The following is a 242,525-nucleotide window of genomic DNA, read 5'->3' as shown; positions in this document are numbered from 1 at the left end:
GGGGAACAAAATTTTTAAATCAACTAGATGACTGTTATTTGTATCAACATGTCACGGAAAGTACTAGAGAAAAGAATATCCTAGACTTCATCATCACCCATGAATCAGATGACATAACAGGGCTGACAGTAGAGGAACCAGTAGCAGGAAGTGATCACGGAGTTCTACGGTGGATGATGATGAGAGAGGTGGCAGCAGTAAAAGGCAAAGGAATGGGTTATAATTTCAGAAAAGGAAATTACGATGCCTTAAGGTGCTACACGGCCTCTATTAACTGGGTAGATATCGCACAGAGAACGAAGACAATTGAACTGTGGTATGCTTTTAAAACATTAATCACAGACGCCTTGAATGCATATTTACCATTAAAAAAATACTCCACGAGGAGGGTTCCAAGTTGGATGAAGAGTGAAGTTGCCACATTACTTGAGCAGAAAAAGGTGGCACGGAAAGGTTACAGAGCAATAAAAAGTACTGAAGCCTATAACAGCTACAAGATGATCTGTAACAGAGCCACAGAAAAGGTTCGACAGGCAAAGGCAGTTTATGAGAAATCGCTAGCAAACAGAGCAAAGATGGGGGGGGGGTATAAGAAATTATTCACATATATAAATGATAAGAAGAGCAGGACAAACCAGATCGGACCTATACGTAAGGGAAAGGGGATAGTATTAAATACACCAGCTGCCGTTGCAGATGAACTCAACAGTAAGTTTGGTCCAACTTTAAAAATATTTCCTTTTCTTTTATTAATTATTAGTTTAGTTTTTTTATCATTGTTTTATTCGGGTTTTTTTTTTTTTTTTTTGGCTGGTGCAGTATAAGCCATAGGCTTTCTTGCACCATGCAGCCATTACTAATACTAATATTAATACCACAGGGACATGAACACTTGCTCATTACAGAAGCACAGTACTATCATGCATTCACCAAATTTGGCCAAGATGTGTTCTCAAGACGGAAGACCCTACCGCCTATTCATACTGGGAACCATGATGATGTCCAGACTTGAGCCAGCTGAATACCATATAGTTCAAAGGCTGTACACTGCCGAATATATCTGCTTATCGGGGTAGGATTTTCTAACCTTGTCTTTGGACAGAGTAGGATTGAACACCCGGCTCCCTTGCTGTGTAACTTTCTTCCCTTTCCTGGGACTTGTTCCTTTCCCCTTTCCTTTGCCTGGTGGACCTTGCTCCACTGAACTTGGGCGGCTGTCTTCTCTACAGCCGCTACACTTTCTCCCAGCTTTACTCCCTTCTTGCACTATACCCCCGTGCTCTACTATAATTATTATTTTTTTTTTTATTTTGTTTTAAATTTTATTTATTATTTTATTTTATTTGTATTCGTTTATTTACTTTATTTATCTATTTTTTTATTTTATTATTATTTTTTTTTTTACTTGGTCTCCGCTCAGGCGACCCTGACGGAGTTTAGCCAGAGAAAAAATAGGCAGCCTAGCTACCTCCTAGTGGTGTGTGTGGGCAACGTGGGGATCCCACTCGGGGCCCTGCAGCCAAATGCCAGGACACACAACAGAAACGAACATTCGCCTACAAGCAGTACATATGGTCGCAGCGCGACTGACTATAACAGTAATTTTTGTACCAAATTTCTTTTACTGGCCAAAATTTTCACGAGAAGTAAGTTATGTGCGACTGAAAGAATGTTCAATTCCTCTCATATGATGATGTTGGCGTCATTTAATTAATTAGAATTTATTTATGGTAATTTGCTAAAATGTTAATTAAATATATATTAACCCCAGGGGCTCACATCTGGTGTGTATGGACTTGGCACACCCAGGGTCATGAGCTGGATATCATCATTCTTCTCTTTCTCGGTCAAAGAGAGTCAAAAGTAGATTCCCTTCTACTTTTGACTCTCTCTCTCTCAGGGTAATTCAGAATTTTTTTTTTTTTTTGGCTAGTGTAGCATAAGCCTCAGGCTTCCTTGCACCATATGGTTAATAATAATAATAATAATACAATACAATTTTATTTTATCAAGAGAATTTGTTTACAATAAAAGAACTTGTTAAGAAAAGTGAATTTCTTGACAACAACTTGTAATTCATCATTTACAACAGTTTTTGCATACAGATTTGTTAACTAACAGAAAAGACAATGAAGTCATTACACATAGTACATTCCACACTGCAAACAGAGAAAGTAATTGATCTGTATATCAGGTCTAATCAGGAATAATAATAATAATAATAATAATGTTCAAGTTGCGTCCCCTTCATCACCAAACATTTAAAAATGCTAGATCAATTCTCAAAAATCAGAATTCTTTCGCCACGCAGCATTTTGCTATATTAATAATCTTATTTAATTTATTTAACTCATTTAATTAAATATGAAATAATTTAAATTCGTTTTAACTCAGAGATGACTGAATACGATTCTTCAAACAAAGTTAATACTAATTTCATTTAGATAAATTAAATAAATAAATACTTGAGCGTCTGGTTCTCTTTGCCTGTATTTCTCGTTTTCCAGTTGATTCAACGAACAAGATTTCGTCTTCTTTTTTCATTTTGGTTTAGTAGGATACACTGATACTGTTCCAAATAAAAACGCAATAAAAATTCACTTTACGAAGTATTTTTCTGACAGATAACAGTCACGTGACATAATGAGGCCTAATTTCTAACTTGTAATTATTGGTAGACGAGAATGACGAATTTCAAATAAAAACGTGTAAGTTTGGTCCAACTTTAAAAATATAAAAACGATTCATTTCATGCTTTTATAAATAGAATATTTATAACCAACACATACAGTACATTATACATATCGCAGTTACATAAACACGTAGTAAATGATATTAGTAACAATAAAAGCTTAAGTTACAAACCATTTTTAGAGACTGGACAATCAGCGCCGCATACCGGAAGAAATTCGCAATTATAAATTGTTGGTAGAAAATATTTTCCTTTACTAGTGAAGAAAAAATTTTTTATTCATTAGTAAAACTTTCATTTCATTGTATCTTTATTAGTGTTTCTCATAATATGTATTTTTTAAAAATTGAGATTTGTAATAATTTGTAATCACTCTTAATATACATTAATATATCGAGTCTTATGCATTTACTGAAACTTGTCAGGAAGAAGACATTTTCATCTTGATCGTACAAATTCCTTTCTCAATTCATGTCGCTTACCTTACTTTAAAAGTAGCGTTCAAACTGACGATCTGAAATTTCTAAAAGCATTATAGAGTCATCAGAGGCATTCATGCATGTTTTTTTTTTTTTTTTTTTTTTTCGATATAAATTACCCTTTAAGAGCGAAGCGATGCCTGGCAGCGATTTTAGAAGGTGCAAAGAATGTATGAAAGCCATTATTTTCAACAGTATCTTTAAATCTAGTGAAATGAATTTAGAAAGTACGGGCACAGAGCCAAATGCAGGTACAGTATACAGCAAACTCTTCTGGAACTCTTGTTTCAGGGCATTACATCGAGATTTCGTAAACCAGTCATTTCAACCTGCGTTCCGTGGAATCCTGAGTTCGACGATGGAATTTGAGATTCTGAAAATGCTTCGTAATTTTCCTTTTCATCACTGTTTTATTTAATCTGTACACATGTATTACTGCTTTTAAAGACATGGGTTCCGCTGAAAAATCTGGCTTTCGAAAGGGTTGCATGGCCGAAAAATATTGACAAACACTCGGTAACGTAGATACTGCTAAAGAAAGGGAAGAGAAACAGGGGGATGCTGCAATAAACCTGACATTTGAGTGCCGGTTTCATTTTTGTTACAGGACAATGCATGACTACCTACCAATCAACATACTATGGCAGTGTTTTTCCAAACTATTTTGACGCCGAAATAACTATGCACGTGTCAAAAATAATTCGACACTCCCACCCGGAATTGCGTAAATATCGACACCCCACGCTTTTTGTTTCGTATTTTTAAGTTAATATAAGAAATACAATGAAACATCAAAAAACATCATTGATAAAATAGAGGAGAAAAGATTGGAGTGGTTTGGATATGTGAAGAGAATGGGAGACAACAGATTGCCCAGAGGAGCCATGGAATGGATGCCATGGAGAAGAGAAAAAGAGAGGAAGACCAAGAAGGACGTGGATAGATGGTGTGTGAGCAGCTATGAATAGAAGAGGACTGGCAGACAGAGATTGGGAAGATAGAAAAAAATTGAAAAAAAGGATAAAGGAATGACTTTTCGATGTTAGGTTGAGGAGAAGCGTTGTAATAACGGAATAAATCCTAAGAAGAAGAGAAGATCTTTAAGTTAATAGTAAATGCAACGGTGCGTAACTTCCTTTTTTTTTTCAGGCCAAAAAAGCTGTAAGCATGTATAAGAGAGGGGAGAAATGTATTGTACTAAGCACTGGATTAACCAAGGCCACCTGAAATAAAGAGAACGTAAGCAGAGCTCACTGAACGCCTAGTATAAAGCATATTAAATTTTAATAAATAATTATATTGATTAATTTCCACCCGATTAAATTAATCGGTGAAAATTAATTAAGATTATATATCAATTTCCACCCTGAAATAATTTCGACAAATTCTCGCAGGAAATATGTTCAACAACTCAGATATGTGCTTAAAAAGTTGTCTTCACCAAATTTCGAATATCGTAGGTGATGACTGAATAATGACTGAAAACCAAGACCTGTAGTTGGTTTAATCATTTTTTCAGTCTATTTTATCTATTTATTTTTTTCTAGACATTCGGAAGATTCCTAGAGCAATCGAGTCGTTCTATAACATTGAGAATGTTCCGGAATCTTCTAGAATATTGTCTCTTGCGAAAGGTATCATGATCTCTCATGGTCGTGACCAGTGCCCACTCGATCTTACCCTAAAGGGTAAGATCGAGTGGGCACTGGTCACGACCTAGGGGCATTGTTCACTGGCCTAGGGGCATTAACATCCCCTAAACCTTGGCGCAAATTGGTAAAAATAATCTTTCTAAAAAATGAAAATCTTCGCGTCGGTCGGAGGTATCTCATCAGTCAATGTAGGGGCTGCGTATACCCTTGAGCCGGCCCTGGTCGTGATGTTCTGGAAGGTTCTAGAACTTTCGATGGAGTTTTCTAGAAACATTGTGAGCCTTCTAGACACATTGTGAGCCTTCTAGAAATTTCTCTACCGGTATATATATGGTTGTGTTCCGCACCAAGCAAGCATTTTCGTATTACAAAAAGCGTATGTGTTTCAGAGAATGAGTGGTGAACAAAGTGAAAAAGTGTTTTAGTGACTTAGTGCTTGTAAACAAGTGTTGTGTGCATTAGCATAAATCGTGAACTGAGTCTAAATTAGAAATACAAATTTACAATTTCTTAATTGTGTTCTTATGTGCTTGTGCCTCACCCGTAAATGAGATATGTCGCATTCTTGCCGAAATAAGCTTTTGCTACATTTGCGGAGAAGTGGTGTTCAAATCGCAGTGGAAGTCACTGTAGCAACTTGTGAAAAAAGCCTATGCACTCTATTTTGTATGTAAGGTCGGAAATTAAGATAAAGTATGGGCTCCAAAGATTTCTGCATGCACCATGGGTCCAAGTTCCTGCCAGTGAAACACGCCTCACACCATACAGCCGCGTTGAAGGACATTAACAGGCTGGCTTAGAGGTAGTCATAAATCGATGCCTTTTGCTGTTCCAATGATATGGCGGAAACCTCGAGATCATATAAATGATTGTTACTTTTCCATGACCATGTCTTCCCCACACCGAGTGGAAAAGATCTGAGTTGGAATCCCATAAATGATGCGAGGAATTTTAATGTGAGGGAAATCCAAGCATTAGGTAGAGTATCCCAATATACCTTCTACTCTAAGGTCGGTTCCTCGCGATGATACAATGCCAGTGCCAAAGCCACTAGAAACGTATGGACTTAACTCTGATTCAGGATCGGGAAAGGGATCTCCAGAAGATGCAGAACCCAGAACGAGTTCAGATCCAGACGTTTCAACTCTTGATATTGCAAAGTCGCATCTAATCACTCAGGCAGAATAGAACGATTTGGTCAAAGATATGGACCTCTCCAAAATCAGTGCTCAATTACTAGGATCACAACTTCAGCAATGGAATCTTCTTGAAAAGGGTGTCCACGGCATCTTTTTATAGGAAGAGGCAATCTAACGTAACGACATATTACTCCATGGATTTATTGTAACAATGTCCAAGAATTAATGAGATCTGAAGCACGTCCCCTAGCAGTGAAGGCTTTTCATTGATTCATCCAAGGTCAGTTTGAAAGCAGTTTTTCTCCATAATTTAAATAAGTATCCATCTATACCATTAGCCCATGCTGTTCACGTGAAGGAAACGTGAACAGCATGGGCTAATGGAATATCTGTGCTGACCTAATATTGGAAGCTTTGCTGGCTGGGTTGCAAGGTGGATACACTAAATTCTGCTGTTTTTTATGCAAGTGGGACAGCTGAGCGAAGGATTACCACTACAGGGTAAAAAAATGACCAGACCGTTCAGAAACTACACCAGGCCAGAAATATATAACACATCCTCCTTTGATGGATAAGTCAAAAATCTATTTACCTTTATTGCACAACAAGTTAGGTTTGATAAAAATATTTGTGAACGTGATGAACAAACAAAGGAGAAGGATTTTCCTGTTTAAAGCAAAAGTTTCTTGGAATCAGTGAGGCCAACATAAATGAGGGAAATTTTTTTGGGTCCTCAAATCGAATTGCTATTACATGATGAGGAATTGACTAAAAAATTAAATTCTACAGAAATAAGAGCTTGGAAGGCATTGGAAAATGTCTGCCGGAACTTTTTATGCAATGAGAAATCACAAAATTACAGTGAAATTAAGTATTTCACTGTAATTTTGTATTTATAAAGGTATTTAATTATTAGGTATTTATAAAGATATTTCTTTTATAATTTCTGATTAAAACTATTTATTTAAAATATCAGAAGGTAACGATTTTCGCTAATGGCAGGCAGCATTAAGAAAAATCGAGTAGAAAGCATCATTTTTCGTTTTCGTATGAAGCATTATTTTCTCCTTCCTTACAGCCTCATTACGAATAAAATTTCAAAAGAAAAGACGCACTGACTTCTGAGAATCCTTATTTTGGAGTAAAGTCTGAATGTATCTAATTTCTCTTACAACGTTAGCTGGCTCGCAAAAAAGGGAAAAAGAAAATGCGATAGAAATAGTACTCCTCGAGTACTATTTCTTTTATGCTGTTCATGGGACAAAAAGGTCAGGTGAAAAGTTGGACAGTGTAATATAATATTAATCCGTTTAAAGGTGAGTTCTCTATAATCGAGATTTATTTACAGTATTTCCATAAAAGCCTTAATGGATAAAGACGTAATAGTGTTTATACGTATTTTTCTGTCTTTCTGCATCATTTTTCATACATTTATTCTTTTCTGAGATTGGTAGAAGAGGAAAATCACGGGAACCGTATTGTGGTGATGTACGCAGTCATTAGCTTTCTGCTTAGACCTACAGTACTTATTTATACAGGGAGAAGAAGGACATTTAAAAAAAATAATCTTGAACTGACATTTTGCAGAAGAAATGAAATCATATCCATATCTCTCTTTCTGTTTTTCCAATAACCATTCCATTCCTGTCTTCCTCTTGCATCCTAATTTAGCGAAAATATTTTTGCGAGGTAATTGAAAAGGTGTAGTCAGCTGTTGACAAGGAAGTGTTGACAGTAATCCAGTGAGCTGAATGCATTCCTTCCTTACGTTAGCACATTTCGCTTTCTCTCCCTCTACCAATTTAATTTTAGGTCTAGCTCTGATCTCCCACCTGCCGATTTTGTGATAAGACTTCTTTTTTTTTTCCTTACAGAACATTTAATTAAATTTCTTGTCGGAAGAAACGTGATATATTTTTTGTTCTACTGTCTTTCTTTTACTTTCAACTGCTGTGCACCTAATGACGTTTCTTTTTAACCTGAAATAAAAAAAAAGTTGTAGATATACTTAGAAAAAACTCATTTGTATTTGCGTAATTTCTTAAAATCTGACTGTGAAATGGTACTTTAAAGACAACGTTTCACAAAGCCATGCTAAATTAAATTATCTAAAAACGTGTAAAAAGTCTGTTGGTACAAAAAACATACAAACAAAATATGCAAATACTGAGTGGTCACTTTATTAGTTACGTCAACATAACAGCCAGAAAGTCATCCTGTAGCCGTCAGAGCAGCTGGATTAATCTTACGCATAGAAACCTGTGGCGCCCAAATGTTATTCACTGGTATCAAAGGGTACAATAAGTACCATGAAAGCATTCCACCACACCATTGCACCCACTCTCCACTAGCCATGGTAGCACCTGCTAGTCCTTTAATTTATGCAGTTTTTGTCATATGGTCGTGAAATAGCAGGAACCGGGATTCTTCAGGCCACAAAGGTTTTATCAATCCACCAATGTCCAGTGTTAGTGTTCCGACAAAATCGTACCTTCCTAGTTTCTTTTGCTGGCTAGAATGGAACCCAGTTCGGTAGTCAGCAGTGATACTTCATCCGAGATAAGGTACAATGAATTGTGCATTCTGAAATGTGTTACCACTATTGTACCGGGTTGTTATTTAGTAGTAATAGCAGTAGCAATGGCAAATGGTGCAAGAAAGCAAGTTTATAAAGCATTAGCCAAAAAAAAAAAAAAAAAACTTACACAGTTCACCAATCTGTACCCTCCAAGAATTTGTCTAATTCTTCCTTGAATTTTTTCAATCCATTCCATTTCCACAACAGATTGTTGGAAGCCTGTTCCAACAATCAACCACCCGCTCGCTGAAGGCAACCTTCCGCACATCTATCCTGCAACCATCCTTCCTCAGCATGAATTTATACCTCCTCATGCGTGTAGTCTCAACAAGTGGAAGAATGCCATTAACATTCAGCTTACTCAATCCATTCAAGGCTTTAAATAACTCAATAAGATCTCCCAGCAGATGCCTAGTTTCGAGACATTGCAATTTGCAGAACTGAAGACTTTCTGTTCTCATAATTATGGTAAGAGCACTCTTTTGTTTCCTGGCTACCACCAGTCTAATTGCCCTTCTCTACACCCGTTACAGCAGATCTACATCCTTTCTAAAGTGAGGCTTGCAGACCTCTATACAGTACTCAAGACACTGGCCTAACCATGGCCTTATACAAAGGGATAATCACCTCTATATCTCTCCTAGCAAATTTTCTGTATATCATTGACAAAACCCGATGAGCTGTCCTGGCAGCATGTCTCTACTGCTCAGATAATTTCATGTCTGACGGCACAATAACCTCCAGGTCTTTTTTCATTCCCCGCTACCCTGAGTGTAGTACCAGACAGTCCGATAAGTTATTCTGGGGTTACTGCTACCCATATGCACTACTTTGTATTTGTCAATGTTAAACTTCAACTTCCATTTCTTAGCCCATCGATCCAATTAGACATTAAGCCTGATATACCTTCATCAATATCAATGATAAATATTGAAAACAACAATGGGCCCAGCACTGAACCTTGGGAAACTCCACTGATAGCATTAATCCACGAAGAGCAGCGTACATTGATAACCACTTTCTGTCTTCTTCCACTTTACCATCCCTTTATCCATAGCAGTGACTTGCCCTTAATGCCACATTGATCCAGTTTATACAGTAGTATTTTATGTGCAACAGTATCAAAAGCCTTCCTGAAATCTAATGGCATGATGTCAAAATTATATTTTGCATCCAGTTCCTTGGTCATCATAGTAACCTATCAGACTGGTTAGACAAGACTGCTCCTTGACAAATCCATGCTGTGACTGTAGTATAATTACATGCCTGTCCAAATGGTCCTGCATTACTTCTTTAACCATTGATTCCAATATTTTCTCTGGAACAGACGTTAAGCAAACAGGTCTGTAATTACTAATGTCGCCTTTTGAACCCTCTTTATGAATTAGGAATATATTCGCACTTCTCCAGTCCATAGGGACATCCCCTGAATCCAAGGACGTTCTCATAATTATGGCTAAGAGTTTACTTACCTCCTTTGCTGCCTCCGTTAATATAATTGGATAGATTCCATCTACCCCAAGTTCCTTTTTTATGTCCATCCTCAACAATTTCTCGTCGACTTTCCTTTAAGTTATCACAAATTCATTTATCTCCTTGTTAGAGTTTGACAAACTTTTGGCATCCTCTTCACTAAAGAATTCCTCATGTGTGAATATAGATTCAAAATACGTATTCAACTTGTCAGCAACCTCAGCAGGGTCATCAACAGTTAACCCATAGACATAACGTGGCCCAATATGATTCAACCCCTTCCTTTTTTTAGAGACTTTCATAATCTTAATGCAGTCCCGGATCCAAATATTTTTCTGACTGAGGCACCTATAAATTTTGCCGTTCCTATATGACGCTATTTGCTAGAAACCCTCCTTGCAGTTCTCTCTCTCTCTCTCTCTCTCTCTCTCTCTCTCTCTCTCTCTCTCTCTCTCTCTCTCTCTTGCCTCGCAAACTAAATACTGAGTACGGTCCAGTCCGGGGATCGTCCCCAGAAAATGCTTCAGTTTAATATAATTCATGTAGTGGAGAACTTAAAAAGTTTAAAACGACAAGCAAAATTTAGGAACATCTTTTGTTTATTTTTATTTTAAAAACTATAAAATTATAACAATTTAGTGACTCCTAAATTTTTCTGCTCGAGATTAGTTCCTCCCTGACTTTACCGACGAACAAGTTTGAGCGTATCTAATAAAGTGGCCACTTAGCGTATATTCGTACATTATACTGTATATTGTGCAAAGTTATAGGAAATTTGTATAAATATTAACAAATTGCCCAACTTTGCAACCTATTAGATACGTGAAGATGCATAGAACAGTAGTTATAAACCCGTACATGGTTCAAGAGGAAGTGGAACTTGAGCAGAAGAGAAACAAAGCGAGGGTTAATCTAACACCTCTTTGTTTGATAATCTTATAATGCCTCCACAGCTTATGCGTTTTTTTTTTTTTTTTTTTTTGTTTCGGTAATGCCAACTGTCAAATGTACCAGGTAATTCTTCAGTGGGGAGCAAAAGATTGAGTTAATTGCTCCCCACTGAAGAATTACCTCGAAATCAGTTTAAGGAATTTAAGATTAAAGGTCAGGGTGAGTCTCAGTAAACACATGTAATTTGAAACCTGGGTATAATTCAGTCATGTCTTATTTCTCGCAGAATGGATTCTGCTGTTCCCATGCTCGCCTTTAATTATACCCAGGTTTCAAATCAAGATTACATGTGTTTACTGGGACTCACCCTAACTTTTAATCTTTCTTGTCATAAGCACATCAAAAATACCGCTTCCTCTGCAACAAAAAATTGGATCTTCTCTTTCGCTCTGGGCGTTACTTTTATTCTAATTAAATCAGCCCTTCCATAAAATACCGTTCTCTGAAAGACGTTTTGGGTGATGGGCTCCCTTCTCTCAGGCTTCTCGACTCCATTCAGAAGAGAGCATTCAGGATAATTAATGACCCGTCTCTTACAAAGTCTGTCCACTGTCTTTCATAAACGTTCAGTTTCTACCGAATGCCTTTTCTAGAGCTAATTCCATGGGAACTGTTCTCCTGACTTTCTATGTTAGCACAGTTGATATAATCACCGTCTTCCCCACACCGAGTGGAAAAGATCTGAGTTCGAATCCCGTAAATGATTCGAGGAATTTTTATAGTCCTTTTCCATAACGTGGCTGAACTAAGTCTCATACATGGGTAGCATGGTTTTTCTCCCGAAAACTCATGTTGGTCGTCCAGCACATCGACCACAGAACACGCAATTTACAGGAATATTATATACGGCGCAATATGGCTTAAGTGCTGATGAGCCTAAAACCCTACAACAACCAAGTCTTCTGAATTTGCATCTGTATTTTCCCCACTCTCTTCCAATCCACTCCGAACAGCTATTGCAACCAGTCAACATCCATTCACTACCCAAATCCACACTCACAAAACCAAGTTTTCCCTTTTCCATTTATTCCTACTACTTCTGTTCTCTGAAACAACTTTCCTTCACTTGTATTTCCCGAGAATTAGTCTACAGAAATTTAAGCCTAATACCAATAAGCGCCTTCTGTTAATAAATACTAAAATTTCTAATACCTTTCACGTTTGGAAATGATGTTGCTTCTGATATCGGTGGTTTCTCATCTAAGCAAAAATCATGTAAAATTACTTGAGTAAAAGACTACGATTGAATTAATTAACAGTAGAAGACAGTCAGAACAGCTTTGTAGTATAACGAATGGGAATGTGCCTGTGCACATGCCCATTAAACACACTTCACTGCCAGATCCTATCTTGCCATTGTTTCGGACCAAGTTTTGACATAATGGTGATCATGTATTCAGATGGCATTGGACTCTTTCAACAAGAAAACGACCCCTATCACAAGACCTGCATTGTGCGGGAAGGTTTTAGAATCATGTCCAAGCATTTCGTGTGCTTACCTGACAGCCAAATTCCCTCACATTAATCCCATTGAACGTTTGTGGGATGCGATGGAACGCAGAATTGGCCAATCTATGCTATTGTCTTACTCCGTTATCGAACTCCTGGATGACCTTCTGTCCAGGAGGTCTAGGATACTTGAAGACACTTTTTGCGGTCTCATAGCTACTAGATAGGTAGTCATTATATTTTTACTCATAAGTGTGTATACATGTTAGGATATTAGTATCTGGATGTACATCCAAATACTAAATACGTATACCTTTTTCAAAAATTCAAATTAAAAATATCTTAAATGCTTTAGAGTTTTTCCCATTGATTTGACATTTCTGTAAACTTTTTTTCGGGAATTATCAATACCAGTGGTAATAATTTCTGGTGACACGTGGCATTTCGTGGTTCGTAGAGGAGGTCTTCAACCTCTAATTTGGATAAAGGTCCAAATCTAATTGTGAAGATTTGAAACGAAATAAATGAATTATGTTTTCAAGTACTGTCTATTGATCTTTAATGTGTGTCATATAATTCATTACAAAGCGTGAATTGGTATGCTCGTTCACGAATCAGTTCCAGTGCGGTCAACAAACCAACTGCAGACATTGAAACGCAAGTAATAGCACGCAACATTCAGAAAAAAACAAGGTCTGCATTAATCGCGTGATGTGGTCAGAATCTTAAGCAGGAAATTATGAGGTAGTTGCGAAACCTATAATGGCCTTAGCACTTTGTACTGAATAAACGGAAACGATTGCATTTCTGAAATAAGTGCACATTATTCGAATTCGCAGAAGTAAACTGCTAAAACTGGCCAATCTCTACTTGACACTTATCGTACAAATAGGAAGAAGTATCTAAAAAAAATGTAAATGTCGAATCGAGCGAACTGTGAATTGAATTAGGATTTTGTCCTAACTCCATTAATTCCATTTTCTATTAAGTGTTCTTTGGTTACATGTAAATGGCAAAATAAACGGCTTTTTGGATCTTTTGTAACAAAAACAAAATACCTTAAACATTTGTTTCATTAACACTGGACGCTGGGTTGACTGTCAACCAATCAAGCATGTGTATTACCACACCAACATAGATAGAAGAATCTTTAGATTAAGGTTTTATTGCCCATAGGAATCGCAGTTCCCACATAAGCCTACTTAATACCAAACGTCAACTGGCCTGACACATTGAAAACGCGACAAGGCCTTTCATCGACAAATCTCTTGAGAAATGACCAGACCTGCTCGACCAAAGATCAAAGTGGTGGTTATGTAGATTGCAAATCCCAGTAGAAATTTCAAATCACTTGTGGTGCTTAAATATTGTTCTTAGAAAATTTTGGGCAATTGAGCGTCTCTTTCTGCAAAGTACTGAAAGATATTAATCCGATTTTTAATGGGCAAAAGCAGCCTAGTGAAAAAGAGGAAATATCATAGAAAAACAATTTTGAATGTGGGATCTAATGCAAAGTCGCTTCATTCTTCAAGCAGAGGAGACGGATATTTGGAAAACGATTATTTGAAATTATTGAACCCTGAAGCCACAATATATACTGCTCGTAATGGAAATTGACCTGCCCACAAAATTAAAAATTGCAAGAATATTGATTAAATATAAATATTAAAATTCTTACTTTTCAAGACAATTAGGAGAGTAACATTAATTCTATGAACCATCGCAGTAGATAGAGTCACTGCTCTGTGTACCCGAACTAAATCAAGGCTGTTTTGGAGTTAAAATGACTGTGGTTTGGTTTCCAAAGTTAAGCTTCATAAAGGCTTTTCCGAAGGGAAAAGCCTTTATGAGCTATTTGCACTTCCACGGCGAGGGTTCACACGGTTCCTGCGCTCCCCAATACCCCACGTATTCGGGGTTTTGTTTAAAAAGGAAAACCAATCATTGGGCCCAGTTAGTTCCCAGATTACTTCACCAACAGAGAACGGACCGGATTTCATGGGCTTCCAAAGAGATGTGGTTGTCAGTGCGTGTTTAGCAGGTGCTCCCGTAGAAATAACGGCTTCAGTGTTCAGACTAGTGTCATTCGAATCTTAATGAATAGAAAAACTGGAAAACATTGGTTTTCTAGTTTTTCTGGAAAACCAGACGCAACTGTAACCGAAAATGTAAGATTACAGAACAAGGTGCGCGTTCTTCGGAGTGGATTACGGTCTAACTTAGCCAACGAAGAACAACTAAACTCTGCATTTAATGTGGGAACTTTGCACTGTAAAATGTAAAGAACCCTGCAAAGATTGTACTGAGGGAGCAGAATACCTTCACGGAAGCCACTGATCTCCGCACCAGCCGAAAATATAGCTCCTTTAGTGCCAGGAACTTAAATGATGAATGGAAGAGGTCTACAAAGAAGTCAAGCTTTACTCTTTTCAGCACCGATAGAAGATTGCAAGTATGGGAGGAAACTGCATGATGCACTGGAACCATCCTGTTGCGTACCGATAGTGCAGGCTGCTGGAAGAGGTGTAATTGTGTGGGGTTTATTTCAGCAGGATACTCTTTGCTTCTCCCCCTATCCCACAAGAGGGCACCGCCAACACCAGAACATGTGCATGCATGCTTGCATTTTTTCCACTAGAGACAGGAAATACCCTCAAGATGACAATGCACCCCACCCACTGCGCCACATGCGTGAAAGATTGTTTTGAGTAACACGAAAACTTCGGGCATCTTTTCTGGCCAGCCCAATCCTTGGTTCGCAATCGCATTTAGCATCCGTGGGATGAATCAGAAAGTTGTATTCGCCAGTCCAATACTGCCCGCTTGACTCCAGGAACTAAGGGCAAACAAAATAAAAAAATTAAACTATTATATTAAGGTCACCTGGAACGTTACTTTCCACTACCCATGTGCATGGAGTCTGTAAATTGAGTGTGTTCTCTGGTCGATTTGGCTCTTTTTCTGGATGAAGCGTTTCGCTATGCAACATCTTATTGACTTCTGCTATGTCGAATCGAAGCAGTGCTTACGCCCAACGCATGTTGTGTGTTTTAAACATTAAAGCAACTAAAGCTACTTTATGGCTGTAAATTGTGTGTATTCTGTGGTAAATTTGCCAGTTTGCTGGAAATAAAACACAATTTTCCGGGAGAAAATTACTGCTCTACCTGAGACCGACTGACTCAGGCACTTTATGAAAAAAGAAACAAAAATTCCACTCATCATTGACGGGATTCGAACCCGGGCCTTTTCCACTCGGTGTGAGGAGGACGGTGATTATAACCATTATGCTACCCGTGAGGGTCCCAACGCACACACACACATATAGTCCTAATAAAGTGGTTAGGCAGAATAGGTTTTTGGAAACATATTCAGAGTAACTAAGGCTATGAGCTGTCAATGTATTTTGTATGTAACTGTGTGTATCCTATGTTTGTTCTGCAACTCTTGTTCTAGACTAATTAACTTGGCCATTCCATCCGTCGAGACAGAATTCGAACGAAAATCTTTTCCGTGCGATATGGAATTCCAAGCATTAGGGAACACCATACCAATGCAAACGGTGAGAACTGTGCATCAGCTGTCGTTTGATCATTACTGTGACCGCCGAGCTTGGTGGTCTGCGCCCAGATCATCGGGCCCATTGGCTCATTTCATCCCATCTTAATGTATTGCTGTCCAGATGAGGATATCGCATCGGCTATTACCTACTTCTGAACAGTACAAACTTTACTACCTAATGGAAGGGGATTATTTTGTAAAATACTTTGTTTTTCTTCCCTTCACCTTACTTTTGAGCAGTGCATGGAGTAGCAAAGGCCACCAGCTCAAATAATTGTAAATGCATTGAATTGTAATTTGTAAATTGTTGTAAATAGCCAGTTGCTTATTGCTCTTGATACGTAACTTTTAATTGTAAATGCTGTGTGTTTTATTTATACATTTCTGAGTCGTAAATTAGTTTGTAAATTAGATGCTTATCATTTTTAAAAAGTACTTTTTAGTTTTACATATTATATGTTTTATTTATATAATGTTTTCAATTAGTGATACTGAGATTGATGAGGTAGAGTTGCTCGAAGCTACTAGTAGAATTACAGAGATAGAAAATACCTTAGAAACTCTCTCACAGGCAGCTGAATTAACTGATATGGAAATTTTTTCTGGAAGGAGTATTCCAAGAACACTATTGAAGGGAGGGTTGTCTTCTCTTTCTTGTCCTCGGCAGGGTACCCAAACATGGAAAGACTACGAAAAAGAAGACAAAATCTGAGACCGACTAACTCAGCCAAGTGTGAAAAATGACCCATTAAAATTCCTCGTGGGACTCGAACTCAGGTGTTTTCCACCCAGTGGGGAGGATGGCGATCCTACTAACTGTGATACCCACGAGGGTGTATAAAAGTAAGTAACATAAGAACTATACGTAATAGGGGTGTCCTAGTTGAGGCGGAGAACAAGGATAATATTTCCAAAATAAGGGAGTGTTAGAATACAAGAAACTGCTTTTAGGTATGATTCACCAGTCTTTCTAAAAATTGTGGTACAGAATATAGAGAAACGCACTTCAAAAGAAGATTTTATTGATCAGTTATAGATAAAAAAAACTTTAGAGATTATATTTCGATTTTTTTCAACAAATTTTTTTCCGATTTTTCAACAAATATTGATTTTGTTTCTATTAATATCTCTAAAATTAAAAGTGAATTATTTAACAGGGCTTTTAGTATGGCATGTTCTGATAAAATTGGATAAATTATATGCTTTCTGGGCCACATATAGATTTAAAGAGATTTTTCCAGTAACACAATGTTATGAATGCTTGAATTATGGTCATATTGCAAAATATAGTCATTGTGCCAGATCCGGACATACAGAGATTGTACTTCAAAAAATGAAGAGGCAGTTTGTTTAAACTGTAAATTAAGAAAGAGGAAGACCAAGCATGTTGCTGTGGATAGGGCATGCCCTGAATATCAAAAGGTACTGGAGTTCTGCAAGAGAAATATAAATTATGTATAATAGTTTAAAAGTAATTCAGATTAATGCTCAACGAGCAAAAGCTGTAGTATCACAACTAAATTATATAACGGAATTAAGGACTTGGATATTGCATTAATTCAAGAACCCTATGTAGTTAATGACAACTAAGGGTTATCCCAGAAACTACAGCGTTATTTCATTTGGAGATTCTCCAAAAGCATTAATAGTAAGGAAACATAAATTTCTTCAGTATTGAACACAGGCAAAATTGGACAATTATTTAATTTGGATGAAGTCCGAGGTGCTGTAATCCGGGCAATGGATGACAAAAGTAATGTCATTATGCAATGAGCATGTGACTTTCTGCGAACCAATTGGGAGGTTTGGCACGATCTATTTTGTCACCATGTATTATCAGTACTCTGACTTAATTGAGCCTCAGGGTATCCTGAAAAGATATGTGAGGTTTTGTCCTCATATCACTGTGTAATAGCTATAGATTTCAATGCCACCTACCCACTTTGGAGGGGGGGTAGGGAATCTGACGACAGAGGTCTAATGCTAGAAGATAAAGACTTCCTCTCCGCCAGAGGCCGAGAGGAAGTCTTTATCGTCAGCCTTGAGGTCGTGAATGTTCCGGGGCATATTCCTACCTACTCAACAGTGCATGGGCAATCGTATATTGATATTACTTTCAGTACTGTTTCAGAACTAAATAAAATAAGAAATTGGTTACTTGTGCCGGATCTGACAACCAGTTATCATCACCTTTGAAATAAGCTATGTTAACGCTCAAAGAATCATGCAGAATACAGGTAGGTTCTCTGTAAATTACTGCAAATTGGTTACTATTTGATTCCATATTTTGTAAATTAGTTAATAAGTTTTGTTGGAATAACTGTATCGCACCAGATTTGGTGATAAAAGGTACAGGAGACTTTACTGAATGCTTGTACTAAAAGTATGAAAAGATTGTTAAAAGATCGGTTTTCTGGTGCAGAAGAGATCTGATTGAATTCAGAAAGCAATTGATGTTACTTAGAAACAATTAAAAAGATACGAAAGAGTAAATGATCGCGAAATTGCGCAGTTTTATAAGGCTGCTTATATAGAGAAACGTAAGAAGTGTGTAAAAGTTATTTTCAAATCTAAGTAAACTCTTGGAGAGATTATGTTCAAATGAGGGGATCACGGGATCCATTGGATTTAGTTTTTAAAGTAATAACTGAAAAATATTGTTTTTAATGATGGTACTTATATTATAGGAAGGGAAGCTACTGAAACTGTAAACTGGAGCGATTCTGCGAACATGATCCTAGGGGAACTGTTCCCACAGGACCAGGAAGAGCTAAACGATTAAGAATACAGAATTTAATGATGTAAAATGCAATATTACACACACGCAAAATTGGACAATTATTTAATTTGGATGAAGTTCGAGATGCTATAATCCGGGCAAGGGGTGACAAAACACCGGGATTAGACTTCACAGAAGTTAAAATTGTGAAGAGGACATTTCAGTTAAGACCTAATATATTTACAAATATGTTTAATGCATGTCTTGCGGAGGGTGCTTCCCCCCCGGGTATGGAGTATGGCTAGATTACATCTGATTATAAAAAGCCCTGCCTCTTTATAATCAAATGCTCTTTTGCCTGTATGGGCTAAGATTTATGGAAGACTGAGTATCATCGATTGATGTACAACAAATGTATGACAAATAATATGGCCTCCGAAAACCAATTTGGTTTTAAGAAAGGAAGATCCACGGAGGATGCCAAAAACAGGCTTTTTCGACATGTGCAAGAGTATGATGGGCTGTACGTTCTTTCTTTATTTATTGATTTTAAAGATGTCTTTGACCCGCTTTGGTGGAGGCATCCTGGCAGGAATGAGACAAGCTGAATGTACTGATAATCTTTTTTCAGTATTTAGAAATTATTTTTGTAATAGAAAAATGGTCATCGAGTCTAGTTTTGCTAAGATTAACCGTGAAGTGACTTGGGGATGTCCTCACGGCTCGGCGGTTGGTCCCTTGCCTGGAATTCCGTTCTTGACGAATTTTTGAATATCAACTTTGAAGATTCGGATTTCATAGCCTGTTCTGATGACTTAGTCATTTTGTTATATGGAAATTCCAGATCCATGATTGAATCACGAGCCAGACTTGTTTTTGAGAAATTATTACACTGAAGTAAGAAGAATGAATTGCAAATTTCTCCAACCAAAACTGTGCAAATGCTCTTGAAATGGCAGTTAAGTACGAATAGAGTACCCCTTAGTTAGAACTAATGGAGGCCATTAGGTATCTAGGACTGTACATGGGGGAGAGAATTTTTTTTACTGAGCATGTTAAATTTTTGAAAAATGAGATCAGGAAAAATAAGTGTTCCAAGATCAGAAAAGCATTTACAGCTAACTGGGATATCAAAGGACGTGTGCTTAACATATTATATGAATGCGTATTTGTCCCCATAGTCACCTATACTTCTGCTGCTTAGATACACAAAATCTCGGATTCTGTCATGAAGTTTTTGCTTCAAGTTCAGCGATTAGTTCTCTTGCGTGCAACACGGGCCTGTTGCACGGTCTCCACGGAGGTCTTGCTGGTGCTTGCAGGGAAACTTATTGCAGATTTACCAATAATTCTGCACAGCATGTTGTACAGAAAGAACATCAGAGTAACTGCTGCTGGTATATCCTCATGCCCGGATAATGAAAGACAATACTCTAGGGTGGATATAAAAAGGGAAAAGAAGAGATTGATAAAAGAATTGATGGGTGTTTGGCAATCAAGGCGGGAAAGATGTGATAAGGACGGAAAAAAATTTGCATTTATGCTCAAAGTTGATATCATAGATTTGAAAAAGAAACTTTGGCTGAAATTTGGACTATGGGCTGCTTTTTTTTTTGACCGGTCACGGGTTGGCTCTTAGATTATTCCAGCTTAGACTTAGTGAATCTGCTTGTACATGTGATTCTGAGGAAACATCCATACACACAATGCTTGGTTGTGAGAATTATGTAGATCTATGGTTCAATTTAGACTCTTCAAGACCCAAATGGTCATGTCCGTGAACATGACCCAAAGCTTATGAGTCATGTTCACGGACCGACGTTTTTTCACCTACTTAAATTAATTTATTGATAAAGTTCTGAAAAGGGGGCGCTTTTAAGAGCAGCTAGCTAGTGGACACCTCCCAGTGGCAGAGACGGAAACCTGACTCACTGCGATGTGCGGGTGACTTAAGCCAATGTTTATCCCCTTTAGTCGGGGCTAAGTAGGTATGCTTCCTTATCAGATTATGGTTTTCTTCCTCACTCTTTATATTCTCACAATAGCTGCTGAATTATATTGATACAAATTACTATCCACGGATGGACTTCGGTCCATGTAGTGGGTTGTAGGATTACATCTTTGTAAATACTGTATATGTACCCAATGGAAGGATCATTCTCTCCGCTCCGCGGACGTCAACTGTCGCTCAGGAATCAACAATGGACAGTCCCTGGAATATTTCTTTGCAACTTCCACCTTCAATATATTAAACAGACCGAACACCTTCCGACCTTCATCAGGACCTTCATCTATAGCCTTCGATAGCCTCCGCATCTGTAGCCTCCAAAATCTAGGCCTGGTAGGTTCAGAAACCTGGATGACATCAGACCATAGGGGATTACCTCTGCCTATTCAGATCCATAAAACGAATCTGATAACCCAGGAGCAATCCAGCTCGTTTTTTGCATCATCAAAGCTCACTGGACTCAGTTTTCCAACGCAATTTAAGCTTCTTTATAGGGTATCCTTGACGGAATCAACGCACAACAAGCACCATGCGGAAAATAACAGCAATTATCACAAATATTTACAACCAAACTATTAGGAGAAAAAATCTGCCCTTGGCACTGACTCATCGTGGTACCCTGAGCTGGCTGCTCTCCGCCGACAGGTGCACACAGGGCGCAAAACCTTCCAAAAATCCCGTACAATCTGGTCCCCCGACGAAGTAGAGGAACTCCGCAATAACTATCGTAGAATTAGGAATGAATACACAGCAATGATTAGAAGTAGGAAGAGGGCATCCTTGGAGAACGTCGCTCCGCCACTGGCAATAATGGACCCTAGGGAATGGTGTTAAAAATCGTCACCAGCAAACTCCCCAGAGTAATCTCATTCACACTGCAGGGAACAACTACTCTCACCTGGAAAGATTCCATCAACAACATTCTGGATACACTTTTCCTCTGGATGGAGGAAATACAAACAGCTTCCCAACAAGAGATGTGTCTAGAGAACAACATCTACCACACTACTGACGAAGAATACCCATTAACACCTGTGGAACTCTCTCTCTCTCTCTCTCTCTCTCTCTCTCTCTCTCTCTCTCTCTCTCTCTCTCTCTCTCTCTCTCTCTCTCTCTCACACACACACACACACACACACACACACACACACACACACACACACACACACACACACACACACACACACACACACACTCTGCACAAAATGAAAGACAAAAAATTCCCTGGTCTAGACCTCTTCGAGCCGGAAATTATCAAAAAGCTTGCTGAAACCCACCAAAACCTATTGTTACACCTCTACAACAAATCTTGAGTCTGAACGTTGGCTACCATCCTAACGACTGGATGGTAGCCAACCTTCGACTCATCTTAAAGAATCCCAACAAGCCACCAGAGCAACCCTGGTTGATATGCCCAATCGCACTGCTATCAGTTGTCGGCAATATATTGGAAAGGCTCCTCTTGCAGAGGCGAGAGGAGTCTTTCAAATCAATTTGGAAACACCAAACTAATTCCATTTCCGCCCCGATGTTCAACTGGCAACGCTCTCTTAAGACTTATTGAGCAGCCACCAATACCACCTCAAGGTATTTCATGGTAATCGCTGTCGACTTCGCCGGGGCTTTTGGTCAGCTCTGGTGGCCAAGCATCTTGAAACGCCTCCGGCAGGCTCACACCTCTGTCAACGTATATGCATGCATCCAGGACTACCTGAGAAACAGGAAAGTTACTGTGACAAACATCTATCGTCGGGTATCTCGCACTGTCTACAGAGGTTTTCCGCAGCGCTCTGTCCTTGGCCCATTCTTCTAGAACGTGGTCATGGACGAGTTTCTCAATCTTGACTTGGGACCTGCTACAGCCAAGGCTTTCGCGGGTGACTTTGTCGTCACCATCCTTGCAGATTCTAGGGCAGCATTGGAAACAACCAGGAAACGGACTATGCAAATTCTCTACGAATGGTCCAACTTGCACAAACTCTGTGTCTTCCCGGAGTACACAATCACCATCCTCCTCGAGGGAACACTTAAAACCACTAGGCCTCCACAACTTAAGACAGCGGGCAGAACGATCAAACATCAAACAGAAATCAAGTACCTCGGAGTTATCCTGGATTTTAAGCTCACGTTCCTTCCCCACTTCACATATCTTCGTCAAAAAGTAAGAAAGTACACAGCCTTGTACTTTCCCATCATAACATACTGTGCCGGAGTCTGATATCCGCGAACCATTTTGGCAAAATATCAACAGAAATGCATCACTGTGCAGCTCACTGTCTTCCTGGCTACAACACGTGCTTGCTGCACGACTAGCAACCCTGCCGTTCAAGTCCTGACAGGCGTTCCCCCTTGGATCAGGATGTCATCAGACGGGATATACATTACCGCCTGTTAAATGTACTCCCTGTAGCCATTCTGGACATCACCATTAACCTAGCTAAAAATGGCAAACAGCAACGAGAAAGAATAGCACACCAACTAATCCAAATCTGGCAAAACAGATGGACAACCAAAGACAACCAGAACCCCCATTACCATTACAAAATATTCTTACCAAATATTGCCGAGCTCTGTCCCAAGCCTGCTCCATGGTTTAGTCCGGGTCTGTACACTACATTCTTTATTACTGGCCGTGGTTCAATCAACAACAACAAACTCGTCTTAATGGTATAGTATAAGAATCCTCACTGCCTCTGCAGGCTCATTGGAGCTTCTGTGCACCTCTTCTACGACTGTCCGCTCTATGTAGACATAAGATCAATCTTCACCAGAATCCAGCAAATAACGCGAGGTTATGAAAACCTTCCCTATAACGATGAAGGTATATCAGGTTTAATGTCGAAGTTTGCAGATGACACAAAGGCTGACAGGGTTGTTAATGACAGTCCTGCTAACTGCAACCGGATCTAGAAAACTTGGGCAGATGAGCTGATAAGTGGCAACTGAAGTTTAAACAATTGTTTGGTACTACACTCAGGGTAATGGAGAATGAAAAAGACGTGGGGTAATTGTGCAGCCAGATATGAAATTTTCTGTACAGTCCAGACAGGCTGCCAGGTCATCAGGCCTTGTTAATGATATACAGCATTTTTTCTAGCAGGGATAAGGAGGTGATTGTCCCGAATTATAAGGAAATGGTCCTTGAGTGCTGCATACGGGTCTGGAGGCTCATTTTAGGAAGGATGTACAGTTGCTAGAACCAGTACAGAGAAGGACAACGAGATTGGTGAGGGGAACAAAGGGGTGCTCTTACCAAGGAAAGCTTAAGTTCTGCAAATTTCTGCCCCTGAAGACCAGGCACCTGCGAGGTGATCTGATTGAGATGTATAAGGTCTTGAATGGGTTGAGCAGGCTTAATGCTGTTGGGATTCTTCCTCTTGCTCAGATTACGAACCTGAGGGGGAATAAATTACAACAACAACCTGACTCTGGATTCGATTTACCTGGAGAGTTACCTTCATGCACATTTATCTCCATAGATCGTGACTCTTCATACCTATCATGGACTGCTCCTGCTAACCTGTCTATTTCTGGGTTGGATTTCTGTTGCCAGCAGCCTCTGACCATTCATGCCACTAGCGATCTACACAGCAAAGTTGCCGTGTAAATTTCATCCCCAACCCTGGGAGTTCTCCCCTGGGGGATTCCCTCTATCCTTCGCCTGGTGGAAAGTTCGCGCCTCTGCTGTTAATTGGGGAATGTTTGCCTGTGCATCCTCCAATTACTCTTCTTTTAACCACCCTTTCTTGCACTGTTCCCTCCTCCCCATTACTCTAACTCAGGTGGTAGAGGCTGACAGTTTGGGGAAATTCAAAGGTCAACTGGATAATTACCTAAGGCTGGAGGGAAACGCATAGGTTGTCTATTTCTTTTATTATTTTATTAGTATTATTTTATTTTATTTATTTTTTGGCTGGTGCAGCATAAGCCATAGGCTTCCTTTCACCATGTATCCATTGATAATACTAATACTAATTAATACTAACCCTTTTTTTTTTTTTTTTTTTTTTTATTAATTTGGTCTCTGGCCAGGAAACTAAGACGACCCTGGCGAAGACTAGCCAGAGAACCAATCTCTACTGCCTGCGTCACCTCCGTGGGTACGGGCATCGTGAGGTCTCACCAAGGGCCCGCGGCCAAGTAGCCAAAAGAACAACAGAACACGACACAAATCTACATAAACCACGCACACTACATACACACTTCTGGAATTTACAGAGTACTATATTCCAGATGAGATACCTTAGAGTGATCTTGGATAGGAACCTATCTTTCACACCACACCTGAAATATCTACATACCAAGATTCGAAAATATACTGCGCTAGTGGCAAGAATCCCATGTCGGGACTGGGGATTGAAGCGACGCGCGCTCATCCTCTTCTATAAGGCTATGTTCACCCCCATAATCACTTATGTATCTGGTATCTGGTTTCCAAAGGCCACCACAGCAGTTAACAAGAGGAAGCTTAACTCGATTCAGCGTGTCATCCTGCTCACCATCACCCGGGCCTGCTGCACAGTCAGCACACATGCCTTGCAAGTGTTGGCCGGCGTGCTACCTCTAGATCTAGAAATCATCAAATGTGGTTTGCTATATATGCTTTCCAAAGGTAAAGCCATCTCCTGTCTGGATTTTACCACCGACCCCTCAAATAACATCAAGGCCGAGAAGAAGCGCCTCACTGCATACTTGCAGCAGGTCTGGCAGTCTAAGTGGACACAGTCTACAAAAGGAGAAGTCACCAGAAAATTCATTCCTACAATAGCAACAGTATACCCAAAATCTCCCACATGGTTCTCCCCTGGCCTATACGTCACTTTTTTGTTAACTGGCCATGGATCTATCAGAGGAAAGCTCACTGCACTCGGGATCACCGAAAACCCACAATGCCTCTGTGGTTCCCTCGAAAGTTGGGACCACCTGATGTACGAGTGCGAAATATATGAAGATTTGAGATGCCTCCTCCTGACTAGGATACATTACCTTCCTAAAAACCAAGAAGAGCACGTCCTCGAAAGAGAAGAAGATTATGTCGCCTTTACGCGCTACGCACAAGATTTATTCGCACGACGGAAGACCCTACCATGGATATAGTCACTATTCCGATCATCGTCAAAACCAAGAGAAGACAACCACCTATATTTTGGGAATCAATGCAGAGGCCTACCAGCAAATGAGACTACACCACCACCACCAAATCTAAGAAGATCCAGTATAGGACAACCACAGCTACATTCCTATTTATATCCCTACTGACTTAGACACAGATCACCGGATGACATCACCACTGAAATTGACATCACGACGTGACCTGAATGAGAAGGGCAAGAAGATTCTGCCAAATGGCGATCACGCTTGTGCTCTCTTGCACGGCAACTTTTGTCCCACTTCCATCCCTTACTTTCGCCTGATGGATGTATTCCATTGTACCTGGGGGATGCCTTCTTCCTCCCCCATATTTCTACCTGTCCCCCCTTTCTTGACTCTAAAGCCCACCCGCTCTAACTCTTTCTTTTTTTTTTTTTTAACATTGGTCTCTGTCAGGAAGCTTAGGCGATCCTGCAGAGACTAGCCAGAGAATAATGGGCAGCCTGGCTACCTCCTAGCGGTGTGTGCGGGCAACGTGGGGTTCCATCAGGGGCCCTGCGGCCAAATGCCAGGACACCCAACAGAACCCAACGCAAAACTACGTATTCAACACAACACTTTTCTGGCATTTACAGTAGTTCTGTATTTCTTCAGTGTACATATGGCGCAGATGTGGGAAACCACAGGGGGCGCCTGACCCTAATACTATGCACACTATGCAGTACTATATTCCTTACAAGAGTACCAATGGCGCAGTTGTGGGAAATCACCGGTGGGGCCTCACTCCAAACACTATGTACTCTATGTGATAGCCGAGATTTTTCCTGATACCTGTCACTGTCCACATGATACAAATATCTCAATGGTATCTTCACGCTGTCAATGTGCTTTCCTGTCCCGCAAGGGCCTTTCTCTCTCTCCAATAAGCAACGTCCGGGATATGATCGAACACACATTCCTCTCCACATCTTGGACAACCAAAACTGTTTATGAGTTTAGAGTAGTTTCAACAACGGGGACTATTAATGACATTCAGTTTCTCTTTTGCTTGGCATCCACAATGTACATATTGTGGCACTTGTTATTGTCCATAGGAGCTACACTCAATATTAATGTTTCTCTTGTTTTGAGAATAAATAATTGCATTTTGACTTGCAAATATATTGCAAGTCAAAATGCAATTGTCTCCTGATTTTGGCTAAGGATTAACTTACCAAGAAGTGGAATTAACCCACTTCTTGGTTGATTATCTTTGCTTTTCTAGTCAGTAGTAGTATCACACGCTGGACTAATCCACTTGAGGACTACGTTGTCATCTTTAATACAAACTCAAACCCTTGTTTGAATTTATTGTGTTAAATTCAAACAAGTATAAAAGTAGGAAGTTAAGTCACTCCTAATAAATCAAACATGAGCAATTCCAAAGTCTTGATAGTTTCTACGACTTAGCACATGTTGATTGAAAAATATCTGTAAGCAATGAAGAATTACAATAATCAAGCAATTACATTTTTCTATTGACATTCTACGTTGGTAACTTGGTAGAATTATAACCATTCTTCCTCACTCTGCTGAGCTAAATCGATAAGTACTGCAATTGATCTCGCTCTCTTTCTCTCTCTTGCCGTTGCCATAGTAACGTTTCATTCTATCAACGGACTGTGGACGGGAAACGCGTGAATGCGCAAAAGCACCGAGACGCTGCAGTCGGCCAAGAAGTCCTACCTCTGCAAGAGGTTAGATGTCTATCTACAGACGCCATTTCGTTTAAGCATGGAAAGTGAATAAATCTTTGGGTTGTGTGCTAAAAAGAACTGTTGGTGAACCTATAAACAGGCGACTCAAGGGATTCTTTTAAAATCAGGCGGTGAGTGTTACTATCTCTTTGATACTTGGAAATCATCTGGTTTACCCGAAGGATAAAACCCTCCCACAAATCAATGCAGGTCTAGAAACCTTTTGGTGGCTCGTTTCTTCGATTAATAAAGTTATTTGTGCAATGAAAATTGTTAAAGAGTATTTTAATCATTTATTCATGTGTAATTTATGTAGAGATTTCAATACGTATCTTAAATATCAAATCCATTTTTGTGGTATATAAGACGCATTATGAAGTATATACCGGGTATATAAATAGATAGATATATAGATAGAGAGAATTTACGCAACATATGGAAGGGGAACGATGTGAATGATTGAAAGGAAGAGGAACTGGTAGCCATGTGAATGACTGAGCTCAATATGTAATTTGTTTACTTTAATGTCAGTGGATCTGACTTGCAGAGGGAAAGCCATAGTCCACTGAGGAAAGGGGAATATAAGGTTTCTTTATTTTAAATGGCAGATTAGTTTATTGAAGATATTCTTAAATTAATTTCTCAACGATACTCTGTTCGTTCCTAAGGGTATAAATATAGATGAAATCCAATATATCCAACAAGTTGTTAATAGTTCTAGCTTTGCTTGTTATTGTTGTTGATATTATTTTAAGTAAATTCAATTACCATTCTGTGTTGAGAGCAGTAGCACTGGACCCTTTTCGATCATAAAATTTTGGGATTGTTTAACAACAGACAATATTGATGATACAGTATAGAACAATATCACCTTGCGGGTTGGTAGAATCACCATCCTCCCAATGCCAGGTGGAAAAGACCTGAGTTTGAATCCAGTCGATGAATATTTATGGACCTTTTTCACAACATGGCTGAGTTAGTTGGTCTCAGGTGAGAGTACATGGCTTTTTCTCCTGGAAATTCGATTTTGTCGTCCAGTAAAACAGACAAATCGACCACAGAACACACACGCAATTTACAGACACAATATGGTCTAAGTTGCTGAAGTGCATAAAATCATACGATAAACAAACAAAAATAAAAAAGTAACTCTTTATGAAGATGGCCAGAAACAGAAGAATTCTTTCTTTTGCTTGTACTCATCATGATATGATGACAAAAAACAGTTGCTGAATTTTTAAGTTTTATTAAATACATATCCGATATCTGTTGGTGTCATTCGTTAATGGTGTTAACATTGTCTATTAAAAATAAACCACTTACCACATGTTGATTGAAAAATATCTATTAATATTATTACTATATTGTTATCATTAAGGTGAAATGTTTTTCGAATACTATACAGACCTTCATTTGTTTAAAAGTGGCGCAGTGCCAAGACAACTCGTTCTGAACGTGGTCAATGGACTGTATATGCATCAAATGCCATTTAAAGAATGGATTTTTAAGACTAAACATTTTTATCCAGATTATGAAACAATTCATTGCAGAACCAGCAAGAAACATTATTATCTCCGAAGCTTAATGTAAGAGGACATTGGATATGATCAGGCCTAAATACAACTTCGAGAAGTTTTAGCGAAATAGAGAAATAATGCATTCCACTTTGTTTGCCAAGATGGCAAATTTAAAAATAGCACCACCAGGATACATTTCACCTGTTTTACACGCACTGTAAATTTGGTTTGACTCAAATTACAAACAGATATGTTCTAAAAGGGGTAAGCTTATAATTCCAGTGACAGCCATCTTGGTTCAATATGGTGGATATAAATAAAAGTACCTGAGTCAAGGTATTTTTATTTCATACATTCACTGTACATTTGCTTTTAGGTCGCATAAACACAGCTATCGGGGAAAACACACACACGCACGCACACATGATCTCATAAGCCCACTTTCCATGTTTAGAAAGTAGATTAAGAAACGAATTGTAATACTGATATTTGCGTCTTCTTGTAATGAAAACCCTGCACACTTTCGACTATTCGGAGAAGATTATCCGGGTTGCGGATTAACCGGGATTTCTATGTCCCACAGAGGCCTCAATTAGTCTAAGTTAGAGAACAAAAATAAATAACTGGAATCCATTACAGAGGTTGTTTATTTACAGTTACATTTGTGTATCCATCTCGTCCATCCCGGGATAATTAGGAGTCTACTGCAGCACATACCTTGATAAATCTTCCAGAATATTGGCCAAAACGTTCTTCGTTGACAGAAATAAACGTAACTCATCTTTTAAGTTATTAAGTCAAAATATTCAGAATGAATTTAATTAAATATACCACTCCAGGAAATGGCTGGGAGAGATGAGTGGTAGAGTGAAGTGTGTATTATGTGCTTCCTCCAATTGCTTGAATCGATTATGAAGACACGGAAATTACTTTTATTAATACAATTACCATTGTGAAACAGTCTGTATTAGGGGACTGTTCTTAAATAGAATCCAAAAAATACACGCATGATGGACAAAGAGAAATCTTTTATCTCCATAAACAAGAGCTTAGTAAGATTAGATTAAATAATTTGAAATATGAAAAAAAGTTTGCCTTTGGCATCTCGCCAAAATGCGTTGACATTCAGCTGATATTCAACTGTTTGTGTTAACTCCAATTCCTGCAATGCGTCTATGGTCATCTTCCAGAAGCTGTTTTTTTATTGGATTCTGACACTTAAAAAAGAAAAAAAGCTCTTACATACATCGCACTTACGATAACTGAAAACATCTTATAAGAAATTTAACCAATTTGACTATTTGCGGAGGTGGGGGATTATTGTCTGAATTATTTTTAAGGCCATTTGGCCTATGAGGTGGTGATATGACTTGTCTGTAAATTACGAGCGTTCGTGGGGGGACTTGTTGTTTGTGGGATGAAAAACTCTTCATCTACACAGCTAGCTTAGCTCTGCTCATCGCCTTACGTCTAACTACCATCTATTCTCAGATGGAAAGAAAGGTTTTGACATCATGTTCTTGGTCTCTCTTCCATGAAGAACTAAATACACCAGTCCGTTTGCAGAAATATTTTAGTCTTTTCCATTAGGTCCAAACCATTATTTCTGTTTACTATAAGAGCTTGGCGTGCAGGGATATTATAGCTTGGACTATAGAAAACTGGTCGTGTCGCGTGCTGCTGTTCTGTCCTTGAAAAATTGCTAGTAGCGTTTTGAACGACCTGGTGATAGTTTCTGTTTCATCGAAACACTCTTAAATTTGTCTCGCATCACACACTCGCAATCCTGACACCAGGGCATACCACATTAACGAATCCAGTAAATAAGGTGTATATTCAGGGAAATTCAAAGGCGTCTAACTTGCCTGTATCAGTGTTCGTTGTGCACTGGCCCTCGTAGGTAGCACAGTTAGTAGAATCGCCATTCTCTCCCATACTGCGTGGTAAAGACCTAAGTTCGAATCCCGTCAATGAAGCCAAGGATTTTCGTCCGCGTTTTAGCAACGTGGCTGAGTTAGTCGATCTCAGGCAACAGCAGCATGATTTTTTTCTTTCGAAAACTCGAGTTTTTCTTCCAGCAAACAGCAAATTAACCACAGAACACATGCAATTTACAGATATATTATGTACCGCGCAATATGGCCTAAGTTGCTGATGCTCCTATAACCCTACTACGACCTACCAACCAACAAACTCGGCTAGAATGCAGACCTGAATTTTATATAGTCTACTCTGTTAGTTACCGAATATTAAAAATGTGTGGTCATAATACAGTCCTCTTCACCCATTTTACCTGAATACCAATAAGGAATTCAATGAATGTTCCATGGCAAAATATGGCCTCAAGAACCTCTCGCCCCATCATAACAAGAATAATAGCAATGCCATACGACATATATATATATATCTGGTTTGAAAACCCTTTAACCACTGAACTAACAGCTAAATTTTAACAAGAATGGTGTAACAAGTCTTTCAGCCTACAAATAATGATGAATTCCAGGTTGTTAAGTGTGCCACTTGATGTACGCAATATCAGAGCCATAACTTCAACTTATCTGAGGACCCAAAACTACTTGGCATATTTCCTTCCTCATATCAACTCAACATAACATGCATTCTTCACTAGGAAAGATTTTTTTTGGGTAAATAAGAGACTTTCAATCAGATGACACTTCAGACAAAGAGTTCTATCAGCTGTAATTATGTAACAGTTTGTGTGCAAAGATGGACGAACACTGTTCTCCCGTTCAGGGCAATCAAGTCATGCAAGTAACACACCATGTCTATAAATTTATGGCGAGATAAAGGCCTAGATTCGGATCTTGTCGGGATGGAAGGATCTTTTAACAGTCTTGTCACAAAGTGGCCACTTTGGTGGGTGTCGGGTTGCAGAAGCGATGAAAAAACCAGAAGCGTGTTTTTTCATCCAGCGACCAGATACTTCACTGCTTTAGCTAGTAATGTCAATGGCGCTTAATCCAGAACTACATAGAAAAAATGTTATCATTCTTTGCTATTTATTAAGACTTCAAAATTTTAAGTATGATTTTCTCTTCCCTACTGTGTATTTAAAAATGAATAGTTAGGTATTTGTACCGGTTCATATACAGGGCTAAGGAAAATGTTATAATGCATTTCCATATTCTAGTGATGTCTTTCTCAAAATGGCGCAGAAAGCTCTTATTAGACCTCTCACAGAAGTTGGCGATGTCATTGCTGCACCGGATTACTGATAACTGGTTTCGCTTTTAACGATAAGCAACAGAGGGTTTCTGACCACCTCCAGGGAAAGAAATTTGCAGCAGTTTCAATGCAATATCTCTTTGATAACAGGTTAGCAACAATTTAGGTCAGCCTTTTCGTCGTGATAGTTATCCTCTCTTTGAGTGGACTTAAACTGTTATGGCGAAAAGGTTGACCTAATTTATGTCGCTGTGTACTCCAATGCACTTAGTAACGTTGTCTTACTGCGGAACCGTCACGTACCACCATTCCATCGGGTTATTTTGCAATATCTTACTCCAACAGATAATATCTTTGTAGTGGTACTCCGCTGTATTCTTTCTCATCATCTATACACCGTGACATAAACTTCGGTTCCTATCCAAGTTCTTTTCTTGAGTATGTCTCGTCATGTAAATGGATATATAGTTTCCTAAATATCAAGAATACTCACCATCTGCTCCATCTTCTTACTTCCAAGGTTTTCAATATTTTTTTTCAGTTTGATATCTCCACATTTAAAGATCAAATCACATTCTTCAGCTCATCGGATATTTCATTTCTTAGATCTTGCTGGATAAGATCTGATAAGATCTAACCTCTCATTTACTGTCTAAAAACATGAATTTTTCCTTAACTTATCTCCTTCACCATTTCTCCATTTTTCTCCTGAAAACTCCCATTTTACGTCCAGCAAACGGAAAATCGACCACAGAACATATGCAATTTATAGACACAAACAATATACACGAAGCAATATGGCCTTAGTTGCTGGTGCTCCTAAAACCTTACTACAACTAAAACATATTTCTCCTTTACTTATCTTCTTCATCCTTTCGTCTTCACTTATCAAAAGTAACAGGTGATGTTTAGACTTAATAAACCAAATGATCTATATTGGCTTACATAATCTTTATATAAATATTTGAAACATTGGTCTTCCGACAAAATAACTGGTGCCAAATCCAAGTTTTAGTAATGATAAGGAAATATATAATTTTTAGTAACTGGGAAGATTCTAAAATATTAAAAAGTCACCATACTGGATCCAATGTTTGATAACATGCTTTCGCAGTGATCACTTGGATATATTATCTAAAAATTTATAATTAGAAGGGAAAGTTACTCCGAGTCCTGAAATGTTATTTACTCTTTTGTTATTTTGATCATGGATGGCAAAGGCGAATATATTGCCCATCTCCAGATGGTTATAGTCCCCACCCGCCATCACCGGGTAGAAAACGCTTGAGTTCGAAACTCGTCAATGACGCGAAGAATTTTCGTGGGTTTTTTGGACTATTATGGGCTTTTATTGGAGTTTCGAAGCATACACGCCATTACAGGCACAATGTATGCCTCATACGACACCTCATTGCCAGTGTCTCTTCTTCTTTCACTGTTTGCCGATGTTGGAAGCGAACATATTTGAAGATGATTTTGAGTTTGGGAAATAATGAAGGGCCTAGAAAACTTTATTATTTTTAGCTACCGATTTTTCCTACGCGTTCATTAATTCTCTTCCTAAAGATACAATTATTTTTCAGGGAATTATTTTAAGGGATATAGATAACGCATGCTTTCTGGAGACAATTAAGAACAACTACAATGTCTTTTAAGTAGTTACTATAGCAGCTACTTCTCATTCTCAAAAACCCTGGACAGATAAAACAGGTAATGATATATATTAATGATGCAGAACTATTGGCCAGTGGTTTTGGCCCAAAATCATAAATCCCAAAGTTATATAGAACTACAATTGCAATAAACATTGGGTGTTCATGCTTTGCCTTCCTCCCTCTAAGAACATTTGTCCACATTAAATATACATAAAAAATCTGTGAGCATTCCAAACAAACATAATGGACGTCCCCACTGACTGGCATAGCTTCGCATAGGTATATGTTATTATATCTTCAAACAAGAAAAAGGTTCTGGGGCTTGGTCTACATCCAGCACAGCACAGATTTCAAAAGGTTACAAATCACCACCTGAAATATAGATGCTATGATAGATGATCCGTAATTTGGACAATCCTTTCGACCTGTTCTCATAAATTTTTCCTTGGGTCATGGTCCAGAGAGTCTCTCACTGTTCAGGAGGTCCAAAACCGTTAGGAGCTACTGCACAGCTATCACAGATTCCACGGATTGCTTAAAAAAAATACTCCCCATAAAACTGTCGGACTGTGCTGTCTTCACCATGTAAGAAGGGTCCATGTAAGAAATGGTCCATGAGTAAATGGACAATTTACTCATGATGTTCCTATTGCCCATATAGCGCAATACTTGTGATCAGCAATCCTTTCAGTAATCATTAAGTGTTCTCAGGACCATGTGAATTACTGTTTCCTTTAATATTGGGTGAGTCATGGGGTTATCAGTGAAACATTATTTTCGTGGTAAATTCATCCACCATCATTCTGCTGTTCGCACAAACTATTCTTTTTCTCTCACTACCTTCGCAAGTAGCACAGCAATTACTATCACTAGGCTTCCACACAGGGTAGCGTTTAAATCCTGTTAGGACAAAAGGAATTTTTGACGTGATTTTCTTGCAGTGGCCCTAGGGAGGGTTGTACAGTTTTCCCGTACAACCCGAAAACTTGAGTGGTGTGAAAAACTGTGATTCGTTGGTGTGAAAAAACACCAGCGAAACATGCAACTGACCATAAGCAGTTACACGAGAAATTTATTATTATTCTTATAAAAAAAAAAATGTTCTCCTCTTTTATGGGATTTTTTCCGCGCCCGTGACAGATACTGGTACCAAGTGCATGGGATGGTTGATTCTCTCCGGCTATTATTATTATTATTGTTATTATTGGTCGAGGAACTTTCATACTTTTTAACAGGTGTTCAAGATAGAGGCTTTCTGGAGTTCCATGTGTTCTCTAGGAGGCCTATTTTTTGCTAGGTTCTTATAGAACTCCTTGGCACCATGCCGGTGGTTGACACAGTGATCGAGATGGTCACTGCATCAACCACTGTTCCCTGTTATACTTATTCCATATGCCATGTACCTTTGACTTCCTGTCTTAGGCCTGAGTTCTTCCTGTTCTTTTCCTCGTATGTTCTTCCTGTTCTTTTCATCGTATGCCTAACACTAGCAACCTGGAGGTTGCTGGTGTTAGGCATGTTGGGCACCGCTATGTCCATCACGTAGGTAGCCATTTCTCTTTCTTTTAGGGTATATCCTGTTATTGATCATGGTGGACAGTGGGTTGAGTGCTAGACAGAACAACAGTGGGCTCAGGAAATCTCCCTGGAAGGTTCTTCTTCTAATGGGTATCGGTCTGGCCGTGATATTCTCGACCTTGATGGTTGTCCTCCATTTTGCCATGGTTGCTTTTAGGAGTATGTCAGTGCAGGTTTGACTTTGTAGATTTTCAGTGTCTCTATCAGCCAGCTATGGGGCACGAAGTCGAAGGCCTTGCAGTAGTCGATGTAGGCCGTGTATAAGTTGCGGTGCTTCTTGTAGGCTTGCTCCATAACTGCAGCGTTAATAATCAATTGCTCCATGCATCTTCTGCTGATCTACTTACATCCCTTCTGCTGCCCGGCCATGATGTTATGGCTCTCCCAGTGGCCTGATATCTCCTTAGTAATGCAGCTGGTCAAGATTATTATCATCATTATTATTATTATTATTAGTAGTAGTAGTAGTAGTAGTACATCACCTGTCCATCCTCTCCAATAATTTGTAGTAGTAGTAGTAGTAGTAGTAGTAGTGGCACATGATGCAAGAAAGCAAGTGTAGGAGCTTATGCAGCATCAGCCAAAAAAAAAAAAAAAAAAAAAAATCACACCATTCCCTCCAAATGCCTGTCCAGTTCCTCCTTAAATTTATTTAACCTATCAACTTCCACAACGACAGATGGAAGTTTGTTCCAGCAATTAACCACCCGCTGGCTAAAGGCAAATTTCCGCACATCTATTCTACATCTGTCCTTTCTTAATTTGAACTTATGTCCCCGTAGGTTCGTAATCTGAACAAGTGGAAGGATCCCATCAGAATTCAGCGTGCTCAACCCATTCAAGGCCTTACAGACCTCAATTAGATCACCGCGCAGGTGCCTAGTCTCCAGCCACTGCAATTTGCAGAACTTAAGCCTCTCTTGGTAAGAGTATCCCTTCATTCCCCTCACCAATCGTGTTGCTCTTCTCTGTACACGCTCAAGCAAATCTACATCCTTCCTAAAATGAGGCCTACAGACCTGTACGCAGTACTCAAGGCGTGGCCTGACCATTGCCTTATAAGAGGGACAATCACCTCCTTTTCCCTGCTAGCAAAATTCCTATATATCATTGACAAAACCCCGTGACCTGCCCTAGCAGCCTGTCTGCATTACTCAGAAAACTTCATATCTGACTGCACAATTACTCCCAGGTCTTTTTCATTTTCTACCACCTTAAGTGTAGTACCACACAGTTGGTACGTTTCTCTGGGGTTACTTCTACCCATATGCAGTACTTTGCATTTGTCAAGGTTGAACTTCAGTTGCCACTTCTTAGCCCATCTGCCCAATTTATCTAGATCCTGTTGCAGTAGCACACTGCCATTACTGTCATTTACAACCCTGCCAACCTTTGTGTCATCTGCAAACTTCGACATTAAGCCTGATATACCTTCATCAATATCATTGATAAATACACAAAACAACAGTGGACCCAACACCGAACCCTGTGGGACTCCACTAATAACATTAGTCCACGAAGAGCAGCACCCATTGATTACCACCCTCTGTCTTCTCCCACTTAACCATCCTTTTATCCATTGTAGCAACTTACCCTTAATACCATTCTGCTCCAATTTGTACAGTAGTCTTCCATGCCCAACAGTGTCAAAAGCTTTCCTGAAATCCAAGTATATGATATCAAAATTATTTTTTGCATCCAGTTCCTTTGTGACCACATCATAATATCCTATCAAATTTGTCAGACAAGACTTTCCCTTAACAAACCCATGCTGTGTTTGAATTATTGCTGCAGTCTTGTCTAGATGATCCTGCAATGCATCTTTAACCAGTGACTCCATTATTTTACCCGGAACAGAAGTTAAACTAACTGGTCTGTAATTACTCGTGTCACCCTTCGATCCACCTTTGTGAATTGGGGACACATTTGCACATCTCCAGTCCGTGGGAACCTCCCCTGAGTCCAAGGATGCTCTCATAATTATGGCTAGGGGTTTGCTTAGTTGCTTTGCCGCCTCCTTTAAAATAACTGGATAGATCCCATCCACCCCAGGTGCCTTTCTTATGTTTAACTTCAACAATTTCTCCTCCACTTTGCTCTCAGTTATTACAAAATCATTAAGCACACTGCTACAGTTTGATAACCTTCTTCCATTTTCAAATTGCAATAATTCCTCACGTGTGAATGTAGATGCAAAATACTCATTCAGTTTGTTTGCTATCTGAGCAGGATCATCAACAGTCGAACCATCGATGTCAAGTGGACCAATCAGATTCATCCCCTTCCTTTTAGAGTTTATATAAGTAAAGAAATCCTTGCTGTTTTTCTTAGCATCTTTTGCCAAAGATTTCTCGTAATCCGCCCTCGCCTGCCGAACCTCCTTTGTGACCTGATTACAGACTAGCTTATATCTGCCACAGGCTTCTGCGTCACCTGATAATTTATATGCATCCCATGCATTTTTCTTCTCTGTCACGAGTCTCATTAGTTCATTTGATAACCATTTAGGCCTAAACCTTGAACGATATTTCGTAATCGGTATATAAAGTCTAGTAGCTTCCACGATTAATTCCTTGAATGCTTCCCACTTAGAATTTACTGTTGGTAACATCGTCAGTTGATCCCACTGTACAGAATTTAAAAACTGTCTGAGACCACTATACTCCCCTTTACGGAAGCAAAAACCCTTTCCTTTACCCCTGACGGTAGTTACCTCTTTGAGTAAATCCCACTTCAGCACACTGTGATCACTGCCACCTAGTGGTTCCTTTATCTGCAAATTCTTAATACACGAATGATCACTGCTGATAACCAGATCAAGAGTGTTACTTTCTCTGGTTGCCTCTCGAACATGCTGCTGCAGAAAACAATCATCCAATAAATCCACAAAAGTCTGACTAGTGTGTGAGTGACCAACCCAGAAGTTCCAGTCAATATCTGGGAAGTTAAAATCCCCAATTATAAGACATTCTGATTTACTGGCCCACTCTATTTCTCTGTACAATTGTTCATTGTACTCATTCAAGTCATTAGGCCTATAACACACTCCTACCCTTATTTTTGCTTTCGCAGTGCTTATGTCACACCAAACTGACTCAACAGAGCACTGTTCATCTGTATTAACTGGGTGCACTTCCTTTGATTTTATGTTTTTCTTAATTAACAGCATAACACCCCCTCCCTTTCTGTCCTGTCTATCCTTTCTGTACACATTGTACTCCCCAAATTCCAGTTCTGCATTCCTTATATCTTTGTGACACCACGTCTCTGCTATCCCAACCATATCCGCCTTTGATGTCTTGACCAACACTTCAAATTCATCAAATTTATTTACTATACTTCTAGCATTGGTATACATGCAAGCATACATGCTCCTATGCCTATTCCTTGTTACCCTAACACATCCCATATACCCAACTATTCCATGATGACTGCCATCCGTCCCTGAAACCCCCAACACCCCTCGCTCCAGGTCGCTTCTTATTCTAATAGAAGTTGTGCAAGAATCACCTTCACCTCTGCCTGCGGTTACTGTTAAACTATTAGTCTTTGTATCCCCCCAAACTAGCAGTTTTCCGACCCGCCTAACACTGCCTCGATAGCATCAGCAAATATTCTTGCACCCTTTCTATTTAAGTGTATCCCATCCCTGTAGAAGCAATCTCTCCTGTTAACAAGTACATTCCAGGCTGAAAAAAATTCTACCCCTTGAGCCTTGCACAATCTTTCCAGGGCCGAATTGATCGACAAGGCTCTCATCATATACTCCCTCCTATCGTGTCTGGGCAGAATTGCAGACACTTTCAAATTCAACCCTAATTCACGGCTTTTTTTCAACAGTGACCTGTACTTGTTGAGTAATTCCGCCGGTCTCCTACTCTTAATATCATTAGTGCCAACGTGTACAACTATATCACCTTTTGTGCCCTTGAAAGATGATATCCGCTCTACAACATCATCAACCTTTGCCCCTGGCAGACATACCCTGGTCCTGTTCCACCTATCCTTTTTACAAAGCATGTTCCCCGTTTCCCTGACAATAGAGTCACCAACAACAACTAGTTCCTGTGGGACCAGCGCATTCTGCCTTAGGGGTTGCCGCTGTGTTGCGTGATGACCAAGTGCAAGCTCTGGCGTTGATGTGGGCAGCTGAGAGCCTGATGGGCCCCTCAATTTAGATCTTTCGAGGGCATCCACCCTGTCCTTCAAACTCTCATATAGGCCCATAACAACGCTGAGTTGTCGCCTGATTTCCTTACACTCCTTACATCGCGCACACACAAAGACATCCCCCATGGCAATATCATGTTCCGTTCCAGAGAGTTCGGCAAACATTTCACAAGTTGCACATTTTCTTAGGCTGTGATGCGTTGGAGAACTGCCCCCCTCAGTTCTCCCCCGAGTCACAGCACTCCTGCCACTTTGTGCCCGTTGCTTTGCTGCTCTAGTTTGGGGCATGGTAGTTTAAATTAATAAAATCAATAAATTAAATGTCAATAGTATTTGAATAGAAACTATTAAATAGAAACAGTGAAGCGTATTACTATATAATTATGCGTTAGAGCTACCTAGCTACCTCAATTAAAAAATTTGAATTCCCTACCACTATATCCAAAAACAATGGCTACAAAAATGTAACGAAATAACGGTTTTACCTATCGTAAGTAAAATCCACAAAAACTCTTTATCTAAATTAAAAATAAAAATAACCAGCGTAACTATAACTATATGACTACGTATTAAGTACAATATAAAATAACAATCATGTAAATAAAAGGCAAACACTTATCGTTTTTGCGGAGCCTGTAACTGACAGCTGCAACTTTTAAAGAGATTCAGCGCCCTCTCTAGCTCTTGCTTGAATTTATTCAAACTGCCCACTCCCGCAGCAACAGATGGAAGTTTATTCCAACAATCAACCATTCGCTAGCTGAAGGCAAACCTCCTCACATCTGTCCTACAACCATCCTTCTTCAGTTTGAATTTATGTCCTCTCATGTGTGTGTGTGTGGTCTGAGCAAGTGGAAGAGTGCCATTAGCATTGAGCTTGCTCAATCCATTCAAAGCCTTAAACATCTCAATCAGATCACCTCGCAGGCCTAGTCATTGCACGCCGCAATTTGCAGAAATGTAAGCCTATTTGGTAAGACCAACTTTCGTTCCTTCAGCCATCTCATTGCCCTTCTATGCACCCGTTCCAGCAGATCTACATCTTTCCTAAAATGAGGCCTCCAGTCCTGTATACAGTATTCAAGATCACAGTCTAACCACTGCTTTGTACAATGGGATAATTATCTACTTATTTCTCCAGCAAAGTTCTTGTATACCATTGACAAAACTGAATGAGCTGTCCTGGCAACCTGTTTGCACTGCTCAGAGAACTTCGTCTCTGACTGAACAGTTACCTCCAGTTCTTTTTAATTTTCCACTGAGTGTAGTACCACACATTTGGTACATTAATCTGGGATTGCTGCTATCTATGTGCAGTGTGGTAGTACCTCTCATTTGTCAATATTAAATTTCAACTGCCATTTCTCAGCCAACCTTCCTAATTTTTTTATATCTTTCTGCAGTAGCTTACTCTCATTACTGTCATTAACCACCCTGCCAACTTTCGTATCATCTGAAAACTTAGACATCAAACCTGATATACCTTCATCAATATCATTAATAAAAACAGAAAACAACAATTGACTCAGCACTGAACCCTGGGGAGCCAACTCCACTAATAATATTAGTTCATGAAGAGCAGTATCCATTGATAACCACTCTCTGTCTTCTCCCACTCACCCATCCCTTTATCCAAAGCAACAACTTTCACTTAATATCACACTGCTCCAATTTATACAGCAGTCTTCCATGTGCAACTTCAAAATTATTTTTTTGCATCCAGTTCCTTTGTTACTGCATCACAGTACCCAATCAGAATGGTCAGACAAGATCGCCCCTTAACAAATCCATTCTGCAACTGGGGTATAATTTCATTCCTGTCCAGATGGTCCTGCATTACTTCTTTTACCAGAAACGCCATTATGTTTTCTGGAACAGAAGTTAAGCTAACAGATCTGTAATTACTGAAGTCACCTTTAGATTCCATTTTATGAATTGTGGATACATTTTCACATCTACAGTCCATAGGGACCTCTGCTGAATCCAAAGATGCTCTCATAATCATGGCTAAGAGTTGCTTACCTCATTTTCTGCCTCACGTAATATAACTGGATAGATTTCATTCACTCCAGAGACCATTTTTATGTTAAGTTTCAAAAGTTTCTCTTTTTATTTCCTCTCAGTTATCACAAAATTATTTACTTCCCTGTTACAGTTTAATAAACTTCTGGCATCCTCCCTAAAGAATTCATCATGCGCATGAACGTAGATGCAAAATACCTATTCAGCTTGTCAGAGACCTGAGCAGGATCTTTAACAGTTAAACCGACATAAAGTGGACCAATGTGAATTTACAGGAACAATACACGATGCTCATAGCCTTAATTGCTTTGGCGTTAAAACAAAGCTTCTTTCACAAAGTAGAGTGACCTTTCATTCTCTAACGCTGCTTTAGATCGCGGAATACTGACCTCTGCGTATGCAGAGACAACCTATCATCCATGTTATTTCAAATGATAATGGTTTCTGCCCTCCTCTAGAAGGCCTACCTACCTACCTAATACTTCGTAGGTCCTCCTTTTGCCCTCAGTACAGCAGCTATCTGACGTGGCATTGATTCAACAAGATGTCGGAAGCGTTCGGAAGGTATGGCCAACCAAGCTGTGTGTAATGCGGTCAGCAGTGCAGGTATGGAGGTGATTGGTGTATCCAGACGCCCGATACCTATATGATTAAGGTCAGATCTCTGGGCTAGTCAGTTAAACTTTTGTCCTCAGGCCATCCGTCACAACGCGATCAGTATGACCTGGAGCATATATTCCTCTTGCTAGGACCTGCCACATTGTCTGTAACGCATTATTATTCAGACGTCTAGACATGCCTCAGCAGCTACTCTAGCCTAATACCGACTAACTCAGCCACATTGTGAAAAAACGCAGATAAAAATTCATCACGTCATTGACTGGACTCGAACTCAGATCTTTTCAACCCCGGGGGAGAAGACGTTGATTCTACCAACTGCGCTATCCACGAGGGCTATGCTCTAGCAATGAAATGACTATGAAATGTCTTCAAAAAGAATGAAGAATAAATATAAATAAGTTTAGTTGTATTCATATATGTTGGAGACTTAAATGAATTCAGTGTCTCCAACATAAAGTCTTGTATCCGTAAAATCTCCAAAAAGTTTCTTGCATGTTTTGCAAACTTTATTCCACATTCTTATTCCAAGCATGAATCTACTTTATCTTAAAGCAACGCTTGTGTTTGTTTAAGTGACCATTTTCTCCGCACTTCGTTGTAAAGGTCAAAGTGTCATCAATCCCCGACATTTCGACATATTCCGCATGAATAACGCGAACAGTAATTAAATCGAGCATACTTGTTTGCAATTTATCACCAAGAAATAGCGATACCAAATTAGGGGGGTATACGAAAGAGTGAGATGGGATTAAGCAGAAGTGGAGTAATAATCAGTTGCCAGGCGCTCGATGACTTTTAAAGAATTTCAGAAGTTGGTTTCAGACCACTGAGACAATGGACAATGAGTTGTCTGTGTTTCATCGATGAGTAGGTCTAAACAGAAAGAAGAAATTAAAATAAAAACGTATTTTTTTTCTTAAAATATAAGAAAATGGAAAAGAAATTATTCTCCCCTTAAGTATAACGATTTTATAAAAAGCCATTTTGTTTGTCTTGGACATATATTTGAATTTTTAACACTGCTATAGCTGTGCACACGCGATACGATCAATATTATAAAAAAAGGATTGCCATAGCGATGTACTGGTGTTATTTTTTTGATGCTGCAGCGCCACCTAAGATTCATAGAGTGTAATTATCTATGGTAACTCTGATTTTATGCGTTGTTTACAAAGTAAATAACGAACAAAATTAGCTCACGAACAGAGAATTTTTCTTTAACAGTGGAAAGTATTGCATAAGGTGATGTTAATGTGATATTTTCTTTTTTTTGAGAGTCATCCGATCATAAATACTAAGAATATTGTATTTGTATATTTCCTTATTGCTCATGTACATAATGAATTTGTCTTTTAGTTGAGATCAATTGTCCAAATGTAGAAATTGAATATTCTACGAGGGTGAGGTAGCTTCTTATTTCTTTCGGTTGGATGAAAATGTATGAGCTGATTATGTAAAGACGATTTTTATATTCACCTCTGAAGAAAGACTTTCGATGCTTTTCTCTGGATAGAGTCATGGTTTATCCATATAAATTTTCCCAAAAATAACTTCCCCAACTGAAGCACGAGAAGTGGAAGATTTCCAAATTCTATATTCGAGGCAGGAGCGGACTGCCGACCCTTTAAAACCAGGAGAACGAATATTGACTATATTTAAAAAATAAATCGTTTGCAGTCAGCTCAAAGACTTCTCCCTTATCCACCCAAACAGCTGATCCCTTATTGTAATCTTAATAATAGAAATAATAATTTTATTCATTAAATAGAGTTGTATTTGCATCTTTGGCTGGTTGCCAGAATTCCAAGAGACTGATTAGACATGAAAATTATATCGGTCATTACTTATTTTTAATGATACAAGAGTGGCTAAATTCGCAAAGATCTATATAATTTAGAATATGTAACATAATGCAGTCATTCGTTTAATCTTGTAATATAACAGAGTTAATCCTATAATCCCTTTTATTTATTTTGAATAGGAAAATGTTTATTGATCATTTGAGTTTGTCTTTGTTCACGAGGGACCTATTTTCAACTATCATATTCATTAAACTAAGCAGATGATCAGTGAGCTGGATTATAGTAATGGTGTGTAACTTATTTGATTTCAGTAGAGCAGCGCGAGCTATTTATGGACCTTCCTTGCATCATAATTTACTTAAACATATTCATCATCTAGCGACCGATTACTATATGGAATGGATTTGCAAAACGTAGTGATATTTGAAGATATTCTAAGATCAATGGTGCATTTAAGGGCCAATTGATAGGGTAATATGAAATGAGGAAAATGGTTTGCCACGTTGTTTAGATAAAATTGAAATAGTTTTATTGAGGTACCGAACACGTGACAACTTATTTACGTTTAAAATTTCAAATTTGGGCTTTTTTTGTTTTCAATTTAGCAATGAAGTTGTACAATAATTTGTGTTTACCTTGGTTCATTTGGTATGTTATATGATCACAATTGGCATGCGATTGTAAGAAGAACTTCTGCATAAATATGAATTGTGTTCATACGTTATACTTGTATTCCAGAATCGGTTTTTTTGGACAAGGAACAAATATTCCAATAACTATTAAAATCTGGGAGAACATTAATTTCAATAAAACATTATGCATACCATTTTAACACAGAGGTAGTGACGAGTTTCTGTTGCCACGTACTATCCACATAAAAGTTTAAGATCATACTTAACTGGACTGCAACCAATTTTTTCCAACCGGGATTTTTTAATGGGTGTTAGGAGAGTTAAACACTCAATGCATTATAAAATGCCCCTTTTTACAATTGTTGACTTTAACGTTAGACGACGTGACCTGGCTAAAATACCCTGATAGGAATCCAGCGGTTATGGTCGCTGTCCTTCCACACATTTTTGGAACAAGCTTAGATTCGAATACCACAAGACGGAAGGAACTTTTATAGCCTTATTTCACACAGTGGCCGAGTTGTTCGATCTCAGCTGAAGTCAAGCAATTTTCTCTCCCCCGAAAATTATGATTTTTATCCACCAGAAACAGACAGACCGACCACAGAATGAACAGTTTACCCACATGTTGCGCAAAAACAACACCAACAATTGGTATTTCATAATTGACGGTGGAGGAATAAAATTTAATCCTTAGAGATATTTTAAGAATAGAACTCTTTCAGTTTTTTTGGGGTTTTTTTTTTTGCATTATTTTACGGGAAAAATTTTCGAAGAAATTGTAAAAACTTTATCGATTATTTTATAAAGTTATGTAAATCGTAGAAGATATACTGTATAACCAAAAGTAAAAGGCAAGTTCTAACTATGAAGAAAAGATGCATTTATTCAAAGTATTAATACTGCTGACCCACCTTTGACCGTAATGACTACTTCAGTGAGTTGTGAAACACTTACTAATTTCTGATAGAAAGTTGCTTGTAGTTTGTGGTTTCTCCTCCTTTAAAAGATTCCTGACTAATAAGAGGCCTTGTTGGTCAAGAATGTTATCTCTAATCGCGAGGAATTTTTGTGGGCCTTTTTTACAAGGTGGCTGAGTAGTCAGTCTCAGCATGGTTTTTTTTTCCCGGTACTTCGGGTTTTTCGCCAGCAAACAGGAAAATAGACGCAATTTACAGACATAATATATACAGCTCAATATGGTTTAAGTTTTTGATGCGCTTAAAACTCTCCAGCAATCAATCAACCAAATTCCAGGCTAATCGCTGCTCATCTTTTTAAAGTCAAAATATTCGAGAATTTCGTAGTCACACGCAGTTTTCTGCAATCGATGGGGTATCATGTGACCTTCAACTGCATAACGTATAACAGACTGCTTAAATTTCTATAATGTTGGAAAGTGCATCGACTAATAAAAACTTTTCCATATTCCAAGCAATGTCGGTGGAAATATTAAATTTACTATTTACATCATTTAATGTAGTAGTAGTATATGTGCTGTTAAGTGCCAAAGCAACTAAGTTTATGAGGCGACAGCGTAGAAGTCTGTAAATTGCGAGTATTCTGTGGTCGATTTGCCCGTTTGCTGACGAAGAATCCCAATTTATGGGAATAAAAACGTGTAATCTTCGCCTGAGACCGACCAACTCGGACTCAGTACCGTTGTGGAAAAAGAAGACCATAAAAATTCCTCTCGTCGTTAACAGATTCCAACACAGGCCTTTTCCAGCCAATGGGAAGGAGAACGATGTTATATTCACCGCGATATCCGCGAGGACACGTAAAGAAATTAAATTAACATTTACATAGTAAAAATTTATACAGCATGTTCCCCACCCACTCATCCACCTTTTACATTATATAAAGTAAATGCATCGACAATACTCAAACTAATGGAACAAACTTATATCAAAAAGAACTAAACTTCCCCAAAACCTCCTCATTCATCTGACATATATAATCTCAGCTGCAAAATCAATGATATCCGTTTCTATCTGATTTCTGGCAAGCCGTACTTGCCAGATATCAGGTAGAAACGGATATCATTGATTTTCTCGACAGAATCCCAATCGGTGACTTCAAACACCATTCATCTCAATTGCCTTCATTATTCACTCTGTTAATTCCTTTCATTTCAAGGGCGGTAGTTGTGCATATGTCTGCTCTGATATTCTTTGTCAAAGTCTTTGTATCTAAAATCTCCTCTTTTTGATCTCCTTTGGTTCATTACGTAATCATATTCTATCAAATTCATTTGTTGTCCCCGTCTCTTTCTCCCAAATTGCCAAATCACTCAAAACGTTTTGACTGCGTTCTTCAGTCTAACTTTGCCAATGGTGAAGTATTTTACTTGTGGATCTCAATGCACTTAACTCCAGCTGGTTTCAATTTTTGGTTGTACTGAGTGAAAAGCACTGAGCCAACTCATTCATGTACCTACAGAATAACAGATAATCCAAACCACACATAACACTCTTGTTTTGTTATTTTCCTCACCAACACTCTTTTGAAGTACATAGTTGATATTGGTTGTCGTCTGGACACCTCAGGTCACAACTTGGTGATGGTTTCTTCTCCAGGGCTTCTCCTGGCCTTGAATTACAAGAATGCGAAATGGGGTGATCTACGTAATTTCTATTCCTCTTATCCTTGATTTAGCTACTTTGCTCATCTCGTGTCAATGAAACTGTTTCCACCGTAACTTTCTTTTTTTATCTAAAACACAAGTTTGTCCAACCATATGCTAATGCTGTTCAGGATGAAAATTAAGCATATTACAACTAGTTTATGTAAAAAAATCCAGCTTGATTCTATTCCTACACTAAAGTTCACAACAGTTGTAAGCAACTCTTTTAATGCTTTGCTGCAATACTTCTAAATTCAATGTGATTAATGTGAGCAGTCGTTATTTTAACCAACTCCCTATATATTTACGTCATCAAGCGATGTGTGCATATAATTACATCAGATTAATTAAAAAGATTGCATAAGGGCTGACCTACCTATTTTAAAACAGGTGAACCAGCAATATCAGCGTTCTAAAAATAATGACACCATTTCAGGAAGTAGTAGTGCACTGTGCTCCCACAGTAAAGGTTTTGTCTATTGTCCTCAGCGTTTTATTATTTTTATTATTTAAATTTTTTTCGTGTTTTAACAAACGGCACCTTTGATTTTAGAATTAGGATGGTATTGGGCAGTCTGTTTTCAAATAGGTAAGGGCATCATCATTATTCAGTCCTTTATAATTAACGAAGTGTGGTTATACGTACATATTGCTGACTGACGTTAATGTAAAGAAGCTTTGTCTAAATAACAACTGCCATTGTTTAATTAATGTTAAGTCGCAGTTGAGTTTGCGCACTTAGGCTTTGTAAATCAAACGAAATTATGCACCTACTCGTAGATAAAATAAGTGATGCAAATAGCAGTGAGCAAATGCAGCCCCGTGCACAAGTTCTGTCATTTTATTCGAATTTGTGATCGCATCAGAATATTACCCGCTGAATTGTAACTCATAGGCTGCTTAGAGGGGTTTGTATATGTATGTCCATTGTGTTCGTCTCATCTGAAACCAAAGAAAAGCTAATTTCAACTGGTGTATTGAGACGGACATTCTCTACGATGTACCAGAGAAACTGGTTTCGGTGTACAGACACCAAAACAGCACAAAAATATCAGGGGCCGCTGCATATGATCATTAATGGTCTGTGGAAACAATGTGTAATTCATGTTTAGAGCTTCACATCTTCAACTGAGAATCTGAGATTGCCAGGAGGTATGGAGACAAAATCTATAAGTCTCATGTCAGACTTTTTAAGATTACAACAGCATCCTCCATTTCTTTCTAATGGACAATAATGCTTCCCACAGTTGAGCGCAACTGAAAGAGTTTTCTGTTCCAGAATGAGCATATTTCCTGATTGAAGTGCTCACTGTGGTCTTCAGAGCTGAGTCTCTTTGAACAAGTATGGAATGCTCTAGAGAGACAAAGTTCGAGTTATCACCCACTCCCAGAACCCTATATGAATTATGAACTCCTAACCAGTCAGGGTCAGTACTACCAGGACTCAGACATTTTCATTAACAGCATGAAAGTTCGTTGTGAGTATTATCTAGATGTAAGAATAATTATACTTCCCCTTTCTCTTGTTAAGGAATATAATATCCCCTGCTGCATACTTATTTTCAGGTGCATATATGTTAATTTATTTAATATATCTTTTTATGTTGGCTGACGCAGTAAAAGCCATTGGCTTCCACAATATGGCTAATACTAATAATAACTCGCAAATTTCCTATTATATTATGCGCCATAATATAATGTAAAATATTAAAAATTACATATTTTCATTGACTTACATTTACTAGTTTGCATAATACTGCATTTCTGTCATTTACGTAAACTTTTGTCCACTCTTGTATTAACAAGTTATTATTAAATCTAGAATCGATTTTGAAAAATCAAATAGTTGTTATTGTAAAAGGATTTTATGCGCATCAGCGACTTAAGACCATAAGCACCGTATTCATTAAATTGAGTGCATTCTGTAGTTGATTTGCCTCTTCTCTGGATGAAAACCTGAGTTTCCGAGGGGGAACCATGCTATCCTCGCCTGAGGCAGACTAACTTAGTCAAGTTGTAAAAAAAGCCCATAAAAATTCGTCGCCTCATTGATAAGATTCGAACTCATTCGCAGATGTTCATAAACCTTCTGGCCCCTTTGCTTTCATTATTAAAAACGAATTATTCTCATTTCTCATTCGAGGCAACCAAACCAAAAATATATCTATGAAATAGTAGCAATCGTGTGTCTGTTAGACTGTACTGATTGATTAACTAACAACATTGATTAACTAACAACATTTTTGGAAAAAAAAGTCTAGCATGTATTCAATAATTTCTTTTTGCTTTTCGGAATGATCTCACTTTCCTTATTTTCATTTAATAGGAAGCCATTCGTGTCATCAACTGTTGAAGAGAAATAAGTAAAATACAATTTAACATTTATTATTGCTATATTTTTGGCGCTTTCACTTTCAGTTATAAAACAAAGGTTAATTTTCTTTGAAATGAGAAGGAGGCATTTTGTCAGGAAAGTTTGTCTCAGTTAGTAATGATTCAGTAGTTCTGGCAAGTTGACAAAATATCAGACAGGAAACCTTTATAATGTAATGGAATCCTGCCATAGATTTGCAAGGCACGTTGGCGGTATGCTTTGAGTTTTTTATGTCCAAAGAACTGTGATCACCACTGAGCCGACATTACCACAAAAGAGAGAGAAAAAAAAGTCAATTTCCAAGAAGAAATGAGTTTTCATCTTTGTTTCCATCTATGGTATAGGCGAGGACAAATCTATGTGTCGGCATCAATCTATTTGACATGGCCAGAACCGCTCCAACTAGAACAATTCTATGCAATGGTCTACTGTAGGTTACCCTCTGACATGAAAACATATTTGCGATGGAAATAAATGTTCGATTATTCCACACAGATAGAATATGTGTAACACTCTGTTGGAATGAAGAAAGTTAAGCCAAGAAACGAGTTGATTTCTTAAAGTCACCGATCATATAAAAATGGAGAAAGAATGTCATGTTTTCTGTTTGTTTTATTAATTCCAAAGTTTGTTAATTGTGAAATAATCTCCTAGTTCTTGTAGTAGGGTTGTTTTAGATGCGTCAGCGACTTAGATCATACTGCGTTGTATGTAGTATGTCTGTAAATTGCATGTTCTGTGGTCAATTTGCCAAAGATTGCGGACGGAAAATCAGAGATTCTGTGAGTAAAAATTGTGCGATCCTTTCCTGAGATAAACTAACTCAGACACGTTGTGAAAAAGGCCTATAAAAATTCTTGCGTCATTGACTCAGGTCTTTTCCACACTCTGTGGGGAGAACAGTGATTATATCAACAGTGCTACCCGCGAGGGTCTATATGGCAGACCACTTATTACATTTTCACAATTAGGTGGTTGGTTATTGTAGGGTTTTAGGCGCATCAGCATCTTTGGCCATATTACCCGGTATGTAATATGTCTGTAAATTGCGTGTGTTCTGTGGTCGATTTGCTGTCTGTTGGACGGAAAACCAGAGTTTCCAGGAGAAAAAAACCATGCTGCCCTCGCATGAGACCGAATAACTCATTATTAAAAGGACCCATAAAAAATTCTCCACGAGGGCTACTACTGAAGGTCCTTTTAGTTGGCTTAGAACCTATTCTAACCCAACCCAAACTCAGCTTTGTCATTTTACGTGTTTAGTGCCCAATATTCTGAGAAAAACATGGCCTCATTTTAACTAAGGGGAAAAAAAAAGTCCAAACCAAATTCAGACAGATGTCTCCTGTATTAATACACACAATGGCTATCTCATAAAGATTTCTTTTTTTTTTTTTTTTTTCTTTTTTGCTAAGTGGAAGCTATTCGTCAATTCATCTAGAGCTGGGAGTCGTCTAGTCTGTGTTCGTAAAGAGCACTGACTGATAGGGTCACTAATTGTTCTGTGGTTTAAGAATCGCTTCACCAGATATCGAACTGGTAGCTGTCGGATTTGGAACTGTTCTGGAGAGAGACAGACAGTTCGAGACTTGATTGGCTTGTTTTCATTGGAGTAGTCAGGAGTGGTCATTGATGTAGTCTCTTTCTGAGATTACTGAACCCTTATCTCAATAAGGTTTTTATATATATATACTTTTTGATATGTTTAAAGATGGCGTTTTAAAGTCTGTGTTCCCAGTATGATCAATAGGTTATTCAATTAAACGAATTTAGTCAATCAGTATTTTTAATTCATATAACCGTATGGTTTGCTAAACATCTTCAAACTATCCAAAAATTTTAATTTTTTAAAGCATAATTTCTTTATAAACAATTTCTTTATAAAAGTCACTAATAACGAAATATCAGAGGATCAAAAAATACTTCCCACATTGCTTTTTAACCGATGTGTGTGTGGCTCTCTGCATTTGTTCGTACAATGCGCTGCTTCAAACCAGTGAGTAGGTGTTCTGAGTGCTTAGAAATGCTCTCCTGAGGCTCGTGCACCTCCGAGTGGGCGTTCCAATAGACAAGCATCTCCGTGCGTAGGGGGGAGGGAAGGTTAAAAGATCGATAGTTCCATTTCCAGAATTCGGTTAACGAACTACGCGAGAGATCCGACGCTTTTATACTCTGAGATTTATGATTGAAATGTCACACTTGAAAATGCGTTCTCCCTCTTCTTGGATAGCTACTTTGTACAACATGAATAAACCAGCTGCAGTTCACCAAACGACATAATAAAAGTCTTGGTTTTCAATTAAAGTTTGAGTCTTGGTGAAGAGGCTTTTTAATACTGTATATCCAGGTCTGAAGCCTGTTTGAATATAAATATCAAATTCACTCAGTTCCATAAAGATGCCGCATCTTTTAGACACTTGTTGTCCTAGCTAGAATGAAACTCACTACAGTATCAGTTTCTCCTCTCCCAAGAATACGCATGCGTTAGAATAATAGTTGTCCAATATAACGGTTTTTATGAGACCCGATATAGCAACGTCCATTCGGCTAAAGTGTCATACTACTTTGTGGTGCTGTCAAATTTAATCCAGCAGTATGTAAACCAGAGACCACGTACGTTACCCTAGCACTAGCTACAACGTGTGTACCTGAGTTTGAGTCCTGTCAATGATGCGAAGAAATTTTATAGTTTTTTTCGCAAATGGCTGAGTTAGTCGGTTTCATACGAGGATTTCATGATTTTTCTTCCATAAACTCGGGTCTTTCGTCCAGAAAATCGACAGAAGAATACATGCAATTATAGACACAATATACTGACGCTTCATAGCCTTAATTTCTTTGGCACTTAACACACACACCTAACCTTGCCTTACAAGAGAGTATAGGAGCTAAGTTACTGGAACTGGAACTCCGATTTTGTTGCTAAATTTATCATCCTCCATCGGGTTCGAACCACCTTAATCCTCAGTGAGTAACAAATTCAAAGAAACGCCTTCTTCAGGGAAAGTGATGTGTACAGTCTTCTAGGGCAGAAAAAAATTTCTTCTTAGATTTCCCAGAACAAGACCACGGTATTCATGGCTAAACATGGTCTTACTCTACAGACATTGAGAAATGCCATAAGAAGAAAACTACCAAATTCTTTATGATTCACAACTACACGCTGCACAACCGACATCAGATTTGTTGGAACAGCCTGAATGGAACACTTCACAACACCCTGTGTAATTCTGATTAGCAACCTCTTCCATCTTTGCTTACCCTGAACCATCTTGCAAGAAAATATATATTTAAGAAAAATGGGATTATATCAGCAGTGCAACAAAGACGCTGGTAGTTTCTCCCAGAAATCCAGGTTTTTCATATAGCATTACTGTTGCCTCGTGGCCTTAGTTGCTTCGGCGTTTAACACACACACATCCGTGAATGCTTTGCTGAAATCCAAGTTAACACGTTCGAAATTATCTCCTACATCCAGCTCGTGAGTAACTGTGTCAAAATAGCTAACCAGGTTGATTAAATAGGATTTTCTTTAAAAAAAACCGAGCTCGGTATCTTTCAGAGTTCCATTTAATCTAAATGATCCTGTAATGCATTCTTTATAATTGTCTTCATGATTTGCCCTACCTAGAGTCAGATTAACCGATCTGTAGTTATGCACTTTAGTCTTAGAAACCTCTTTATGTATTGTCAATACTTTGGAAGGTCTCCAGTCCAAAGAAATCTTTCCATAATCCAATGGTGCTCTCATAATTAATCTTACCGGTTCAATGCACTCTCTTGCTGCCTCCCTCGAAATTATTGCTACTAGTTTTTCTTCTTTTGCAGTTTTGGCGTATACTGTAGGACATAAATTAAGAAAGGTTACTTGCCAGTTAATTATGAGAGAAACTTCACTTTAGCCAAACGATTTACGTATTGGAGAAAATCATCAACCAATCATTATAGAACTGAAGACCTTATATAAATTTCAAGAAGTGTTTAGAGAAATACCTGATTGGAAAAATTAGTTTGGCTTCCTTGCATCAAATTATCTTTATAATGCTAATAGTAATTTGGCCACAGTATGAAAAACTCCAAAGTTCCTTCCACCGACACAAGATTGAATCAAAGCCTTTTAATAACCTGTGGAAAATATCTGGTTAAAAGAAATTAGTTTGGCTTCCTTGCATCAATTTGTCTTTATAATGCTAATAGTAATTTGGCCACGGTATGAAAAGCCTCAAAAAGTTCCCTCCACCGAAACGAGATTGAATTAAGGTTGATTGAAAAAAAATTGTCAAAATTTCGAATTCTTGCTTGAATGCCTTCGACGAAAGCAAAGTGGTTATGCTGTCCTTCAAGACAGAATTCTAAATGTTTATACAGTTGAAAGGTCAAAAAGGTTGAGGTGAAGGAAAGCGTTCAAAGTTTACCTGGTTCTTCTTATAGAAATAAACGCTTGCTATTAAACTAGAACGTAATGGATAATTAAAAATTTTCCTAATTAAAATTTATTTTAGTAAACCAACTAATACAATCGATTTCTCCTCCAGCAAACCTATCGAAGAATTATCAATCCGAGACGTTTAAGTCAAGAAAACTGCTCATTGCACAGTCTTCCAGATCTTAAAACACTATACAAGACAGAAGGAACGAAAAATGGGTTTGTCCATGCGTGCAATGACTCAAATTTACATTCGTTTCATTGGACGTTAGGTGTGAACATATTAAGCACCTGTCATTCCAAATATCTTATTAAACCTCTAGAGAATCGCCTGCTGATGTTATTTGCAATTAAATAGCGTGTTAAGTTTTGGAATTATGGTGGGCTGATGCCATGTTTGTAAATAACTGCGGAAATCTGCACTTAATAACAACCCGGAATTCATGATCGTTTCATCCTTCCCCTTTACAGCATTAGCAGACAGCTGCACCTGGCGTCACCCATATAATCTGTATCCCCCCATAACGTACGTCATGGTTGCGTCCATCGATCTAGTTTCTACTGTAGCAAACAGTATCGCTACTATGGAGTAAAGTCGCCATTTTCTCCCAACAACTTCGTCATTGACGCTTTATAATACGTCCTGGTACTCAAGTTCAGGTAAGATATTTTAATCACAACCCCTGTAAATGTACTTTCACTGTGTTATCCGAAGAGGGCCTCATCTGTAGATGATAGGAGCTAGGGGGATGTAGAGACGATGTACTTCCCGCTGTCTCAATATGGCTGCTTTGTCAGGACTGTACCGTTCCACGGAGGGATGCGAAGAGACAGTGAGTGTGAGAGAAAGAAAGATTGCTGGAATTTTTCACAATAAGTTGGTGGTATTGTGAAAGATATACGGAAGTAAGAGCCTTCTTAAAGTATTGAGTATTAATGCATGCTGAATGCCTTTGGCATTTATCATCGAATAATGTTCCTAATTTTATAGTCATAAGCGAATTAATATCTTTGTGGAAAAATATTCGAGGAAATTTTGAATTGTATAGATCATTTTGAATATTGTAATGCTGGAAAGGTTTTAATTCCTGAAAAAATTTCTCCAAAGACATTCATCAGATTCATCGATCAAACTTGGATAATTATCAAGTACATATTAATCGCCACTAACAGATTTATCATAATCGCATCAGGACTAGCATTCATTAATATTGTTTTTTTAAGAGAATTGAGTGAATTCTGTTTAACGCCTCCAGACAAATGCTTCTTCAGTGGACGCCATTCTGTCTGGACATTGGTTGTTTACTAGCGAAGCTGGACGTTATAATGGGTATGTGGAGAAAGACGAATGTCGTGGGCGAAATTTTCATAAAATTAAATGACACTGGAAGTCAAAGTAAACAGAGTGATTCTGAGGCAACGATGGAACTAAAATAACCGTCTCTTATGGAGATGTAACAAGGAATATATTCATCGTTTGAATTCGTATTAGGGCATATCTTTAAAAATATTTTAAATCAAAATTTAAGTATAAGAATATATGAGAGTGGAGAACGGATTCTTTCTAACCTTATTTTTGATTGTTTTGTTTTTCATGAGAAGGTGAAAGTGTTAACTAGATATGAAAGGAAGATATCCTATCTCTTTATATTTGAAATCTTGTGTTCTTTCTTGAATTGTTGCTATCATAAACTCATTCAAATATATTTGGTATACAGATGTTAATAATAACACATATTGTACACCTATCAGTCTATGTAATGAGCTTGTTATATACAACATAATTATTTTTAAAACATTTTCTACAACTTGGACTTCTTACTTTGTAATAGCTTTGTTGTTGCAGTACAGTTTTTAAGGAGCATCAGCGACTAAGCCCATATTGCTCCCTGTGTATTCTGAGGTCGATTTTCTGTTTGCTGGACAAAAAACCCGAGTTCATCTTCCTCCCCACACCGAGTATTTTTCACCCGGTGTGTGGAGGACGGTGATTCTACCAACTATACTATCCACGAGGGCAACAACAGCTTGTTGAAACCAGTTTAGTAGAGGCATACGATGGAAGAAAGCAAGCTTATACAGCATCGGCAAAAAAACAAAAACAAAACACACTTCCCATTTCACCCATCCATTCGCTCCAAAAGTTTGTCCAGTTCTTCCTTGAATTTATTTAAGCTATCAACTTCCACAACGACAGATGGAAGTCTGTTCCAGCAATCAACTACCAGCTGGCTAAAGGCAAATTTCTTCACATCTGTTCTACAACTGTCTTTCCTCGATTTCAGTTTATGCCCCCTCAGGTTCATAATCTGAGCAAGAAGAAGAGTTCCATCAGCATTGAGCCTGCTCAGTCCATTCAAGGCCTTATACACCTCAATCAGATCACCTCGCAGGTCCCTAGTCTTCAGACGCTGCAATTTGCAGAATTTAAGCGTTTCTTGGCAAGAGCACCACATTGTTCCCCTCACCAATCTTGCTGCCGTTCTAGCAACTCTACATCCTTCCTAAAATGAGGCCTCCAGACCTGAACGCAGTACTCAAGGTGTGGCCTGACCATTGCTTTATACAAAGGGATAACCACCTCTTTATCCCTGCTAACAAAATTCCTGTGTATCATTGACAAGACCCCATGACCTGCTCTGGCAGCATGTCTGCACTGTTCAGAAAGCTTCATACAAGTTTAAAGTGTTGTTTGCCTAAAAATAACCTATAAACTATAAAATAATTTATTAAAATAAATAACATATACTAGTATTTTAATACTGTACTGTAATGAGTTTTATAAACTGTCCTTAGTTTATACTGTAGTTCAATACTTCGCGTTAAGTTCCTATTTATTAATACAGTTCACAGTTTATTACTTTTGACAATATTATATTTTAATTTTAATTTTGCGCATTAGATAGTGGAGTAAATATAAGCAATGGTCTATCAGTATCATAAACCAAATGACTGCATCATGACAATCAAATTTTGATTAATTATTATTGTTATTAAAATGGATATGATTTTTAAAAAACAACTTTTATTGTCAATGAATACACTGCACTTTTAATCTTCTCCAAAAATAATATCCACTAATTAATAATTAAATATAATAACAACATTCTAATTGCACTCTCCTATACAAAATAAAATCTTACCCATCCACTATAATAAAATAAAATTCTGAATAAAATTCCACCATAATAAAATTCTGAATTTTAAATTGTCACTTATCAGAAGTGACTCATCACCTACAGTGTGACTCATATTTTTAATCTGGAACACAGAATGGAAACCACCATCGAGATAATTTATCATTTAAGCAGCCAGTAGTTGATAAACCGAGGCCTTTTATCAATAATTTATTCAGTGAAGCCGAAGTTTCATTGAATAAATGATTGAAATTTGAAATTTGCGCGACACAGATCAACGCTTCACCATACACAAGTATAATGAACTTCGTACATTAATTACTGAAAAAGTTTGGATGATAAGGGCAACAAAATATTCGACAGTTGGCAAATTAATGTTTTACCAATCTTTCTCTCTTTCTCAGCTTTGATTTCACCTTTAGAAACAAGAAATCTCAGAGAGATTAAGGATAATGGCACGTTTATGCATAGGCTCACGCCAGAACTATTTGGAGAACTAAATCGTCAAAAGAAAACCTATACCAAACATGCAAAACACTAGTATACAAGAAGGTACCTTCCACGGAATCAAAAGTAACTGAATCCCTATCAATAGTCAATGAATAGAACCATCATGTCAATTCTACTGTTTTGTAAACCTCAGAGCACTCAGGAGTTGTAATGAAAATGAAGCATTGTGTGGGGTGGCAGATATACTGAATTGGAAAACAGATGGTCGAATGGTAGAGGAAACACTGAGAGATCACGAGAATGAGAAAGTAGCCTGTGTACATAGCACACATGCAGTTTAACGTGCAATAAGCGCCAAAGCAACTTGGCCTATGAGGCGTTACTATATTTAGTATGTTGTGTCTGTAAACTGCATGCATTTTGTGGTCGATTTGCTTGTTTGCTGGATAAAAAATCTGAGTAGTCCGGTAAAAAAATAAACAGTACAACCCTCACATGAAATCGACGGGTTGATCATTGACGGGATTCAAACGCAGGCATTTTTTCACCCAGTGTGGGAAGATCATGACTATATCCAATGTACTACCGCGAGGGCCGTTGGTGCTAATAGAAGACAGTGCGCAGTCCACATAAATAATTGCATCAAATAAAGAACAGGGTTATTCTTGATGACCTCGGAGAAAAATCCTCCATGGCTGTTAAATCTTGCCATCTCTGAGTATCAATAACCAGTTAACATAAGACTCCTCCACTTAAACGACTGAAAATTAGATCTCATTTTGAATGAAATTAAAGATATAATCATTAACACCCTTGATCATCAACTAATAGCTATGATCACAGCCCAAATTAATGTAACTCTCTGAAAGAACCAACAATGTATAACAATGAACAGCCCAACGACTGAAGAAGATGAAGAGACAGAAGGTACCCACGACTATCCAAATACGTTGAGGTGTGTTCAGGTACACCCAGCGAATATCATCCGTAAAAATTCTTGACTAGAAATTGAAACTGGAACTTAGCAATCATCTGATGTATCAGTGATTCATGAAGATACACTTAGCACGAATACTTCAATTAATTTGGCAGAGCATGTGGAGCTATATGGAGCTGAAAACAAACCTATTAACTAGGTTTTAGGAGGTCCACATAACTCATAAGGTAGTTGAATTTCACAATTGGATTATTGGCAGTGCTATCACTGCCAGTAATCCAATTGTGAAATTCCTTAATGAAGACGCTACTGAGGGGTGGTGAGGCCAACACTTCATGAATCAATAAGCTCAGAATTCCACACAGTGTGTATGGAATTCTGTGCTGATTGTAATCAATAACCAGAGGCTGAATAGGCTGAACAGCATACAATACAAAAATAACTCCAGTCAATACGACCACTGTCATGATAGGAGTTACCTGCCGAATAAAGCTCATGATTACAAGGGCCATCGAGAATTCCAAAGCCATCTTTATTTCCCGCGTTGACTCGTTGACTTTCGGTCTACTCCAGTCTGAATTACAACAGAATGCCTACTACTCCTGAATATAACTGTGGGGCCCTGCTGAAGAGGGCATCACATATGCGCCTTTTAAAACTGTTAATCCGGAGATGTTAGTGATGTTGCTGCCACTTCCTTCTGGACAGGGGACCTCATTAGTTCATTTTATTACAATAGCCTTCCAAGAATTAAACCACCCCATACGCCTTTGCCAGAAATCTAACATCTACTTCCCAAGTCCAACCCCAGACAGCTTTGGCATTGTGGCACTACAGAATTTCCATACCACTTAGTTATACAGATAATGACTCTCTGACTCAATGTCACATACAAGCCTACCAATTCCAACAAGAGTTATATTAGACATATGATGCATCGAGACTACACCTGATAGAAAACCCACTAGGATACAAATAAAACCATAAATCTTGGGGAGATATTTATTAAAACTTCAGCAGCATAAGGAGGAACAAGTTAGACACGTTAGAACAAATGCTCCCGTCACAGTTTGCTGACATAATCTACCTTATGTCAGATTATGTCAGCAAACATGATGACAGGGACTCTTGATGAGTCTGTAACCTGGCTATCCATGCATCAAGAGCCCTTTATTGCTGTTGACTGCGGAATACAAGGCCTACTTGAGGAAGTAGGCCTTGTATCCCTCAGGGAGGAAGTAAACTTATTTTGCGTGACGAAGAATTTTAAATGATTTCTATCTCCTGTGCTGATTCAGAACAACATGAGACATTAAATATTAAGTCAATACTCTGCAGGGTGCTCTATGATATAGCAATCATCTGCATTCCCCTTTCCCTAATCTAAAAATAATAAATAATGTAGCAGATATGATTCCGAACAAACTGCATGTGTTAGCAACCCACACAGTTTGTATAGATTTTAACCTTCTGCCATAGCTCAATAACCTGACCCTTCAGCCTGACGTAGCCGAATGGTCAGGAGCGTGAGTGCAGTAGCACGTGCAGTTTTAAGTGGATCGGGGTCCAAGCCCGTGACGGCTAAATACGATTAACGTTTGTATTGATGATTTATTGTAAACTTCACTGACCTGGTGTTCTTGCCGGACTATAAACAAGAACCTGCTGGACACCACTTTGAATAGGCGTTAGCGATGCAGCATTTCTGCTATCAGAAATGCTACACGGCTAACGCACAACACATGAAAATCGACTTGACTTACTTATGTCTTCTGATAAGTGTATAATTGATGTAACAGATCATATCAGTAGATTCTCTGACACGCTGGATCCCAAGTTATGGAGATCGTTGGGTACCATTGGTTGATAATAAGATGCAGAGAATTAATTCCCTATCGGCTATAAGACAGCTGGAGTGGATCGATTTTCCCACATCATGGTAAAATGTCTAAGTACCTCAACCACTCCATAAAATGTCTAAGTACTCAACCACTCCAAGGAATTTATAGCTCCACCCTTGTTAGCATAACCTCGTGGAACATTATAGACCAATATCCACTACTTCCCCACTTTTAAAAATGTTGGAAAAGTTCTATTTCCAAAGTTGATGGATTTAGTACTTGGAAATTAGATTAAAAAATCCATTGTGCAATAACAACATATCAATTACTAACCTAACCAGTTCAAACTCAACACTTTCCAAGCCAGAAATGAATTTGCAATAATATATGCTGATATAAAGACAAGTCTTTGATCATCCGAATGCATACGTTCTACAAAGTCTGCTAAAACCCGCCTTCCAAATAAAAGAAACATGTTTAATTTCTTACAGCTGTTACTAACTTGTAGGCACTTGTACTTGAGTACAGATCGACAATCAGAACCTCCAGTGCTCAGTCCATACAGGAGTTCCACAAGGGGAGAGTCTTGTCCGGAGTCCTTTTTACTACCATGCGATCCTGATAGTGTGTATTTGATAGTGTGAGCAGATAAATAAGCTTATGGAGTTATTTATGTACTTAGAATGTTTGGGCCCTAATGATGTAATGATGATGATGTAATCTCTGAAAAATTCCCCTACTGTATTACAACCGAAACTACCTTGGAATAACATTCGACTCCAAACTCAGGTTTACATCGTATGTTAATATGAATGTAAAATAAAAGAACTACTTTCTTTGGACAACCAAACAGCACCTCTTATACTTGGAACAAACCATTTTTTATCATTAAATTCTCGTTAAACAGTGTACATTTTTATTGCAATTATTTATTTTCCATTTTATCAATCTCCAGGCATCTACTGCCATCGAGGGGAAGTTGTCTGTTACCAATGTATGACATTTATCTATTTATTTATAGTAGAACAGATAAAATGTATTAAAGATTTATTTAAGTAATGTCAGAAAGTGTATTTTATTAAATAAATTTGGACATATTTCCATGGATTCCTGTAATGTAGTCCTCCATGACAATGTAATGATTCTAACACTTCTCAGTGGTCAGAGTTCGAATTCCGTCGGGGACTGGAGGAATTCTCAAAAGGATTATAGTTAGTCTTTAATCGGGATTATAGTTAATCGACCACAAGAGGAGGGAGTAGGATTCCCCATGAGCTATTACGGGTTTTTCATCCTAACCATTTCATCTGTGAAGTGGTTAGAATGCATATCACACTAATTACACTTATGGCGGATTATGCCTTTAAAAAGTGAAATTGTAATAAAAAATACCGCACCAAATATTGATTGATCCTATGTAAATTACTCTTTGAATGAATCATAAAAATTGGGCGTCATCAAAGACCACAAAAATGAGGAAAGATGGTTATCGTAGAAAGGTAAATGGAGGGCATTAGAAGATGAATGGCTGACGCATCCGATGAACTGATATTGAGGTAAAAAAGATCTATGGATGTTCTTGTTACTGAAGTTATCATTCACCATTTGCTGCACACGTAATGTCTCCTTAGGATAAGTAACGATTTTTGCTACACCCACCTGCGATCCATTTTATTGCTGTAATATCTGGTAGACGGAAACCAAAGTTGGTGGTTAACAGGGGACATTAACCGAGCTATTGTATAGATGCCACTGCAGTTATTTACATAAAATTTTTGGATTTATATATTAAAGGAAGTTAAGAAAGCATCGAAATATCATTTATTCTGATAAATCTAGTTTTTACTGGTTTAGCATTGCAAATGACTGCATATTTTGTTATAAATGACAATTATTATAGATAAAAATAGGTACATGTCTAATTACGGATACAGATTGCTAATAAAAACCGCATTAGTACTGCGAAAAGCTCTTGTAGAATTCCCCTTTCCAAGTTGGCCACACCAGATACACCAATTGAATGATCACTTATGGGTGTGTCGGTTTTTTCTATTTATAGATTTTTATACCCTGGGGCGTTGCCCGCAGTGACTACCCCTTTTCTGCTTAGGGGATAACTGAAAGCAGTTATACGTGTAACGCTTACAACTGAATTTCAAGAACAGATTAATCTTTTCAGGTGCACTCACTCTCTCTGTTTCTCCAGAGAAAAACCTACAAAGTCTTTATAAGAACGGGATTAAAGCTGGAAGCTCCATCTTAAAGTGATGTCAAAATCGGCAGTGCACTTACTTTCAATTAAGTTAGAATGTTGTCGTCAAAGGGGCTCTTTCTGTTCGTTAAAGGTTGATAACCCCTTAAATCCAACGTGATACTGAATTATGAAGAGATTTGTCTTTTGAATCGAGTGTTTGAGAAAACGCTAGATGTCGTATTAACCAGAATAACGATTTTTGCAAACCTTGCAATAAAATTGCAAGGTTTGCAATTTAATTGCAATACTTGACCCTTTCAGTTAACAGGCCCTTTCAGTTTTTCAACGCTTATTAAGAAATTTAAGAATTGGCGTGCCATAATTATAATCATATGAGTAATACGATGTTCAATATTCGGTACACATGTACTCTTTCTAACTGCATACAAATCTTGTTCAAAAATATCGCTTTGTAGTCAGAATTGGTGTTAAAATATTGATAAATGTAATATATTATGTACAGAAAAACAACATCTGTCGTGTTTATCTCTTCGCCTTCTCCATGGCAGCATGTACACATTCGATAATTTATGAGTAGTGTCCAATCTAACAGAGGGAATGAATTCGGATCTTATTATAGACTCCCACGTTCCATATATGTTACAATAAAAGTAACATAAACCCCCCAATGAAGACATAAAATACTTGTTGACTTGAAGATTGTTCTAGAGAACGCGAAGTGGAAGGGATGAAGAGAAAAAGGTTAGGTTCTATGAGTTCAGAGTGAGACCCTGAATGGATGTTGACTAGTTGAGGCACGTGTTTCTAATGATTTACCCTTAATAAGAACTTGAAAGGGTATTTCTGAATTATTTTATATTTGTAATGCAAGAAAGCAAGTTTATGTAGCATCAGCCAAAAAAAAATAATAATAATTAATTTTAAAAAAGTATTTCGCACACCGATTTTCTCTAAAAGTTTGTCCAGTTCCTCCATGAATTAATTTAAGCTTTCAACTTCCACAAATGTTTAAACTCTGCAATTTGTAGAACTTAAACCTTTCTTGGTAAAAGGACCCCTTCGTTTCTCTCACCAATCTTGCTGCCCTTCTCTGTAGTCGCTCAAGCAACTCGACAATCCTTTCTCCACACCGGTACGCAGTATTCAAGGTATAGCCTGATCGTTGCCTTATACAAAGGGATATTTAACTCCTTTTCTCTGCTGGAAAAATTCCTGTGTATCATTGACAATACCCCATGACCTGCTCTGGCAGTCTGTCTGCACTGCTCAGAAATTTTTTTTATTACTTCTCAATCACTCCCGGGTCTTTTTCATTTTTTACCACACTAAGTGCAGTACCACACAATTGGTACATTTCTTTGGGGTGACTTCTACCCATATGCAGTAATTCCATTTGTCAATGTTAAACTTCAGTTACCACTTCTCAACCCATCTGCCCAACTTTTCCAGATCCTATTGCAGTAACATACTGCAATTACTGTCATTTACAACCCTGCCAATCTTAGTATCGTCTGCAGACTTGGACATTAACTCTGATATACCTTCATCACTATCATTGATAAATACAGAAAACAGCAAGGGGCCCAACACCGAACCCTGGGGGGGGGGGGGACTCCACTAATAACATTAGTCCACGAAGAGCAGCGTCCATTGATTACCATTCTTTGTCTTCTCACACTCAACCACCTTTTATCCATTGTAGCAACTTGCCCTTAATTCCATTCTGCTCCAATTTGTACAATAGTCTTCCATGCGCAACAGTATTAAAAGCTTTCCTGAAATCCAGGTATATGATATCATAGTATCAATCAACTTTGTCAGACAAGACTTTCCCTTAACAAACCCATGCTGTGTCTGAATTATTACTGCTGTCTTGTGTAGATGATCCTGCAATGCTTCTTCAATCAGTGACTCCATTATTTTCCCCGGAAGAGAAGTTAAACTAAACAGGTCTGTATTTTCTCGTGTCACTCTTTGATCCTCCTTTATGAAACCCAGTCACATTTGCACACCTCCAGTCCATGGGACCTTCCCTGAGTCAAAGGAAGCTCTCATAATTATGGCTAAGGGTTTGCTTACTTCCTTTGCTGTCTCCTTTAATATAACTGGATAGATCTCATCCACCCCAGGTGTCTTCCTTATGTTGACCTTCAACAATTTCTTCTGAACTTTGCTCTGAGTTAGTACAAAATCGTTTAGCTCACTGCCAGAGTTTAATATACCTCTGGCATTCCCTTCCTGAATAACTCCTCATGTGTGAATGTAGATGCAAAATACTCATTCAGTTTGTCAGCTACCTGAGCAGGATCATCAACAGTTGAACCATCTATGTTAAGTGGACTAATCAGATTCATCCCCTTCCTTTTAGAGTTTATATAAGTAAAGAACACTTTGCTGTTTTTCTTTGCGTCCTTTTGCCTAACCTCCTTTGTGACTTGATTACAGACTAGCTTACATCTACCATAGGCTTCTGTGTCACCTGATGATTTATATGCATCCCATGCATTTTTATTCTCTGCCACGAACCTCATTAATTCATCTGACATCCATTCATTTAGGCCTAAACCTTGAACAGTATTCATGGTAGTTTCTACGATTAATTCCTTGAATGCTTCTCACTTAGAATTTGCTGTTGGTGACATCATCAGTTGGTCCCACTGTATAGAATTTAAAAACTGTCTGAGATCACTGTAGTCTCCTTTACGAAAGCAAAAACCCTTCCCTTTAGCCTTGATGGTAGTTACATCTTTGAGTAAATCCAACATCTGTGATCACTGCCACTTAGTGGTTCCTTTATCTGCAAATTCTTAATGCATAATCACTGCTGATAACCAGATGAAGAGTATTATTTTCTTGTCCTAATGATAAATAACCGAACCAATCATTTGTCTTTCTAATGATTAGTTTAGTTTATTGAAGTGAGATAAAGTTCAACATCCTGATTTCTCTATTCAGTGAGATGGACATTTCCATAAAATTCAGGTAAAAAGTGACAATTGGACAACTGCGTGAATCATGATAAAAGAGAGCCAACGTGATTTTCATTTAAATGAAGGCAGAGTTTGATCTCTGATGTTAATTTAATTTATAAATAGTTTGGAAAATCTGTTTCATTAGCTGCCCGCAGTCTCCTGGTTTTCTTTTTTTCCATTGGCCGTTATTTGCCATCCTGTTCTAATAAACGCGCTAGAAGACAAAGTAATAGCTTCGTTCCTTTACGATAATCCTATAAGCCCTTAAGTCGAAACACAGTCACCGTAATTCAAGTTGAATATTGCTTTAGCAATCTTCTGGCTTGCGATGATATTAATTTCCTTTGACACGTGATATCCAGGGTCTTTCAGGGCTCTAAAAACGTAATTAAATGGAAAGGGGGAATAAGGGGACACGCGAGGCGTGACATAGAAGAATAACGAGCCCAGATTAGAAAGTTTATTTTTCTCTGATAAAAACACGATGGATATAAGCTTAACGTTCAGTGTTTCATATTTTTAGTAGGGCCTTTAGAAAGAAAATGCAAGTACAGTATTGAGATTTATAATCTCCTGTTTAATGGAGGAAATTAAATGGTTTATTGAACTTTTTTAGAAGTTGTATTAGCATCAGCTAGTACAAGGGAGTCGCAAGGTTTTGTTGCACCAACCAAAAATAATAAAAAATATAATAAAATGTAAATACTCATGTATTAAAAAAAGAAAATAAATTACTCATATGCCTCCTTCCTCAGGTAGGTGTCTATCAGCCGACCTTTGAATATCCCCAATATCTCCGACCTTTGAATATCCCCGATCTCGCCAGCCTTGGACCCTTTCAAGAATCTTTTGAAAACTTTTTCTCCATACCTGGATACAATAGTCCAAGTGTAGTCTTACAATTGCCTTATACAGAGGTATTATGACCTCCTTATCTCTACAATCAAATGTTCAATGAGTCATCGATTGGATGCCATGGGCTTTCCTTGCTACCTGTCTACAACATCGCTGCTACCTTTCTGGCCATCTCTGAAGCCTATCTTAAACATCCTGAAGGAGTACTGCTTGGCACTGATAACCACTCTCCTAACTTCACATAATCTGATTTTGCATCACGCCTTTTGTACGTTCATCAATATCATTTATGAAAATCACTAGAAACAACATTAGTCCCAGAACTGACCCTTGGGGAACCCCACTTTTAACGTTAGACTAATCTAAAGAGTTACAATTATTCGCAACCCTCTGTCTCCTGCCCTGCAGCTACCATGCAATCCATTTTATCCCTCATCCCAATATGTTCCTGTTGATACAGTCAATTTTCATGAAGATTAAATTGTAATCAGAGTCCTTTATGGATTTATAAAATTATACTAATTTCTTATATATGTTATTTATTAAGGGTATGAACTTCTAATTCTTCAGTTTGTTTATTTTATTTTATACATCCTGAAGAGTTTTCAGGATGTTTATTTGTTTTTTGTGAGCTTTGCAGAGCAAGGGTACCATGGTACCATGGCCATAATAAGTAACAACTTTTAACCATTAATATTTTTAATGGAACGTCTGTATGTAGCTTCCCAACCCTCAACTAACTTAGAATCATTATCCCAATGAATTGTTAATTATGCTGCCTTGAAATATCCTTATATTTTTATATGGTATTCGACTGCTGGTTTACTTTGACCTCTACCAGCGTGAAGAACAGACACATCGGTGGTCCTCTTGCATCACTTCCTGCATTAGAACATATTGAGAAAATCGAACAGACTGCACGCTGTGAAAATTTCATCTTCTCCTGGCAGTCAGCTGTGACTGACAAGGTCATTTATCGTGGTGTGTTCGTACTGAGGAAACCCTTACAGTTTTCGGATCTGAAATCAACACCTGCGCTCTTGTTGCCACAGTAAGTGCATGTGGCAATAATTCATAATTGAACAGGAAGTTCCATAGAGGCGTATAATATAGCTAAGTTGACATATTGCTTAAAGCTTTATCCACTTTAATAATTCTCGAGTGTCTGCCTGTACTGTTGATCCCCATCTTTCGAGCTATTTATGGATTTTTCTTGATATAAAAAGAGTTTCAAACAAAATATAATAAATAAATACAGTAAAGTAATTAAAGGTTTTATTGATTTATAAAATATGCATCATCTGGTAACCATATTACTGTAATTCTTTCTGAACAATCACGTAATGTCCTTCTATCGACCCATGAAAAGAGTTAACTTATAAGAAGTTTCCTGCAGAAAGTTAAATTGGAATTGCAGATTTGTTAAGGGTTTTCAGTATAGAAAATATAAAATGTGGAAATTGTTGAAGTGTTGACAATTGGTGGTTATGACAATTTGGGGAAAGACAATTGATGGCTACGAGAATTCAGTGAGTACCACGATTCGGTGAATTCTTTGGGAGAATTAGGTGTATGGCAAAGCAAGACAGAAAATGCAAATTTTTAACATGCTGTGCTGTAAATTGTGACTTTAGTGATCACGATACCATTCTTGATCCTATTAAAAAACGTGCGATGATTAGGTTGGGATACAAGAGAACCTTGTTCGCGCTTTACTTTCACTTCTGTAAGAAAAACCTCCATGGGGGAGATTGTTCCAAAGACCAAAAGTAGGGATCATTAAAGGATGCTGGCTGGGTAATTCGCTTCTCCTGATGTTCGGTTTACTTCCCGCGCTATAGTTTTATTGAAGATGGTTATTAACAGACTAGCACCGTGGATGGATTAAGGATAATGAGTTTCTTCTGGCTTCGCAACCGTCAGTTGGTCCATGTTACTAAACAACTTATAATTTTAACAACTTTCGCAGTGATAATTTTCGTTTCGGTTCATTTAACTTGGTTTCTGTGCCCGTATTCTTCTAGCTGCCCAACCCTCAACCAATTCATGCTCCTGGAAAAGCATAGGATTCAACTGAGTAGGTATGTTTAAAAAAATAATAAATAATTTTATTTAAATGAAAGGTGTTACAATATGGACCAACTCATGCTGAAATTGGCATATACTCACTGTCCAACCTGCCTAAATTGTCATAGCCGTCATGTTGTCTCTCATCATGTTGTCACATACACCGAATTTCAAGCACCAAATTGTTGTACGACGATTTGTCCTGCAACGAATTGACGTGGACTGCTTAAGATTTGGTACCCTATAATATAATATAAACATAAACACAAACACATATAAAGGTGGAAGTTCTTTGTTCCAAGATATTTAAATCGTTTTTATAATAATTTTAAAAGTTATTAATAAATAAAAGTCAATATGTGTTATAATATGTTAACTATATAAAATATTTTAATTATTTTGCTTGAATTATACTTGCTGTAAAATTATATGAGTGCCATTCAAACAAAATTGCTGACCAGGGATGAAAATCGAGAATAAACTGATATATAAACAAGCAAATCAAATAAACAAAACTGGAAAGGTAAAATAAAACTATTATTACAAACATATAATTAGTGGACGACTAATTTTCTTGTCCTAATAGATGTCTTTATTTCTGTTGTCTTACAGGAGCCACCTTGGTGAAAATGCCGCCTACGAATCCACTAGATGAGATCATTATCCGCTTGCGGAACTCGGAAGCAGAAGAAGGGGATAATCCCCCTCCTGAAGGGAAAGAGCCTCCAACCAACTCAGAAGGACCACAGCAGGTTCCTCCTGCCCAAGGAATTGTGGCATCTTCCACAGAAATACTCGTAGAAGCGGCCCCTACTGGAAATGCGACTGTTGTGCCAGAAGAGTCCTTTGGGGAGAAAATTATGCACGAGTTCTCAGAAAAGACCCACAGTGAGTAGCGAACTGTTTCTGACTAAAGCGTCTTGATAACTAATATCAACGATCACATTTGAATTTAAGAATCCATCCAAAAAGGGATGATAGCTCTCTCTTTAAAAGATGTTTGCTATTATCATGTCCTTTAATCTGTTTTTGCAACCAGGAAGGCAATGGTCTTAATTCTCATATCAGAAAAACCTGCCTTTGCAACGAATTGTCCTGGTATTGCCCTATTTTCAAAGAGATGGCTTCTCAAAGGTTAATTGGCCATTTTTTTTAAAGATATGACCGCTATGACAACCTGTTTCAGGTCTAACTGGCCCCTCGTTATGCAGCAGGTCGTCTCTAGTGACAACACGCAAACGAAACAATTTTACAGAAGTTGCTCGATGTGAACTGCCATGGAGTATAAGAAACCAGTTTTCAAAGTTGTAATATACCTAACTAAAATCATTACATGATCCATGCAGTTTAAATTCTGCTGCCCGCAAAAAAATAATAAAAATTAAAGGACAGGATAGTCATTATAAACGTTTACAGTTGTAAAAAAGTTCAGTTGTTTTTGATTGATGTACAGGACACACCTGATAAGAAAATCTTATCAGGTGAAATGCGAGTAGATCTATGGAACATTTTGGGTGGTGGTTCACTATTATCAGAATGATGGTAGGACAGTCACAAGATGAGGGAGTGAGTAGGGCCTTTAAAGAAACATTCTTGAAATATTAGGGCCACCCGAGAATTACCTCATAGACCCTTACGTATCATTTCCGTAAATTGTATGCGTTCTCTGGTTGGTTTGCCTGTTTTCTGGATGAAAAACCCGTGTTTCTGAGAGATTAATAATAATTGATCGCTAATTCAGGCCGATTTAAATTTATAGATAATCCTATAAATTTAAATTTGTAGAATGGATGCTTTTAAAGGGTACAGCACGTTAGCACGAAGTACCAAATATGTGTAAAAATATTAGGGATATTGAATTTCAAATCTACAAAAACTTCTTAATTAGTCAGTTTTATTCGAGTAAAATTTCATTTTAGAAGAGTTAGAAGAAAGGAATGATGATGGGTTAATAAGTTCTTTTTATGATCAGTGTTTGTCGCTCCAGCACATAAAAGAAATGTTGAAAGAATATTTTTGGAAATACACAAATTATTTAAATTTATTATAACTGACCACAGTTAAGCTCTGTCACATTGGTATCAGTTCTCAAATTAAATTTTAGAAATATCTATAATTCAACTAAAATAGTTTATAATTTATAAATCACACTAAAAACTATTTACATTTTCTTGTAAAATTTAGAATATAGTTTTAGTACATCACATTGTCATTGTCCGTTAGTGGAATAAATAAAATTTATTTAATAACTTCTGGGTTGGGCAATCATTACCAAAATGGAGAAATTCTCGTTATCTTTCTCTCTTTTTTATTGTCCACTTTAAAACTCGTTTTATACTGGTGGTGGCTGTCAACATCTAGTCACTCTAATTAGAGATGGTGTTATTCATCTTTAGAACATCCAATGTCGAGAAGCACCATTAGTAGACGATTGGCAGAAGCATTGAACCCTTTCCACATCTTATCGTGAGCAGTTACTTCAGTGGTGCCGAGATAGAGCCAGATGGAATGAAGAACACTGACGGATTTTCTTTATTGGTGAGCCAAGGATCTGTTTTGGAAGCAATGACAGAAGGTTGTGTTTTTGTAGGGTTTTAGGCGCACCAGCAACTTAGACCATATTTACTCTTCCCTCTCAACATACCAAAGTCCAGATAAATTTTACGATACCAAGTTCACGAATAAGTCTTGTACAGTAATAAAACTTTTCATTCATACCTTTTAAATTTTCTTACCTCTCTCAGTTTCTAATTAATATTTACTTTAGTTTCCTTCCTTATTATTTCTGTATCTTCTCCTTCTAATGATCTGTCCACGTGCAGTTCTTCTCATGCAGCATCTGCAGATAGCGCTGTTTATAGCGAATGGTACATAGCATAAAAACACTTATGTACAGTACACAATAATAGTGGTACATAATAATAATCGTGTTAATAGAAAGAAAACAACTTAAATTTATAAACAGACATAACTATTATCTGTGAACTAGATATAACATTGGTGACAGAAATGATTAAAGTTAAGCATCCAAGTAAGTACTGGTTTGTATTTTATTTTATTTCTATTTATCTGACCAAAGATTTTATTCTCCATTAAAAGTTACACTTCTATTCTCATAAAATTTTACTTGAAAAAGGAGTTGGATATACGCAATCTACGGAATAAACCTTGGATTTAAGAAAATATTCATTGGCATCAAACTGGTTAGACTTCCATGTCTCTAGACCAACATGTCAGATTCGATTTCATAGTCCATAATGCTTTGCCGCTGAAAAGGTTTCTTGGCAGATCAACGATTACAATTTTATAATTAATATTTTTCTGATATCATTCGAGATTATGGGAGAAGAGAGAGAGCGATCCCTCCCTCCTCGTATACATATAATTCTCCAATGTCTATCTGTCTGTTCGTCGTACTTTTTATCTTTCGCATAATGCATTGCAATTCACTACGATTGTTGGTCTTGTTGTTGGGTTTTACGTCCATCAGCAACTTAGTCGATATGGTGGCTTATATAAGATATCTGTAAATTGCATGTATTCTGTGGTCGATTTGCTGGACGAGAAACCCGAGTTTCTGGGAGAAAGAAACCATGCTACCCTCGTCTGAGACTGACTAACAGAACCATGTTGTGAATAGGGTCCATAAATTGCTCGCGTCATTGCCGGGATTCGAATTATCTTTTCCACCCTGTGTGGGAGAGGACAGTGATTATACTAATTGCTACCCGCGAGGGTAGAGTTGGTATGATCAGTAGATGTTTGCTATTCTGACTGTGATAGGCTCTGAATACATTCAATTTAGTAACGTTCTTTCCCTTACAGTTCCAGAATGGGGCATCATCATGATTCTCATTGGAATCGGCCTTCTGTTCCTGTGCATATGTTGCTGCTGCCTAAGGCGATGGTGCAAGAGGAGGAAAAAGGATTCAAAGAAAGGAGGAAAAAGTGTCGTTGACCTTAAAGGGATGGGACTTCTAGGCGGAGCTTATAAAGAAAAGGTAAGAAAAGTTCTACATTCCATTATCAAGTCGCTTGACAATTTTTGTTAATATTTGACTAGGGTAGAGACTCATTCATGTTTCTAATGATGATATTACGTTGAATTGTAGGTTCAGCCGGATATGGAGGAACTGCAGGAGAACATGGAAGACAATGAGGGAGAGGCAGAAAGTGCGAAATCAGAAGAAAAGCTGGGTCGATTGCAATATAAACTGGATTACGACTTCAACTCTAATACGGTAAGCGGAAGAAGCAACTGAATTGTATATAAAGTATTTTTAAGGGACGGTTCTTTCATTTTCATCAATGAAATTCATCTTTTACAGCTTGCTGTGACTGTGATCCAAGCAGAGGAACTGCCCGGTTTGGATATGTCTGGTACGTCCGATCCCTATGTTAAAGTCTATCTACTCCCAGACAAAAAGAAGAAGTACGAAACTAAAGTCCACAGGAAGACATTAAATCCAGTCTTCAACGAGACTTTTACCTTCAAGGTAAAAGCTCTTTGGTCTTAACTAAGATGTATTAAATCTCTCTTTGATTCTCCAAATAAATTATTATAATAAATAAATACCAATAATTTATTTGAAATTATTAAATGTTAATCAATTATTTTTGAATAAAAGGTGCCTGTTTTCAAAATTAAACGTAGATGCTATCATAGGATATAAATAAATATAACAATTGAAGAAGTTGAAAGTTATAAATTATTACAAGCAGTAAAATTAAGTTTGTAAATATCAATAACATTTGCTAAGTTAACAGAACTCCATAATTAGCAGAAGTTTGTTCAATAAGCTAGTGCGGTGTGTGTGTGTATATATGTATGTTAAGCATCAAAGCAACTAAGGCTATGAGGAGTCAATACACAGTGCCTGTATTCTGTGTTCAAGTTTCCTGCTTGCTGGATGAAAATCCGAGTTTCGAGGAGAAAAAGAAAACTTATACAACCCCACCTGAGACCGACTAACTCAGCCATGTTGTGAAGAACCCCATAAAAGTTCCTCGCGTCATTGACGGTATTTGAACTGAAGTTTTTTCTATCCGGTGTGGGAACAGTAATTATATCCATTGTGCTATCTGCGAGGGTTCCATGACTAGTAGAAGAGCTATTGTTTATCAGCATTATAAAAATTACTGTAATTCTAAGAAATGGATTTCTTTCAGAAATAAATGTTTAAAAGAGCTAAAGCAGGTAACAAAAGCAGAGGCATAGCATTAAAAGTTTGCGTTTTACTCTTACTTTCCCCTTTTTTGGCACGTGCTAGTTCATTGGAAGAACGATTTATAGTGATTATAAAGAAAGATTACTATTTCAATCTCTTATTCTTCTATTATTTCAGAATCTGTTATTCTCAACAACAGCTGACATTAATTCCTGTTCCGGTTTTTACCACCGGGAGCGCTGTTGCCCCCTAATTACCATGTTTCGTGCAAATGAATACAGTGACTTCTAGATAATGATAGGAAGCCCATTTAACACGCATAGTGAAATGACCTTGAAGCACACTTTGAAATTCAGTAATGAAAATATAAGTTGACAATAAGCACTCATGGTTCTGCTGTTGTTTCTTTGCTGTTTTTGCGTCAAGGCAACTAAGATGTTTCTTATTGGATAGACTTGGTGCCCTTGTGGGTAGTACAGTTGGTATAATCATCGTCCTTCGCACACTGCGCTGAAATTATCTGAGTTCATATCCCATCGATAGCGCAAGGAATTTTTGTGGGTCTTTTTTCACAAATTGGTTGAGTTAGTCTGTCTCAGGGGAAGTAACATGGTTTGTTCTCCAGGAAACTTGATTTTTTTCGTCCAGCAAACAACAAATCGACCACAGAACACACGCAATTTACAGACATATTATATATGGCGCAATATAGCCTAAATTGTTGATGGGCCTAAAACCTTTCAACAACAAAAAATAAATTATAAAATTAGATGAAAACCCGATTTACAATTTTTTCCCATTGATAAAAACTCATACACCTTTGCTCGAGGCTGACCATAGTATGAAAACCTGGAGGACTAATCGTTTTATGTAAATGATCGATGAATGTAACCCAATAGATTAACAGAACTAGGCAAATAAACATCAAAACTTTTATATTAACTGCAATTTTTCAATTGTTGTTTCAGGTAGAAGGTTATTTTAATTACCAAGAAATTTTCCGAAAAGAACTAAAATTGTGGCCGTTCCATTATAGCTACAGTATCCTTAATTCAATACAAAATTGCACTGCACCGATGTAACTATTATTTTTTGTGTCCGAGTCTTTTAAAACCTCATTGACAGCAACCATGATACTTGGATGTATGTAGAAATAAGGCTTAGAAAAATAGTTTCTTTTTTAAGTAGGCCAAAAGGTGAAAGTCTGTTAAGAATTGTTCCCACTGATCGGCTCTCTAACACACTGTCCTGTTGAAAGATAATTCCTTTTATGTGGTTTTCAACCAGATGATGATGATGATGTCACGGAATTTGTGCAAAGATGAAGAATAATATTTCCCTGGGATGTCTGGCCCATTTCTAAATAGCCCGCCTCATAATCTCAGAAAATACCTTGCCAGATAAAAAAAAACTTGGTCTTCTTTGGAGCAGGAAAGAAATGAGCACTTCTATTACTCAGATTGCTGTTTCTCTCCAGTTCAAAGCTGTGAATCCAGATCTCATCCATCGTCACAAATCTAACCACGAAATTCTTTGCATTTATTGCAAAACGTCTGAAATATTCCATTGAAAACCAGTCTGTGTCCCAACCTTTTAAGATCAAGTGTCAAAATTTGAGGGCCCACAGTTCAGGAACCTTTTTGCGCCTAAGACACTGTTCAGAACGTATTGCACCCTATTTTGTATTATCTAAAGTGGCTGTATAACGGATGATCAATTGTCCACTATCATGTCATGGATCTGATTTATAATGTTATTTGCAGTGACAAATGAAAGTCTTTGGGACTTTTCATTATCTTAAAGGGTACCTTGTCGTGATGAAAACTGGATGTCCACCTCTTTCATGTTTTGGTGGAGGAAAAGCAAAAAAAAAAAATTCCTTCCATTTTAGCTGTTCTTTCAGATTTATCGGTTTTTTCTCCAGCTTTTAAATGAACATCGAAACACCCATAAAACCCACCTCTGCATTTATGAAAATTTGTGAATGACTCATTAATCAATAAATAAATGTTCTGTCTGTTTATTTATTGAAGTCAGTAGGAGATCATTGGTTTTATTTATTTTATTGTCTTTTTTTTTTCTTTTTTACCACAGCAAGTACCCTTCGCCGAAATTACGTCAAAGATTCTAGTTTTCGCCATTTTCGACTTTGATCGCTTTTCTAAGCACGACCAGATTGGTGAAGTGAAGATTCCTTTGAACAGTGTGGACTTGGCTCAGACTATCGAAGAATGGCGAGATCTTACTAGTGTGGAAGGTGAACAGGGTCAGGTAGGACTGGAAGGAATTCTCGTCAAGCGTAACGGATATATAATAAAATAAACAAAATAATACTAATAACAATAAAAATAAATAAATATTCTAATTGGAGAGGGCAACTGTATCCTGACAGCAGTTTTTGGATTCAGAAAAATTCTAATCAAAGTAAACGTAAGAAAATTGATTTAAAAAAAAAAACGTTTTCATTTATTATATTATTCTCAATTATTCTAATCGAAAATATTTTGGTTATAAAATAACTGAATATTTTTTAAATTTCCTTAAACGCCATTAAATACTAATAAAATCATTTTTATAGAGTATAAATAATAATAGAATTAACAAAAGTATTTTAATTTCGATTTAATATAAACTTTAATTATTATTTTTTTATTTCAATTACAAAAAAATTATTTCCAGGAAAGTTTTTTTAGTATTTTCTTCATATGTCGTCCAAAAGGGTGAAAAATCTTTCAAATGATTGTTTTTAATTTTTTGTTAGAAGGTTTATACTATCATATATGCAAGCACTGTTTGCATTTTAATTTAGTTTATAGTTAACTAGCATGTAACCTATTTAATTCAGGATGGCTAGAGTCCTTGTAGATTAAAGACCACCTCCAGATTCCCCTTAAGCTTGCCCTATATCGTAGTGTTCAGATTGGCTAATAGTAAGTGCATGAAGTTGTAGAAATTTTCTAGTTTTAGTGTTCTTTTGTCATACTAGTCCGATAAAAGCTTAAAATGTTTCGTTATATATTAGAAGTAGTAGAATGTATGTAATCATCCCATTGCCATAGTGTTTTTTAAGTGAAAAACATTAGAGTTTCCAAAGAAAACAGTAGTCCATTTTATTAATTAAATTTCTCTGGTAGGCTATTAGTAACCCCAAATGTAGGAAATTGCATGTCCCACACCGTCCATGATCTTCCATAGTCCTCATAGACACCAACTTCACGCCTAATACGTAGTTTTTAGCCCACAGAACGCAATACTTTGCTTCCTTTTGTGCATGTTCTCCTTTATATTTAAAGCAGCTAATTTATTTCTGTAAAATTTATTAAACAATCAACTGGCTCCATGAATTAGTTGATTTTGAAGCATTGAATTCTTTATGATGTTTTCTTCTTTATTTTTCTGCGCAAACTTTTCAATATTATTATGATTATCATTTTAACCCTATTGACTCAAAGTAATTAAGGATATTTCAAGGTTGAGTGTCTTGACAATGGACTAGTAGCTAAATACAAAATTTAGTTATGGAGAGGAATTTATCAAATTAAATCATGTTTCTCAAAGAAATATATTTGCTCAATCTTATAATATCCCTTAATTATTTAGGAGTCTATGTCCTTAACGTCAATCTGGAAAATCTCATTCTTCAGAGAACAGCTGAAATATTTATAAGGAGTGGTCAATGTTAAACTTGTACAGTGTGGTCCAAGTCTTGTAATCTTAGTAGACCGAAGATGGATGCAGAGGAAAGCATGGACTAAAGAAGTTCTGAGAATAATATGTTTGTAAAAATGTATTGTGAAAATTTGAATAACAAGTTTTATTATATAGAGCAATGATGGAATTGTTTTATAACCACTGAGATTCTGACATCAATCTATAACAGTAAAAAAGTTTTAGTCCTGATATTATTCAAATTATTTTCATGAAAAAAACAACAACAAAATATGATAATTTAATATAGCACAAGCTGCATGATGACTTGGACTATTTTGTCTACGTAATGTTTTCTTTTTTTGCTGATAGCAGATTTTAAACGGCAGTGGAAACCACAATGGTCTTAGAGTTTACAACAGAGCAAATTCCTATACTGTGAGTTGCTTGGGAATTGCACTACTTTCAAAGAAATGGCATCACCATCACCGAAAGACTTTATATAAATAGCACAACCTGTCTCGGTGATGCAATTTGTTTAAAGGTAGTGCAATACCCAGACAACTCATAGTGTAAGAGCTTGCTGTGTTGAGTAACGAGACCATTGCAATTTTCACTACAGTCTAAAATCGTCTTGTCGAAAAAAAACAAAAATTGGAGAAGAGAATAGTCTTAAGTGCTTTTCTTAACATGCTAATTATTCAGAAAAATTATAAACATTCAAAAAAATTAAGGGATTCATTTTTTAATTCGGCCAAGGCTTCAAGTTTATATTGATAGATGTTACAGGCATTACTTAAAGAAATAATTGATCGATGTAAACGGAAAGAACTTTGATATGACTTTCTTCGAGTGGTGGATCAGGCCTGTGGATCGCTGTTCTTGATGAACAATTGTACTTGGACATGCAAATAATTTGGTCATCGGAATATCTGAGTTCCATTCAAACCTATTGTTGACTTGGCCATGTTCTACTGGAATATACTTCCAAATCCCTGGATGAAAATCGCTTTACGAAATGTAAATGGATTTTGGTGTCCAAAAACAGAAACTGTGGGTCTCTGGTTATTATCCAATGGAGATTTTGGAATGGAGCACTAATGAGAGGATCTAAATCCTTGTCATCTTGGTAGTACTCTCATAGAGGAAAATTGAAATACAATCTGGCATTATATTTCAAAATCCTATCTAATGTAGCTCACTGCTCTCTCAGTGAACAAGAAAAAGAAGATATATACCATCTACAGAAGCAATTTAGGGCACCGATCAAATGCACACCAAGATAAAGATTTCAGTTTTATTCCCTCAACTCCTGCAAATTTGAATCAGCTTGTTTTTGTTATCTAACGCTTTTATTTTCATGCACTGTTTATCTGAGTCATTTTTAAATAAGTGTTTGGGCAGTATCAGTTAAAAACTGCCTCTGATTTTGGCATGAAAAAATAATCTAAAAAGGAATGAACAAAAAAAAAGTGAATCATTCTTTAAATCTATGCTGTTTTGAATTTTCCTATTTAAATAATCATTGCTTACACAGGATCATGTATGTGTTGCAACCTTTCTCAAACAAAAACTGAATGACATTTGCAAATTTTTTAGTTTCTGTTTTGCATTAATCAATTTTCCAACGCCAGTTATTTTTGCGGCATGGCTCTAATATTACATAAGCATGTTTGTTCGTTATAATTTGCTGTTATAATTTTTATTTTTCAATTTGCTCAACCAGACAGAGCAAAGCTGTTTTGTATGTTTTTACCTTTGGCTAAAATAATTGCTATGATTCTTTTTCTTTGAACTTCTGTGCTTGATGTTCTGCGTTCCCGGATGCTGCTGCTGCAACATCTTCGCCCCTCTTCCTTCACGTCAACCAACTTGAACACCGATTGTAAGTATAAAAATACCGTTTGTCAATGTGCTAAGTTGTTGATATATTGTTAGAGGACGTCTAATTTTTTGTAGTGGTGGTGTACATCAACTGCATTTAATTAAAAGTCGCAAATTAGGAATATATTTAATAACATAAAAGCGTATTGAGCATTTAATTTCATTATTATAATACCTATATCCATACTTCTTTCTGGTTTATTAAGAATTTTTATTATATAATATTAAAAATTAGAAATCAGTTTAATAATTAAAAATATTTTAATAAATTATAAAAGTTTACAAATTATTTTTAACTTAAATATTAAATATTTTGGACAAAGAAGCGGTTAAATTTTTTTATTCTTAAATAGTGAAATGCAGTAGAAGATAACTGATTTAAAATTTAATATTAGTTTCTAAATATTGGAAAATGTATGCATGTAGACCCCCTCATCCCTAGAGTTATATTTTTAAAAAAAAATGTAATAAGAATCTTATTAATTCTGTTTAAATAGATCACTAATAATTAGCCATACTGGCTTAGCTATGAGGAAAGGTTAAAAGGTTCTGGGACCAGAGTATATAACATGTATTAATAAATTATGGAATAGTTTATTTTAATGGCTTAAATGTCTTACAAAATAGCATAAAAATTTGTATATCAATGTGATATGCAGTTTCTAAAACTTTTATATTCCTTTCTCAGATCTTTTTGACCACCCATTGTATGTTGCGCTGTGAACGAGATTAACCATTAGTGTGGTTTCCATGGAAACTTAGCTCGCTGTAAATTGAGCATGTTTCAAAATGTGGTATAAATACCAGTAGATTAAGAACTAAAATGAAAATAGATTGATGGAATATTAAAATTTCTCCTATATTTTCTATATTATGTAAGTCGAATTCTTTCTAGTCTAACTAAATAGCCTTTTTTCGTTTGCATTTAAAGAAGAAAAATTAAAATCCACTAATAGTAAAATTGAGAATGATCTAAATTTAAATAAACAACTCCTATAGGCACTAACAGTAGTTAACCTAACTTCATATAAGTAAAATACTAATTAATTGCATGCACTGCGATCGATAGTTTCTTATTAGATGGCATGTTTCTTCTAGTTAAATGTAGTTCCTATTAACTGGAATTATAGTATAGAGACAATAATTTATTCCGGTATAAATTTATAAAAAAAATTAGAAGGGATTCAATGTCTTTTATATAATCAATAGATGGCGCTACCAGCGGCGTAAAGTAACTGATGGAATTTAGATATTACATATGTATGTTCTAAATTTATGGCATTTTTATCATCGCTATAAAAGCAGTTTTTAAATAATTAAAAAAATACATTTTTTTCTTTCAGACAAATGGAACAGGTAAATAGAATCTAAAGTGCATATTACAAATGTATAACGTTTAATACTAAAATATTCAAGGGGGGGTTAAAGTTTTTTTCCCACTTTTAAAGATTAATATCGTGAAAATTATAGGATCTATTGAATAACAATTTTTTCCACCTCTAACCAGCATATTATTATTATTATTATTATTATTATTATTATTATTATTGGCCATATGGTGCAAGGAAGCCTGAGGCTTATGCTGCACCAGCTGAGAGAGAGAGAGAGAGAGAGAGAGAGAGAGAAGTAGGAGGGAATCATCAAAAAAGAGAAGAATGGTATCCAGCTCAGGACCCTGGGTGTGCCAAGCCCATGAATAAGCCATTGAATAAGCAATAAAGACGGGGCATTGTGCTCTCCACAGCTTTCTTCAAAATTTTTCATTAAATGTTCATCACCTCTTTAAGAATTCAAATATGAATGGGTGATTGCAGCACCTCATCAATTCTTTGAATCACCTCTTGTGATACTTTATGGAACCACTTCTGGGCCAAGGAGTAAGGTCGCCTTCGAAACGTCTTACATTATTTAAGACAGTTCTTATCGAACAAGGAGGCCTTGGGGCATTTTTTCTATCTTTGATACGCTCTGAGAGCGCGATAACGCTATCTCCATTCTTATATAGTTTAGCACCCCCCCCCCCGGCGATCAAATAGCGTATTAATTTTTATTGCTTAAAAACTTCCACATATGCTGATTATAATGCAAAAGAAGTTAGTTAATGTACGCAGTGCGTTAACGTTCAAGAGCTGTCCGATTTTTTTTTTTTTTTTTTTTGTAATTAATAGAATCCAAAAGTAAATATAGTTTTCTCCTTGTCAATTAATTACTAACATTATAATTTTACAGAACACTTAAAACTCTATACGTTTACGTTCTCTAAGCTCAGCCATTTAGTTTAATTACAACTGTATAATATTTATTACTCTTCTACCCTATACTCTGTTTTTTTTTTTTTTTAATTCTCTTTTTTTCTCTGTTCACAAGTGGCACGACGCTCACGAGTCTTACATAACGATACACGTGATTCAAATTCTTCTTATTCAATTTTTTTCCATACAAATTGTATGGAAAAAAAGGAATAGTAATTGCTGGATTTCAATTTGTCCAATTTTAATGAAATTTGGAAGACTTGATAAATATTTTTAAACGGCCCAAATCTAAAATTCCATGAAAATCCGTTCAATAGGAGTCGAGTAGTTACATGCGGACGGACAAATATGGTGAAAACAATAGGCATGGGTATATATGCGCCTAAAAAATTATGGGATACGAACTTTATATATACAAAGGGTACTAGGAAAGTTTTGCAATATGACGCAACAATGAATCACAGGAAGCTGCTTGTTGCTGCATGTTGAGACATGTTCATACGTGCATAGTAGCCGCCGCGCCAAGTCGATGGGCTCAGTTATTCATTAGTAGTGAGAGTGTAAAGTGCTTGCGATGGCATCGTGGTCACGAAATGAGATAAGGACAGTTTTGCGGTATAATTTCGTGCGTGGTTTAACCATAGACCAGTGCTTAGAAGAAATTACTCTTGCACTAGATGATGATTGTCCACATCGTACAACGATATTCAGGTGGTATAGAGAATTCCAAAGGGGAAATTTCACTCTGGAGGATTCTGAGAGGCCGGGAAGGCCACGAACGTCAGTTACGGAGGAAAACGTTACTGCTGTGAGGAAAATGCTTGACGAAAACAGGCGAGTGACCTACCAACAGATAGAGGATACTTTGGGCCTAAATGCACCAGCAATTCGTTCGATTCTGCAAGATCATTTGCACGTGAAGAAACTTTGTTCTCTCTGGGTGCCGCATCAACTGACTGAAGAGCAGATGACACGACGTGTGACTTGGTGCCGGGAGATGTTAAAAAAGTTTGATAAGGGACAATCTCGGTATGTGAACAACATCATGACAGGTGACGAGACTTGGCTGTACTATTACGATCTGCCGACCAAGGCTCAAAACAAAGTTTGGGTCTTTGATGATGACGACACACCCGTAATTGTCAGAAAATCCCGATCTGTAAAGAAGAAAATGATAGCTGTATTTTTCAAATCGAGTGGAATTGTGGAACGTGTCGTTTTGGACACGCAGAAGACAGTCACAGCTAAGTGGTATACTGAACAATGCCTGCCTAAAGTCATTGGATCTATGAAGAACCTGCGGCCAAAGTCAAGAATGGACACCTGGTACTTCCATCACGATAATGCTGCAGCTCACCGCGCCAAAGCCTGCACCGAACATTTGACCACGACAGGACTGAAACTTCTCGAGCACCCTCCCTACAGTCCAGACCTTGCTCCCTGCGACTTTGCACTGTTCCCGCATGTGAAAATGAAGCTAAAAGGGAGGCGGTTTTCCAGTGATGAGGACCTTCTACGGGCTTGGGACAACGAGTGTGCTTTACTCCCTAGTGAAACTTGGCAGAACTGGTTTAAAGATTGGTTTCGGAGGATGGAGAGGTGTATTGAATGTAGAGGAAATTACTTTGAAAAAATTAAATAAACAAAGCTGTATTGCAAAACTTTCCTAGTACCCTTTGTATAAAGTACTAGTTCATACACTCCCACACGAGTCTGCAGTAAATCATGAATACAATCCTTAACCGTATTGAGCAGTCATGAGTGCTTGAACTACGGTCAATTAAGGCACGATTATTTATGCACCCTCTCGCCTGACCACTCGGCTACTGTGTTGTTTATTGTAGAGGTAGTTTGTCTGTAGTTATAAATAAATAGTAAAACGTTCAAAAGAAAAGTGGATAACCTCCATGTTTACAACGTTGAAGCCATTGCAACTCATACCTACTGCAAACAAGCAGTGGGCATAATAATTAAACAGATAACAAATATTGGTTATAAGAACAGCACTGAAAAAGAGAAACTTTGTCAAAACAAAAGGCAAATAGAAATATACTGTATTAGATGTTGAGATGGAGAGCCGTTGGACGATTGAAGCCAGGCAGTCGCAGGCGGAGGTGGCACGTTGGCTTAATTAGTCACGCAGTATCGTTTCAGCTCTATGGAAGCAGTTTCAGGAGGCAGGAACCATTATAAAAAGAGTTGGCCAAGGTTGCCCGAGGGCTACGTCAATCAGAAGAGGCCGCTATCTGGCTCTAACAGCAAGACGGAACCCTACGATGTCCTATCATCTGTTAGACTGGAAAACATTTCCAGTCTAACTGTGTTAAGAAGGCTCTCAATTCAAGTGAGCTCTACGGAAGGAAGCCGGGTTTGTATCCCATTGACCTCAAACCCCTGCAGAGCTCGTCGAAACTGGTGCCATGAACATGTAACTTGGAACCCTAACAAATGGATTACAGTTCTGTTCTCTGCTGAGTCCCGTTTTAGCCTACAAACAGATTGTAGACGTTATGTCATCTGGAGACAACCAGCAATGCGGTACTATCCCTCCAACATCAGAGAAAGGTCAGTGTTCTCTTTAGGGGTGCGGTTGGCCTAGATTTTCTTTTCATGCACGATATCGCCACCGGACATAGAGCTCAAGTGGTGGAGGAATATCTTTAAACTGAAGAAATCGAACGACCGCCGTAGCCAGCAAGATCCAGACTTAATTCGATCGAACACGTGTACTTGGACGTCACATTGCACACCGACAGCCATCTCCTAGGTCACTTAGTGAAATAAAGTCTGCGCTAGTGGACGAATGGGATTTGCTGCCACAGAATCTTATGGACATCCGTATATCGAGCATGGTTTACTGCTGTCAGGCATGTTTAGCGTTTTGGGATATCATACGACGTACTGATGTCAAGTGACCATATTTTCGAGTATCTCGTATCGACTTCTGTAATGTGACCTTTTTGGTATTTCTTATACAACCCTGATAAATGTCCCTTATACCTGTCCGATGTTTCTCGATGTCTCCTCATTTCAATATTATTCTATGGTACACCAGCATACTAAATTTTGTCCCAAAATTTCCCAAAATTTGGTATGCTGGTGTACCATAGAATAATCGTAGAAATTACTAGCAATTTATATGGGTCACAAGATGCAACGTCCTGGTTACAGCCACTTAAAATTCTCAAGATGTCTCAAGAATCATCTTCCTCCCTTTCGTTTTAGAATCAGCTTTCTCTCGGAATAAAACGCTATATTCAGAACTTGTGCTAATCTTTTCCATAATTACATAATTGTTTCTGTTTAATTATTATGGATAATTACATAAAAACAGCGTGTATTTGAATATATAAAACCATTTAACCAATACATTTTTTAATGTTTTTTCTATGGTGTAAAGTATGTTTTCAAAACGTGAATTCTCCATGTTTTGAAAACTTGAATTCTCCATGTTTTGGAAACTATTGTATCTAATTAAAAATTATTGTAAAAATAAAATTTTAAAGACTATTTATTCTTCGGTGATTGTAGAACTAACAGAAACTTATAAGAACTCATTTGTGAAACTTTTCGTACGACTTTCTGCACTGTTAGCTTTGGTATGACCAACCCATTATTAAACACAATCGATTATTTCTTCAGAGATGCGTGCTTGGCCAACCGGAACTCTGACGTTTACCCGGTCTCTACCTGTTTATGCCCTTTGGGCTATAAATACATCTTCTGGTTGGTGGTTCTTTGCGAAACTTGTGATAAGAACGTACCACAGATGTCGCTGATTTGCTGAAGTAGAGAACACATCGTACATTTTCCACTTGACTCGCCACGCTGTGCAGTGTACGTTGGAAGCGTCCTCACTTAGTTAAATAACCTTAATAAACAAGAAAAGCGTCTTAGTTACTATTTGAACTGGAGAAAATTGGAATTGTGGGGAAGATACTTAGATGAATTAGGAAGTTGTTTAAAGGTGGGAGGCGGATGATGGTCATAAGTGAGCATTCTTCAGAGTGACTAGCAGGTGGAGTCCGTCAAGAATCGGATGCTGAGGTCTCTTTTATTTCTAATCTTGCTTAATGACATTGGTAACGAAATGCAGGGGAAGGTATCAAAATGTGCTGATGATATGAAGGTTGGGAAGGCGGGTTCGTAATCAAAACCAGGCTATGTTGCTTAAAAAGTATTTAGACGTTTTGCGAATATAATAAGTATAATTATTATGTTATTATGCAACGGCTCAGCGTAACTTATATTTTCACGAGGAAAACCCTACTACCTAGATTGAAGAGGGCTTTAGAAATTTTTCCAGTCGATGGGAATAGAATCCAGACCTCTCCAAACCGGTGACAAGTGGCGAAATCACTTACAAATATATATTTTTTAATTATTTATTTATTACTTAAGGCGATCACAGCCAGCCTATGGTAACCCTGCTGTCATTTAGAGATAATTTAGCAATACTCCAATACACACCCATCCTGTTCTCCCAACTACAGAGAGGGAAAGACTGCCACGACCAAAACAGATACAAATGAAAGAAACTGAAAATAAATATAATTAAATATTAGACAGAGTCCAAACTCCGGTTTCAGCTCATCCCAAAGAGCTACATCTGCTCAGAGTCTATCGGTACCTGGAACTCCTTTTAGGAAAGCCAGCAGCACAAGAAGCTGCCGAGAACAGAAATTCCAGCACTGGGGTCTGGAGTTGCAATGGATATAGCAACACCATAAGGAGCTGTGTCTGAACAGCGCAGAGATGCTGTGACAATTTATTCCCGGGTTGACAGTACTATGAACTGCCAAAGAATGTCCATTGTAGACAGAAAGCATATATGATATGCAAGTGGAATTTGAAGCAGAAGTGGAAGCGGACACACCCATTCAAATTCAGGAACAGAATTCCACATCCTTGTCCACTTCCACTAAATTTTTTCTGTTCCGTAGCATAGCTCAATACTTTCGTGTGAGGAATATGAGCTGTGTATCTTAGCTGAACATCAGTACTGCTGAGATTCAAGTCTATCCAAGACCCTTACCTCCAGTTCACAAGAATCTAGTCTTCTGATCTACGGCAGTAATATGTTCCACCACGAGAACTTCCAATTTTCCCAACAAGTAGACCTACTCCTACCAGAAGAGATAACATTTACCATATAGATTCCGCTACCAGAGTATGTGAATCCACATCACAGAGTCCAACGCAAGAACTCATTCCTCCTCCAACCTTACAAATGTAGTGTGAAAAATGGTTACTTAGGTTTAACGCTTCTAAATGTAGTCTTGTACTTGGGGAATAGAAATCGAAGCTGGAGGGTAGAAGAGCGTCATTATTCTTCTACACAAAAAATGATGAGGGTGGCTGCATTTGGAATATTGTATTCAGGTCTGGAGGCCGCACCTAAAAAAGAGACAGAACTTATTAGAATTGGTGATTCACATCTGGACTCTGATCGAAGAACAGTTTAGGAATAAGTCGCTCCTTGATCCTCAAAGTAGCTGAGGCAGCACGTTTGGTATAGTTCAAGGATGAATTGGATGGTTACTGTTTTGAGGATGAAAAATATGAATGATAAGGGGTTTTTTTTGGGTTTTTTTTGCAGACGAACAGCGCCTCCTTGTATCATTTAGCCATTCTATTACTTGTAATAGTACAACTGAATAGTTTTTCTTTCTATTGACCGTCTCTTTTATCATCCCATCAGCTGAACGGTTGTCATAGCAACAGACGCGAACGTTTATCACTGCGGGATTCATTTTTGACGTCTTGTCTCACCCAACATCACTCACCATGTTTCTTTTCTGTCACAGGAAAACAAGCTGGGAGACATCTGCTTCTCACTCAGATACGTACCAACAGCTGGGAAATTAACTGTGGTTATTTTAGAAGCTAAGAATCTCAAGAAGATGGACGTTGGTGGACTGTCAGGTAAGATTTTAGTTAAAATCGAGAAACGAAAACTGTTAGGAGATAAACATTACGTGCGTTTGATTCTAGTATTTACGCTGTTTAAATACTCTGGCAACACACTGTACGAAAATAATAATAAAAATCATAGAAGCATATTAATTTTATCATGTATTAAAATCGTCTTTGAACAGTAAATTTTCTTTTTTTATGTAGCAACTTTAGTTAATTTAAATGTGCTGTTGAACAAGTTTATCATTGTTCCTGTCTATTGCAATTAAGCTGGAATAAATTTCATTTCTTCATCTTTGTTTCTACGAGAGGATTCTACCATTGACCATCTACCATCGTACCATTCTACCATTGACCATCGTACCATTGACCATCTACCATCGTACCATTCTACCATTGACCATCTGCCATTGTACCACTGACTATCTACCATCGTATTTAGCACTTTCCGGAAACAGGCAAATCGACCATCTTTGATAAGTTACATCCTTTGAATTGGCCGGTAGTGTTTTTCAGGATTTAAGATTGTTGCTTTTCAGTGGTATGATGTTTCTTGACGACTTTAGTGGTTGATTGGTCGTGAAGCATATTAAATGTGTCAGATTTCCGACTTCAAATATTAGATACTTAGTTGGCTAAAGAAGCCATTTATCCTCTCCAAAAATACAATGTGTTCTATATTCAACTTTGACTTCGCCAGATCCATCCAGCATCGTCACAGATCTTCGCAATAGAAGATGTTCCACGGGATCCTTTTGACCAAAAGCTTTAATTAGTCTTTTTGTGCAATAGTGACTCTTTCCTTTTATTGAAGGACGAAACCTTTGTCATAATACTATTTTTCTCTGGCATCTTTTTAATCCCCTCATTTTTCCTCTTCATTCTTAGCTATGCCATAAATACTTGGAGGAATAAAAAATTGAAAATGTGTCTGTTTGTATTCCTAAATACCTGTTACTGTACCTCGTTTTTTGTTCGCCTCAAAGTGGTGGAAAGGATCTTTATTGCTTTGAGATGAAATCTCACCCCTGCGCAGTCAATGAAGGGTAAAGCTGTTCAATTTTTGTAATCGAAGTCACTGTAAGTTAAAAAATAACTAAAAAAAGAGGAAAGCTTCAATATCGATCAGGATCAAAACAACAGAAGACAGCCGACTGTTCTTTTGAATAATAACCAACAATAATCAATAATAACCAACAAGAATTTGGATAATAACCAACTAAATTATAACCAAGACAGCCGACTGTTTCTTTTGAATTTGAATTGAATAAAACGTTCAATAATAACCAAAAGTTGTAGACTATTTATTATTATTATTTTTTCATAAATTTAATTCCAGAATGAATACTATATTATAATTATTGAATGTCGGTTAGTCTGTTTAGCTTTACGAAAAACCTGAGCTTTTGGAGGAGAGACCTTTCTGTTCACGCCTGAGACTAATTAGGCTATGAAGTAAATAGAGTCCCTAAAAGTTCCTCATGTTTGACAGGATTCGAACCCGAATCACTGTGGGAAGGACAGTGACTACACGCACTGGTTGTTGTAGTATTTTAGGTGCATCAGCAACTTAGGCCACATTGCGCTGTATATAATACGTATGTAAATTGCGTGTTCTGTAGGTGATTTGCTGTTTGCTGGATGAAAAATCCGAGTTTCCGGGAGAGGAAAAAACCATGCTACACTCACCTGTGACCGATCATTCAACCACGTTGTAAAAAGGGCCATAAAAATTCCTCGAGTCATTGACGAACTCAGGCCGTGTTCACCCATTGTATGAAGGACGATGATTCCAACTGTGCTAACAACGAGGGTTATACACTGTGCTGTCACTTTATTAGGTACACCTACCTAGTAGCATGTTGAGCCTCTTTTAGCCTTAAAAATAGCTGAATTCGTCTAGGCATGGATTGAACAAGATGCTGAAAACGTTGTGCAGGAATGGAATACCATGCAGACATGAGTGGGTCACGCAGTTCCTTGAGATTCGACGGAGGTCGAATCTGCAGCAGACAGCCCTTTCCAGCTCAACCCAAAGATGTTCAATAGGATTGAGATCCGTAGACTGAGCGGGCCACTGCAGCAAAAAAAAAGTCATTGTCATGTTCCTGGAACCATTCCATAGTAATTCGGGCGTTGTGCACCGGCGCATTATCCTGCTGGAAGTAACCATCTGACTGAGGATAAACTGGCAACATGAATGGTCAGCAACGATGTTCAGGACCGATGTTCAGGATGTGGCATTCAGACGTGAATCTATGGGTATCGATGGACCCAACGTGTGCCAAGAAAACATTCCCCACACCATAACACTGCTCCTACCACCTTGCACAATAGTCGTCAGACATGACGGGTCCGTGGATTCATGTTGTTTTCTCCAAATTCTGAGCTTTACATCATCATGATGCACCAGGAACTTCGACTCGTCAGACCAAGCAACTGTTTTCCAATCCTCGATAGTCCAGTGCTGGTGTTGCTGTGCCCACATGAGGCATGCTCTCTTGTTCTTCATTGATAACGAAGGTACGCGATGTGGCCGTCGGCCGTTGTAGCCCATTCGCGACAAAGTGCGACTAGTGGTCCGTTGCGATATTTTGTTCTGTGCACCAAGGTTGTATTCTGATGTGATGTGCGACATTGTGGCCCGTCTGTTTGCTTGCACATTTCTAGCTATCCTCCTCTGACCTCTCTCGTCAACAAGCGATTTTCTTCCACAGGAGTGCCGTTGAGAGGATGTTTTCTGTTCGTTGCACCATTCTCGATACACCCTTGAAACTATGGTGCGTGAAAAGTTCAGGAGAACTGCCGTTTGAGAAATGCTTTGTTCAGCACGCCTTGCACCTACTACCATGCTACGTTCGAAGTCCATTAGATCACTCCTTTTCCCCATTCTTGCAAGGTTTTTTACGCTTAACTGATAGTAGAAAGGTTGTTCTGCTGCATTTATATCCACAACTGTGGTCATATGACTTGCAATGTTGTGGAATAAACCATTTGTATGCACAACAGGGGGTGTACCTTATAAAGTGGCAGCACAGTCTAAACCACTGTGCTATCCGCAAAAAGGCATCTTTCTAGAACAGTAGCAAAGGTAAATCACTTCATAAATTATATATTTATTATATATATATATATACTGTATATATATTTTTTTTTCTTTTTATAAAATCCACAGTTGCATATTTTATCCCACCGGCGTTGTTGGCTCACTTGCTTTTTTTTGGCGTCGGCCCTTGGATCCAGATCTATTTTCTACCTTTCATTGGTACCAGTCGGCTGTCCTTGAATTCCTCCAAGCTGTCAGTCTGAAGTATCCATGAAGGTAACTTATTCCATTGATCACTGTAACAACTTTTCAAAAAGTTTTTGTTTATCTGCATTTCTTGGTGTTTATGAATGCGGGTATGCTGATTCCGGAGTTTTTGCATAGATCAATGGTTTGGTCAAAAATAAGAGAAAATTAAATATGCAATAATACTCTATCAGATTTATTAACTGATTATATTCAGATTTATTGAATTTTTTTCTACTGGTTATAGGTCATTCCATATTGCGAAAAATTCAACATCATTTTACTGTGCCTTCTGAGAGCCTTACGCACCTCAATGGAAACTCCTCTAAGGACCTATTCCCGAAGCTTCATATTCCACATATTCGAAGATTTTCCTCTATGGGCGCCATTAGCCAATCTCACTAGACACGTTTCTCACCTTTGGAGTTTTTCAAGAAGCACGATTTCCTTTTTTTAGGTGTGGTCTGCATATCCGGATAGTATTTCAAGTGCGGTCTCTGCCTGGATCATAATCCATCTTCAATTCCCTTTCTTTCTTCCTTACTGTTTTAAATTCAATCTCCCAAGCATATGAGCTATTTTGGGATTGTTATTTCCCAAATGTAAAATTCTGTACTTGACATATATAGGAGAAATCGCATCTGGGGAAAAAGAATGATGCAGAAGAGTAGGCAAGAAGTTTGCAAACAATTATTTCAAGCCATTGTTTATATTTTATGACTTTACAGTTCCAGTTGGCTAACTCTAAAACTCATATACGTCATTTTATTAATTTTTATTCTCTCTTTTCACAGATCCCTACGTGAAAATAGCCATCATGATGAACGGAAAGAGGATCAAAAAGAAGAAGACAAGTATTAAAAAGTGCACGCTGAACCCTTATTATAACGAGTCCTTTACATTCGAGGTGCCCTTTGAGCAAATACAGGTTAGTTACCAGTTATTTGGCATCATTGCCCATAAACACGTTCTCTACTGGTTGATACACGCGTGAAGGGGTATTTAATCCACCTGGATGAAAAACCACCTGACTTTAATAACCATTTTCTGAACTGCCAGAAGGAAAATGGGATATTTTATATCAAACAGCCTTCGCCAGAGGCTGACTAATTGAGCCTTAGTGAGAAGAAAGTCCACAAAAGTCTCTGCCTTTCCCAATCTAGAGTGACTCAATCCCATGAGTTTTGAATTCGGTGCGTTAAAGTCGGAAGTCAAACCAGTAGCTAACGTGATTAAATGCATAAATTTTAAATGTCTGATAACCACTGTGTACGTTTAACTTTCTTCTTCTGTGTCTTATAATCGTACTTTTGAAGTATTGTGTTTATTTCCTTGAATGTCGAAGAAATTGAGAATTTTTACAAATTTAAACCATTGATTTTAAGCTATTAAACAGACTATTTTGAAAAGTTTATTAAGGATACTTGTTGATTGTTATGGATACTGGTTTTCTGATTGGAAATTTGTTTTTCTTTCACCATTCCGAAAGAAGAAGGTAAATTTAGTGGTGACAGTGGTTGATTATGACCGTATAGGAACCTCTGAACCAATTGGCAAAGTAGTGCTAGGATGTAACGCAAGCGGCACAGAACTACGTCACTGGATGGACATGTTGGCCTCACCTCGTCGTCCAATCGCTCAGTGGCATTCTCTGAAAGATCCTCAAGATGGCCAGGAGAACTAAATCGTATCGAAAGGTAACCGTATTTTCCTTAATTCTTGAGTTAAACAAAGGACAGTTAATGTTTCATCGTAAATTTTGAAGAGAAAACAAGTTGCACAACTCCCATATAAAAATTAGTGTGGAAGTTGGTCCAATTTTCTAGTTAGAGTACAGATTTTGAATATACGAGAGCATATTATTCGTTAGTTTATGTACAGAATTTCGAGATCCAAATGTATATTTTACACTCACAGTTCATAATACACAAATGGACATTAACAATTATAATTATTGCGTATTTATGATCGAATGCAGAACTTGTGATTGGAATTTGTCGGTTAATTTTTGTTTGGAATTAATATAAGTAGCTTTCCATTGACCATTCTCTCTTATCAGTGTTAGAAATTCCCATGAAATCATGGGGATATCAAAATACCCATAGAACTGTACAATGCGTACGTTGTTTCAATTCTAGAAATAGTTGATGCAATGAAGAATGTGGAAGTAACCAAAAGTTACAATAAGCAGAATAATAGTGCGTTTTATATATGTAGATTGTTCCCATCATGGATAGTTGTTGTTGTAGAGTTTAGGAGCATTAGCGGCTAAGGCCATATTGCTCCATATATATTGTTCTATGATCAATAGAACTTGCTGGACGAAAAACCATGTTAACCTCGCCTGAGACCGACTAACTCAGCCACGTTGTGGAAAAGGCTCGTAAAAATTCCTCAGGTCATCGACGGGAATCGAACCCAGGCCTTTTCCAGCCGGTGTGGGGGAGAACTGCGATTCTATCCACTGTGCTACCCACGATGGCCACTTGGATGGAATTCGCTGATATGTCAAAGAGAACGTTAAAAAATAGATAAGAATAAACAGATGTATATATCTCTTATAAATAATCATTTTACTTGGCTTCTGTCCGGGTATTGTCATTCATTTTTATTATTGTTTGCCATTCAAAACTCCACAGTCATTTTTAAAATTCAAAGAGCTATAGTTGTATAAGAGTTCAGAATCGGGCACAAGTCGATTTACCATTTTTATTCGAAATAACCTCAGGAATTGGAGAAGTCACGACTCACCCTGTATGCAGCTATTTTTTTTTTTTATCCCTGACAAACCTTGATGCTTTTCTTTGCATCCATTCCAACCGATCCGCGTCCTTCCCAAAATGACGCTTTCAAGCTTGTATGTGGTACTCAACTTGCGACCTTACATTTGCCTTATACAATGAGATAATGACCTCCTCATCCCATCTGGCTAAACCCCTCTACACAGTATATCACTGATATAACCCCATGAGTTGCCCCAGCAACATGTCTGTACTGCTCAGAGAACGTCATTAGGACTACATAATTATCCACCACCGTGAGTGTGGCAACACCCAAATGGTACGTTAGTCTTGCATTTATCAATATTAAACCTTAATTACCACTTCTCAGCCCATCTGTCTAATTTCTCTAGGTCTTGTTGCTGCGCTTTGGTATCATCAGCAAGATTAGACATCAAACTTAATACGTATTCATCAATATCGTTAATGTATACTGTGACAACAGAAAGGGGCTTAGCACTGCACCAAGAAGGACTGCACTAATAACATTAATTCGTGAAGAGCAGTGATAACCATTCTGTCTCCTGCCACTCCACCACCACTTTATACATAATAGTAACTTATCCCTAATATTATAGTGCTCCAATGTATTAAAATTGTAAGTATGGTACACTATGAAAGATTTTACTAGAATTTACGTATATCATGTGATTGATTTTATTTTGTCTTCTTGGGTTCAGTTTCTTTGTTACTGTTTCAGAGTAGTTGATCAGGCTGGTGAAACAAGACAAACAATCCTTATCAAATCTGTGCTGTGATTACTGTATAACTGCATCCCTGTCAAAATAAATCAATCCTACATTGCTTCTTTACCCACTGACTCCATTTATTTTTCCTGGAAATTACTCACTTCACTCTCTAATTCCCCGTTATGAATAAGCGATACAATTGCAAATCTTAAACCTTTAGGAACCGTCCCTGAAGAATGCCCTTATGGCTGAAGGTTTTCTTACCTCTTTTGCTGCTTCATTTAGTATAACTGCATACTTTCCCTCATCCCCAGGTGCCTTATTTACTTGTAGTTTCAACAACTTCTCTTCCACTTTCCTCTCAGTTATCACATGATCATTAGTTTCCGGTTAGAACTGGTTACACATCTCGTATTCCATCTGCGTGAATGTAGATGGAAAATATTTATTCAGTTTGTTATCAACTTGAACAGGATCGTTAATTGGTATGGCATCCATATCAAGTGGACCAATCTGGTTTATCCCCTTCCTTCTGGTCTTAGCATAAGCAAAGAATTCTTTCTACTTTTCTTCGAATTCTCGCACAAAACTTCTCATAATCTGCCTTAACTTGCCTAGCTCCCTTAATGACTTGATTGCGGACTAGTCTGCACTTACTGTAGCTTTCTGTAATCTGTACTAATTTATAATCATCCCATGCATTTTTCTTCTCTGCCACAAGTCTCATTAATTCATCTGACATCCATTTAGGTCTAAGCTTGAACAGTATTCCTTAGTTGGTGAAAAGAACACTGTGGTGGTCTTGGATACCTTACCCTCGATGGTAGTTACATCTTTAAGTAAATTCCACATTAGTACACTGTGATCACTGCCACTAGTGTTTCTTTTATCTGCAGATTCTTAATGCATGAATAATCACTGCTGATAATTAGATCAAGAATTCTTCTTGTTGCTGTAGAAAACAGTTATCCAATAAATCCACAAAAGTCTTGCTAGTTGTGAGTGATTATAAGACATTCTGATTTACTGGCCGACTTTATTTCTCTGTATAGTTGTTTGTTATACTCATCAGAATCATTACGTCTATGGCACACTCCTATTCTCATTTTCGTTTTTCCAGTACTTAAGTCACATCAAACTGACTCAACATTGAACTGGCCACCCATGTCAACTGAATGCATTGCTTTAGATTCTGTGTACTTCTTAAAAACCAAGAACATCACTCCACCACCCTGTCCTTTCTGTAGTAGAGGTGCAAGCGTCTGAATGGATATGTGCAAATTATTATATATGATGATGAATATAGAAGAATACATAATGGATTATAATTCCTTCAGCTCACATTTCATGGTGCTATGAATTGATGGTAATGTATGGATCATGAATTCAAATGGATGCAGCTCATTGTGCTGTCTATTGGATGTACAGTTGTCGTAGGATGTGCAGTTCATCGTGCTGTGCACGTTGATAACAGTTGGTAATTTATTACGATGTCTAAGTGGCATCATGTCTTCGATAACATTACAATGGCCGTGTTTCATAACTTGATCAATGGTCCAAATTCACCAAGTTTATTTACTATGCTCGTAGCATTACTCTACATCCACGTATACGTGCATCTGTTTTTAATCTTAACCAAATCAGCTCAAATGTCGTTTACCAAGAAACGTTTTCTTACCATGAAAACAGGAAGTTTTAAAAACTTACAAAATGCTTTATTATAACCACACAGTACATCTAGCAAGGATAAAAGTTATCTGTTCTAAGGAAGCAAGCACTGAATACAAGTGACAACTCCACTGCCCTTTCTGCAGTTGGAAGTTAAAGCCACACTGTCAAATAATCTGATAGAGGGTTAGTTTCTGTGGAGAATCTTCACTCAGTAGCCACCCGATAGATTGTTAAATTAAAATTTCTGTCAGGAATTCAGATATACTCAAAGAAATGGTTAAATTTTAAATAATGAATTACTGATTGAGGAACACACTGGAATAACTAGCAAACATTATTGATAAGTTGTAAGGGTTAAAAAAAAAGCCGATGGTAAAATACCTTGAGAGATCGCGTCAGATGTCTCTTACTGAGGAGGAAATCGATCATGTTTGGACAGATTAAATAAAAGGTGTGTTTTGTTAATCAAGATGGTATGTATGTAAATCATGTATTTTTGAACATCTTAATTTACTTGTAAACTTATTAAAGAATATGTTATTGCATTTCTTTAATAATTATACATATTTACGTGTTAATGGATACTTAACAGAAGAAACCAACAAAATATGCGTAAACTATGTTGGTATTTTCATCTATAAATGGCGTTAAGAATTTTTATTTTTCCTTTCTTTACTTTTCAGATTCACCCTGATGTCTGCCAGAGACTGGAGAACTCCTGTGTAAATATACATCATTCCTACAGAGATTTATGTGTACAGTTCTGTCAAAGGTCATCGCCTTTCCTGGCCCTCCAAGCCTCCGTTGTTTCCTTCCCAATTCCTCCAGCATATTTGCTTAAATCCCTAACCACAGTGTGCACATAGGATTAGACGGAATGTTTATTTTCCGGATTATTCAAAGTTCTTCTTAGAAGAAACGGAAACAAAAGAAATGCAACGCAACAGATTTGTCCCCCCATCCCACCCCCTTAGGCCACTGTTCATCGTTTTGTCACACTGTGGTTGGTTGCTATTGTTTCATTGGTGAATAAAACCAATCCATGCCAATCCATTTCCTCTCTCCAGATATTTTCAATGGCAAATATACTGTCAACACTGTTGCATATCATGTAATGGCTACCAGAAGTGTCCACATCCTTTTTAAATGTCTTGTGAATTGTCTTCCTTCTCCTAAACTATTCCACCAACCCATCTTTCCCCCTCCCAGAAGCCGGCAGATTCTTTTTATTTGTTTTTTTGTTTCGTTTTTCAGGAGTAGAAAAACAGATTTCTGTAAACTCGACGAGGTCCAAGATGGTATCATCATATGAGCAGATATCTATCTTCCTCTTCTATTGTGATACCATTCAAAATAAACCCTCTAACGAGACAATATCTCTCTCTCTTTGGGATGCCGCTAGGAAGGCGTGTAATGATGCGAGTGGATAAAGTTTAGCCTGTACAGTTATTACTATATATAGAGATTTATTACAAATCTTCACCTATTTCATCACGTCCGCCATCTTGGGGGGGATGTGAAATTAGTACGATTCAAAATGAAGACGGCGGATGTTCAAAGATCTTTTCTTTTCCAACTCTTCTCAGGAAATGTTATGTATACTAGACCCGACGGTAGGGATGACCAAAAGGCACTGTTTCTTACTCAGTGTTAACATTGTGCACTGTAAAATAGAGATAAACAACGCAGGATTTGTATTATAATGGTTGACTTATCTATATAGATTTTATTTGTAATTTTATCCGTTTTTGAAATGGTGTTGAAAGGAGAAAGATAAGGGGTACTGTAAAATCATGAATATGAAATGAGAAACGGTCCAGATGTTGATTTTGAGTGTTTGTTTTTTTTTTTTCCTTTGGGGTTTCACTGGATTTAAAAATTCGTTTTTTATTGCATTTTTATATCTGCGACTTTTTTGATTGATTCAAGCAGATGTTAGTCGACATTGTGCTCAATGTGGGTTACAACTTATAACGGTTGGAGGTGTAACCAAGCTGTTAGTTTTTTAAGGTTCCTTCCAAGGAGTTATGTTGAACCACTGTTGTGTTTTCTGGTACATATGCCACGCCCAGAAAAAAAAATAATAAAAAAAAAAGTCGTATTTCTCCCCTTCCCCTAATTAAATCATTTTAACTCATAAGCTGGAATAAATTTTTCACATTTCATGTTTGGGAAACATTTTTTTCGCGATTCCAATTTTGAAAATTCCCATCATTTCATTTTTCTTCTTGTGCTTTTTCGGTATGCTGTTTCTATTACCATATTCTCAAATTATATGTGTGTGTATGTATACGTACCATGTTAGCTGGTGTTTGTGAAGACGATTGTTATATAAACCAACAAATATATTCGATGTGATTGTAAAAAAAATAAAATAAAATAAAAATAATAGCCAATGCACAGACTAAACCTAATACCAAATATAGATTAACCTGTGAAAGTTATCCGTGAAAATATGTAGCACTTCAGCAGATCACAGATTTAAATATGATAAAACTAAAGTGAAATACGTTATTTTAAGGAAAAAAAATGTTCGTTTGAAAAACAGCAGCATATGAAGTAAGGCGGTCCAAGCTACCAGATGCTGACATCAAAGTCTTTTAATCCACTGCATATTTTGGAGAAGAAGAAAAAAATAATAAAGAACGCTGCACATCTTTGAATTTAAGCCCTTTCTTTCGTAACAGAAGAATTTTCCCCCTTTTTAAGAGAGAACTTGGAGTTTCTCCTGCAGAAGGAGCAAACTGTCTACATTAATAAACAAAAAGGTCCCAAGTGAAGGGCAAACGAAGATGTGCAGCGTCTACCTTATTCTCTAAGAATGATTTTTAAGAAGTTGAAGGAGGACTCGTAGATCTTCAGCCCACGACCCCTGTGTCACAACCATGACCCATGTATGTGCCTGGCTACACAAGGTAGAAGGGTGCTGCTGTTTTTTTTTTTTTATTTATTTTCTCTCGATTGTAAACTGTGTAAATAGTGCAGGTGGCACATGAACTAGATGTAGCCTATGTAGTATGAAATAAAAGAACATCTATATAATAGAAAAGTGTATGTTTATTACTTTATGTGGCTTAATTATAAAAATACATAGCTAAATAGCGCTCTGAATCAAGATATTTAAACAATAAAATAAATTTAATTTATACTAACAACCCAAAAAAAAAAAAAAAAATTGATCACCCAGCCTAACAAGATAATACGCTTGCCTTTCATTGGCTTAGCAGCTGTCAATTAAAGACCAATGAGATGCAAACGCTACTGTTTGAATCCATTTATTTTACATCAATTTGAATCTTTCTATAAATCTTCAAATTGTTTGCTTACTCCATTATGGGCATGCTGCACCTCCCTAGCCAGTTTCAAGTAAAATGATTTAAAGAAAGTGTTAGATTACTTTAAAATTTGAAACCAGTTTATGAAAGCTTAGATCAGGTTCAAACGAGCAATAGTTATGTTTCCTTATATCCAGTGATGTTAAATATATCGTCAAGGGACAAATAAGGATAGGGGTCGCTGCCAATCATATCTGTAGCCGATGAAATTCATATCAAGTAAAGAAGAATCCAACATTTTTTCGAAACACAAAGTTCTAAAAAATAGTGAATTATTGCGTATTTTAAAATAGAAATTTTGTCGATTTAAAAATTTGCATTAAAACTTCTGGACGTTTAAAATACGCTGTTAATTAAATTCACAATTAATTTCTGAAAATATGGGCCAAATATTTGATTTTCAATTTCAAACTATGCCGATATATCAGCTTAAAATTGAAAATGTTGCGCTTATTGGCGAGCTGGCAAGTAGAAAGATTTTTAACCAAAATTCGCTTCTTGGCGAGTTGCCAAGTAGAAAGATTTTTAACCAAAATTCCTTCTTGGCAATTTGCCAGCCGAAATTAGCATAATTGTAGATTTATAGATCAGCGAATGCTTCACAAGTTCTAAAATATTCAAATATTATTTATTTTCTTAAGTAAATAAACACACACAAATTAGGTATCCAATAATTTAATGGTGTCTAATGTTTATACAGTGTACCACTGATGGCTGATATGTGTTGTTGAAAGTGCATAGTTTTTTCTTGCAAAAAAAAAAAAAAAAGAAAAAGTAAAAATAAATCTTCGTCATGTCACCATAGCAACAAATGGGAGTAGAGGCCTATATACATGCATAGTTCAGATTAGAAAATGAGGTCTCTTCAAGCGGATTCTTCTACTTCCAGTTGGGTATACAGTCTATGTAAGAATAGGAACTTGTTTTTATTTTATTTTTTTCCACTTTACGTTTCTTATGAAATGGAAGTGAACCGATGGCCGTGCACTGTACTGAAACATTCTCTTTATGGATCGACACTTCCTGCCATGGATCATCGGGGCATGCAGCACCTGCATTTTCAATTATTGGGCACTTAGAGGTGGGGAAAGAGGTTTGTCAAGAACCGGTAATCCATTCAAAGGACTTTGTATACAAACACTGAGCTCGGTATGGAATGTATATCCATACTAAGGTACCAAGTTCTTCCTCATGATTGTACTTTAAGGCAAATGGCTCTGGTCGTCTTTTGACTCGTCCACAGAGGAAAGTTGAGAAGCTACACATCGGGTGTGTGGTCACACAACTGTCTCTTTACCTCTTCCGAGAAGTTGAAATTGTTCCTGTTCTGAAAATAAAGCGCGAGACAAATTTAAATTTCGGATAATAAAAACTATTTTTAAATCATTCTAGTCTAACTGAAATATCATACACAGACATATTCAGAACTTGAAACATAAATCTGATTTAATCCTTATTAGATAACTAAGAGATTAAAATATTGAATTTATATCTAAAAGATATAAATATTAATTGTATAAACGTTTCCATACTCAGTTTAAATGTAAAATTCCAGTATTTATATTTACAAAGATTACTTGTCTACTTACTTTTTAAATAATATGCCAGTTCAACGTCCCCTGCAATTTCTGCTAATTTCCTGGCAGTGCAACCCTAAATATGATAAAATAAATAATAAATAAATAAAAAATATATATATAATCGGTTCGCTTAAAATCAGCTTTTTTCATCTTCAGAATAATATTTTAAGAATTTAAGATTGCTATCACTTATAGAGGGCGCCTCCATATTTAATGATTTCAGTTATTTAAAAATAAATATATAAATTAAATAAATAAACAAAACAAAAAAAAAAACAAAACAACTCCCTCCATCTGGTACTTACTCTTTTGTCAAGTTTGGAAATCGAAGCACCCGCCGAAACAAGCATACAACAAATCTGGTGTCGCCCCCTAGCGGCAGCTTTATGTAGCGCTGTTTGTCCTCTGAAATGAAAAAAGGAATTCTCGAGACATTTACCAATATTTTTACCTTTCATAGCAATGAATAAATGACCAACAAGTAATGCCATCAATTAGTAAAATATCAGGCGTAATTAATAATATGTATAATTAAACATTTAGATCTTACTAAAACCTTCAATGTTTCTATAGCAACACTGAAGAAATTTCATTCTAGTAAATAAGTTATGCAGAAAATAAGTACAAAGCAATTAATTTTATTTTAAGCGAGTTTGTCATATTTAAATGAAATAGCATTTGCGAGATTTGGCCATTCCATACCCAAATCCGCTAATCGGTTAAACGTTCATCCAGGTATGACCTCGCTTCTCTGTTCAAGCGTGATGGTCCCACCCACCTTATTGGTAAATAAGATTTGGAATGCCTTTCTGCAGCTGTAGCATTAACCAACATTGAAGCACTACATTACAAAGATATACACTGTGCTGCCACTTTATTAGGTACACCCCTGCTGTGCACACAAATGATTTGTCCCACAACGTTGCAATTCACATGACCACAGTTGTGGATATAAATGCAGCAGAACAACCTTTCTACTATCAGTTAAGCGTACAAACAGTAGCAAGAATGGGGAAAAGAAGTGTGATCTAGCGGACTTTGAATGTGGCATGGTAGCAGGTGCAAGACGTGCTGGACAAAGCATCTCTGAAACGGCAGTTGTCCTGAACTTTTCACGCACCACAGTTTCAAGGGTGTATCGAGAATGGTGCAACAACAGAAAACATCCTCTCAACGGCACTCCTGTGGAAGAAAATCGCTTACTGATGAGAGAGGTCAGAGGAGGATGGCTAGAATTGTACAAGAAAATAGACGGGCCACAATGTTGCACATCACATCAGAATACAACCTTGGTGCGCAGAACAAAATATCGCAACGGACCACTAGTCGCACTTTGTCGCGAATGGGCTACAACAGCCGACGGCCACATCGCCTACCTTTGTCATCAATGAAGAACAAAAGAGCATGCCACCTGTGGGCACAGCAACACCAGCACTGGACTATCGAGGATTGGAAAACAGTTGCTTGGTCTGACGAGTTGAAGTTCCTGGTGCATCATGTTGATGGAAGGCTCAGAATTTGGCGTAAACAACGTGAATCCATGGACTCGTCGTGTCTGACGACTACTGTGCAAGGTGGTGGGGGCAGTGTTATGGTGTGGAGAATGCTTTCTTGGCACACGTTGGGTCCATCGACACCCATAGATTCACGTCTGAATGCCGCATCGTACCTAAACATCGTTGCTGACCAAGTGCATCCGTTCATATTGACAGTTTATCCTCAGTCAGATGGTTACTTCTAGCAGGATAATGCGCCGGTGCACTAAGCCCGAATCACTATGGAATGGTTCCAGGAACATGACAATGGACTTTTTCTTTGCTGCAGTGGCCCGCTCAGTCCACGGATCTCAATCCTATTGAACATCTTTGGAATGAGCTGGAAAGGGCTGTTCGCTGCAGACCTACACCTCCGTCGAATCTCAAGAAACTGCGTGACACACTCATGTCTGCATGGTACTCCATTCCTGCACAACGTTTTCAGCATCTTGTTCAATCCATGAATAGACGAATTCAGGCTATTTTGAAGGCTCAACACGCTACTAGGTAGGTATACCTAATAAAGTGGTAGAACAGTGTACATCGTTATGTAGAGTTGTAACCACGTAAGTGGCGTCCTCTAGTGTTGACGACTTCAGTTGGAGAAATTCTGACGGCTGGTGCCACAAAGGATCATAGGAGTCGAAATCGATAAGATGATCACGACATTTTTTTGGGTCCTACGTGTTATTGTGGGCAGGAAAGCCCACAATAACACTTCTACAAGGGAATACCAGCGCTTGTGAACTCCAGAACTGCAAATTTTTTTTTTTTTTTTTTTGATTTGGTAGTTGTTGGCGCATCGGCTTCTATGGCCATATTGCACCTCCCAAGGTTTTTGCAGTACTTTGATCCAAGCCCAAGGCGGGAATCGAACCCGCAACCTTTGGGTTGCCGGGCAGGTACTTTACCCACTCGGCTAGCCCGGTCGGCAGAACTGCAAATGAATCATATTTCAGTCGTTGACTGCTGTCCAGCGAAATGTCAATTGACGTCTCCCTAGAGAGAAGAAAGTTTCCTCTGAAACTACTAAAAATCACTTGTTCATAATGGCATCATCAGCCATAAAATTCTAACCCACAGAACCCACAAAGCGCCATTTCGTGGTGCTGAGAAATGCAGCCCTACATAGTGGCAAGAATGCGCAGGAGCCAAACTGTAACCCTATTGAGTTGATCGTTCCAACTGTACCTTAAAAGTGCTCCGACAAACAAAAGTCAAAGATCTAAGTTAAAATTAGATCAAATTATATTGTATAAGCAGTAAATATGACTGTCCTCAGATAGAGACGAAAAGAAAGTTCTAATCCAAGAGCCAATAAACTAATTGTTACTTTTATAAGTGGATACGGGATTTCTCTGGAGTTTTATGCACGTATAGAACAGGCTTTTGTTGACATCTTAACTTTTACAACACCACGAAGCGTATTTATGGCAGTTAACCCACAGGTTTTGCAATTTTGTGGGTTCACACTTATTGGACGAGTCAGAGGAATTTTATTTCTGGTTAACTCGTCTCTCGACTTGCTTAAAAATTATCTTTTTTTACACACCCAAAAATTACGCTAGTGTTTCTCAACCAAGGTGTCTCAAGGTTCTTTAAAGGACTTTCGCGAGAGTATACAAAACTCTATTCATTTTAACTCGAATGACGAAAACTACTCTATTATGCATTAATAAATATTAGGCATTGAAATACTTACTTCTCATTGTCTATCATATCAATCATTGTCTGTGGTCCTACAAGAAAACATCAAAAAACAAAATGGATTAGCAGACAATCTGATAATAACACTCGATTACATTAATAAGACTAATATCAATGGTGAATAGAATTTGAATCATGAACTTGTAGAATTTGAAAATTCCGGGTACCGGAAAAAAAAAAACTAGTGGTTACTACTTCGGAGAGCTAGACCCAACACAATGAGCCGGGTCCGGTTCTCCAAAGTTCAGATGAGCCATCATACAAACTTCACAATTGATATTAGAGACCTTCAGTCCTCTTCAAGCTATCAATGGATTTCTTATCACAGTCCTTTTATTAAACACAGCTGCAGAAAATTCTTGGAATGTTTTAAAGTGAACTGAGTTTAAAACAAGAAGAATCATACAAGTTTTTATTAATTCTGGAACTGAATTCAGTAACACTTGTCTTTCTGCAGAATATTGTTGACAATGAAATAGAACGTGCAGCCATGTCCTCCTCTTCACCACATGAGTAATTAGGATCCGGTTCCAGATCTCTTCGAATCAACTTCGCTCTGAGCCATGTCCCGTTAGCAAATAACGGGTTTGCATAGATGGAGAAAAACCAATAACAATCACCTTAGAACACAGACTCCAATTGAGGAATATATTTCCTTGTCACTGCACCAAACTAGCTCGAACTCCAATGTTCCTGCCATAAGTGAACTATCATCAGCCATTTTCAATCCACTGCAGGATGAAGCAACTTTCCAGTTCCTTCTGTTTTGTGCAATGGGCATCCATTTACTACCCGCAAACTCATGAATTTCATCTATCCATCTCCGCTGTTGGCTTCCAGGTTTTCTTCTAGCTCCTCTTGGGTACCATTCTGTTATTTTCTTAGTCCACCTGTCATCATGTCTTCGAGCTATGTATCCTGCCCCCAGACCATTTTAGTTCTTTAGTTTTGATAAGAATGTCCTTTACTTGAGTTTGCTGCCTAATCCATGTGTTTCTCTTCTTACCTAACAGTCTGATTCCCAATATAATTCGTTCCATTCTTTGATGTGTAGTTCTCAGCTTCTCTTCCATTCTTTTGGTGAGTGTCCAAGTTTCACTTCCATAAATCATGGTGAGGAGTATACATTGGTTCATTATTTTACGTTTCAGACAAACTGGGATATTGCTCTTCAGTATGTGACTATATTTCCTGAATGCTGGCCATCCAAAATTTATCCTTCTCTTGACTTCCAGCCATTTATCATTACAGCTAATAACTTGTGAACTAATTAACCCCTAAATCTAGTTTTTTCTTCCTTAAATGTTATGAGTAGGATCTGATGTAATGTTCATAATATTAGTTGATATGCCTTTCTTCAGTCTGTAAATCATACCACGGGAATCTGTAAATCAATCCAAGGGAATATTCCCGCAATCACTTGTAAGGCACCTGTAGAACCCGTCCTTGGAGCTGAAAGAATGGTCAACAACATAGATCGTTGTAATGATAATAATTTAGATCTTACTTTAACTTTGGCGACAATCTCAAATCACACTCCAGCAGCACATGCAGCAATTAGTAACAATATCGTTTTGTAGTATAGAATCAAGGTTTTCTTGTTTGATCCCCATTATTTTCTTGAAATTCTCACTACAGAAGCTGTGAAGTTCCTAATCTTTTCAATAATTGTATTCACATGGAGTAAAAAGTTACGTCTATCATCTAATATTAGACCAAATACTTAGCATCTGAAACAAAGGATGTGAACCCCATCCAGCAATACCCTAGGGAGCCAGAAATAGTCAAATTGCTTTTTAAAGACCGTGAAGTTTGTTTTTGTGGGAGAGATCCTTAACTTGTTTAACTTAGCCCAATTCAGTAAATCATCATATACTGCTTGAATACGTTGCTCCAAAACCGCTCTTGAGAGTCCTGAAAGATCACAAGATCATCTGCATAAACAATCTTGATGTATTCGCCAGTACTCTCACGAATCAACCATTGATCGAGAACAGCATTCCACAACAAAAGGACCTAAAATCGAAACCCGGGGCATCCTCTAAAGCCTTGTCTGCTATATATCAACTGTTTTGCGCGAACCTTAATAATTCTATTCTGAAAATATGAGCGTAGAACCTGACATATATAATTATTTTACAATGTGCCATTCGCAAGGACCGGAGAGCACTCTCCACCAAAGCGAGTCAAATGCTCCTTCAAAGTCTAATACCGTGAGAACATATTTAGTTTGAGAGCCACGATATAATTTAACAGCGACAAAATAGCATTTTCAAAATTCTGGGTGCTAATAATCTCTCAAATAATTTTCCAAGGCTGGCAAGAGGTGAAGTGAGCCGACCGGGCTAGTTAGGTGGGTAAAGTGCCTGCCTGGCAACCGAAAGGTCGCGGGTTCGAATCCCACCTCGGGTTTGGATCAGAGTAAAAATGCAAAAACTTTGGGAGTACATTACGGCCACAGAAGCCGATGCACCAACAACTAACAAAAAAAAAAAAAAAAAAAAAAAAAGGTGAAATGAGCCTATATGCCCTAGGATCTGTCTTAAGCTTCCCTGGTTTATGCAAAATTTTAAGGAGAGCTATCTTCCAAGGAAATATTCCTTCAAGAAGACATTTATTAAAAACATTAAATAGAACATTTGAAAACAAATCAAAAAATTTAATCAACACCTGATTTTCAATTAAGTCTAATCCTGGACACTTTGTAAAATTAAGTTTAGTCAATGCAGCACCCAGTTCCACTAAGGAAAATAACTCCACATCAAATGATCCTACGTATTCTTTGTTACTCTTACGAATTTCAGCCTGCTAGGATATATCTAAATGAGGAGAATCCCCAGAAAAAAAAAAAGTTTCCTGTAATTCCCTCTACAGTTCGCAACCAATCTTCACTCTCCTGACCATTCGTGCAACAGTATTATATACGCACAAAGCATCTTATTACGCGAAATCTTATAAAGCATTATTATGAAAACCACAAATCTTGTGGGCTGTTCGTGGAGTGCGGTAGACAAGGTGTTCAAGAGTGTACAGAACAGCACTCGCCAGGCCATGGCCAACGGCGGTGCCCCCATGTCTCATCGATGGTATTGATGGACGGAACAGTTGACCATGGTTTTGATGGGTTCGAGAGTACCAAGTAGTTGAGTGGTTGTCTTTCGGTTGATGAGAATCAACCGAAAGAGCAAGCTGGCTTTAGGACAGGATTCTCAACTATCGATCACCTTCACGTAATATCACAGCTAATGGAGAAAGCAAATGAATATAAAACACCATTATGCCTGGCATTTGTGGATTATGAAAAGGTATTTGACTCCATACAGCATAAGGCAATGTTTCGGGCACTGGAAAGACAAGGCATAGATACCCCATATATTATGATTTTGAAGAAAATATACGAGAGTGCTACCTCCTTTATTAGACTAGACAAAGACAGTAGGAAATTTAAAATCGAGAAAGGAGTTCGACAAGGAGACACAATATCTCCGAAGCTGTTTACTGCTGCCCTTTAGGAAGCTTTCAGAAGATTAGACTGGTCACAGAAAGGAGTCAATGTGAACGGAGAGTACCTAAACCATTTACGATTTGCAGATGACATTGTGGTCATAAGCCACGATCCCAAAGAATTAGAGGAAAATCTTAATCAGTTATGCACAGTTGGTAAGGATTTTGGACTAAAGGTGAATATGGCTAAAACAAAAGTAATGATGAACAAGTATGCCACAGAAAGGGAAATAATGATTGAAGGAGCAGTAATTGAAAAGGTGCAGTCATATACTTATCTGGGACAAGTTATTAGCTGTAATAAGGATAAATGGCTGGAAGTCAAGAGAAGAATAAATTTTGGATGGATAGCATTCAGGAAATATAGTCACGTACTGAAGAGCAATATCCCAGTTTGTCTGAAACGTAAAATAATGAACCAATGTATACTCCCCACCATGACTTATGGAAGTGAAACTTGGGCACTCACCAAAAGAATGGAAGAGAAGCTGAGAACTACACAGCGAAGAATGGAACGAATTATATTGGGAATCAGACTGTTAGATAAGAAGAGAAACACATGGATTAGGCAACAAACTCAAGTAAAGGACATTCTTATCAAAACTAAAGAACTGAAATGGTCTCAGGCAGGACACATAGCTCGAAGACATGATGACAGATGGACAAAGAAAATAACAGAATAGTACCCAAGAGGAGCTAGAAGAAAACCTGGAAGACAACGGCGGAGATGGATAGATGAAATTCATGAGTTTGTGGGTAGTAAATGGATGGCCATTGCACAAAACAGAAGGAACTGGAAAGTTGCTGGAGAGGCCTTCATCCTGCAGTGGATTGAAAATGGATGATGATGATGAGTGGTTGTGTTTTTGCTGTGCTCGCGGATTATCGGGGTTGAATTGCAGTTGGAAGTTGTGATATTCTGGAAGTGTTCCTTGTTCTCTGTTACATTCTTAAGGTAAAGTGATAATAAATTATAGAGGAATTGCTTTTTATAAGGTTTACTGTTACCACACTGGCTGGTACAACATGGCCACCGTGTGGTAACGATCACTTATCGCTATCTTTGATTTGGCGGGAAAATATTAGAGAGCCTTGGTGTATTAAGGGTATTGGGTACAATATCTGTTTTAACTGTATTTTTGATAAAATGGGTAATAAAAACCAAGAAAGGAAGTTAGTGGGTGTTAAGGTAAGTAGGAAAAGTACAGAATTTCCTCCATTGCCTTCTGCAGTATTAAGAAGTTCTAAGTTACCCAGGCCAGTGGAGAAAAAAAGTCTGATAATAAAACTATTAAAGGAAGAGTGCAAAAAATTTCATCAATTCCATAGTCATCGGTTGATGACAATTTAAAGCTAATTTAGAATGTGAGGTAGATCTTGTGCAAGATCTGGAGGAAATATAAGATTTTATTTTGCAGGAAGAATCTAAAAGAGAAAAAAGATTTAAGTGTGAGGGGAAAGTGGTATAATTGTGAGTAACATACACGAGCAACAAAACGGGTATGAAGATGTGACATCTATCTATGAATTAGTTATAAATTTAAAAAAAAAACAAAAAAAAAACTAGTAGTTGACTATATGACAAATGAATAAAATAACCAAAACAACTTCTAATTATGCTTGGGATAAGTGGATAATATGGAGACGGTCACCAATAGTATTAATTATAGATAATGAAAGGTTGAAGGCGAGAATAAGTGAATTGCAAGTGAAAGCTTCACTGATTGATGATATAGTGAGAGGTCAACTATTCGGGGAGCAGACTATGACATATACTGATAAGGTGGAAACTGGTAATATGGGAGATCAATTAAATAGCTCAAGGGAGATGAAGGATAGGCTTTCTATGCAAAAGTTGTCTGAAACTTCAGACATCTTTTGCATAGAAATACAGACTAATATAAGATTTAAGGCAAAGACTACTAATTGGGTTATTGGGCTCTCTTCTAGACATTTGAAATGAATTTTTGCAAAAAAGACAGGGTATTCTTAAATTACTCTTCGTATAAATTTCGAAGATTTACTCTTGTTTCCAAATGTTTTAAATGCTTAGGTTACTATTCAGCGAATAATGCTACTGGCTATATATCGAGTATGTGGGTCAGTTTCAACAAACGCCTTGCAGGTGATAGCTGGGGTTTTACCCCTGGATTTGCAAATATCACACAAAGGATTTATATATCACTTAAAGAAAGGTAAGGTATTGGAATAACTTCTCTAATATATTAATAATTACTAGTACTAACATTGAGAAGAAAAGAATTTTAAAATCGATGACCATACTATTGACTCCCTCACCCAGAGTTTGGGAATTTTTCTTCCTCGCTGGTACTCGGGATTTGGCAACCTGAGTACGGGATCGCCGGCATCCACTGTATGGCATATCCACCAGCGGATGCGGGATCCTCTGCTTGGCAGAGAAAATTGGACCAGGCCCGGCTTCACGTGCTCAGAGATGGGCACCAGGAATCAGCTCTCCAGGTACTAGCTGCTCCCTGGTGGCAAAGTGGCCTGACATAAACACCACATACTGCAGTAGATACACTAATACACACGGAAACATACATTAATGCTACTTTAGGCCCGTTTTACAGAGATTCTGTATACCATCACAGATAGGCATATGCCTAGATTCCACAACAGGGAACACATACACATGACCATGGTCTTTAACCAGAGGTCATCCAGAGTATCAGAGTTTTGGTATTGGAGCCCTCATACCCACTGTGAATGCTAGAAACTACTTATCCATTATGGCTTACCAGGTACACCCCTTGATGGTGACTGTCTTCCAGGGTATCACAGGCATTCTCCAGAAGAATAATATGTCCTGCCATATTGCCGGTATTATTCGAGAGTGGTTCGCCGAACAGGAAAGTGAATTCCAGGCGCTACCTTAATCGCCGGATTCTGAGGATATGAGTGCCATAGAATATCTCTGGGATTATGTGGATCATCAGATACTCCACCATGGACTATCTCGAAAATCTATGGACGCAATCATGGCGACATGGTATAATATACCTCCTGCAACATTCAGAGGGGTTACAGAGTCCAGTGTGTGTGTGTGTTAATAAATTTTCTACATACAAAACATATATGTATGCGCGCGCGCGCGCATACATATGTTTTGTATGTAGAAAATTTATTAACGAAGTTATCTCTCTCTTCCAAATTTATTAAACCAACTAAATTTTAAAATTAGTGTAATAATGAAATTACAATTTGACTATATAAATTTAATTGCAGTCAAAGTTATTGAAACTATTTGGTAAGGTTTAATGATGCAGTTGGATACATCTTTAAATTAAAAACGGGACGTTTAGTTTAAAAGGTTTCCGACTGCAGTTGAAAAAAAAAAAAAAAAAAAAAAAGCTTCATCTCTAAACCACAGAAGAGCAAAGGCTAACATTACCACAAATCAATACAAAACTTAAATGGCGAAGATTTGGAAGAATATTCGAGACCGTGAGGTTATCTTAAGCAACGCAGCATTGAATTACCTCAGTGCCACCTACAATTCATTACAAAATTAACATCAAACATTAATACTTCGCATATTCACTTGGCAAGCCTCATTTCTGCGTGTTAAGTACTTGAGCGTTAAGTATACAGTGGAATGAACTCATTACCCACAATGCCTAGTACTCCAGAAGAACTCGGGGCGCCTTTTCTATAGCCCTACTTCATATGGATAGCAACGCGCGCGCTCAGACTTCTATCAGCAAAACGCCAGCACAATGTATCCTAATCGGCATGCCCATTAAATTACCTTTTCCTCATTTCGCTGGGTCGTTCATGTGAAAGATGCGAACGCGCCATCACTAGCCACAAAGCCCGTCTCCGTCAGCGGCTTCGCTTCCCGTCATCACGGATGCTATTTGTGGGCAGTCATCCCCCCTATTACCCACCCCAACTCTATCTGAAGGTAGCGGAGCCGGCCGAAGTTGGGAGTTTTATTGGGAAATATTTTCCAAAGCGATGTCAAAGAGACCACATGATGGAACCTCACAAAGAGAGATCAGGGCTGCGTTTGATCAGTATTTCTTTGTGCGTCTATACGAACAAATACTGATCTTCCTGTACGAATTGCGCACTAATTAAGAATCATTAGATACTATTAGGGATAACACTTAAATGAGCCATTTGTGGCTTTCATTAAAAGCATGAAATTGAATGACGATAGTCTTAATTATTTCCTTTGGAATGTTCTTGGCAGCTTTGTAGGAGCAGATCTGAAGAGGAAGGCAATCAAGCGTTATATGGGTACTTCCTGTAAATTTAAGACCGGGTAAGCAAATCAGAATTGACCAGCATCTCTTCTATGGACTTGTTTTTAAATGATGGACATTATTTTTTTTTCAAAGGCCAAGGTAAATAATATCAAAGGCCTAAGAGAAATTCATATTTTCCCACTAAATGCGTTTGAATTCAAGGTAAAAAATATATGTCAACATATATACATAATGCATAATTGTCTTCACCATGTCCATTGGTCCCCATCTAATAATTCGTTTCCTAGTGGATGGATTTTTATGAAATTTTATATTTGAGCCTTTTAAAAATATTTGTCGAGCTGTTCCAAATTTTATTAAAATCAGACCAATAGAAATCCGGTTATCATTATCGGATTTCTATTGGTCTGAAAATGCATCCACTGAAACTAGTTCCAGTGGATGCATTATTTTAAAATTCCCAAATTGTTGGCGCTTTCATCAGATACGTAAGAATATTCCGTGATAGAGAGAGATTTATAATTTGTATAGAGTTAGACAGTTTAAAAAGCAATGCCCACAGCAAAAGAGGACATTCAAGTTTGTTTTGTTTTCCTTTTTGTATGCAGAGAAAGCGATATTTGTAATTGGCTTATATCGAGAGGCAAAAAGTTGGAGCTAATCCAAAGAAAGATGTCTGGAAATCAGAGTGCTGCTGAAAACAAGAATAGCAGCCAAGCAGCTGTTTCTTTGGTTTTTCACTGGAGAAAATTCTACACAAATTTGTAAATTACCTCAAAAGAATTAGAATTTAAGGAATGCTTCTAGAAATACCCAGAAATATTTAAGAATTGTTTGATACCTTGATTTCCCCAGCTTCAAACATATCCTGTTCTCAAAATGCAGGATCTGTTTTTTTTTTTTTTTTCTTCAAAGAAAGTCTACAACAGAGAGTATACAAAATTAAGATGCCCATTGCGATTTCAAGAAAGGAACTGGACGCGCTTTAAATATCGTACCAAGTTTTAATGAATCATAAAAGAGATTCATTACCATACTGCATTTTAATGAAACCTCATTATCTTACATCTTTGTTCCAGAAATATCTCTTCATCGTTAACTACTTCGAACTTTGTAAAGAATTCTCTTTGAGCACTCAGAACAATCCCTCGAAACTCGAATTTCTTTGGCACTATGAAAATATGGGTGAATTTTTTTGATCTGAATCTTCGGATCACAAAAATTCAAAATAACTGAGGTTCTATATATAAACAAAATAGCAAAAATAATCACGTGAGAAAAGTCAAATTAATATTATACTTGCTCTAAGCACTATTCATTAAATCAACCTAATAATATGGAATAATTTTGTATTACTTTCGAATTTGGTTGAGAAACTGGACTAATTCGGTGATGCATCTACACCATAACATTCTTTCAATCTGGCAAGTGTCCAGAACTTGAGTAGAATCTAGTGCCATGAGGGAAACTAGAATTTCTGTCTTATCTTGCTACACGTTGAAACAGTGTATAACAAGGTTGCCACACATCATTCAGTTTCTTGTTTTCTCCTGGCAACAGGAGAAAACAGGAAAAAAAATCGCGTTCACTTCAATTTTTCTCTTCGTGAAAAAGGACAACTCATTTAGGCCTCATAAAATGTTTCTGATTCTGAATGACATCTATGTACAGATTCTTACATCTAGACATTTCTCATATAAAAATTTCTTAATTAATATTATATGAAAATAAACAAGCAAATTTTTTTTTAAATAGGGTAAAAAAAGTTTTAAAAATGTTGCGATCTTTGTAACTAACTTCGACTGGATACATTCAGATGAATGAGGTCGGTTGTTTTATTTAATTTTTTAATAAGTTTTAAAATTCTTCCATCTAAATTCTTCGTGATCATTTAACCAAAGAGATAGGTGAATTACTTAAAAAGAAGCTCTTGCTATTTTTAATGTTAGATTAGTAAAGACAGTAACTAAAAGTCATTGAGTTATAATTAAGATCAATATTACCTGTTGTATAAAGCAATGGTTAGGCCACATCTTGAGCATTGTATTCAGGCATGGAAGCCTCATTTTAAGAAGGATATGAATTGGTTTTAGCGGGTACAGAGAAGGACAATAAGATTAGTCAAGGACAAAAAAGGGTACTCTTACAAGAAAGGGCTTCGGTTCTGCGAACTGAAACGTCTGGAGACTAGTCACCTGCTAGATCTGATTGAGATGTTTAAAGATTTGAATGGATTGGGTAACCTTAATGTTAATAGTATACTTACTTGGGGCATAAATGGAGGCATCCGAGAAAGAATATTCACCTCCTCATTCTCTCCAATAGTTTGTCGAGCTCTTCCTTGAATTTATTTAAACTATCTACTTTCACAACAACGGATGGAAGTTTGTTCCACCAATCAACCAGCCGCTGGCTAAAGGAAAATTTCCGCGCATCTATTCTGCAACCGTCCTTCCTCAATTTGAATTTGTGTCCCCTCATGTGTGTGGTCTGATCAACATTGAGCTTTCTCAGTCCATTCAAAGCTTTAAACACCTCAATCAGATCACCTCGCAGGCGCCTAGACGCTGCAGTTTGCAGAACTGAAGTCTTATTTAAGAGCACACCTTTGTTACCCCCGCCAATCTCGTTGCCATTCTCTGTACTCGTTCCAACACTCCACATCCTTCCTAAAATGCGGTTTCCAGACCTGTATGCAGTACTCAAGATGTGGCCTGACCATTGCCTTATACAAAATTCCATGAGCTGTCCCAGCAGCCTGTCTGCATTGCTCAGAGAACTTCATATCTGATTGCACAATTACCCCCAGGTCTATTTCATTCTCCACTACCCTAAGTGTAGTACTGCACAGTTGGTACGTTATTCTGGAGTTACTGCTACCCATATGCAGTACTTTGCATTTATCAAAGTTAAACTTCAGTTGTCATTTCTCAGCCCATCTGCCCAACTTTTCTAGATCCTGTTTCAGTAGCATATTGTCATTAACAACCCTGCCAAACTTTGTATATCATTTTTAAACTTGGACATTAAGCCTTATATGCCTTCATCAAAATCACTGATAAAAAGATAAAACAACAATGGGTCCAATATCGAACCTTGGAGGACTCCACATTAGCCCATGTCCATTGATTGCCACTCTCTGCCTTCTCCCACTTAACCATCCCTTTATCCATTGCAGCAACTTGCCCTTAATGCCACACTGCTCCAATTTGTACAGCAGTCTTAAAAAGAGACTTCAAGAAGTTCTCCATAAAACTAAAATGTTAAACTTATAAAAAATAATTTCCCACAGTACTAATTAATAAATTAATTAATGTCATTTGAATTCTTGCATTGCTTGCACCTACCATAAACAATCAGGTACCTCACGATATCTGTGTGGCCATAGCGAGCCGCGTGGTGTAGTGACGTCATTCCCCATTGGTCTACAGCTAAAAGGCTGTAACCATTCCTTTGTAGCCTTTCCATCTAGGGAGAAAAAATAAATAAAATCTCTATAACTAACCTGTGATAGATTTTACGTAATTAGTTCTATAAACAGAATAACAAAATCAATATGTCAGCTGAAAATGCTTACCTCAGCTAGGTCACCGTCTTTGGCAGCATGGATCAAATCTGGAATGCAAGAAGAAGTGTTAATATCTTAAAATAGAACTTCAACTCAGGATTCAGTTAATATAAAAGAGATCACTGTTTGTCAATAGTTCACATAAATTTTTCATATCTCACCTTCTGTTGTCTTTTCCAAGATCTCCCTGAAAAAATAAAGATACATAAATTTTACAAGAAAACGTTTAATTTAGTAATATTAGTAATTAATAAGAAATACTTATTAATACTCTTAACTTAGATTGTTATTAATAAATAACAAAGCAAAAAATATGAAAATATGCTTTTTAAAGGAAGAATTTTACAGGAACATCCACTACTATATCTCATTCTAGATACGTTTAAGATATGAAAAGTATATAGAAGCGAAAAGTAAACTGTCTTGTTACCAATCGATTAACTAGTAACATATATAAGTAACTTTTTTAAATTCACTGCACGTCACCCCCAAAGTTTTGTAATACTATATAATGAACAGCGTGTGAAATGCAACACATATTTCAGACTCTGATTTAATAAAATTAAACAATTGTAGTATGTATACTGTCAACGCCTTCGTAATGCAGTTTACTAGGTTCAGAATTTAGAAACAGATGTGCGCACATTTTATGTATCCATTATATGGATACAAACACTGTGCTGCCACTTTATTAGGTACATCCCTGCTGGCACACAAATGGTTGTCTCACAACGTTGCAATCCACATGACCACAGTTGTGGATATAAATGCAGCAGAACAACCTTTATAGTATCAGTTAAGCGTACAAACCGTAGCAAGAATGGGAAAAGCAGTGATCTAACGGACTTCGAACGTGGCATGGTAGTAGGTGCAAGACGTGGTGGACAAAGCATCTCTGAAACGGCAGTTCTCCTGAACTTTTCACGCACCACAGTCTCAAGGGTGTATCGAGAATAGTGCAACGAACAGAAAACATCCTCTCAACGGCACTCCTGTGGAAGAAAATCGCTTGTTGATGAGAGAGGTCAGAGGAGGATGGCTAGAATTGTACAAGCAAACAGACGGGTCACAATGTCGAACATCGCGTCAGGATACAACCTTGGTGCGCAGAACAAAATATCGCAACGGACCACTAGTCACACTTTGTCGCGAATGGGCTACAGCAGCCGACGGCCACATTGCGTAATTTTGTTATCAATGAAGAACAAAATAGCATGCCTCCTGGGGGCACCAGCACTGGACTATTGAGGATTAGAAAACAGTTGTTTGGTCTGACGAATAGAAGTTCCTAGTGCATCATGTTGATGGAAGGCTCAGAATTTGGCGAAAACAACATGAATCCATGGACCCGTCATGTCTGGCGACTACTGTGGAAGGTGGTGGGGGCAGTGCTATCGTGTGGGGAATGTTTTCTTGGCACACGTTGGTGCCATTGATACCCATAGATTCAAGTCTGAATGCCACATCGTACCTAAACATCGTTGCTGACCAAGTGCATCCGTTCATGTTGACAGTTTATCCTCAGTCAGATGGTTACTTCTAGCAGGATAATGCGCCGGTGCACAAAGCCGGAATCACTATGGAATGGTTCCAGGAACATGGCAATGACTTTTCTTTGCTGCAGTGGCCCGCTCAGTCCACGGATCTCAATCCTATTGAACATCTTTTGGGATGATATGGAAAGGGCTGTTCACTGCAGGCCTACACCTCCGTCGAATCTCAAGGAATTGCGTGACGCACTCATGTCTATATGGTACTCCATTCCTGCCCAACGTTATCAGCATCTTGTTCAATCTATGCCTAGACGAATTGGGGCTGTTTTGAAGGCTAAAGGAGGCTCAACGCGCTACCAGGTACGTGTACCTAATAAAGTGGCAGCACAGTGTATATACATACTTATATACACAGTAAATGATCAATTCAGAAATATCTAAATGAGTTGTAATACAGAGAGTGTTAAGATGTTTAAATAAACATCGGTTTCTCCCTGCATCAGAGAAGGCCCTTCTAAGAAGAAGTATTTGCTTAATGTTCATAATACAAGCTAACATAGATTGTGTTAAGTCTCGAAGAATATAAAGAAAAGTAGAAAAGACTTCTTTACTTATGTTAATATCAGAATAAAAGGGATAGTATCCCCAATTCACAAAGGGAGATAAAAAGGTGACGTGAGTAATTAGAGACCTGTTAGCTTAACTTCTGTTCCAGAGAAAATAATGGAGTCTCTGGTTAAAGAAGTAATGCAGGACCATCTAGACAGGAATGCAATTATACTGCAGTCGCAACACGGATTTGTTAAGGGGATCTTGTCTGACCAATCTGATTGGATACTATGATGCAGTAACAAAGGAACTGGATGCCAAAAATAATTTTGATATCATATACTTGAATTTCAGAAAAGCTTTTGATACTATTGCACATAAAAACTGTTATACAAATTGGAGCTGAGTGGCATTAAAGGCAAGTTACAGCCATGGATTAAGGGATAGTTGAGTGGGAAAACACAGAGTGGTTATCAACGGACACTGTTCTTCATGGTCTAATGTTACTAGCGGAGTCCCTCAGGGTTGTTTTCTGGGCCCGTTGTTTTCAGTACTTAATGGTATTGTTTAAGTACGCTGTTGTTGTTATTTGGTTTTTAGGAGCATTAGCAACTAAGGCCATATTGCTCCGGGGATATGGGGTGGTCATTCCCTGACCTTTCCGCATCCTCCGTATTTGGTGGTTACGGGCTCGAACCCCGGTCTAATCAAGAAGCGTGTGCTACGCACTGCTGCTCCTTCCCACCTGGCTACGGAGGCGCCGTCTAAGTATGTATATGATACAAAAGTTGGTAGGGTGGTAATGACAGTAATCAAGGTGTGCTACTGCAACAGGATCTAGAAAAATTAGGCAGATGGGCTAAGAAATGGCAATTGAAGTTTATCATTGATAAATGTAAGGAACTGCATATGGATAGCACTAACCCAGAATATATCCCAACTGTGTGGCACCACACTCAAGATATGGGGAATGAAAAAAAGACTGAGTATTTGTGCAGTCCTCTACAATAGTCTCTGGACAGTGTAAACAGGCTGCTATTACAACTAGTGGGGTTCTGTCAGTGACATATAGGAATTCACCAGCAAGTACAAGGAGATGATTATCCCGTTGTAGAAGGCAATGGTTATACAACTTTTGGTTAAGAAGCCTCATTTTAGGAAGAACGTTGTTGGGAGGGATGCTGAGAAAGCAACAAGATTGGTGAGGGGAACGAAAGGGTACTCTTAGCAGGAAACGCTTCAATTCTGCAAATTGCAGCATCTGTAAACTAGGCACCTGTGCGAGGATATCTGATTGAGGTGTTTAATTAATTAAATTGCGGGTATAAATGTATAATTGCGGATAAGCATGATTTTAAATTGGGGGAGGGATAGTTGTTGAATAGACATGCGGAAATACGCTTTGAGCTAGAGGATAGTTGATTGTTGGAACAAACTTCACTCTGATGTTGTAGATAATTCGAAATAGGCAGTTTGAACAAATTCAAAGAAGAACTAGGCAAACTATTAGAGGAGACTGACAGGTGATATGGATTTTTTTCTGGCTGATACTGTATAAGCTAGCTGTCTTGCATCATTTGCCACTACTAATACTAAACAAGTCACACTAAAAAAGAGCACACAATATCTTTCCCTGCCTACTGAGTGTACAAGAATCAGTCATTGACCACACATATTTTGAAAGTTCAAAATCAGTCAGGTTACGTGGCTTGTGAATATTGGAATCGGAACCGGGGCACTCGTAAACATATGGCAATAACAATAGGTCTTATTTCTTTAGCTGAAAGAAATTTTTTATTCTTAAATTATAATGTGCATAAACCAGAAGTTTCTGAAGTGTGGAACGAGCCTCATGGTGGGGGGTGTTGTTTGTATGAAACGATTTAATTTTTACTGAAATAGGGATTATATTGCTGCATATTAATTAAATGTATGTATACTCATAGTTAAATTTTATATGAAATCTGTTTATTTGCACTCGACCTGGAAGGAAGGGGGCGTGAAATTTATGAAATATTTTAAGAAGGCACAAGCTATAAAAGGTTTGGGAACCACTGATATATGCATAACAGTAACAGCATGCTATTTAAATATTCTGCTAAACAACTTATTATTGCGATGTAAGATTACTATCTCTGATCAGTTTTAAAAAAGCAATTATTGTACTATTTTGATTATTTTACACAGTAGAAGAAATATAAGAAACTTACTCAGCATCTTCATTGTTGATTCCTGGCATGCTAAGGGGAGAAAAGGTATCGAGTGTAAGCTTAACAAATGTGGATGATTTAATTGGGATAAATTGAGAAATGAAATGCAGAAGGCTCTTAAAACTGCTTAGTCTTAATTGACTTTTATGTTTTATTACGATAAGTTAATAATTTGAGCATTATGATAACTTTAAGAACCCATTAGGAACCACGAACCTCAAGTTGTTTTCTATCAAGGAACCATAAGAGCTCTGGGAATCTTTGCCTTCCTCGAAACTTGAAAGATCATTATCAATACTAACTCTATCTGGTTGTAGTAGACCTTCTGGAAATGGTTGCTGCCATTCTTCGGATGGACTTGCTTCCCTAGTTTCTGTCTCCTCTGCTTCCTTGGTTGATCCGATGGAAATGTCTTCTGGAAGAGTCATACTACACAGATGAGGAGGAAGAGGAGATGAATGAATGACACAAGGTCCCTGCTCCAGAATGAAAAGTTTGTCAGCACAGATATCAACCACATAATGAAGATGCTCTTGGGCACAGTCAATGCGGAAAAAACGTTCTGCAGTGCATGCTAAAATATAAAATACAAATATATTTGATACAGTGTCAAATACAGAATTCAATGTACTAATTATTTCGCATGGCTAACAGGTATTCATCTCATTGATGTAATTAATTTTAAAAAAATTTTATATTTTTTTAAAAATTTATTCAGTTTAATTTATTTTATTTTATTACTGATGTCTGATATTTCGCATTATTTGGTATATTCAATTGGCTATAATACAAAAATTAAAGCAGTAGAACATTATTTAAATTTAAAAATTATTTAAATCGCACCAGTCACTATCAATATACTTACAATCTAAGAAGCACCAATTTTCTAATGAGTCGGAAATGCCATCTGTTTCATCAACATTCGCTTCTGGAGGTTTTGGAGTCTTCAATAAAATAAAATAAAATAAATAAAAATTATAAAAATAAACGAAGAAATAAATCTAAATGATTGCATTAAAAATCAGAGCAATATTTTGTGGCTATTTTGTTTGTTATAAACTAATCTGATCTGGAAACATTCTCATTGATGTAATTAATATTAAGGCAAAAGCAGCCTATTTTTTTTTTTTTTTTTGTAATTTTTGGAAATTAAAATTACCTGAAGAATTTCGTTGATTTGGTGTCGAACCCCTTCAAGGTCAGTGTCCTGGCCAACATGCAATGTTCCAACGTTCACAGCTTTAAAAGAACAAAAATATTTAATAAGTTTGTTAAATTTAATATTATTTCAGCTAAAAATATACGTAATGACGATTAATTCAAATTCAGTATTCAAAATATTTCCATAAAAATAATTAATCTGTGCATTCTCGCACATCAATAAGTACTGCACTTAATAGGAAGTACTGTGGTGCCATCTATTGGTGAAAATCAAAACTGCATTGGAATTTCCAGATACTACACTATTTTGAAAGCATTATTTTTATTTATTTAAAAACTACACTATTTTGAAACATTACTTACATATATTTTCCAATTTCTCTTTTTCGCAATGATAGGTCTCATATTCAACCATTGTTAGCTTGCGTACCTCTAGGATTAATTTTTCCAAGGTTTGCCTGAAAAAATAGGGTAATTTGATGTAAATTAAAAGTCTTTGACAAAAGTTTGAATTGAAATGGCAAAAAAAAAAAAAAATAATAATAATAAATGAAGCAGATTTTAATCAAAAATACTCTTCAATAAATTTAACTTCGATAGCATTTTAAGATGAAATAAAAAGTATTTAATTTATGAGCAGTCTTAAAAATACTTGAGTTTATAAACATGTTTAATTACAGTTATTAATGGTTTAATAACTATATTAAATATAAAAATAAATTCATGCACGATTTTATTAATAGGTGCAATGTTATTAAGCTAGCATTGCTAAGGCTTACTGAACGTACTTCATTATTCTCTGGGGGGCTCCAAAAAAAAAAAAAAAGTTTGGCTGAGAAAATATTATTTTCTGGCAAAAAACAATTTTCCTTTGAATCATTCTTTTTTATGGCATTCAGTATTACAGACTGACTCCTTGAGGATCGAAATTTTTGATCCAATATAAATCAACTACCCCCTAGATGGAAGGAAGTGCAAACAATTATGAGAGATAACAGTAAAGTGAATTTGGGATTCCAGATGCGAGTATTTACATTAAAGTAAATAAAATAGGCTACTTGTACAATTATTATAAATTTTATTGTATAAAATAGTAAAACTTCAAAGCTAAATGAGGCAAGTACTGAATCAATTTCTGCCAGAGGCCCTCTCCAGAAAATTATATCACAAGGAACTCTCTAAGATCCGGCACAATTTTAACAAAATTATTTTATAGTCCGGAAATATTAAGAAAACAATCTCGTTCTTGTATCAGCGATTGCATGTGTCGTTAAAAACCCATACAAATTGGGGTGACGTTTCACTTTTTTAGTGTAATCTCTTATTCAGTAAACTTCGCATCTTAGTGAAAACTGCTCTTGCAGCCGCTATGTGGCTGTTCATACAGCGCTGACGTGAGCCAGTCTTGACATCAATTTAGAATGATTGGAAGGGAGAGGAGAAAATTTCTCCAATTAAATTTAAAGATAACGAAGAATGCACTGTACTATTAATGTAAATGTCCAGAATTTTAAGAAACATTTCATACTTACTTTCTATCCACATGTCCATGTCTCTAAAAGAAAACAAAAAAAAAAAAAAAAAGAAAAGAAAACGAAAATAAGCATGTATTCATCTCAAATGAATAAAAATAATTTTATTCATTTTTCAATAAACTTTCTGTCCATAAAACTTCAAATTAACAGATATATTAATGCTAGTTCTAAAATTTCACGAACAAGTGTCTCAATAATCAGTATTAGCTTTATTCTTCTCTCTCTCGCAATTTTCAGAATGAATCTACGAAAAACTCCTCACAAGTGACAGCTGTTAATTATCCCACAGAATATAATTATGTAAATTTGGTCTGCAGAAATCAAATATAGGATTAATATTTAATGCTGTTGTAAATTCTTCGCTCTCTTAGGATACAAGGCTTGTGTCGAAATTAACAACTATAAGCAGTAATGAATATTAAATTAAATTACTGAAAAGGGTAAAAATATGTAATTATTTAAATCTCGGCGCTATTAAAAATTATATGAAGTAATTAAATTATTTATTATTAATTAATTAAATATAGCCATTAATATTTAACTAATATTAATTAATTAAATATAACCATTAGTATTTACTTCATACTAATTAAATAAACATAAATAGGAGACAGAGAGAGAAGGGGGATGTCTGGAGATTCATTGCAAATAGGATTTCTTACCTTTGCTTTGGCCACCATGTTAACCTTGTTTCGCAGTTTGATTTCGATGATAGAAGGAAGAAGACGACAGGGTTCTCCATCTACTTGTACGGGAATTGTCTTTTTGGTCACAAGACGAGCATGCTTGCACTGTGCTACACACGTACCATGACCTCCTGCCTGCAGGAGAGGCTAGGAACAAAAAATATATACACAACGTTAATGACCCAGATGATACATATCGTTTTGTACTCAACAGAATGTTCACAAAATACAACACGTTTCCAATTTTGGAAGAATATATTCATCAATGGCTATCTTATTTGGTAGAGGCATGTTTGGATATTTATTGCTGAATGTCTCTCGGAAGTAAAAAAATTATTTGGATGCTAGATCAAAAATAAATATGCATTCCTCTCAGCAAAAACTTATATTACGCACCGCACTAATAAATACTCTTCTGCTGCCAGAAGGAAACAGCCTTCTTCCTGCAAATATTTCGAACCATATCCGATGATGTCATGTTCTCTGTTACCACAGTTACCTCGGTACACGTTGACTGTTTAATAAGTGAAGAGCCCTGTAGCACATTGGTTAGCCTTTTTGGTGAATAAGATCTAGGGCAATAATTGCACTATAATTACATAATTACAATAGACTAGAAAACGTAATACAAGTGTATTTTAACCAAACATAAATGAGCGTTTTGTCTTGCATCAAAAACTAGGAGCAATTGAAAAACTAAATATGTTTTCGTTCCTTTAAATTTGTTCTCATATTATTCTTAGCTATATGGTGCAAGAAAGCCTGAGGCGTATGTTGCACCAGCCAAAAAAAAAAAAAAAAAAATTCCCGAGTTACCCTGAGAGAGAGAAAAGTAGAAGGAAATCACCAAGAAAGAGAAGAATGATGATATCCAGCTCAGGACCCTGAGTGTGCCAAGCCCATACTCACCAGATGTGAGCTCCTGGGGGATAAACTGGGAACGCAATGCTAATTTGTATTGAGCAATCCTTTTTTATAAAACTATTCTGAAGTTTAATTAACCCATGCAAATAGGCGATTATTCATTTTTTCTATGAAAATTCTATGGAAATAGGCCCTTTATGTGCCAGCACGAAGGGCCCATAAGTTAAGTCCTCATTCGCATAAAATATTCAGAAAGTCAAGTTTTAAAAGCTAACCAACTCTTAAAAGTTAAATTTTCTTCAGATTCAGATATACAATATAATATAATATAAAATATTATACTGTATATAATACAATATAGTGTATTTGCATCACTCAGTGCACAGTCGTACACTGCCATCTTAGACAAATTTGGTGATGACTGCACTCTGGAGATTTTATGGCAATAGGCCTCCATGTTCCAGCACGAAGGGCCCATTTCCATCCTATACAGCGAGCCAAGTCCAACAACATTCTTCGCTGGATCAGAGCCCAGACCCGAATCTGATCGAAAACCTCTGGAAGGAATAGGAATGCAGGGGACGGTTAATATATCATTCTTCTACAGCTGCACAGATTACTCCTCTGAAGGAGGAATGGACACAAAGTTCTCTACAAGGACCTAGTCGAAAGTGATCCATGAGAAATCGATGCAGTCAATGGGGCTAATTCTTTCTTAATGCTATTCTGTTCGTCCAAAGAAAATGCTGACACCTGCTTCTAGATGGGCGAGATCTTTCATGGTCAAGACTTCTGCCATAGATACTGTTATTTGGGAATGAGGAAGCAACGAGGTATACTCCCTATACCTCATTGCTTCCTCCTCTCAACTTACATTCTTTAATCCTTTCACCCTCTAACAATCTCCCTCCTCAACTTCTATATTTATTTTCAAGGGAAAGCCTTCTGTCTCGGCCACGGCTTTGCTCTAATGCCGATTTAGCGCAGATAAGGGCAGCATCCTCACAGCAGGGAACGTCCAGAAAGCAGCCTTCCAAGTGACTGCGATTTCCTGTAGCTAAGTGGCCTGTCTTCGGCACATCAACAGATCCACACCACTCACAGCAGTGGGTTAGCAGTGTACTGCTGATACACGCGGTATTAGGACGACCTTATCAAAGCCACAAATATACAAATACATAATCATATAAATGATAAAAATCATAGTGATCAAAGATGGGTCCACACCTTGTTACTTTGTACATTAAAACTTTTGTTTTTCTGAACGCGATAATATCTGAATACTTTTGCAAGGCTATACGAGGGGGAGTTGGAGAAATTTTTTTTAGTGCAATATAGATCACAAAGGTTTTTGTGAAAAATAATGTTGCCAATCTGTTCAGTGACTCTTCTCGTGTGTTCATAGAAAATTTCAGGTTTCTAACTATATTCTTCTCCTTTAAAGAGGACGTTGAAGTGTGGAAGACGGCGTCTATTGAGAGAATGCAGTCATTAAGTACCTTGATTTAATGTCGTCGAAAGAAATTCATAAAGATGTAGCAAACATTAGGAGAATCTTGTCCTTCATACGCCAAGGTAAAAAACTGGGTTGCAAAATTGAAGCGTGGACAGTGTTGAAGATGCACCCTGCAGTAGGAGGCCTGTTACCATGTCGACGGCATTCGTGACCTGGATCATGCAAGATCACATAATAACACTGAAGTACCTTGAGACAACATTCAACATCCATGAGCGAGCTCACGATATCGTGGTAAATGTTTTAGGAACGAAGAAGGCTTCTTCGAGATAGGTTCCTAAAGCACTGAATGCAAATCAGAAGCGGGAAAGAATGATGTGTTGTCATGAGATTGTGCAGTATTTTGAAGCTAATGAATCTCAGTTGAAGATGCCCACATTACACTTAGTAAAAGTTAATCTGACATACAACTTGATTTACAGCAGCTCTCAGTGATTAAGAGCAATCAATGCGAGACATGTACCAGTTTGATTGGCAGAAAAGTACCAAATTGCCGAACAGAGAAAAAGCTAACTGATATTGTACATTATTTTCATATTCGACTCAAAATTCTGCGTATATGAAGCCTCAGTGCAATGAAGTTTCATTTCCTGAGTTACTTGCGCAATGAAGATTCAATGTACTGTTCTGTAAAGCGTGAGTGGGTGTTCTTAAAGTCGGTTTTGCTGTTTTCTTAACTTAAAATAATTATTTACCACAAACTACAAAAATTACAATGTCAGTTTTCAAGATTTACCAACTGGTATGTGGTGAGTCCGATCACTTCGATGAGACCATCATCTGTCTTCTGCATCTCAAATTCGGAATTAGAATTGCCCCAGGGATGTGTTCCTCCACCATAACTATGAAAAATAAATAAGTACGCTTTAAAAAAATATAAAGCAATACAAACTCCCACTCATTCCAACTTTAAAACTTAACCAATGGCAAATAAAGACAAACATGTTATATAAACAAGGTCATGATAGATCCTATATGCTTGTTGAGCATATCGGATACGAGGAAAAATGTTTAGCTTCTCTAAACATTTTGTTTAGAGACATCATGTTTCACCAAATCGCATTACAGTTAAAAAAATTAAATGTACTTATCTATTACTTTTAATTATTTAAATTTGATGCAAATGTCAGCAATGTTTTATCAATATTATGTTGAGAGTTTCTTACCTTGGAATATTTAGGAATAAAATTGAATGCACCCGTAGATCCCTGAGGCGAGGTGTCAAGTCTCGACCATCACACTGAAAAAGAAAGAAAAAAAAAAAAAAAAAAAACACAACCTTCAACCATCCTAATGGGTTTCCATTGATTGTTACATAATTTTAGGATGCATCAAATATAGTTCTTTCACTACTGGTTCACAGAATACTTATTACAATGTGATCCTTTTAAGATTTCATCGCTTACCTCCAACTCTACGCAATTACAAAGGTCTTTCCACCTTCTTTGCCAAAGATCTTTTCCTCCGGCCTGACCATAAAACATTTTGTTCCTTAGCCGACTACTAAACCTTTCAGGATGTGCCTCTGTGGGGTAACAGAATAAACACAATTAGTTTGCAATATATGAAATACGAGCAAGAGAGAACTTTAACATTTAATGACTAATCACCGAAACTAGAGGAGTGAAAAAGATTTCAATCTTTCGCTAATTACTTACCTCTGGCTTCGTGGAATTCCAGTGCGATGTGGGCGTCCACCCCTAAAGAAAAGTAGTTGTTTACAACATTCACCGGAACATTGTCTCGCCCTTCTTCGCAGGTAGACAAATCCACCCCAACGTTCTTTTCGACGTTCAAGTCCCATCTGCAATTTCAACTAAGAATTAAAGGTCTTTTAATCCCTCTACACAGGACATATGGTATTTTTATTTATTACCATACAAAAGCAAGAACATTACAACATCCATCCAAAACCTACCTGTCGAGCTGGACTGTGTCACCACACTCGATATTACTCATTACTTTGGAAATAGGTTCGTCTGTGTATCCCTATAAGAGGAAACTTCATTTAAAAATGGTCTCATTCTGGAGGTAACAATAGATCACAAAATACAACATAATTGAGATCATCAATACAATTTGTAAATTAACACGCTGTAAGCACGTTACTGGTTAAATGTAATAAATTACTTCTGGAGAAAGATTTACAATACTACAGATAGCAAGCCCGTTTTGGGAAAAAGTTAGACTTATTCTGTTGCTCTATTGATTTTAAATAAGCTTTCAACTCAATAAGTTGAGGAAAACTAATGGAAATCCTATACTAAACAAGAGAAAACAAAGAAAGAATAAATTTTCTGAGTCACTATTAGAAAAATACTACGGAAATAGTGAATAAGGGGAATATAACTGGAAAAATTAAGGCTGAAAAGGGTGTCTCCAATGTTAAACGAAGCTAGAAAGATGACACTCCACGGCAGAAACTACAGTGACCTTCAGAAGACTACATAGATGAGATGTCTTCCAACGCTTGACTCATGAATGGAAGGCTCTTTCCCGAGACTGAAAGATTCATGCTTACCATCCAAGACCAGATAATCAACGCTAGGAACTATAGGAAATAAATCGCCAAGGACCCCGGTGTAACAGGTTACATATGTCGTCGGTGCCACCTGGCCTCAGAGACAATCCAGCACATCACTACAGGATGATCACCAAGTTGGAGTACTCTCGTATTCACGACCAGGTAGCCAGGATAATATATCAGAAGCTAGCGAGGAAATACCAGTTGATCAAAGAAAGTGTACGGTATTACGTGCAAAGCAAACCTCAGGCCGTACTAGAGACTCCTACTCACAGACTGTACTAGGACCATGCCATCATAATGGACAAGCCAATCCCGCACAACAGACCGGACATAACCCTCGTCGACATTGCGGTGCCCGACACTGGCAACCTCCAGAAAACCCACGAGGAAAAGATCAGGAAGTACAGAGACCTAAGACACGAGATCAGAGAGATGTGGCATATGGAAAAAAGTATCGACCATCCCAATCACGGTGTCACCCACCGGTATTGTGCCAAAAACCGTATACAAGAACATTGCAGCAATAGGTCTCCCAGAGAACACCTACAAGGAACTCCAAAAAGTCGCAATCCTGAACACCTGTAGGATAGCCAGAGAGTTCCTCGACCAACAGTAATAACAGCCTGACATAACTACCCTGTGCATTTGGTACCAGTACCCGTAACGGGCTGGAACTCGCCCCTGCTCATCAGGGGTGAAATAATAACGTAATGATAATAAAATAAAAAGTAAAAGTTTTGTTGCGTTATAAAGCGCAGTTTACAACGCAACAAAAAGGTTTGGAATAAATATAATCTATTTCGATTAATTTGTTATAACAATCTTTAATTTTTATCCCTCGACATTAGTACAACACAGGAAAAATTATGTTGTTTTGAAAAAAGAAAAAAAAAAAAACACTGAAAAGAATACAGAGAAATAGGTTTTTTTTTTTTTTTTTTGCAGTACTTAATGCTTATGGAAAAATTTCCAGGAAATTATGTCCAATCTTGCTTAATACCATCAAACAGGATGCTGAAAACAGTTAGTAGTGCATGAAAATTAACAGTCAAGGAAGAAATAGAGGAAAGATAAGATAATTACTTCACCTACTCTTTCCTTCTCTAATATATTAGAAGTGCAGTTAATTACAGCAGTATCAGATGGGGAAGAATTGTCAATAAAAATACTAAATTTAATATTTCCTTCATTTTATAACTTCATCTTCATTTACCAATCAGCAAGACAGGATAATAATATTCAGCTTCAGCTGCTCGCTTGTGTATGATAAATATAACGAAAAAGGAAACTTTTTTAAACATGCCGGCTTATTGAAGTTATAAAACTTTGCTATAAGGAAGTGTGGTATAAAAGGAAGGAAAAGTTGGGCACGTTTTCCATCCTAGATAAGTAAAATATTTCTTTGTAGGCCAGCCGCCAATCAGTTTTTAAATTATTGACTGTATTTATGTTGTATTCCAGAAAAAATATTAATATTAATTCTATAAGAAATAAAAATTTCTTTTGTGCATTAACTGTTTGAAATTTCTTGGAAATTCATTTCTTATTATTTTTGAAAGTTTGGGACTAGTCTATTATTTGCTCCAACCTTCCCAAATAGTTTCAAGTAGCCACCAGAGTGACAGTTTCGAGTTCGTCAGTATAATTTCACATGAAATTAATTAAGTACTTCTTCATATCACACACACACGGATATTTTCTTGATTCAGGTAAGAACAAGGTACAGTGTTAACCCTCTGGTTTCACACATCCAATGAAGGTCTTTGGCATGAATGATCCAAGTATAACTAGCACCAACGCACACAGCAGTTCATTCAATCAGAATCGAGTTTGAAGTCAAGTTCATTGTGATAAGCGATTATAATTACAATCCTTCTAAAAAACTGTTCTGTCTTAAAGCTGTTTAGTCCTCCATGAACTGATAACTTTGATTTAAATGCAGGATGTCAATGGGTTTTCCAGGAATAATACAACTATCATTTCAGACAAAAGGAGTCTAAACAGAATAATGCCAGTTTTTGCAAGACTTATATTTTTGTATCAGCGTACAGAAACTTATTTATATTGTGATGGATGGATTCATTTTATTGAGAAAAAGAATATTCTTCAATAAACCTAATGCCATTTTTTTTTAAAAGTAGGATCCCAATATACATTTAATCTTGATACAAAATCCATTATATCAATATGGTCCTTGAGGCTATCGCAGACATTCTCTCAGATATGCCAGACAAGTTGTGCTTGCTGCCTGGGAATCTAAAACGCTCATGGAACTGATATTCGGATGACACTCAAGTCAAGTGGACCTAATTTCGGCGAAGTTCGGACGGTCTGTGACAGCCAAATCCTCTGCTTGCACCTTCACGATGGTGGGTCCGTTAGTAATCCTGAGTATAACCCCCATGCGCAATCACACTGTGCGTGACCACCCAAGTGTGAACCAACGTAAGAAGTGGTCTAGGTGTGGCGCCCACACCAAACGGAGGAATGCCGCCCCTCTGTGTTACCAGGCAATACTAGGCGGTAGATGACTCATCAACCAGTGTAATACCACCACTTGGCTTATTGGAGGCTTAAAGTGGTGGAACCTATGTTTAGTTGTTGTTATTTGGTTTTTAGGAGCATTAGCAACTAAGGCCATATTGCTCCGAGAATATGCGGTGGTCATTCCCTGACCTTTCCGCATCCTGCGTATTTGGTGGTGACGGGCTCGAACCCCGGTCTAATCAAGAAGCGTGTGTTACACACTGCTGCTCCTTCCCACCTGGCTACGGAGGCGCCTCTATGTTTAGTCTCAAGAGCAAAGTTCCGCGCAACCCTCTCCCATCATGCAGTATGATTGATATCCTTTGAGGTTATGATGAACACCATGGCGAGATCCAAACTTCCTTAAATTTCGAGGGTACAGCTATAAAACGGTGTTCGTTCGCAGGATGGCCGCTGATTAGTACACCGGACCGAACCTATTGGCAACTCTGTGGGAGGCTTCGGGATCAGCTATGTATAATCTTGCTGCCTTTACTCTGCCAGATAGTGATTGGAGGTAATCCAAGTAGTGTGTATGCGGGGGGGTCATTGTCGAAGCCACGTTATGTTAAGGATCTGGGTATATTCTTACCATGTGTTCGCCATATCCAAAAATTTCATTACTTCATACAGCAGGTCTCCCCCTCCCCCAATTTTTCTTACTACTGAATACAACATGAATTGTCAAAGTAAGAGAGCAAACTTATCTGCGAAACGATCTAAACCTAAACACTTCCTGGTTCATTTCACAAATATAACTGGTCTCAATTCTAATCTCAACGATGTCCATTTCCACTTGCAGTCTGCCAAACCCCATTTACTTTTTCTGACAGAATCTCAGTTATCGGTTGATTCAACTACTGCTCATCTCAGATGTCCAAATTATTCGCTGTATGGTTCCTTTCGCCTCAAAGGTGGTACCTGTGCATATGTCCGTTCCGATATTCCCTGTCAGAGACTTGGTAATTTGTAATCTCCTCTTTTCGATCTTCTCTGGCTTAAAATCTCTCTACCTCATTCTGTCAAATTTATCTGTTGTCTCTACCGTTCTCCCAACTCCACTAATCACTTGGAACTCTTCGACTTCCTCTCTTTGCAACTTGACTTTCTCCAGTCCAGCTTTCCTAACAGTGAGGTAATTTTCCTTAGTTATTTTAATGTTCACAACTCCAGTTGGCTTCCGTTTTCTAGTCACACAGACCCAGCTGGGCGAGATGCTGAAGCTTTTGCAATTACTAATGACCTTGCACAGATTGTTCATTTACCTACAAGAATACGGCCAACACCCGTGATCTTTTTCTCACAAACAACCCTTCTAAGTACACATTCGAAGTGAGTGGTCCATTAGGCACCTCAGATCACAACTTGTTAATTGTCTCTTCTCCAATGGAGCCTTTATCTCATGGCTATTCCCAACCTCGTGTTGTTTGGCATTACAAGAATGCAGAATGAGATGGCCTGCGGGTTTTTTCTCTTCTTCTTTTCCTTGGTCGGATTACTGTTTCAAAACTCCTGACGTCAACGTTTGTTCAGATCGTGTTAGTGAAATTATTCTTGCAGGAATGGAATTCTTTAATCCACTAACCACCTTAAAATCTCGTCCTTTACCAAAACTTGGTTTTCCAATCGGTTGGTTCAACCGATTGGAAATGTGCTAAAATGTGCTAAGGCTGTTCAATAAAAGAATGTTGCATATCGTAATTGGCTTGTTTCCAATTCTTCAGTTTCATTTTCTGCCTACACCAAAGCTCGCAACAATTGTAAAGCAGTTATTAATCAGTCCAAACTAAGAGTAGAAAACTTGCTTCTTGCCCTAATGGTAGCCGAGCATTCTGGTCACTTGCCAAAACAATTGGCCGCAACTTTTGCCCATCTCTGCTACCACCTCTGTCAAAACCAGATGGTTCTATTGTCACTTCAGCCAAGGATAAAACTGACCTGCTAGCAGTCCATTTTTCTTCCAACTCATGTATTAACGATCTTGGTAAAACACCTCCCACCATTCCCAGCACGTTCTATTCAATGTCTCCTGTGGCCTTCCGTCAAAACGATATCAAAAGGATTTTGACCAATCTTGATGCTAAGAAAGCGCCAGGTCCTGACGATATTTCTCCACTTGTTCTCAAAACCTGCGCTCCTGAACTTACAACTGTTCTTTTCCGCCTTTTTTCACTTTCTTATTCCAAAGGTGTTTTTCCTTCTGCTTGGAAATTTGCTCATATCAAGCCAGTTCCTAAAAAGAGTGACAAATCCCTCCCATCCAATTATCGTCCCATTGCAATTACTTCTACTCTTTCTAAAGTAATGGAGAAATCAATTAATGGATTCCGTCAGTGTCGAGCCACTGATGATATTCTGGCTTATGTTACTCATCTATGGACAAATTCAATGGAAAAGTTCGTTGAAACAAAAGCAGTTGCTCTTGACATCTCAAAGGCTTTCTATGTTTTTGTCATAAAGGTCTTCTAAACAAGCTTCCATCTTATGGTCTACCAACTGTTTTTTGTAATTAGTTATCCAGTTTTCTCTCTGATCGCTCACTGAGGGTGATGGCAGATGGCTTTCTATCTTCTAACTTCTCCGCTAATGCTGGTGTCCCCCAAGGTTAAGTTCTTTTCCCCACTCTTTTCCTCTTGTATATTAATGACCTTCTTCCACTGACTGGAAATCCTATCCATAGTTTTGCCGATGATAGCACATTGCATTCCACTTTCCATTTTGAGAAACCTTGTCCTGCTCAATCAGCTTGAACTTCTCGAAAATCTGCTACCAATTCCTTAAATGTCGATCTCCAAGTAATTCTCCAGTGGGGCAAAGATAACTTAGTTGATTTCAATCTTTCTAAAGCTCAGTCTTGTCTTATATCTCGCAAAAAGGATTCTTCTGCTCTTATGCTTATCTTTGGTGATACTCCGATTTCTAGGCAAAATGATATATCTCTTTTGGGGATTACCCTGACTTCTAATCTCTCTTGGCACAAGCACATTACAAATATTGCTTCCTCTGTATCTAAAAAACTTGGTTTTCTCTTCGGCTCTCGGCGTTACTTTTCTTCCAAACAGCTGCTCACTCTGTACAAATCTCAAATCCGCCCTACGATGGAATATTGTTTCTACACCTGGGGCGGTTCCCCGAAAACCTCTCTCAGGCTTCTTGATTCCATTCAGAAGAGGGCAGTTATGTTAATTAATGATTCATCTATAACAGAGTCTCTCCACTCGCTGTCTCATAGACGTACTGTTTCTGTTGCATGCCTCTTCTACAGATACTTCTATGGGCACTATTCTTCTGAATTGGCTTCTCTAATTCCCGCTCTCTTTCAGAACAGTCCGAACACGTGCCTCCACCAGCCAACATCCATTTACTGTCCAACTTCAAACTCACAGAACCAACTTTTCATCTTCCTCGTTTATTCATTCAACTGCCGTTTCTGGAACAACTTTCCTTCGTACGTATTTCCTGAAAACTTCAGTCTACAGAAGATCAAGTCTAATGTCAACAAATATCTTCTTTCGTCTTCTCAACCTCCAACCCAAGCACGGTACTAAGTACTATAGGTTCTAATACCTTTCGTGTTTGGGATTTTCATAAAAAATAAATAAATAAAAATTACGAAAATGATTATTTCTTTTCATTCTATTTTGGTAAAATATAGTAATATTAATCTTTGCAAACATAAAAATATAAAACCAAATGTAATAATATACAGTTAAAACTACATAAATGTAAAAACACTAAAACATTTTGGCAGTAAATTGGGTGAATCGAAGTACCTTCTTTTATGTTAATGTCTGACTGTGTTGTTTTATGTTCAAGGCTTCCAACCAACGGCTGTTCAGTACTACAGATGTGAATATGTTTTCTTTTTCAATAGAAAATATTCCAACATGCTGCAATCGCTGGTTTACGTGTCATTAAACAATTACTGAACAGATAAGGAGATTTTATCATTCTTTTTCGTACTACAAATCCAGAATAAGATAATTTAAGTCTTCTGGATTACCACGTAAGCTGCTTTAACGAATTTCCCAAGGGTTGTGTAAAGAGGTGTTTGAGAAACCAGGGGAGGGGGTGGGGTCAGTGTTGCTACCCTCCCATTATAAGTGACAGCAACTGCACATCTTTTAATTGGACTTTAAGACGTTTCTTGGCTTCTCCAGTATAATTAATACAATCTGAGCACTGAATTTTATAGATTATTTCGTTTGTTTTAAGATTGTGGGGTCTTCACAGCAGGGTATATATCAAGAACTTTTCGAGTTGGAAATTGAACTCGTTTTGAGGAGTATTTCCGATAAGGACGGGTAATAAGGTAAAAACTCTTTGCGTGTATGATGTGTCCCCCGATTCTTATCATTAGCAATCCCTAGACAGGTTTTCCCAAGAAAGAAAGAAGAGAATTTAAATATTGGTAAAGAAATTAAAGTAGAAAGGATTCGTCAAGACACAAAAATCTACAACGTGGTGGAAAGAACCCAAAAAACAAAATCATTTGAAAAGATTATCCCTTAAAACTAAAACTTTCTACCAAAGCGGAAATGAAAAAGTATCAGTTTAAAAAATATCTTCGAACTATATAAAGATAGTTTTCTAAAGAATATCTTTGAAAGAAAAAAATATCTTTGAACATGTTTTCAGTAATATTCGATTTTTCTACATTGCTTTACGTTTTATATATCTTCCTCAGTATTTAACATATAATAAGAATATTTTTAGTTTCATGTAATAATCTTTGTATTTTCGTATTTAATTATTATATATATAATTAAACTGCAAATATTAAACCCAATAAAAAATTAAACTCCATTTCGAAAACTACGGAACAGTTCTAGGGAACAGTTATTGCGGCGCCTGCAGCCTTCAACAATTTTCTTTTGGTCCCTAGCCAAAAAAAAAAAAGGTTGGACGTCCCTAAATTGGTCCAGAGCAGATTTGCAGATTTTTGCAGGGTTGCAACTTCACTTCCAAGTGAAGGAATTTTCTCGAAAGAGGTACACATAACCACAGAAAAGCATAGACACGTTACATAAATATCAGACAGTTTCCGAAGTCATTTTCTGCAGTGAGGGAGTGCCAAGACCCAAATTTTGGCAGCACAGAATTGAATGAATTTACCTGTTGTTTCTCTAACAGCAACAATGAGTAGATTAGATGCTGCTTCGCTCTCCGTCGTAGGCAGGTGAATCATTTGAGGTATTCAATGTGGACGCCGAATCTACTAAGCTTTGGTTAAATATATACCACGAGATTTTCACAGTGAGCCTACAATTGTTGGTGGTTGAATTACAGCAGGTTGTTTGTTCAAAGAGAATACCATACCGGTTGATTTGTCGGGGTCGATGTGAAGCCCGAAGTTGTGTAAAAAACTAACAAGTGCCTGAGGTTTTAATTAAATCTTGAGGTTATAGCATATATGAGTCTGCTGAAGAGGCGATTTCTGTCAATGCTTGGTATCATCTGCGTATATTAAATAATCATTTCGAGGGCATATGAAGGAGATCATAAGAGGAGGCCGAAAAGGGCCCCTTCCTCCCTTGTGGGATATCATTAGATATCTTCTGGGTGAAATTCCTGTTTTGGAGAGAGAGAGAGAGAGAGAGATGGACCTCTCTTATTCATTATAGTGCTGTAAGGAAAGTATCAAGTTCCCATTTATTCTGAAGAAAGATTGTATTATTATTATCATTTTATTTCCAAAGGAATGTCCCTTTACAGCTATGCAGTTAGACCACACGGGCTACATGATAATCCTTGAGTTAACATGGTTAGGTGAATGAAAAAATGACATACTATATACAGTTTATGTACAGAGTAGTCAGGCAGTTTAATACAATACATGGCCTTAACCAGCCTCTGGTTTATATACATAAGTACATCAATGTGCAGTGTAGCTTCACAGACATAATCTCATCTAGAACTTAAAGAGGGCATATATATCTGCGAAAGTGGAAGACCTGTAGATTTTGTCGTTGCACAGCTTCTGGAAATCTATGGATAATGTTCAATAGAGTTAAATGGAAACATAGTTCAAGGAGATCATATTACGCAGCTTAGATCTGTATGAGAGTTCATTAATAAGGCGTCTATTCCGACCTAACGGTCTGGCAGTGATCTCTCAGATATCAGGCGAGTGTAGAAGATTCAAAAGGTGTTCAAGCTAGCGAAAGCGGCTTCGATATTTGCATATATGGTCATCTCGAATTTGGTCTCAAAGGCGTCTAATATGGCGGTTTGTGGTACTGTACTAGGAAATGGTTACTGTAGGTTTATTGGACGCTGTAAAGTGAAGTTTCTTTTGAGTTGTGGAGAAAAGATGCTTGAATAATATTGGTAGAAGCACCTTTTCCAGAATTTTAAAGCAGGTGGATGAATAAAGAGTCACAGGGTCTAACCAATAAGATCATCACCGAAAAGTTGCTTGTCGTTTCCCCTTGGGCCGGTTGTGTATTTAATCTCTTGGGTTAAAAATCCAACCTTCAATCTCTCAAACAAGTGCTGAGGCTTCAGCAACTCAGGCGATTGTAAATTTTACTCACTCAATTGGCCACTGCTATTATTATGAATGATGACTCGTTCAGAGAGAGCGATTTCTGAGCACTAAACTGCCGTTTACTAACAGCTGGATGACGAAGAATGTCCCAAAGGCTACCAACAAGATGCTACTACCTTACCTAGTGCCGTTCCAAGACATGGATGAAAGGGACACACATCCAGACGAATTTCTGTTAAGCGTGCCAAAGTAAAATAAATATTAAGTTGTAGGGGATGCACTATATAGCTACAGCGGAATTTGCTTTCACAAATAAATAATTTCGAAGTCACTTTGCCCGCCACGATCCCCAGACTTCACTTCTCTTCCCGTCAAAATACTTGAAGAAACACGTTTACATAAAAAAATACTCTGCAAAAATTAGAAGACAACATTACAGAGTATGTAATAATCAAATTTCGCATTTCCAGTATTGATTCCCGGTTAATAGCAAAAATTCTGGGTGGCCTCGACTAAAGATTCACCCTACAGTAACAACAGCAATTTGAAAACAATTTTGAAAATAGAATGAGAAACATTAGCGGAATGGTTTCTTGTACAAAGTGGTTTTTGTTCTATAGACAAAGGAGTTACTCTGCATGACTGAGATAATTATATCTATCTCGTGGGTTGTTTTCTTCTAGTCAGAAATTAAAGAAGCCGTTTATGAGGGTAAAGTAAAACAATTCGCTTGAGAAACGGAAAATAATGGGTGCTCTATCCATATCTTGTATAATTAAAAATAAGTCCATGTTACCATCTGGACTCAATCAAGGCAAAGTTAGGTGTGTAATAACCAGCAAAGGAACGTACGTGTTTGAAGCAAGGGAGAGAAGTTTACACTAGACGCCTCAGTACAGCACAAATAAGAAATTTCAGACAAGCGCAACAGTTCACTGATTTTTACATTCTCGAAAATTTAATAAAATCTAATGTCTACCTTAAACATTTCAAAGTCCTTGTTATTTTGAGCAGCAAATAAAGTTACATGTCCAGAACAATTTAAAAGAGAAGCTCTCTGGCAGAAAACACCCCCTTTAACAACGTGTTTGGGTATTGAGTATGTTTGAGTTATATCTTAACATCCAAAAAGTTACACAACTTTGAGATTGAAATAATCTTATAATATCACTGCATATACAACAAACTAACATGATATTATAAATATTAAATTAAGTGTTATATTTTCTGTAATATTTAATATGCGTAAAATATATTTTTAATTCGTTGATCGTTTAACCAGAAATTGTCGAAATAAAACAGAAATTTAGCAATTATATATAAAAATAAGGGAACTAAAACAAAAAGCCAGCATCCTAAGAACAGAATTCTAAGAACTTTATCACCGTTAAGAAAAAAAACAATATTTCCACCCAACTTCACCTAGAAATGCTAACTATGTTTACGACAGCGAGATGTCATCTTCAAATACAAATTTGACTGGGAGCCCTCAGTAAGGGAAAGCATTTAGCCCCCTTAGTTGTAGACAATCAATATTACTTCATATTTTTACTAGACTGCAGAAGGCCAGAAATTGGCCTTTATAACGCCCACAGAGAATGAACGGTAACCTTCAAGATCATACCAACAACTCAATAAGTACCATTTTGTAGTAAATAAAGGAATATAATTTCTGAGATATCTGATAGATGGCAGCAGCATCTCTGCAGTTTCCGAACAGACCTTTTTTTTTTTTTTTTTTACGGAAAAGAATATCATACTCCCACCATTAGGGAAGGGACGTAAGAGATAAAACTCCTAACTTGAAGGTGGATACAATAAGAAAATACGGGTAGTGAAAAGCAGCAATGTCACAAAAGGCAATGAGACAATGTTCATGCATAATGAAAAGAACTGTGAAGTCAACTGAGGAGGATTAAAAGCGAGGAGTTAGAATATGGAAGTTATCTTCCCAATCCAGAAGTTTTGTTAGTAGGTATATATACAAAAATTTTATTGATGGGAAAAGGAGGAGACATGAAAGTATAACAGACACTGATCATTAAGAAAAAGCAAATAATACTTACTCCACCCCAGCCTAGAGACCTTGCTAGATCATTTCCCGTCCCTAGGGGAAGAACTGCTACAGGTGGAGGAGGTGAAACTTCGATCTCATCAAGGACGGATAGCACCCAGCCGACTGTTCCATCACCCCCGCAGGCAAGAATACGGAGGTTGGGTACTTTCTTATACAGCATTAACCTAAGAAACAAATGGAACATTGTGTAATTGCACAAATATATGAGTGTGATAATATAATGTAATCTAACTCAATTGAAGAACTGAAAAAAAATTAAATAAATCTTCATAATATAGCACAACACTTTATATTCCTTAATAAATTAATATTTTTATAAACCGATTTATAAATAATTGTTTATAAATAAATATTCATTCCACAAATAAATATTTATTTATTGCTTTAACTGCAAAAACACGTTTACCTTTACAGGGTAGTATTTCTATTTATTTTTAGCTAACCCTCAAATAAAATATAATAACCGGTCAATTTGCAGTAAAAATTCTTTCTTGATTTCAGAATTCAAAATACACAAAATAAAATATATTCTACGTTTAGTAATCTCTGATATTTTCCGCCCTCTAGCGGTAGCGTACCCCTCCACAAACCAAAAGAAAAAATGGTTTATAAATAATTATTTATTTACTGCTTTAACAGCATAAGAACGTTTACCCTTACATGACAGTATTTCATTCTTTTATATTAATTAAATCATTTTAGTTACCCCTCAAATAAAATATAACAGCAAGTCAATTTACCACAAAAATTCTTTCTTGATTTCAGAATTCGTAAATACGCAAAGTAAAATATATTCTACGTTTGGTAATGTCTGAAATTTTCTGCCCTCTAGCGGTAACTTAACTCCTCCACAAAATGAATGAAAAAAATTGTTTATAAATAATTATTTATTTACTGCTTTAACAGCAAAAGCACGTTTACCCTTACATGGCAATATTTCACTCTTTCATATTAATTAAATCATTTTAGTTACCACAAATAAAATATAAGAGCAGGTCAATTTACCACAAAAATTCTTTCTTGATTTCAGAATTTGTAAATACGCAAAGTAAAATATATTCGACGTTTGGTAATCTCTGAAATTTTCGGCCCCCTAGCGGTAGCTTAACTCCTCCACGAACTGAGGGAAAAAAAGGTTTATAAATAATTATTTATTTACTGCTTTAACAGCAAAACATGTTTATCCTTATATGGCAGTATTTCATTCTTTTATATTAATTAAATCGTTTTGGTTACCCCTCAAATAAAACATAATAGCAGATCAATTTACTACAAAAATTCTTTCTTGATTTTACAATTCGTAAATCCCTAAAATGTATTCTATGTTTACTGAACTCTGAAATTTTCTACCCTCTAGCGGTAGCTTAACTCCTCCACAAACTTCAAAACAACAAAAAAAAAAGAATATTTCAAAAATACAATTAATACGTTGGAATGACGTCACATCTCTATCGTAAAAGCAGTTTTTGTCACCTTCTCACAACCCATTGAAAGAAGCATCTATTTTGCTGACCCTGAACTCTCAGATATCTAAGGAATGTTTCGCAAATCATCAAATGACAGCAACAGCAACAAGTTCTGACGTCATCATTCAAGCTTCATGCGTTGGTTTTGTCGATGATGAAACAGTATACGCGAAACGGTTAGATATATAGGAAAGCTAAGTAGGCAATCAGATGAAATAGAAGAATTCGCTCTAGTCAATAATCATCACGATAAATGGTATCACTACATTCTTAAGGGATTTTACTTACCCAGTTAGCGGCCCTCCTTGACTAAGGTCGAACACCTGCCTGGGATTAAGCAACCACTGGAATTTTTGCATGAGTTTTAATCCCTGGTTTCCACCACTCTTAGGATTGATGAACACAAGAACGGGTTTCGATGTGGTTGAAGGAATGGGCTTAATGATAAACGTTTTTTGGGCTTGTTCATTATCACCCTAACAAAAATAAACGCCCGATTAGAAACAGTCTTTGGATAAAAGTTGCATTAAATGTTTACCAAGACGTCATCGTCTTTTTAAATGAAATGAAAGTTCATTAAAACATCCTTTACCTTTTTTTTTTTTCTAACTAAAAAATGAAATTAAGGGATATGTGCACGCGATAGGGAACAGATAAAATGGTCACACGACAGTGACGTCAAGTAAATAACTTAAAAAGAAAACAGTTGGCCCTTCAGTTAAGCAAATATTTATTTTCTTCGATGGAACACATTGCTAATGTGAGAGTGTGCACAAAAGTTTTTTTGATTGCGGTTCTAAAAAAAAAATACAATGCTGCTCTATTTCCGAGGCAACGAAATTGTTGTCAGTCCGAAATGGGTCAATATGTTCACGAGCACCGACGATGAAACAGTTTCTCGCTCCATATGCACAGGGTGTTACAAAATGTCAGAAAACAAATGTAGGAGCATATTGCACAGCTAAAAATAAGGGAGGGGAGGAGTTCCTATAAATATAGGTCTCGAAAATCTTTATTTCCTAGATGTTAAACATTATTCATAAATTACAAAAGCACATAAATCTGCATTTTTTTTAATGTTCAAATTCATATCATAAAAATATGATTGTGTAAAATGGGTTGTAAAATACAAAACATACGTACCAGCACCGACACGAAATGTGTTCGTCTAATAGATAAATCGTATCACAAATCTTTACTTTCGCCAAGCTAACTGATTATGATTTTAATTTATGGTTAGATTCATAAGCTGTACGTTGGAAAATTTGCAACTCCACGAATTACCAAATTGTCAAGCATTTGCTCATGTGGAGGGACGACTGAGAGACATAGATACACTGAAACCATTAAATGTAAAAGCTGACAGAGAGATATTGCGATTAACTGCAGATGTTAACGAGCAAATATTTCTTGTAGTTCAAGTTTCTCCTACCACAAGTACCATAAAGTGGCAACTGAAGTTTAACATTGACAAATGTAAAGTACTGCATATGGATAGCAGTAACCACAGAGTAACATATCAATATACAGGAATTTTTCTAGCAGGGAGGAGGTGATTATCCCCTTGTATAAGGCAATGGTCACGCCACACATTGAGTACTGTACAGGTCTGGCGGCCTCATTTTAGGAAGGATGTAGAGCTGATAGAACAAGTACAGAAGGACAACAAGATTAGTGAATGGAACAAAGGGTTGCTCTTACGAAGAAAGGCTTAAGATTTGCAAATTACAGTGTCTGGTGACTAGGCACCTGCGAGGTGATCAGATTGAGGTGTATAAGGTCTTGAATGGTTTGAACAAGCTCAATGCTGATGAGCTTCTTCCTATTGCCCAGATTAATCACCTGAGAGGACATAAATTCAAATTGAGGAAAGACAGTTGTAGAATGGATGTGGGGAAATTTGCCTTTAGCCAGCGTGTGGTTGATTGCTGGAACAAACTTCCATCTGTCGTTGTAAAAGTTGACAGCTTAAATAAATTCAAGGCAGAACTAGACAAACATTAGGAGTGAATGGAAGGGTTTTTTTTTTGGCTTGCTTTCTTGCATCATATGCCTCTATTAATGCTAATGCTAAAGTAATTAGGTCGCATAAATGCTTCATCTGCAAGCGCATGGAGGCGATTACGTGAACAGCAACTGTATCCATTTTAAGTACGCCTCTACAAGAAATGTTGTCACAAAATATGAATAAAAGCAGAAATTCTCAATCCATCTCAAACAAGTCCGATACGTGTTCGGACTGGTTTGGAAGAGAGTGTAAGAAGTACAGGTGCCAGTTCACAAGAACAGTGCCCATGGAAGTATCTATATCAAACGCATGCATCAGAAACATGCGTTTTATATGGAACTAGGAGATAGACTTTGTAAAAGAGAAGAGTCATTAATTAACCTGACTGCCTTCTTTTGAATGGAGTCTAGAAGCCCGAGAGAGGTTATGGGGACACTGCCCCAGATGTGGGAACAATGTGGTAGGACGAATTTGAGATTTGTACAGAGAATGAAAACGAAAACGCAATTTCTGATGCAGGGGAAGCAATATTTGAAATTTATTTTGTGGTGCCAAGAGAGATTAGATCGAACCTTGGAGAATACCTGCATTAGTGCAGAAGTCAGAAGAGAAACAGCCATCTATTATCGCCAGCAGCCAGAAAGAAAACTGGTCACCCAATTTCAAAAAGCAGTCAACGATTCATATGATAGAAACTTGTTAAGAGGACCTTTATGCCAAACACGATCAAGAGCCTTTGAAATGCTTTTGATCATGTTTGGATTGAGTTTCACCAGACTTGCCCATTGAATTTTTACATAGATGGGTCACATAAACCAGCATATCACCAGTGGATCGACACTGACTGAATCCATATTAGCGATAATTGCATACATCATATTTGATGTTACTGTATATTACAAAATATACAGTAACATTAAATAATTTTAAAACACTAATTTCTGAGACTATTTATATTGACCAGTGATTTCACTGGAAAAATAAATCATTATCTGCTAAAAACGGATCCAGATTATTAGTATTCAATAAATTTAAACATCTGCAACATGGTGATATGCAGAAATTTAAAAAGGAAGGGGTTTTGACTTGTTAATGGTCAATTTAATTTAAAATTTTGTGAAAGATTTTTCTTCTAAAAAAATAAGCAAAGACTTCTTACAATGAAAATTTCTAAAACACAAAATGGAAAAGTATTACTAATTCATTAACAATACCCACTCTCCTCAATAAAGAACATTTGGCTTGGAACTTAAAGTAGTCATTAATATTTTAAAGAGATTCCAAGACTACTTAGCTCTTTTCATTAAAATGGTTGGTTTTCTTTACATAAAATCAATGCGTACAACGTTACCTGGAAAATTATGAGTATAGTCCTCACCTCTTTTTTATTCTTTCGTTTTGATGAAATTTTTCGCTTTGGCGTCCTCCTCAAGGATGATTTGAACGATCCCTGTTGCAATAAATAGCAGAAGTAATGTTGAAATAAAAACAGAACAAATCTGGAAGCATTTAAAACACAAAAGATTATATGAAAAGTCTATGTTTCCAAAAAGAAAATATTCATGAGAAATGAAAGGATGTCGCTAATGTTTCTAAATCCCACTTATCTCGTTGGTAGAGCGATTGTGTCCAGTCAACCTGCACTTTATGTTGTATCACTTCAGACAAAGTAACCATAAGAGTTAAAGTATTAACTTTTAATGTGGTCGATGCACGCGATCCTGAATACCTCTATGCCATCGGTCGAAGCTTACAGAAATGGAGAAGCTCTGGTTTTGTTTGTTAATGTACGTTTATTTGTCACGCAAGTTACTTTCCTTTAAACATACACCAGCTTAACAAAATATCAGATTCACAAAGCTGTTCAGATAGTTACACAGCAACAAAAATATCAGTTACAATCTACATCACATTTTTCACGTAAATAATCGAGTAGTCAATCGTTTTAAATAAAGCGATTGACTACTCGATTATTTCCTTCTTTAATATGAAGAGAGTGCTCAACAGAAATCGATGTGTGAATATTTCCACTGTGAAGCTACACAGTTTTCAAACTTTTACTTGGACTATCATTGAAAAGGAGCCACTCTTCTAGATTGTGACCAACTTTTTCCATAAAGGCCAATAAAATCAAACAACAGTACAGATATTCTGTTACAGTGTGAAAACATGCATAAGTGATATGTCTTTTTTATGCATGTGGAATTCTTGCAGCTGGATCCGGTAGATTCCTCATTTAAACGATGAAAAGGTGGATGAACTCTGCGCTGGATTTGGTTATACCCAAGTTCTTCACTACGTCATCAGTGATGAATTTGGTTCATTCACCAGATTCATCATCAAAATCTGAAAACTCCTTTTTAGAAAGCGGGTCGTGAATTGTCAGGTCTTCATTGAGTAGCACTGGAGCAATAAAGGATGGTACTCGTCACAGCTTTTGGATCCGCAGACTTTCTAAACGTTGATATATCCAGCATCCAAACGTAGCAGTTGCCATGGTGGTTTGTGAATTCTCTCGATATTCGAAAGAACCACGAAACCATCCCTCTAATGTTAATTTGGAACTAACACAGAAGAAATTATGTGTCTACAACTTGTCTCGATCGCCCACAAACATTCCAAAATAGGCTTCATATACACTGCACAACTTGTTGTCACCAAAGATGTTATGTTTAGCGTGCTTCGGATCTATAACATCCAGACATAGAAGAGAATCTGGAGATAACTTACACCTTCGTTGGAAAACCATCTTTTTTTCTTTTTTTTCTTTTTTTTTTTTTTTTTTGAGAATCGACAATCACACGTGTAACAAAATAGGGATATATGATCACTGTTGAGTTGAGCTGACGTTCAGGAGCCGCCCTACCTAAGATACAACACAGGTCCATGATAACTGTTAATTTTCCTTTCGAAGAAAAGGCATGGGCTGTACACTTCGTTAAGAATAACACCACGTATCATCTCCACCGAGATCAAACGTGTCATTACCGAAACAAATTTTCGACAAGCAGATGTCATCATCAACATGCGAATGCATTATCAGACAGCAAAATTCATGGTTTCATTTTGTAATTTCCTGTTATTGTGTTGTAACATCTGCAACTTTTAAGGAAGGGACAAGCCGGTTTCTCCGAACTTTTTACGCTGTTGGCTATGGTAAATTAAGTTCACAATGGGCACGATGCACAAATTTTCTCTTTTCTTAGTATTTTAAATGGGGAAATCAGCTCATGAAATCATCTAATAAAATATATATACTGTATATCGAAAAGTAGATATGAGTTTTAACTTCCCTTGTATAAAAATCATATACAAGGGAAGGTAATCATATTCACAGGAAGAGCATTCAACCAAAATCTTATACGAATCCTCCACGCCACAGAAACAATGCTTAGGCCTAAAAGGAAAACAGGATGTAGGCAGGTTGAAATACCTGCGTTGAAACATTATTTCAAATGCGAATAAAGAACTGCCAGATGTGTCATTGTGCTCTGTTATACCTGACAAAAGGGAACGAGTTTTCATAGAATTTATTTTTAAATGTTATTACGTTGAAAGTTAATAAACTCTGACATTTCTCTAAAAACATTTGGCGCAACCTCATCCCAGGAAAAAGCCTGATTTTCCAAATGTGGGACAAGTACACACACGCAAATGATTTCCGCACATATTGTCTACAGTATTTCCATTTTAAGTTGCTTTCCAGTGTAGATTATCTCCCCTCGACGATCCCTTATCTATTTGGGACACGATAAATACATTGGAATCATTTCTACAGTAATATTAACCTGAAAATGAGATTTTCTTCTTGAAACCTCACCTTTCTGGGTAATTTGATAATCCAAGATGGTGGGACGATTACATTGACGTGACTTCCAAGTGTACAGGGTTCTGCTACGCGCTGCATAGTGAAACAGGTGGTTTTATTGTGATAGGCAGTATGGCACCAGGAACAGCTAATCGCTACCATTTCCTGAAAACAGAAAATTCTCCATTATTCGTGAGATAAAAGTCAGCAGGTTGATAAGAAAAAGTGATGAAAAATCGGGAAGAAAAGGGGAAAATTAAATTTATTTAACACACACCAAATCGGGAATGTCAAAATTGGTATATGTAATATCTTTTAAGGTTACCTTTTCGTACGGGATGGAAAAGCAAATTGCCCCTACCTTTCCACCAAAAGGCAGTTTGCTCTGGAAAGACTGTAAAAAAAAATAAATAACTCTGTTAACCAATCTAATTGGATATCGCTAACAAAAAATGACTTGAAAGTTTATTTTTGTTAATATACTACACAATCCAAGCATGCGCAGTCAAAACACTTCCCAAAAAGAAAGTTTGACTCACTCGGCGGGGTTTATTATGAACATAAATTGAACTAAAAATAAAACTGACAAATGTCTCTTGAGAAATGTAAGTTTTATCTTTCAGACCAATGAGTAATTCATTTAAATATGATATTTAGAATTCAAAAATCGTTCTTACCTTACTACACTGCTGGCATTTTCCTTTTTGATTTCTTCTGTGGACCCAGTGGTGACTGATCACAGTTTGCTGGTTTCAAAAAATAAAATTAAAAAAAAAGTAGCGTCAATAAGGACAGGGGGCGTACGCAGAAGAATAATTTGGTGGTGGTGGTGGGGGAATACTGAGAAAATCGTACAAGATAAATTACACGCATACAAGCAGACTTACTTCTCTGTACTGTCTGATGCCTACGTCTTTAAAAGTTGGCTTACAGGCAAATTTGATCTACAAAAACAAAACACACACACGTTAAGACAATATATCATTGATTATCAATATAATTCGAGTGACGTTTGTTTGTACTTAAACTATGACGTACCTTATCTGCAAAAATACAGCCTTTGTGAGCAGTTATTCGACACGCTGAACATTTCATCCGTGGACCCCGTTTCTGCAATAATAACAAATCGAATTGAATAAAATAAATAAATAAAACTATAATATAATATAATATTCGCAGTAAAAGAAGCAATTATAGGAGCTAATTGTTTAGTTTCATCTGCAAGTGGAAAGAGAAGCCACCATTTGGTTCTCGTATTGAGCGCAAGATGCTCTTAATGTCAATTATGTAGCTTACTGTAGTAAGTAACTTCAATATTGCGGGCTAATACTGAGGAATTGGCCATTACGACTTTGACATGTGGTATTCTCGTTAGGTAATGGGTTTGAGTAGTGAGGATGGTACATAACAGACCGCTCTTGTCCAAACGGATGAATAAAACATTTACAAAGACCTTCCGCTAGAAGTACGTTACATTTTAAAGCAGTTCATCAAAGAGGAAGATCGCTCAATGTCCTTTGCCAATGAATAAACAACCACAATGCCAGCCAATACCTATCATTAAGGGACTGATGCAATTCATGAGGACTTTTGATGAAGACAGTTACATTCACGAGAATCTAAATACTGTAATTGGAAAAGTGCCTGCGATTTCAACCATTCTGGAAATGTCGAAGACTCTGGGTTAGAGAGCATGACATCATTTCTATTTCTGGCAAGGGAAAAGAGAAAAATAAATAAAAAAAGAACGCGGTGGATCGTCAAAGGCGTCTTCGACAATGACGGTACTACAATTGCGTAGCTACACAAATCCGTTGCCTAGACACGCTATTACCTTACGATACTCATCTAATCTTCGGTGGTGGAGATGAAAACAGCAAAGGAAAAAAGAAAATGAAAACATATATAAGCAGCGCACGCTAAACACAAGCAGTGATTCGTTGCTCGAAAGTCATTTCGCCTAAGAAATGCAATCAGCCGTGTTTGCGATAAAGATATTTCAAATCTTTACAGTATGCTAAGACGCGCAGGCAAACCTCGAGTTATTTTGGAACGCTGTTAAGGCTGACGGAAATTTGCTGTCCCTAAAATAACTTCACCAGACGGGTAACAAGACCTTTGAGGTCAAAGGAAAATAGCTTGGGTATGACGTACACAAAACTAACAGGTTCAAAGCTGAAGGCGAGCGTTTTCCAAAAGGGCAATAGGGGTCAGTAGTTTGCCGGATGGTGTACTTTATTCAAGCAACAACAAACAACTGGGAATCGTCTGGATTTGTAATACATACAAACAAGTGGTGGAGTTCTCGTCGATGTTAACTCTGCCGGAATAAAAAGGTCGAACGAGCACGCCAGATTTTCGAAATCCTCTTATCTATGACTATGTTATTTGACAGAGATTCAAACGTTTCTTACCGTGCATTCCTTTTCTGTAACGTAGCAGAGGTCACCAGATGCGTTCGTAACTGTCCACATGTGATCTTCGAGAATGGCAGTTTCCTGAAATTAAGTAAAACGGGTGGGATAAACACAACTGGATACAAAACAGTAATTGCAAATCTGTCTACCACCACACACACAAAGAGGGAGATTTCAGAGGACTGTTTGATAAGTTCCTTGCCTAGCATGAGTTATTATCCGATGTTGACTTTATTTTTCGATGTAGTTATAACGCAACACACTTTTTCCAGCGATGCTGATTCCAGTTTTATAACCGATTTCTTAAAGTTAACAAAAATAAAGTATCTATATTACCTCATCTTTTCCTCATAATTTCGACCCAAATTTCCTTCGAGACAAGTTGGTTTTTAGTTTTGAGAATGGGAATCAGATGGAGCTAGACCTTTTTGATATAGTGGGTGGAGCAACAGTTCATAGCTATTGTGATGAATTGCAGCTAGCTATGGCAACAAGCGATGTGTGAACAGCTGGATTATTCTGGTGAAACAAAACATTTTAGTCAGCTTTCGTGGCCTTTCTGACATGATTGCGTTTTGTAATTTAGCTACGAAGTTAGAACAGTACTGTCCGCTTATTGTTCGTCCCTTTTGGAAGATAATCTACCATTATTATCCGTTTTAAATCCCAGAAGACAGATGCCATAACGTTGTCTGAAAATGAGGCTGACTTGTCATCTTTGAAGGTGGTGAATTACCATGCTTCCATTGTTTTGAGTTCAGTTTTTGGTTGGTGGCGATAAGCCATTTTTCACGAATAATTACATATCCATCTAGAAAGTTTTCCATTTATTCAGGCTCGAGCTTTAGTGACCTAAAAAAGTGTTGTAAGTTATGATTTAACTTTGTATGCGTTCACTGGGAAAAAAAATGTATGGGCCAAAAATACATCTTCCTTCTATGAGAGACCAGTAACTTATCAAACAACCCTGGTACGCTGTAGTGTATGATACCGTTATAAAAGACAAAATCTTCTTTAAAAAATAATATAATAAATAAGTTTCAGTGCTGCTACTTTCAAATTACTGTTTTAACATATTCTTTGCTAATCAAGGATATTATTTCTAATGTTTCATACATTTTAAATATATATTCTTTTTACCCACAGCAGTTCACAAGCTTATCTGTAAATATATTCATATTCAATAGAAATATTCAGTTGCTCTTTGTAACAATTTCCGTTTTAAAAAGCATTCCATGCTTTTCTGATGATACTCTTTGTAACAAAACTTTTCTGATGATAGTATGTTTCCAGAGGCCCGAAAAGTGTCTCAACAAGCAGCTGAAGATGGTGAGTGGTATGTAGCGGTAGAGATAACAGAATTATCCTGTTCTCTTCTCCATAATCAATAATTTTAATGATTTACAACGTGTAGAATGACCAGCTATAATATCAATAACTTTCCTTAAGGCTTCTGCTGGATGAAACGTTCCATCCAAACCAGAAAAGTTTCTTAATTAATAAATTCAAAATCTGTCATAGAAATTTTGGTTCTTGGAGACATTTTATCCTTCAATTCAATAAGATATCGCTTCCCATTAAATATAACAAAAGGAGAGATGAACTCCTCTCGCATATGTAACATTCTTTCTTCACCTGCAGTAGCAGAAGTTGAGATCGCATTCTAGCCAAAGGCATTCCAATTTCATTAACATTAAAGACGAGATCCTGTTTATCACTCACTCACTACTATTTCCAAAAGACAAATGAATCTGTCCACTGATTTTCTGTTCATGCCAGTCATCCTAACTACCGAAAGTGGTTCTATTTTATTAGAGATAATTAAAGGATGTCTTTTCATTACACCCAAATCTTCTGGAAGATAAAGTAATTAACCGCTTTTCTAAAGCGGGTTCTTCTCTAGAGAGAGAGAGTTGTGCAATGACCAATGGGTCTAATCATTTTAAACATCATCCAAGAATGAAAGGTGGTATGTGAATCCATTTACCAATCTCTCTAATGTTCATTTTCCCTCCTTTTATTGTAACAAAGTTTCTTTCATAGATTAATGAACTGGTTAATACAATTTCTGCCCTAAAGCATTACAAACCAATGTTAAATACACATTAAAACGTTTTTTTACAATATTATCTATTGCCTCCTTTATTCCACTGATGCCTGTCACATTCAGCTCACTCAATAACGTTTTTTTTTTAAACTAATGAAGTTAAACCATGCGCCATTTTGAAAGTTTCAATGTCTTAATAATTTATACTAACCTCAGTACCCTATACAAAAACTAATAATATTTGTACTGAGTCATATAATTTATAAGAAAATTTTATATATGGTCATATTTAAGTTTGATTCCAAAAAAAAAGGCAAGTCCTTTAGGCTCTATTACACATATTACATTTCGGACATCAGCCATTAATTGCTTAAAGAAGACCAATTAGTGTTCTCTACTGTTTAAAGACAGCAAGACATTTGCCATTAAAATTATATTCTTATTTTGTATCTAACAGTCTTGTTTAACACAACTTAAACCTAACTTATGAAGTCGCTGAAAAGTTCATAAGATCGATACACGAATTACGAATTTTTTGTAGTAAATTCGTGATATAGCAGCGAAACCCCGAGATCTAGTAGGAAAATGAAAATCGATGGATTGGAAGGAAGAAGTTCGGAGGAAGATTGGTTTGTTGGAGTTTAATGGCACAAGGAACTCCTGGGCCAAACTGTGTGAGTTCGGAGGATAAACGCGTCATAATGTGAGTGTGACTTTCGGAGTAAGTTCTTGTTCTTAGGAGTGTATCCTGCAATCTACCAGTGCTATGGAACTGGACCTTTCGTATTATATAATAACCGTGAAATCCACAAAGTACACATTACATTAGGAAAAGAGTATTTTAAAACATAATACAATTAGTGCCACAGATTTGGACACACTACTGCGTCAAACCCATTCTCAAGAATTCGAGGCTAAAAGCTGTGAAGGATTTTCGTCCGACCTCTGGACTCCTTAAAGTTTTTGAAAAGGCAGTCCTAACTCAACTTATAGAGCACAGTTTCCACCACAGATCTCGCCACCTTCACACACCGTGGTTCCTGTAAGATCTACTACCACCAATCTACTTCAAACTCTCTTTCACATAAAAGAAGTCTTGAATTCTCGAGCTCAGCTCGACATAATTTTTCATTACGTCAAAGCTGCATATGATAGAATTTCCATCACATCGTTACTTAACATCCTGAAGAACTACTTCAGGATCTCTGATAACCTTCTCAACGTACTCAATAAAATTTTGCAGGAAAGATGGCTCCTTGTAGAATACAATGGTCTTTCTCATTCCTTTGCTGTCTGCAGAGGGGTACCACAGGGCAATGTTTTGTCAGCAGCACTGTTTGCAGCTGCTTTAGAACCTCTGCTGGCAAATTTCCAAAACCATGATCTCGTAAAGCCGATTTGAAGCTCTTCATTCATTCGGATCAGCCATAACAAGTGCTCTCAGTCCAAAGAGCTGCAATAAAGCAACTAGATCAGGTAAACACCTTTCTGCATTACATTGGACTCGAGCTAAATGCCGAAAAATCTGCCCGGATGACGTTCACAAAGAAGAAAACAATAATTCCAATGCATGTCTCTATAAACGGACATCAAATCAAGTTAGTCAACTCTCACAGGGACCTCGGTTTGGTTTGGGATTCGAATTTGTCTTTTCTGGGGCACTTCAAGGAAGCAAGAAACAAATTCTATGCAGCCCTTTAGTCTGCTCGTCAGGAACTGGTTGGTTACGGAATAAGAAGCTAATATCTAAATTTATCCAAAACGTGTTGTTCCCATGGCTCTCTACGCTCTGGTCCTCCGCTCCTCCAACTTACCTGCAGAAGTTCTTGGGGCTTGAGTATTGGCTGCTGCGATCTCTCAATAGGTCTTCAGGACCTATTGAGAGATCGCAGAATAGAAACTTTACTATTTCTAGGGCTATACTACACTCATTGCATGGAATGACCCCCTTGGAAATAAATAAGCACTACTCGCAATATAATGACCCTGTCCAAGCTTATTTCGGGTAGACTTGATGCGCCCATCATCAATAGGCTCATCATTCTACCCAAAGAAAACAGAAGAGCAACTAATCATCAAACATCTAGGATCCGACCTGCCCTCAACCAAATCAGCTCGCTCAGTCATATGTTTTCAGCAAACACGATTGGTCTCCTGAACAACCTAAATATTAACCCTGAGATGATTTGCGTCGACAAGACATACAGATCAAAAGTCTTTGCGGATACCTACGCAATACTGCAATTTTAGTTGTTTCAAGTTTCCTCCGCTCTCCATAGGCTTCTGTGTCTGTGGACAAACTGCACGCTCCTGTTCTGGAGAGCCTTCTACAACTTGCCTGCTCTCCCGCACTGTGCTTCGAGGGATGCTGTTCATTTAGAAAATTTATCCTGAATATTGTGTTAGCCTGCTGTAACAAATTTGAGCTGTATCCTTTATATTAATGTATATATTGTTAATCTGTTATTGTTATGTTTATCCTCCTAGCAAATGTTTGCTGTGTAGGGGTAGATGTAACTTCTCCTGTTCCTTTACTCGAATAAATAAATTACTACATAAACAGGAGAAATATCCAGCGTTACCTTTATCATTTATTATTACAGAAATGATTCTTTTGTTGTGGAATGGTTTAAAGCTTAGAGAAAAGAAGAACAATTCAGTAATTTTTCCACTAAAGCATTTCCTTAGTGAAAATTTTGAAAGAACGGGAAGTGTACAGACAAAGCAGTTGGATATTCGCTGCCTGGATATTCCAAAAGTGGGCGGTTTTAAAAATTACAGGACAAATATTCAGGCTGCATCTGTACGAGTTCGAATCCGTTCAGTTAGTAGTTCCAAAGGATCATGAGAGCAGAACGCATTTTATTAACATTTGTTTATCAAGATTACATGAAAATACAGAATCCACCAATGGATGCATGCTGTGTTAATAGGATTCTGCTACTTTTGTCTTCTTCCTAGTTCAGTTCACAACCAAGCGTGGAGCATGATAGATCAGTGAGTGACTGAGTTGCCCATATAATAACATTTTACACAGCCAAATGTTTTAAAACTCTCTCTAAAGAGGCTGATTGATTCTTCTGTTATCTTTAAATATTGTTTTGAAATATTCTGTCAGTGCACGTTACAGAGTCTGCGTACTCAAATATGATAAGAGTTTCAAATTACCAACTTGCATTTCGCGTTATTTTATTCTGGAAAAAACCATGATACTCAAACGGAAAAACTTTCCCAAAGTGATTGAATGGACAAAAGAAAGATCATTGGCCTATTTAGAGAATGGTGTATCTGACACTCTGCAGTGACTTCGCGAGCCAAGGGTTCGCTAAGAAAGTGTAAAAAAATTCAAAAAAGTTTAATAAAACAATTTTCTTTGAAAGGTCTTCAAATATTATAGATTTGGATCAGTTGAGGGCTTAGAAATATTGAAGCACAGTGTTAGAATTTTTCTCTGTGTGTGTCATAGTTTTAATTCGATCCCAGACCACTCCAAATAAGTTCCAAACTTACCTATACTACCATGGAAGACCAAAGTTAAAGTATTAAGTGTAGATGCTATTGAAAGCCAAAAGACTGAATAATGTCTTTATACAAAGTTAAAGATAAAGCTTATCATGGTGTCTTTGAAACGATTTTTCTAATACGAAACAAATGGTTCAGAAGAAGAGTGGCCTGTTGTCTCGGAAACCAACTCTTTCTACTGTTACGTTTGTAACCTGTTTTCCACATCATTAATAAATCAACTTATGACTTTTATAAATGGAAAAGTACGTCATGCACTTCAACTGATTATGAAATGCCAAAGGACCATAATTCATCGAAGAGTAATTTGTTCAGACGTTCTTCTGAAGCAGTGGTTTCACCCCATGTTCCGCTGAACCCTAGGGATTCTGCAAATGTAAATCAATTCTTAATGTTCTACAAATATGAAATGAAGGATCATTTTCAAGCTATGGCAGATTTACACTGCTGACCAAGCTCCACAAGTTTGGCATATTCCACTAATATATACGAAAATATCATCAAATGTCCCTCTGAATTCAAAGCAGCAATACTTTTCATGTGTGGTGTTAATTGTGAAAACTTAGCCATTGCAATAAAACAGAATAATGGGCTCGTGTCATATCCACTGTATTTATACTACCTCTAGGATGTATAAATTTGTAGTCTATCCACCCTGATTGGCATTGGATTAAATAATGTTGTTAGTATAACCGTCCACTAAGATTATCATAGAGTAAAAAATTAAAACGAGATTTATGTGCAATAAAAAAAATATGTTTAAGACAGTGACAAATGGGCCTGGAGTACTGGGGTCCATAGTTTAACAGATATTTATTTAAGGTATACCCAGTATAAAATAAAATAAAATAAAATATTTCCAGAAGCTTTCGGAACTCGTGTCCCTTTCTCAACTGACAGAATTTTTGAATACATTACAAGCAAAGTGTGGCACGTTACTCATTCGTCATTGTTGTAGCACGGACGTGTGCTGCCTTGCGCCAGTGATCATCCATCAATAAAACGGTTGTCTCCAGGATTGGATGTATACGCATGCCTTTCTGGCGATTTAATGCCTTAGGATGCCTTTGCATCCTAAGGCATTAAACAATGCCTTTGCTATTGTTTAGTGACTCTAGCCATAGGCGGTGGCGAAAGTGTCGCGCGTGGTCCACTATCTCAAAGTCGCGCTTGGGGTCAAGATCGTGGTTGGTAGCCCAAAAATGTTCTGCAAGCGCGGACTGGTCAGTTTCGGCAAGCCGGATTGCTCTGTCGTGTTCCGTGAGGCGATCCTGGAGACGTCTCGATGTCTCACCTACGTAGCAACTGTTACAGGCCCTACAGGTGATACGGTACACTACATTGCTGCGTAAGACAGGTGTGACAGGGGTCTTCACACTGGAGACAAGTGAACGTAGGTTCCTACCTGGTAATTGTACACATTTTATGTTGTAACTTCTCAGGATCTTCGAGATACGTCCTGACACTCCTGGATAGTACGGAATGTAGGCGGATGATATGCCGACTTGCTTCGGAGGTCTTGGGTTGGAAGTAAGTTCTTGTGCCTGTAACAAGCATCTGTTTAGTACATGGGATGGATAACCGCATCTGGTTAAGTCCGCCTTCACACGGGAGATCTCGTTACGTCTAATTGTGTCGGTGCTGGAATGGCTCCAGGCCCTGGAGAACAGGGTGCGGGCAGTGCTATTGAGATGGCTTGGAGCGTGGCCGGACCCGTAGTTGGTGAATTGACCGCACCACATGGGTTTGCGGTATACTGAGGTCTCTAGATGTGGGCCTACGCGATGCACTAGCACGTCCAGAAACGGGAGCGAACCGTCCACCTCTGATTCTACGGTAAACTTGATGAAATTGGATAGAGAGTTGAGGTATTCTAGTAGTACCGTTTCAGAACCACGTGGTATTATGGTAAAAATATCGTCGACATATCTACACCACGTTGTAATAGGTGTAGGTGGGTTCTGGTGTATCTGCTTCTCCAGATCTTCCATGGCGATGTTAGCTACTACGGAACTGACAGGGGCACCCATAGCAGTGCCATGTACTTGTTTGTAGAGTGAGTCTTCAAAGGTGAAGATGCTGCTAGAGAGGCATAGGTTGAGGGCGGTACAGATGTCATCAGTGGATAGTGACGTCCTGGATTGGAGGCTTAAGTCGCTCTCAAGGAGCCTTCTGGCGCAGTGCACGGCCTGTTGGACGGGAATCGAGGTGAATAAAGAAACCACGTCAAATGATGCCATGACAGAGTTATCAGGGATTGAAACGTCCTTAATGGTGTTAATGAATTCACTGCTGTTTTTAACGGTGTGAGATGTATTACCTATAAGAGGCGAGAGGAGGCTCGCGATGTGTTTGGACAGTTCATACGTTGGGGCACTGCAGCAAGACACTATAGGTCTGAGAGGAATACCCGGTTTATGGATCTTTGGTAATCCGTAGAATTGTGGTAGTTGGCAGCCAGTAGCACGCAGAAGATGGTGAGTCGCGGTCGGGATCTTCTTATCTTTAAGCCATGCGTGGACAAGTTTATTAACATTTGCTTCCAGACGTTTCAAGACTTTAACGGGAGGATCAGGTAGAGGTTCATATACGTCCTCTCGCCTCTTATAGGTAATACATCTCACACCGTTAAAAACAGCAGTGAATTCATTAACACCATTAAGGACATTTCAATCCCTGATAACTCTGTCATGGCATCATTTGACGTGGTTTCTTTATTCACCTCGATTCCCGTCCAACAGGCCGTGCACTGCGCCAGAAGGCTCCTTGAGAGCGACTTAAGCCTCCAATCCAGGACGTCACTATCCACTGATGACATCTGTACCGCCCTCAACCTATGCCTCTCTAGCAGCATCTTCACCTTTGAAGACTCACTCTACAAACAAGTACATGGCACTGCTATGGGTGCCCCTGTCAGTTCCGTAGTAGCTAACATCGCCATGGAAGATCTGGAGAAGCAGATACACCAGAACCCACCTACACCTATTACAACGTGGTGTAGATATGTCGACGATATTTTTACCATAATACCACGTGGTTCTGAAACGGTACTACTAGAATACCTCAACTCTCTATCCAATTTCATCAAGTTTACCGTAGAATCAGAGGTGGACGGTTCGCTCCCGTTTCTGGACGTGCTAGTGCATCGCGTAGGCCCACATCTAGAGACCTCAGTATACCGCAAACCCATGTGGTGCGGTCAATTCACCAACTACGGGTCCGGCCACGCTCCAAGCCATCTCAATAGCACTGTCCGCACCCTGTTCTCCAGGGCCTGGAGCCATTCCAGCACCGACACAATTAGACGTAACGAGATCTCCCGTGTGAAGGCGGACCTAACCAGATGCGGTTATCCATCCCATGTACTAAACAGATGCTTGTTACAGGCACAAGAACTTACTTCCAACCCAAGACCTCCGAAGCAAGTCGGCATATCATCCGCCTACATTCCGTACTATCCAGGAGTGTCAGGACGTATCTCGAAGATCCTGAGAAGTTACAACATAAAAATGTGTACAATTACCAGGTAGGAACCTACGTTCACTTGTCTCCAGTGTGAAGACCCCTGTCACACCTGTCTTACGCAGCAATGTAGTGTACCGTATCACCTGTAGGGCCTGTAACAGTTGCTACGTAGGTGAGACATCGAGACGTCTCCAGGATCGCCTCACGGAACACGACAGAGCAATCCGGCTTGCCGAAACTGACCAGTCCGCGCTTGCAGAACATTTTTGGGCTACCAACCACGATCTTGACCCCAAGCGCGACTTTGAGATAGTGGACCACGCGCGACACTTTCGCCACCGCCTATGGCTAGAGTCACTAAACATAATGAACAACCCTAAGGCATTAAATCGCCAGAAAGGCATGCGTATACATCCAATCCTGGAGACAACCGTTTTATTGATGGATGATCACTGGCGCAAGGCAGCACACGTCCGTGCTACAACAATGACGAATGAGTAACGTGCCACACTTTGCTTGTAATGTATTCAAAAATTCTGTCAGTTGAGAAAGGGACACGAGTTCCGAAAGCTTCTGGAAATATTTTATTTTATTTTATTTTATTTTATACTGGGTATACCTTAAATAAATATATGTTTAAGACAACGGACTAATTGGCTTTGATGGAAAAACGATTTGAAGATCAGAAATAAAAGATTTAAGAATTATATTTTCTTCAAACTGTAGATTTAAGTCATAATATGATATGAATAAAAGGACGTCAAGATCTTAGGTCTTATAAAAAGTCTTTCATAAAGCTTAAAATCCAAAATGAAATTATTAAATATGGAAATTCCAATTTGGAAGACGGATCTTTCTACAAAGTTTTGCATACTACCATTTTAAGATTACTTAAATTATTTTATCTACGTGTTTTGAACTGACTATGGGTGTGGATCTTTAAATTATCTGGAGATAAGAATTCGGAAATTACAGTTATTTTAATTGCCTTGATTCCATTTCCCCAAGGATTCAGTCCAATAGTTACAAACTTTGAGGAGTTCGAGGTTTGCTTTGATGAAGTTGTGTTTCTCTGGAACACAGCTTCATCGAGAGTTATTATGTCTAAAAACGAAAGTCGGTATGTCTTCAAAAGATTAACCAGATCCTTATACAATTATAGACATTTAATTTCTTTTTATACTTTACCAGGCTATTTTGAAAAATTACGTACAGAAGATCCCAACGCTATGCGACTTATCTATCCTCTAGGGGGTACTTTCCTCAATCCAAAGTAATGATTCATCAGTCGTGGTATTTGAACTTAACGTGATGTCAGCAAACTTTTAACACATACGCAGTAAAAGTATCATTATTTTAAGCCCTAATAAATGTCCAAAGTACTTTATACTTTAGTTGAGTTCTTTGGACATTTATTAGGGACTACTGTGAACTTCTAAATGAAGATATACCAGAAGTGCCCAGTTTGTTAAGAGGCAGTAGAAGTTCAAGTTCCTGTGTTTTTTCATGGCCTACATTCCAGGTTATTGTCCTGCACCGACACAACGAAGCCTCTGTTTCTTTCTTTCTTTTTTGTTCCATTGTATTTCTCTTCTTTCTTTCAAGGAGACTTTTATAAACATCTTTTCAGTTGTCACACTATTGGCTACCCCAATTTCCACGAAGAGTGTTTCCGTACTTTAATTTCGAACATCGTTCGCTATAGACTCAACTCAACATTGTATTAAACATCAAAAACAAGGATGGAAGTAATTAGCTAATATAATAAAAATAAAACAAGAAGATGGATGCTTATAATCTTAATCTTACTTTCAAGGTCCTTGTCTCGAACTTTTGGATTATTTTAAAAGAAAGATTTCATTTAACGTTTATATATATATATAAACTTTTTGAAACTGTAACTGGACTTATGCTCTTATGGAGCCACAAAAGATGGTTACGTCAGTGGGTGCCGAATATTATGCAGACTTTGTGAATTTTTCATTTTACCAAATACGTCTTCGTACGCTCTCCAGGTTCAAGAGTTAAAAGACGCCGCTTTTACAATCGAACCACCACCACCTTCCAGTATATTCGGAGAATCAATACAAAACGCCCTTCGTATTGATCAGTGTCTCTCTTCGATCTTCGAAAACTGTCTGAAATATTTTAATTTTAAATGAAGCGCTGTACACTGCGGCCACAGTTTGTAAACTCGCTATTTCCAAACTTTATAAGTGAACCAAAACTTTACGAAGACCCTGCTTTATCTAATTACTCCCCTTTTGATAAAGAGTAACTTTTAATCCCATCAAGACTGAAAAGGTCAACTTTATTGTGTGAAAACATCGGTGCAACCAAAAACAAAAGTTTTTACCGAATTTAGATGGACGGGGAGTGAATGGATGGTGGGGATTTTGTCACAAAGTATTGCATTAACCAAAGTTGCCAAGAACCAGTGTCCATTAAACTGTCTCTTCGTCCACTAATCAATATTAGGCTTAGAGCGTGCCTCGGATAATGTACAGACGTGACAATTAGTAGTGGTGCCAGAGTCAAATTAATTTAAGAATCTAGATTATGGGTGGTACTTGTAATAGTGGGGGATGTCGACAACTATGTCATGGTCATTTAAAAATTCCGTTTCCTTTCAAATGTCAAGGTCGCATGGGAAGAAATAAAGATGAAGTAAACATGTTGTCTCGCTCGCAGTAGGGCCGGATGTGAGAGGAGACTAACCTCGCTAGGATACGGTTTAAATTAAAGGCTTTGCTGGGAGAAGAGGGAGCAGTCAGCAGAGAGAAAATTCTAACGAGGGTTGGACTATCTGACCACACATCTTGTTTACAAAACTGCTTGTTATAAAGAAGTCAGTGGAATGATTATGCTCCCCGGCTCATTAATAAACTCACTGTGGGTCGTGCTGATGGGTAATGCCTGCCCTTGTTCATTCACACGTTTCAAAAGGGGTGCGATAAAATCAGTCTGGTATGCAGCGATTCCAGCCGTTGTTCTCTCGTCATGAATAAATAGTTTTTTTGGCGTTCCTTTCCCCGCAACTCCCCTCTGTCCAATTCTACTACCAATAAATTCCGTGGAGAAGACGCATTGATTTTTATTTCGAAGCAGTTAATGAAGCCATTGATCATTTTAAATGAGCTTCACCCGAGGAATGACTTAAAGGTTGTTCTTCCATTTTTGCAGCGGATCGGGCCCGTCAGCATGTTCTCCGCGGTCAACATCGCACGGGGAAGCATTTCGGATGGGCCAAGTAATTGCTGTGTAATTATCCGCGAACGACATTGACGAAAATAGATCACCATCATTCGAGGGGAAGAAGGGGGCTGGTATCACCTTGTTCAAGGGATTAGCTATCCCCCGTCTTGATTACGCATCAAATGAGAAGTGAAGTGCATAATTCATGGCCACCTGAAAAATGGGTACGGCTTACCGAAGGGGGGTCCCACCGGTGACGGATATCTAACATTTTCTTTAATGGCCACAACTTCTTACTGTTGTAGCGAAATAGTAAGGGAGGGATCGCGTGATGATGTGCTTTGTGCGTTGCATTTGTCGATTAACGTTATAGCATATCCCCCTCCACCCCCGTAGAGCATCCAGGGAGAAGTAATGGTGCCTCCAAAAGATGCGTTCAGGTGATTAAGGTCAGTGGGACGCTCAAGTTATTAGAAGGAGATTTATACATCGATATGTCACGATGGAGACTGGTTACAAGGGCACATTATCCGAAGTATTGATTTATTTAAGAACTAAGAAAAACTGTCAACTTACCTCCCAGTCCGGAGAACTTCTGATTATCCTGGTGTCTTCTCCGTCTACTGCCATCTTCTCCTCTCCCTGAATAGCTTTCCTGAAGAGAAAAAAAAACATAGATTGAATACTTTGAATGCTTCGACTATAAGAAAATCAAATAAATCTGCTTAAAAAAACTACCAAGCCACATTCACCCCTAAAAAAAAACATGCGTTACTTTCAAAGCAGTTCCATTAGCTTATCGTAGCCTAGCCGTTGCCAATAAAATCCACTTTGATAGAAGCACATAACAGCCACAAGAGAGTCACTGTTCGCATTCGTGATAAATCTCTACGAGTACTTGATACTCGGAAATGTAGGCAAGCAGAAAACTGGACAGAAAAGCGCCGATAACTCATCCATTACGTGGAAAATTGTGGTACGATTGGCCAATACACACGACCACCACGAATTTATAGATAACTGAGAACGTGTCTGAATAATGTTTATCTCCCCTAAACAAATTTCTAACAGTCCCAGACTATTGATGTAAAAAGGTTGCCAATCGCAGCCGGATCTGTCCCCAATATTTTGCTAACAGACATACCTGGCATCCCATCCTTCGCAAATACAAATAACTCTCCCTATTATCATCATCCACTCGTTCGTATCAAAACTCTTAAGTTCCTGGCCTTCAACATGTGCTCCTCCAAGATGACACACGGTGCTTCTGACGTATGCAGTAACCATAGAGACGCCAACAGTATATTCTCTGTCTTAAAACAAACAAGCAACGTTTTGTTTATCGGCAACACTTTGCCCCTATCGACAAACACTTAAATGTATGAACCTCCTTTAACTTCGTAGACGCGACATTTTACCCTGACGCGTACTTAAAGACGAACTAATCACCCCCAGTCTGATTTCTACACTACCTAAGTGCCGTTTAGATACTGACGGTGCTGGAAGTTAGGACCAAAAGGGATTCTTTCAAAATGTCTGGTCTTCAATAGTCCGGTTATGATCTCACTTCCGAAATAAGTATCGAAATGGAGTTCCTGTTGGGAAAGAAGTATTTCTACACGAAATCTATTAACCCGATCTACTGAACCAAAAGAAACTTACTTTTCATGATTTCTTCCGTTTAAGATGCGATAATTTTCTTGTGGTACATTAAAATATCCGCAAATGCTGACACACAACACACCAACTCTCTTTCTGGAACACCTCCACTAGAACTGGCGAAAAACTTGGAACTCTCCCACGGTCATGATATTGCTTGATGACGTCAGTGTCAGTTTAAAAAAAAAAAAAAAAGAGCGATGCTACACTCGCCTAGATCCCTACTTTAGGTGTCAGCAAGCAGTAAAATGTTTCCACTATTTGAACATACTCAGTCCTTCGGGTTCTGTTTATTTTGGCTTGCGAGAGACAGAAAACGAAACAAGCTAAGCTAGGAAGGAAATTGGTTGAAAGAGGTTACAGTCCTATTAAAGAACTTTAAGCACGTTGTTAGTTCCCGGAAATCTCCCTGGAAGAGAAATGAAAACACAGTTAAGGGATTCAATTAAGAAAGAAAGAAAGAAGTTGACGTCACTCACGTGCGAATAAAACAACTTTTTATACCCGTTAAAAAAAAAAAAACTTTCAGCAATGGTTGTTAAAATTTAGACAAGATTTACAAAATTGGACCAACAAATATAGAATCACACCTTCGCACCTTCCAGAAATTTGAGCTTTCCATTAATTCAAAAGATTAATTAAAAGGTTTTTAAGGAAGATTATTTAAAAAGGACCACGTTATTTTCATAATATGAAACACATATCGTTTAAATACAAAAATATAATATTGGAAAACAAAATTTCTGCATTGCCACTCGAATAGAACAGTATCACTGAAGTTAGTTACGTGCCAAAAGGTCAAGGTGTAGTAATACACTCCCTCCCCCAGTGCACAGTTATTGGTTCCTAAAATAAGACTGAATGAGTAACCCAGAGAGAAAGAGAGAGAGATGTTGGAAAGAATCCAGTTTGCAAACAGCTGGATTGATGACATCACCGAGAGGTTTTTCATCCCGTCCGAAAAAGAAACATTAATTTCGGCCCTGTTCCATACCTGGCATGGTGAAAAAGAATTTCAGTCATTAATCTCAATTATGAAGGGAAAGGTTAGTCAGACGACACCCACTTTGACTCGCGGGTCGACTTTGGTGGGTTAGAAGTGATGACGCACGAAAGTGCTTTTGGATCTCTTCCTGAGGTGGAATTATTGGAGGACTGATGAAACAAACGTTAGCAGGCACAGTTAATAGCTTAAGGCACTGAAAACAGTGTCAATTATCGTCCATCTGGTTGAAATACTATTTTTTTTTTATAGTTTTGCGTGAAAATTATCTGAACTTTGAGATTTAAGCAGTGATTTTGTACCTTGTGTACAGTGCCATATATTTTTATCTGTTTATGACGCTTCAGTTGTCTGAATATATGGAAAAACGAGCAGTAAAAAAGCGCTGTTTTCTTGATTTCATAGGCGCAACTGCTGTAGTGTATTCTAAGGGACATTTATCCCTAATCCTCAAAGCAGATCCACAGAAAGTTAACACCCAGGAAAGTAACCCTTCAAAGAGTTCAGAAAAGGTATACAAAAGCATTTGATTTACGATTAAGTGAAAAAAAAGATTTAGAACTCAGATAAACAGTACTAAAATGGCTTTAACCCCCAGGCCCCCCCTTATGACGTCCATAGAGACCCGAACAGAGTATGATGGCTATTGAAAAGAGTGGATATGGAATGTCTAATTAACGGTGGGGAGAAAAAACCTCATTTACCAAAATAATTATCGAATACGTTAACAAAGAACTTCCATCGACATCAATGACGTCATACGGATAGCAATTTATTAATTAAGATGGACGAAGGTCTGAGTTAAAGACTAGATTTACCTTTTTTTCCACCAAAACTTCACTTGGCAGCAACACGAGTGTACAATCACGCCAATATCCGGGTTAAGTCACGATACACACACACAATGAAATAACTGTAATCACACAGATCATGCGCAAAGCATTTTGAACATTTCTCAGGATTCCCCAAATAGCATTATCGAAGTCTTAGCAAATACAAGTCTGTCAATTACATTAGTTGCTTACCTTAACAAGATTCCTTTTTGATAACATGCGGCAGCAGAGACATTCGAAGTAAACCATACAGGCTTTGTCAAATAGGGTTGTTGCGTGTTGGCAAATCCTGAGTCACACAAAAGACCTTGATCAAAAAGACATACTCGTATTAGTTGTCTACATTGCTACAGTGACGCAAACAGAAAGATGTGCGTCCGTATATTTCGTAACGGAATGGCATCGACAATAAGGAAAAATAAGCAAATTTTTTATCCCGACTTTGATATAAACCAGGTGTGTAGTAACTGATCCTCTTTATGACATGCATCGAAGATACAAATCATATTTTGATATTTTGAAAGCAAGGAAGCGTTTGGAAATCATCCTGAGGGTGCTCGGGCGTGCTAGGGTCAACAGCGTAATAGTCGTACATAACCCGTCTAAAAATAACTCGATTTTTGTTTTCTTCAAATTAATATGAATGGCAGAATGTGTTTTTCTTTCAATGACGTGTGTATGTACGCCCTTGAAAGGTGCTCTCATCAAAGCCGTACTATAAAATTAGTTTCATAAATATGTAACAGAACTTTTTTACCAGGCTCTATACTTTATTTATGACGTTTCTGCCGCTATATATGATTGCCAAGTCCTGTCACGTATCTAACAGTATTTCGTTTCATGTTTGGAGAATATGGTAAAATGCTTTGCTGCTCTGAAGGAAACTTATTTTTGCATTAAAAAGTATTTAAAAAAAAATAGAATCGCCATGGATTACAGTTAAAGAAGACCATACGTTTCGGTCTGGCACATTCTAACCTTCCTCAACATCCAGTCAGAAGCAGGAATAACTGAGCAATCAACTTTGAGATTACTGAACAGAGTATTTGTGAATTAACTTTATTGTAAGCTAACTAAAGCCATTGTAACTAAAGCAACGTTTCAAGATTTGCGTTGAGTCTCGTCATCAGGACTGAAGGAGACTCAAAGATCGATGCCTGTCCCGTCGACAGAAGCAGACCGACAAGGTGACAATAAACAATGTGGTGGTCTGTTCTGTCGAGGAACTCACCTATCCTGGCGCAGGCCCAGGATAGACGCCATTTTTTTAGAGCTTTTTCAGACATGAAGAGATTCAACATCATCTTGAAACTAGTCATCTGGTTATGGTAGAGTGAAATACGAGGGGGTTCAAAAAAGATTTATATTCACTCAGAAGTAATTGTGAAAGAAATGTGATTTTTTTGTTGTTGTTTGAGATTTCTATAGGAACCACACAAATTTTGGTTTCGATCTGACAAATCATTTATTATTTACTACGCTGAATGGGGTGAAGGGTCATAATGGATAAAGTGGAATACAGATCAGTGATTCAGGTCCTCTTTCTGCAAGGGAAAACACCCAAAACAATCCAGGAAGAATTGGTCGCTTTTATGCAGAAGACTGCCCAGATTAGTGCTGTTGCACGTTGGTATAAACAATTCAAATGTGCAAGACCCTCAGTGCATGATGAAGAAATCCAAGGACTGCTGTTGCAAAAATTGAGGCATTAATCCTGGAAGATCGCCGTTAAAGAACTAGCTGCAGAACTACAAATTAGTGTAAAATCTGTGTAGAACATCAACATCCATCAACAATCGCATATGAGTAAAGTGTCTACTAGATGGATTCCCGAAAGCTGTCAAAAGGTGTGCACCTGCTCCACTATAATGCCCCTGCGCATTCCTCCCATGCTGCTGTGAGGTGTGCCTAAGGATGTGGGTTTTAAATATTTCCACATCCTGCTTATCCCCCCCACGACCTTGCACCCTCGGATTTCTTCCTCTTTCCTGCTCTGAAGTCCTTTCTTCGTAGAAAAAACTTTGCTGCTGATGATGAGTTGTGGTTTGAAGGGCAGTGAGAGGGCTTATTGTAAGCTACAATAAATTACTTCGTTAATACTCACATAGCGTCATCCAACAATTAAACAGGGACGGTCGTAGAGTTCGGGAACCCGGGTGCAAGTTTTTAAATAAGAAATTAATGATTAAAATGTTCAACAAGAGGAAAATCTTCCCACGAAAAAAAAAGAGCTGAAAACCAGCTCGTGCGTGGCAATGCACCAGTCATTCACAAGCATGAATCGAGCCACGATATTATTTTTAATGCCTCGAACGCCGAATAATTTCGTAAGTGATTATCCGCTTCTCACCCCGCGCATTGTGTGAGCGTATCACAGGATTCTAAAAATAGCCAGCACCTCTGCGCTGACGTTAATGAATCACGTCACTTATGTTAGCTGTCAGGAAGCTCACAGGTGAGCGCGATCACATAAAGGGGGGTGGGACGGGGGGAAGAAAATGTCCTAGAACATTATGGGAAGGATAAATCAGAAGGCCTTAAGGAGGGAGGCATAGCTAAAGGGTTTGCAATTTAACGATCTCTTGAGAAAACGAAGATATTTCGAAGATCTCCACTAATTGGGTCATTAGTGACCTCAAAATCGAAGTACCGGGGCAGCGTTAACTGCCTACCCGTACCTAGAATTGTAATGAACTGCACGAGAGAGTGGCTATTAAAAATCACCACGTGACCTTAAATGCGAGGAAATAAGTGTCGCGGTGTGGCAAAGACACCTCCGGAGCAAAAACGACTCTTCCGTTACCATAGTAACGATCGGAAACCATACATTGGTGTCTTGTCACTTCCATCGAGCCAACAGCGCCACCTATCCGAGAGTTAGATAAAATGAAGAGGATTTCGATGTTTTAAACGTTTCTGCACGCGAAAAGTATGATAAACTAACGCAGACGTACATCACCGTCCATAGTATCTTATGGCGTGTATTCATCGTTAACATAATACACTAACTGGCCAAAAAATTAGAAACCTTTTGCAATTGGTGTCGACAGATAATTAAACGTACAGTAGTTGTATGGCATGATTACAAGTCATTTTGTTTCAGATAAATACTGTACGCTAAATCGATCCAGTAGTCCATCCACATAATAGGGCTCACAATTCAAAAAAACAAAGGAAATGAAAGAAAGAATGCGGCAGAAAGTCTGTACCCCGAGAAGGAGACTGCAGGAATTTAAAGCGAATTGTGCAGAAGAATGGAAGATCCAGTGTGCAATGAATAACTAAAAAGTTCAATTCAGGCAAAGAAAGACTCAACTGCGTGCAGCGAGTTGAAGAATCTGAGATTAGGTAGTCGTGAGCCTATACGAAGCCACTTTTTTCTGGAAAAAAAAGTCGAAAGATTAGACTGGAGTGGTGCCACCAACGCCAAGCCTGGACTGTGGAATGGTGGAAAAGGTTGTGTGGTCTGACAAATCTCAATTTACACTTTTTGCACCATGTTAGGCTGAAAGTGTGGCGTGAACCTCATGAAGCTATGTTTCCACGCTCTCGTGTCCACTACTCAAGAGGCTAGAGGTGGTATCACGGTATGGAGTATGTTCTGTCGGTACGGAGTGCGTCTGCTCATACCGTTACCTTCGATGAACAACTTTCTGTCGTATCGGATCACCTTCACCCCGCAATGCTTCATTTTTACCAGGATTGCGATGGATTCTTTCAAGACGACAGCCAACTATCCACCGTACAAAATTTGTGCCTCAATGGTTCGAAGAACATTCTCAAGATTTCCAAATCTACCCCCGCTGCCTAATTCTCCAGGCCCGAATCCAATTGATAATGTCCAGGATATGTTGAGGGAACTTCGCCTTCGCCGTTCTCTGCCGACCACAATACAGCAAAAAGCAAATATCCTAATGGAAGAATGGTCAAATCTGAAACTAGACTTCCTCAAACGCCTAGTAGAAAGCATGCTACGATGCGCACGTGGCTGTAATTCAGTCAAAGGGCAGCCTCTCCCCCCTTACTATATACTGAATAAGGGTTTCTAGCTTTTTGGCCAGCGAGTGTAGGTGTATTTCTCTCGGATTCTGTAAATAGTCAATACTTCGTGTGGCAGTCACAGTCCTTTGCAATCGATATACAAAACACAGCATTACAGTTGCTCATAGAAGCTGCTTTACAGGATTAATTTGTTCGTAGATTAGTAAACAAATCAGATATATTTCCTTTCACTCTACCAGGAGCCTGGTAGTGAGAGAGCAAGACAAGATACACAAACTGTCTCTTAATTCTTAACAGCAGAAGCAATTTGAAAATATTGGATTGAGATCGCCCTGCTTTGTGTCTTGGATTAACCTGTACAATTGACTCCCAGTGGAGAGATTTTCGTGAAACTTTGTATTTGGGTCTTTCAGAAATATTGTACCATCCCAAATTTTAAGCTGATTCTTAAAAGATACTGTAATATAACAAAAAGAGTGTTGGAAATCTTTGATCCCGTTTCAAGTCTCAAAGTTTACTAATCTCGGACGGAGCTCTTTGACGCTCTTGGAACAGAGAAGTTTTTCCTGATTTATTTTCTGATTTATTAGCTTAAATTGGCATATTAACTTATTTTCTAGAGTAGCTTTATATTCCTAATTACTATACTTAGTGTAAAGTTTAACTTAGACAGAGATTTTGTAGGTATTACTTAGTATCGGTAATGGTATCAAATCCACGTGTTACAAATTGAACGAGAGGTTTTTTTTTTTTTTTTAACCAAATTTAGTCAATTTATTAACCAATTGTTATATCAAATTATCTTCTATAAGTAGATTATAGACCTAGTCAGGATCCTTAGTTTATTCTAAATTGAGATAGCGAGATTTGGAAGCTAATCAATACTTACGAGTCCGTAGAAATACCGTTCGTGAATTCCCGCCATTTTTACACGATAGCATAAGCTTAGTGTCGTATAGTGCATAACATAATACTGTATTGTCAATTAATCAGTAAATCTATTAATCTTGATAAACTTTATTGTCGATTAAATTGTACTTTTAACTCTATATATATAACGACTTAACCGTAACAAATAATTAATACATAACTATAGTGGTACACGTGATACGAAGTTGTATAAAGGGAACTCGTAGAAAACACTCGATACCGAAAAAATAAATATAGCGTTATAACTGTTTTGGGATATAACTTAAGGATTTTAATTTGTTCTAAAATTGAAATTTTATTGAATTAAATCGGAATCATGACTCAGACCAGAGCAGCAAAGCAAAAGGCTCATGCTAATGGGAGTGCTGTGGCTCAGAGCAGAACTGAGGGGGGCAGTTGTCCTCTGACTCACAGCCTTATAAAATGCACTGTTTGCTTGATGTTTGCAGAGCAATCGGGTAAGGGACATGATACTGCCGTGGGGGATGTCTTTGTGTGTGTGCGATGCAAGGAGTGTATCGATATCAGGCAACAACTCAGCGTTCTTGTGGGCCTATATGAGAGCTTGAAGGACAGGGTGGATGCCCTCGAAGAAACTAAATTGAGGGACCCATCAAGCTCTCAGCTGCCCACATCAACGCCAGAGCTTGCACTTGGGCATCACGTGACACAGAGACAACCCCCAAGGCAGAATGCGCTGGTCCCGAAGGAACTAGTAGTTGTTGGTGACTCTATTGTCAGGGAAACGGGGAACATGCTTTGTAAAAAGGATAGGTGGAATAGGACCAGTGTATGTCTGCCAGGGGCAAAGGTTGATGACGTTGTAGAGCGGATATCATCTTTTAAGGGCCCAAAAGGTGATATAGTTGTACACGTTGGCACTAATGATATCAAGAGTAGGAGACCGGCAGAATTGCTTAACAAGTACAGGTCACTGTTGAAAAAAAAGCCATGAATTAGGGTTGAATTTGAAAGTGTCTGCAATTCTGCTCAGACACGATAGGAGGGAGTATATGGTGAGAGCCTTGTCGATCAATTCGGCCTGAAACGATTGTGCAAGGCTCAAAGGGTAGAATTTTTTTCAGCCTGGACTGTACTTGTTAACAGGAGAGATTGCTTCTACAGGGATGGGATACACTTAAATAGAAAGGGTGCAAGAATATTTGCTGATGCTATCGAGGCAGTGTTAGGTGGGTCGGAAAACTGCTAGCTTGGGGGGAGACAAAGACGAATAGATTAACAGTAGCCACTGGCAGAGGTGGAAGTGATTCTTGCACTGCTTCTGTTGGAATGAGCAGAAGCCTGAAAAACAAGATGCATGATATTTCAGAGACTGCTGGGAGTCATTGCGGTACAAGTAAACACATGGGTTGTCTTAGGGTAGCCAAGAATAGAAACAGGTGCATGTATACCTGCGTGTACACCAATGCTAGGAGTTTGGTAAATAAATTTGATGAATTTGAGGTATTGCTCAAAACATCAAAGGCAGATATTGTGGGGATTTCAGAGACGTGGTGTCACACAGATATAAGGGATGCAGAACTGGAATTTGGGAAGTACAACGTCTACAGAAAGGATAGACAGGATAGGAAGGGGGGAGGGGTTATGCTATTAGTTAAAAAACACATAAAATCCAAGGAAGTGAAGCCAGTCGACATCGCTGGACAGTGCAGTGTTGAGTCAGTTTGGTGTGACATAAACATTGGGAGATCAAAATTGAGAGTAGGAGTGTGCTATAGGCTAGGCCTAATGACTCTGATGAGTATAACAAGAAACTGTACAGAGAAATAGAGTGGGCCAGTAAATCAGAGAGTCTTATAATGGGGGATTTTAATTTCCCAGATATTGACTGCAATTTGTGGGTTGGTCACTCACACACTAGCAAGGCTTTTGTGGATTTATTGGATGATTGTTTTCTACATCAGCATGTTCGTGCGGCAACAAGAGGGAGGAATACTCTTGATCTGATTATCAGTAGTGATTCTTCATGCATAAAGAATCTGCAGATAAATGAATCACTAGGTGGCAGTGATCACAGTGTGCTGAAGTGGGATTTACTCAAGGAGGTAACTACCATCAGAAGTAAAGGGAAGGGTTTTTGTTTTCGTAAAGGCGACTATGATGGTCTGAGACAGTATTTAAATTCTATACAGTGGGACCAACTGATGATGTTACCAACAGCAAACTCAAAATGGGAAGCATTCAAGGAACTAATCTTGGAAGCTACCAGGCTTTACATACCAACTAAGAAATATTGTTCAAGGTTTAGGCCTAAATGGTTGTCAGATGAACTAATGAGGCATGTGGCAGAGAAGAAAAATGCATGGAACACATACAAATTAATGGGTGACATGGAAGCCTATGATAGATATAAGTTGGTCTGTAACCAAGTCACAAAGGAGATTAGACAGGCAAAGGCAGACTACGAAAAATCCTTGGCAAAGGATGCAAAGGTCCTTGAGGTTGTCACAGACATTCTCTCAGATATGCCAGACAAGCTGTACTTGCTACCTGGGAGTCTAAAACGCTGATGGAACAGATATTCGGGTGACACTCAAGTCAAGTGGACCCAATTTCGGCGAAGTCCGGACGGTCTGTGACAGCCAAATCCTCTGCTTGCACCTTCACGATGGTGGGACTGTTAGTAATCCTGGGTATAACCTCCATGCATAAGCACATGGTGGATGACCACGCAGGTGTGAACCAACGTAAGCAGGGGTCGAGGTGTGGCGCCCACACCACATGGAGGAATGCCGCCCCTCTATGTTACCAGGCAGTACTAGGTGGTAGATGACTCTCATCAACCGGTGAAATACCACCACTTTGCTTATTGGAGGCTTGAAGTGGTGGAACCCATGTTTAGTCTCTAGAGCTAAGTTCCGGTCAACCCTTCCCTATCTCTTCCATCATGCAGTATGATTGATGACTTTTGAGGTTATGATGAACGTCGTGGGGAGATCCAATATTCCTTACATTTCGAGGGTACAGCTCTAAAACGGTTTTCGCAGGCCGGCCGCTAGTTAGTACACCGGACCGAACCTATTGGTAACTCTCTAGGAGGCTTCCGGATCAGCTAGTGAATAATCTTGCTACCTCTACTCTGCCAGATAGTGACTGGAGGGAGTCCGAGTAGTGTGTATGCGGGGAGCATTGTCGAGGCCACGTTATGTCAAGGATCTGGGTATATTCTTACCATTTGTACGCCATGTCCAAAAATTTCATTACTTCATACAGCATGTCCCACCCACTTTTTCTTACTATTGAATACACCATGAATTGCCAAACTAATAGAACAAGCTTATCTGCGAAAACATCTAAACCTCCCAAGGATTTCCTAATTCATTTCACAAATATACGTGGTCTCAATTCTAATCTCAACGATGTCCATTTCCACTTGCAGTCTGCCAAACCCCATGTACTTTTTCTGACAGAATCTCAGTTATCGGTTAATTCAACTACTGCTCATCTCAGATGCCCAAATTATTCACTGTATGATTCCTTTCGCCTCAAAGGTGGTACTTGTGCATATGTCCGTTCTGATATTCCCTGTCAGAGACTTGGCAATTTGGAATCTCCTCTCTTTGATCTTCTCTGGCTTAAAATCTCTCTACCTCATTGTGTCAAATTCATCTGTTGTCTCTACCGTTCCCCAAACTTCACTAATCACTTGGAGCTCTTTGACTTCCTCTCGTTGCAACTTGACTTTCTCCAGTCCAACTTTCCTAACAGTGAGGTAATTTTCCTTGGTGATTTTAATGTTCACAACTCTAGCTGGCTTCCGTTTTCTAGTCACACCGACCCAGCAGGTCGAGATGCTGAGGCTTTTGCAATTACTAATGACCTAGCACAGATTGTTCATTTACCTACAAGAATACCGGACAATCCTAATCATACAGCCAATACGCTTGATCTTTTTCTCACAAACAACCCTTCTAAGTACACGGTCGAAGTGAGAGGTCCTTTAGGCACTTCAGACCACAACTTGGTGATTGTCTCTTCTCCAATGGAACCTTTATCTCATGGCTATTCCCAACCTCGTGTTGTTTGGCATTACAAGAATGCGAAATGGGATGACCTGCGAGACTTCTTTTCTTCTTTTTCTTGGTCTGATTACTGTTTCAAAACTCCTGATGTCAACGTTTGCTCAGATCGTGTCAGTGAAATTATTCTTGCAGGAATGGAATCCTTTATCCCACACTCCACTTTAAAATCTCGTCCTTTATCTAAACCTTGGTTTTCCAATAAATGTGCTAAGGCTGTTCAAGAGAAGAATGTTGCATATCGTAATTGGCTTGTTTCTAATTCTTCAGTTTCATTTTCTGCCTACACCAAAGCTCTCAACAATTGTAAAGCAGTTATTAATCAGTCCAAACTAGAGTTTGAACAGGCTAAGAGTAGAAAACTTGCTTCTTGCCCAAATGGTAGCCGAGCATTCTGGTCTCTTGCCAAAGCTATTGGCCGCAACTTTTGCCCATCTCTGCTTCCACCTCTGTCCAAACCAGATGGTTCTGTTGTCACTTCAGCTAAGGATAAAGCTGACCTGCTAGCATCCCATTTTTCTTCCAGCTCATGTATTAATGAACTTGGTAAAATACCTCCCACCATTCCCAACACGGTCCATTCAATGCCTCCTGTGGTCTTCCGTCAAAAGGATATCAGAAGGATTTTGATGAATCTTGATGCTAAGAAAGCTCCAGGTCCTGATGGTATTTCTCCACTTGTTCTCAAAATCTGTGCTCCTGAACTTACTCCTATTCTTTGCCGCCTTTTTTCACTTTCTTATTCCAAAGGTGTTTTTCCTTCTGCTTGGAAATTTGCTCATATCCAGCCAGTTCCTAAAAAGGGTGACAAATCCCTCCCATCCAATTATCGTCCCAATTGCAATTACTTCTACTCTTTCTAAAGTAATGGAGAAATCAATTAACCGCCATCTCTTAAACTACCTAGAAACCTTCCGTCTGATCAACGATCGCCAGTATGGATTCCGTCAGTGTCGATCCACTGGTGATATTCTGGCTTATGTTACCCATTTATGGACTAATTCAATGGAAAGGTTCGGTGAAACACAAGTAGTTGCTCTTGACATCTCAAAGGCTTTCGATCGTGTTTGGCATAAAGGTCTTCTAAACAAGCTTCCATCTTATGGTTTGCCAACTGTTTTTAGTAATTGGTTATCCAGTTTTCTCTCTGATCGCTCACTGAGGGTGATGGTAGATGGCTCTCTGTCTTCTAACTTCTCCACTAATGCCGGTGTCCCCCAAGGTTCAGTTCTTTCCCCCACTCTTTTCCTCTTGTATATTAATGACCTTCTTCCATTGACTGGAAATCCTATCCATAGTTTTGCTGATGATAGCACATTGCATTCAACTTTCCATTTTGAGAAACCTTGCCCTGCTCAATCAGCTTCAACTTCTCGAAAATCTGCTACCAATTCCTTAAATGCCGATCTTCAGGTAATTCTCCAGTGGGGCAAAGACAACTTAGTTGATTTCAACCCTTCTAAAACTCAGTCTTGTCTTATATCTCGCAAAAAGGATTCTTCTGCTCCTATGCTTATCTTTAGTGACACTCCAATTTCTAGGCAAAAGGATATATCTCTTTTGGGGATTATCCTGACTTCTAATCTCTCTTGGCACAAGCACATTACAAATATTGCTTCCTCTGCATCTAAAAAACTTGGTTTTCTCTTTCGCTCTCGGCGTTACTTTTCTTCCAAACAGCTGCTCACTCTGTATAAATCGCAAATCCGCCCTGCCATGGAATATTGTTCCCACATTTGGGGTGGTGCCCCCAAAACCTCTCTCAGGCTTCTTGATTCCATTCAGAAGAGGGCAGTTAGGTTAATTAATGATTCATCTTTAACAGAGTCTCTCCACTCGCTTTCTCATAGACGTACTGTTTCTGCTGCATGCCTCTTCTACAGATATTTCCATGAGCACTGTTCTTCTGAAATTGGCTTCTATAATTCCCGCTCTCTCTTTCAAAACAGTCCGAACACGTGCCGCCACCAGCCAACATCCATTTACTGTCCAACTTCAAACCCACAGAACCAACTTTTCATCTTCCTCATTTATTCATTCAACTGCCGTTTTCTGGAACAACCTTCCTTCATACGTATTTCCTGAAAATTACAATCTACAGAAGTTCAAGTCCAATGTCAATAAATATCTTCTTTCGTCTTCTCAACCTCCAACCCAAGCACGGTATTAAGTACTATAGGTTCTAATACCTCTCGTTGTTTGGTGTTCACATAAAAAAAAAAAAAAAAAAAGAAAAAGAGTTCTTTACCTATTTAAACTCAAGAAGGAAAGGGATGAATCAGATTGGTCCACTGGATATTGATGGTTCAACAGTTGAGGATCCTGCTCAGGTGGCTAACAATCTAAACAAGTATTTTGCATCTACATTCACGCATGAGGAGTTATTCAGGAAGGAGAATGACGTAGGTAAAGTAAACATTGGCAGTGAGCTAGATGATTTTGTAATAACTGAGAGGAAAGTGGAGGAGAGATTGTTGAGGATAAATATAAAAAAAGGCACCTGGGGTGGATGGGATCTATCCAGTTATATTAAAGGAGGCAGCAAAGGAAGTATGCAAACCCCTAGCCATAATTATGAGAGCTTCTTTGGACTCAGGGGAGGTACCCATAGACTGGAGATGTGCAAATGTAACCCCAATTCACAAAGGAGGATCAAAGGCTGACACAAGTATTTATAGACCTGTTAGTTTAACTTCTGTTCCAGGTAAATTAATGGAGGCACTGGTTAAAGAAGCACTGCAGGATCATCTAGACAAGAATTCAGTTATAGCTCAGACGCAGCATGGTTTTGTTAAGGGCAGGTCTTGCCTGACCAATTTGATCGGATACTATGATGTAGTCACAAAAGAACTGGATGCAGGGAATAACTTTGATATTATATATTTGGATCTTAGAAAGGCTTTTGATACTGTTGCACATGGAAGACTGCTGATCAAATTGGAGCAGTGTGGCATTGGAGGCAAATTGCTGCTATGGATAAGGGGATGGTTGAGTGGCAGAAGACAGAGAGTGGTAATCAATGGACACTGCTCAACGTGAACTAATGTTATTAGTGGAGTTCCTCAGGGTTCAGTGTTGGGTCCGTTGTTGTTTTCGGTGTTTATGAATGATATTGATGATGGTATATCAAGTTTAATGTCCAAGTTTGCAGATGATACAAAGGTTGGCAGGGTTGTTAAGGACACTACTGACGCTATGCTGCTGCAACAGGATCTGGAAAGGTTGAACAGATGGGCTGAGAGGTGGCAAATGAAGTTTAACATTGACAAATGTAAAGTACTACATATGGGAAGCAGTAACCACAGAGCAACGTATCAACTCTGCGGTACTACACTGACAGTGGTGGAGAATGAAAAGGACCTGGGGGTAATTGTGCAGGCAGATATGAAGTTCTCTGAGCAGTGCAGACGAGCTGCAAGAGTAGCTCATGGAGTATTGTCAATGATATACAGGAATTTTTCCAGCAGGGATAAGGAGGTGATTATTCCCTTGTATAAGGCAATGGTTAGGCCACATCTTGAGTACTGTATACAGGTCTGGAGGCCTCATTTCAAGAAGGATGTAGAGCTGCTGGAACGGGTACAGAGCAGGGCAACAAGATTAGTGAATGGAACAAAGGGTTGCTCTTACGAAGAAAGGCTCAAGTTTTGCAAATTACAGAGTCTGGAAACTAGGCACCGGCGAGGTGATCTGATAGAGGTGTATAAGGCTTTGAATGGTTTGAGCATGCTCAATGCCAATGGGATTCTTCATCTTGCTCAGAATAATCACCTCAGAGGGCATAAATTCAAATTGAGGAAGGACGGATGTCGGATAGATGTGCGGAAATTTGCCTTTGGCCAGCGGGTGGTTGGTTGGTGGAACAGACTTCCATCACTTGTTGTTGAAGTTGATAGCCTAAACAAATTTAAGGCTCAACTGGACAGGTATTTCGAACGAACGGAGGGGTGAAATGGGAGTGGTGTGTTTTTTTTTGGCTGATGCTGAATAAGCTTGCTTTCTTGCATCATATGCCTCTACTAATGCTAAATCTCTTTGTATTAGATATTCCGGACTACGCATCCTGATTCCAAAACTGTAGAACATATTTTTAAAACAGATGGCTACAAACAGCTGGTTTTGGAAGATATAAAAACGTTCGTTCTGTTTACAAAACAGATACTAAAAGCTCCATCTCAAATGGAGCCTTGTATGACATTAAAGATCTCCCACAACATTGGGAAATATGGGACTCCATTCTGCATAATAATTAATAGCGCTTCAAGCTGTTTTAGTCTGGTGAAAGCGAGTTTTTTGTCTGTACAGGAGAAGGAAAGGTGGACAAGATATTTCTATTCACAGAGCCTCCGTGTCTTCTGAAGTTGGAATGGAGCATAAATTACCGGAGGCCAAAATCAGTCGTGTTTTTAAATTCAAAAAAGAGCTCACGTCTGGAAAGTGGCGCTGTAGGCGTTTGAAATGATGTCCGTGATGAATGATAAAGTGCAAATGTGCACGTGCGTCAGAACCGCTCACTCACACATACACACACACACGTTCGAGTATGCTCGAGAGAAAATAAGATTTTAATCCCCAAAGACGATTACGAGTGTCTGTTTCTTTTCTCTGTGGACGAACAACTTAATGGAGGGAACGGTGCTTGATTTATAGGAAGAATCAGCGATTTGCTTGCTTCTGTTCTGCTGCTTTGCCCATTCTAATAATTGTGCATGTTACACGAACGTGCCACTTGCGCTAACTGAACGTAATTGGATAAAGTACTGATGCCTACTTCTGTGAGAAGCTGCTGGAAATGACAGGCAAATGGACCAACACGGATCGTTAAAGACAGGAAGCCGAGACTCGGATGGTGGAACTAGAGATATCTAAAAATAGACACCTCCAAGGTATCCTCCATTTAGTTTTGTTTTTTTACTGCATCTACGGCTAACAAAACTTGGTTGAGAAGTTTCCTAATTTCTCATAATACCAGTGGGTGAAGATCAGTTTTATTAACTTCAAGCGCGTTCACTTCAACTGATGAGGAACTTGGCCATGGCAAAGGGTACCAGGTCAACTGGAGGTCAGCCACTCTACCTCCACTGTCGATAGCGAGGAACCGAAAGAGATTAAACTGATAATGGTGGAAATTACCATGATATCATGTACAAGTTTTATAATCTGGATCTACAACATTCAAAAGGTATGTCTTTGTTCGTCTGTCTGTCCTGTTTCTTTAAGTCATTATCGAGTTCATGTAGTAACGCAACTGTTCACTACACCTCAGAGTGGTACAATTAGATTCTAGACTACATCTTGAACTATTTACTGTGAGAAATGCAAACCACTCGGACATGCCTTATTGAAACATAACATTTCACAGATCTTCAAAAAAGATGGTTTTGCAAAGAAAGACTCCATACTAGCGAGGATAATCATTACTCATAAAATGCAGTAATGATAATTTGCTGCTACACTCTGTTCTTCCATAGATAGCATAAGCAGAGTTCCACATTCTATGGGTATTCTACAGTATTCTAATGTCCTGTTCTGAGTTTATTCTGAACAGTTTAACCCAACTAAGTTACATGGAACAAAATGGTACTAAAATAAACATTTCAAGAGAAAAAGTAGCCTCAGAATCAAGACTAAATTCTTAATTCAGTCTTGTCTCCTAGAAGCCCAAAGTTATTTCATAAAGTTTGAATTTTATAAGGCATGAAATTGAGTGCATTTATATGGTGGCAACAACTCCCTTCCTTAGATTTGAAATTAATTCAGCGTTTATTCGTTAGTTCTTTTGTTACACACAAAGACGACCCTTGCAGTTACCTTTTTCTAGAATTTCAATAAATTTTGGGGAGTTTTTCGTAACAAACTAGTTTAAACAAAAGTGTCATCAGAGTAAAATGGAAACAGGAGCTTTGATATTCCCGGTGGAAGAGTAGAAAATTGGACCAGAATTTAATAGAATACGTTATGAGCAAACTAGGTCGGAATTATTTATTACAGAAGGGATGATTGTTCGAAGGAAATCTCTTTAATAAGAAAAGTAGCTTACATTTGCTAAATCTGGAGAGGCTGAAGGTAAAAGTTAACTGTCGTGTGTGTTTTCAACCTGGTTAACTGCAAGGATTAAAGAGATTGAATGCATTTTTTAGACTTTGAGTTCCTTCAGAAAAATCCTCCAAGACCTAATTATAGAGCTGAAATGGAAAACAAAATAGATGAGCGCAGACAAAGAAGATTATCTCCAAACAGCAGAATCTCATTCTTTATTTGTTTTCTTATTTCAATTCCTTCACTAATAAATGAAAGGGCTTATTGGCACACTTCGAAAGCATTTCCAGATTGTGTTTTCGTTTCCGAATAGATACATTTAACCTTAAAAAAATGTTTAATTAAAACGAGGGAAAATTAAAAACTAAGTGGAAGGAAGGGCAAATACTAATTAACCCACCTAAGCCTTAAACCGTTAAAAATATTTTGTAGCACAGGAAATTAATACCGGTACAATACCCTTGACTGAAAGAAAAATGCGAGGGGTTTACCGAGAAAACAGATAAAGACATGTGGGAAGGGATAACAAGATTCAAACTTTTCTCTTAAAGTAACCACAACATTAAACCTATGAGAGTTCGTTGGTTGTTGTAGGCGCATCAACAACTAAGGCCATACATATTACGCCGTATATACAAATGTCTGTAAATTGCGTGTGATTTGTGGTTGATTTGATGTTCACTGGATGAAATTGGGATTAGACCTCAGAAGCCTGGTCTAGCAAAGCGGCATATTTCGTAATCAACAAGGATTTGATGACTTAGTGGGGAGTTGGGTCAAACCAAATCGAATGCGCAGCTCCTGAGCTCTGATATGGTTTCACCCGTTTGGATCCAAAATGAAAGGCATCCATATACAGAAAGCATTTAACCTAAGTACGTTTTCACATTGTTATAGAATTCCTGTGCTATTAGTCTGATGTGATTAGTCTTTATGAAGAAATTGGTATCAGTCAAAAGTCCTGAAGAATGGTGTCTTTTAATGGACAGTTAAAATAAAATTTTGAAAGCTGTATTGCTTCAACAACGTGAAGCCATCGATATCTTTTGCACCCTTTGTCAATGAAAACCACAGATATTTGAAGCATGTGTTAGAGAAAATATGACCAGTATAAATATGTGTTTGGAGGTAGAGGAATTCAAGTTGCTACGGTTCCTTCCCGGTTTGCAAGTTGGTTGTAGTCTTGTCGATGTATTATATAATTCCAGAGTGAGGTGGATTTCTGTGAAGTCAGATTGGTTTCCTGCGGGCAGAAGGCAATGGGATCATATTGTGCAAGGAAATCACGGATGTCAGTTAATGTATTGCGGTAACCTCTACAGTTCATTTGCAGAAATGTATGCATTATTTGCGCTTAATTTAGAGGTACCCTCAGTTTATTTCCGAGTTGGTGTTAATTTTTGTCTTTCAGTTTTAGGTTTCCCCTTTATTGCGAAGTACTGTTTGCAGTATCCATTTCCACTTGGCAAACAGTTCTAGAATCTGATCATCGTATGATTTGTCTTCAAAATCCGTACTGTCTGATGTTATTTGGTATTGTATCAGGGATCTGTGGGTGTACCAGTAACAAGCTGAGGAACAGTAGCTGATTGTATGGTTATAGATGTATTTACTGCTTTACTGGGTTTACATGGAGCTTGGTTTACTAGTACGATGACCAATATTGACCTAGCTCATTGAGTAAGAGATTCGCTGGGTGGGATGGTCACTTCCGTTTGAGTAGTAATTGATATTCTTTTCTTGATTCCCTGAGCATAAATTTGATTGTCTGTGGTTGGGAATGGCAGGAATTTTTTTGGCTTCCTGATAGGTTACGTTATGCTCAAATTTGTATCGCTGTATCGTTATTCTTGTTTACAGAGGGGACACTCCTTGAAATAGGTAGGATATTCCTGTTTGTATTTCAGACATTTGGGTGTTGTAGCTGTGCAGTCAGTTTGGTTATGCGCAGTAGATCCACTTGTGGCGCAGGTAGCTGCTCTCCTGCAGACCGCGTGCGAATGCCCAAACTTATGCTACACGTAGCAACTAAGGGATTTGGAATATAAGCTTTGACAGGACAGGTAAGGTAAGGTAGCCTGCCTTGATCGCTCTTGTTGGTCTGGGTTTGATGAAGATTAGAATTATGTTCGCGTGGGAACTAATGTACCTTCTTGCTTTCTCATGATTGATCTCACATTAGTCACTTCTTGATATTACAGTTGTTGCTTTAGTTCTTCTTCTTCTTATAGATTGATCGGGTCCCACACAGTAATAATGCTTGTGATGTATTCAAGGAAACCTGTGGGGAAACGGTAACACAGAATGTTGTGAGATTTTGTAATTTCTTAGATTGCCGAGCAGTAGCAACTTCGACTAGTAAGTTCTTTGATCTTAGGCGACAAACTGACTTCATTGTGTCTATTGCACTTTCTTGGCATTTTTTTCAGTAGAAAAGAGGAGCGTTTTCCAACAGGTTGGTCCTGCTCTAATGGATAATGAGGAAGTTGGATCACAGATTCTGCCTATGTCAGTCTTTTGATGTTTGCTGAGACAGAAGATCTCTCCTCATATTTAAGACCTGTTATGTTCTGGTATGTGAACCCAATGGATTTCTGGGTTCAAATACCAGAAAATGGTTGCTCCATTTCGTCCTGGAAGGGAGAACTTTACCCTTACTAACCCGAAGGGAGAACTTTACAACAACTAACCCAAAAATAATAAATAAAATAAACAATAATAATAAAATTAAAAGAAAAAGTAAACATCCTATTCCTTTCCCTGCTCTCGTAGGTGAGGAGGAAATCACAAAAAGGTTTTTCCAGCTGGGTTTTCCGTTCATAACTTTTTCCAGCTGACCTTTGATATTTACCAAAGCTCTCGCAGAAGCGAATTATTCCAGTAATGAACAATTCATGACTAAAAGGAAAATTTGTACAATCACAGAACAAGATAAACCTCTTTCCCCATAATTTCAAACTATCTTCTTTTTTTTCTTATGGAATCATTTATAACAGTAAAACCATTTTCGCCTTCATTCATTTTTACTGTTCCTCTCAGAGCTTTATACACCTCAATTAAGTCCCCTTTAAGGCATTATATTCACTTAATAGCAGTAACTTTAAAATAAAATTGATATTAAATTAATATTGTAATTACAAATACAGGTTGTCCTACATATTTTTTCTGTCGTTACAATTTGCTTTGTTTTATATTTTTGCATTAAATTATTTACATTTCTCATATAAATAAAGCTCACATTTTATAGTAATTCTGGTGATTTGGTCAAGATTTCATCGATAATTTGGCTTCTGTATCTTCTATTTTCTCCAAACTTATTTGGATCTATGGACAAGGTGTTGAATCATGTTACACGGGAACATTCCTTTCAGGGAGTCCAGGATAGTGAGCTTCACCCTAAGTGGACGTTTCCCGCTCTGGTGGTTTCTATTGCTTGCTTTGGGAAATGAGGTAATATCCTCTATCGATGGGGCATCAATCTGACGGGTTAGCAGCTTAGAGAATGCGCACAATTTTTTTTTTTAAGAACAGTGAGCTTCCAGGGGGTCATGCCTAGATTGACTAGAAGAATAGATTTGGAGATGGTGAACGGGTTCACTCCCAAACGGTTCAGCCACTGCAGAATCCAGTATTCCGTCGCCAAGAATATGTTACGCAGAGAGGCAGGTGCTGAGGACCAGATTTCAGATGCATATAGTGGTATAGGAGTGAGACACCTATCAATGTATTGACAAATCAGATTGATGTTGTGGCAGCCTACGAGCTCCTGGCGGATAGCCCAGAATGCAGCACAGGTCTTCTTCTTTGTCTTCAGGAAGTGATCTTTGAAATTTCTTTCCTCGTCCGAGTGCCCTTTTGCAGATCTCACAAAGCGGAATGCCCTTCTTTGAACCCTTTCAAGAGGATCAATGTCTCAAGGTTTCAACACGTGGACACAGTGCTCTAAATGCTGTCTTTCAATTGATTCATATAGTGGGATCATGACCTCCCTGTTTCTCTACAAAGGAATGTTCGATTAATCATCGATAAGACACCATACTCCTTCCTTGCCGCCTGTCTATACCGTTCGGAGAACCCATGTCCACCCGTCCACTTGTCCGGAAAACAACTGCGTAAGTTATTTCGGGGCTACTATTCCCTGAGCCTTGCATTTGGCTGTATTAAAACATGGCTGCTACTTTTCTAACCTTTCTTGAAACCTGTCAAAGTCATCCTGACGGAGCGCTGCTTGGCGCTAATCATTCATCTCTCCCAGTCGTTACATCATCTGTAAATTAAATTTTGACATCATGTCCTCTACAGTTCGCTGATCTGTAAACTTTGACATCATGCCTTCTACCCTTCGCCACTGTTGTTGCTGATTTATGAAAATCAGAAACAATAGTGGTTTCAGAATCGATCCCACTTTTTAACGCCAGTTAAATCTGAAGAGTAACCATTAATCACAATGCTCTACCCCTTGTCACCTTGCGATCCATTTTAGAATTTTTCCAATAATCTCGACATTTTCCAGCTTATTAGAGTAACCTCTCACGCTGAACGGAGTCAAATGCTTTGCTAGACTCCAAATAAACAACATTGAAATTATTTCCTACACTCAGTTGATGCATAATTGTGTCAATATAGCTTACCGGGTTAGTTAAACATGACTTTCCCTTAAAAAAGAAGAAGAAAAACACGTGTTACGTATTCTTCGGAATTACATTTCTATCTAAATCTCCCTAATTTCATTCTATCATTGCCTCCGGTCCATACTTAAAAGACTGTTTCTGGAGACATGGAAAGACTGCTCCTGAGGAGAGCAGATTCTTGAATTTCGGTCTTGAACTCCAAAAGCTCTGCAGACCCTTTCACATTTAAATCTCTTACAAGATCGTCCAGTTCACTTTGTATAAATAGCTGTGGTCCAAAGTGATGAATTTATTCGTCACAACAGTTTATAACATCCTCCAGCTCACAAATGTCAGATTCGACATCTGATGGCATATGTTCAAAACCTGTGGAGATTGTATCGGTAGTTCAAGTCCATAGGGTACTGGCCTTACAGGTAAAGTAATATTGTCGGGGTTCACAATGCTCTTTTTGTTCTTCGCGTTCTAACCTGCTACATTGTCGGAGCAAAAGTAGCAGCCATTAATATGATCCTGAGGTTCCCTCCACACAATAGGAATGGCAGGTGTCATAGCTTTCTTTTTACTGCATTTCCACAACCGCAAGCCCACCTTACAAGTATCACACTTCATCGGGTCCAACTTAATCTCGAGTCGCCAAACTTAATTCCAAGATATGCCCACATACACTGAGTGATCACTGAATTATGGCTACCTACCGAATACATCGTAGGTCCTCCTTTTACCCTCATCACAGCAGCTATCCGAAGTGGTATTCATTCAACAAGATATTGGAAGCGTTCGGGAGGTGTGGGCAACCAAGCTGTGTGTAATGCGGCTAGCAATGTAGGTATGGGAGTGTTTGGTGTATCTAGACGCCTGATATGCCTTTCCATAGTGTCCCACAAGTGCTCTATGGGATTGATATTGGTGGAGTTCGGAGGCCAATCGATATGCTGGAAGTCAGAACTGTGTTCCTTAAACGATTCCTGCACAACAAGTGCCCGATGGCTCGGCGCATTGTCATCTTGGAAGACACCATCGCCATTCGGGAAAAAGTGTAACATAGCGGGGTGTACAGAGTCAGAAAGCAGTTGACTATAGCGGAGACCACTCCACTATCGTCAACTGCTTGCTGTTGTGTGTGGAGCCAATGTTTGGTATTCAAGGTTACTCACTGTGAAGTTCAGACAGAAATTATTGTCTATACTAAGGAAAATGATACTATCTTTGTTTAAAATGTGTAGAACTGTTCCCACTAATGCTGCTCAGGTTATATCTGGTTGTATGCCTCTAGATCTTTATGCTGCTTACAGAAATTTTTGTTACTATTTGAGAAAGGGGTTTGAACTTACTTTTTATGGGTATTACTAATAATTTAGATATAACTAAGTCTAAGGCTAAGAAATTGAAAATGACTGTTTTGATGGATCAGTGGCAGGCCAGATGGTGCAGTAGTGAGACTGGTCAGGTTACCCGTTTGTTTCTTCCAGATGTTAACTTTGTCCGTGATAAGAAAAAAAACAGCTGGTTGTTTCCAGAAATGAAAACCTCGTATTTTATGACAGGACATGGATCTTTTAATTATAAGTTGCATTATTTTTGGTTTAAAACCTGACCCGTTTTGCTACTGTACGTGTGTTGAAACCTGGGATCATGTACTGTATGATTGCATTATTTATTAGCAGTACAGACACAATTTAATAAATACTATTATCGAGCTAGGTCCTGGAAATGAAAAATTATACCTCGCAAATAGAAGGTATTTTAATGCCGTGCAAGATTTTGCAAGATTGGTCTTTAATAAGCGAAGACAGATGTCTTTCCTTGTAATGTCAACTTCTGGTCTTGCTGAGCAGTAAAAAAGGGAAAAAATGTATTTTTATTTATTTATTATTTTAATATATATTTATTTATTTTATTTTTTTTATTTTTTTATTTTTTGCTGGCTCTCGGGTGTGGGCAACCTGGGAGAGGACACCTGTCTGTCGGTTTTGCACGGCCATTGGTGGGTGGGGATTTTTCTGGTGCTATGTTAGCACTGACATAGGAGTAGACCCAGGTTAGCTCCTTGTGCTAGGGCGAGCATCGAGTGATATTTGCCCATTGATGGCTTCCACCTGATGGCAGAGAGGCCTGGTAAATACACATTTACACTTCAAGCAGATGTGATTAAGGTTTCTTTCTTCTTTTTTTTTCCCTCTCTCTCTACACGATAGTCGGTGGAGATGGACGAATAGTCCTGGTGCCACTGTGAGACAGGTATACATATACACAGTTTAGTTATTTTTCAGCGGAGACCACTGATACGTTGTTCCACATGCCCAGGAATCCAAGTTCCTGACAGTGAAACATGCTCCACACCATACAACCGCCTCCACCAGGCTGCACTTTTGATACTATGAATGATGGATGAAGACTTGTTGACGCCAAATCCGTACACGACCATCCACGGTGTGCACTGAGTATATAACGTAACTCATCCGACCAGCACACCTTCTTCCAGTCTTCTAACGTCCAACTTGCATGCTCTTTGCACCAGGCGAGTCTTTTACGCCGATGAACCTTGGTTAGGAGAGGATGTTGTAGGGGTTTTCTGCTGGTATAGCCTATACGTGCGACGCATGGTTATGCCAGATATAGTTCCGGGTTGGCCCATGTTGTATTGGGTAATCAACTCTTCAACAGTGCTGCGCCTGTACAAGTCGTCGGACCCGGCGCTCGCCTCTAACATCAACCTTTCGCTGACCTTTGCAGTTTTGCCGTCGGGTCATTGTTTGACCGTTTTGACTCCAGTCCTGGTACACTTTAACAACGGCTGCTCTCGAACACCCCCACCAGTTCAGCTGTTATGGAAATCGAGGCACCAGCTCGTCGAGCTCCCACAATCTGTCCTTTATCAAATCCGATAAATCCTTTCTTTTACCCATCACGCTTGGAATTTTACTACCTGCTGAACCACTGACACCTTGTCTATGCTACACAGGTCGATTAACTGCGCACTCTCGTACCTCACGTGGTGAACGGGTCGCATTCAGTTTTCATAGTGGTGGTCATAATTCAGTGTCACTCAGTGTATATTTTCACTACTAGTTAACACGACTGCACTAGAACGGCTACACCATTTTGGAAACATCATAATATAATAAAGGACAAACATAGCAGCCATTATGGTGCCCAAAGGCTGATCGGCAACTCCTAGACAAGTAGAAGATGTATCTCAAATTTTTCCTCTAAGAAATATTCATCTTCTAGTTTCCTATAATTGAACACAACGTGGTACTGACTGCATTAACTAATCATTCCTCACCAGTGCAACCAAACACAGTTCTAAACACGGCCGATAATCTTGCAGAGAAAACTTAAAATTGTCACAAATAAAACTTTCGGATGGTCATTGACCACATGAACGTTTGCCAAATGACTTTTGTCCCATAGCTGAGACACTAACTGTCCATTCAGATAACAGCTTCCCATCTAAGGTAATGTATGCTGCGCGCGTTGTATGAATTTTAGGCTACCATCGATATCTCGCGCCATACCGAAGCCTATCCATTAATATGTGCCTATCATGAACATGTCAAATAAGTGCTCGAGAAATGTTACCTCCCCGACAGTAGCATATAACTTTAACGATAATGTCCTCCCGCTTCGTTTAATATGGTCCACGTTCGTATCTAAATGACTCACGATCACCCCATGTTTATCTCAGCAGGGACTGATATTACAGAAAATCGCTTAATATTTTAAAAAGTAATTTCTTAGCACGCTTGATTTTGCGTCTTCATTCCTTAAAAGACCCACTCCTGTTAGGACCCTTAATATGAATAATAGAGTAACGTCAGCTGCCTTGGGAAAATGATTATCAAACTTTTATAAGAACGCATAAGAAACCAGAAAGAAATATGTGAAATGTTCTTTAGCGCACCATCCAGGGACCTCCTCAGAAAGTGTACTAAAATTAATTCAGTAATAACAAAATACGAGTAATAATTCCTCTTTGGATCACTAAAAATGCTCAGAATAAATACAAATCCCCTCTGCAGAAGAATTAAATATTAAACGGAATCTTCCAAAAAAAGGTGTCTAAATAAATTCGAAATTACTAACCGAAAAAAAGAAAGAAAGAAAATCTAAACTTAAATTTAATTTTCAAATCTTTTAGCCGATTACAACTGTCAACTTTTCTCTCTCTTTCAACCATGCAATTCTGTCATCTAAAGTTCGTTAACCTTCCATAACCACTTCAACAAATTCTTGAAGCCAGAAAGACCCTTCCTTTCTTTCTTTTTATCTCCACGAAAATAATTAACTACCGTCCAATTAATAAAAGCAAACGCATGTCTGAAAAGAGAAGATTAGACTTCCATTGAAAATAACACAAGGAATATCTCTTAGCTGTCAGATGCGTACAATTTATAGCCCCCAGTACCCCCTAAAGTGTGAGAATGATGTTCATCACCTGTCTCTGTCATCAGATAAGGGTGCACTAGTAATGTCGTTCTAATTGAAAAATATATCGATTCACTCCAACCTGAACTGGAAGCACAAGCATGAGCGCACATATGAGAGAAATTGGGGTGGCTGCGCAGCAGCAGAACGAACACAAAATGGGGAATGCAGTTGAATGCCAAATTAAGGTCCCTTAATAAATGATGACTGTACGGGGAAGTATTATGCACTCGAAGAAATACAATGCCAAAAACAAAGCGCAACCAAGGCAGCGCGTGACAACAAATTTATTCCAACTTGTAGGTGTGCTAAAACTGTTGACAAACTGGGGCTAACCCGAGATATGGAAAGGCCTGGTGGAAGCCAGAACAACAATCTGAAGGATGCCTTCTTGATTATTCGTATCTATATATTATTATTAATTTTAGTTAATGAGGTTAATTAATATGACATCTTTGGACTCAGAGGAGATGCCTTTGGATTGGAGAAGCGCCAATGTATCGCCAATACATAAAAGCGGTTCTAAGAGTGAAGTTGGTAACTACAGACCGGTTAGTCTGACTTCAGTGGTAGGAAAATCTTAGAGGCAACGATTAAGAGTGCAAACCAGGGACATTTAGATAGATATGACATTCTGAAGGACACCCAACATAGCATTGTTAAGGAAAAATCATATTTAACTAACTTAGTAGGCCATTTTGATACCGGTACTCAGCTGTAGGAACCAATTTCGACATTTTGAATTTTAGCAAAACTTTTGACTCAGTCACTCATGAGCGGTTATTGTATAAACCAGAACAGGTTGGGATTACTGGTAAGATTGTAAGACGGATTTCTGAGTGGCTGCAGGGCAAAAGGCAGAGGGTTGCGATTGATTAATCGATATTCTTCAGATTGGTGTAATGTCGGGAGTAGGGTTCCTCGAGGATTGGTTCTTGGACACTGTTGTTTCTCATTGACATAAATGACATCGACGAAGGGATATAAGGGGTTTGTCAAAATTTGCAGGTGGCGTAAACGTTAGAAGAGTTAAGTCAGTGTCGAGCAGCGCTCCTTCAGGATGACTTGAACAGACTTCAAAGATGGTCTGAGAAGTGGTAGTTATGTGTTAATGCTGCTAAATGCAATCCACAAGTAAATTATACGCTTGATGGGGTTGAATTAAAAACAGTGGTGGAGGAATGGGATCTGGCAATTACAATACGGGCAGATATTAAGTTTTCTGAGTAGTGTAAACAGGCAGCTAGGAAAGTCCATGGTGTCCTGTCGATGATTATCGAACGTTATCCTGTAAAGATAGAGAGGTCATAATCCTGATGTAGAAGACAATTGTAAGACCACAGTTTGGAATACTGTGTTCAAGTATGGAGACCTCATCTGAAAAAAAAAAAAAAGGCATTGAGCTTCATGACAGGGTCCAAAGACGCTTAGCAACCAGGCACCTCAGATGTGACCTGATTGAGGTTTATAAGGCTCTGAGAGGGATTAGTAAAATGAATGAAGGTGGAATTCTCACTGTTATAAAGAATTCCAGAACTAGGGGCCATAAATTCAAATTACAGGTGTTGAGATTAAGAGTTTAGGAAGTTTCCTTTTAGCCAGCGAGTCGTTGATTGCTGGAACAGGTTGCTCACACAGGAAGTTGAGGCTGACAGTTTGAGTAAATTCAAAGGTCAACCACGCCAGCCTCGTTGCGAAAAAAAAAGCATTTATCACGTCAGTGATGAGACTCGAACCCGGGCTTTTCCACCCGTTGTGTAATGGACAGTACTAATAGTTAGTGCGAAGGGCAAGTTATATCCGCGTTAATCTGATGATATGGGTCAAAGTAATGCCAAGCCAGAGTTCATAATGCTTGCACTCACCTCATGAATTCTTGTTTGTTGACGCTACAGCCGATGTTGATAAGATGTCCTGAGGGTAGCAATGTTTCAAATGAGCTTGAAGATAAAGCTTGGGACATAAACCGAAATAACTTCAAGGGATATGTCAGAGGCAGTAAACTATAGAAGATAACTTAGTCTCAACTGCGTCTACAGTAATGTCACGAGTGTTGTCAATGAATTGGCGGAATTTGAACTCTTGGTTAGGACAACTAATGCTGATATAATAGGGCTAACGGAAACGTGGTGCCACCCGGAAATTGGTGATGACGAGTTCCACTACGGTATGTACAATGCATTTAGGAAAGATAGGATGGGTCGTGCTTCTTATCAAAAGGAGGCCTGAGCACGATAAGAACTTTTGCTGAGTCTGAAGTTACGTCTGTCAGCATAGAATCTGTGTGGTGTCAGTTAGTTGGAAGTAAAGGTATAATAAGAGAGGGACTAATCTACAGATCAGAAGTTTGTGAAGAACATAACGAGAATCTTTACATGCAGATGGAATGGGCAGGCAAGCGTGAGTGACTTGAATTTGCCCCAGATTGATCGGAATAAGTGGGAGGGAAACTCACGATGGGGAAAACTTTTTAAATAAGCTAGATGATTATTATTTGTACCAGCATATTAGTGAAAGTTCTAGGAGTGAGAATATTCTTTACCTCATCATTACTAACGAATGAGACGACATACAGGGCTTAAAAGTGCAGGAACCATCGTCAGGAAATGATTATGCAATCGTCAGCTGGAAGCTGAAGAAAGATTGAAGCAGATAAAGGTACGGTTTTAACCTCAGACGAGGGGACTTTGACAGTTTAAGGCCCTATATGGCATCTGTGAATTGGGCAGATTACCGCATGGCAAATACATTTGAATTATGGAATAATTTTAAAGCAAAAATCACAGAAGCCATGAACGCATAGCTACCTTTACGAAAATATTACAGGAGGATGATGCCGAAAACGGATGACTGCAGAACTGGTTGCTTAAATAGAGCAGAAAAAGATAGCATGGGACAGTTACAGAGCGATGAAAAGTACTGAAGCCTACAACAGGTAAAGGTGACCTGAAATAGTACCAAAAATAAGGTCAGAGGAGGCAAAAGCTGCGTATGAGAAAACATTGGCTAAGAGAGTAAAGATGGGACAAGGAATTTTTCAAGTAAGTGAATACAACGAAAAAGAAAGCTAGTCAGATCGGACCCCTTGTGCAGACACTCCGGTATCCAATCCTTGTGGATGAGGGGTATCTTACATAACTCAGCTGATGTTGCGGATGAAATGAACAGGTACTTTGCATAGGCCTTTACTGACGAAAGACCCTTCATGCTGAGAAGAGGCTGTGTTAGTGAGGCTGAGCCATGTGAAATTAGTGATATCATAATTACAGATTACTGTTTATTAAGAATTTTTAAACATAAAAGGCAAGTGAGGCTTCTGGCGTTGATGGCATATACCTGGTAGTTTTGAGAGAGCGAGGCATTGTATTGAACCATTGAGGTTAATTTCGAGGGCATCTTTGGACTCAGGGGAGATTATTTTGGATTGGAGAAGTGCCAATGTATCGCCAATACATAAAAGCGGTCCTAAGAATGAAGTTGGTAATTACAGACCGGAGTGTGACTTCACTGGTGGGAAAAATCTTAGAGGAAACGATTAAGAGTGAAACCCAGGGATATTTAGACAGATATAGCATTCTGAAGGACACACAACATGACTTTGCTAAGGGGAAACTCATGTTTAACTAACTTAGTAGGCTATTTGGACACAGTTACTCATGGGCTGGATTTAGGGAACAATTTCGACATAGTTTATTTTTATTTTAGCAAAGCATTTAACTGTCTCTCATGAGAAGTTACCGTATAAGCCTGAACAGGTTGAGATTACTGGTAAGGCTCTAAGATGGACTGCAGGGCAAAAGGTAGAGGGTTGTGAGTAATGGATATTCTTCAGATTGGTGTAACCTTCCATGAAAGATCGAAGGTATCCTGAAAGATACCTTGGAAACATTATATCATACTATAACAGTGATTTATAATCCAAAATGCAAACATATAATAGGATGAATGGAATAATAATACAAAACTTCGGAAAACTAGAGAAACTCAGCTGAGTCTACATAACATCAACATCTAGAGCTGGCTTAACTAGCTCTAGATTATAAAAGTACAGGAAGAAGAGCCCACAAACGACCAAACAAAAGATGAAGAGACCAACTTCATATCGAGAGCTGGGAACAGGCTTTCTTAAGCCTAACTAACCCTAAGGTGTTCAGACAAGACAAGCTTTCTAAATATCAATATACTAAGTACATAAATTATTAAATATTAAAAATATTATTTGTAATAAGCTTACCAAAAATATGTTTCCCTATTTTACTTATTACATTATAGATTTACATAAAATAAAAATATTTAAAAAGTACATGAAGCGTCATCAACTGTGAATGCTGTTTTTAGTACAGTACTGTATTTATATTTTAATGGAAACAAATTATTCTTATAATATCTTGAAAAAGTATTTCTTTCTGGCAGTATTATGAGACTAAATCTCTTAAATGTTGTTTTATTTTTATTTTCTCATTTTAAAATTTTCATAATTGTTGAAAAGCCCAAATAAATTTGCTGGATGAAAAACCACAGTTTCCCTGAAGAAAAATCCGTGCACCTCCGCCAGGGTATTTTGTCACATGTTATTCACTCAATCACAGTGTAACAAATATCCAGCCATCCATCAGATTACTACTTATTCAGAACTCTATAACCTTATCTCGATGTTAAAGAACTTCAAAGTTTGAGGCTTTTGAAAATCCCTTGTGCACCTCCTTTGCTTCAAAGACAACGGAATCTTACAGACAGGCTTTTAAAAAGGTGGAAAAAAGTTGAAGAATGAAAGAAAATATACATTTCATCAAAAAATGGATTAAGTGGAAGACAAGTGGCGAACTGGGTCACGAATTTAAACAACTTTAAAGTTTACAATAGGTTGGTTGTAGTTTTACACTGCCTGACCACATTATTACGACCATGAATTATAGCATGTTGGAAAGCTGTTGGCCAGAATCAGCTCTGACAAGACGTAGCATCGAGAGAAACATTGAGAAATTCATGTAACAAAACTGTCCTCACTTTCCGGAGTGAAGTAGGCAAAAGATTGCGCTGACAGGCCTTTCCAGTTTATCCCATAGATGCTCAACCGGATCGGAGGATTGTGCTGGAAGATATTAGAAGTTTTCCTTGTAAGCGCTCTTTCACACATTTTCATCTTGAAAAGAACCATGTCCAATACGTTTAGTATGTTTGGCGTTCACGGTACCAGTGGACTCAAAAGATATCACGAAAGCAAGCCTCACACCATTTTACCTCGTCCAGCAGCCTGTACTCTTGGTACACACCAGGACAGTTCCAGGGCCTCGTGTTTCCTCCACATATGCACTCTTCCATCGCTGAAAATCGTGAATTGGGACTCAGACCACCACAAGACATTCCTCCTCCTTTCATCCTTTGCGTTTCTGGCACCAAAGCAACGGCCCCAACTACCGTGGTGCATTCTTTGTAAGCTCAAACCTTCATTGTCCTAATAAAGTGGCCAGGCAGTGCACAAAATAATTCCAATAGTTGGATTAAGTTAAGCCAAGTTGTTTAAAATATAGGCAGAGGCATTTGAATAATAGATTAAATTTAGTTCAGATTTTGTAGTACCAATTCCTCTAGTGGCGAATAAGTTGAAGAAAAAGAAAAAGAGAGAGTTCTTTGTTACCTTTTCTTGAACATTCCTGGCCGTTCTAACAAACGATTTGTCACTTATGAATTTTTAAAGTCGTTCCAGACTTCATAACCACGATGTACATTGACATTCTTTTCAGAACGATCTCCTGCCAGTAGCCAGCTGTCACAAGAGACAATTTTAGCACGCCCTTCCCGTTCAGCGCATAGGTGGACTGACAACCAAATCATCATCACCTGTCGTGTTTCGCCAGGCCAATCGCCAGATATAAACCCTATTATGAAATTCCACAAGATGACACTACAACTTTCATCAAAACAGTGACCATTTCACCAACTTACGTCGTACATACTCACTATTTTATTTACCAGCCTGCAGGCAATAAACGAGACAAGTCAATTAACACCTCCAGGTGGCGTCCAGTTCTATAAAAAATTAATTTCGATACAAAAAAATGTGCGACAAATTTGGGACCAAACGATGAAAGGAGATGTGGGTTTAAGTTTCCGGAAATATTACATATCGGGCGTAACCACGAGGCCACAATGGGAATGGGGAGTTTATCAGCTTCTCTTGCGAGCAATTAGGGCAACCCACGGCGTTACTCGATGTCCACATTTGTCTTACTCCTGACACCACGCTGGTTCTCACTCTTCACTCGTAGAGACGTCAGATAAGGAGGTCAATGACGTCACTCGCTTTCTTTTCCGCCGAAGGGCAGTAAAAGTAAATCACATCAGTCAACCTCGACCTCAGTCAACGAACTGTGCATCGCGTATTGATGTTTAAGCGAGCTAACCGACAAACATATAGACCGCCGTCCAGATTTCAGCAACCCCCTTTCTTGGTTAACAAACACTCATCTCGAATATCCCTGAGTTTGCGAACTGTCTTCGCCAGCTGTTTATCAGCGACGTTTGGAACGCGAAATGCTCTCCTTCGCAGGCACGTGCAATCTGAATCCCCTGCCTACGCACTGAGAAAAGTGATCTTAAAAGGATGCGGTGAGATGACAGTTAATTGCTCTTAGCTTTTCTGGTCCAGAAAGAACATCGTTGGATATTAGTTTGAAGGTTAGTCCACTTGGAGCGCGCGCGCACACACCACACACACAGGTTCCCTCGTGTCGCTTTTCAAAATTGTCATTCTGTTAAGTACCTCATCCTTATCCACTTTGGTTAAAAAAGGAAATGCAAAATCAGTGTCACAAACATAAAGAAAAGAGAGGAAGAGGATGTACTTGCATATCTCTATTCTGTATCGTTAGAAGATAAAAGAAGAGGATTTATAATTTTATTCTTACTTTCGTCTGTTTTACCTGTCAGTATTTATTTACAACCTACTTTCCTAAAAATGAAGAGCGGATTTATGAGATATAAAAAAAAAATAAAATTTAATTTTCTGTTTATACTCCGGGACGACCAAACGGTCAGAGGAGTTCACGAGATAGACAGAATACAAGAAACAGCACCGTGTTTAGCAGTCAGGGGCTTGAACCCCGGTCACTCAAGGCACGTGTACTTATGCACCCGCGCGCCTGACCACTAGGCTACGGCTGTGCATTGTCGAGATGTCTGTGAACTGCGTGCGTTCTAAAGGTCGGTTTGTGCTTTCTGTGGGATGAAAATGTGGCATTGCGTTACATTTCGGGGCTTTCGATTATCAATTAACGTATCACAGTAATTAAACTTTCTGTAACTACTCACTATCAGAAAAGCTATCGAATCGAAATTTACCCTATAAACCTTCCCAAAAACTAAAAGACCAGGCGCTGGAAATTAGGTGTCGATCTTAATTTTTTAACGGATAATACCCAAATATACTTCTGTTTATGTACGGTATAATGATAACTTGAAATTATATCTGACTACATATGTGTTCCAATGTCAGTGTGTTTGTGATGAAAAACTTGGGTAAAATACTCTACACTCTCCTTCGAAACCGAATTGCTGCCCGCATTAACACCCTGCCCGCAGTATGTTTCTCCCGTCATCGACAAGATCGGAACTAGTCCACACAAAAAAAAAAAAAAAAAAGTTGACACTGCACAGAGAACTCATCCTTCTTCGGGAACCAAAATTAGTGCATGAAATTCCCACTAGAGGGTACGGCAATAGAAAAACCCAACCCATCAATTATTCCCAGCAATTAAAGCAGCTCCGCCTTTTCAACAGCAACTGTAGATGTCAGAGGTTGAATTCCATCCAGTTATTACGTCAGAATCGCATGTCGTCATTGTGCTGGGATCGACAAGTGACCAGATTGGTACAGTTGACTTACCCAAAGCAATGGGAATGTAGGCAAACAGTCCGGGTGAAGATAATTATGGCGCGCGAACACACACATACACACACACCGGGTATGACCTTCAACTCTTTAACAGAAGTCATGCTCTTAACGAAGGCAGGTTACACAAAGTAGATGATTGAAAGTTTCGAAATATGTATCTCTTTCTTACCTCACATAGCGAGACCATCAGTAAAATCCATCAGCAAAAGGGACCACACGAAAGCACAAATTCACAGGAACTGCCTTGGAAATGTGAATGACGACATTTGTATTCATACTCCTTTACTAGACAGGTTGTCTGACAAGTCTCTCTTTTGCAGCCCCTCCGTAGTTCTTCATTTCACTTCCTCCGGGTTACAATGAACTCCTCCAAACCGCCAGCAAAGGAATACATTACCCTTGTCCCCATTTCAGAAAGCACACATTTCTAAAGGTGCCAACACAAAAATAGTGCTGCGTCACAAGAGTTCTTGTTAGAACCAGCTGTCGGTAACTTTGTCTACCTTAAAAAACACGTTGCAGTTAAGTCTGTCACCATTAAAATAACGCTGCCATGTGCTGTCACCATTGTCAATCTAAATAAAGGTCATTTTTATTTCCTCTTTTTAATCGATGTGAATGAAGACCACAACGAAAACTTGATATCAGTTTGGAGGAGTTTGTAGATTAACCAGTGATAACGAAGCTGTCATGGATATCCAGAAAAATGCTTATCAAAAAGGGAGCCCAAATCGAAATAAAGTGTAATCTTTAAGTAATTTTCGGTGTTTATCCATTTTATAGTAGAAACAAGAGAGGTGTGACGCAAACAATCAATTTCACTAAAACTGGTCACGTGCGTTACCAAGGTTACCAAAAACACAGGAAAAAAGTTAATTCAAACTAAAATCGGTCTCGTGCGTTACCAAGGTTACCAAAAACACAGGAAAAAAAAAAATTTCATTTCAAGTAAAATTGGTCACGTGCGTTACCAAGGTTACCAAAAAACAGAAAAAATGACAATTTCAACTACAACTGGTCTTGTGCGTTACAAAAGTTACCAAAAACACAGGGAAAAATAATGTTCATTTTGACTAAAACTTGCTCACGTGAGTTACCAAGGTTACCAAGAACACACAAAAAAAAGTTAATTTCAACTAAAACTGGTCACGTGCGTTACCAAGGTTACCAAAAACACAGGAAAAAAAAAATGTTCTTTTCAAGTAAAACTGGTCACGTGCGTTAAGGTTATCAAAAACACAGGAAAAATTATAATTTCAACTAAAACTGGTCACGTGGGTTACTAGGGTTACTATGAACTATGAAAAATTTCTTTAATTTCGACAGAGGAAACAACTGAACGTAGATGTGCAATTAATGAGAATTATTTTATATATTTTTTTTTTACGACATTGTCGAATAGTAAATAACTGCATTGAAGATTAAACACTTCTGGCATTTGAATGGAGGAGTTTTCACGAGTGTTTTTATGAATGAAGTGTGTTATTTCTAAGGTTACAAACATAAAATTTTAAAAAAAAAAAAGTTGAAGTTGGTCTTTCATTGCGTTGTGTCGCCTGGATGTCCTGTGTAAGCAGTTTGGAATAAAGGGAGATTGTTGGAATTCGTCCATCAGCGTGACTTACACGCGCAGAAAACCCACTCACACTAGGCGCACAGCGCCGTGAGGTTTAAGAGAGATTGTAGCAAGATGTTGGCACCTCTTTTCAGTGGCGCATTGAAGAAAGCTAATACGAAAGATTTAACGGCTACAGATAGGCGGGTGGAGCTTTCGTAAAGTATCTGTTTACGACAATAGGCGCATGCCCGAGAACAAACACAAATTCCTCAAGTAATTCAAATCCAACCCGCATGGATTAAGGAGGGGGGAGAATTAATAGTTATTCAAGTTTAGGGAGTCTTCAACACCCCTCCCTAGAAGATTTATTGTTAGATTTGCTTTCGAAGGAGCATGTTTTCTGCCAAGTTGAGCCCCCCAACCACCAGGGAAATTTAGTGCCAGCAGGGTAAAAATGGCACTGCAAACTGGTAATTAATGGTATTATAATGGTTATACTGCTATCACCTTAAAAAACTCATCATCTACCATTAGCGTGGTTTAAAATTAATAAACTACACATGTTAAGTAACTTAATGATGACCAAAAAGATATTAATCTTGCATTATCTTTAATGAAGGAGGACTGTGTATTTCCGCATGTTTTTAATAAATCATTAATTACCGATCGATAATCTAACCAGTTTATAAACTAGATATATAATTCCTATACATAAAAATAAATACAAGAAACTTGTGCAGAATTATAGGCTCGTTAAAGTGGATTCACCGAATGTTTGCAGAAATTGGGGCATCAAAATCCAGTACGTGTATGCCTCGTTGGTTTATATAAAGTTCAATCATTGCGCCTATAATCATGGAAATAAATAAATAAATAAATAAAAAACTGTAGAATAAGAAATAATATATATATTTTTAATTGTTTCTATTAATCTTAGTCGATAGCAAACAGTGAAGGTTCTTGTTATAAGCGCATGTAGTTGGGTTAAAAAAATGAGGACACCGACGTCTATATATTCTTCTTCTCTTTGCATAATAGTTGGTAGCATCTGGTGGTGCGTATTTTTAATATTTCTGGGAATTGTTTTTAAGGTGTTATTATAATGAGCCGATGGATGTCGCAAACCGAATATTGGTGGTAATTCTCACGTGTCGTTATAATGAAATATCTTTAATCGAGGTATGCCTGAATTTACCATATCTGTAAGAGAAATCAATGGCAGTCTTACAAACTGCATTCCTTCAAGTACTGAGTGAGAGTAATCCAGATCAATGCACGAAGATAGATCTATGAAAGAAAATGCTAGTTTTAGAACAACAGGGCTTTTCAGTGATGAGGCTAATTTTATGCATTAATCCGGCAGAACACGTTATTTTTCCAAAAGTATTTCTAACCGGATTAATCTGTCTAAGGAACAAGCTGGTAGTCTTTTATTATTAATAAGAAACGAAACTGTCTCGAGCATCTTCAATAAGCATATGGCGAATATCTAGAATAAGGTTGTATGCCTGTTCACTACAGCTGTGCAGCTAGAGCATGGCTTTGAATGTAGGGGTTCCACAAGGATCAGCGTTAGGCCCTTCATTTTTTTTTAATAGTTAATTTATCAACAAATGGTATAAATGTTAAGCGAAAAATGTTTAATACATTTATTTCATTTTTGCTATTTTAATTCGTGTACGTTTATTAATACAATATTAATTAGAAAATAATAAATTAAAAAAATTCCATATGGCCAAGAGATGTAGCCAGACTTAATTACTTATAGTATGAGTGAAGTTTCGCCCCTTATGCAAGGGCATTTAAATAAATACTAGTACACTAAGGTTCTTATCATTTTGCACACTGTTGACAATGAAACGAGATATTGCGAAAGTTGACATTTTCAAAACTAATTTCCTGTTTCAACCTCAGTCAACAATACATTGGCAGCAGTCCTCTACCTGAGGCTATATGCAACAAACCTCTTTCCTCAAATTTTCTTATTATTTTGCAACTATTTGATAAAAGAAATGCCCTCTAATTCCTTTCAGTTTGCATGATATTTTACCCATTAGTGGTAAACAGCCACTTCTTACAGTACCCTCCAACGCTACTCCTGGCATTAAAGGACGAAATTAGCTGTTTTGCGATAAGGCATCTAAGGCTTTCAGGCATCATTGTGGCGTGTTGGTACGTTATGGGCACGAAGAAAATCCTTTAAAGAAAGTTCGACCTTGCTCTAAAGGATTTTTTTCCCCTCGTGCACTTTGGTTCAATTCCCGTTGCCAGCGAAGTTAGAATACTTTCCATCAGCGCAAGAGAAACTTCTTAGGGTTTCTCACATCGTGGCCAAGTTTGGCGCTAGTTCGGGCTGCATAACGTCTCCAACCAGAAACTCGTTTTTCATCCCAGAAAACATGCAAATCGACAATAGAATCCACAATTTACAGAGGCCTCAACACATTGGTTGTTTCTAATAAATTCCAAACACTCCCTCCCCTCCCGAATGTCCACGTCAACATTTTCCCAATTTAAATCCTCGAGCATGCATTAAATGTGAATTCAATTTTATTTTGATAAGGGAAAGGACCGAGTCAGATTCATACAAAAAAATGCGCATACAGATTATGAAACAATTCTTAAGAAAAATATATTCCTTAAAGTTAAGTTCAGTTGTTCTTTCGATACATCCAAATGTTCCTTAAATAAACGCTACAGTCAGTCTTCGGCTAGACAAGTTTGGCGCTAGTTCGGGCTGCATAACGTCTCCAACCAGAAACTCGTTTTTCATCCCAGAAAACATGCAAATCGACAATAGAATCCACAATTTACAGAGGCCTCAACACATTGGTTGTTTCTAATAAATTCCAAACACTCCCTCCCCTCCCGAATGTCCACGTCAACATTTTCCCAATTTAAATCCTCGAGCATGCATTAAATGTGAATTCAATTTTATTTTGATAAGGGAAAGGACCGAGTCAGATTCATACAAAAAAATGCGCATACAGATTATGAAACAATTCTTAAGAAAAATATATTCCTTAAAGTTAAGTTCAGTTGTTCTTTCGATACATCCAAATGTTCCTTAAATAAACGCTACAGTCAGTCTTCGGCTAGACTTGAAGAATAAACAGAGCATTATCGAGAAAGCCAACAATTCGCTAATTACTTCCGCTCTCAGATATCAAAAGCGAAACAAAGGCAGTCAACCAAAACGGGACAAGCAGAGCTGGAAACTAGTCTTAAAGTCGATCTGTTCAAGCAGCTGTTACTAATTCATTACAAAAATTTCCAGTAATAGGTCTTTTGTTTCCAGTTAATTAGTTAGGAGATTTAACAAAATTCAAGACAGAAAGCAATGTTTGATTTGCAACAGCTAAGAAAAATAGACTGATATTCTAATTTATCCCTAACTTTTAGTGTGTATGGGTAATGTCCACTGATTTTCCATAAATACGTTTCAAAAATGATTTATTTTTATGACATAAGCGGCAGATGGCGCCACAATCAGCGCTTTTTGTAGGAGTAAGAAATTGTTTATTTCAGTATCAAAAACAGACGAAGAACTGAAGTTCCACAGATGCAGGTAGATGGCGCTGTATTGGTATTATTTATTTGTGAAAAAAATACAAAAAAAAAAATAGAAGAAATTAAAAACATTCCAAAAAAATATATATATAATTTGATTTTCCCGCTTGTTGATTCACTTTTAATTGCCTATCGCTAAATAAACAACGTTATCGAATGATATCTTAAGTAAATAAGATAAGTTCAAGAAAAAGCTGATTGCATTACCAACGTGGCAATTAAAGGTGTATCCTGCTATCAATTGAGAGTATATAAAATGACATTTTGCGTGTCACGCAAAAAACGAAATCCATAATAAACCTTTTCGAGAGTCGCGAATTCCCCGTTTGACTCACTTATTGCACTTCCGCTGGTTTGCGCGTGCGCAGAAAGAACTCAGTACCTGTAGGTCCAAGTGAGTCCACAAAAATTCGATTTTACAAACAAAAATATGCGATATTATTAAATACGATTAAGGATATATATTTTCTGGGAACATATTCGATATTATCTTGTTTTATTTCTATAATTTAAAGCAACACTGACCTTTTATGTCGTTCGATGCTAACATCCAAGGACGACCAGCTGTGATACTCAAATATTTGATTAAAAGTTCTGTCTCCACATTCTACCATACAAAAACTCCACATTCTAACATACAGTACCACAATTCACCACCTCTCGATACCATGACATATGAAGGACCTTCGAACTTTACACACAATCGCTCCTAGTCTCAAAGCGATAGCAAAAAAATAAAAAAAGATTCTCGAAACCAGTTTAAAGTGTTGCCGAGTAGACCTTATCCGTGTTTACAAAGATAGAGACGCACTATGGTTTCGAATTTATCTTTGATTTTTAACATAAGATGATTACGTACAGTGGGGGGTCGAGGCTACTTCAGAACGCTTATTATAAGTAAAGAAAGTATGCTATTATCCACTCGTCATCCTAAAAGAAACCAGATGCATCCAATCGGAATTTAATAGTGTTTTCTAAACAAATGTTTTAGCAATTAGCATTGAGATCACGTGGTATATTCCATACCTGTGTTCCCTGCAATGTCACCGTACATGACGTAGGATGTAGTAAACAACTCCTATACAAGGATGACAAATGAGTATTGTTCTGCTAAGTAATGAGAAAAACAATACTACCGTTGTACTAAATATGTCATAAAAATTTAACTTTTAATCCTACATAATTATGACCAAATCACTACGAACTTGATGAACACATTCATGAGATCCTCATACAAATAATTTATTCATTACTACGAACTAGACCACACGTTTCCAAACCTTTTATTGATTTCACTTCTATGTTTTCCTAGTGGTGTATAGTTAGCAGCCAAGCTGGGGCTGTGCAAATCTGTTCAATGGATGGTCTCAGGTAAGGTCTGTATCAATGGTTTTTGTTGTACTTAACTTGGAAGTAATGAATTTCCAAAAAGTAATGCATAATTCGAGTAGTGCGATCAGAAAATGCCTCCTCTGATCCAGTGTGGCCTTTCCACAATAAAACAGACACGCAATCAGTTTTACATTGTACCATATAAGAAACCAGCTATAGATTCAGAGGGACCAGACCAAAACTGACGATACTTAAGAGTATTCGTATCAATAGAGCATTCATATTATATCGTATATATACATACATACATATCCACATACAACTGAAGTTAATATAAAACTTGTATAAAAATCAATACCTCCTACCCGTCTCACATAATTGAGTATGACCTGAATATATCCCTCCTCCTTAGAAGATTTGGTGTATGAGGCGCCAGTTATTGTCTTGTCCAAAGAAACTCCAGTTTAATACTATTATCATTCAAATTCCAAAATGTTCTTCCCTTTGAAGATTACCTCGTGCACACGTGTGCACCGAAGCAGCAGTTTCTAACAGTTGTTGTATGCTGGCTTCCTTCTCTTCATTCATAAAAAACACAAGTTAGAAAATGTACGCAATACGTTTCATTTCCAGGCGTTTTCGATTTTTATTAACGCTGATTGAAGGAATGGATGGAAAATACGGTGGATGCCGAGAAAATGTTCTGGTTTGCCATATCAAATGATTGTTTTTTGATGTTCTGATGTTTATTAATTATAAAAATCAAGAATTATTACTATTTGCTTTGATTATTATTTTAATCCTAGTTAAAATGTGAAATAAGTGTTATCTTTCAATTGTTATTAAAATCCAGAAAACAAATAAAGTACATTACAGAAATGTTGACTACGATCTGAGGTACATGTTGCTATTTTATTAAATCACAGAAGATCGGCGAAAATCGTGTTGCATTTCAACCAAAAGAAAATAAATAAAATATTACAGAATGCTGAATGAATTAATTAGCAACAAGATAATTAGTTATTTACCTTTCATTTCTATGAATCACAGAAAGCGAAAAATAATGGAGTTAATTTACATCAAACGAGCCTGAAATGTAACGTACTGCGCACACTACCTAACGTGTTTGCTTGAGTGTCAAATATTTGAAGAGGGTTTTTATGGGTCCTACGTCACGAAGAGCAATTCAGCTGGCCGCATCTCCGGTTTCAGATAAAGTTGTCAGCTCTCTCTCTAAATGATGCATAGGATTGGTGTTTGGTCGCCTTACCTGGGATATTTATATCTCTTAGAAGATGATATATCGATTAGTATCGGGACCCAGACTGCTGAGAAATATACACAACTGTCCTGGCTCATTTTCTCTGATTATTTTTATTGTAGCTAGACGAGAGCTAGTTCCAATTATACTTTGTTGAAGTTAGAACGGTTATTGCTCGTAGTTGGCGAGGCTGCAACGATGTTGTGGGAGGGGCCGAGCATTGGAGTCGATATACTTTACAACTGGAAAGAACCGAACGACCACTCACCATACTGTGATACATCAAGTTCATACGAAATAAAAACATCAAGCTTCCGTTCTAGAAGTAGATAACAACAGAAACAATCAATATGGTTGACTGTAAAAAAGAAACAAAATGAATCTCATATTTTGGATTTTGTTACTAAGTATTGCAAGTTGTTCAGCTTCACTGGATAGAAGTTAAAGTTCTGCCAATGTAATAAAGTAAAATAATCCGATATATGCACAAGAAGTGTGACTGACGCCATATTCTATGCGTTAATCCGGATTATCGAAGTTCGGATAAGTGAGTCACTGCATGTTATAGATGCGGGGAACAAAATGGGGTGACTAGAGTAGATAATGGTCATAACGCTGCGCGTTATTCACATTCAGTATAGAATTCCTTGATTTTCACTCCACAAATTAGTGCACGTGTCCCTTTTGCATTATCGAGCACTCTTCACAGTGCGTGATGCTCATGCAGATATAAGCATCATGCGCTTTCACCTGTGTACATGTAACCAAAGACGGTCTCATAGGTTTCTTCTTTTTTTTTTTTTTTTTTGTTCAAGATTTTCCACTTTGTTACTGTAATTCGACACTCCACCGTTCTTTACTAAAAAGCTAGCTGTTGTAAAGAAAAGAAGAATCTTAAACAATTCATGAAAGTTTGAATACTTTCCAACTTAGCTTTTAAATGACACGTATACTCATGTATAAATTAGTAACCATATACCCTACATTTAGTTGGTTTTATCATAATTAGCCGTGTGCGCGAGCAGCGGTAATAACTTTCGTCAGCTGTTTTCTTTTGCCGAATTCCCAGCACTAAGAGGCTGTTACCATAGCAACATTGGTAACCATAAAATTAGCATTTTTTTTTTTTAAACACGAAAAGAACTTCGCTATCAAAACATATTTATTTCTAGTAAAGGTTAAGCTTTGAACATACAATTTACAGAAATCACTAGATAGCTGATACAACACTGCGCATGTGAAAAAAAATAGATCCATCTACTGAGGAATTGGGGGGGAGGAACTTAGAGTTAAATTAGCTTTGAAACCTTGTTCATTTTATGACAATGTAAAGTTTTATAAGTTGAAAAGCTTTGAATGTTACAAAAGCAGTTATTGATGACGTCATACCTGTTTGATGACGTGAACAGTCGCTAACATATTCTAAACAAGCATTGCTATATCTGTACTTCATTATATATTGATGGTACGTATTTTTTTTTTTTTTTTTTAACAGTGGTTCAGACATGTGGCGCCATCTGCCTATCTATAATTAGAAAATCTAAATAAGAAGTCGCATCGAAGAACTTAAATCGAAAATTAATAATCGAAAGCTGGCAATTTAAGGAATCAATATTATAATTTTCTAAAAAGGATCCCTTGAGTATACAAAAAATTAAGATTTCTCTGTTTCTATGGTACTGTTCAAAGCCTTATGGGATATGGAGTTTATTTTTTTTTATCGGTTTCTTTTATCGGTCATTACTGATGGCAGTGGGAGGGCTCAGGCTTCAATGAACAGCCAGGTTCATGTATGACTACATCGACCTGTCTGTAAGGACAGAAAAGAAAAAAAAAGAGACGTCACAGTTCGCTTGTAATACTATTATTGAGATCTAATAACTGAATTTGCCATGTTCATAATTTTGTGAAAGGTAGGGCTGGTTGATTGATGACAAGGAATTCCGTTTCTCTTGTTAAAAAAATCAAAGAGAAACTGATAAAAATAAATCGAATATATTGATCGGTGAGGATTGTAGAAACCCTCTGGTTTCATTATGAGGTCTGTGTAGCATGCGATTTTGTAATAAAATTAACTATTCCACTCTGTACTCTCACCATAACATGGGGAGGGTTCAAAACCAGTTCTTCAATTAAAGTTCAATTTGTTTGAAACGCAAACAAACAAAAACCTGCGTGCGTGTTTTTGCACTCCGATAATTTATGTTAATCTTAATCTTTCCTAATTAAAAGTCACAATTCTGTTACTCTAAACTGCATCGGCTCAAGAAACAGGTACTTCAATAAATTTCCATTTATTAACCGATAAAGTTCAGAAAACTGATAGTAAACTTAAGAAAAGAAACTTAAAATTTTATTTCTCTATTTTTCATATAAAACTCATCCTATAATAATCTCTGTAGTGAAATATTTTTCAGATTTATACGGGCATAAGAATATTGAATCACGTGACTAGTTCTGGTGTCATATTCTTGCAATTTCTAAATTCCTTCCACGTAGTCTTTTATACCATCATTGTCTTCTAATATTGTCAGTCTTCACTTTTCTCTTATTCCATATTGGGTTATAAGAAAGGCTTGTATTTCACACATCTCGGTTTTCAATAGTTTGTTCAGCAATAGATACTACTGTGGCTGCTACCAAATCAAAGTGGAAAGGTGGAATGGTGGATCAGCAAAGCAGTGATTGATCGATTGATTACTCCTAGATACTTTTAACTTGACCATTCCGAGATTTCTGAAGAATAGCATTTTTCTGTTCTTTAAGGAATTTGTAAAATACTCATGTAACACGTCTTCTTGTATCGGGTCTGTCAGACATTTAAAATATATATTTTATCAGTTTTATATAACAGAAAACTTCACCGGCAGATGGCATATATATACAAATATACAAAATTTAATTAGGTATTAAAACACCTTAATGCGATGTTTATTGAATTAATTCTAGATTTACGTTTGGACTCTTGGGATCAGTAATATATGCACCCCTATTACGTCCCGTCCCGCCCCTTGAATTGATTAAAAAAAACAAAAAACTTTGCATCGTATTTGCAGCTGTTTATGTGGAGTAAAATAAAATACTTTGATGATACTACGAGCAGTACTCGATACACTATTTTTCAGCTCATAAATCAAAACTAAATTGAAAATCTCTGCAGGCCTTCAACCTCATTGCTAATAGGTAACATTCTGGCTGAATATCATCTACTAGTAATTAAGCAAAGTCGTTTATTAAATAAATCTTTCCACTTTACTACCATACGTGACTGCACAGACATTCTCTGGTAACCGACAGCGACCGGTCAATTGCCCTTTGTGCAAAGAGTAAAAAAAAAACTTGCTGTCAAAAGTCGAATAGTACGCTAGCCAGACACATTCACTTTGATATCCTACCAATTAACGCAATTAAGTAAATTATTAAGTCTGGCAAGTAAATTATTAGCCACGCCATCACATTATGAGCTAATTTATTGCAACTGGTAATTACGTACTCGCTTCGAAAGATCGGTTTCCTGATACTAAACAGACTGGCATATGAACATTATAACACAAACGTTGGTGACTAGGTTGGTTGAGAAAGTACTGCAGGTACTGTGATTTGCTGCATCCCTTTTCACGAAATTGGGGATAATTTAGTAATACCAAATACAGGAATGAAAATGAAGAAGCCACCGGAATACAGAAACGATATGGAATTGGTAGGATGGAAAAGGTTCAGATTAGCGTAAAAGGCAATTGAGGAGAAAGGTTCCTGCCATCAAACAGGATTAAATCACGACTACAAGAAATAGTCAGTTTAAGCTCCACGACTTAAGAGTAAGTGAAACATTGGTAATAATTAAAATTTGCATTTTTGTATTGTTCTGCATATAAACTGTAAATAATGCTTCTGCAGAATTAATGAATTCGGAGATTTTTTTCTGCACCAAAGGGAAATAAATAATGCTGCTAGATATCATGTGAGCACAGATTTCTTAAACTGCGACACACCTATACGTAGATTCTGTTTTTTTTCTGTCTCGATTTTTATGTAGTACTTTGATTATAATGGCAAAATGATGCAAGGAAGCAGACTTTTTCTGCGTCTGCCAAAAAGTGCTTTTCAGTTCCGCTTTAAACCTTACCAAACTTCCCTCCTCGGCCGACATGGTAGGCAATTTTTTCAAATGATCTACAACACGCACTCTTCCCAAAGGTAAACTTCATGAGATCGAGCCTTTTCTTACCTCTCTAAGATTTTGTATTTGGTCTCCTGGTTCTTCTCTCTTCTGCCAATGAAAATATAACTCCTTTCTATAAGTTCATTTTTAAGTGTGGCCTACAAACCTGAACACAATATTCTAAACGCGGTCTCACCGTAGTCTTATACAAAGGGACGATGACATCCTTTTCCCTCTTTGCGAAGGTCCTGTATCTCATAAACAAGACCCAATGTGCCTTTCTAGCTGCCTGTTTACACTGTGTGGAAAATTTCATGTTCGAGTAAATCGTAACCCCCTCAAGTCTTTTTCGTCCTGGACCAGTTTAGATCCACTTCCACCCCCCCCCCCCTCGGTTTGTAATGTTTGCACCGATGTTCCCCAAATTCCTTATATTAGAAGCATTAAACTTCAGCTGATATTTTTCATACCATTTATACAACCGACCTAAGTAATTTTGAAACAAAATGGCCTGGTTCTAATCGTTAACCAACCACCCTTCTACCGTTAAATCATCAGCAAACGTTAACAACTTCCCCTGCACTTCTTCATTAATGTCATTAAAAAAAATAAGAAATAAAATTGGCCCGAACATTGATCTCTGGGGGATTCTACTTTCTACACTGGTTCACCCTGACTTATGTCCATTTATGACTTTCTGTCTTCTCTCTTTTCGTCAGTCCTTGATCCAACGAAAGATACTGCCATTAATCCCTACTTGCTCAGTTTATATTATTATTATCAGCTCCATGGTGCAAGGAAGCTTGAGGCTTATGTTACACCAGCCAAACAAAAAAATATATATAAAAAACCCGAGTTACCCTGAATGAGTGAGAGAGAGAGAGAGAGAGAGAGAGAGAGAGAGAGAGAGAGAGAGAGAGAGAGAGAGAGAGAGAGAGAGAGTCAAAAGTAGAAGGGAACCACCAAGAATGATGATATCCAGCTCAGGACCCTGGGTGTGCCAAGCCCATACTCACCAGATGTGGGCCCCTGGGCCTTTCATGGGAAACTGTATCAAAAGCTTCACCGAAGTCAACGTTAATATTGTCAAAGATGTTTCTTTCATCCAACTATTTTATGATTTTGTCATAATAATTATCAGAATAACAGATTTTTTTAAAAATCTCTCACACATCCACAGCATCTGCTTTATTTTCTCCCATCTTTCTTTCTGCTATGCCCTGTGTTTCTTCTTTTCTGACTCTTTTTATTTCTTTGTCTCCTCTTTCCTGTCTGTCTTTCTGTGTTCGCATATCCGTCGGAGTCTTATCTTTTTCTCTTTGCTTCACTCTCATTTATTAATTTTTCACTTTCTGTGTCTCTCTTCCTTTCAATTTCTCTTTGCCAGTTTCCTTTCCTTTTCCTTCCTGTCTTAGTCATAACGATTGTGCCTAAGTTCGAACACAGCGCACGAAACACTGATCATTAAGCCATACAAAGGAAACTTGTTATCATAGATGCTTTGTTATCCTAATATTAAATGTCAGCTGAGATCTGCCCATTTCATTGGCAGATTTGTTTACAGAAGTTATGAAGCCATTAACAGTCTACTGAATTTGAATCGTATAAGGCAAACTAACTCCTCTGACCCTATGTGACAGTCCTTGAAAATAAATAGAACATTTATTTAAAATTAAGAAAGCTTTGATGTATTTTGATTCTAGTACAGTGGGGAAGGCAGCTCAACTTAAAAGCACCCCTCTTCAGTCCTCTCCAAAACGAGTAGCAACTTATGCACACTATATCAACTGGTGAGACTCCAAGTATCATTCCCGTCTCAAGAAAGTCTTATCTTGTCTCGTCTTTTCTTCGTTACTTGGCCACCAACAGGAATACAAGAAGGATGAGCTCTGTAAGGTACACAAAACGCTATAGAACATCTGACAGTTGACTATAGAAAACACGACAGCAGCAGACTAGGGTTAATCTAGAAACCAGAAGTTCTTTTGCAAGGCACCAGATGCGTAATAGTACTTTAGAGGGATAAGAATAGCCGAGCCTTGAGATATTTTGTCAAAGGTTAAAAAGAAACTGTCAGAACCATCTGAACTAGGTTGAGCGAAGTCATTTCACTACGACAAATGTGCCCACACAAAAAAGCAACGAAAGATAAATATTTCGCAGAAGAAAGAATTATCCTTTTTAAGGTGATCCTAAATACAGCATCACTTTTATTTTCTATGCAAACACTTCAGTGACAACCCACGCCCGTGACAATTTCTAGGTACTTAAATTTGTCTGGACACGTGAGATCCTTTGAACAGCGGGAAACCTCCCTACTGTGATGTTTGTGTGTTCATTCAGATAAATATAAAAATTAAAAATAACTTACCTTCGTCAGAAGATACTTATGGATTTGTTTATTGATTTCTCTCTGTTGCGAAAGTAGGCGCACCCCCTACCGGACAAGTTGACAACTACGATGTTCTCGCATTGTTACCTCTGACGTTTGAATAGCTTCTCCATTCAAATTGTTACTTTATGTAATATTTTTATCTGCAACTATGGAGGATTTACGGGTTTAAAAGTGGAAAGAATGCAATGCACTCTTCTGTTTTACCAGTAATTCGGTCACCTTGTATCTTTTCTTCCTTCTGATCCTCAGATTTCTCAAAAACAATTTTCCGTCTGGTTGTACCAGAAAATCCCCTAGGTCTTATAGATGGCAATTTCTTTTTCTCCGAATTGTTCTTTCGTTCCATTGTACGTGTGTACTGCAGTACCATAAAGACTTAATATACGTAAGAAAAAGACCAGCTTTCAAAGAATAACGGAAAAATTGAAATCCGATATTTATCATGGTTGGAAAACTAAAGAATTTTGACAATAAAATCCAAAAAAAAAAGACATTTTATATCTACGTAACACGATATACTTTTTTTTTTTTTCTTTTTCTTTTCTGGCTGTAAAAAGGCATTCTGACTGTTATATTTTTAAACTTTTTCAAATAAATGGACACGTTACAAAAAAGATACCACTTGTATTACTGAAATTTAAAAAACAAAAAGTTATTTTAGAAATAATCATATAATATTAAATTCATTTTGGTTAATACGACTATGTAACTGCCTTCATATTTCTTTACTTTTTAATATTTTCTGCGTTTTCTATTAAAAAGTCAATAAAGTTTACAATTACAATGTCATAACGACTATGTAAATTTTATTTTTTAATAAGTACCGTTGTTGCTTTTTATAAAAACGATTTTTACTCTTAAAGTTAATATTTAATTACGAAAATTGTTTACTTTCAAGGAATTCATTTAAATTTTAAAAATTTATTTCAGAATTTTTCATTAAAATGACTAAAAAATGGCTATCCTCATTAAAATGGTTTTTATATTTAATTATATAACAAGTAAAAATCAAGTAACAACAGGAGCGCGCTCTCTCGGAGAAACTGATAGCTACAATGCCATAGTAACAAGAATTGTTTAATCATTAACTTTAGTGACCGCTTTTTATAAAAAGGTTTGTACTCTTAAAGTTAATATATAATTATTAAAATTAAAATTAATTTCAGACGAATTCCCTTAAATTTTTAAAATTTATTTCATAATTTTTTGTCATTAAAATGGCTTTTATATTTAATTTAAAACGATAATTCCAAATTTTCACTAAGGTCATCAAGTGACAACAGGAGCGCTCCCTCTCGGAAAAATTGATAACAATAATTGTATAATGAATGGCTATTATCAAAATTGTCTTTATGTCTCGCTTTTTATATAAAAAAAAACGGCTTGTACTCTTAAAGTTAATATATAATAATGAAAATTAAAATTAATTTCAGCCCAATTCATTTAAATTTTGAAAATTTATATCAGAATTTTTATGAATTTTTAAATTAAATGGCTTTTATATTTAATTATATAACAAGTAAAAATCAAGTAACAACAGGAGCGCGCTCTCTCGGAGAAACTGATAACTACAATCCCATAGTAACAAGAATTGTTTAATCATGAATGGCTATCATCAAAACTTTTATCTTTAGAGACCGCTTTTTATAAAAACGGTTTGTACTCTTAAAGTTAATATATAATTATGAAAATTAAAATTAATTTCAGACGAATTCACTTAAATTTTTAAAATTTATTTCATAATTTTTTTGTTGTTAAAATGGCTTTTTTATTTAATTATATAAGTAAAAATCAAGTGACAACAGGAGCGCTCTCACTCGGAGAAATTGATAACTACAATTCCATAGTTACAAGAATTGTATAATGAATGGCTATCATTAAATTTCTTATCTTTAGAGAACAGATGGGGTTGAGTAGTGTTTATTTGGCAAACAATGTTATAAATAAAGAAATAGGTACCTTATTTTACTTACAAAACTATCCAGTTAAGCGAGTATCCATAACGACAGTACCATGTGCACTTTGGTACTGCAATCCGGGATATTGAGGAAATTTTAAGACGGAACTTAAACAGGAAATGCTGAGACGGAACTCTTTATACATACAGCAATATCAATGACAGTATGCTATTCAGAACATTATTAATTGACTAATTTTATTTTTTTATTTCTGAGTACAATCCAAGATTTCACAATTGTAACCACCACGAGAGAGTTGACAAGTGGGTTTCAAAGTGCCATTCCTAAGCTTGATCGCATGAGGTATCCAATATTTCATCTCATGTTATTCTTGTTATAGGATCTTCTATCATTTTTAATATCTTCTAGTGGAGTTTCGTTCTAAAAATAACTCGTCCACAATAAACCAAACGACTTCGGTGAAGCAAGCTTTTGAAGTTTTCAACAATAAATAAATTGAGGGGAAAAATACAGAAAAGAAAAACAGGCAGACGAATTTATGGCATTTCCTCTTTACCTACTCATGTTCTCTCGCGTTGCCATGGAGACGTACGAAATGAACAGGAGAGAAGAGGCGAAAATAATAAGCTTTTCCTCTCCTCCCCTTTGCTAGCCATCCCCTTTTGGATTTCTCTATTCCCAACGAGGATTTATAATTGACGCACACTAGGATTCGTTAAATTTTAGTTTTTCCTACAGTAACACCAAACGATTCTGGAAAATGTGACGTCAAAGGTAGTTCGTCTTTAAGTCATGTTTCGTATATTCTTAGCAGAAAAGAGGATTAGCGATCGAAGTTTTAAATATTTAGCTAGGTAATAAAGCCAGCCTGCAAAATCCTCGCCTTAAAATTCGGCAATGCAATCTGACCACACATAGACAAAAAAAAAAAAAAAAAAAAACACCATCTATCCACCTACTGGCTCTACCTACTTGGTATATCGTTTTAGGAAACATAAACCCTCTTTAACAAATGAATGTGAGTGTAATTGAATACAAGGCACGATTGCTAATGCGTACACATGGGACAAATAAAACTTGGAGACGTGACTAGTAACGCCAGTATTGCCAACTTTATATCGCAGAAAAGGCAATATTAACACAATAACAAGAAGTAAATGCTGTAGTACGTGGTAAAACATTAAGTTCACCTTATTTATTGATTCATTTTCGTATTATGATCCAGGGGAAGGACCTAAGACATTTACTGTTTCCGAAAATTGCAATTGAAGAACTCAGAAAATATCTCTGCTTCACTCTAAAAGAAGTTTGCTTTGCATCTTCGAAGGAAGTTAAATTTATTACTGGAAACTAAACCCGATTCAGCGAGGGAATTATAAAGCACTTAATAAAATAGAGGTGATGAATTAGCAGAACTGGTTTTTGTGTTCTGTATTTATTCCGGTTAAGAATACAAGCGATGGGATAACCGAGTTGTCTGTATTCTCAAGCATGTCAGATGTTTTGAGTGACGATCGGGAATCTAGTAATTGTCGGTTGTCTGATTTTAGGGTGATGTTTAACGCATTACTATGACAGAGGTGTTCTGCTGGCAATTAAGACCCAAAGGGGCCCTCTTCTGGAGGGGGTTAATAAGTATTCATGGGACTATTTCATAAATTAGAGACATACTGTAGCTAGATGTCAGTAATCTGATCACATCTGATAAGCGACAGCTAAACCCAGCACGTGCATTGGAGATTCTATTAGCTAGTTTTCCCAGAGTGTTTATTGGCGAGAACCTGTCAGAAGTCGCTCTGATCACGCATTCATTTTTATTATTATTTATTATAGAAGGGCAGTCTAGGTGGATGGAACAGTGGTATCGTCACTGTCCTCCCCACACCTGGGTTCGAATCCCGTCGATGACGCGAAGAACTTTAATAGGCTTTTTGGCTGAGTTAGTCGGTCTCAGGCGTAGATAGCAAGGTTTTTTGTTCACCCAGGAACTGGGTTTTTATAGTTCGGCAAATCGACCAGAGAACACACGCAATTTACAGACATGGGTAGATGTAATAAATGTTTTGGTTTTTTGGAATTATCGTAGGAAATTTAAATTTCTGCTAATCCAAAAATTCGGTGTCAAATTCACTGGTGTGAAAGGTGTATGAAAAAAGGGGTACAAGATAGGGTCAATTCGTTCTAATGTAGGATCTAGCATCGTCAATACATTGTCTTTTAACTGCTTGTTTTCTATAATTGGTCAGTCTGTTTCGCAGGATGAAAAACATGAGTTTCCAAGAGCAAGAACAGAACTATCCCATTATTTCCAGAGCTGGCTAAAGGCAAAATTCTCCTTCGGTATAGGAATTGATGCGTGTGTCTAAAATAAGGCTATGTGGCGCCAGTATATTGTGTCTGTAACTGGAAGAAAAACCCGAGTTTCCAAGTGAAAAAAAAAATAATAAATAAAGTAAGATAAACCTTTTCTGAGAGCAACTAACTCAGCCCATGCGTGTAGGATTTTGACGGAATTTTGCCTTTTTCATAACGTGGCTGAGTTAGTCGGTCTCAGATGAGGGTAGCATGGCTTTTTCTCCCGGAAACCCGGATGTTTCGTCCAGAAAACAGAAAATCGACCTCAGAACACACACATTTTACAAACAGTCTATACCGAACAATAGTCGCTGATGCTCTTAAAACCCTATTACAACAACAACTTGTAGGGAGGATGGTGATTACGTCCAATGTGCTACTCGTCCAAGGGCGAGGAATTGATGCAGAATAACTAATATAATAAGTGGAATCTCTTAGGGATCAATGATAGGACCGCCATGTTGCTTCAAAGTGTATTGAATTGGCTACAGAGATGGTCTAAAAAGAATGGCAATTGAAGTTTAATGCTCCCAAATATAAGATTTATCACCTTAGGGAAAAAAACGGCTCAAGACAAAAGACTTGGGGGAGGATTAGGATCATTCAGATATGAACTTTACCACGCAATGTAAAAAGGCAGCTAGGTTTGCACGCGATTTAGTTTCTGATTTACAGGAGCTTTTCAAATAAGGAGTCATTTTTAGTTTTCATTTCTCTTTTTAAGACGGTGGGCCGATTGCATTTCGAATATTGTATTCAAGCTTGGAGGTTATATCTGAAGAAAGACAAGCTTCTAGAGAGGGTTTAAAGAAGGGTAACCAGATTGGTAAGGGACACTAATCGATGTCTGCTTATGAATGGCTGGGAGGCGAAATTGTATAATTATTGCCCTCCCAACACTGGGTGGAAAAGACCCGAGTTCGAATCCCTTTAATGATGCGAGAAATTTTTGTGAACTTTTTTCAAAATGTGGTTGAGTTAGCCGGTCTCAGGTGAGGGTTGCATGATTGTTTTTCCCTGAGAAACTCGAGTTTGTTCGTCTAGCAAATCGACCACAGAACGCACGCAATTTATAGACATAATATATATGATACAATATCGTCTAAGTCAATGATGCGAATAAAATCTTACAGCAATAACAATCTTAGGAAGAATCTAATTAAGATGTAAAGGCCCTGAAGATAATGAACTGGAGAGGTATATTCTCACTGTTAGAAAAACCGAGAACCAGAGTGTGCAAATATAAATCTTTGGATCTCACGAAGTCAGCCTTCAGACAGCTTGTTGTAAATAATTAATTCTGCAAGGAGAGCCGAAGAAAAGTTAAGTAAAGTTCAGAAACCAATTGGATGGTTACTTCTTTGTGATGGGAAACGTATGAGCGATTGGAGGATTTTTCTTTTTGGAAAGGTTCTCTTCCTGGGATCATTTAACCATTCTGATACTAATAACTGATGGTGAAACCCAACTAACTCCTCCTAAGAACGCTAACTCGACCGCGACTAACGAGGATCTTACAAATATGTCCAGATTTTGATAAATTTCGGATCCAGATTTTTCCACACGCAGTGGCACGTGGCGAACCAAAGTCATTGAGGGTTCGAGTTCATCCCTGTCAGAGGGCTGAGTTTGGCCAATACAATTTTCGAAAACTTTGAAGGAAAGTCGTAACCAGCTCTTTTAAATTACTCGTTCCTAAGTACACGTTAAACAAAAGCATTCAGTTACTTAACTGACATTATGGAGCAATCGATATTTGTAACAGCCCATATAATAGCAGCTGTAACTGCATTTGTAAATACAATGTACAGGATATGCATTGTACAGCATTCCAAACAGGCTACAGCTTTCATGAGGGTGCAGCCTGCTGCACGACGAACACTAAATGAAATAAGTCGATTTATTTTAAGTTTGAGGTCCGTGTAATAAAACGCCCATCTTAATAAATTCATTCAAGTCCAAGAAGGTATTCAAGTCGTGAAAATTGGAAAAATTTAAATCACTTCGTTAAGGCTTTTGCATCCAGTTCTAAACTTTGTCAAAAATAACTGTCAAATACATTATTGTCTGGACTTGGTACGTGTTTGTCAGACATGAATCAATATACTCCGTTATAAATCTTTATTTAAGACCTTACTATGAATAATCTTATGTACGAAACGTAGGCTAATGATTAAACGTCTAGCAGTGAGTGGATTGAATTATAATGCGCCAAATATTCTTCATAATTCACTCGCTGAAAGCGAATATAAAACTGTCATATCGCATCATAAATTTTACTACATGATTCTGAAGACTTGAGCATTTTTACTTCGAAAACCGACGTTGAAATCAATATGGGGACAGAAAATTCGATTACTGGAAGAATAAACGCAAGAAAATAGTGTTTTATTGGTTGGATTATGGACATCATGTAGTGTACGCGTAACGTTATATCAAGCATAAAATCTAATCACAGTCCAGTGAATCTGTTTGGTGACTCGCGGGCACCACTAGCAGATTCACTATTTTATTAAGAGTTTGTAATAAAACGTGCGATTAAATTTTTTTAATTTTTAAAACATTTGCGTGTATTTTAAGAACAGTTTTTGGGATGAAAAGCCTGGTTTCCAACAAAATTAAAAATAGAAGCAACCGTAGTATAAGAAGATATGAAATTATGCCCACAAATTATATTATTATATAGTCATTTGGACATGAAACATGTACTGTACATATTTTATGGCATGTACACTGGTTCAAATAATCAGGGGGAGGAATCAGCTTGTGCAAAGGATATGTTTGTATAAATTTGATTGTGTATTACGACGGGTGATCATTTAAATCGAAGACTGGTGCAAGGTCTTATTCTTAATTTTCATCATCTGAACCTTCTGTGGACGTCTCCTTTTCGAAATGCTCTCCCTTGAACTTTACACATTTTCGCCACTGTTGTACCCACGCATTAAACGCTTCTTGAAAGCCATTTTTCGAAAGACTGCGAAGTGCTTCCGTTGTGGGTCTGCGAGCATCGTTGTGTCGGATGCGAAACACTTGCCTTTAGCTTTCTTCAGACATGGAAACAGGAATAAATCACACAGGGCTAAGTACGGTAAATAAGGGAGATGTGGCAGAAAAACCTCGGCACCTATGGCAGTGATCACTGCCTGCACAATATTAGCCATATGAGGTCCGGCATTGTCTTGAAGAAGAAACGACTTCACACAGGAATATGACCGTCCTACCAAGACACTCATTACCATACGCTTCGTTCATCTCTTTAACTGTTTTCGATGCATTTAAGCCCCGTCTGGCACAATAATGAATCACATATCGCTGTTCAATCTATATGTCATACATGATACTTGCGTCAGCAACACGAGGCTAGAAAAACTTCACGCAACACTGGCTCGACAAGTACTGGCATGCGCACACAGAGTCAGCTCAGTAGTAATCAGGGTGAGCGCCTCTAGCAGCAGTTATAGAAAGTTCGAGCGGTAAATATAAAATCTTGCACCAGTCCTCAAATTAAATCACCCTCGTATATCCATAAATTGTGTATGTTCTCTAGTTGGGTTGCCTGCTTTTCTGGATGAAAAACCCAGGTCTCTGGGAGATGAACTTTGCTATCCTCGCCTGATACCGACCAACTCAGATTTTTATGGGCTTTCGCTGTCTTACCCGCGAATGCAGTATGGTGTGTGCGTAAAATATATATAAACTGTCGTATTAGGGCCAACCAAGAGTTAACTTATCTGCCCATATTGACGGAGTTTATATTTAAGGACATAATGCAAGTGATACCGCTTTATTATGTTCGTAAATTGAGTGAGTTCTCTGGTCAATTTGCCTGTTTTGCTGGACGAAAAATCCGATTTTCCGGGTTAAATACCTTGCTGTCCATTCCTGAGACCAACTAACTCGGCCACGGAGTGAAAAAAAAAAAAAAAAAGCCCATGAAAGTTCCTCGCTTCACTGATAGCATCCGAATCCCGGAGATTATAACCACTGTGTTATCCGTTTGGTGAACTCGTATAGTCCACAGCAACCGCTAGACATGTTTCGAACCTGTCATGCATCATTCAAAATCACGATACAGACGAGGTTTTGCAAATTCAGTCACCACTTTTGTAAGTTCTCTGTCCAGCAGATTAAGCATCACTGAACACTTCGGACGAGCTGCAGTACATCTTAGGATGTTCCAGACGAGATCCATAGGATTCCAGGGCTGGGTCTGACCATGCAGACGATATTATCGTCTTCCAACATGTTGTTAACCAGCTACAACCCCTGGGTGTGAACCAACCCCAAATTAATTGTTTTATTACGTTGACAGATCTGTTTCGGATTGTCTTCCACGCGACACTGGAAACCAACGAGAATCCAAATGTAAACTATACCTTACAGAATCAATTTTTGACTTTGATACATCACATATCACACCTTGAATAAAGAGAATTAATTTTTATAATCTATATACTGTAATTTAATAAATACTGATATATATTTATCTATACATAGCACAGTAGAATCTCATAGCCGTCTATGTTCTTCACAGAACCGTCTTTGAAGGGCACACTACGCTATTCTTCGTAAATCCAATTATGTTTAACTGCTGTTGATGTCTTCTGGCATAAAGCCCACTTCCATGTATAACATTTCAGATGGTCTCAGTTGATACTCGTTTCCCTGTCAGTGAGACAAAATGTCAAAGTAGCTGGGTTGCATTCACACGTCGATTATACAATGGGTAAGGGGAAGATGGTGATCTTGCCTGGTTGTTGATGATCTGCAACCCTGACCCAGACTTCTACGAACGGTCTATATTTCTTGAAACCGATTCCACAACCTGCTGATGATATTTCTTGATACGTCTAACCAGAGGGTAATCTACCGTTTTCGGATACTCCAATTTACTCGCAATTTACAAACGGTATAGATGGAGCAATATGGCCTTAGTCGCTGATGCTCTTAAAACCCTACTATAATAACAAAGCCTGCTCTCTGCCTGTATTTGTTGGAGAACTAAGAATTTACATCTGCACGCCGATCAATATAAGTGAATATCGAAAGGGTGAATTGTCCAATAGATTCAGAGTGATCTTCTAATTGTTTTGAATCAGTGTTAGTGCAATGGAATGAAATTTGTATATATGGCTGTAATGGATACGAAATATGATTAGATATAAGGTCTGCTATATGTCACATCGATGAAATATACCCTTCCATCCTGTCAGTTGTGTTAAGATTTCGATTATTGTAATGAAGTGATATTTATTTATCAAATAGTTTCAAGTATAAAGGCCCATCCACACAGGCAACAGGAAGTTTCCATAAACATGAAATACGTAGCAACAACAGGAAACGTTGTGTCCTCACACGAGAAACATATTGCTGGCAAAAAGTGGCCAGCAACTAATTGCTCCATGTTTCTCAAAATTAGTGTCCACATAGGGACACGAAAGGAAGAAGCGGAACTGCTGGGTATGAACTTCCTTTAAAAAAAAAAAAGGATTCATCAAGGAGGGATGCAGCTCATGACCGATTCGATACTTGACGATTAATTCACAGTTGGTGGCTACTTGAAAAACTTCCTCCGAATGTCATGCTCCGATTTGGAAACACTGCTAACAAAATTGGGCCGATTATCTCAAAGCAAGGTACAAACTGAAGACATGCTATATCTGTCAAAGAGGGCTTGCTGGTCACATTAAGATTCTTGGCTACAGGAGATTCCTACCACTGTATGATGTACCTATTTAATTTATGAAAACAAGCTTGATTTCCGATATGTCACTCCCTACAGCAACAGAAATATCTTTCCAAGCGTCATGAATGGAATTCCTGTATTTATGCTTGGAGCGTTTAGCGTCCCTTAAACACTCTGCCTGCCTGATAACTCCAACAGCATAATGATTTTATCGTTTGCCTAAAAAGGCATATTCAAATTGATGAACACATTACTAGATTGCCTATAACAACACAAGAATGAATCAACGTTTATCAGTCCAATGGAAAATAATCAAAAGACAACTGTCAACAAGACGCGATTAGTGGTAACCGTCCACACTAGAGAAACATCCGGTGACAGTTCCCACATGTAACGCTAAATGCCATTTTCTCTTTGACGTTTCGGCAATTAAACTAGCAACAGAAACATTTAGAATCATCGAGCACATGAGTCGGCTAGTAATAACTGTGTTTCAGAAACCTGTTGCAAGGTCAAAATATTGACGCTTGTTGCCTCTGTGGACGTGACTTTAGTCGAACTCTATCCGGCATAATGAATTAATAGACCTATAAAGATCTTGTTTGTTAACAGTCCCAACCCCATCTTTAGACGAATGTACACTAAATACTTCAGTACCTCGAGATTCTTTCCTTGTTCCACTATTATTGACATTGTCCACAGTTCAAAGACATCAATGATGTCTTTGAGCTCTGGTTTTAAGTTTCTTTTAGCCATTTCAAATATCAGTGATCAAATCGAGACAACATATATTCCCTCTCCCACTGGCCTTTATCACGGATTGCAAGTGGTTTAAAACTACGAAGAAAAACGCTCTGGGACACCATAGCTCTTTCTACACAGTTTAAATTATGTGGCTAAAAAATCACAAGAGGATAAGATACTCCTGTGCTCTACATTCATACCTTACTGAATCGCTGAATCAATATTTGATTCTGTTACTTTACATACCACAGACGCCCGTATTAAGCCAAAATGTTAATCCTTACTGCCAATATTTTTTAATGTGATGTATAAAAAGAAGCTTACCTACTCCCATAAAGCCAACTATAAATCTGCAGACTAAACATTTAAAATTAGATTAAATAATGGATGCTCCTTCTTCCATATAGAATACAGAAATGGAATTAATGATAGTCAAAGTAGACGAAGGTAGAAGCATTGGTGGCGGGTATTTTCCCTTAAGAAAAATGGATGTTTTAACGGGAACAGTAACTACAGTTTATCAACTATGAAGTTCTACATCGATTACAGTAACTGAAGTGATTTCTAAGAAGATATATATATATAAAAGGGGCAGAAAAGACCACGTGATGAGATGAATTCTGAATTAATAGGCAATTAGGAAGTACAGGAAAAAGAAGGCATTGATGGATTGATAGATTAACATTGCAACTTAGTCACCTTAATGAGATACGAGGCAAATTCAGCGGTACTGAAAACTAGGTCGAATTTATGATACTAAGAATATCAAAGAAAGACGAAAGGGAAGATATAACCACAAAAAGTTAGTACTGGTTCGTTTGGTTCTTATCTTTTGGCGCATCAAATGCTATGCGGCAAGTTTTACGACCCCCAAGATGTGTATTAACTGCCTCCTCAGCAATGAACGTCACAGAGTAAATAAAACCCACAGTTATGGTACATTAAACAGACCCTTCCCAATAGCGACTTATCAGAAATAGGAAGGATTCCGTTTCCGGTATTTCTACACTGCCAAAAGCCTCTTTCGTCTGCGTATTACGAAAAGGGGCTTTATATATCGAGAAGGAATGTGCCAGCTTCCACATCAAGCGTTTTAATTAAAATATGATGCAGAGGCTCGCTGGTAAACACACACCCCTTCCATCATGTTGTCAACTGATCCAATCGCCACTCGCAATTAGCATAGCAAGGCTATCTGTCTAGTAGAGGCTGGGCAAAGTACCAAGAAAACCCGACAGATGTCACTATTGGAGCTTCACATTTCTGGAATATTGTCGCTCACTAAGAAACGGAAACCCAACAGATGGCGCAACCGGGTTTCGACATTTCTGAACTGTTATTACGAACGAAGGCAATTGTGTCTGGAGACACGTCATTCATTGAGTACATTCTGACAGTCTTTGGTACTGCGATAAATGTCGATAGCAACAAACTGCAGTTCCCGACCTCAATTAGATATCAAATGGGAGAAAAGTTGGTCGCGTGTGTGAGAAAGGAGGGGGAAATCTTCCAGCCATCAAATTTGGGCTACACGGTCGTTTAACACATGTATGTGAACAAACGCATGGCGTGTTTCATTTCCCCTTCCTCCCTCCCTCCCTCCAACAGAGATCATTCCTGAGATTGATCGTAAACTGGAACTATAAAGACTGGCCACTAATACGAACTTTCAAAACACCATGAAACCCGGCAGCTGCGCATTAAGAACCAACAATAATTTCGTGCATTAGAACAATATATGTAGATATAATTCGAGACATCGAAGTAGCGCCGTCTGGAGGAGTTTTACAGAACGTCTTGACGAGGAGTGTTTCTCTTTCTGCCTGTCTTTTTTCCTCCAAGTGTCGAGCACTTGTTCTGCACTTGTTCTCCTCACATGTGTTCCCCTTATTCGGAACACCTGCCATGTTCCTCTACATGCCTCACTGGTTCAACTGCGACGAAAACTGACATCCCACGTGCATCGGCACCACCCTGAAGTGACAAGAGAGCAGAGTACGACGAAAATTTCCTCCTATCCCCCCTCCCACTTCATCCCTCTCCCCTCCCCGGTTGGTACCGAGAACCTGATATCCAAGAAGAAAGGCCAATAACCCAAGTGCACCGCAGAAAGGCTACCATCAGCAGACTGGCGAACCGTTAAGAGCAAAGGTGAAGACACGTGTTTAACCGGTGACCTGTGACACCCCACCCCCCTCCCTCCAGGTATTGCAGACAGACGCTATAAGGAGGAATAAATCAACGCGCTCTTCCAACAGTCCGTGCATGCATCAGCAACTGGACTTGTTCCAAAGATGCACGCGGTATTGGATAGAGTTAGCTGCAGGTCCAAAGATTCTCTGCGGTGTAGAATATACTCGCTGTACTTTAACATTATATTAATCCGGGATGCTTTTCGGTGGATGTTGCACACACATTTGTTTAAACTGTAAAAGTCCTAATAAAGAAAAAAGCATTCAATTTATGGACTAAAAATTCGAATCAAAAGATGGCGTAGTTTCAGATGGTGCTTTCTTTTTCGCATTCGTTTAAATAGGCATAGGAAATTGGATGTCAATAGATGTAACAGTCAATGGAAAGTTTTATAAAATATTCGTAGCTTTATTTCGCAGACATAAGGAAAACACTGACATCAGCGAAACTTGGATGGGATGGTATACTGACTGCAAAAAAAGTAGAAACCTTTAACAATTAGTGTCAACAGATAATTAAGAGGACAGTGCGCAAATTTCTGTAAGTTGCTGCAATGGTATTGATGAAAGTTCCTTGGCATCAGATAAATAATGTACGCTTTTCTTAGCGGTTCTGATCGTGCCAATTTTTCAGAAAAGTGTTATTGGTGGAGCATGTTTAACGTGAGCCACAATTGAGAAAAACAAAGGAATCGGTGCTCCAAGAACGAAACAACTGGACTTTAAAGCGAAGTGTGCATAAAATGATTGAAAAATTCCATTTAGGCATGCCTGATTTCCAAAAAAAAAATTAAGATTCGACTGGATTGGTGCCGTCAACACCAAGACTGGTTTTCTAGAGTGTACAACAGATCTTGTGGTTTGATGAGTCTCGATTTAAACTATTTTTTTTTTGTACCAATGGTAGGGTGGAAGTGTGAACCTCATGAAGCCATACATCCAGATTATCTTGTGTCCTACACTCAAGCGAAGATGATATCATAGTATCGGGTATGTTCTTGGTCCAGACTGAGTCCGTTTATACATTAAGAGGTCAAGTTACTTCCATTGAATCGTATCAGATCAACTTCACTTTGCAATACGTAATTTTTTTCCCGGATTGCAATAGATTCTTTCAAGACAACAATGCAACTATCCACCTTGCAAAAACTGCATCTGAATGGTTGGAGGAACATTCCCAAGCTTTCCAACATCTAGCCCTAACGACAAATGTGACCCGAATCAAATTGAGAATATCCGGGAATGCTGGAAAGAACAGTTCGGCTTCATGATCCTCTACCGACCGCAATACAGTAGCTCACAAATATCCTGGTGGACGAATGGTCAAATCTGTAATCATACTCCCTCAGACGCTTAGTTGGATCCATATATCCCGACATGTACAGGCTATAATTCTGGAAAAAGTTGGCCCCACATGAATAAAGGCTTCTAATTTTTTCGCCAGTGAGTGTAGGAAACATACGGATGACACGTACACGGGCTCAGTCAGAGATTCCAGCAATAGAAGCAGCTGTTGTGGGCAAAAAATTTTCTTAATTATATGAATGTGGACAAAATAAACGAAAAGTCTGGTTCTGTACTTCCATTGACTGTATCGAACCAGTAACAATACAATCGTACAACTTTTCAAAGTGGGAGATTTTAAATGGAAGAAAGAGGTGATTTTAAGATTAAAATCCTTATGTTCGTTCTTAATGAAAGAGGGCTGAAGACGTAGGAAAAGGCTCTAAAATATCCAAGATTCAGAACTAGTTAAACAGTGGTTTTCAGAGTTCATCCATCGTATTAAAACCCAATTACAATCCCTACGTACAACCCCAGAATAATATTTAACACACTAACACGTCAAGGGACTGTTGCCAGTATCTCCAGCACACACCACAAATACAGCCACGTCATATCTGATTACGAAATTCGCATTATATCGATGTAAACCGCTTATCAACACCAATTCCTCCTCTCTCTAAGTCGACCGATAGAAACTGGGTGACTCACATTTGCGATGTTGAATAGAAAGATGTCCCTTGACGTCAAAATTTAATGTAGCCGCTGAGCGCGTACCATTCAGCGTGTATGTGGGAGTAGAATGAATGTTTTATAACCTGTCCACGCTCTTTCTCACCCCCACGATGGTCAATCACATACGAAAACTTGTTTCTACCATTTAAGAGATTATCTCACCACGACACCACCCATCCGGCAATAATGTAGATCTCGAATTCGCCGAATCCATTGTCAAACACGAACTCACAATAAATCTCTCATCCATGGTAAATATTTCTTAGCATTTTCGATTATATCCTGTTCTTTTCTCGCGAAGGAAGTTGCGTGCTTTTGGATCACGTGTCATTGGTAGGATTCCATATTTCAGACATTAAACTCGGTACAAACTGGTTTTGATCGACTGTGGATTAAGAAAGCTTAAAAAGACGACTTTAAACAGCTAACGTTTATATTAAAGATTTATGTGGTACAAATACAACAAAGACATGGACAACCATCACAAATGCATACCTGGTATATACCTTTCGCACTGTCGAATCTTGCGACCAAGTAGAAGTCGGTGAACCCCCGATGTACGACACACTTTGTCTCGGTGTCCTGTAGAATGCATTTCTGTGGCGATAACACCCCGAGATTCGTCTTCCTTTGGCTGCAGGCTTCCCTAAATGTCCAATGCAATAGGAAAACATGCCTCGCTGGAGATCTTCTCCTGTCGAAGCCACCTTGAGCCGTTGAACGCAACCCAAAGTAGCCCTATTGTCGTGTTTCGCTGAAGTCTGCGCTCCTCGAAGCGAAGGTCGCCCGTAGCACGCGCCGGTTCGTAGTCACGATCGCATGGGATGCCGGACGTGTGCTGAACTTTGCTTTGTGCCTCATCGTACGTCTATCGTATCTACGATGCCAACATCCATGCTCGCTTTTTTCTTTTTCTGTTGTTTTTATCTTCTGCCACACATTATCACCATCATCGGTAAGAAAAACCTGGTGGGCGGGCCGTTTCCTTTTCCCCCAACACCTGTCCTGTCCAGACACCACACGTGGCCCGAAAAGCGACTCTTTTCGAAAACGAGGTGGATCTACTCGTCTCTGACGTATTACACTCTTCCTGTCTGCGCGAAGAATGATCGGGCCGGCATGATTTACCCCCTCAACTCGCTAACACTGCTCAATTGTTAGTTTTGTTTGCTTAACCACAGAGAGATGGGTTGAAGAAGGAGGGGGGAGAGAAAGCGAAAAGAATTAAATAAATAAATAAAAGAAAAGTAAGGCACCTCTCCACTACTGTACATCACAACCGTCTCCTAAGTCAAGCGGCGGGAAATGTCGACAACCATCCACGTGACTTACATTGGCTTCCAGCCAACGGAAAAGGAATCGGCCCATTGTTAGTTCAGAGACTGCGCATAAAGTTGTTAGAATCGATGCTACTGCGCAGACGTCTAGTAGCTCTTACTACATCTACGTTTTCACGCTTCACATCTTATATTATCGAATGTATAAAATAAATAAAGGTGTATTTTTACGCGTTGTATTTATATATGAGTTGGTAATAAAGGAATGTATAAAATTACATTTATTAATAGGAGTACGTAGACTTATTTGGCTTTCTTTTTATTTAAAAGTAATTTTCTGGCACCTGAGTTCTCCTACGGATGATTTTGACATTCTTTTAAGTGGATTCCAATAAGCAATTAATCAAAGAGAGAGAGAGAGAAAAAAAAAAAAAAAAAAAAACCGCCTTATGTTAGCCCGCATGTAATAAATGAACTCACTAATTTTCTCCTTAATTGCGGATTTTTTTTTGTTGCTCTCCAGTTAAAGTTGCTGTCAATTAACCCTCACCTCCTCCTCCTCCTCCTCTTCCGATCCGTGAACTCATTAAGTTTTTCATTGCGGTGAACCCACATTTCCTGGGGGTTAGCAACTGTCGTCCATCTTTACTAATTAAAAAAAAAAGAAGATAAAACTTCGTTTTTAATATTCTTGGTGGTAATTTTTTAATTAAAAGAAATCAAGATAATTTTTAATTTAAATTAATTTAATTAAATAAAATTGGATGATTCTAATTTAAATAAATGTGATAATCCTTTTACGTGATTTAATTTCATTTATACGTTAATATAATTAATATTTTTTATCTTAATTTATTTTAGTATTTAATTTAATTCATAATAATTAAATTATTAAGAACCTTCTGCGCATGCTTAAACTTCTCCTACAAATAAAATGTGTATTTTTGTGTTGGTATTGAAACAAAACTGACCCACGTTATTTTCTGGATTTGTTATGAACTCCACGGGGATCAATAAAGAGAGTACACACACCGTATGACCCTCGATATGCGTCTACAATTGACCTATTTCATGTTAACGCAGCTGATAAATTTTTCTATATTTATCTCCATCACTAAGCCAAGATTATCTGCCAAGCATTTCGTTTCCATTCTATTTTTCTGCAAAGTTTGTGTAATTTTATCTTCTTATCAAAGATAACAAACCGCAATATGATAGTACGATAAGATAAAGTTACTTATGACACCGACAGGTGTACAAAAAAATATTAATCTTAGATATTGATAATGGTTTTAAAAGCATCTAGTTCAGATCATTCCTCCTAAAATGATTTGTTAATCAATTTAAATATTCAAAAGTTGGCAGACTTCCAACTTTATATCAATGAATGCGGGTTGAGGGTGTACCTGATCCCCGCGTGGGTAGAATAGCGTACTGATATCATTTATGCATGCACTAGTTCGGAATATGTTGGGGTGATCGGCTTTTCTGTAAAAGAGATATACTCTTCTATGCATTCTTAATGGAACATTATCCTCCTCATAATGGTTGCGTATAATTCGCAATAGGCAATGCGAGATTGGTGTGGGTGGATTTGTAGAAGTACATCTGCGGTTTCGTGTTTGATTTATGAGGTCAGAGAGGTTCTGTAGCGAGCGGAAGTTGAACTCTTTGCACGTACACTTTCCATTAATGCAACTAATCGAAATCGTCCAACTACTCGAGGTTTAAATAAAATTTCGTTTTAGAAATAATAAAGATAATGCAGTCTGATATTGAGTAAATAAAAATATTTTATTTACCCGGATACCGGATTGCTGTAACTAAATACACTACCTTACTAAAAGTATCTGAACACCCTTCCGTGTAGTAAACCGTGCCATGAAGACGTATGTCAAGCCCGAAGGGGTTTAAAGGCGTGCAGGCCTTTAAACCCCTTTAAGGATCCAGCCGTGTGTTCCACCATGCATCGAGGGCAAAATGACTTTTTCCCATGATGCTTTAGTTGTCTGTGGACTTGTTAATCGTAATGTGTTGTCATGAAAACGACCGGCATGTTATCATCCGGGTATTTAATGCTAATAGGATTCTTACAATACGTCTTCAGGAAGGGAGAAGAGAAAGAGAAAGAAAGTCTGAGTTCGAATCGTGTCATTGACGGGATTCGAACTCAGTCTTTTCCACCTGATGTGGGGAGGACGGTAATTATACCAACTGTAGTACAGCGAGGGACAATTAGTTGAGAAGCTGGAAGACAGAGGCCATCTTCCATCACCTGCATCGAGCGATGAAAAAGAAAACTGGTAACCAAATTGCAAGAAGCAGAAGAAGATGGACGTGCGCTTTGGAGGCTTTTATACGGAATACAATCCAACTCTATAGCTTAGGTTGTTCAAATGTTTTTCATAGAATTTGCCAATAAATAAGCATTATGTGCCAAGAGATTTCACCAGTGATCGGTACTGACGGAATTCATATTAGCGATAACTAATGGATTTCTGTGTTACTTCAAAGAATTTGAACTATGGATAACATGACAATAATTGGAAGCGAGGGAGGGATTTGTTAATTTGTTACCCTTTTTAGGTACTAGCAGAATGTGAATGAATTTCCATGCAGGAGGGAAAATACCAGAAATGAAGAGGGTGCACAATACAAATATTACAAGACTTAACTGTGGTGAAAGAAATTTTAGAATAAGTTCAAACATGTCATCAAGACCTGGAGGCTTTTTGGCATCAAGGTTCTTCAGGATTGTTCTGGCTTTCCATTGAAAGCCAACAGGAGGCATTGAGTGGAACATGTTCCTTGAGGTATGAAGTGGTTTACCAAGATCATGGATACAAGATTTAGGAGAAAAGTAAAATGCTAATAAATCAGCTTTATCTTTATCTGAGAATGAAGTAGAAGGTTGTAACTCGTAGATGGAAGGAAGTTGTGGCCAAGAGCTTTGCCCAGAGACCAGATGGTTCCATACCATTTGGGAAAGAAGCAAGTATCCTACTCAAAACCGAGTTCAGATTTTTTTTTTGCTTCTAATAACTTTTTTATTAATACCTTGAATGCTTGTTGTAGACGAAGTTGGAAATATGGATGCAAGCCAATTGCAATATGCGTAGTTATTCTGAACAGCTTTGTACATTTATTGGAAAACAATGTTTGGATAAAGAGTGAGATTTAAAACAGTAATCAGAGGAAAGGAGGAATACAAATCATGTATCTCATACCACTTCGCACTCTTTTGAATGCCATATGACACAAGGTTGAAAATGTCCTTGGGAACAGACTTTAGTTGCAGCCTCTTGCTGTGACCCGAAGTATGCAGAGGACAGATAACATTAACTCTCTGCTTTAAAGGGTTTTTGGCGAGAAAATAATCGCACACACAATTTGGTGAGAAAATATCGCAGACACAATTGATCGACAGTGTGTACCAAGGTCACTACGGCAACAGAGCATATGATATCATCGGATATAAGGAGAGATATTTTTAGACAGGTGGTAGAAGGCAGTTTCATTTTGACAGTAGCAGTGGCATTTATTGAGAAGAAATACAGTATTCATTGGTGCACTACATAAATGGGTTTCCCCGATAAGAAGGTGTGTTTATTTTCCAACATTGCAGTCGTGTGCAGGTTGATGTGAACAGAAATTTTTCGAAAAAGATACATTTATTTCATAATTCAAGTGCAAAAGCAAGAAAATATGTTTTTTTTAATATTTAATATGATCTCCTTTGGCCTTTATAATCATCTTTATTTATTTTGGCATGGAAACAATGTTTAGTTTATTTTTGGATCATGGAACCACAGCTTTATTACAACACAAATCAACTCTTTCGTTGTACAGCCCCCTTTTTTGAGTCTGTCCTTACAGATAGCCCAGAGATTTGCAATGGAATTGAGGTGAAGGGAGTTTCCAGGCCATTCCAAGCATTTTGTACTGTTTACTGAAAAATTGCACGCCCTTTTTGGATGAATGGCAGGGAGCAAACAAAGGTCCAGCTGAAAATGACATTCCCAATTGCATCTAACTTATTCAAAGCTGACAACACTTTTGTTGCTAAAATTGGTATGTATTTGTCACTATTCATCACCATCTATAGGTACAAGGGATCCAGTACCTTTTTACGAAAAACAACCGAAAAATATTTTTAAAGGGCGTATAGTAGTCTGCTGCATATGCTTAGCAGATACACTTTCTCAATTTTTTATTGGCTTAAGAACTCTCCAGCCAATCTCTAAAAAGACTGGTAATATTAGAGTCTATTTTGCTTCTTCTCAATACTTAAGCATTGGTTTTGGGTGTTGTTCTTTTCCTTATGTCTTATGTTACAATTTGAATAGTTTCTGAACAGCTCCTAAAGTAAGGGAAGTACATGAACATATTCCCCTCCCTCTCTCTCTCTCTCTGAGTAAGTATGTTCATGTAAGGATAAAATCTTAGCCCGTTTTCTCTGCATGAGATGCATTTCTGCAATGAGAGATCTATGAACACTAAAACTGAAACACATCTCAGGGTTTCTATTTTGAAAGCACAGCTCTCTGCATAAATCATTGAAAAACAGGTTATCAAAGAAGACATTCTTCGTAGAGTTGCATGAAACACACGAGCACGGTTGATGGCATTGTATCAACAAGAGACGTGTTTATACAAAGCCACCCCAAGAAGATGGAATCACTTTGCACAGGCAATTTCACGGCAATAAAATGCAACTTGAATTTGTTGCAGGACCCAACGAGCCCTGACTGGTAATCAGTCGTACACTACAAGCCTCTACACAGAAGAGCATCAGATGGACTCTTGGGCTTCATAACAATATAAGAATTACCACAGAAATGTTTATTGAACGAATCCTAAACAGTTTTCCTATGACAGACAACATCCTTGCTTAAGGATCCTTCCTACATTGCGATAGTACAGTGTATGTAACACGTGAAAGGTCAGAGAGGACACGCCATATGTACGCTGCCCTACCATTAATATCCGGACACCCCTCCATGGATGGGGAAACAGATCCTATGCATGTAACACGTCACAGAACCTGCTATAAATATGCACACTGGGCTTCGAACAGACAATTGCAAAAGTGGGCATTCAAGATGACACCTTCAACAGAATTGATCCCCTCAAGAAATGCTAGACGCTGATTAACATGGTGTAAGTAGCTCGAATCCTGGACTGTAGAGCAGTGGAAAACATTCCTATGGACAGACGAGTTGAGGTTCGCACTCTACCAGTCTGATGGCCGTTTCTGGGTGTGGCGAATGCCAGGGGAACAATTCCTTCCTGATTGTATCCTCTCAACAGTGAAGTTTGGTGGAGGCAGTATCATGGTATGGGGCTCCTTTCATGGTTTGGCTTGGGCCCATTAGTCGTTATCGAAAAAACCATAAATGCTGTGCAATACCAGGACAACCTGGACAATTATACACTTTCAACATTATGGCAACACTTCGGGGAAGGCTCTTACCTGTATCAGCATGGCGCGTTGTCTTGCTGATACAAGTATCAGCAAGACAACGCGCCATGCCAGCTGTGGTTTGAGGACAGGAGTGTGGAAAAGTTGGATTGGCCAGCCCAGAGCCTGCTCTGAACCCTATCGAGCATCTTTGGGATGAATTGGATCGTCGGGTACGTGCACGTCGAGATCGCCCAAAGAACAAAGCCGAACTGGTGGCTGCGTTAAAGACCGAGTGGAGGAACGTATCATGTGACATTTATAAAAAGTTGGTTGAGAGTATGCCGCGAAGATTGAAGGCCGTCATAAAAACAAAAGGTTTCAGCACAAAATATTAAATGATACAATAAAAGCTCTTTTTTTTTTGTCTAAAGGCAGGTGTCCGGATATTAATGGTAGGGTAGTGTATACTTTTTAAAACTCTCTTTTGGAAAATTCTAAAGTAGAGTATTTAATTATTTCTGTGCATCATCAGTGTTCCCTGGTCGCTTTCCTCGCTAAAATCCTGAAACGTTTACACTTTAAACCCTAATGGTTCGGCAACCCACATTAACTGGAGGGTTCGGAATGTGGCTGATTACAAAAAATAAATTGAAGCGTCCATAAACACGTTCCTATTTTGATCCGAAGCCATACCAGCTGACAAACAAACACGTACAAGGGGAGTTTACGAGAAACGGTAACCTCTAACCTTTACAGCCTTCTACCACTGTCTTTAATCTCATTCAAATATTCGACCCAACTTCTAACAGTTTCCCCGAATTTTATATATTGGACGCTATAAAAGTTCTAATATCGTGAAGGATACTTCACCTTATGACACTCTGCTTACGTCACCAATGACAAAACCAATCCGCTGATATTAGATTCTCCGCGCTGTTGGAGCACTATAATTTCATCTTTAGTCAATGATGTGAGGGTTGGAATATCGCGGTTTCAATTCCTTAATCACGATGTTGAGAACACTTTCTTGGAGTCCTATTTTTATAAAGCATCGAATCCAGCCAGTGATTTGAACACCTGTTTGTTCTTTAATACTCTAAGTTGGACCCAGAAGTAAAAATCCGTTTTGTTATCTGTGATGATCCCCTGTATGGTCCATAAAACAGTTTTCCCCTTACATTTAAATCTATATTTAATGATAGAACTTTACAACTTTATAAAATCACGTTGGAATGAAAAAAACAATCACATTTATAAGTTGAGACAAAATGTTAAAAAAAATTTGATCCACAGTTTGTGAATCCCTGAGTATTCTTGTAGATTTGACGTTGCTGAATTCAAATATGGCAACCATATTGCTGTACCACCCACCAATTTTATGGGAGAATGGAATAAAGACAAAAACTAAGTTTCTAGTACAAAAGATTTCATATATTTTAAGAAAATGTTACATACAGCACTAAATATTGAACAATGGGTCTATTAACCTTATTCTATTTACAAAAATGTTTATCTAATAACAAAACGCTTATTTTGTCGTTTTTTGCCGAGATTCCAACAGTAGCCTGCCAACATATTTGGACTCCATTTTCTCTGGTATCTTTTATCCATTTGAAAAATATCTTGATGAAACCTTCCACCGTGTTCATCGGAGACCACTCCCAAGATTTCGGGGAAAAAATCTAAATAGAGGAAATGAAGCTTTAACGACATGTTGCAGCCCAACTCTCTGTACGCTAAAATTAGCTCATCCACAATTTCACTGTAATTTTGTGATTTCTCATTGCCTAAAAAGTTCCGGCAGACGTTTTCCAATGCCTTCCAGGCTCTTATTTCTGTAGCATTTTAGATTTGAGGACTCACAAAATTCCCTCTCTTATCTTGGTCACTAATTCGAGGAAACTTTTGCGTCAAATAAGAAAATCCTTTTTTTTTTTTTTTGTCCATCGCTTTCACAAATATTTTTATCAAACCTAGCTGGACGTGCGATGGAGGTAAATAGATATTTGACTTACCCACTAAAAGAGGATGTGCTACATTTTTCTTGCCTGGTGTAATTTCTGAACGGTCTAGCCATTTTTTTACCCTGTAGTGACAATCCTTCGTTCGGCTGTCCCACTCGCATAAAAAGCAGCAGTACTTAAGTGTGTCCACCCTTCAACCCAATCACCAAAGTTACCACTTTTAGGTCGGCACAGATATTCCATTTGTATTCTTTATAGCATATTTTTTTTGCAAAAGAACCTATAGGTTCTTGTACGTTCAGTCACGTGAATTGCATGGGCCAAAGGTAAAGATGGATACTAATTTCCATTTTGGATTAAAACTGCTTTCAAATTGACCTTGGATGAATCAATGAAAAGCCTCCACTGCTCGGTTACATTAATTCCTGAAGATTGTTACAATAAACCAAAGCACCATCCGCGTTCGATTGCCTGTTCTTATAAAAAGCCACCTTAACACCCTTCTCAAGAAGATTCCACTGAAGCTGTGATCCTAGTAATTGAGCCTTGGTTTTGGAAAGGTCCCAATTTCTGACCAAGTCGTTCAATTCTGCCTGAGTGATTAGATGCGACTTTTCAATACCAAGAGTTGAAAAGTCTGGATCTGTACTCGTTCTGGGTTCTGCATCTCCTGGAGACTCCTTTTCCGATTCTGAATCAAAGTGAAGTCCATAAGTTTCTGGTGGCTTTGGCACTGGCATTGCATCATTATGAGGAACCGGTCTTAGAGCAGAACGTATGTCGAGATACTTTACTTTATTCTTGGATTTCTCAGAAAAACCAGAAATATTGGTCATTCAAAGGTAACAATCGTTCATGTGGTAAGTTAAAATCTAGATGAGGTACAGAAATGTAACCTTTACCATTTTGTAGACTACCATGTGACAAACCAAATGAAAATGCTTTGATTTATTTCCTCTCAGATGTAATTATGCAGTGATATATTACAAACAGCAATCGCCCAGGCACGTACAAAAAAGGAACGTGAGGCCTCATCCCTTTCTTGAGGACTAAAGACAAGATAAAACTTTACAACCATCTTCCCCATATAGTTCTGATCTAGCTCCTTTATATTATTTTTCATCTTTAGACATCTTGAATATAAACATTTGTCTCTTTATACGCAATTTTTGCTTTCAGGGTCCCTTTTTCATGTCATCTTTTTAAAACAACTTTATATCTGGATTGGAAATTTCAAATGTTTATATACAGTGGTATTTGGGAAACGGGAAAAAATCTTCGTAATCAGCACGAGTATTATTCTGTCTATTTGCTGTATTTGTCCGTCTGTCACTGTCATTTCGAGAATCTTATTATTCGTCTTATGTCCCACGTGTCAATGTCACGGGTGGCTAGCTGGAGCGGCGATACAGCACATGTGGAACCTACGGAACATATTACTCCAGCGTTGCGCTAACAACACCAGAGACGCTAGAAGTGGGCTAATATTTCTTCGGTTTCCAAGGTAACTGCTTATTACGTCATTGATGTCTCAATCGCACTGCTGCGTATGTTGTCGACATGGAGGTGGGGGGATTTGAGGATCTGGGGGAGTTTTATGAGAAGTCTAGTGGCAAGAGGGTAGCGGATGTTTTAGTTTTCTACCAAAGATTGTCTGAGGGCTCTCAAGTGGAGATTCGAAGTTATCACATATCGTTTGTGACATTTTGGAGAGTGACACGAAACATTCGAGGCGTCCAACCGTGTGCATTATCCAAATTCAGCCCCAAGCAGACTCCATTCGACACTTTTTTGGCAGAAAGAGGAGAAGTGATTGAATGGAAGATGAAACGGAATATAAAGATTGGAGAGAAATTTTCTGGAGCTCGAATTTTGCCTTTTTCTCTCAATAGTAACTTCTTAAATATTAAACACTAATTAGGTTAATTATAAAATAAATAATCTACGCTGAAAGTTCAAACCTATCTGTGTTAGAGCAAATATTAAATATAAATAAGGAGAGTCCTTCACAGATGGCAGCACTGTAGATATCTTAATTATTTTAATACACACTATTGTCGATAGATGGCGACACGTGCTTTCAGTAAATTTGAATCAAAGTCCTGCTTTGAGAATACAGCACTGCGTATTAGCGTCTGAAATAAAAAATTTAATTATAAGTTTTATTTGTAAGAAAAACTCTAATTTTTTGTAGAATGTTCCTGGTAGCGAATCAAATACAATCTTCAAGAGGTGGGGGATAAATAAAGCAACGTCATCAATGTTATGATGACGTTTAGGTTGTGGTAGGGAAGAGGAATAAGTGCTGCCATCTCGTGTCAGAAATGGCGCGCTTATCTCTAAAACTCAAATTCATTGAAGAGAAGTTGAAAAGGTTATCATCTCGAAGATTGCGTTCGATTAGATTATTTTATCGAGGGGACTCAGATTATGAGGTATCAGTGCTGTGTGCTACGGTCAGTTTGGCTGTTTTTAGACTAACTGGGTCACGCTGTAAATTAATAATGTATTGAAATTGATTTGTGTTGGTGGAAGATCATAAATGAACTATCTTATTGCTAAAGCAAACGTTAAACTCATTGTGAGTAGGGTTCAGTCTTTCCTCCACCTTGCCTGGCTCTCGCTTGCAGTTGGCATCGCAATACAATATGGGGGAATGCAAGAACAATGTCCCAAACGAAGATATGTTGCACTCTCAGATGTATGGGGCACCACAGCCAAGGGACACCCTGATCATCGTCCAAAATATATGGGCATGTTTTTGTTGGCAAGAACTGCATTGCTCGACAAAATACAGAACAAAACGTTTTTCGTGAATATTTTATTGCGAATACTGTTAGGCATCCTGGAATGCAAATTCCAAGTATCCAATACAAATCCGCACATTATGCAAATTACTGATGCCTATAAAAACACGGGTTGCGACCACATCACTTCATTTCCGTTTTTTTTTTTTGGCTGGCTCAATGGGACAGTCACATCTCCGGTATTCAGGATGGCAAATCATCGTCGTTTAGATGATTCTTTCAGATGGCGGTCCGTTGGGCGACTTGAACGCTGGAGGAGGTGGCACGTTGGCTTAATGTGTCACGCAGTGTCGTTTCGAAACTATGGAAGCAGTTTCAGGAGACAGGAACCATTACAAGAAGAGCTGCCAAAGTCGCTCGAGGTCTACATCAACCAGAACAGACTGCTATCTGGCTCTAACAGCAAGACTGAACTCTACAATGTCCTGTCATCCTGTCTCTTGAGGTTGCTACAGCAAATGGTAAAAACATTTCCAACCAGACTGTTAAGAAGCTCAATTTAAGTGGGCGCTATGCAAAGAAGCCAGTGGTTTGTATCTAATTAACCCCAAACCACCGCAAAGCTCGTCGAAATGGTGCCATGAACATGTCACTTGGAGCCCTGACAAATAAAGTACAGTTCTATTCCCTGATGAATCTCGTTTTAGCCTACAAATAGATTCTAGACATTATTTCGTCTGGAGAACACGAGGAATGCATTACCAACCTTCCAACATTAGAGAGAAGGACACTTACGGCGGTGTTCTCGTGTTGGGTCAATGGCCGCACTCCCTTCATGTTTTTGATAGGAGTACCGTAATTTCTTAGAGGTACCAAAAACAGATCCTCGAACTGCATCCCATTTTAGGGGTGCAGTTGGCCCAGATTTTCTTTTCATGCACAACAACGCCACCACTGCACACAGAGCTTAATTAGTGGAGAAATATCTTGAAACTGAAGATGTCCAACGACTGCCGTGGCCAGCACGATCAACCGACATAAATCCGATCGAACATGTGTGGGACGCCCTTGGGCGTCACACTGCATGCGGACAGTCAACTCCTCAGTCCCTTGGTTAACTAAAGTCTGCACTGGTGGAAGAATTGGATTTGTTGCCACAGAATCTTATAGACACCCTTATATCGAGCATGTTTCATCGCAATCAAGCCTGTTTATACGTTTTTTTGGGGGGGGGGGATAATCACACGCCTTACTGATCTCATGTGACCATATTTTCAAACATCTTGTATCGCCTTCTGTAATGTGCTGTTTTGGTAATTCTTATACAACCCTATAAACGTTCCTTATACCTGTCTGAAGTTTCTCACTGTCTCCTCATTTCATCGTTATTCTATGGTATTCACCACCATGCCAAATTTTGTCCAGCTTTATCGCAAGTTTCACCAGTTACACCACGTTTTCTACCTGACCTGTTAGTTTTGTCGAACAGTGTAGGACATTGGTTCAACACTGTTCGACAAAATTAACAGGTCAGGTTCTTGCCAGCAAATTATTGGTGCGTATGGACCAATGTTTCACTAGTAGGGTCAATTGACAACTGTTAGGAGACCATGTGTACCCTGCCATGTTGCAGTTTTTTTTTTTTATCGGATAGAAAGGGGATGATTCCGGATGATAAAGCACACCTCTGAGATGTTTCCGAACGGGCAGTGAGGCGTATGGAAATGCAGCTGTCATCTGTTCTGACATTGAAGAAAGCCTTGCGGGCAAGCAGAGCTGCAGATCCCTACGGATGTCTTCACACATTTAGTGGAGTCAATGCGTAAGCGAATAGCTGCTATTATCCTTGCGAACGGTGGCCCAACACAGTATTAGGTCATAATTCTGTGATCACTCAGTTTATATGAAAATACAAATACTGGCTAGGATTGAGAACTGAGGTTCAGAGCGGCCAGAGCCGATACTTAAAGTCATCTTCGTGTTCCATAAACCACTCTTTCTTGCATTCCGCGCGAGAATGGTTGCCCTGGCATTTTGAAATAACCTCTTAATAAGACTTACGTAATACTCGACTTATGGAAATTCGACTTTGCGTAACTTTTTCCCGGCCCGTGCAAAACTTAACAAAATCGTGGAAACGTATTTTCATCCCGTAGGAATAAATATCGTAAAAATATCGTAATGTGAACCCAATAACACATTTTGTTTTTTTTCCGTCCTTGGAAGTTGAAAAATTTCGCTGTATTACTAAGCTATTTATCTCTCTAAAAGGTCATTTTTATAATGGAAATTGCACTACCCTTTCAAAGAGGAAAAGAGGAAAAATACATTGCCAGGTTTCAAGGCATCAAAAGATAGTTCCACGCTCTTGCTTGGGGCTAATGCAGCGGGAGATTACAGATTAAAACCACTGCTTGTGTTTTAATCACCATTCTGGAAATCCTCGTGCATTTAAAGGCATCAATAAAGCCACCCTACCCGTGCATTTCTGATCGAATCAGGGAGCATGGATAAAAATATCTCTCTTTGAGGATTGGTTTAAATGCTGCTTCATTCCCGAGGTTGAAAAATATTGTAAAGACAACGACGTTCCTTTCAAGATTTTGCTTCTATTAGATAATGCTCCTGGACATCCTAAGCATCTAGATGATTTCAATTCGAACGTGAGAGTCATGTTTCTACCGCCAAACACGACTTAACTCATCTAACCTATGGATCAGGGTGTTATTTCGAATTTAAAAGCACGCTATCCACGCACAACATTTGCTCAGGCATTGTCTGCAGTAGACGATGAGAAAAATTTTACGTTGAGAGACTTTTGGTAATCTTACAATATTTACCACGCCATAAAGCCTGGGTGGAAATTACTAAAAGTTGTTTAAATGGAGCATGGAAGAAAATGTGCCCGCGGTAAGGAACAGGCTTCGAAGGATTTGAAAAATACGAATCTTATGAAGAGGTTACAGATAAGATTATAAAGGTTGCAGAGCTATTTCAGTTGGAGGTGATGACAAAGACGTGGAGGAGTTAATAGAAGAAGAAGAGAAGTAATTATCTAGCGAATAACTTATTGACTTGCAGGCAGCGATAGTGAAAGGAGAAAATGCTGACGAAGCTCAAGATGAACCAAATGAGAAGCCGAGACGCTTCATCACCAGAGAGATGCCAATGGCATTTCGTGAAATTGCATTGGCAATGGCGAGATTTGAGAAGATGGATCCTGACAGCGAATGATTCTTAAAAGTTAACAGAGGGGTGAATGATATGCTTGCTTGCTACAAAGAAATCTACGATGAAAAGAAAAAAGCCAGCATCTTGAGCGGCCGACCCCTTCTAAATCTTCACAGCCCTCAACCTCCTCACTGGCGTACTTATCAGCTGAAGACGTCGATTCTGGCAACGATGCTCGAGAGGTAAAACTTACTGACATTACGTCTGTCTCTTCTCGTTTTCTGTAATTTTATAATTTTGAATTTTTTTTAGATTTCACGCTTTTGTAATTTTTCCTGCGCATGAGATAAAAAATTGAATAAATACAATAAATAATTCTATTTACGTGTTCGTCGAACATTTCTTTTTCGATTCAATCAATTCAGCGAGCACAGTTGGGAGTGCTGCACAAGCACGGGGAAATTCCCCGACTTACGTAGCGTTCCATGGAACGCAACCCTTACGTAAGTCGGAGAGTTCCTGTACAGTATGTCTCAAAAGCCATTATTTCCGAAATATTAAACATTAATTATAAATCAAAAAACCGTCATCAAAAATTGATAACTTTTATAATGGGATACCTGCTCTTCAAAAATGCAGGAATCCAATTACTTTTAACAATATAGTGTATGTCGAAACCGCAAATTTTCAACTCTCTTTAAAATATATTTTCCCTGAAAAAAAAAATCATGAAAAAATCTTCAGGAATCCTTGCTATACAAATCCATCCTGTCCCACCACTTTTCTAAGGGGATTAGAGTCGCAAAATACCCACCAAAAAATATTCTGTTTACTGTGGGCCACTGTCATTACGCGAGCTTATTATTAGTCCTTAGGTCCCACGTGTCAAACTCGCTGGTGGCTAGCTCCATCTTACCATAAAGTGAAAGCTGGCGAACATATTACCTCGTACTAAACAGGAAAGACCGGTGAAGTGGGCTAATATTTCACTGCGGTTTCCATGGTAACTGCTTATTACGTCATCGATGTCTCAATGGCAATGTTGTAAATATGGATAGAGCTGGCATATGGTCGATGTGGAATTGGCAAGGAGATTTGATTTATGAGAAGGCTGGTTGAGAGAGAATGGCACTGTCGGAGGTCTGTGACACGCAACATTTAAAGGATTCATAAAACATTCAAGCGTGCGCGTGATTTATTTGAGGTAGCCCAAGCAGCCATCTCTATAAGATAAATAACTGCAGTTTTAATTAACACTGAGTTCTATAAGAGACAGAAGAAGGCTTCTGGTTAACCAGAATGTAAGATGGTGTTTAAACAGTGGCAAAGATTTTCTCAGCGCTCCAACTATAAATGTTTACATCTTGGTGGTGTCTCCTAAAATGTTACCATCTACTAAGTTAAGTCTCGTATAATTTCATGCTGAAAATTGAAAAGAAACTGCATTAATACACTTATCGATATTAATAAAGAAAGTTCTTCATAGATGGCAGCACATGCCAAACATATTTATTTAATAGAATCTGTTGTCAATACTATGTAATTCGAACAAAAATAAATATAAAAAATATAACTCGAAACGTAAGATTTATCTAATAATAAAGTGTTTCTCTAAATTTAATATACATTAAATGTAAATCTCACTTATATGAAGAGCTGCATAAAATTGTGAGAAAAAGAAATATGCATCAGCCCATCAAAAACGTTTTTAAGTTATTTTGTTGTATCCCGATAGATGGCAGCACATTATGAGAGGTTCTCTATGTGTTTGTTGACACCAGGCTGACAAAAATTATAATTATGTATTTGGAGTACGCAGTGCTATTAAAAATGTTCCAAAGCTGATATTAGCACGTGTAAAGTTTGTGATATTAATTAATGTTTATTATAAATTAAATGGGTGCTCTAAATAAATTAAGGCTTTAAATCAATTGATTAATCATATTAGGTGTTCGAATTCATTGGTGCGTTTTACCACTCATTCCAAGCCGAACCAAGGCTGATGAACAGCACTTGCCAAAGTGCCCTAGAGCTTCTTGCCTCGTAACCTCAGAAGCAGACAGGAGACAATAGTTGGGTATATGGGATGTGTTAGGGTAACAAGGAATAGGCATAGGAGCATGTATGCTTGCATGTATACCAATGCTAGAAGTATAGTAAATAAATTTGATGAATTTGAAGTGTTGGTCAAGACATCAAAGGCGGATATTGTTGGGACAGCAGAGACGTGGTGTCACACAGATATAAGGAATGCAGAACTGGAATTTGGGGAGTACAACGTCTACAGAAAGGATAGACAGGATAGGAAGGGAGGAGGGGTTATGCTGTTAATTAAGAAAAACATAAAATCAAAAGAAGTGCATCCAG

General features: G+C 37.9%; 2 protein-coding genes across 7 annotated transcripts; one reads left to right on the top strand and one right to left on the bottom strand.

Annotated features, from left to right (window-relative positions):
* Window positions 1–17,985: 17,985 nt before the first annotated feature.
* Syt1 (Synaptotagmin 1) lies at window positions 17,986–96,950 on the top strand. Of its 6 annotated transcripts, none has more exons than XM_090386446.1 (10): window positions 17,986–18,211; window positions 69,224–69,499; window positions 72,437–72,612; window positions 72,724–72,852; window positions 72,940–73,107; window positions 75,874–76,050; window positions 87,380–87,488; window positions 91,566–91,699; window positions 92,264–92,468; window positions 96,595–96,950. In XM_090386446.1, the coding sequence occupies exons 1-9, from the start codon at window positions 18,199–18,201 to the stop codon at window positions 92,453–92,455; spliced, it is 1,374 nt and encodes a 457-aa protein (XP_090242572.1). In that variant the 5' UTR covers window positions 17,986–18,198; the 3' UTR covers window positions 92,456–92,468; window positions 96,595–96,950. The 6 variants fall into 6 exon arrangements, with proteins under 6 accessions (XP_090242572.1, XP_090242571.1, XP_090242569.1 ...); XM_090386445.1 differs by having other exon boundaries at window positions 92,261–92,468; XM_090386443.1 differs by having other exon boundaries at window positions 17,987–18,211; window positions 87,371–87,488; window positions 92,261–92,468.
* Window positions 96,951–99,905: 2,955 nt separating this feature from the next.
* Window positions 99,906–226,869, bottom strand: rdgA (retinal degeneration A). Its single transcript, XM_090386243.1, has 30 exons — window positions 226,091–226,869; window positions 161,514–161,592; window positions 148,706–148,789; window positions 147,330–147,401; window positions 147,179–147,235; window positions 146,969–147,037; window positions 146,617–146,685; window positions 146,304–146,456; window positions 143,862–143,933; window positions 140,764–140,951; window positions 138,999–139,173; window positions 127,308–127,378; window positions 127,048–127,193; window positions 126,796–126,914; window positions 126,556–126,629; window positions 126,126–126,231; window positions 122,986–123,156; window positions 122,321–122,343; window positions 121,152–121,246; window positions 120,787–120,866; window positions 120,493–120,571; window positions 119,844–120,201; window positions 119,628–119,657; window positions 115,537–115,562; window positions 115,385–115,422; window positions 115,155–115,275; window positions 104,064–104,100; window positions 101,132–101,231; window positions 100,836–100,899; window positions 99,906–100,573 (listed from the first exon to the last, which is right to left on the bottom strand). The coding sequence occupies exons 1-30, from the start codon at window positions 226,267–226,269 to the stop codon at window positions 100,524–100,526; spliced, it is 2,985 nt and encodes a 994-aa protein (XP_090242369.1). The 5' UTR covers window positions 226,270–226,869; the 3' UTR covers window positions 99,906–100,523.
* Between the last annotated feature and the right edge of the window lie 15,656 nt (window positions 226,870–242,525).

This window comes from Mastigoproctus giganteus, chromosome 12 (assembly GCF_048544385.1).
Source record: "Mastigoproctus giganteus isolate SK-2022 chromosome 12, ASM4854438v1, whole genome shotgun sequence".
Taxonomy (NCBI): domain Eukaryota; kingdom Metazoa; phylum Arthropoda; class Arachnida; order Uropygi; family Thelyphonidae; genus Mastigoproctus; species Mastigoproctus giganteus.
Note: the sequence above shows the minus strand (reverse complement) of the source record. Positions and strands in the feature narration are given on the sequence as shown.

Coding starts and splice junctions, on each gene's coding strand:
- Syt1 (XM_090386443.1), top strand. Junction 69,500..72,436: donor GTTCTCAGAAAAGACCCACA/GTGAGTAGCGAA, acceptor TTTCCCTTACAG/TTCCAGAATGGGGCATCATC. Junction 73,108..75,873: donor ACGAGACTTTTACCTTCAAG/GTAAAAGCTCTT, acceptor TTTTTACCACAG/CAAGTACCCTTCGCCGAAAT.
- rdgA (XM_090386243.1), bottom strand. CDS start 226,269: ATGTTTTCCTATTGCATTGGACATTTAGGGAAGCCTGCAGCCAAAGGA. Junction 120,202..120,492: donor AAATTGGTGCTTCTTAGATT/GTAAGTATATTG, acceptor TTTATATTTTAG/CATGCACTGCAGAACGTTTT. Junction 115,563..119,627: donor ATCAACAATGAAGATGCTGA/GTAAGTTTCTTA, acceptor TTATTTTTTCAG/GGAGATCTTGGAAAAGACAA.